Here is a 288,358-nt window from a genome sequence, read left to right as displayed (position 1 = left end):
GTATTTATCCTATCTATACCCCTCATAACATTTTATACTTCTATCAAATATCCTTTCAATCTTCCATGCTCTAAAGAATACAGCCCTAAACTGTTCAATCTTTCCTTATAACTCAGGTTCTTCAGACGCAGCAATATCCTTGTAAATCTTCTCTGTACCCCTTCAACTTTGTGACTTAGGGCCTAGGCAACCAAAACTGCACATGATACACCAAATTAGGCCCCACCAACATCTTATTCAACTTCAACATAACATCCCAGCTCCTGTACTCAATACATTGACTTATGAAGGACAATGTGCAAAATGCTTTCTTTATGACCCTATCTACCTGTGATGTCACTTTCACTGAATTACGTACCTGCATCCCCAGATCCCTTTACTTAGAGAAGTTGCTGAAAGTGAACAAGTAGAGGTCATAAGATTGCAAGGTGATGACTAAAGAGTTTTTGTGTATTACTGCAGTGCATCCTGCATTTGGTACAAGCTGCGGCTAATGGGCAAGAGTGGTGGAGTGAGTGAATGGATCTAGTACCTATCAAGTGGACTGTCACGAGGGGCGGTAGAATGAATCAATTTGAGAAAACCTATCACATTTATTTTTCAACATAGTCCCCTCCTACATTTACACACTTAGGCCAGCAATCATGGAACATACGGATCTTGGACCTCCAGAAAGTGTCCACAGCAGGGGTGATTGATAAGGTAGTGGCCTAAGGTAGAAGGAGATGAGTTATACAGCTCTCGTTACATGCACATGCAGTTCAACTCCTTGAATGATTATGCAGAAAGTTTAAAGTTAATAACTCATAAAGGGGTGATTGATAAGTTCGTGGCCTGATGCAGAAGGAGATGAGTTATTAACTTCAAACTTTCTGCATAATCACTCAAAGGGTTGAACTGCATGTGCATGTAACAAGAGCTGTATAACACATCTCCTTCTACCATAGGCCACGAACTTATCAATCATCCATCTGAGGACACTTTCTGGAGGTCCAAGATCCTATACTCCACAACCGCTGGACTAAGTGTGTAAATGTAGGAGGGGACTTTGTTGAAAAATAAATGCGCTAGATTTTCTAAAATTGACTGCGTCTACCTTAGGCCACGAACTTATTAATCACCCCTCGTATGTCTTGTAAGGATTTAAGCTTCCAGAGTGCTGTTGAAGCTCGAAAGTATTTCATCACATTCTTGACTTGTGGCTTTAAGGAGCTAGGGTTTGAGTTATTTGCTGTAGGATTCCTTGTCTCTAACCTTCTCTTGTCACCATATTGTATGGGGAGGAGGGGCCTCAGGTTTCCATAGATGCTGCCTGGCCTGCCGAGTTCCTCCAGAATTTTGTGTGTGTTGCTCAGATTTCCAGCACTGGCAGATTTGCTCATCTTTATGGGTGCTCCAGTTCAATTTTTGGGCAAAATGGGAACCGCTAAGATATTGATTGTTGGGATTCAGTGATGTTAATACCACTGAATGTGAGGGATGTTAGCTGAACTTTCTCCAGCTGTACTGTACGTTATCTTTGTCTGGAACTTGTGTGGCCGGACTGTTATTTGTCTTCTATCTGTTACCAGGTTCGGATATGGCCCAAGTGCGGAGTGAGAGACACTGAAGCAGGTCGATAGTTCACAGACTTTAATGCGAACAGTGTTAAAGGGAAAATAAAACAATAAACGCTAGGTCAAATAGGACCGTTAACTAAAACTCTCAAATGGGAAATGAAGCCTACACTGTAGCTGAAAAGAAAATCTAAACATTAACCGAATACCACTAGTCTTCAGAGTCACTAGACTCAAAAGTCCAATTTCTCAGGGAAGGCTAAAAGCAAACAGGCAGCAAAACATTGCTGTGCTCTGTCCAAGTCTCAACAAGCACTACGACGACAAGTATGGAGTTAAATGCTATCATGAGTAAGTAATAATTAACTGACATGTGCATATCACAAGCACAGTTTCTGTATCTACTGTGCGGCCGAATCTGTGGTTGTGACACTATCAGCACAGGTCTTGCTGTTGTAAACTGTTTCATTATCTGAGGAGTCTCAAATGATAGTGAACATCATGCACTCATTTGTAACTTCCTTGCCACTGAATGAAGTCCATTGAAGAAGCCCATTACTCTGAACTGGACATTAAGCTTTAAGAGAGAGGTGCCTGGCTGGGAGAGGGGAGCCTGGCAGAGAGAGGGGGACTAGCTAAAGGGGAAGGGGGCACTGGGGAGACAGGAGGAGTTGGAGGAAAAGGGGATGTGAAAGTTAGTGATAGGGGTCTGTTTAGGAGATGGATGGGTTAGAGGAGGAAGTGTTGGGGGATGGAGTTGAGAAACTGGAGGGGAGGGGGGTGGAGGGTAAGGTTACAGGTAGGAGTAGGGTTGAGGGATGGGGTGAGAGACTGGAGGGGAGATGGGTGTGGAGGTTAAGGTTACGGCTAGAGGTAGGATTGAGGGATGGAGGTAAGAATTGGAGGGGAGATGGGTGGGAAGGTTACGGGTAGGGGTAGGGTTGAGGGATGGAGGTAAGAATTGGAAGGGAGCTTGGTGTTGAGTTTAAAGTTATGCGTAGGAGTGGAGTTGAGAGACTGGAGGGGAGAAGGTTCAGGAGTGGAGGTGAAGGGCCAGATTAAGCTTAGGATGTAATTATGTGGGCAGTGGGAAAATTATCCCTTATGTGTTTGTTGATCTTATTTCTGGAGATTCAGTGTCACGTGACCCTGCTGCTTTGGAATGGCCCACACTTTCCTTAATCTAGTTCAGCACCACTTGCCTTTCTTAGAATACATCTTTCTTAAGAATAGGAGGGATGTCTTAGGTACAGTCCTCTGTTTGTGTAGGCAAGGTGGGGTCAGTTATGCCAGAGGCTTAGAGTTGTGTATATGTGGGAGTGGAGTGACTTGTGAGTCTGTGGGGTGATGACGCCAGTATTGGGGTGCTCAGATGGTCAGTGTTAAAGGGGATTTTCCCATGGTTGATGGGGGTGCTTTCAGCTGTGGGATGCCATTAGGATTATGGGTAGAATTAGGGGATGGGGGTGAGTGGCTGGAGGGGAGAGGGCTTTGGGGGTTAGGATTAGGGATAGGGGGTGGAGGTGAGCAAGGGGGCTGGCGGAAAATGTTTTGGCCTGCTTGGGGAGTAGTTGTCCTGTAGTACTATTCACTGTAAACTTAGCTGCAGGATGAGCCGGTTGTCATGTGAACTGGTCTCCCTGGACGTTTCTTTAGTGGGGCATGGACAAGGAGGTATGAGAGTTCAAAGAGGGCATACCTTCCCTGCCTTGTGTAGTTTTCTGTGATTTCATTTGTATCTGGGTGCATGGGAAAGCCCCCAGTCTGTATTAAATTAACAGGAAACATGGTGCCCGATTCTCAATGCTCTGATCTTATGGATGCAACTAGGCTTAGATATTCAGCACAGTTTAGATTATTTAGGGAGTAAGCTTGCTGTATGCCCAGCTAATTTGTTTAGTTTAGACCATTTGGGGAGTAGGTTTGTATTTTAGGCTTAACTTTAGCCTCAGTTTAGACATATTGGGATTAGGTTTGATTTAGGCCTAGTTATTAGGTTTAATTCAAACTATCTGAGGGCTACATGTCAACTCCAAAGCTTCTTTCCTGTAGTTACCCAGCTTCTCAACAAAACTCACCCAGGAGTAATAGTCTAACTGCCCCTGCACAACATCGGTTAAATGGGGTAGCATGGTTGCACAGTGGTTAGCACAGCACTTTACAGTGCAGTCAATCCAGATTCAATCCCTGCTGCTGCTTGTGAGGAGTTTGGATGCTCTCCCCATGACCACATGGGCTCCAGTTTCCTCCCACAGTCCAAAGACAAACTGGTCATTGTAAATTGTCCTGTGATTAGGCTAGGATTAAATTGGGGGATTGTTGGGGAGCATGGGTTGAAGGTTCGGAAGGGCCTCTTCCTTGCTGTATCTCAATAAATAAATGATCTTCCTGCTCTCCTTGTTCTATTGATAATTATTGAGTCTGTTCATACGTTCACATTTATTTAAGTTTGATTATTGACATTTGTGCATGTGATTGTTCTGCTAATTGTCAGTTGCTGATGGCTGTTTGCTATTGAGATGTCTGTTATGGTATTGTCTGGTGGTTTATGCTTGGCACTGAGCCACAATCGATGTCGGTATGTTTCACATACTGGCAATGATGTGATTTGGATTCTGAAACGGTGGGTTACAATACTATCTTTAAGAATTTCATGTCATATATTGCAACATATATTGTTTTGCTTTGTGGTAAACTCAGTTTCTACTCATGACCTACCTGTTAGAAGTAGATTCTGATCATTTGTTTACCACCCTTACTAACACAAATCCTAAAGCAAGTTACAAATGCCAGGCATTAATGGGACATTTCTGTGTGTTTTCTCTCCCACCATTCCTTACACCACCACACCCACCCCACCCTTACTCAGCACTGATCTGAACAGATATGTGAGGCAGAAAACCAGTGAGGCCAGCTAGTAGCAGTCCTTTCCGTGCCTGCTTGCTCTTCCATTGCAGTTGTTTCTACGATCCTCTCCCACAAGATGTTTTTCTTCAAGTCTGATCTACAAACGGTTTAGGTTATGAGTAGTTGTCTGGAATGGAACTCTGTAGTAATCTGGGGATGGACTACACTGGAGCAGTAAGGTCACCAAATCCCTTGAACCAGTTTTGCTGCTTCTATGGAGGGAAATGAACAATCAGCCCAAGAGTTGAGACCTTTCATTTTGATGAATGTTTTCCAACGTTAATGTTGCCTGACCGAGGATTTGCTCCAGTATTTTTTTATATGTTGCTCCCAGGTATCAGGTATCTGCAGTCTTTTGTGACTTAATTTGAATTGGTTCTGCCAATCCATTAGAATATGAATGATGTGTAACCATATCCATAACGTAGTCAGTGTCTCAGACAGAAATATCGAGTGTTTACTCCTCTCCATAGATGCTGGCCGGGCTGCTGAATTCCTCCAGCATTGTGCGTGTGTGTGTATTGCTCTGAAATTCGAGCATCTGCAGAATCTCTTGTGTTTAAGACTTCCAGTGCCCTTGTGTGTGAAAAAATGTTATCCTAAACTACCTGCATTTTTGTTTGTGAACTTGAGCTCATCATAAGAAGAAGTGTCCTCTTGCTTAGGTACTTACCATCTTTATCATTCTGTTCAATTCCTTCACCCCTCAATCCTTTAATCTCACGGGTGTGCTAAGATTATGAAAATAACACTTTATAGACTTGCAGCATATAATATTTTCACCCAAATAGAAACATTAAAGCAGAACAGTGTGAAGATACAAAAAATCTGAAAATATTAAACAGCATCTAATATTTAAAATTCATAACAGGTCTGTGTAATCTGCAATGAGAAAATCCAGTTTCCTGTTTAAAGAGACATTTTCAGAACTGAGAAAGTAGTTAAATGATTAAGGAGCTGGATATAATAGGGTTCAATGACATTTTCTGCCTAGTTCCATAGAAAGATCTCAGCTTGAAGCATCAACCCAGCATCCCTACTTCAGAATCTGACTAACCTACCCTTCATATGACAGCAACATAAATTTACAGCAGCAACATTAAAATAAAATACAATCAAAGAGCAGAATAATATGTTTAATTCAAAGCAAGCATATATCATGAATTTGAAAGCAACTTCAGTAGAAAAAAGTAATTTGTTTCCAGATTCCACTTTTAGGGTAGAGATTTGCATTCTGGCAGTGCCTGGTGGGAAATCAGATGAGAATGCCCATAGGCCAGCAGACAAATCTTACACAATCCATTGGTATAGGAATTCATGATATTTGCATTCAGTATACCAAAATGAAATCTGTCTCTGTGCTTCCAAAGTAACACATAGTGCAAATTGGGTCTTCTACTGTAATTTTAGATTAATGGACAAAAAGATCCTTATTGTTAAAGAAAATGCCTCAGGCACTCTCAACAGTATTGAGTGCAGCATTACAAATTCAGAGTAGTTTAGGACAGACCCCTTTTTTTTATATACAGAGATTGTGAATTGTAAATCTGACCACCTGCCTGACTATGAAAAGTCATTGCCATGATTGCCTTGATTTACAGAAAAAAATAATTACACTTATGTAACTGTTGTTAACAGCATCATGCTGATGAATTCTTATTCTCCTAATCGATGCCAGCTGTGGTCGGTTTTAAAAGTAAGTTGTACAATTACTTTAATTGCCTTATGCTGGTTTCTAAAAAATTACTGATTTGTCTCTACAGTTATGTAATGCAGTCCAAACAATATTGTCACCTGTAGTTACTGTTGTAAGGTCTAAATTATCACTGACAAAAGAGCACAGTATCACATTTTACAGAGCTAGTTTTACAATTGGACTGTAAACTTGTGAGGGTGAAGTCCCCACTGACTATATGAATTTGCATTCCAGCAAGAAATCATGAATAGGACTCCACATTCTTGTCATTTTCAATTGCAAAAGGAAACACTGATATAAAGTTACCCTAACTGGTGTTGATAAGGAGGGCAGAACCTTCAAGTACTGAAATACTGAAGCAGCCTTAAGGGTCAAGACTTACAGCACTGTGCAAAAGTCTTAGGCACATATGCAACATCCTGAGTTAAGACAAAGCTTTATTTTATTAATACAGTTATGCTGTTGGGTATTTTATTTTCTGCGGATATTAGCAAAGTGCAATGTGATCCTTTAATTACATTATACAATTGGGCATTTTTTTTGCTGTTTAAAATAATAATTCTGTTGATTAAGTTGGGCTTGTTGTAATAGTCAACAGAATTTGTCTTGTTAACATTTTTTCCAATAAGATGCCCTGGAACGTTCTAAAGGAATTGGGAGTAGCCATTTTCTTGAGAGAGTGCAGGAGTTTTGGGGAGAGGAGAAGGAAGAAGAAAGAAGGAAAAGGAAATGGACAACAAACATAGCAGAAGAATATGAACTCATTTGGAAGGACAGATACTGCTGTTGGAAAATGCTCATGCAGACAATGGTCCCACAGGGAATGTGCAAATAATGTTTAGTTAGCTAGTTATCACAACTTGGAGAAAGTTCGACACCTTAGACATTGTGTGGATACTTATTAATGTATCACAGTGAATTGGACTGTGAATTCAGGCAGAATTGTTTGGTACCGTGAGCAAACAAAGTGAAGCAAACCAGATTGATTACGCAATAATGAACTCCAATGATAATGTGCACGTTATAGGCTAATTAATCTGTGTAATAAGCTGTTTTCTTTGTTGTATTTGTTATTGTTTAAAATATTTTGTCAATACAAGTTTCATCTAAGATACTGTTGTGAGTTATATTATTGCTAGCTTGCGAACAGTAAATTTGCAAGTGTGTCAGTATTCATACAAGTAACAGTCCTCCTTCCCTTTAAAGGAACATTCAAACTATGTTTTGTATTTATCCAAATTATATTTACCCTAGACGTGCTTATTTATTGGAAATGGCCTTTACATTGTTAATTCTCATGTATTGAAGAATATGTGTTAGGTTGCACTCACAGTGATAGCTAATTCATTATGAACCTATGCTGAGAGATTTATACATTCTTGGGGGCTTGTCTGGGATGGGTGCTTGTATGATTTCATGCTGCATGGATGCAGTACTATACAACAGCTGTATAATGATTGGAAAACCTGTTTATTTGTGTGCAAGTCAGTATCACGCCAGTATTTTTGTGTAATTTGAAGTGCATCATAATTAAGGTACTGTATTATGGGTGTCATGGAGAGTAAGGTTTGGTGTGATCATAAGAGATTATCAACTAGCAATGCTTGTGTGCTGAGCAATATTTCTATTAATGGTAGTAATGATATGTTATTTTTAAAGCCTTGAATCATGTGAAAGCTTGGTGCTTGAATGAATCATCTGGCAAATACTGTCCACTAGTCCAGATCTCCAGTGATGTGACTGAACTCACTCTGCCTATTGTGATGGAAGTACCTGGAGAGGCAGGTCCATGACTGGTTCATATGTTTAGAGCTGCACAGAATACAACACTAGATGCTGCTGAGGGTGAAGATTCTCAGCTCAAGTTACTCTCTTTTCTGAGGAGTGGAAGGAAAATTCTGACTGATGTTAAATATCAAACAAGTCCTTCAGCTGTTGATCCAAATTCCGAGCTGGTTTCTGCCATCACATCACTGCTCGATAAATGCCAAGGAGTACCTGCTGAGATCCAAGGTCACCGTAAGCTGAGAATGCTCTCTGGAATCAAGCCCACATCAAATGTAGAAGAAGACTATGATGCTTGGGCTGAGCAGGCATCTCATTTACTAGATGAATGGCAGTGCTCAGACAATATAAAGAAGCAGAGTCTGGTAGAGTTTTAAGTGGTCCTACCATTGATATAGTGAGGTTCCTAAAGGCAAAAAAATTCTTTAGCCACGTCCGCTAACTATATGCAGTCTCTGGAAACACTTTTGGCACTGCTGGAAGTTCAACTGATCGTATGGTGAAGTTCCAAGAGGAAAGCGAGAAGCCCTCTGCCTACCTATTTTAGTTGGATAAACTGCTGCATTGTTTCTGCCCCAAAGGAGGCATTCAGCTGTCTGATATAAATCACCTGAGAGTTCAGCAAGTTGTGAAGGGGGCACTGTCACGAGATATGGTTGCTCTGTGTATCCAAATGACTCACAAGATGCACGGTCCCTCATCTTTTACTGAGTTACTCGGACAGGTTAGAAAGGAGGAAGATATGACTGAGGAGCGAAATGTTTTGAAAGGCCAAGTAATGTCTTCAGTCTTGTAGCCTCTGTTGTTGAAGTGACCTCTGATGTCACACCATTAGAGCTTTTGAGAAATGAGGTGAAAAACATTGGAGCTGAGCTGACTCAGTTGATGTCTGCTAATGTTGCAGCTAAACATGATACACCCACTGGAAAACAGGACCCACCTGTGAAAATCACAAAGCAGAGGAATGCTGCTGCAAAGGTTTCTTAACTGAGGATAGGCCTGGTATTTTTCTCTTACAAATGTGGGGAAGATGGAAATTTTAAGTGAAGCTGTGAGGGACAGGAGATCCTTCAAAAAGTAAATCAGTGGTTAATCAAACAGGAAAAGAAGATGGAAAACTACAGAGGGACCAGTAAAGGAATGGCCTAATGTCTTGGAGCAAATATGTTCCTATCAGTGTATCAACAGAAATACTAAAGTGCAAAACATTGTTCCTGAAGTCTTACTGGAACAAGTTCTGATGTACCCATACAGATTGAAGGAATTTATGCAAGAACCATACTTAACACAGGTTCTCGTTACTTTACAATACAGATCCTTTTACAACAGGTATTTGACACATTTACCATTGATTCCTATCAGTGCCCTTGAGGTTTGGGGGCTTAATGCTTATGATGGTTATTTATTATTGAAACCGCTGTTTTCAGAAGCAGATGTTGGAGTAGCTGAAACTATCGATACTGTTGATATTGAAATTATTGATAGTGTTGGTCTGCCTGGATCTGGTCATTAAGGGTAGAGCTTCCATTCTTGTGAGTACAAACACTTCCATTGTGAAAAGGCTCATGGGAGCATGTAAAGAGAGAAAGGGAGAGAATTTTCTGAGAACCTTCTCTATTCAGAGCCGCTTTTGAGAATGTGCAAACTTCTCCTATGCAAGATGATGAGCATAAAAGAGGAACAATATGGTATACTCAGTCTAAGCCAGTTACTTTACATCCTGATGGAGTAGCTAGAATGACAGAAACACCCAAGTTTTCAAGAGAGCCCAGCACCCCAGCCATTCGTGTGGATACTCCGAACGATCAGGAAGAAGAGACACACTGCTGTGCTGGTGAGGCCTGAGCTGCAGAAATCTTTAGCTGTGTAGTCTAACAGGATGACAGTGACTGCCAGGAACACCTCGGGAAGTGATGTTGCTCTCAAACGTGGAATGCAAATTGCACATCTTTTTCCTCTGACAGTAGTTTCTAGTTCTCCAGTGAAGAAAAAGGAAGAGAAACTGTCTTCTGTATCGGAAAAGTTGACATTGAAGTCATTCAACTTTGATTCACCAATGCCAGAGGAATGCAAGAGAGACCAATCAATAATGCAAAAATGTCTTTTCTACTGACGAATTTGATGTTAGTTGCTCCAAGAGTACTCACCACTCTATCAGAGTGACAGCGGACACAACTTTCTCACTGGTTAGCACCAGTGGAGGTTGAAGATGTTCAGTAGCACCTGCTGAAACTTAAAGAAACTGAAATTACTTTTGAGTCAGGGGTACCCATGCATCACCTATAGCTGTTAAGGAAAAAGAATAGGAAAATATGAATGTGTGTTGACTATAGAACACTGAGCAGACACCAATCACAGACCAATATACAGTTCCATCGTTCAAGGATGCTCTGGCCTACTTAAGTGGAAGCAAATAGCTCCATGTTAGAACTAAAGACAGAGTAATACCAAATATCAGTGAGTGAATCTGATAAAGGAAAGACAGCCACCATATGTCCTCCTGGATTTTTTTCAGTTTGAAAATATGCCACAGAATCTATGAGGAGCACTGGCAACCTTCTAGTATGTCATAGAGCAGACCGCTGGAGACATGAACCTGCTTGAAGGACTTGTGATGGATGATCTCATAGTGTTTGAGTCAACACTAGAGGAGCTTGAGACAAGACCACTGAAGGAGGTAGACTGCCTGGAAGTTGAAGGTTTAAAAATGTCACTGGATAAGTGCCAGTTCTGTAAAACGTCAGTCAACTGTGTAGGGCGCATAGTCTCTGAGCATGGAGTGGCTACGGATCATTCTAAGATAGAGGCAGTGACCAATGTTCAAGACCTAGGATTATGAGTGCTCTGCGCTCATTCCTTAGATTCTACGGGTACTACCAGAGATCTGTGAAGAACTACTCCAGAGTGAGCCTCCCTTTGAATCAACTCCTGTGTGACAAAGAGTGAGAGGACATTCCTGCCTCAGGTGTTTTCTACAGTTGCTAAATCAGAGCAAGGACTATGGCCTGACAGAGCAGTCGATCATTTGGGTGCTTCTAGCCATGCAATTCAACAAGCCTATTACAACATGACCATGCTGAGTGCAAAATAGTTGCTTGCCTTGAGCCCTGCTGAGTTGTCAGTAGCACAGCAAGATGACCATTGTATAGGTGAAATCTGGTGAGTTGTTTTCAAGAGAGAGATTTCAAAAGTTGAGAATGCAAAACGTCCTACTATACCCTTACTGATGAGAGAATGGGATAAAATGGAGTTGAGGAACAAAGCTGTATATAGGATTACTCCTGCTCCAAATAGAACTCGACATTCTTATTTGACATTGCCAGAGAGGTACAGGAAGATAGTACTGAGGTCAATTCATGATGACTCAGATCATCTGAGATTTGACAAGACTTGCAGATTACTCAGAGATCACTTCTATTGGGCATGAATGAAGCTTGAAGATGAAGATTACTGTAAATCATGCATTTGTTGAATTCAGAGAAGGACACTACCTAAAAGAGTTGCTCCCTTGTCTCACCTACAGAGCATGGGACCACTTGGTCCAGTCTGTATGAACTTTCTTTCCATGGGACCCAATTCAAGTAATATTGCAAATATCTTGGTCATCACTGATCACTACACCAGAGATGCTCAAGCCTTTCCCACAAAGGGTCAGAAGCATCCACTGTTGCAAAGGTATTGTGGGAGAAATATTTTATGCACTTTGACCCTTCAAAAAGGCTGCACAGTGATCAGGGAAGGGATTTTGAGAGTCGTCTCATACATGAGTTACTGAGCATGCTTGGTGTCCAGAAGTCAAGGACCACACCATATCATCCTTAAGGTAATCCTCAGCTTGAGAGATTCAATCTGACACTGTTAGATAGGCTAGGAACTCTTGATTTCAGGAAAAAGAGCAAGTGGAGTCAGCATGTTGGACACTTGGTACACTGTTATAACTGGACTCAGAATGAAGTCACTGTCTACTTCCCATACTCTTTAATGTTCAGATCCAGAGCAAGATCAATAAAATATGTCTGTCTGTCTAAGATTACCCATGGATCTTTGCTGTGGAACCTTTAGTGAGGAGGTGCTACAAAAAACTTGTCTCAGGAATGTGTCCAATATGAAGAAACTGCAAAAAGCTTATGAATTAGTGGCAGTTTCAGCTGGAAAACAAAACCTAGGAAACAAGAGGTGATATGATCAAAAGATTAGATATTTCAATTGATGCTTGGGGACAGAGTTCTAAAAAGAAAATTACAACACCAAGAGAAGCAAAGGTTGGCTGATCTCTGGATTTCTATACCTTATAGATGCCAAATCTGCCATTTTTTTGTCTGAAACCAGTGGGTAGAAATGGTCCTGTAAAAATTCTCCATCAGAACTAACTTTTACCTCTAGAGCAGGGAGTATATATTGCCCCAGTGTACAGATGCAGGGAAAAGAATTTCAAATAATGTCATGTTTATAAAGTTATTTGCTCTACAAATACATCATTTCTACACTAACATCAATTCCTTTTCATAATATCAAAAACAAATATTAAAGTATATTACTCTTAGTATGAAAACATTCAATAGAAAGATGAAAGTACCAAACAGATAAAATTGTACCAATTTGTTTTAAGATGTAAAATAGAAAGAAGTGTGTTACCATTTGCTGTTATCATATCTGATGGAAGTAACTCATGTGAAGACGTTATTACACACATGAAGTTTATAGTATTGCACATCAGGTAATAGGCTATAGTTTTATCTTTAATTATATTCACTATTGTTAGGTAGAAAAGAACACACATTTCTGTCAAATAATTTTCCAATTAACATATTTTCTACCTTAACTTTGTGTTATTTATTTAGTGATACAACACTGAGAAGGCCCTCCCAGCCCTTCACAACACCACCCTGAGAACCCTAATCACGGGACAATTTACAAAGATTAATTAACTGCTCTGAAGATGAAATAATTGGTTATTTGGGGAAAGAAATAAATATATATACTAAAGTTATTACGAATTCCATGGAGCATGTGGGGATCTTCCAATATCCAGGCACTCTTTCTTTTTTTTTCTTTCTTTCTTTCTTCTTTTTTTTCTATAGGGATGTTAGGGGGGAGGGGTTAAGGGGAGGGGGGGATGGGTAATATATATATTTTTTCATATACTTTTATTTCTGTAATTACTTGAAAACGCAATTAAAAAAAAGCTGAAAGATGAAATGTTTAAGGGAAACATAAGGGGGAATTTCTTCACTCAAAGGGTGGGGAAGAGTGTGGAATGACCTGCCAGTGGATGTGGGTTCAATTTCAACATTTAAAATTAGCATTTGGGAGGGATATGGAGGGCTGTAGTCCAGGTGTTGGTCGATGGGACTAGGTAGATGAATAGTTTGGCACAGAATAGATGGGCTGGAAGGCCTGTTTCTGTATTGTATTGCTCTATGACTTTATTATTTACCCAGTTCCTTTATTCTCCCTGTTTATAAAGTCACTGTACTTATCTAATTAAAGATTGTGATTGTATCCTTAAGGGGAAAAAAAGACTAATTAACATACCCTGTACATCTTTGGACTGTGGGAGGAAACCGGACTGCCAGGGTAAAACTCACACATTCCACGGGGAGGATGTAGAGAGACTCCTTCATACGGTGCCGGAATTGAACTCCGAACTCCGACGGCCTGAAATGTAATAGTATTGCACTAACCACGATGCTATTGTGGGATTCTGGACAACCTGATTATAACCTAGTTTCTATTACGTATTGCATTGCAATATTCCTGCAGCTGTTTTGTAAATTATTTGTACTATTTGAATGCTCCTCTTTCATTAAAAAAAAAGCCTGAAAAATAAAAGCTGTGCTCTAAGCTTGACATTATGAAAACATCATTCCTGGACTGGAGAATTGTGAATCCAAGCTCTGTTGCAGGATACAAGGATATAATCTATAGTGAAGCATTACCGAGGTCCAGTTTTTCAGACATAATATTATGATAAGACTCGGTTCAGAAGACTGTTAAAGAAGCTATGACTATTATTTCAGAAAATGTTTCCTATTCCCTTTGATGTCCCGGCCAGCATCCCTGCTATGACAGTAAGCCTTGCACAGAGTGAACACTGCTGTTGTTTATGTACTGCTAGTGACTTGACTTTAAGTGCTGAACGCATCCCAAGAGATAGTTGTGGAATTAATGGCATACAACTGAAAATAAACCCTTCAACTCATTGAATCCCTGTTGACCATTAAGCACTCAATTACACTAATACCCTTTCTAAAAAAACTTTCCCAACAACATTCCACCCCCATCACCGTGCCGCTTTAACACCCCCCTCCCCCTCCCTGGAGCAATTTAGAATAGGTAATTGACCTATTGAAAGTTTGCGATACTGAAAGAAGCCCATAGAGTCATAGAGACAACATGCCAACTCCACAGAGAGAGCACCAGAGGTCAGGTTGGATCCAGGTCACTGGTGTTGTGAAACTTCATGTCCTCTGGCTGTCTGATGAAGGGTCTCTGCCTGAAATGCTGACTGTTTATTCACTTCCATTGATGCTACCTGCCCTGCTGAGTACCCTGCAGCATTTTGTGTGTGTTGCTGCAGTGGTACAGCTAACGTTGTCATCTTTGGGGATGAAATGTTTTCTCCATGAGCCATTTCCTGAGCTAATACCAGAAAATATAAATTCTTAGGGTTTGTTAGATTTATCTGTGGATTGAGGCAAAGAGGAATACTGCAGAACATTGCCACAGATGACATGGTAGTTGGAATTCCAGTAAAGTTGTTAATAAATAGTTATTGAAATGAGAACATCTTGCAAACCAGAGATGTTTGCTTCATTACACTTTTTAATGGAAATGTTACCAAGATTGTTAGTTATCCCCACAGTCTAACAAAGATAAGCAATGCAACATTTAGACAGAAAACACTGGAATTTCTTTGCTTCTTACAAACTACTTCAAATCTCTGTACCAAATAAGTGAAGACATAACACTGATTTGTGTTGTCAGTTACAGAAGAGTCAGTGTAGTGAGACTTTGCTTGTGAATACCTAGTCACAGGTCAATTATTAAATGGCAGCCCCAGGGACAAGTTATTGATTGTCACAAGGTTTATAAGATACAGTGGATGGCACATGTAAGAGAACTGAAGAGCAATGATACAGGCGTTTCATGAGCAATGTCTTAAGACAAATGGATTAGTTGAGCTGAACTCATTAATGCTGGTCAGATCTTGGTGCATCAGCTATTCTTTCACTGGAAAAGAACTAGAACTGTTATTTGTTGTACTAGTATAGAGCTACCACACTACCTGAAGTATATTTTAATGTTTACATCCTTTTAGTTGGATGTCGAAGGGTAATTCACTGTACTTGATTGGAATAGATTATTTGACAAAATGACCTTCTTTATTCTTTCTTATCATGTAAATTTAACCTCTCATGGACTCTATCCTCAAAATTTTGAAGTGTTATATAGAAGTGTGAAATATTTCTTTCTGACCTTTAATTTTAAATAATACATAACTCTGGAATATTCTTTGAAATTTACAGCCTCAATATTTCATCTCTAGCTGGCTGCTTTTTGCATATGACATTTCCACAATCGAGCAGAAATGGAGTAATCTTATTCATCAACTATTTGATCATTGCTGTCCAGAAACTTCAATCTTGCTTTACTCATCTTTAGATGTGTCTGAAACTAAATCTAATTTGGGTGAGAAATGTGTATTGATTGAACATGACAAAATAAAGCTTAGAGAGAGGATCCAGATTTGATGAGATCATATGTTAAAATGTCTCATTAGTATTCATGTTACCAGGCAAATGCAAATGAATATTCATTTATTTATATGCTTATTGAAACACAGTAAATATGCATTGTAAAGACGTAACAGCAAAATCTAATGACTGTTTTTATATTTATAATGAGTTGACAATGGTTTGCTTTTCATTATTAGACAATTATTTATAATGAATATGATGAATAAAGGGATATGCACTGTGAAACTAGGAGAGGATTTGGCATGTACTGTATGGTTTTAATGCAATAATCTGAAGAAGACAAATAGCATAAAGTAAATCTAAAGAAATCCTGCTGGACAAAGCATATGGAAAGCATTCACAATTTTTCTCTAACAGTACTAGCTCTATTTTTTTCTCTCTCTCTTTAGTGTTGCCTGGCTTCTGAATATGTCCAACACCTTCTGATTTGAATTCAATTTTCTAATAGCCAGTTATTTACTAAGGGAGTAGCTATTTTGTTTCCACATTTTTGAGATTCAATTGCTATATTTTTAAAATTGACCAGGCTGGAGACAGAAGTGGCCTTACGGTGGGTTTTTTTCTTTCATGTGACTTCCTCAGTATTTGGTCTCCTGCTCCCTGCAGTGCCATTATTCTACTTCATGCTGCCAGACAGAACGTCAGCTGCCAATGGAAAATTTCACAGCTCATGCAGAATTCTTGCAGGTTTAATTTCATTATTTACAGTTTGAATTTAAGAGTGACCTTGTGCATGGTGAGATGATCTTGATCAGATTCCCAAGCTGTTGGGTTCAAGGGATAGGAAGGATAGGGAGGGGCGAAGAGATTCCATAAATGACAATGAGATAAATGGTCAGAATTTGGTCATGATGGTTGAAGGAGTAATCAAATCACAAACAAGAGAAAATCTACAGATGCTAGAAATGTGAATAATCCGTTTCGGGCCGAAATGTCGACTGTACTTTTTTCCATAGATTCTGCCTGGCCTGCTGAGTTCCTCTAGCATTTTATGTGTGTTGAGGGAGTAATGTTGGCCAGTGATTCTGGAAAAAAGAACATGTTTTTCTTTTAAAATTGTAGCATGGGAACTTTCCTAACACCTGAGAAGATATACAGGGATATTATTTAAAATTATATGACTAAAGAGATTATTTTATAGTGACCCGAATAAAGAATATAGTTAACGACCAAAATGCCTTGATTTTTTAACCATTGCACGTGATGATGATGATTGAGGGGGTGTGGATGCCAGAATAGAGAGAGCCAAAGGGATGAACATTATCTGTAAATAAACAAGGAGTGGCTTTTCATTGAAGACCAGCAAAAATATTTTAAAAATCAAAGTGGTTTAATTATTTGATAATGTTTCGGGAGTCAAGCAACATCAGTGGAGAGAGAAATGCCGTAATAGGTGCTTTATATTGATAACCTACAATCTGTGACCACATTATTAAGTAAAGGAGTGGAACCCGGTGTGGTTCTCTACTGCTGTAGTCCATCCACTTCGAGGTTCGATGTACTGTGCATTCAGAGACACTCTTCTGCACACCGCTACTGTACCATGGGGCTAATTGAGTTATTGTTACCTTCCTATCTACTTGAACCAGTTTGGTATTCTCCTCTGACCTCTCTCACTGAAAAGGTGTTATTGCTTACAGAGTAGCCACTCTCTTTTATTTTTGTTTTATTTTGGTTTCTGTAGTCTCTGGAAACTGTTGTGTGCCAAAATCCTAGGAGATCAGCAGTTTCTGAGATACTCAAGCCACCCCACCTGGCACCAACGATTATCATATTTGGTCTGAACAACAACTGAACTTCTTAACCATGTCTGTATGATTTTAGGCATGGTGATTAGATATTTGTGTCAATGAACAAGTGTAAAGGTTACCTAATAAAATGGCACTGAGTGTGTGTGTATATGTGTATATATATATATATATATATATATATATATAAATGTAAAAAATCTTCAAACAAGAATCCTATATATTACAGGAATGTCTTTACATCAGATCATTAAATGCAGCCTGATCTGTTGAGTATTTCCAGCATTTCCATCTTATTTCAGTTTTTCAACATTATTTTTACCTTGGGGACAAGAGGGTTTGTCCACTATAAGAGGTTAAACAAACTGAGTCAACATTATTTGAAGATTAAAAATAAAGGAAAGGCTAGTCCGTTGAAACAAAAAAAAGTTAACTAGTCAGGGTAGATGCAGAATTGGTGATTCTCCTGACTGGGATGTGAAGGGAAGTTAACCATTCAGGAGAAGATATTTAATTTACCCAAGGAAAAAAAAAGTATTTAGAATTCTACACCCAAGATTAACTCTCTTGGAGAAGCATTCACCAGCATAAGTTCCAACCAGCTACCTGAGGCATCCTGGAATAAATTTCACCCAAGGAATTTAATGAACCTTGTTCATTAATGGCTCTAAAGCCACTCTGAGCAGTGAATGGGCAATTGAAGGCCTACAGGCAGTCAGTTTAAGTGCCCTCTAATATTTGACCACATCTAAATAAGTGTAAGCAAACAACAACTGTAAACTTCAGAATACTGCTGAAAGATTGTTAAAATCCATGGCAAATTTTTGCAATATTATTGATCTCCACAATATTTCATTGCCTTGTAAAGTTGCTGAGATTGTATTAATATTGCAAAGTTATTGCACAGGTCAAAAATTTAAGTTCCTTGAAATGATGATCTAAAAGGTGAAATATGTGTAAAGAAGGGTTTCTTCTTTTTCTTTGTTACTGTGTATGTTAATCAAAATGGCTTCTTTGTTTTGTTAAAAGTAGGAATGCTTCTTTGGTGTGAGAGAGTGCTGGAAGCTTGTTTGGGTTAAAATTTACTGATAACAAGAATTGTATTCCTTTGTAAACCAATTGGGATTAATGTTGTTCTTTCTTCTGAGTCTGTAAGCTATTGTTGGCGGGCTTTTGGGGAGATCTGCGCGAGGGGGTGAGAGAGAGAGGATGTGATGCTGTAAAGTGGGCAAGGAACGGACCCCAAGCGGGGGTCTGAGGCCAGGAGGTACCCCAAGGAGAGGAGACAAAGAGAGATGTGCTTGGTTGACCACTTCGGGTGGTCCTGAGCTGCGAGTCGAGGAGTTCGGGGGGATCGAATGGTGGCCAGAAGACTTCAGTAATTGAGCTTCAACGGTTGTGCACGAAGTGGTTTGGACTTTCATAAGTTTGGCGCCTTTTCTTTATTTTCTTTTTCTTCATGTATATGTATCGTTATTAATTACTTAGTTATAGTAATCTTTATAAATTGTACTCATTTAATCGCATATGGTGTCCTGTCTGTTTTTTTGGGCGAGACGGGGACATCACACAGCATCCACACCAGCTGATTACCCAGTTTGGCGGGGCCGAAGGCTGCTCCCCCTAGACGAGAATGAGCTGAGCAAGCCTGAGGCGACCCAGGGGGTTAGATATGGGACAGCCAAACCTAAATGATTTCTACTTCAGTGATGGAAACCTAAATATATTCCTTAATGAGCTAGAGACTGAGGTTTCTGGAAATATCAGCATGTGGTACTAAATCTGTCGATAGTCTGGTATGATAGAGATGATAGAGAGGGGATATGATAGGCCATGAAACTGAAAATTGTGGTGGAGTATAATTGCTGCTGATGGCCAACAGCATGGATGTCCAATTCTGATCCTTGAAACTTCTTTGCAGTCTGCCCCATTTAGCATAGTGGTAGTGCCACTGCTAAGATAAGATTTTCCCTCCACAAGGATTGTGATTTGGTCAATCCTACCAATACAGACAAGTTCTCCCTTTACATTAGAGACCTGAGCCGGAGACTATTGCACAGAGGAGTACCAGGGAACAGATCTCAAAATTTGTCTATTGATTTATTTAGCAATACCACACTGAGTAGCCCTTCCAGCCCGTAGAGCCCCAAGCTATAATAGCATCACTCTACCTGCTACACTACAATGGCATTGAATCTCAATCCTCCTGCCATTTCTGCGGCCAATAGGTTTTTACCTCTTGTTGATTCCCTTCAAACCAGCAGCAAATACAATCTAGTAAATGCCTTTTGGTACTTGGCCAGCTTGGTCAAACGTGATGTGACTGAACCACTCACAGTGACGGATAATGATGTCCCTGACCCAGTGTACACTCTGTGATGTGACTGAACCACTCACGGTGACGGATAATGATGTCCCTGACCCAGTGTACACTGTGTGATGTGACGGAACCACTCACAGTGACGGATAATGATGTCCCTGACCCAGTGTACACTGTGTGATGTGACGGAACCACTCACAGTGACGGATAATGATGTCGCTGACCCAGTGTACACTGTGTGATGTGATGGAACCACTCACGGTGATGGATAATAATGTCCCTGACCCAGTGTACTCTCTGTGACTTTGCCACTCTGAGAGTTTCCTCTAACTGGTGTTCCATATGGAGAAATATTGATTAATCTTTTTGAGGGAGAAAGTAAACATAATCAACAGAAGGTTTTCTTGCCCAAACCTTTATTAATCCCATGACATTTCATGAAATCATGAGTCAGTGTTGAGAATGCCCAGTGCTGTTCCCTTCCAAAAATTCACCATTGATGAATTTGACTTATTTCATTAATTTCCTACTCAACAGTAATTGGCAGATAAAATTACAACTTTGGCAGGTAGAGATTGCAAAAATAATTTGGCAAGAAATTCCCCTTAAGTCACTAACACAAAATACATGGGAGAGTATTGACCACCTGCTACAATCACAATTGGTTCCAAGATTTTCAGGACTTGTGGGCAATGAGACTTGGCAAAAGATTGGGATTGATAGATGTTTAATCAACTGAAGTTTGAGAAGGAAGGAAGATTGAGCATAAGAACATTGAATAGCTGATTGATGGAGTCATTGTGATATCCAAGAACAGCTGGGCAAAGGAGATGGTACAATGCTGCTGGAAGTATGTTATCTATTTGTTGCAGACAATATGAGATCACATGGTCAGCTAGGGTTCAACTAAGCACTAAATTTGTGACTATTCTGCTCCAGTGTGGAAAGTGGACAAAGAGAACTGTGGAATATGTCATCAAAGCACAGCATTTATGGCTGAACATCATAAAAGCAGTTAGACTCTAATGTGAAGATGTTAATGGAAAGGTGCTAGCAAACATCTGTTACTGCCTGGAAAATAAAACGGTGTTCCACAGAGGTAGCTGACTTGAATCTACTTCAGTGAAGAACAGTATCTATCAACAGGGCTGCTGTGGGTTAACAACTTTCATTTCCTGACACTATACCAAATTGTCTTCAATATCAAATATAAATAAGGATTATTAAACTTTGAACTTGCACTGCTCCTCCACTCATGTAAAATAAAGAGAACTGAAATTTCATTTCCATGGACATTGAAAGACCGATATGCCTGGGTATGTACTGATCAACAAATAAAGACTTAATAGGCATAACTGAAATGGACTGAGAAGAGCTAGAAAAGAAAAGCCTGCCTTAGTAGACAGTAGCTGCTTTAAACTGAGGACTCTGCCTGTTGTCAGATTAATTTTCCATGCAGCTAGTTCAACAATTCTTGCAATGTACTCCAAGAATTCATGAAATCTGAGAAAGGTAAATCATAATTTTTAAACCAGCTATCTTGCCAAAAAATGTGCTGCATTATGGTGCACAATGGTTCAGTAATCTCTTTATTAAAACCATCAACCCATTTTCAAACATATTTCCATTTGCTGTCATATCCTATTATCAGCAGATGACTCATTTAGAATTCAGGCAAATACTGCAGACAAACGCAGAGATCAATTCCTTACCTGAATTCTTACTCTGGGAAACCTACCATAAATTCCAGAAATGGTAAAGTATGAATTTCTCCCACATTGCTATCCATTAACGGTAACCATCATACTATACAGCTGTTCACCAGCAAACGCAATCCACGTTTTATTTCTGCTTCCATTCACAAGTATTAGGTCAGCACTTCCCAATGGAAGTCACAGACTTATCATGGAGAACAGTGGCATTTCTCTTGAAATTATATTACATGTCCCAGCATTCACATATGATACATGACTGAATTTTCAATACAGTATTTTTCAAAAGGATAACTGGGAAGCATATGCCTCGGAGAAGACATTGACACATACAACAGACCTGCTGGTATTCTTCATCTTGGATCCAAAGCAGCTGGCATTGAGTTTCTCCACTCTGAACTCTATCTGGTATAACTTTGCCCCTTCACTTTAGGTGTCTATATTTTGTAGTATTAATATATAATGTTCATTTTATTGCTTTACCTGATTATCTGTGCAATTGTGCTGAATGTTTTAAAGTTTTCATCCAGTTTTTATTTCAAACATGACTGAGTGTGATCTTGCATGACGTGGTCATTACAAAGTATCAAAAACAGCTTATCATCTACCTGTACTCATTGCTTCCTTCTGCAGTTTACAATGCCCAGTAAGTAGCATCTGCAAAACTAGTGAGAAAATTTTCCTTTAAGTGTACAATATACCTACAATAGATAGGTAGATACCCAACAAGTAATAATGGAAATATTTCACAAATCAGATAACAATCTTTTCATTTACTATCATTCTTTTCTACTTCCCACATAATCGTCACTTTTTTTAGTCCAGAACATTACTGAATAATTGTCTGAATTCAAACCTATGTTATTTCCAACACAGATGATTAAACATTCCAACATGAATGCTTCAGATGGTTCCCACTGTTTGTGTTACTGGAGCAAACAACCACAGTGGAAGATTCAAGTAGGGAGATCTGCATCCAGGAAAGAAATATTGCGATATTTATAACAAAAAAAATACTGCCAAAATTATCAGAATCAATGTCAGAGACATATATATTATCATTGACATATGGCATGAAATTTATTACTTTGTGGCAGCAGTACAGTGCAAAGATATTAAAATCTATCAATTATGAAAATAAATAAAAGTGTAAAGGAAGGAATAATGAGGTAGCATTCATGGCTTCACGGACTATTCATAAATATAATGGTCAAGGGAAAGAAGTTGTTCCTAAATTACTGAGTGTAGGTCTTCAAGTTCCAGTACCTCCTCTTTGATGGCAATAACGAGAAGATGGCATGTCTTGAAAGATGAGGGTGCTTAATTATGAATACTCTCTTCTTGGTCTACCGTCCCTTGAAGATGCCATTGATGGTGGGGAGGGCTGAGCCCAAGATGGTTGAGTCTATAACCCTCTGTAGTCTCTTGCGATCCTGAGAATAGGAGGCTCCATACCAGGCTAAGATGCAACCAGTCAAAATGCTCTCCATTATATATCTGTAGAAATTTACTAGATTCTTTGGTGACATACCAAATCTTCTCAAATTCCTAATGAAATACAACTGCTGATGTGCCTTCTTCATGATTGCATCAATGTACTGAACCCAGGATAAATCCTCAGAGTTGCTGAGGCTCAGGAACGTGAAGCTGCTTACCCATTCCACTGCCGACTTTAAATGGGAACTGGAGTGTGTTCATCCAGCTTCCCCGTCTTGAAGTCCACAGTGAATTCCTTCATCTTGTTGATGTTGAGTGTGAGGTTATTGTCACAACAAACCTCAACCAGCCAATCTAGAGTATCTCACTCCTGTAAGCCTCCAAGGATTCTACCAACAACACTGGTGTTATCAGTGAATTTACAGTATAGATGGTATTTGAGTTGTGCTTAACCACACAGCATAATAGAGCAGTGGGCTAAGTGCACCTTCTTGAGTTGTGCCTGTGCTGATAGTGAAGAGGAGATATTACTACCTATCCATAATGACCGTGGTCTCTCAATAAGGTTGAAGATGCAGAAGGCTCAGTTTTGAAACTTGATTATTAATATCGAGGAAATGATGGCGTTGAATGCTGACTTGTGGTTGATAAACAGACACCTTCTAATTATCTTCATATTTTTGCTTTAGTTACATGCAAAGGATATTTCCATTTGAAATTATCACTCATATTTACGTATAGGCACTTTAATTGAACAAATGTATGCAGCTATCTATATAAGCACAGCTTATAGTTGTTTTAATTACCAAAGGAATATGATGTAAAATTCAATACTATTCTGCACTAAATAAGCCACACATTTGTAAAGATAATCGGTAAAATACATATTTTATTTCTACAGATATTTTGAAGGGAATCACTATATTGCTTTCAATTTCCATTGGCACGCATGACTTGAATTCTTTACATTACCAATGAGGCAAACTTGTTCAGTGATGTAGTGCTGGCTTTTCAACACAAAATTTACCATAGTGTATCAAACACTCTCACAGGTTTTTCTGGGCAACCGGTTTAATTGTTTTAAAATGCACTGCAGATTTGTCTGACCTAATTAAATTTTGCAAATCAGAAAGATCTGCTGATGCATTGAAGAAAAAGGATATTTTGAAAAAGATAATGCAAGTTGAATTTCAAAACTTCCACAAGGTTACAATGAAATTGAGCTCTGTGGTGACTGTAGTTTAAGTAATACTGGATCAATTTGGCTAGAAAATCCATAAGATACAGCACTCAGCAATAATTTAACCATTGACTTAGTGGGATTTTCATTCACACTAGGAAATTTGTTCCAGCATTAAGATCTTCAAAATTGTGTCAATAGCAGCACATTGCCAAATATTAATCTCTGGCATGATTTTCAGTCTCATAAGTCTAAAATCTGCTGTCAATTTTACTTACATAACACATCAGTTTTCATTAACTTTTGATTTCCCAGAAATGATGAAATTAAAAGGCCTTAGGTTCGAGCTGTATACCACAGTAGTGCAGTGGTTAGCATGATGCTGTTACAGCTCAGGGTGTTGGAGTTTGGAGTTCAGTCCTGGCATTCTCTGTAAGAAGTTTGTTTGCCTTTGTATGTCCTCCCCATGGAATGTGTGGCTTTCCAAGCATTTACAGTTTAATGGGTTGATTTATCAGTGTAATTTGCCCTGTGATTAGGCTAGGGTTAAATCAGTGGGTTGCTGGCGGCATGGCTAGAAGGGTTATTCCAAGTTGTAAATCTAAATAAATAAATAAACTGGCTAGTCTGCTCCACAATTCTGTGGTCCCACTGCTTACTCTAAAATCTCCACAGCACAGCATGTGCAGGTAAATTCTACAATTTTATTCAGGGAAACTTGCAATAAGATTATGACCTTCATGGGTCTTTTCAAAACAATGTTGTTTTAGCCCAAGTAAAAGTAGAAAAAATGGCTAAACTTTAACCAAACTTCATTGTTGCCAGATGTGAGGCCTATGGTAGCCATTCTTCCAGGCCTTATACACAACAGGGAGAATAAGAAAGGAGCTCAAATCTTCATTCCACACACTTCCCTTGACTGCTGATTATCTCAGCATCTGATTGGCCACAAGTACTGAATACAAGACCACAGAAACCTAGCAATCAAACTTGAATCAACCAATCATCCTTTGCATCTGATTCCCTTGTGTCTTTGCTGATCCTGCTGCTCCTGAACATTGTTTCAGGAAGTCTGCATTGTGGCTGGGGGATAGCTATTAAGTTGTAGTGGAGGAAGCTACAGATGGTCTTTGATTTGACTCCTGGCATCCTGGATCTAAAAAAGAGATTGAATTCAGGCTGGTACTGGTAGCAGCATTTTGGGATGATTGGCTAACAAGACAGGAGAAGAGTGGTCTTAATGGGATAATAAGGATTGCCATCTTGAGATGGGCAGTGAAATCATGTTCCCCAGTTGCTGATCCTCCTGAGACCAGTGACTTGGCACTCCTAATAATTATTAGGAGAATGGATAGTTCGTCTGCTGTGACACCTGCAAAGGACTTTAAAAATTGAGGTTCTGAACCATGTGGGTGCAGCCTAAACTTCACTAGAGGCTGAGCCTCCAATGCGGCATCCAGAAGATGGTCAAATTCTGCCTGAGCTGTGATGAAGACTGAGTCAAAGGTGCCAGACAGATCCTGATGGGTGGGTCAGCTAGTTGTCAATGGAACTAGTTACCAATTTAGACATAGAAGATATGGTCTACAGGCTCAGCATAAGCCTAGGTGGCAGCTGAACTCCTTTATGCAGCTTGTCTTTTCATGTGTACTTCATTAGCTTGACAATACACTGTAGCAATGTAAAAGGTGGACAAAATTGAAAAAGGTGAATACAAGACCGGATGTGTTATACTTAAATGTGCACTGTACACAGAATAAGATAGATGAAGTTGTCGTACAGTTACAGATTGGCATGTATGATGTTGTAGGCATCACTGAATCATGGCTGAAAGAACATTATTGCTGTGAGTTTAACATCCTAGGATACACATTATATCAAAACGACAGGTAGGAAAGCAGAAGGGGTGGCATTATTCTGTTGGTGAAAAATGAAATCAAATCATTAGAAAGAGGTGACATAGGGTCAGAAGGTGTTGAACCATTATGGATAGAGCTAACAAACTGCAAGGGTATAAAGATTCTGATGGGAGTTGCATACGGACAGTAGTAAGGATGTGGTCTGCAAATTACAACAGGACATAGAAAAATCATGCCAAAAGGGCAACGTTACAATAGTCAAGGGGGATTTCAGCATACAGGTAGATTGGGAAAATCAAGTTGGTGCTGGATTCCAGGAGGGGAGGATTTCTAGAATGTCTATGAGATGGCTTTTTAGAGCAGCTCGTGGTTGAGGGGATCAGCTATACTGGATTGGGTGTTGTACAATGAACCAGAATTGATCAGAGAGGTAAAGGTAAAAGAATCATGAGGGGAAAGTGATCATAATATGATCAAATTCACCCTACAATCTGAGAGGGAGAAGCTGAAGTCAGATGTATCAGTATTACAGTGGAGTAAAGGGAATTAGAGAGGCACGAGAGAAGAGCTGGTCAGAATTGATTGCAAAAGAACACTGGCAGGTATGACAACAGAACACCAATGACTGGAACTTCTGGAAGTAATTCAGAAGACACAGGATATATACATCCCAAAAAGGAAGAAGTATTCTGATGGCAAGATGACACAGATGTTGCTAACAAGAGAAGTCAAAGCTAACATAAAAGCTAAAGCGAAGGCATATAAAAGAGCAAAAACTAGTGGAAAGTTAGAGGATTGGGAAACTTTCAAATACCAACAGAAGGCAACTAAAAAGTCAATAAGAAGTTAAAATTGGAATATGAAAGTAAACTAGCAAATAATATAACAGAGGATGCCAGAAGTTTCTTCAGATACATAAAGCGTAAAAGGGAGTGGAGAGTGGATGTCAACCACTGGAAAGCAATGCTGGAGAGATAGTAATGTGAGGCAAGGAAATGATGAACGAACTGAATAAGTATTTTGCAACAGTCGAAACCATGGAAGACACCCCAGAGTTTTGGAGAGATTATGGGGGTATTAGTAATAATTTTTCAAGAATCACTGGATTTTGGACTGGTTCCAGAAGACTGGAAAATTGCAAATGTCATTCCACTCTTCAAAAAGTGAAAGAGGTTGAAGAAAGGAAATTATTGGCCAGTTAGTCAGGCCTCAGTGATTGGAAAGATGTTAGATTCGATTGTTAAGGTTGTGGTTTATGGGTACTTGGAGCCACATGATAAAATAGGCTGTAGTCAGCATGTAGTTAGTCCTGACGAAGGGTCTCGGCCCGAAACGTCGACAGTGCCTCTCCTATAGATGCTGCCTGGCCTGCTGTGTTCCACCAGCATTTTGTGTGTGTTGCTTGAATTTCCAACATCTGCAGATTTCCTCGTGTTTGCTGTAGTCAGCATGGTTTCCTGAGGGAAAATCTTGCCTGATAATCCTGTTGGAATTCTTTGAAGAAGTAACAAGCAGTTGTAATAAGAAATAACAAGTGATGTACTTGGATTTTCAGAAGGCCCTTGACAAGGTGCCACACGTGAGGCTACTTAACAAGCTACAACCCCATGGTATTACAGGGAAGATTCCAGCATGGATAAAGCAGTGGCTGACTGGCAGGAGGCATAGAGTGGGAATACAGGGAGCTTTTTCTAGTTGGCTGCTGACAACTATTGGTATTCCACAGGGGTCTGTGTTGGGACCAACTATTTTTCCATTATATGTCAATGATTTGGATGGTGGAATTGATGGCTTTGTTACAAAGTTTACAGACGATGCAAAGATAGGTGGAAGGGCAGGTGGTTTTGAGGAAGTAGAGAGACTTCAGATGACTTGGATAAAGAAGTGGCAGATGGAATACAGTGTCAGGAAGTGTATGGTCATGAACTTCGGCAGAGGAAATGAAAGAGTTGATTATTTTCAAAATGGAGCAAAAATACAAAAAAAAACTGAGGCAAAAAGGGACTTGGGAGTCCTTGTACAGGATTCCTTAAAGGTTAGTTTGCATGTTGTGTCTGCGGTGAGGAAGGAAAATGCGATGTTAGCATTCATTTCAAGAGGACTAGAATATAAAAGCAAGGATGTAATGTGGAGAATTAATAAAGCAGTGGTGGGGACTCACTAGGGGTATTGTGAGCTGTTTTGGGCCCCTTCTCTTGGAAAGGATGTGCAGAAACTGGAGAGGGTTCAAAGGAGGTTTATGAAAATAATTCCCAGCTTGAACGGCTTGACACAGGAAGAATGTTTGATAGCTCTGGACCTGTATTCACTGGAATTCAGAAGAATGAGGGGTGACCATATTGAAACCTTTTGAATGCTAAAAGGCCTTGATAGAGTGAAAAGGATACTTCCAATGGTGGGACAGTCAAAGACCAGAGGACACAGGCTTAGAATAGAGGGATATCATTTTAGAAAGGAGATGAGGAGGAACCTCTTTAGCCAGAGAGTGGTGAATCTTTGGAACTCATTGCCACAGACAGCTGTGGAGACCAAGTCTGTATTTATATTTAAGGTAGAGGTTGCTAGGTTCAGGACATGACAGGTTATGGGGAGAAGGCAGGAGATTGGGACTGTGAGGAAAATTGGATCAGCCATGATGAAATGGCCTAATTCTGTATCTATGTCTTATGGTCTTATGTCTCAAATACAATGAAAATTTCTAACTTTATCACCCTTTCGCAGGTAATGATTTCCAGACATATATATCATTCTCTAGGTGAAAAACATTTCCTTGTCTCCCCTCTGATCCTTCTACCTATTCACATATCTCCTCTGCTGTATAGGCCCTACAGGTTCATATACTCACTATCACCCTTGTACTGCCATTTTTCCCCTCAAAATGCATTGCCTCTCAATTCTTGAACCAACAGTTCTAATCCATCAAACACTCCCTATTTTAGTAGTAGCAGCCTGCCCCTAATTTACGGTGATTAGCTGAGTCTAGAGCAAGATATTCACAAATCTGATGCTGGATTTCAAACCAAACTATTAACAACTCCTTTCCTGCACAGATGCTGAATTCCGCCAACAGTTATTTTCACTTCAGATCTCAGCACCTGCGATCTCTTGTGTCTTCATTTACAATTTTGTTCCCGATTTTTAACATAATACATTGAGCAGATATTTCAATATAATTTCAATGGAAGCCTGTAAATGCGGATCTGACATTTCCCAGAGAGGATAATTTTGATTCCGAGAGGTCATTTATTAATCTATTAATATTATGACTTAACCTGTCAATTCTTCTACACCAGTATTTAATTTAGCTACCTAAATAACTATATTGTTTGTTGTTAAAGTGGAGTGGAGTTATAGAAAATTATTTAGACTTTGGAATGAATAATTTATGACATACTAATTTTCAAGAAAGAGATTTCTTCAATGCTCTGATTGAAGATGAGCAAGGGAATAGTTCCCAGTGTCCTGACCAGTTTTTAGACGAAATAACGAGAGTCCAGTTCACAGGCACATTATTGCTTTTGAGACCTTCTTTTGTCAGATTGACTGCTCAGTCATCTACATTTTAACAACTACATTTCTTAAAGTCATTTCATTTTGAATCCTACACAGCATCCTGAGCTTATGCTGGCATTTCTTCCTTATTTGTTAAATATTGAAATAATGTAAGATTCAACAGCAGAGCAAGAACTTTAAAAATACATAAAATCAATCCATATGTATAAAACAAACTAAACAAGACAGTTATAATAATGTATTCTATAATGATGCATATTTAAAATAAACTGATTCTTTTCATAATGACTTGTCATTTTTGTTTGATGCCGGAAATGAATAGATGACTATAAACAAATCCATGTGATGTAATCTCTATAAATATCAATGTAATTATATTAATTTCCATTTTCATATACAGGATCTCCAAATTCCCTCCAAGAAAATTGATAGAATGATACTAATTCAGAGAATCATACAACATAGAAAAAAATCTCTCTTCATCCAACTCATCCATGCCAGTCAAAATGCCTATCAATGTTTTTCCCAACTTCCTGCATTTGGCCCATATCCCTCTAAGTCTTTCCTATCCTCACACTTGTCCAAATGTCTTAAAGATCATAATTTTACCTGCCTCCTCTGGCAGCTTCTTCAGTATATCTACCACTTGGTGAGTGAAAAACCTGCCCCTAAAATCCCTTTAAGTCTTACCCTTCTCACCTTAGACCCATGACCTCTAGTTTAAATTTTCCTACCCTGGAAAAAATAATGTAACTATCAACTCTGTATATGTCCCTCATAATTTTATAAACCATTATAACCTCAGCTTTCTATCCTCCAGAGAAGACAGCCAAGCCCTCCTGATCAGGCAACTTCCATGTGAATCTTTTCCAAACTCAATGCCCAGCCAATAAAGATATGTGTATCATATACTTCTTCAGCACTCTTTTGCCCTTCAATGTCACCTTCAAGGAACAATGTACTTATACCCTGAAGTATCACTGTTCAACAATACTTCTCAGAGCCCTGTCATTCTCTATATATGTCCTACCCTGATTTAACTTCCCAAAATGAATCACTTTTACTAGTCTGAGTTAAATTTCATCCACTATTTCCTTGCATGCTTCCCCTGTTCCTGTTGTAACCTTAGACACCTTCTCCACTGTCCCTAAGCCATCAATATTGGTGTCATCTACAAACTTACTAACCATGGCACCTGCATTTTCTACCAATTTCATTAATATGTGATGAATGATAAAGAACTAGCATTGATTTCTGAAAAACATCACTGAGACACAGTCCTCCGCAAGCACTCTCATCCTCCAACCATGAAGCCAAGTTTGTATCTAATCTGTTACCTTATCCTTGAATCCCATATATTCTAACCTTATGGAACAGCCAACCCTGCAGGACCTTCTCAAATCTGGAGAGGTAATTTCATTGGAGAATGTTTGCTGGATCCAACAGAAGAGTGTAGATTGTTGTAAGCTGCTAATAACTGTATCTCTCAGCTCACAGGATGTCATTCTTTCCATTCACTGATATGAATAATTAGTAAACTGTAATGTGACTAAAAATGTGGTCAATAATTTTGTTGAAAGTGATATTTTACAAAGTTGTACATGGTCTCAAAAATATTAATTTTAATTCACAGATTAAGATCATTTGAATTCAAATTGACATTTAAAAGATCAATATTTAAAACATTTGTAGAAGTGGTGAGAAGTCTGCTGCTTTAAGAGCCTGAGAAAAGAAAGAAGTGAAATGACAGCTGAAAAGATTATATTTGAATCAACAATTACATTGATCAACTGCCTTTAAATAAAATAGATGAAAAAATGATCAAATTTTAACCTTAGGTGTTCTATCTATAAAGATTCCTGTTCTTGCGATTCACTGAGATCAAACCCAGCATGAATTATTGATGAAAGAAGTCAACAGATTCTAACCCTTGCATGTAATACCTACCAGAACTCATGCTGTGACTGTACAACTATTCTCTAACATGCCATTCACTGTAAATTTAGTGGCAGGTACAAGTATATTACCAGTACTTTGCATTCCAATATCCTTTGGCCTTGTTGTGGTGTCTGTTTTGTTGTGTGGCAAATATTGAAAATATGTTAAAAATCAGTGCATTTACAAAGCATAGTAATTCTCTGACTGTTAAAACAAGATTTCCCATTACACAGAACAACCAGAGTAACATAATCTGATGAATAACTTTAATATCTTTTTGTAAATGAGATCATTTGAAGTTTTCTACATTAATTTTACGCAATGGTTCACTGAACCCACAAACATTTTGAAGCCTCTTCCAATGCTGAATGCATTGAGTATAGCAATTTGTAAGTTATGACAGTCTACAATAATTTTTCATGTTATTTAATTCATTGTATCTGAACTACACATTAACTGATTGTAATCCCAAATACTAATAGTGCAAAAACAACAGGCAGAAACACAAGTGTTTGGGGGAATAGAGAGGAAAATTTTAAGTGGGGAGAAAACTGTTAAGCTCTCAAAAAAGGAATAGTGATTTTATTGCATGGTTACTTTTGGCTATGGTTAATTATAATGATAGTTAAATACACTTTACAGTATTGTTTGTTGGTTCTTACTTAGAAGTCAATTTTGTTACTTAATAGTTACTCTGAGTCTCTGAAATGTGAGTTGTTTTGAATAGATACTTGGAAAGAGAGGAATCACTGGCCTTTATGAGAATGGTGCCGCAATATATTGAAAGATAAATTTGAGCCTTCCTGATGCCTTCCTCAACATCTTGGAATATGTTAATTAGACCAGCTTGAAAAAAGCCTCTAAATAATTATCATCAACATATCACTTGGGGAACCAGATGAGCAACACACTGGACCACTGTTGCAGCACCATCAAGAGTGCTTACCATGCCTTCCCACACCCGCACTTTGGAAAATCTGATCAGGTTGTATTTCTAATCCTTGAGTACAGGCAGAGACTGACAACTGCAGCTCCAGTAGAGAAGATCAAGAAGGCATAGACAAAGGAGGCTCAGGAGAGCTTACAGGACTGCTTTGAATCAGTGGACTGGACTCCATTCAGGGATTCATCTTTGAATCTGACTGCATATGTCACAGCTGTCACTAACTTCATTGAAACTTGTTGGGATGAGTGTGTGTCTATGAGAACATACCCAATTCAAAAGCCATGGATGAACCGGGAGATACATAGTCTGCTGAGGGCTCGATCTGTGGCATTCAAGATCCAGGTGATCCAGGACTATATAAGAAGGCCAAGCTCAACTTATGGAAAGAGTAAAAAAACAATTCCATTTGAGATTAGAGGGATAATCTGATGCCCGTCTGTTCTGGCAGAATTTGCAGGCCATTATGTCCTACATAGCAAAATCCAACTTCATGAATAACAGTGATGTTTCACTCCCAGATGAGGTTAATGTCTTTTAAGCTCACTTTGAAAAGGAGAATAAAACTACAACTAAGAGGACCCCTGCAGCACCTGGAGACCCTGTCATCTCTGTCTCAGAGGCCAAAATCAGAACGTTTCCAGAGTGTGAACCATCACAAGGCAACAGGGCTCGATAGAAGACCTGAAAGGATTCTGAAAACCTGTGCCCACCAAATGGTGGGTGTGATCAAAGACATTTTTCATCTCTCATTGCTACAGCTGGAAGTTTCCACCTGTTTCAAAATGGCAACAATCATACCAGTTCCCGAGAAGACCAGTGTGTGCAGTCTTAATGACTATTGTCCAGTGGCACTGACATCTACAGTGATTAAGTGCTTGTAGAGATTGATCATGGCTAGAGTCAACTGCTGCCTCAGAAAGGACCTGGATCCACTGCGGTTTGCTTGTCACCACAATAGGCCTACATCGGATGTGATCTCATTGGCTCTTCATGTGGCCTTGGATCACCTGGACAATGCTAATATTTATGTCAGGCTGCTGGTTATTGACTATAGCTTAGCGTTTAACACACGCTTTCCTACAGGTCTGATCAAAGATCCAAAAACTGGGTCTCCGTATGATGCTCCGCAACTGGATCCTCAACTTCCTCACCGGAAGACCACAGTCTGTGCGGATCGGAAATGACCTCACAGATAGTTAACACTGGCACAGCTCAAGTATGTGTGCTTAGCCTGTTGCTTTACCCATGACTGTGTAGATAGGCACAGCTCAATCATCACCTATAAATTTGCTGATGACACGATTATTGCTACCAGTATTTCAGATGCTGACAAGAAGGTATACAGAAGAGAGATACATCAGCTAGACGAATGGTGTCACAGCAACAATCTTGCACTTGTCATCAGTAAGACCAAAGAATCAATTCTGGACTTCAGAATGGTAAGAAGAGCGAACACATACACCAGTTCTCATAGAGGGATCAGAAGTGAGTGGAAAGGGTGAGCAACTTCAAGCTCCTGGGTGTCAGCATCTCTGGGGATCTATCCTGGGCCCAATATATCGATACAGTTACAAAGAAGGCACAACAGTGGCTTTACTTCATTAAGTTTGAGGAAATTTGGTACATCAACAAAGACATTCACAAATATCTACAGAGAACATTCTGACTGGCTGCATTGCCATCTGGTATGGCGTGGGGTGGGGGGGGAGCTATGGAGAATCGAAATAAGCTGCAGAAAGTTGTAAACTCAGCCAGCTACACCCTGGGCTCTTGCAACTCCAGCATTGAGCACATATTCAAAAGATGATGCTCAAGAAGGCAGCCTGCATCAGTGAGGACCCCCCACCACCCAGGACATGCTCCCTTCTCATTGCTACCATCAGGGAGGAGGTACAAGAGTCTGGAGGCACACACTCAATGATTCTGGAACAGCTTCTTTCCCTCTCCTGTCAGATTTCTGAATGGACATTGAACCCATGAACATCACCTCACTATTTTTTCTCTTTTTTTACACTACTTATTTAATTTAACTTTAAAAAAAAAACTGTATATGTACTTACCATAACTCACAGCTTTTATTATTATGTGTTGAAATGTACTGTTGCCGCATAACAACAAATTTCATGACATACGCCAGTGATATCAAATCTGAATCTGCTTCTGATTCTGATCTTGGTAGCAAAGGCGGAAAGGGGCCTTAGACGGCCCTGTAAATGTACAGCAAGAGGTCAAAGAGTAGAGGTCATGAGCATCCTTGCCAGGAGTGCAAGTCCTTTGTGAATACAACCAGTTTATTTGCTACAGAACATTATTTCATTTGGTGATCCCAAATAAATAAATCAAACTTTTTCTGGCCTGGTTTGAATAGGCTTTGTTATTTCTGATATCAGATCCTTATTTGAGGAAGAAGGAACTATTTAGTGGCTCACCTCATATTGTTATAAAATTCTCTGTGGCAAACTGATGGAGATTACAGTCTATCTAAGACAATTAGGATGAGATTTAGATAGTAACATTTGACTATAATTAGTCTTTATACCCTAAAACTTTAACTTTAGATTTAACTTGGAATTATATTGCATTTGAGAAACTCACTTTGACTTAGTTTTGGAGTCTGCTTTTTAATTGGTTTCCATTAGAAAGAAAGCTTTATATTCTGCAAGAAAGATGTAATGAAGGAAAAGGAGTATGCCTATTTAAGCAGCTCTGCTGGTGCAATGACTTCAAGATGGCAGTGACTAACAGCAGTAACTAGAGTTAAGTTTCTGTTGTTGGCAGATTTCCCCCTATAATCTATCCCTTATCAATTCAGAGTGACATGGCAAACTCAGATGCAAGCCCAATAGTGGAAAAGAAGGCCATAATGAAATGGACAGACAAAGGGAACGTGTAAAATTTGTGCACTCTTATCACTAAGCCATGCATCATGTTGGAGGTGGTAATAATGTTTCGCAAAACAGTGTGCCTGTCGTGACCAGTTTGGAAGTTTGCCACTGAGAATACTGGTACTAACGCCACATGTGCCAGGCTCCTCCGACCTGTAATATCCATAAGGACCATGGGTTTGGTGGCCTTACCACCCAAGAGAAGCAGCCAGTACTGGAGAACTCTGCAGGATGACTTTATTCCAGAGAACTTCAAGGGCAATGTATGGAGGAACCATGAGAGTCTCCTAGCCCCAACTCTGACTCTTCACTGGATATTTTGATATGTTGGTGACTGATAAGCAGTAGTTAAATCCAAAGTTAGTATCACCAGGTTTATTTGGGAGGATGTTGCATATGTGAAATTATCAGGCAAGCAGGAGAAGCATATGATTTGTGGAGAAGAAATTTGTCCTTGGTTAAATGCATTAAACACACTGTCTTGGCTCTTCTTTCATAATTAGGTTCCACTGAAATGACAGAAGTGAAGTAAAAAATCTCATATAAAATATGCTTTTAGTGTAACTGCTTCACATGAGAACAAGTTTCTAAATATGTAACCCAAGATCAGTTGATGATACTTACTTAATATGGCTCTGGGTGCATAAATCAAACCAGGACACGGAAATGCGATCTCTGCTGTTAAATCCACATTACAATGTTTGGAAGTGGCACACCTCCAGAGAAGCAGCAAGGTCTGCTAGAGCACATGTTATGTAAAGATTAATTTAAATAACACAAATAAGGGAAGATGATATTCAAATTAATGGCAAGGTAGTGTAGTGGTTAGCACAACGCTTTACAATACAGGTGACCCAGGTTCAATTCCCACCACCGCCTGTAAGGAGTTTGAATGTCCTCCCCGAAACCATCTGGGTTTCATCCGGGTGCTGCAGTTTCCTCCCACGGTCCAAAGACGTACTGGTTGGTAGCTTAAATGGTCATTGTGAATTGTCCCATGATTAGGCTTACATTAAATTGCGGGATTGCTTAGCAGCATTGCTCGTAGGGGCCAGAGGCTGCTATTCCGTGCTGTATCTCAATAAATAAAAATAAATTAATTAATCTATTAAAACATCATGGGTTTAGTTTTACTTTACTAAAGATAAATGAAATTTGAATTCTCAATATGTTCCATAAGAATATAAAGAAAGACTGGTAATGAAAGAAAAGAAAACAGAATTTTCTGTCAGGCAGCATCTATAGGAAGAAGTACGGTCGACGCTTCAGGCCGAGACCCTTCATCAGGATTAACTGAAAGAAAAGATAGTAAGAGATTTGAAAGTGGGAGGGGGAGATCCGAACTGATAGGTGAAGACAGGAGGGGGAGGGATGAAGCTAAGAGCTGGAAAGTTGATTGGCAAAAGGGATACAGAGCTGGCAAGGGAGAGGATCATAGGACGGGAGGCCTAGGGAGAAAGAAAGGGGAAGGGGAACACCAGAGGGAGATGGAGAGCAGGCGAGGAGTGATTGTGAGAGGGACAGATGAGAAAAAAGAGAGAGAAAAGAAGAAAAAAGGGGGGGGAGAAATAAATAAACAAACAAACAAACAAATAAATAAATGAATGAATGAATGAATGAATGAATAGGGGGATGGGGTAAGAAGGGGAGGGGGGCATTAACGGAAGTTAGAGAAATCAATGTTCATGCCATCAGGTTGGAGGCTAGTCAGACGGAATATAAGGTGTTGCTCCTCCAACCTGAGTGTGACCTCATCTTGACAGTAGAGGAGGCCATGGATAGACATGTCAGAATGGGAATGGGATGTGGAATTAAAATGTGTGGCCATTGGGAGATACTGCTTTCTCTGGCGGACAGAACGTAGGTGTTCAGCGAAATGGTCTCCTAGTCTGTGTCGGGTCTCACCCATATATAAAAGGCTGCACCGGGAGCACCGGACGCAGTATACCACACCAGCTGACTCACAGGTGAAGTGTCGCCTCACCTGGAAGGACTGTCTGGGGCCCTGAATGGTGGTGAGGGAGGAAGTGTAAGGGCAGGTGTAGCACTTGTTCCGTTTACAAGGATAAGTGCCAGGAGGGAGACTGGTGGGAAGAGTTGGGGGGGGGGGGGGGGGACACGAATGGACAACGGAGTTGCGTAGGGAGTGATCCCTGCGGAAAGCAGAACGGAGGGGGAGGGAAAGATGTTCTTGGTAGTGGGATCCCGTTGGAGGTGGCGGAAGTTACGGAGAATTATACGTTGGACCTGGAGGCTGGTGGGGTGGTAGGTGAGGACAAGGGGAACCCTATCCCGAGTGGGGTGGTGGGAGGATGGGGTGAGGGCAGATGTGCCTGAAATGGGAGAGATGCGTTTGAGAGCAGAGTTGATGGTGGAGGAAGGGAAGCCCCTTTGTTTAAAAAAGGAAGACATCTCCTTCATCCTGGAATGAAAAGACTCATCCTGAGAGCAGATGCGGCGGAGACAGAGGAATTGTGAGAAGGGAATGGCATTTTTGCAAGAGACAGGGTGGGAAGAGGAATAGTCCAGGTAGCTGTGAGAGTCCGTAGGCCTATAGTAGATATCAGTAGAGAATCCGTCTCCAGAGATAGAGACAGAGAGATCAAGAAAGGGGAGGGAGGTGTCCCACCACCAAGCACATCTTTCCCTCCCCTCTTTCTGCTTTCTGCAAGGATCATTCCCTACGCGATTCCCTTGTCCATTCATCCCCCCCATCCCTTCCCACCAATCTCCCTCCTGGCACTTATCCTTGTGAGTGGAACAAATGCTACACCTGCCCTTACACTTCCTCCCCCACCACCATTCAGGGCCCCAGACAATTCTTCCAGGTGAGGCGACACTTCACCTGTGAGTCGACTGGTGTGGTATACTGCGTCCGGTGCTCCCGGTGTGGCCTTCTATATATTGATGAGACCCGATGCAGACTGGGAGACGGTTTCGCTGAACACCTACACTCGGTCCACCAGAGAAAGCAGGATCTTCCAGTGGCCACACATTTTAATTCCACATCCCATTCCCATTCTGATATGTCTATCCATGGCCTCCTCTACTGTCAAGATGAAGCCACACTCAGGTTGGAGGAACAACACCTTATATTCCGTCTGACTAGCCTCCAACCTGATGGCATGAACATTGATTTCTCTAACTTCCGTTAATGCCCCCCTCCCCTTCTTACCCCATCCCTTATTTATTTATTTATTTATTTATTTGTTTGTTTGTTTGTTTGTTTATTTATTCCCCCCTTTTTTTCTTCTTTTCTCTCTTTTTTCTCTCGCTGTCCCTCTCACGATCACTCCTTGCCTGCTCTCCATCTCCCTCTGGTGCTCCCCTCCCCCTTTCTTTTTCCCTAGGCCTCCCGTCCCATGATCCTCTCCCTCACCAGCTCTGTATCCCTTTTGCCAATCAACTTTCCAGCTCTTAGCTTCATCCCTCCCCCTCCTGTCTTCTCCTATCATTTTGGATCTCTCCATTCCCCCTCCCACTTTCAAATCTCTTACTATCTCTTCTTTCAGTTATTCCTGAAGAAGGGTCTCGGCACGAAACGTCGACTGTACTTCTCCCTATAGATGCTGCCTGGCCTGTTGCGTTCCACCAGCATTTTGTGTGTGTTGCTTGAATTTCCAGCATCTGCAGATTTCCTCGTGTTTGTGAATTTTCTGTTAATGGGCTGTAGATTTTTTTTGACATGTTTTGGTACTCATTGAGGTTCCCCTCAGGCCAAAGGGGATTTGTTGTATCAGACATTAAAGTTACAGAAACAATATAACATCTTATTCAAGGAGATTCAAGGAGATACTGAAAAAAAGGCTTTCATGGCATGAGAAAGGGAAAGAAAAAATGTGCAATTAATATTGATTTTTTAAAGATCACAACACGTAATCACAAGAAAGGTATCTGTAGACTTCATTGGAACAAGCCAACAAAGGAATATCTCACTGTTCAAAGGAGAAGAAACTGCAGAATTAACACCAGAAATGAAAATCAACTAGCAGTAAGTTCAGCCGAGAAACTCAGTCACTCATCACCTCTTGCTTGATCTTTAATGAGTCTCCTAACTATAATGGAAAGGGAGTTTGTGCCCAATGGGTTGATTCAATGGAGTGGGAGGTGAGTAAAGCTGACATCTTTTATTCTCACGCATATGTACTCCAGAGTCTCAAAGACAAATGTATCAATTGATTTGATTTTGACAACACAATCTGGCTGAAACTGACTAGAGAAAAACTAAAATACTGTATTGTGGAACATTACAGGCAGGCCAAAATGTAAATCAATGTCTGTGATCAGAAATATGATGAAACATTAGGATGAAAGCTGCCCTCATCCGCTGTGCTGGCCACTAGCCCAAGTCATCAAAGTGGACATGTTGAAATTCCACGTACCACACCCCTTTGCGGTTGCTGTTGGAAGACTGTCCAATTGATTGTTTCTTTTCATACACAAATCCTGCTGGGCACACTTTAAAATGCTTCATGTGTCAAGAAATGGTGACAAAATTAGTGAGTGTATCCTGTAAATTTGTTGGTATAGCATTTTTTATTACATTATTTCAGTGATTTAAAATTAGAGCTTTCACAGATGGAGAGTTGAGCGGTTTAATTAAAATTCCTTTTTAATGATAATCTCATTTCCAATTCTACAATTAGATTGGACTGGACACATTAATGAATATATGTTGATACAGGAAAAATAATTACGCTCCTCAATTATACTAGTTTGTAAAAGAATTTATGTTTGCAATAATGCAAATGAATTCAGGGTGAATTATAACTAAATTTAGAAAAAAACATTGTAATTTAAGGCACATTGTACATCTAAGCTGAAAAAATGGGCCCAGATGTTCTGGAGGTTTAGTGTTATACAACATGGAAACAAACCCTTCAACCCATCTGGTCCATGCCAAGAAAAATGGCCCATCTAAGCTAATCCCATTTGCCAGCATTTGGCCTATAACTTTCTAAACCTTTCCAATCCATGTGCCTGTCCAAATACAGTTGTTTTTATTCCAGCCTCAACAATTTCCTCTGGCAGCTGATTCCACATAAAGTACATTCCATAATTAGTGTAAAAATGTGTAATAAATAAGATGCTCTACTCTAAAATGTTTAACATACGTTTTCTGAGTAAAATGCTCCAAAACATATTGAGGAGAGAGTGAGAATACCTCACAAAATATACCACAAATCAGAAATAGCATATAGTCAGCAGGTCAGGCAGCAACAAGGACTAGATAAATATTTTGGACTAATTATCTTGTATCAGAAGTAAAACTGGATGAATTTATCTTGTTTTGAATTGGTTCTGTTATCTAGTCACACTATTTTCTGTTGGTTCATGCTAATTACTAATTGAAAACACAGTAGGCCCCGTGCTACACTGTTCTTCTACTGTCAGGACAATTATATTGATTTGCACAACCGGAAGAGTTCGCAATACTAATCCACTCTGAAACTTTCCTGTTCAGTAACATTTTGCTTTCTTATTCTATGTATGTTCCAAAAGCAGAAGAAAGTGTCCCCTGTTAATAGTAAAAGTAGTTTTTAGACAAGGATCTGAAATATAAGGATGAAGCTCAAGTTCAATGCTAATTCCTCAATCTATTTCATCAACTCAGTCAATTAGGAACAGGTGCAACTGTAATCTAAAAATATGTATTCTTTTTAGATAAATTTGAAATTAGAAGTTTAAATGTAAAATATCTGTGGTAATTTTAAGAAACTTCTTATAAATTATTAATCCATTTCTAATACTTTTTTACAGCACTCCTCCGCAGATGTCACTTGTCAGCCTGAAGGTTCTGCGTGCTTCTCCTCCCACTCTCACTCCTCCAGTGTGAAGAATCACATGGCACTTACTGCTGAGCAGCATCGGCGTTAACCATTTCTCAACAGGCCCAACGTTCTGCAGAACGAGTCAGATAAAGGTGGTGTAGGAGGGGAGCCTGATGATGAGGCGGTGAAGATGTGATAGTGCCTTTGCAACTGTAGTTGTTTTAAAGTGGGCCAACGTGATGCCATGATAAGAGCGTAGAAGCAACATGTTAACAAAAATAAAATGTTCACATTTGAAATATCAAAGGACTAAAATAGCTGAAGATCTAAAACAAGTAGCAATGTGGTCATCATCAGTGGGTGGTGAACATTTCAGACTGCTGCAGATGCATGGTTTATATAGGGAAACTGAGCAAGGAAAACAGGTACAGGTGATTGGAGAGGGGCGGGTTGGTGGTGGGAAGGGAGAGGTAAAACAAGCGGGTGATTGGATAAAGAACAGAAATAGAAGAGTACCACAAATTTGGGAGGTCTCCTTAACAACACAAAGCTGTTGGGTTATAGGAAGCATAGAATAAGTGGGTACAGTTTAGTCTCAGGCAACACATACAATTTTCATAGGTGCAAGGTTTATGAAATTCATCAACCAGTAAAATCCATTTGACCATCGATGACATCACAGCAATGAGTCATGACTGATCATAGTTTAATTACACTAATGATATTTATTTTGTGTTTAAATGCTCAGAACAGAGATTGTGACTTTGGTGAATAACTCTTTTCCTGATTCCTCATGCTCTCTCTAACATAATGTAACACAGAAAACCCATCCTTGCAACCACAATAATATCCAACGCCTTGCAGGAAGTTAGTTGCCCTGTAGATATCCGCCCTTTTCACTTTATCACTGTAACTAGCCCAGCAAGGGACAAATTGGACCCAAAGCCAGGAAGGATGCTGGGGCCTGCATCATGCAGTCAAAGAGGTACATCCAGGAGGACCTGCCCACATCTTTGGGCAGAATCTTCTGCTGAAGGGTGACTGAAGACCCACTGTAATGTTCCTTCCTCCATAATGTCTCTGACAGCTGTTGACAGCAGCTGCTGCTGTCACCCCACAGGGGAGGAGGTGGGAACAGCAAAGGGCAGCAGAATTAAGGGAAAGAAAAGATGGAGGGGTTGGAGGGGAAAGAGAGAGGCAAGAAATGAGCGTATGGGGAGGTTGGTGCGGACCTGCTAACAATCCTGTATTCTGATGGGAAATTGCTATCAGTACAGGAAATCCTTTCCCCGGTGTAATTTTCCTAAACAAGTGCCCATCCTGAAGATATTAATTCTGGAACAGTCCCAACTATAAACATTCCTAATTGTATGCTTCACCTGCATGGTAGCTTTCAGTGACTTATACATACAGTAAGAATGTCCAGGTCTCTTTTGCCATCAATATTTCCCACTCTGCCACCATTTAAGAAGTTTGGACTTTTCAGGCTGTGCACTGATCTGAGTATTTCACCCATCCACTTAAATCATCTACATCATCTTGAAACCTCTTTACATTCTGATCACAACGTACAATTATCAGCAAGCTTAGAAACAAAACATAAAACTAAAACTACTTGATAATCTTCAATACCTTACCTCATTGCATCCTTGATTTCCTTAACTTGGAACACCCCAGCCAGTTTGGATTGGCAACAACATCTCCTCCACAATCTCCATCAGCCCCCTATTCTACCCACTTTACAACTGTGTGGCTAAGTGCAGCTCCAATACTATATTGCTGATGACACTACTGTTTTAGGCTGAATGAAAGGTGATGATGAATCACTATGTAGGAGGGAGATTGAAAATCTGGCTGAAAAGAGCCATAATACTTAGGGTCAAGATGATGCCAGTGAACAACGATTCCTCAGGCGACATTTTCTAGATAGTCAATCATTTCCGTTTTTCTGCATCTTCTACTCGTTCTTTTTACCTTAATTTTGTCTTTGAAACTATTGGAGCCTTTGATTTACAGTCTGGTTTGATTGAGTGAGCTAGTGGTCTGCTGTCCCCAAGAAACCGCCAGGAAAGAGATGTGAGCACAAACTACCACAAGGAGAAGCTCAGTGACAAGATGGGGGGCCATGATCGACTACATTTCCCGCTGATAAAAGTGTTAAGGAAGATTGAAACATCGAGGAAAATATGAAGGAGTGTGAGTGGTTCTTGGAGAGATCGCTGCCCTCAGAGGGGCCACTTATTCATGTCACTGCCGGTGGAGAGGCTGCTGGTTTGTGTCACTGCCGGTGGAGAGGCTGCTGGTTTGTGTCGCTGTCAGTGGAGTGGCTGCTGGTTTGTGTCGCTGTCAGTGGAGAGGCTGCTGGTTTGTGTTACTGCCGGTGGAGAGGCTGCTGGTTTGTGTCGCTGTCAGTGGAGAGGCTGCTGGTTTGTGTCGCTGACAGTGGAGAGGCTGCTGGTTTGTGTCGCTGTCAGTGGAGAGGCTGCTGGTTTGTGTCGCTGCCGGTGGAGAGGCTGCTGGTTTGTGTCACTGTCAGTGGAGAGGCTGCTGGTTTGTGTCGCTGCCGGTGGAGAGGCTGCTGGTTTGTGTCGCTGTCAGTGGAGAGGCTGCTGGTTTGTGTCACTGTCAGTGGAGAGGCTGCTGGTTTGTGTCGCTGTCAGTGGAGAGGCTGCTGGTTTGTGTCACTGCCGGTGGAGAGGCTGCTGGTTTGTGTCGCTGTCAGTGGAGAGGCTGCTGGTTTGTGTCACTGCCAGTGGAGAGGCTGCTGGTTTGTGTCGCTGTCAGTGGAGAGGCTGCTGGTTTGTGTCACTGCCAGTGGAGAGGCTGCTGGTTTGTGTCGCTGTCAGTGGAGAGGCTGCTGGTTTGTGTTACTGCCAGTGGAGAGGCTGCTGGTTTGTGTCGCTGTCAGTGGAGAGGCTGCTGGTTTGTGTCGCTGTCAGTGGAGAGGCTGCTGGTTTGTGTCACTGCCGGTGGAGAGGCTGCTGGTTTGTGTCGCTGTCAGTGGAGAGGCTGCTGGTTTGTGTCGCTGTCAGTGGAGAGGCTGCTGGTTTGTGTCGCTGCCGGTGGAAAGTACATTGAGTGGCTGCATTAGAGCCTGGTATGGAAATACTTACTAACAACTCATCTCTGTGGGATTATCAAAAACCTTTTGAAAACTAAATATACTCTCCTTTATCTATTTAGTCACATCGTCAAAGGACTCTGATGAATTTGTCAAATATGAATATTCTTTCTTAAATCCATGATAAGTCTGCTCAATTTTTTTCATTCTTTTCAATATGTTCTTCATTACAGATTTCCCAACTTTCCCTACAAGTAACATTCAGCTAACAGGTCACCTTGGTATCTTGCTTTTATTTCTCATTCATTTTGTTAAATAGGGGGAATCACATTTGTTATCTTCATACTTGCACAATATATTCATGCAAATTGAAAGGTAACAAATGTGATCCTGGAACCAGGAGAGTTTTGTGAAATAGTACATGTACTACTTGACAAGTCCAAGGTCAGCGGGACTGTACTCTCCCATGCCATCAGGATGGTAAAGCGAGGATACTCACAGAAAGTTACAGATACCTTTGTGACACCAGGGACATGTGGAGCATATGGTAAGGTATATAAACCGTAACAGATTAGAAATCCACCTTGCACATCAACAATAGCGGCATCTCCCTTTTTGAAAGGCTGACTGCCTTTTATGCATGATTTGATGCAATAAATGATGTGACTGAAGAAAGCCCCCCTCTCTCCCTAAGGAACAAGCATCCTGTATGATGGCAGCCAAGATGAGGAGAACCTGAGCCAAGGTAAACCCATGCAAAGCTGCAGGGCTGCACAGCGTACCTGGTCAGCTGCTGAGGGGTTAATCAGTCCAGCTAACAGAGATCTTAATGAGCATCTTTAACATCTCTTTGCAACAGTCATCTGCCCCTGCAGGTTTCAAGGCACTCACCATCATTCCAGTGCCCAAGAGAGTGATGGTAACTGACCTAAATGATTACCGCTCCATGGCACTGACTTCAACTATCATGAAGTTCCTGGAGTGGCTGGTAAAGGGTCATATAAAATCCCACCTTCCAGCTACAGTGGACCCTCACCAGTTTGCCTACAGCTAAAGAAAACAATAAAAAGGACAATTTAAATAAACACATAATATTAGCTTATATACATAGACTGATTGTGTGTACACAAAATAATGCTGGGTACCGGAGCATCTGTAAGTAAGGTGACTCTGACAGGAATTAATGAAGTAGTGGTGATGGGGAGTGTGGTGGAGTGGATTAATGGATAGAGGTGTTGGTCAGTCTGATGACTTGGGAGAATCTGGTGGTTCTGGCCTGGATGTTAAATGGCCTCTTCCCTGATGGGCCTGAGACAATGTCCATAAACAGGATGGGTGGGGTCCTTCATGTTATTGCTGTCATTTTTCTGTATATATACGTCCTCGATGGTGGGTAGAATGGTGTCAGTGATGCGTTGGGCAGTTTCAGAACACTCCTATAAGCTGCAGAAGAGTTTCCATACCACACAGTGATGCAGAATGTTAGGATGCTCTCACCTATGCATCTGCAGAAGGTCATGAGTATTGCTGTACATAGTCTAGCTCTCCTCAGAAAGTGGAGGTGTTGGTGAGCTTTCTTGATATGAAGAATGTGTTCTGAGACGGTGAGAGTTTGTGCACTCCTATGAGATTGAAACAGCTCCTAGTTTCCACTGTTGTGCCACTAATATGAAGGTGGGAGTTTCCTGAAGTCGACATCCATTTCCTTTGTCTTGTTGACACTGAGTGAGAGGACTTTATTTCATTCCTTGAGTACCACAGTCCTTGAATTCATTTCCAATACAGATCAAAGTTAGCAAGAAGATCAAATTTCTGATTGTCTGTTCCAAGCTTACATGTCACTGGGATGAAACAGAGTTCTCATTCAGCTTAGAATTCGGTGCCATTTTCTGGGTTTGCTTTATCCATTCTTCCTACTTCAATGGAAGAAGTATTTCCTTGTTTACTTCAATAAAATCACCCTAAACTATCTCCTTTCAATGCTATCAGTCCTTCACTTAACTGAGCTTTCCAACATTGAGGAAGAGCCTATACCTTCACTGTGCAGCATCTCTAGTCAATGACCAAAGCAGTGCTCAAACTCTGGCTAGCCCAGACCAATTAAAAAAAACCCTGACTATAGCACCCTCATCCTTGCATTCACTGTGCTGATTGTGTGCTCTACCATTTTATTGGCTGCGTTTATTGCTGTTCTGTTCTGTGCTGTTGCTCTCAGCCAATAAGAAGACTAATACGAATAATCTGTTGGGATGTTTTGATTAACAAATTTCATGACACATGTTGGTGATAAAAAACCTGATTCTGATTCTGAGAAACTAACAGGTAAAATAGACAAAGGAGAACTAGTGGATGTTGTTTACTTGGATTTTCAGAAGGCCATTGGCAAGGAGTCATACATGCAGCTGTTAAACAAGATAAGAGCCCATGGTTTTACAGGAAAGATACCAGCATGGACAGCAGTTCGGCCGACTGGTAGGAGGCAAAGAAAAGGAACAAAGGAGGCCTTTTCTGGCTGGCTGCCACTGACTACTGATGTTCCGCTGGGGTCAGTGTTATGTTTGCTACTTTCCATCATATACTGTATGTTGATGATCTGGATGACAGAATTGATGACCTTGTGGCCAAGTTTAGAGTTGATATGAAGATAAGTGGAGGGGCAGGTATTGCTGAGGAAGCAGCAAGTCTGCAAGAGGTCTTGGACAGATTAGGAGAATGTGGAAAGAGGTGGCAGATGGAATGCAGTGCAGGGAAGTGTACGTCATGCACTTTGGTGGACGGAATAAAAGCATATGCTATTTTCTAAATGGGGAGTAAATTCAGAAATTGGAGGTGCAAAGAGACTTGGGAGACCTAGTGCAAGATTCCCTCAGTACGGGAGGCAAATTCAACGTTGCATTCATTTCAAGAGGACTGGAACATGAAGGCAAGGATGTAATATTGAGGCTTTATACAGCATTAGTCAGAAAAATTTGGGGTATTATGAGTAGTGTTGGGCCCCACATCTAAGAAAGGATGTGCTGCCATTGGAAAGGATCCAAAGCAGTTTACCAGAATAATCCCAGGAATGAGAAGGTTAGTATTTGATGACTCTGGACCTGTACACACTGGAGTTTAGATGAATGAAAGGGGGTCTCATTAAAACTTACTGGGGATTGAAATGCCTAAATAGAGTGAATTCCTTAAGGTTGATATAGCCAGGGGTGGTAAGCTCCCTCCACCTACTAAATACTTCCAATGGCATGCATCTCAAATAGCTTCTGACAACTAAGTCCAGTTCCTGGCCCCCATGTGTGGCTTAGCTACTAAGTCCGGTAGAACCGTTTCCATTCAAAGGAGAAGGGGCAAAGACAGGTTATTGGTGCCTTAAAACCACAGTCAGATGGGGTTCATCAGCTGTGGTTGGCAGCTCATCTAGGAGAAGGAAAGCTCTGATCTCAAACCTCCGCTGCCTTGCAGCTATACTCACTCACAGGAAAGGCTTCGGGAGTAAACCCAAAGGGAAGAGTCTGGAGTTGGAGTTCCTAAGGCAGTTCTACTGACTGGCAACTCCTGTGAGGCTGCTGGTACCAAGCGGTATCCGTCTCTGCCGTTCCTTTAGATTAATCAGATGCATGGAGACGGGGAGCTTGCTACATGGGCAACAGCTTGCTCTCCATAATTGTATGGCCCAGACTTGCGTTTCTAGACAGCTGGGATGCAATATCCATGGTCAACTCTGATCGACAGAGTCTCTCACCTCAAATAAAGTGAGTGTTTCAAATAGAAAGTGAGTCCAGGACCAGAGATCGCAGTGTCAGAATGGAAAGACATTGCTTTAGAATAGAGATGAGGAGGAACTTCTTTAGCCAGAGGGTGGTGAATCTGTGGAACTCATTGCCACAGCCAGTTGTGGAGGCGAATTTATTGGATATGTTTAAAGTGAAAGTTAATAGGTTTTTGTTTAGTAAGGTTGTCAACGGTAATCAGGAGAAGGTAGGAGAATGGAGTTAGTGGTTAAATAAATCAGCCATTACTGAAAGGTGAAGTTGACTCAATGGCTTGAATGGCTTACCCAGCTCATAGGTCTTATGGCCTTATAGTATTATGGAGTCATAGAGTCATAGAACTACAGTATAGAAACAGAGCCTTCAACCTATCTAGTCCATGCCAAACTATTAATCTGCCTAATCCCATTGCCCTGCACCAGGACTATAGCCTTTCCCATCCACACACCTATCCAAATTTCTCTTAACTTTGAAATCAAACCCACATGCACCACTCTCACTGACAGCTCGTTCCACACTCTTGCCACCCCCTGACTGAAGAAGCTCCCTTTAAACATTTCACTTTTCCCCCTCAATCTCTGACTTCTAGTTTTAGTCTCTCCCAACCTCAGTGGAAAAAGTCTGCTTGCATTTACCCTATCCAGTTCCTCACAATTTTGTATACCCCTATCAAGTCTCCCCTCAATCTCATGTGCTCAAGGGAATAAAGTCCTAACCTACTCAATCTTTCCCTTTAACTCAAGTTCTCAAATACTGACAATATCCTTGTAAATTTTCTCTGTACTCTATCAATTTTATTGATGTTTTTCCTGTTGGCAGCTGACCAGACTGCACACTCCAACCAGAAATCCAACTTCTCACCAAGTTTAGCCTTACTGACATGTAACATCCCAACTCCTGTACTCAGTACTTTGATTTATAAAGGCCAATGTTCCGAAAGCTCTCTTTATGACCTTATCTACCTGTGATGCCACCTTTGAGGAATTTTGAATCCATATTCCCAGATCCCTCTGTTCTATTGCACTCCTTAGCAGGCTAAAATTCACTGTGTAAGTCCTTCTTTGGTTGGTCTTCCCAAAGTACAACACCTTACACTTGTCTGCATTGGATTCTATCTGCCTTTTATCAGCCCATTTTTCCAGCTGGTCCATATCCTGCTGCAAGTCTTGATAATCTTGTTCTCTATCTACTGTGCCTCCAAACTTGATGCCATCTATAAATTTGCTGATCCAGTTTAACATATGAAGAAGAAGAAGAAGAAAGCCCTTAACTCCAAGTGGAGTCATCGGGACGCCGTCATGACGGCTTTTTTTAAGCAGGCTTTCTTATTTTTACGAGTCCAAGTTGCTAGCTCAATGCTCAACCCAGCACGGATGGTAAGTGTGCAAGGGAGCCGCTGGATTTGACCTCATGAGCCTTCGCTCCGAAGTCCGGCACTGATGCCACTACGCCACCAGCCAGCAATTTAACACATTATCATCCAGATTATTAATGTAGATGACAAGCAACAATGGACTCAGCACTGATCCCTACAGCATACCTCTTGTCACAGATCTCCAGTCATAGAGGCAACCATCTACCACCACTCTCTGACTTACCCCATGAAGCTAAAGTCTACTTCAATTTACTACCTCACCTCCCATGTGGGACCGTGACCATATCATGATGGCAACATTCACTGCCTTTCTTTCATCAAGTTTCCTGAGTAACCTCCTTGAAAAACTCTATGATTCTGGTTAGAAATGACCTGCAACACACAAAGCCATGTTGACTATACAGATCAGTCCCTGTCCATCCAAATCCTTGAGCAAGTCTATGTTGCTGGACGTTTTCAGTAGCTAGCAATACCTGGAAATAACCCCACGGATCAAGGTCAATTTATTATAAAGTGCTTTCTGACTATGGCAACTGAGCACATCTAACCTGGAGCAAGAATTGGAGATGAAACTGTTACAGGTTTCCTGGATGAGATTTTATTACTTATATTAGTCCTGTGGGTACGTTGTAGCCCATGACAAGTAGATATGGAGACTTCTTCACTATCTGCTGCACATTGTGCAAGTTCAGCACCTAGGGCTGGAGAAAAAAGACCAGAAGAATACAAGAGTGAGAAGCAACACGGAGCCTGGGAAACAGCAGGTACAAGGGAGCCTGATGGGCACGAGATAGAGTCCAGAAAGCAGAAGGTGCAGGAGGGCAGAGACTGATACCAGAGAGATATCCAGGTTGGAGTATCCATGCTCCCATTTCAGCTCAGCAGAGGAGGCAGATATTGGTCATATAATACTAAATGGACTATCTGAGGGAGAGGTGATCATCAAAGTTAAAATACCCAATGTGACATCTCTCTCTACCCAACAACAACATAGCCCATCAATAATCAGCTAGCACTGCATCATTGGAACACAATGTTCCAACCTGAGCAAAATATATCACATGAATGAATGAATCCCAGCAACAATTACATGAACGGCTTGCTGCAGCATCTCTGTATTTCCTGATATGGCGTTTGAATAAAATAGACTTTTACATAGCATACAGTTTCTGTGAGGAACTCCATTCTCAAGAGTTTATCAATGCTACCACCTGCCAGATTATTTTATGGTGGGCACAGCAGGTATAATACCACTTCCCCTTCTATAAGACCTTGCTCCTGGATTGCATCTCATTAATATTGTCCATGACTGCTCCACAACAAAATGTTGTGATGATGCATAAAACGAAGGAAAGCCCTATTGAATTGCACAGTTCTGAGCTTTATTCATAGAGTCAGAGTCATAGTCACTGTACAGCACAATAACAGCCCTTTTGGCCCATCTAGTCCCTGTCAAGCCATTTACGCTACCTGCTGCCATTGACCTGTACCGGGACCATAGCCTTCTATATCCCTACCATCCATGTACCAATCGAAACTTTGCTTAAACGTTGAAATCAAGCTTACGTACACCACTTGTGCTGGCAGCTTGTTCCAAACTCTCATGATCTTCTGAGTGAAGAAGTTTCCCCACATGTTTCCCTTAAACTTTTCACCTTTCACCCTTAACCTGTGACCACCAGCTGTAATCCCACCCAACCTCACTGGAAATCACCTGTTTGCATTTACCTGACATATACCCCTCATAATGTTGTACACCTCTATCATATTTCCTCTCAATCTTCTACTTTCCAAGGAATAAAGTCCTAATTTATTCATTTTCTCCTTATAACTCAGGTTCTCCAGTCTTACAACATCCTTGTAAATTTTCTCTGTATTCCTTCAACCTTACATCTTTCCTGTAGGTAGGTGACCAAAACTGCACACAGTACTCCAAATTAGGCCTCACCAATGTCTTATACAACATTAACATAATGTCCCACCTTCTGCACTTTGATTTATCAAGGCCAATGTGCCAAAAGCTTTCTTTACAACTCTATCTACCTGTGCCACCACTTTCAATGAATTATGGACCTGTATTCACAAATCCCTTTGCTCTATCACACTCTGCAGTCCTTTACTGTACATTGTGTAAGAGCTACCCTGGTTTGTCCTACCAAAATGCAAAAGCTCACACCTGTCTGCATTTTTCAGCCCATGTTTACTACTAGTACAGATCCCAGTGCAAGCTCTAATAGTCTTCCTCATTGTCTCAAATCTTGGTGTTGTCTGCAAGTTCGCTGGTCTAGTTAACCACATTATCATCCGGATCATTGATATAGATGACAAACAGCAATGGACCCAGCACCAATTCCTGTGGAACTCTACTAGTCACAGGCCTCCACTCAGAGAGGAAACCATCTACTATCACTCTCTGGCTTCTCCCACAAAGCCAATGTCTAATCCAATTTACTACCTCATCTTGAATGCTGAGTGATTAAACCTTCTTGACCAACTTCCCATGCAGGACCTTGTCAAATGCAGGAGACCTTGTCTCCCCCCTTGCCTTCATCAACTTTCCTGGTAATTTCTCGAAAAACTCTATAAGATTAGTTAGACATGAACTACCACACACAAAACCGTGCTGACTATCCTTAATCAGTCCATGTCTATCCAAATACTCATATATTCAGTCCCTTAGAATACCTTCCAATAATTTTCCCACAGCTGATGTCAGGTTCTCTGGCCTATAATTTCCTGGTTTATTTTTAGCGTCTTCCTTAAACAGCGGAACAACATTAGCTATCCTCCAATCCTCTGGTACCTCACCTATCACTAAGGATGATTTAAGTATCACTGCCAGGGGCCCTGCAATTTCTACATTTGGCTCCCACAGGGCCCGAGGGAACGCATCTTCAAACCCTGGGGATTCATCCACCCTGATTTTCTGAAGACAGCAAACACCTCCAATTCTGTAATCTGTATAGGCTCCATGATCTCGCTCCTGCTTTGCCTCACTTCTATAGACTCTGTGTCCATTTTCTGAGTAAATACAGATTGAAAAAGTCTATTTAAGATCTCCTCCATCTCTTTTGGCTCCACACATGTATTAACATTCTGATCTTCCGGAGGACCAATTCTGTCCCTTGCAATCCTTTTGCTCTTAACATATCTATAGAACTCTTATGATTCTCCTTCACCTTGTCTGTTAGGGCAACCTCATGCCTTATTTTAGCCCTACTGATTTCTTTCTTAAATGTTCTCTTGAATTTCTTCTACTCCAGAAGTACTTTATTTGTTCCTACTTGCCTATACCCGCTATGCACCTCCTTTTTTTCTTAATCAGGGTCTCAATATCTCTTGAAAACCAAGGTTCCCTAAACCTGTTACCTCTAATTTTTACCTTGTACTCTCAAAATTTCAATTTTCAAGTCCTCCCACTTACCAAGTAGGCCTTTGTCAGGAAACAAAACCTGTCCCAATCCACATTTGCTAGATCCTTTCTGATACCATCAAAACTGACCTGTCTCCAATTTGGAATCTCAACCTGCAGACCAGACCTATCTTTTTACATATTTACTTTGAACCTAATGGCTTTCTGATCACTAAGTGCAAAGTGCTCCCCTACACAAACTTCTGTCATCTGCCCTGTCTCATTCAATATAGCAGATCAAGTAACACACACCCTCTCATTGGGAGTTTTATGTACTGATCAAGGAAACTAACCTGAACACATTTGACAAACTTTATCCTATCTAGCCCTTTTACAGTATGGGAGTCCCAGTCAATATGTGGAAAGTTAAAATCATTTACGTGTACTATTACAACCTTATGTTTCTTTCAATAGTCTGCAATTTCTCTACAAATTTGCTCCTCTAAATCCCACAGAATGTTGGGTGATCTATAATTTAGTCCTATTAATGTGGTCATAACTTTCTTTTTCCTCAGTTTCACCCATAAATCAGGAATCAATAGATTTTGGCATGGTTTTGGAGGACTAAAAATTGCAAATGTCACTCCACTCTTCAAGAAGGTAGAGAAGCAGAAGAAAGGAAATTTTAGGCCAATTAGTCTGCCCTCAGTGGTTGGGAAGATGTTGGAGTCGATTGTTAAGGATGTGGTTTCCATGTACTTCGAGGCACATGAGAAAATAGGATGAAGCCAGTAAGGTGTCCTTAAGGGAAAATCTTGCCTGAAAAATCTGTTGGATTTCTTTGAACAAATAAGCAGGATAGACAAATGAGAATTAGTTGGTGTTGTGTACCTGGATTTTCAGTAGACCTTTAACAAGATGCTGCATATGACCCTATTTAACAAGTTAAGAGGCCCATAGTATTACAGGAAAGATTCTAGCATGGATAAATCAGTGGCTGATTGGCAGGAGGCAAAGAGCAAGAATAAAGGGAACCTTTTCTGATTGGCTTCTGGTGGCAATCAGTTTTCTATATGTGGTTTTATTGGAACCACTGCTTTTTATGATTTGGATGACTGAATTGATAGTTTTGGGGCCAAGTTTTCAGTTGACAGAAAAATATGTGGAGGAGCAGGTAGTATTGAGGAAACAGAGAGCCTACAGAAGGATTTAGACAGAATGGGCAAAGAAGGGGCAAATGGAAGTGAATTGGAATGCACTTTGGTAGAAGAAATAAAATTGTAGACTACTTTCTAAGTGGAGAGAAGATTAAAAGATCTGAGGTGCAAAGGAATTTGTGAGACCTCATGCAGGATTCCCTGAAGATTAATTTACAAGTTGAGTTGGTAGAGAGGAAAGCAAATGCAATGTTAGCATTCATTTCAAGAGGAGTAGAATAAAAACACAAAGATGTAATTTGAGTCATTGTACGGCACCAGTAAGGCCTCACTTAGAGTATTTCAAACAGTTTTGGGCCCCTTATCTAAGAAAGGATGGGCTGACATTGGAGAGGGTTCAAATGAGGTTCACGAAAATTATTCCAGGATTGAAAGGCTTATATGAAGATCGTTTGATGGCTTTGGGCCTGTACTCACTGGAATTCAGAAAAATAAGAGAGGATTTCATTGAAACCTATCGAAAGTTGAAAGCCCCAATAGAGTAGATATTGAGAGGATGTTTCCCATGGTGGGGGAGCCTAATATCAATGGACACAGCCTCAGAATAGAGTTAGAATGGACATCAAATTAGAATGGAGATGAGGAGGAATTTCCTTAGCCAGAGAGTGATGAATCTGTGGATTTTGATTCTGCTGGTGGCTGTGGAGGCCAAGTCATTGGGTATATTTAAGGCAGAGGTTGACAGATACTTGATTAGTCAGGGCATGAAGAGATTCAGGGAGAAAGCAGGAGATTGGGGTCTGAGAGGGAAAAGGATTAGCCATGATGAAATGGCAGAGAGGACTTGATGAGCTGAATGGCCTAATTCTCCTTCTATATCTTATAGTCTTAAAAAGCCTCACTAAATGAGTTTTCCAGTCTGTCCTGACTGAGCACTGCTGTGACATTTTCCCTGACTAGTACCATCACCTCTCTGCCTTTAATTCCTCCCACACTGTTACATCTAAAACAAAGGAACCCCAGAATATTGAGCTGCCAGAGCTCCCCTTCCTGCAACCAAGTCTCACTAGTGGCTACAATTTCACAATTCCACGTGCTGATCCTTGCCCTGAGCTCATCTGCCTTTCCTACAATTTCTTCGTGCATTGAAATATACACAGCTTAGAAAATTAGTCACAGCATGCTCAACCTTCTGATTCCTGAATTTGTCTGTGGTCTGAACAACACCTCCACTATCTGTTCTGGTGCTTTCTTTCCCTTCCCCATGCAACACTAGCTTAAACTACAATCACTCTCCCCCCACCACCACTGCCTCCCATGTTGCACTAGCAAACCTTTCTGCTAGGTTATTATTCACCCTCCAGTTCAAGTTCAAAACCATATGTTCTGTACAAGTTCCACCATTGCTGGAGGAGCCCATTGATCCACTAATCTAATGCCCTCCCTCCTACACCAACTCTTTAGCCATGTGTGTGATCTTCCTATTTCCTACTAGTATGTGGCATGGGAGAGATGCTAAGATCTCCCCGCAGAGCTCTTATTCTTTAACTAAGCACCTAACTCTAATTCACCTAATTCACTTTGCAGAACCTGATCAGTATTCTTACCTCAAGACAAGTCACTTTTTATTGTCATTTCGACCATAACTGCTGGTACAGTACATAGTAAAAACAAGACAACACTTTTCAGGACCATGGTGTTACATGACACGGTACAAAAACTACACTGAACTACGTAAAAAACAACACAGAAAAAAAACTACACTAGACTACAGACCTACCCAGGACTGCATAAAGTGCACAAAACAGTGCAGCCATTACAATAAATAATAAACAGGACAGTAGGGCAAGGTGTCAGTCCAGGCTCTGGGTATTGAGGAGTCTGATAGCTTTGGGGAAGAAACTGTTACATAGTCTGGTCGTGAGAGCCTGAATGCTTCTGTGCCTTTTCCCAGATGGCAGGAGGGAGAAGAGTTTGTATGAGGGGTGCGTGGGGTCCTTCATAATGCTGCTTGCTTTGCGAATGCAGCGTGTAGTGTAAATGTCCGTAATGGCAGGAAGAGAGACCCCGATGATCTTCTCAGCTGACCTCACTATCCACTGTAGGGTCTTGCGATCCGAGATGGTACAATTTCTGAACCAGGCAGTGATGCAGCTGCTCAGGATGCTCTCAGTACAACCCCTGTAGAATGTGATGAGGATGGGGGGTGGGAGATAGACTCTCCTCAGCCTTCGCAGAAAGTAGAGACGCTGCTGGGCTTTCTTTGCTATGGAGCTGGTGTTGAGGGACCAGATGAGATTCTCCATAAGGTGAACACCAAGAAGTTTGGTGCTCTTAACGATCTCTACCGAGGAGCCGTTGATGTTCAGCGAGGAGTGGTCGCTCCGTGCCCTCCTGAAGTCAACAACCATCTCTTCTGTTTTGTTCACATTCAGAGACAGGTTGTTGGCTCTGCACCAGTCCGTTAGCCACTGCACCTCTTCTCTGTAAGCTGACTTGTCGTTCTTGCTGATGAGACCCACCACAGTCGTGTCATCGGCGAACTTGATGATGTGGTTCAAGCTGTGTGTTGCAGCACAGTCGTGGGTCAGCAGAGTGAACAGCAGTGGACTGAGCACACAGCCCTGGGAGGCCCCCATGATCAGTGTGATGGTGTTGGAGATGCTGCTTCCAATCCGGACTGACTGAGGTCTCCCAGTCAGGAAGTCTAGTATCCAGTTGCAGAGGGAGGTGTTCAGGCCCAGTAGGCTCAGCTTTCCAACCAGTTTCTGAGGAATTATTGTGTTGGATGCTGAACTGAAGTCTATGTACCTATATCATTGTACCTATACCATGAAGTCTATGTACTAACATGGACCAAAACCTCTGGCTGTTCACCCTCCCACTTCAGAATGAGGAGGACTCAATCCGAGATGTCCTAGATCCTGACACCCGAGAGGCAACATACCACCCCGGAATCTCATTCCTGTCTACAGAATCTCCTTACTGTTCCCCTAATTAATGAATTCCTTATCACAAACATGAGGAAGTATGCAAGTGCTGATAATCCAAGCAACACACACAAAATGCTGGAGGAACTCAGCAGGCCAGGCAGCATCTATGGAAAAGTGTAAACAGTCGACATTTTGGTCCAATGAAGAATCTCTACCCGAAACGTTGGCTGTTGACCCTTCTTAATAGATACCATCTGGCCGTCTGAGATTCCCCAGCATCTTGTGTGTTCCTTGAATTTCCTCTCACCACACCTTACCTCTTTTTCACCCCTCCCCTCTGAGTCACACAGCCAGACTCAGTGACAGAGACCTGACCTCTATGACTTTCATCTGCTAGTTCAATCCCCCGACAGTATCCGAAGTGGAATAGCTGTTGCTGAGGGGGATGGCCACAGGGGTTCTCTGCACTGGCTGTTTAACTCCTTTCCTCTTTCTGTCTATCACTCATCCAGCATCTCTCTGTATGTCCTATCTATTACCCTCTCAGTTTATTCATTTCCAGCTCTAACTCCTTAATGCAGAGTGTTAGAAGCTGCTGCTGGATGTATTTCTTGCAAGTGTAGTCTCCCTGCCTTCTCACATCCTGCAATAGAAACATTCAACTATCCTGCCTGGCATCCCTACTGTTCTACCTGTGAAAATATAAAAAAGGAAAACAATAAATAAGCTGGGGAAATACCTTCCTGCAGCTTTTTCACTAAAGCCGCGAAGAGTTAAAGCCTTAAGTAGCCACTCTAACACAGCCCACTCCAGCAAAGACCACTCCAACAATGGCTGCTCTGTTTGCCCTACCTTATTTTAATTTGTTCTTGCCAATCAATCCCAATCATTGACTGGCCACTACTCAAAACACCACACTGCCACAAGCTGATGTTTTATATACTCAATCTGCGAAACTGGGGAGCTATGTCTTTCCACGCTTCTAATCGCTGATTGGCTGTTGCTCAGAAACTCTTTACCTTCTGTATATGAACTAGCCAGTATTTTGGCCAGTTACACAAGTTTTTCACAGATGATTTAATTGATCATTTGTGCTTAAGACAGCCATATTTCAGAGCAAGAAGAATAGGTGTGATACAATTTCTAGCCGTATTTTTTAGAATCAGATGGGAGCTGCTTCTAAAATGCCTCCATTCAATATATAGCAAGTCAAGGCAGAGATCAATAAGTGTAAGTATTCAACACTGAATTCATTTAGTCACTGAACAGTGTTTAGCTTTGTGTTGCTGCTTTGCATTCTACCTGATTTTACCATAAAATCTATTTTTACTCCCAGTCATTAAACCAAATGTCATGCTATTTTTAATCTCCGAATAGCATGCATAGTTGGCAGACATTGCAATTCCCATTGAAACATTAGCTGTTTAATCTTAATTAAATTACAAGAGCTATCTAAAACAAACAGGGAATATGAAGTTCCCTTTGTGCTTTCTAAACATTTGCAGTATGTTCCTCAAAAATTGAAGAATTTTATATTATATTAATATAAATATGAACTATCATATTATAACAATCATATATATGTTTGTTTATTTTTTCATTTTAAGATTTATAGTATTTTTCTGCATATTATGATGTATGACTAATTCTAAAGAACTATTTTAGAACTCTGAGTGAGCATTAGAACAATATTTTGCCTCTGGTTGTGCAGACAGCTACTGACATCATGTGTTTGTTATTTAGAAACATGTCCCACTCATCTTTAACCATCATGAATAATGAAGAGTAATATACTACAAAAAAAATTCAATTTATTACTGATAAATTGATTGTCACTGACTGTCTGCCTGAGTATTATTGAGGTCATTCATGATCTATTTTAAGGAAAACAATGAGTTAAATTTTGGGGCACATTTCATATATAGGTACCAGATGATGAACAAAATTATTAATTCCACAATATACGGTTAAACTGACAGATACTCCAGCCTTGTGAGCATATAAAATTTAAATCCGAGCCAACTTCGAAGGGCATAGAATCAGAATTTTTTTGAAAAGTCACAGTTTTAAGCCTGTCTGGTGAACAAGTAAGAGTGGAGATTTGCCAGCATACTTGTGTGCATGGCAACCAAGTAAAATGTGTCACATGTCTGGTGCTAAATCCAGATCTATCTTCCAAATAACTTTACAGTCTGGTATTCCAGACCATCCATAAGGGAAGAGGCAATGAATCAGCGTAATGACTATTCTGTGCTTTAAGCCCAATTTTACCATTTTCACTGTTATTCTATGTTACCTTGACTCAGTGGGATAAAGCTATGAATGAGTAAAGGCACAGGCCATAGCACACTAATCTCCTCCAGGATGCTGGCGGAGAGAAGAATGCACACTTTATTTGTTACTGAAGTTATCTGTTCCCTCAATAAACAGTCATCGAATGGAGAATAAATAAACTGGGTTGATGCAGTTCTCTGATGTACTTTCCTTCACTTTCTATCACAACAGAAATAAAATGCTAATGAGGGGTTTCAGCCTGAAACATCAACTGGTTATTCACCCGTGTTATATATTTAATATTTCAGAAATATTTGAGTAGTGTTGTAAATATATTGTTTGATTAAGCATTATTTGTTGTTTACATAATGCATTGCAGATTATATTTAAAAGCACATGAATGGCTTACATCATCACGTCACCATATCATATGCACGTGCCTCACTAAAAGTAGAAATGAAACTAAGATGCCTATTCCTGGCTCTGTGTTTTCTTTCAATTAGTTTTATGTTTTGGAGATATAAAACATAACAGTGGCGATGAGAAAGCTTTGAATGAACTCAAGACAACTACCTAGCTGTTGAAGAGCAGCAAGACGTATGAGTTTTAAAAAAGTGCAGTAAGACATTTGAGATTTTTTTAAAAAAGCAGCGTGCATGTATGTATCTCTTCAGAAGCGGCAGAGAGAAATAACTGAGTTTTTAAAAAAGGTAGAAAACAAATAAATTCATGGGTTCATAAACAGTGAGTACAGGTTGAATATAGCTATAAATTAAAAGAAATGGCTGGTTACATTGGAAAGACAGGCATAATCGATTGCACAGAATACAACTGAGTGATGTATACCAAGTGAATTGTGCTGTACTTTGAAGCAAATGAAATAGTCAATAAGAAACTAGTACCAGTTTTACTGTGTGTAATATGTGAGAGAGCATACAGTTTACTTAGAAATTTGATTGCTCCAACCAAACCAGCCAAAATGAGCTATCGTGAAGGCAATGCAGGAGCATTTAGAACCAAAACCATTGTTATCTGAAGAACATTTTAGGTTTCATAGGGAAATCAAAATGAAGGGGAGTCCATTTCATCTTATGTAGCTGAACTGAAGATTGTCCAAGCATTGTCAGTTCAGTGATAAGCTTATTGATGCACTGAGAAATCATCTAGTTTATGGAATCTCACAAGAAAACATTCAAAATCAGCTCCTAAGTGAAGCAGAACTCACATTTAAAGGAGCATTTGAAAATGTTGTATCAATGGAAACCAGAGATGGTGACATATTTGAGTTGCAGTCAGGAATGAAACTGAGGATGAGCAACATTTCAATGTCTAAACATGAACCTGCTGTGCCAAACAAAATGGGTTACCATTGTGGCAGGGTCTCATATACACCAGCCCAATGCAGGTTCAAAGGTGAAACTTGCAGAAAATGCAACAAAGTAGGATACATACAAAGGGTAAGTTGGGCAGGCAAAAATAAATGGACTGCACAGGGATGAGAAAAAGATAAAAAATCAAGTTGCATTTACAATGTGAAATCTAACAGTCGATAAGCCATATTGCTTACACCAGAAGTGAATGGCAGATTAATTAAAATGGAATTGGACACTGGCTCAGCCGTTTCAGTCATTTCACAAAATGAGTTGGAATGCCATTTCAAAGATACTGAACTGAAGCCTGCAGATATCCAACTGGGGACTTATACAGGAGAAAAAAAAATTCCTATGGGAATGACATGTATGACAGTGGAATGCAACAACCAACAGCTCCTTTGAGTTTGTATATGGTCAAAACAGATTGGTCAGCATTGTAGGGTTGTGATTGGCTGAGACAACTACAACTTGAATCAAGTCAATGGAAAGCAATTTAAGAAAGGTACTGGATAGTGCCACAGCAGTGTTTAGGATGATATTGGAAAACTGAAACATATCAAGGGTAAAATTGTGTTAAATGAAGATGCACACCCAAGTTTTGCAAAGCTCATGTGCTTCTTTATACCATTCGTGATAAATTAGCCAGTGGCCTAGATCTCATAGAGGTTGAAAAAATACTTTCCAATGTTGAGTAGAGTCCATGGGCAAAGCCAGTGGTTCCAGTAGCCAAGAGGAATGGGTCTAGCAGGATTTGTGGTGATTTTAAGGTCACCATCAATTCAGTAATAAAGGTAGATCCATACCTAGGGTAGAGGATGTATTTGCAAACCTTTCTGGAGGAAAATATTTCATCAAAATGGACTTAGATGAGTCCTAACTTCAAATGGAGATGTAAGAAGATTCCAAAGTGTTTTTCACTACTAACATTTACAAAAGGCCTTATTACTATGATAGGTTTATTTTTGTAGTAGCGTCTGCATCTGCACTCTGGCAGAAAGCCATGGATAATTTGTTGCAAGGTTGCCCAGGCAGTCAGTGTCACCTGGATGACATCATTGTTACCAGTGAGGATAACAAGGAACATCATGTCACATGTTATGAGTGATGGAAGTGAAAACCCCATAGCCTTTGCATCACATTCCTTACCACTAGAGAGAATAATCATGCACAGATGAACAGAGAGACCTTGAGTCTGGTTTGAGGTGTAAAATGTTTCACCCAGTACTTGTATGGGAGAGAGATTACACTCATTACCTATCATCAACACTAGTGTTCATTTTCAATCCACAGAAGGGTGTTCCAACAACCACAGCAGCAAGAATACTGTGATGGGCTCTGTTTCTTGGAGGACACAATTACAAGATCAAATTCAAGTGGAAAACTAATCATGGCAATGCTGATAGATTGTCCTGTTTACCTTTTATAAGGAAGTACCTCCCTGAAAAATTTACAGAAGTGGATACTCCTCTGGGAGTATTTTCCCTAATGCAAATTGTAAGTCTCCCTATTACAGCACAGATGATCCAAACAGAGCCCAGGAAAGACCCCACACTGCCTCAAGTCTACACAGCAACTCAAATTAGCAGGAATGTGCAACAAAAATACCAGCCCCACCCCACCAGCATATACTTGTTGCAACAGAGGTCCAACCACACTACACCACTGTTACACTCAGATAAGAAATGCCCCTACTGTTCCATTCCCATAAAGAATTTTGGTAAATCAGATCACTCCACTGTCCTTCTCCTACCTGTATACAGGCTGACGCAAAAGAGCAAAGAGTCAGAGATTAGACAACAAAGGGATGGTTACTGAAGGCAGAGTAGTGACTACGGGATTGGGCTATGTCAAGGACTCATCTGTGGATCTGTGGATACACCATGGTTGTCATGGACTTTATTTAAAAAAAAATTTGTAGACAAGTGTATCCCCTCAAAATCATTCAGTCTTCCTCAACCAGAAGCCCTGGATAAACCATGAGATCTGCAACCTGCAGGGGGCCAGATCAGAGGCACTCAGTTCAGGTGAGCAAGGAGGTTACAAGGAGTCCAGGTATGATCTCTGGAAAGACATCTCATGGAAAAAGTAGCAATTCCAGCTAAACAGGAATCAATGAAGGATGCTCCTCAGTTGTGGCAGGGCTTGAATACTATCACCTTTTAAAACCCAAAAATAGCATCCAGGCCAGACGGGGTACCTGGCCAAGTACTAAAGACCTTTGCTGATCTACTGGCTAGAGTGTTCACTGAGATCTTTAACCTTTTGCTTCACCATCTGAGGTCACCACCTGCTTCAAACAGGCTTCAGTTATACTGGGGCCTAAGAAGAACATGATAACCTGCCTCAATGACTATCATCCAGTAGTACTTCACCCACAGTGATGAAGTGTTTTGAAAGGTTGGTGATGAAACATATCAACCCCTGCCAGAGAAGCAACTTGGATCAGCTCCAGTTTGCCAACCAGAGCAACAGGTCCACAGCTGATGCTATTTCATTGGCTCCTCACTCAACCCTGGAACATCTGGACAGCAAAGAAACATAAGTCAGGATGCTATTTATCAATACCAGTTCAGCATTTAATACCATAATTCCCTTGAAACTACTCAGTAAACTCCTAGTCCTGGGTGCCAATACCCCCTTGTGCAATTGGGTCCTGGATTTTCTCACTTGCAGACCACTGTCTGTTTGAGTTGGCAACAACATTGCCTCCACGATCTCCATCAGCACAGATGCAGCACAAAGCAGTGTGCCTAGTCCCCATCCTCTACTCACTTTACACTTATGACTGGCAGATGAATTTAATGAGTACTTTGCATCAGTCTTCACTGTATGCCAGAAGTCCATGAGTGGCAGGGAGCAGAACTGAGAGCCATTGTTATTACAAAGGAAAAAGTGCTAGGCAAACTCAAATGTCTTAATATCATAGTAATAATAATGATTAAATACTTTATTGATCCCAAGTGTGAAATTATTTCATTACAGCAGCAACATTTAATAAAACACTTAGCAATAATAATAAAAATAATAAAATATATAATAATAATATTAACTAATAATAAAGTACAGAATAATCCTATACACAATAATAATTCACCAATGTGCAATACTGTGCAATAATAATGTACAAAAATAATAAAGCAGAGACTATTGTACTATGATGTGTGTTTTCTTGTCACACAGAGATGAACTGTTGTACATACCATTACATTTGGTAGGAAATATTTTCTGTAATGGTCCTTGTGACCATGGAGCAGAATGAGCCTGTTCGAAAGGGCGCTCTGCTGTTTATTCAGTAGGTCATGGAGAGGATGTGCCAGATTGTCCATAATGGATAACAGTTTGTTGAGTAACCTCCTCTCCACCACTAACTCAGTAGAGTCCAGGTTGTAGCCAAGGATGGATCCAGCCTACTTGATGGGTTTATTTAGTTTTTGTTTGGCATCACCAGCTCCGATGTTGCTCCCCCAACATAAAGCTGTAAAGAAGACTGCACTCACTACAACAGAGTGGTAAAAGATCTCCAATGTCCTGCTACACACATTGAAGGATCTGATCTTCCTTAGAAAGTAGATTCTGCCCATCCCCTTCTTGTAAGCAGCCTTGCTGTTGATTTTCCGGTCAAGTCTGTTGCCGAGGTGAACACCCAAGTATTTGTATTCCTCCACCACCGCAGCCTCTTCTCCCAGAATGTATACAGGACTCACCAACATCTCCCTGGTTTGGCCACATTCGGGAGCAGGTGATTCTTCCCACACCACTCCACAAACTTGTCCATCAGTCCTCTGTACTACAACTCCTGCCCATCTCTGATACACCCAGCCACCGCAGAGTCATAAGGGACAATTGCTTGTGGCATTCTAGTGTCACTCACCACCATCTCAAACAGAGAATTACCCAGCTGGACAAACTGGGGTTTATCTCTCAGGAAATCAGTAATCCAGGAGATAGTGGATTTGTCTACACCCATCCTTTGCAGCTTCTTGCTCAGAAGAAGTGGCTGGATTGTACTGAAGGCACTTGAGAAATCAAAAATGTGATTCTCACAATGCCACTAGGGAGTGAATTCTTTGCAACAGATGATGGCAAACTGTAGAGGGTCCAAGTCAGGACCAGCCCCTCCAACACCTTTACCACATCAGATGAGAGGGCAATTGGTCTGTACTCATTAAATTCAGAAGGAATCACCCTCCTGGGTACAGGAAACAAGCAGGAAGTCTTCCATAGCACCGGTACCTTTTCCTGACTCAGAGTCAGATTGTAAAAGTGCTGCAAAATACCAGACCGCTGGCTCACACAGACCTTCAGTACCCCATGGCTGATACCATCCGAGCCAGCAGCCTTGCCTTGATGTAGTCTCTCCAGCTGTCTCTTAACCTGACCTGCAGTCACGGTCAGCTGGTGGAGGGTGATCATCCCCCTGGAGGCAGGGTACTCCAAAGTTGGGGGGTTTTGGAACACAATTATTAATCAGAGGGGAGGGAGAAGGCTTGGGGGGCAGGGAGGGTGTGTGGTTTGGGCAAGTGAGGGAGCAGACAGCAGGAGGTCCCATGATGAATCTGTTGAAAAACAAGTTCAATTCATTGGCCCTATTCAGGCCTTGATCTTCCTTTCCTTAATTTTGAAACCAGTGATCTGCTTCATGCCCAGACACAGTCCCTCATTGAATTCTGCTGGAGCTTGTACTCCAGCTTCCTCTTCTAGGATTCTTTGCAGTCCCTCAGCTTTACCCTCAGTTCACTTTGTACCACCTCACTACTTGTCTTATCTCCAGACCTGAAGGCTTTCTGCTTCCTATTCAAAATTTCTTTCACGTCACTGGTGATCCAGGGCTTGTTGTTAGGAAAGCAGCGTATAGTCCTGGCTGGCAAGGTGGTGTTGTCGCAGAATTTGATAGTCTGTGATACAATCAGTCATTTTGTTAATGTCCTCCCTTTGTGACTCACATAACACATCCCAGTCCATCCTCTCAAAGAATTCCTGTGGTGCCTCAATAACATCCTGCGTCCACCTCCTTACAATCCTTGTTGACACAGGCTGCTACTGGACAAGAGGCACGTACCTGGGTATTAGCAGGACCAGGTTGTGATCAGATCTGCCAAATGGGGGAAGGGTAATGGCACATTCGCAGGCAGAAATTCCAGTGTTCTATTGTCCCTTGAAGATCAGTTGACATACTGAGAAAAAGTTGGTATTGTTGTCTCAAGAGAAGCTTGATTAAAATCCCCAGTAGCAGCCACAGACACATTGGGATTTTGAGTGTGTACTCTGGCGACGGTCGAAAGAATAAGGTGGATGAGTCACCTGGACAAGATGGACTATATCCCAGAGTCCTGAGAGAGGTTGCTGAAGAGATAATGGAGGCATTGGTCATGATCTTTCAAGAATCATTTGATTCTGACATGGTCCCAGAGCAATGGAAGATTGCAAATATCACTCCACTCTTTAAAGGAGGGAGGAATGCAAAAGAAAGGAATTTATAGGCCAGTTAGTCTAACTTTAGTAGTTGGGAAATTGTTGGAATTTATTATTAAGGATGAAAGTCGTGGTAGTTGGAGACTAATGATAAAATAAGTCAAAGTCAGCATGGTTTCTGTAAAGGGAAACCATGCCTGACAAATCAGCTAAGAGTTCTTCGAAGAAGTAACAAGCAGTATGGATAAAGGAGAGGCAGTGGATGTCATTTACTTGGATTTTCAGAAGACATCTGATAAGCAGCCATGCATGAGGCTGCTTAATAATCCTATGGTGTTACAGAAAAAATACTGGCTTGGATAGAGGAACGGCTGACAAGCAGGAGGCAGTGAGTGGGAATAAAGGGAGCCTTTTCTGGTTGGTGGCCAGTGATTAGTGGTGTTCCTCAGGGGTCAGTATCGGGACCACTACTTTTCACATTGACAATGATTTAGATATTGGAATTGATGGCTTTGTGGCAAGGTTTGTAGATGATATGAAGATAGGTGCAGGAGTAGGTAGTGCTGAGGAAGCAATGAGATTGCAGCAGGACTTAGACAAATTGGAAAAATGGGCAAAAAGTGACAGATGGAATACAGTGTTGGGAAATGTGTGATAAGGCATTTTGGTAAAAGGAACAATAGTGCAGAGGCTTATCTAAATGAGGAGAAGGTACAAGCATCAGAGATGCAGAGGGACCTAGGAGTCCCTCTGTAAAGTTAATTTACAGGTTGGGTCTGTGGAAAAGAAGACAAATGTAATGTTGGCATTTATTTTGAGGGGAATAGAATATAAAAGCAAGGAGATAATACTGGGACTTTGTAAGATGTTTGGTAGGCTGCACTTGGAGAATTGTCAGCAGTTTTGGGCCTCATATCTCAGAAAGGATGTGTTGCAATTGCAGAGAAGCCAGAGGAGATTCATGAGGATGATTTCAGGAATGAAGGCGTTAATATATGAGGAGTGTTTGGCAACTTTGGGCCTGTACTGACTGGAATTTAGCAGAATGCAGGGGGATCTCATTGAAACCTACTGAATGTTGAAAAGACAAGATAAGGTAGATGCGAAAAGGTTGTTTCCAATGGCGGGTGTATCCAGAACTGGAGGGCATAAACTCAAAATTGAGGGGAAACCTTTTAGAACAGAGGTAAGGAGGAATATTTTTAGCCAGAGAGTAGTGTATCTGTGAAATGCTCTGCCGCAGACTGTCTTTATGGTTATTATTCTATGATGGACTTATTGAGTACACCCACAAGAAAATGCACCATTGGGTTGTATATGGTGATGTACGTGTAATTTGATAATAAACTTACTATCATCTTTGAACTTTGAAATCTTTAGGCTTGAATAGAAAAATGTAAAATTTACTATGCTGTGGATGTCTACTAATAGTTGTGTTATACAGTATATTATATTATATATTATTATACAGAATATTATATATTCTGATTCTGATATATATCAGAATCAGGTTTATCATCACTGGCATGTGACATGAAATTTGTAACAGTTCAATGCAATACATAATATAGAAGACAAAAACACAAAAAAATAACTACAGTATATGTATATTGAATAGATTAAAAATTGTGCAAAGAACAGAAATACTATATATTTAAAAAGTGAGATAGTGTTCAAGGGTTCAATGTCCATATCGGAATCAGATGGCAGAGGGGAAGAAGCTGATCCTGAATCGCTGAGTGCGTGCCTTCAAGCTTCTGTACCTCTACCCAATGGCAAAAGCAAGAAAAGGGCATGCCCTGGGTGCTGGAGGCCCTTAATAATGGACGCTGCATTTCTGAGACACCTCTCCTTGAAGATGTCCTGGGTACTTTGTAGGCTAGTAACCAAGATGGAGCTGACTAAATTTACAACCCTCTGCAGCTTCTTTTGGTCCTGTCTAGTAGTCCTCCCATACCAGACAGTAATACAGTCTGTCAAAATGCTCTCCACAATATATCTATAGAGGTTTTTGAGTGTATTTGTTGACATACCAAATCTCTTCAAACTCCTAATGAAGTATAGTCACTGTCTTGCCTCTTTATAACTGCATCGATATTTTAATAACAGGTTAGATCCTTAGATATCTTGAAATCCAGGAAATTGAAACTGCTCACTCTCTCCACTTCTGATCCCTCTATGAAGATTGGTATGTGTTCCTTTGTCCTACCCTTCCAGAGGTCCACAATCAGCTCCTTCACCTTACTGATGTTGAGTGCCAGGTTGTTGCTGTAACATCCCTCCTGTCCGCCCTCTCGTCACCACCTGAGATTCTACCAAATGTTTTATTGTTGCCAAACAATTGATACTGAAGTGTACAATCATCACAGCAATATTTGATTCTGCGCTTCACGCTCCCTGGAGTACAAATCAATAGTAAATATAATAAAAATGTTAATTATAAATCATAAATAGAAAATAGAAAAGGGAAAGTAAGGTAGTGCAAAAAAAGTGAGAGACCGGTCTGGATATTGTTGTATATTGTTGTATCATCAGCAAATTTATAGAAGGTATTTGAGCAATGCTTAGCCACACAGTCATGTGTATATAGAGAGTAGAGCAGTGGGCTAAGCACACACCCCTGAGGTGCAACAGTGTTGATCATCAGTGAGGAGGATATGTTATCACCAATACGCACAGATTGTTGTCCTCTGGTTTGGAAGTCAAGGATCCAATTACAGAGAGGCGTGCAGATGCCCAGGTTCTGCAACTTCTCTATCAGGATTGTGGGAATGATGGTATTAATTGCTGAGCTATAGTCGATGAACAGCATCCTGACATAGGTATTCATGTTGTCCCAATGGTCTAAAGCCGTGTGAAGAACCATTGAGATTGCATCTACCATTGACCTATTGTGACAATAGGCAAATTGCAATGAGTCTAGGTCCTTGCTGAGGCAGGAGTTCAGTCTAGCCATGACCAACCTCTCAAAGCATTTTATCACTGTAAATGTGAGAGCTACTGGACGATAGTTGTTAAGGCAACTCACACGATTCTTCTTAGGCACTGGTATAATTGTTGTCTTTTTGAAGCAAGTGGTAACTTCTGCCCGTAGCTGTGAGAAGTTGAAAATGTCCTTGAATACTCCCTCCAGTTAGCTGGGACAGGTTTTCAGAGCCTTACCAGGTACTCCATCAGGACCTTCCACCTTGCAAGGGTTCACTTTCTTTAAAGACAACCTAACATCAGCCTCTGGGACAGAGATTACAGGGTCATCAGGTACAGCAGGGATCTTCACGGCTGTAGTTGTGTTCTCCCTTTCAAAGCGTGCATAGACGGCCTTGAGTTCATCTGATGGTGAAGCATCACTGCCATTCATTATATTGGGTTTCACTTTGTAGGAAGTAATGTCTTGCAGACTTTGCCAGAGTTTCCGTGCATCCAATGTCACCTCTAACTTGCTCGAATTTTTCTCTTCGCCTTTGAACTAGCCCTCCACAAATCATACCTGGTTTTCTGGTACAGGCCTGGGTCACCAGACTTGAATGCCACAGATCTAGCTTTCAGCAGATGACATACCTCCTGGTTCATCCATGGCTTTTAGTTTGGGAATGTACAGTGAGTCTTTATAGGCACACACTCATCCAAACGGGTTTTAATGAAGTTGGTAACAACTACAGCATACTCATTCAGGTTCGAAGATGAATCCCTGAACACAGTCCAGTCCACTGATTCAAAGCAGTCCTATAGGCGCTCCTGTGCTTCCCTTGTCCATACCTTGGTCCTCACTACAGGTGCTGCAGTCTTCAGTATTTGCCTATACTCAGGGAGTAGAAGTACACCTAAGTGATCAGACTTCCTGAAGTCAGGGCGTGGAACAGCACGATAGGCATTCTTGATGGTGGTGTAACAATGGTCCAGTGTGTTGCTTCCTCTGGTATTGCAAGTGATCTGTTTATGGTAATTGTTTAGTGATTTTTTTCAGACTGGCCTTGTTAAAATCCCCCAAAACGATGGTGATGGCATTAGGATGCACTGTTTCATGCGTGTTGATCCCATTGCTCGGATCATCTTAAGCCTGATTGACATTGACCTAAGGCGGAATATATACTGCTACCAAAATGACCCCAGAGAACACTCGTGGTAGGTAAAAGGGATGGCACATAACTGCTAGATATTTCAGGTCTGGTGAGCAGAATTGGGACAGCACTGATATGCTTGTGCACCAAGAGGAGTTGATCATGAGGCAGACTCCTCCACCTGGGCTTTTGAGAGATTCTATAGATCTATCCATTTATTGAGTTGGAGTTTATAGTTAAGCAGGGAGCAATGTTGTGTATTTAATTTTTCAGTAATATTGTAAAAATATTGTTTGATTAAGCATTCTTGTTTTTATATAATGCAATATCTGTTATATATAAAAGTATATGAATGGCATACTGTACATACTGCCACCATGTCATATACATACTGCTTACTTCACTAAAAATAAAAATGAAATAAAGACATGGATTCCTGGATGTGTATTTTCTTTCAGTTAATTTTAGGTTTTGGAATTACAAAACATAACACCCTCCATAGATGCCTTATGACTTGCTGAGTTCCTCCAACATTTTGTGTGCATGCTTCAAGTTTTCCAGCATCTAAAGAATCTCTTGTGTGTATGAGCTATATAATTAAATTCTGCTTGCTACTTGCAGAAAAAGTTTGGATCTATCACAGACATGGATCCTAAGCAGTTGTTTAAATTTTCAGGAAAATGCCATAAAGAAACAAATAATCTGATCTCATTGTTTAATCAGATTGTTAGGTAGCAGTCAAGGAATATTTTGCAAAAATACTTGATAGTTTGTTTAGGGAACTTAAATGCTCTATTTTCTTTACTCCTTTTCATGTTGACTAGCTAACAGCCATTGGTTTTATGTAAAGATAATGTGAAATGAAGTTGGAACAAGATTGTACCTTACATAGTGTGATGTGATTTTACATGGGGAAGTCTTCACTGATCACTACTCTACTGAAGTGTGCTCCTTTTAGAATACTCTTTCAAACTGCATTTGGCTGTGGAGGCTGGTTATATGAATGCATTTCTCTCTATGCTATATAAACTCCGTGGATATTATATTTGATACACCTATCAACATGTTTGTTAATGCAAATATCTAATCAGCCAATCACGTGCCAGCAACTCAATGCATAAAATCACACACACGTGGTCAAGAGGTTCAATTTGAAAGGGCATTCTGAAAGTAGCATTTTAAACTCTTGGTCACTCTTTCCTTTTTTGTTTACTGCTCAAGACAACACAACAGCAGCAAACATATTTTCCTAGTATGCAGGTCAACTTCACGACAGATTTCTGCAGCCTGATCAACATGCTCTGTAACCTCATGAGACAGTAATTTAATGGCTTACACTTAATTGAGACCAGTTGTTTATCATCTGACTCAATTTCAAATGCTTGTCTATAGATATACTGATGGAACCTTTCGCTTGCATATGTGCTGACAAGAAGCTCTTTCTCCATCTGTGCATAGTTGGCTTCCACACTTGCTAAAGTCCTGCATGCATAGGCCACAGGTTGCCATTTGTGATCATGCTGCTATACTATGCTATAGTATCAGCTGAGATCTTAGTACACCTTTCCAGATCATAAAACTTCAACACGGGCTCTTTAGTTGAGATTCTTTTCAGCTCAGGGAGCAATCCTCTTGCGCTGAAGTCCAAATCCACTCATTTTGCTGTTCCAGGAGTGACCTAATTGGTGCTGACACAGTAGACAGTCGAGGCATGAACCTGGCCAGGTAAGTCTCCGTCCCCAGGAAACATCTCACGTCCTTTTTGTTTTGAGGCCAATCCATGTTCTCAATGGCTAATGTCTTTCTTGGTTCAGGCTTCACTCCCTCTTCTGATTTAACATCTCCGATAAAAAATCAGTGTCTTTACACCAAATTCACATTTCTCTTTATTTAATTTCAAATTGACCTTCTGTGTTATGTCTAGCCCCTGACTCAGTTGTGCATCATATTCTTCCTTGATGGACCCCAGACAATGATGTCATCCATCATGGTCTCAACACCAGGTATGCCTACAAAGATCATGTGGGTGGTTTTATGGTAGACTTGTGGAATGGACAGAATCCTCTATCGTAACCGAACAAACTGATATCTTACCTCTAGAGTGTTAAAAGTACATAGTCTAGACTTGCCTCATCAAGCTTCATCTGCCAAAACCCTCACAATGCATTGAATTTGCTAAACCACTTAGCAGCCACAAACAAGGTCATGATCTCCTCCCATGTTGGCAATTTAAAATGCTCTCTCTTGATGGCTTTATTGAGATCTCTTGGGTCCAAACATATACACAATGCTCCATTTTCTCTTTTGTAAAATGGCCAGTGAGCCCACCCAATCTGTTGGTTCTTTGGTTTTCTGTATAAAATGTACCTATTCTATGCCAGCTAACTCTTGTTTAAGATTGTGTCTAAGTGCAAATGGAACTTTCCTGCATGCATGGACAATCAGAGCTACTGTCTAATGTACATGAATTTTGTGTATACCAGGTAAGCATCCAAGTCCCTCGAGGACATGTGTGTACTCTTTCATGAGTGAAGTGTGGTTCTCTTTGGTCCGTGAAGCCACTACAAAAACTCTTTTCAACAATTTGAGTTTTCACATGCAGTCAGACCTAATATTGGCTGTACTCATTTTTCAGCCACCAATTACTGTGCCTTTGGGTGCCGTCCCTTGTGCTTGAAGGTCACTATACAGCCTCTTTTTACTGGAATGATCCCTCTAATAGTGTCACTTTAGACGTTGTCTTGAGAGTCTTTTAATTATCCATGGATAACAGATTTATCTGGGCTCCGGTGTCAAGCTTGAATGGGATTACTGTCTCATTCAGCCACTGGAATAATTTATTCTGTTTTAACAGCATCAGCCGTCCTCAGAGAATCTGTAACGATCTCCTCTGTTTCTTCAGCAACTGTGTGTGCCTTTGTCTTGGCAGCCCCAACTTTGCAGCACCTTGCAAAATGATTCTTCTTCCCCCAATTACTGTTCAACTTTGCTTAAGCAGGACACTTCTTTGTGATGTGCCTAACTCCACATTTGCTGCATTTACTGTTCGATCCTACCTCTTTGATATGCTGTCGCTTAGAGAAATGTCTTGTGCTCTGTCCCTCTGTTTCCACAGCATGCATAGTTGTTTCTGCCCTGTGCAGGTCTTTACCTTGTGCTCTGTGGTCTGTGCTGCCTTACACATATCTACAGCCTTTTCCAGCATTATATCTTTTTCACAGAGCAGGTGTTCTCTGAGCCTATTATCTAGGATTCCACAAACTATTTTGTTTCTGACTAGTTAGTCTCTCAAATCTCCAAACTCACAGGACTTAGTCAGTGCAAGAAGCTCAGCTAAGTATTGCTGAAAGCTAACACCCTGTTTCTGGTCACAGGAAAAGAGCTTACATCCTTTAAGTGATGTGTTTACTCGGGACAAAATGCTCCTCAGATTTTGTCATTGGAGTGTCCAATGTCAAGGTTGTCTCATCAATTTGAAAGCTGTTATAGATGTCCAAAGCATCTTCACCAATTATGTGTAGAAGGATAGACACTTTCAATTTATCCTTTGCACCTCTGGCTCTACTCATTGGTAAATCTATTGAATTGCTGTTTGAAGCATTTCCAGATATTGTTTAAATTGCCGATAAAAGGTATAGGAGTGGGAGGACTTAGATTTTCCTTTACGTGATTTTTGGGCTCTCACCTGGTATTCTCTTGGTGAACCCGGTGAACTTTGGCATCTTCAAGACACAACGTGTTCACTGAGCAGCGGCTGCTGTCCATCGGAACCTACGTCTCTTTCTTAGTTGTTGTCAGACCTCACACCGACTTCTGACACCAATTTATGTTTGCCTTTTAAGAAACATTAACTTGCGTGGGTAATAGAATGGCTTCAGCTTGACCACATTTTACTCGGAACCCTCAGCCCATCAAAATCATGTGTTTACCAAAGTCACCTCCAGATCCAGGTGAACCACACGCATTGCATGCCGGGAATTGAGGTTCTTTATTACGTACACACATTAAAAACACAATGTCGGCCTCCGAGACAAAGATCACAGGGTCACCAGATGCACAGATGCTGTAAGATTCCTCAAGGCTGTAGTTTTATTCTCCCTATCAAAGCGAGCATAAAAGGTGTTGAGCTCATCTCGGAGTGAAGCATCACTACCATTCATGATGTTGGGTTTCAATTTTTAGGAGCTAATGGCCTGGAAACTCTGAAAGAGTTGATGTGCATCAGATGTCGCCTCCAACCTCACTGGAAATTGCCTTTTTGCTCTTGAAATAGCCCTCCGCAAGTCATTCCTGGTTTTCTTGTACAGACCTGGATCACCAGACCTGCTATATCATAGTTGTCAATGCAAACAAGGTGACAATCCATGAATAATGAGCTGAAGGAGCCCAGATTGCACATAACTTTGCCTCAGTCTTCCTTTGCAGGACCTTCTGGACTGACCACAAATCAATTCATGACCCATTTACTGAAATGAAATGAGAGAGAATTCATGTGCTTACAAGCTATGTCAGGATGAGCTGCAATTTTTTTTAGTAGTCAGCAGCTCATCCTGACATATCTTGAAAGCACAAGAATTTTCTTTCACTTGGCTCAAAAAAAAGGGAATTATAATATCTTGAGGAGACAACTGTAGTCACCTCCTGTCATGATTTGTGCTCAACTGAAACTAGTCCCATCAAGGAGCCCACCGGTCCTAATTCAGTGCAGAATACTGGGTGCCTTTTTAACCATGAAATGTCAACTGGAATTATTCAACATGCATATACAAGTCACAGTGAATTACAAGTTGTGTTTATTTTATTAGTTTTATATAAAAGAATAAGGCTCACTCACTAAGAATGAAAAAATTATTTTTCATAATTTCTTGAAACCCAATCCAATTTTATTCCATTAATTCACTTCTTGTGCACAGTCTAGGCAATGTGCCATATTTTTACTTTGCATGTTTGTTTATTTATTTGTTATTTCTCCTCAAACATGTTCCATTTCACTATTGTTTATGTGGGTCAGAACAACAATTGTCTCGCATAATGCATAGGCTGTGATTTTTTGCCAATTAGGTGCAAGAAGTTATTGACAAAATTGCATCAACAGAAATGGAGTATCTGATAGAGCATCTTTGGTCAAGGGTTGGATTTACTCAGGATGGAGTTAAAAATATTTCTGGCACCATTTACTTCTTGGACTCAGGGAAAATAAAACACGACTGTGATTTCAAGCAGTTAATCACTGGAAAAACAGATGAAAGTGCAGAACAAGCTGGCATATGCCCCAGGCATTTGTTTTGCTTTGCAAGCTGCATATTAACTATTACCTCACTATTTTTGTTCCCTTTTGCACTACATACATACATACTGAGCGTGTGCATGCACACACACACATATATCTATATACTGTATATATTTATGTATGTGTGTGTATATATCAGAATCAGAATCAGGTTTTATTATCAACGGCACATGAGGTAGTGTCCAAAGCTTCAATGTCCATTTAGGAATCGGATGGCAGAGGGGAAGAAGCTGTTCCTGAATTGCTGAGTGTGTGCCTTCAGACTTCTGTACCTCCTGCCTGACAGTAACAGTGAGAAAAGGGCATGCCCTGGATGCTGGAAGTCCTTAATAATGGATGCTGCCTTTCTGAGACACTGCTCCCTGAAGATGTCCTGGATACCTTGTAAGCTAGTGCCCAAGATGGAGCTGACTAGATTTACAACCTTCTGCAGCTTCTTTCGGTCCTGTGCAGTAGCCCCTCCATACCAGACAGTGATGCAGCCTGTCAGAATGCTCTCCACGGTACAACTATAGAAGTTTTTAAGTATATTTGTTGACATGCCAAATCTCTTCAAACTTCTAATACAGTATAGCCGCTGTCTTGCCTTCTTCATGGTTACATCAATATGTTGGGACCAGGTTAAATCCTCAGAGATCTTGACACCCAGGAACTTGAAACTGCTCATTCTCTCCACTTCTGATCCCTCTATGAGGATTGGTATGTGTTCCTTCGTCTTACCCTTCCTGAAGTCCACCATCAGCTCTTTCATCTTACTGATGTTGTGTGCCAAGTTGTTACTGCGGCACCACTCCACTAGTGGGCATATCTCACTCCTGTATGCCCTCTCGTCACCACCTGAGATTCTACCAACAATGGTTATATCGTCAGCAAATTTGTAGATGGTATTTGAGCTATGTCTAGCCACACAGTCAGTACAGAGAGTAGAGCAGTGGGCTAAGCACATACACTTGAGATGTGCCAGTGTTCATTGTCAACAAGGAGGATTTGTTATCACCAATCAGCACAGACTATGGTCTTGCTGTTAGGAAGTCGAGGATCCATTTGCAGAGGGAGGTACAGAGGCCCAGGTTCTGTGACTTCTCAATCAGGATTGTCAGAATGATGGTATTAAATGCTGAGTCATAGTCGATGAACAGCATCCTGATGTAGGTGTTTCTGTTGTCCAAGTGGTCTAAAGCCATGTGGAGAACCATTGAGATTGCATCTGCTGTTGACCTATTGTGGCGATAGGCAAGTTGCAATGGGTCCAAGTTCTTGATGAGGCAGGGGTTCAGTCTAGTCATAACCAATCTCTCAAAGCATTTTATCACTGTTGATGTGAGTGCTACTGGGTGATAGTCATTAAGGCACCCCACGTAATATAAAACCCACATAACATAACATATATATAATGATTTCATGTATCACACTGAGCTGCTATCATGAAACAAATTTCCCAACATATCACACTGATAATAAACCTGATTCTAATTAACTAACATTGCCATGCTCGCTGACAATGAGGAACTAAATATCACAGATAAAATGCAATGCTGCTCTTATATTGCAATTCACCCATAGTTCTACCTGATGTAAATAGCGAAATCTGTAACCGGCACATTATTGACTAATGGGAAGGTGAGATGGTTTTCAGGAACCTTTGTATTCACCCATGGCTTGGGAGTAAAAATGATTTTTTTTCTCTATTACTAAGCATGAATCACTTGACATTAAACTTACTCAAAAATATTGGCACTAACAGTTCAATGATACTATTGGTCAGAAGCTTCCCTACCTGGAGAAACGCAGATTTGTGCTCCTGATTCACTTCTATGCATTGTTTGCTGTCTTCATGCTGTCACATGTTCTTCTTGACTGATTCAGACCTGTTCAATTTGTGACACCAGTATCAGATTCTGAGCAGACTTCACTGAGACATTGAAACATTTTTATTTTTAACTAAATCTTACAGAAGCAATAATATTTTGTTGTATCTGAATGCTGTATCTCACTTGCAAACCCCAGTCAGTCTCAACTGGCAATAACAAGGCTGTGAGCTTCGCCCCCTGTTCTACTGCCTTTACACTTACGACTGTGTGGCTAAACACAGCCCCAAGTCCATATTCAAGTTTGCTGATGACACCACTGTCATAGACTGAAACAAAAGTGGTGATGAATCCGCATATAGGAGGGAATCCGGCTGAGTGGTTCCATAACAACAAACTCTCACTTAATGTCAGCAAGACCAAGGAACTGATGACTGATTTCAAAAGGAAGAAACCAGAGGTCCATGAGCCAGTCCTTATCAGAGGATCTGAGTTGGTGAGGGTCAGCAACTTTAAATTCCTCTGTGTTATTATTTCGTAGGCCCAGCACAAAAGTGGAATTACGAAGAAAGGACAACAGTGCACCTACTTCCTTAGGAGTTTGAAAAGACTCGGCATGACATCTAAAACTCTGACAAACTATTATAAATGTGTAGTGGAGAGTATATTAATTGGCTGCATCACAGCCTGATATGAAAACTGCAATGCCCTTGAATGGAAAATCCTCACAAAAAGTAACAAATACAGCCCCATCCATCATGAGTAAAGCACTCTCCAACATTAAGCACATCTACACAAAACATTATTGCAAAAAAGCAGCATCCATCATCTGTGACACCTGCCTCCTCTCCACCCAGGTCATGCTATCAGGAAAAAGGGACAGACTCACACTACGAGGTTCACAAACAGTTATTACCCCTCAACCATGAGGCTCTTGAATCAATGAGGATAACTTCACACAGCTTCACCTGCCCCATCGTTAAAATGCTCCCACAACTATGGACTTACTTTCAAGGTCTCGTTCTTGGTATTTATTGTTTATTATTATTATTATTATTATTATTATTATTATTATTATTATTATTATTATTATTATTATTATTATTATTATTATTATTATTTTCCTTTCGTATTTGCACAGTCTATTGTCTTTTTCACACTGGTTGATTGTCCAAACTATTGCAATCTTTTATTGATTTTATTATGCTTAGTGTTTTATTCTGATTTACTGAGTATGCTTGCAAAGAAATAAACCCCTGGGTTGTATATGGTGTCAATTATGTACTTTGATAATAAATTTGCTTTGAACTTTGGAACTTTGGACATATTTTCTCATTTCAGTTGCAGCTTTAGGAATACAGATAAACAATCCATAGGTAATTTACTACAATACTATGAATTTACTATATATGACATGTACTTGCTCACATGTCAATAGGCTCAGTTAAAGTCATTAATTTTTAAAATATGCATCCTGGTTACATACTAAAGGATGAATTGTTTCCTTTTGACAGTAAAAATGTTGGCCTCAGTGAGCCTTATCATACAGTCAATATTCGATGAAAATTCAATGCCCTGAAGATTTTTGCGGAATGATTAGTAATCACAGTCAAGTCAATTTTGTTTGATTACAATTCATTTTACATATACATTGTGGTGTTTTTGTTTTACTATGCTTAATCTTATATTTACCCATGTTAAGATCTAACCTGACTCATAAGCCCAGCTGACTTTGGTTTGGATTTCTGTTTGTTTTACTATTGCATAACACCATTGGCTCCATTGCTGAATATTATTAATTAGGATTAACACAGTAGCCTGATTGTTCTTTCCTAATTGAGAGAGATGTTAAAATTACAAGGTGTTTTTGTTTTACAATTGGAGAGATTGTAACAGGAGGATAGTTTAAAGACAATTGGGAGAATAAGCAGTGGGGTGATATGTAAAATTATTTTCTGCAGCAAGATGTTTGCTGAGAACTTTTGGTAAATCTTACAAAATTCAGGAACTCTGTATATGTGTAAGCTTCCTCAGAAGTCACAAAATTACTCAGCGATGATTGAAGTGGGAATCCATTTGTTTAGATTCCCAGAATTAGCAATGAAGAATTGGCTGTCAAACCCAAATGCAAAATACACTACATCATTTGATTTCAGCGTTGGTTATGGTGCTGTATTGAAGAAAGGAAAGGAAAAAGTAAGCTTTTTTAATTAATTATGGAACATTCAGAAACATATCGAATTCCTGATTGTTTTGACAGCTGGCAGTTGTGGAGGTGGGCCTTTACCAGCTGTCAAAATGGTCAGCTTTGTTTTAGAGGGGCAGACAAAGTTTGATTAGGCTTTTTTTCTGGTTTCCAGAGTGTTTTGCAGCAGCAGGATAGCTCCTGCACATTAAGTCAGTTAAGTTGATCAATTGGTGATCATGAACAGATGTTGTCAATATGTGACTTATTATTGTTTCGTGTTACGAGCTGTGTGTACTACATATATTGTGGGTGCACCGTGGTCTGGAGGTTGGTTGTATATATGTATAAGACCATAATATATAGGAGCAGAAGTAGGATATTTCGCACATAGAGTCTGTCGGCCATTTCATCATGACTGATCCAATTTTCCTTTCAGTCCCAATCTACTGTCTTCTCCCTGTATCCCTTTATGCTCTGACCAATCAAGAGTGTATCAAAAGCTGCCTTAAACATTCATAAAGACTTGGCCTTCACAGCTGCCTGTGGCAAAGAATTCCACAGATTCACCACTCTCTGGCTAAAGGAATTCCTCTTTATCACTGTTATAAAAGGACATCCCTGTATTCTGAGACTGTCTGCTGGTCTTAGACTCTTCCATCATTGGAAGCATCCTCTCCACATCCACCCTATCAAAGCTTTTCATTATTTGATAGATTTCAATGAGTTCACCCCTCATTCTTCTGAATTCTAAAGTATTCAGGTCCAAAGCCATCAAACCCTTTTCATATGATAAGCCATTTAATCCTAGAAACATTTTCATGAACCTCCTTTGAACACTTTACTGTGTCAGCACATCCTTTTTAAGATAAGCGGCCCAAAACTGCTCTCAGTACTCCAAGTGAGGCCTCAATAGTGCTTTATTAATTGTCACCATTACATCCTTCTTTTTATATTCTAGTCCTCTTGAAATGAATGCTAACATTACATTTGCCTTCCACACCACCAACTCAACCTGAAAACCAACTCTTAGGGAATCCTGCACAAGGAATCCCAAGTCCCTTTGTGCCTCAGATTTTTGTATTTTCTCTTTATTTAGAAAATAGTCAAACCCCCTTTCATTTCTTCTGCCAAAGTGCATGACCATACACTTCCAAACACTAAATTCCATCCGCCATTTTTTGACCCTCTCCTAACCTGTCTAAGTCCTTCTATAGCCTCTCTACTTCCTTAAACCTACCTGCCCCCCCACCTATCCTCATAACATTTGCAAACTGTGAAATAAAACCATCAATTCCATCATCCAAATCATTGACATATAACATAAAAAGAATCAGCCCCAATACAGACTCCTGTGGAACACCACTAGTCACCAGAAGCCAACCAGAAAAGGCCCCTTTATTCTACCTTGCCAATCGGCCACTGCTTTATCTATGCTCAAATCTTTCCTGTAATACCAAGGGCTCGTAGCTTGTTAAGTAGCCTCATTTGTGGCACCTTATCAAAGGCCTTCTTAAAATCCAAGTATACCACATCAACCAAATCTCCTTTGTCTATACTGTTTGTTATTTCTTCGAAGAATTCCAACAGGTTTGTTAGGTAAGATTTTCCATTAAGGAAACAAATGCTGACTACAGCCTATTTTATCATGTGCCTCCAGGTACTCTGAGACTTCAACCTAAACAATTGACTCCAACATCTACCCAACCACTAAGGTCAGACTGGCTTATTGTTTCCTTTCTTCTGTCTCTCTCCTTCCTTGAAGAGTGGAATGACATTTGCAATTTTCAAATCTACAGAACCATTCCAGAACTTAATGGTTCCTGTAAGATCATTACCAATGCCTCCACAATATCTTTAGCCACCCCTTTCGGAACTCTGGGGTCTAGACCATCTGACCATCTGGTCCAGGTGACTGATGTATTTTCAGACCTTTCAGTTTCCCAAGAACCTTCTCGCTAGTTATCCCTTTTGGTATCCATTTTCTATCTCCCATTTTAATTTGTAAACTACATCCTTACTACTGTTTGGAGGTCTGTATACAACTCCCATCAAGGTCTTTTTATCCGTTCAGTTCCTTAGCTCTATCCGCAGTGATTCAACACCTTCCAACTCTATGGCACTTCTTTCTAATGACTTGATTTCAATTTTTAACAACAGAGCCTCCTCTGCCTTCCTGTCTGTCCTTTCAATACAATGTGCATCTTTAAGCATTAAGCTCCCAGCTATAATCTTCTTTCAGCTGTGTCTCAGTGATGCCTACAACACCATACCTTCCAATCTGCAACTGTACGGCAAGTCCATCTACTTTATTCCATATACTGCGCACATTCAAATATAACACCTTCAGCCCTGCATTCAACTTTTTCAATATAGTCAGATGACAATAAACTTGAACTTGAACTTGTAAGGCATGGGCTATAAGATCTAGAAAGATTGAATGAACAGATTTATCAGTAATATAAAAGCAGGAATTTAAAACATACTAGAAAGGGGAAAGATAACTGGAATGGGACAAATTTCTCATACTAGATTATTTTAATAACTACTAATACTAGTAGTTATTAATGTAATCTAATTACCTGGCCCTTGTTTCATTCAGCTTGTGAGTCTGGCTGTGCTCATGTTCAGTTGCACGTTTATAGAACGTTCAGAATGCGAACTAGGAATGTTATTCTTTTTTGATTTAATGGCTCTGTACTGTGGCACGCTGACACAGAAAAAAGATTCTTTTGTGTCAAACTGAAAATAGGTCTCTACAGAGTGATCTAAATTAATTAAAAATATAAAACACAAAGCAATTGATTACATAAGTATTCACCCCCTTCAATATAGCACACCCAGCCATCACCGGTGGAGCTAATTGGTTTTAGAAATCAATAATTAGTCGAATAGAGATCTGTTTTTTGGGGACCTGTGTGCAGACAAGGTGCTTCAATTGATTGTAGTAAAAATATATTTGTATCTAGAAGGTCCAACTACTGGTGAGTCAGTTTCCTGGCAGAAACTACATTACAAAGACAAAAAACACTCCAAACAACTCCATGAAAGGGTTATTGAAAAGCACAAGTCAGGAGATGGATACAAGAAAATTTCCAAGTCACTGAATATCCCTTCGAGTGCAGTTAAGTCAATCACCAAGAAATAGAAAGAATTTGGCACAGCTATAAATCTGTCTAGAGCAGACTATCCTCAAACACTGAGTGCCAGTGCAAGAAGGGGACTCATGAGGGAGACCATCAAGAGACCTATGACAACACTGGAGGAGTTACAAGCTTCAGCAACTCAGATGGGAGAGACTGTACATACAACTGTTGCCTGAGTGCTTCACCAGCCACATCTTTATGGGTGAATGGCAATGAGAAAGCCACTGCTGAAAAACTCACATGAAATCTCAGCTAGAGTTTGCCAGAAGGAATGTGGGAGGCTCTGAAATCAACTGGAAGAAGGTTCTATGGTCCGATGAAACCAAAATTGAGTTTTTTGTCCATCAAACTAAATGCTATGTTTGACATTAGCCAAGCACCACACATCATCAAAAACACACCATCCCCCTACTGTGAAGCGTGGTGGTGGCAGCATCATGTTGTGGCAATGCTTCACTGCAGCAGGCCCTGGGAGGCTTGGGAAGGTAGAGCTTAAAATAAATGCCACAAAATACAGGGAAATCCTGAAGGAAAACCTGATGCAGTCTGCAAGAAAACAGCGACTTGGGAGAAGATTTGTTTTCCAGCAAGACAATGACCCCAAGCATAAAACCAAAGATACAGGAAAGGCTTAAAAACAGCCAAGTTAATATCCTGGAGTGGCCAAGTCAGAGTCCAGACCTCAATCCAATTGAAAATTTGTGGCTGAACATGAAAAGGGCTGGCAACCTGACAGAGCTTGAGCAGTTTTGTAAAGAAGAATGGGGGAAAATTGCAGTGCCCAGATGTGCAAAGCTGATAGAGATCTATCCACACAGAATCTAGGCTGTAATTGCTATCAAAGGTGCTTCTACTAAATACTGACTTGAAGGGGGTGAATTCTTATGCAATCAATTATTTTGTATTTTATATTTAAAATTAATTTAGATCATTTTGTATAGATCAGGTTTCACTTTGACATGATATATAATTTGAGTATATATAATGACTGTCTTTGTTTAGCCACAGCTGGTCTGTCTCCCTCGGTAAAAGTAATATATAAATAAGAAAAATATTTAAAAATCTGTCAGTACCAGTACCAACAAACATCAGCATTCACAGCCATTGCTGGAAGAGAATTCTGGATTCCTATGATCCTTTGTGTGGAGAAACTGGAATTCATTTTAACACTGCCAATCTGCCCTTTTGTTTCAACTTCCCCAAACAAAGGAAATTGTTTTTCTTCTCTCTGTTTCATCTACTTAAAGTGATACATCAAACAGATAGAAGAATGATCAATTACTCGTCAAATTGTTGAATGGAAGAGAAGGAACTGTGTTTGCTGGAGTCTGTGTCACATGGTGGGGGCAAGGGTGCTGGGAGAGGACCCATAAGCTGGACACAAACACGTCTTTCTTAGGTTCAATAAAATAGCGTTTATTACTCGCTACACAGAGAACCGGGGAATCAAGAAGGACAAAGAGGAACACGAACCTCGGACTAGGAGACAGGGAACTTGGACCGCTGCGGACCTTGGACCTGGAGACTGGGAACTTGGATTGCCGCGGACCTTGGACTTGGAGACTGGGAATGTGGATCGCTGAGGACCTTGGACTTGGAGACTGGGAATGTGGATTGCTGCGGACCTTGGACTTGGAGACTGGGAATGTGGATCGCTGTGGACCTTGAACTTGGAGACTGGAACTTGGACCGCCGCGACCAGAACGTGGACACCATGGATCACCGCAGCCAGAACGTGGACACCATGGATTGCCTCAGCCAGAACGTGGACACCATGGATTGCCTCAGCCAGAACGTGGACACCATGGATCACCGCAGCCAGAACGTGGACACCATGGATTGCCTCAGCCAGAACGTGGACACCATGGATTGCCGCAGTCAGAACGTGGACACTCAAACACAGGACAGGAACGACAGGAACATCGAGCCAGGACTCCGCCTTCAGCTCACCTCCGGCAGTTTGACCTTGCCCAGACCCACTCTGGTGAAGGAAGGCAAATTGCCGGCACTCCGATGCGAGCTAGATAACTCTGGCTTGTGGTAGTGATGGCGACTTGCTAATGCTTCCTAACACTCTCGCCCCGAACGGCTAAAGCCAGGGGCTTATAAGCTGCCGGTTCGGATCGAGAGTAGATTACCTTAATGGCCAAGCTCAAGGGACATGTGAAACGGAATTAGAAGGGAACAAGGAGTCAATGGTCCGGATCATAACGCAAGATAACTAAATTTAAAGGGGAACCGATCCAGCCCATGACAGTCTGGAGCTAACACTGAAAACTGAAAGAGCTCAGAGGCCCAACAGCGTTTGTGAAAGCAAAGGGATAGATCACGGTTTGGGGGCAGGACCCTACACCATAGCTGAGAGGAAATGCACTTCCAGGGACTTTTTGTCAGTATCTGCAGATTTCCTCTTGTTTGTGGTCTACCATTAGTTTGCAGGGCAGCAACCAAAGTGTCGATATCAGCATTTTATATTGGCAACAATTTCTGTATAAGTGCAATGCTTTACAGCAACAACAAATAAAGCTAATTTTATTTTGAAACTCAAAATGAGGACTGAACTAGTTTTCTGAGGACAATTTTCCTCAGGCTGCTGGAAGTCCATTAAGGGACTTGTTTTGAAACCTGATAAGGCAATTTCTTTCATTGGTAATTCCTACTGTCATTTCACAGGAGGCTACTTAAGGTATATTCAGAATGTTCTTGCAAGTTTAGAGCTTAGATATATGTTTATACAGGTATTTCTTTGGGCAATTTTTGTGGTCCAACATTATCGAAAGTCTAGCAGTTGTCAGGTCCCATGAGTGCCAGACAAAAAAGCTTTACAATAATTTTTCTACCCCCTGAGTAGTTGACCCCTCTGCTATATTTGCTTTTCTTTATTTGTCTGTCTACTCATTAATTTTTTTCAGTCATGTGATATGGATATTACCATCAGGACCTGTGTTCATTTTTCATTCATTCTTCACCTCTGATTCGCATTGAGGAGGTTATGGTGAAATACTCCTTTCAACTGCCTGCCCTTTATGGTGAACATAGTTATGTAATGCTGGTGGGTAGGAATCCTAAGAGTTGGGCTCAGCAGTAATGAAGGATTTGTGATATACTTTCAGAGCAGAATGATGTGAGATTTGGAAGGTACCCTACATATGTTCCTAAATGTCTGTCTTGTTAGATGGTAGAGCTCATGACTGGGAGACACTATTAAAGGAACACCAATAAATTGAAGCATTGCATCCGGTAGATGCTTTGCATTATGTTCACTTTGTATTGCTACTAGAGTGGTGGATAATAGCTCATAGTGGTGGCTAGGGCTCCAGAGTGGTTGCTTTATGCAGGATGATATCGGACCTCTTGTGTGTTCTTGCATCTACTGTATATACAGTATATTTAAGCAAGAATGGTGCAGCTCATCATTGTTGTCACTGGTACTTTGTAAATGGTGGAATGGCTTTGAGAAATCAGGTGAGTTGTATGATGCAGAAGGTCAGAACTTTGCAATCAGTTTTGAACAGTCATATTACATGTTCAACATTTTGTGATATATGCATTATTAAAAACCATTGGTATGGTAATCTTAAATATAGCCAGAAAAAGGGAGGAGGTCCTGAAAAGAGAATTCAGCGAGTTAGGTAGGAAGCTGAAAAGCAGGACCTCTAGGGTAGTAATCCCAGGATTGCTGCCTATGCGACATGCTAGCGAGTGCAAGAATAGCATATTCAGGGGTACCAATATCCTGGTGGACACATTTAATAGAGCTGTTAGGGAGGGTTTAAACTAATTTGTCAGGGGTGTGGGAACCGGAGTGATAGGGCTGAGGAAGGGGAAAACAGAACTAAATCAAAGATAGTGTGGAACAGAGATCATAGAAAGAACAGGCAAGAGATGAGGCTTAATCACAGCCAGGGGAATGAATTACAGGGCAATAGAGTGGTGGTGCAGTTAAAACAGAAAGCAACAAATACTGGACTGAGAGTTTTATATTTGAGTGCACGCAGCATAAGGAATAAAATGGACGATCTTGAAATTCAGCTACAGATTGGCAAGTATGACATTGTGGCCGTCTCTGAAACGTGGTAAAGGATGGCTGCCATTGGGAGCTGAACGTCCAAGGATATACGGTGTATTGGAAAGACAGTTTAGTAGGCAGAGGGGGTGGTGTGGTTCTGTGTATAAGAAATAATATTAAATCATTAGAAAGAGATGATCTAGGATTGGAAAGTGTAGAGTCTCTATTGGTTGAGTTAAGAAATGAGAAGGGTAAAAGGACCCGAATGGAAGTTGTATAGAGACCTCCAAACAGCAGCTGGGATGTGGATTACAAATTACAGCAGGAGATAGAAAAGACGTGTCAGAAAGGCAATGTCACGATAATCGTTGGGGATTTTAACATGAAAGTGAATTCAGAAAACCAGGTCAGTACTGGACCTCAAGAGGGAGAATTTGTCGAATGTCTAAGGGATGGCTTTTTAGAACAGCTTGTTGTTGAGCCCACTAGGGGATTGGCTGTGCTGGATTGGGTGTTGTGCAATGATCCAGAGGTGATAAGAGAGCTTAAGGTTAAGGAACCCTTAGGGAACAGTGCTCACAATATGATTGATGTCACATTGAAATTTGAGAGAGAAAAAATAAAATCCAATGTGTCAGTATTTCAGTGGAATAGAGGAAATTACAATGGCATGAGAGGGAAACTGGCCAAGGTTGACTGGAAAGGGACATTTGCAGGAAGGACAGCAGAGAAGCAATGGCTGGAGTTTCTGTGAAAAATGAGGGAAGTGCAAGACAGATATATTCCAAATAAGAAGAATTTTTCAAAGAGAAGAAGGACACTACCGTGGCTGACAAGTGAAGTCAGAGCCAAAGTAAAAGCAAAAGAGAGGCATACAAGGAAGCCAGAGCTAGTGGGAAGATAGAGGATTGAAAAGCTTTTAAAAACTTGCAGAAGAAAACTAAGAAGGTCATTAGGAAGGAAAAGATGAATTAAGAAAGGAAACTGGTAATTAATATCAAAGAAGATACTAAAAGCTTTTTTAGTATCTAAAGAGTAAAAGAGAGTCAAGGGTAGATATAGGACCAATACAAAATGACACTGGAGATATTGTAATGAGAGATGAAGAGGTGGCAAAGGAACTGAATGTGTATTTTGCATCAGTCTTCACAGTGGAAGACATGTGAAGTATAACGGATATACAAAAGTGTCAGGGAAGTGAGATTTGTGCAGTGAAAATTACGACTGAGAAGGTGCTTAGGAAGCTTAATGGTCTGAGGGTGGATAAATCTCCTGGACCTGATGGAATGCACCCTCAGGTTCTGAAGGAAGAAGCTAGAAACATAGAAACATAGCTGGAGAGATTGCAGAGGTATTAACAACAATCTTTCAAGAATCAATAGGCATTGTACTGGATGACTGGAAAATTGCAAATGTCACTCCACAATTTAAGAAGGGTAAGAGGCAACAGAAGGGAAACTATAGACCTGTTAGCCTGACATCAGTGGTTGGGAAGCTGTTGGAATCGATTATTAGGGATGAGGTTACAGAGTACCTGGAGGCACATGACAAGATAGCCCAATGCCAGTGTGGTTTCCTGAAAGGAAAATCCTGCCTGACAAACCTACTGCAATACTTTGAGGAAATTACAAGCAGGGTAGACAAAGGAGATGTAGTAGAATGGTCTACTTCGATTTTCAGAAGGCCTTTGACAAGGTGCCGTACATGAGGCTGTTTAGCAAGGTAAGAGCCCATGGAATTACAGGGAAGCTGTGGAGCATTGGCTGGTAGGCAGAAAACAGAGAGTGGGAATAAAGAGATCCTATTCTGGCTGGCTGCCAGTTACCAGTGGAGCTCCACAGGGGTGGTGTTGGGACCACTGCTTTTTACCATGTATGTCAATGATTTGGTCTACAGATGGATTTCTAGCTAAACTTGCCAATGATACAAAGATAGGTGGATGAGTGGGTAGTGCTAAGGAAACTGAAAGCCTGCAGAGAGACTTAGATAGTTTAAGGGAATGGGCAAAGAAGTGGCGAATGAAATACAATGCTGGAAAGTGTATGATCATGCACTTTGGTTGAAGAAATAAACGAGCAGACTATTATTTAGATGGGGAGAGAAATTAAAATGCAGAGATGCAAAGGGACTTGGGAGTCCTTGTACAGGATACCCAAAAGGTTCACCTCCAGGTTGAGTCAGTGGTGAAGAAGGCAAATGCAATGTTGGCATTCATTTCTAGAGGTATAGAATATAAGAGCAGGGATGTGATGTTGAGGCTCTATCAGGCACTCATGAGACCACACTTGGAGTATTGTGTGCAGTTTTGTGCTTCTTATTTTAGAAAGGATATACTAACATTGGAGAGGGTTCAGAGAAGATTCAGAAGAATGATTACAGAAATGAAAGGGTTACCGTATGAGGAACATCTGGCAGCTCTTAGGCTGTATTCCCTGGAGTTCAGGAGAATGAGGGGCTATCTCATAGAAACATTCTGAATGTTAAAAAGCCTGAGCAGATTAGATATGGCAAAGTTATTTCCCCTGGTAGGGGATTCTAGGACAAGAGGGCACGACTTCAGGATTGAAGGACGTCCATTTAGAACTGAGATGCGGAGAAATTACTTTAGTCAGAGGGTGGTAAATCTATGGAATTTGTTGCCACAGTGGCTGTGGAGGTCAAGTTGTTGGGTATATTTAAGGCAGAGATAGATAGGTTCTTGATTAGCCAGGGCATCAGAAGGTTTGGGATGAAGGCAGGGGAATGGGGATGACTGGAAGAGTTGGATCAGCCCATGATTGAATGGTGGAACAGACTCGATGGGCCGAATGGCCTACTTCTGCTCCTCTATCTTATGGTCTTATGGTCTTATATTAAACAGCCTAAAAGAAGTTTGATTGCTCTAGTGCTTTGTCATATGACAGGAAAGGTGTGTCATGTGGCAGGAGGTTGCTTGATCAAGTGTATAAAAGGAGAGTTTGCATCAATAAAGGGAATGATCTTGGTCTGGAGTGGAACATAGTTCCATGGATGAAATACTGAAAGATGTGCATAAACATGCTGTTACCAGGGCTGCAAAACAGCAGAAGTAAAGTGAGGGTTTTGTTTTCTCTTGTATATTTCCTGGATTGATCGAGCAGACTTTATGTCAACCTATTGTCAAGGCTGAATGGTGATAACTGAAGAATATACGCTTGTTGCCAGGAACAGCATACTGTGACTAGATGATGTTTACTTTAATAGTGCATACTGTTTGTTCTAGCTGCTAATTGTGTAATAAAACAATATTGTTGAAAATATTGAATGGATCAGATCAATATTTTAATAAGCCCGTATTTTGCAACAGAAAATGCATGACTCAGACAGAATAAAATGGGCAGAATTTCATTACCTTCCAAATGTGTTCATTTCACTTTATTTTCAAAAAGCAATTACACTGATATCAATGAGGTGAATTTCCAAAATGGAATTCTATGTCATAATCTATATTATTGTATGCTTATCATGGGAGAATAAATATGTACTCATCTGACCTGCTCTTTCAACCACAGCATGAATGGTCGACTTAGGTTTCAGGTTGCCTTGTTAGTGATTTGTCTATTTATGCCCAAACTCATGTTTGGCCATGCACCCTTTTAATTTTTCATTGAATTTAAACCTTTTACTGCCTGACAAAATATACTATCTCACATTAGTGTGTCCTGTGATCATACGCAAATTAACAAATTTATTATCCCATTTGAGTATTCTAACATAGTCCTACTCTGCTATTAATAACATGGTTTTATTCTAGATCCAATTCCAGAGCCTAGGGGTAAATGGAGGAGAATATTAATAGTCCCTGCACTGAGCCGTCCCACCATTTGCCATTCTGAGTAACTAATAGTTCTTCCGCTTTTTATTTTGGTATCCAGTTTGAAATCATTCTGCTGCTTACTCCTGACTCCACATATGAACATCTACTACCTGCTGTCAGCTGTGGTTTTCCTTGGATTCTGAGATTTGTGGGTCAAGACCTGCTCTGGAGAGTTGGAGTTCATAATCTAGGGTGAAAAACCCAATGATGTATGAAAGGATTGGTCTATCAAAGGCAATGTCTTTCAGATCCTCATGAAACTAAGAGACTGACTTCTCTTGTAGGTATATCTAAAGGAATGCGTAACCCTATCTTATTACCTGGGTCAATTTTAGTTATTGGGATACAAAGAGGAATAGGCCCTTCTGAAGCTTCAAGCCTCACCACCCAGCAATCCCCCATTTAATCCTAGCTTAATCACAGGACAATTTACAATGACCAACTAATGTACCAACCAGTACATCTTAGGACAGTGGAGGGAACTGAATCACCCGGAGGAAACCCGTGCAGTCACGGGGAGAACGTAAAGCTCCTTACAGGCAGCGGCGGGAATTGAACTCGAGTCATTGGCACGGTAAAGCCATGCGCAAACCACTAAACTACTGTGCCGACCTAATTTTATACCTGAAACAAGATCACAAATATGGATTATCTGCTCATTATTGCATTGCTTTTTGAGATAACATCTTGCCATTGAATTGCTGTTCCACTTACTTCATTATAGCAAATTAACTGTAGTCTGCTGTAACGTGCATTGAGAAGACCAAACCTACAGAACCTGCTTTATAAATGCAAGTTTTTTTCTCTTCTATTGAAAGTCCAAGAATATTCTGTTTATTGCATTAGCTTCTTCCACCTTCCTGTAATTTCTTCAAAGAATTCAATCAATTTGAACGAGCAGAAGCTTCTTTTTCTGAAACTATGCTTTTCATTTCCTGATTTTTTTTTCCCAATTACGTATTTGATTAAGGAGTCCATTATCTTTTCTACCATCAGCATTAGGCTAATTGGTCTATAATTCGCTGGGCTTGTTTTATCACCCTTTTTATATAAAGGGATACCATTAGTTGGCTACCAGTGCTTCAGTACTATTCCTTTTTCTAATGAATTTATGCTATCTCTTTTCTAACTTTTCATTATGTGCAAATAATTTTCCTCCGGACCAAAGGTTTTACTGATTCTACATTTGATTAGTTTATCAATTATCTTCACTTATCATCCTCAAATGTTACTATATCCATTCAGATCACTTCCTCTGATGTAATTTTCACTCAATTAGTCTCACTGGTAAACTGGGGCAGGGTAATTCTTGAATCACTCAGACTGTACAGATGCAATGCTGACAAAACCTTCAGCACTTGCCATCGTACATTGTCAAATTGACTGCAGTTTCTGGAGTTAAAATCTGAAGTCATTGCCACTTCTTCTCTGCTTTTCTACAAACAGCAATATTTATTTAGCTTTCTCCAGTGCAATATTAATAAATCAGGGCTCCAGAGAATTCTAAAATATTGAAAAATTATTGTCAATGGAGAAATCAATGAGAAAACCGCACATATCAGCAATTGTTAAGAATAACTTTTATTTCCATCTACACAACAAGTATAGCTTAACAGCTTCTGACCTTTAAAAAGGTACTGAATAGTTGACCCACTCATGTATTTATTTTAAGGTGAAACCTCTGCATGAAGAATGTCACCAATGATCACCTTCATGTGAAACTCTATCCAGTGGAAGTTGATCCTGTAACTTCAATGACTAAATGCCTTTTGTGCAAATGTTATCTGCCTGGACTAATGCATACCTAATGATGTCGAGGTCACACATCATTCCAACTTGTGCAAACATTCTGTGAAGACAAGGTGGGGGTGGAAAGAGACTACTTTTTTTAATGTGGCCATCTCTAGATCTGAACTGACAGATCCTTTCCATGATCAAGGTCTCCATCCAATGAACCATTAAAGGAAGCCACATAATGTATGATTGGTTCGATATAGTGTCAGATTATTAGTGTGCAAGCCTGGCTTGCTATCAGATGAGCTACAGGTTTAGGTATCTAAAATGATGTTGGGCCTTGCTCCAGGATGATGTGCTCTGGCAGAGATCCCATCCTTAGCAACAAACAATTGATTAGTAGAGGTCAGGTTAGCTATCTTCTCTCAGGAAGTCAGCAATTATGATCTTTTTGCCTGATGATTATCTACTCAGAATTTATGCTGTCAGACTCCAGATACCCAACATCCAGAGCTGCTCAATGAACCTTTAAAGGAAATCTTCATCTCCTTCCACTACCAGGGAGCACCTGCCCACCATCTTGTCTATGGCAGTGAAGGGTGCTCTAAGATGAAGTAATTAGACAAGCAGTCAAGCAGAACACAAAGAGAATGGTCTCGGCCTGAAATACTGACTGTTCATTCCTCTCCATAGATGACCTGCTGAGTTCCTCCAGGAATTTGTGTGTATGTGTGTGTTCCTCAAGATTTCCTGCATCTCCAGAATCTCTTGCAGATTTCATTAGCTGTAGTCCCAATGAAGGGTCTTGGCCTAGAACATTGACTAGTTATTCATCTCCCTTGATGCTGTCTTGCCTACTCCAGCATTTTGAGTGTGTTGCTTAAAATTTCCAGCATCTGCAAAATCTTTTGCATTTATGAGTTGCTAACCCTCCTGAAGGAAGATCCCAATTTGAAATGCCATCCATTTATTCCTCTCCATAGATGCTGCCTGACTTGTTGAGTTCCTCCACCATTTTGCATGTGTCGCACTAGAGTAGGGGTTCCCAACCTGTGCCGCTTGCTTAATGCCATTGGTCCGTGGCATAAAAAGGTGGGCAACCTCTGCCCTGCAGAACACTTGAAGTTCTTGTCTGCTTTTGTTCTTAATAGATGTATAAACATAGCCTGGAAAGATGACTTCACTGGTAAATGATCGAAGAACTTGATTGAATCAAAAGAGTCACTTTGTCCTGAATAAAATTAAGCTTAGTCGGAGTTCCACAGGTAATCTGCATAGAGCAAATGAAGTTGTTCTCCTGGCCAATCCTCAACAAACGTGTAAGTAATTGAGAAAACATTTGTTGTGCAATGTCTGTGTGTTTGTGAGTGTGCGTGTGGACATGCACACATTGTGCTTAGACTCCCTGGGAATGATTCACACAGTCGGTGTATATTTTAATACACAACTTTGAACGCCAGGTGTTACATCAACAACTCTTGATGAATGACGTTCACTGCTGCCTATAGCATGCACTTCCAGCAGTACATTTACCATCATGGTATGATGCTGTTGTAATCACAATTCACAGTTAAATCTTCACATAAATTGATGCAAAGAAGGAAGAATGCTGCCTCACAATTTTATTTCTAGGCCTCCAGTGTTGGCGCGTGGCCTAGTGGGCAAGGCATCAGACTAGTAACATGAAGTTCACTGGTTCGAGCCTCAGCTGAGGCAGCGTGTTTGTGTCCTTGAGCAAGGCATTTAACAACACATTGCTCTGCGACGTCACCGGTGCCAAGCTGCATGAGTCCTAGTGCAACATGGGTCCCTTGGACAACATCGGTGGCGTGGAGAGGGGAAGGCCTGCAGCTTGGGCAACTGCCGGTCTCCCATACAACCCTGCCCAGGCCTGCGCCCTGGAAACTCTCGAGACTGACGGATGCCACCACCAGGCCTCCAGACTGGACTATTCCAATGCAGCCTACCTGGTCTCCATTGATTTGCTCTCCAGCACAGTGAGTACAGAGCCAGACCTTTCTTTGCTAATCATCAAGTATCCATCTATATTAATCCGATTTACCAGCACTTTATCTGTAACTTATGATGCCTTGGCAAAAATGCTCACCCAAATATTTCTTCAGTATTATGAAAGTGCCAGCATCCACCCTCCACTCCAGAAATGAGTTCCACATTCCAACCACCTTCTGAATGAAAAAACTCTTCTGCTAAGCCTCCTATCTCTTACCCTAAGCATATGCCTTCTGATTATAGATACCTCTGTAAAAGTTTCCTATTATCTATCCTATCTGTGACCTTCATGGTCTTGTGTAGCTCTATCAAGTACCCCTCAGCTTCTCCACTCAAGGTAAAGAAAACCCAGCCTATTACCCACTATCTTCCCTTATAACTGAAACAGTTCCTGTTCTTGTTCAACAAGCAACATCCCGGTAGGTCATCCTCTCCCTCTCTCTTGCTCTCTCCACAGTGTGTTCAGAGTCAGAATCAGAATCAGGTTTAAAACTTATCACTGAACTAGAAATCACAATAAAAATATATAATTAAATTGAGTAAGTAGGGCAAAAGAAAGCAAAAAATAGTGAGGGTGCATTGTCCATTCAGAAATCTGATGGCGAAGGGCAAGAAACTTTTCCTAAAATGTTGAGTATATGTCTTCAGGTTCCTGTATCTCCTCCTTGATAGTAGCAATGGTAAGAATACATATCTTGCATGATGGGGGTCCTTAATGATGGATGCAGCCTTTTAGAGGCATCACATCCTTCCTGCAGTATGATGACCAGAATTGTACATAATATTCCAGTCGTGGCTTAACTGAAGTTTTCTAAAGTTTTCTATAACCCCCACACTCCTATATTCTCTGCCCCAGCAAATGAAGCTAAGAATTCTGTATACATCTTCACTAACTCACTGTACCTATCTTAAATTCTTCGTGGCCCAGAGTCAGCTTTTGGCTCAGAATCAGTGACTCAAATTGTTTTGGGTTAATAAAATATAAATGGAAGTTGTTTTTGTTGTTGATTAGATATGGTCTTTATTCAAAATCAGGCAGAAGCACGTTTTAGCTATATGAATAGTAAGATCCATTTTTTAGTAAGCATGCAATATAATCAACTCTGATGGACTAAAATCTCTAAAGCTGCTCAAGAGCAACTTGTCAGCTTCAAATGCTCAAAGCCTAATGTGCTAGATTGTAAAGCAATTATGGGACAAGGGATTCAACTAAACTAATGAGAACTGGAAACGTAACAGAGTAAAGATCATTGGGGAAGGGAGTCAGCCTTAATTTTTGATTACATTTATTGAAAAGTTGTTGAGTAGTTTTGTAAAGTTCTGGATTATAAACCGACAGACTAATTAATTGGATATAACTTTGAAAGAAAACATATGAGAGAAAAAGTAGAGGAGCAGCATTTAATTTCCATCCAAATAATTTCACTCGATGTCAGTATAAAAAATAGAGGGCTATGGGTAACCCTGGGTAATTTCTAAAGTAAGTACATGTTTGGCACAGCATTGTGGGCCGAAGGGCCTGTATTGTACTGTAGGTTTTCTATGCTTCTATTTTTCCATACATTGGCCCACCATCTACCATGTCTATTCAGGAACAATGCAGTTGCTGGGCCCTAAGTACTCCCTTCTCTTGATGGCAAGAATGGAAATCTTTGACAGGGAAAAATGGGAGGAAATCAATTAAATGACTTTGTATTCAGAATGCTTAAGTGTTATTCTTTTCACTCTGAGAAATAATTTACAATGTTGCCTGTGAAATATGCATATCAATTTGCTTAAGAGGACTTGTCATTAGATTTTTAGCACCACAATGATTATCTCATTAAAAAGTGATGGAAACATTCATCAAATATTCATATTTATTGAGATATTTTCCTGTTTCAACCAGAGTTAGCAGGGTAAAGTGCTCATAATATTTCCAAAGAAGAATCATTCCTACACCATTTGATGTAATATTTGCTGAATCAGTTTTAAGTTTTAAACGATACAATTATTGGTTTAATTTACTGCTAATTTATTTTGGAACTACACCAGTATAAAAAATGTTTTCCAATGTTGTGCAAAATCAGGTTCGCACTTTGGGTGAGTGGAGACAAAAGAGACTCACGGACGGTGAGTATGTTGACTATATAGTTACAGGACAAGACAGACACCAAACATTCATAAACCCCTCTAGTTACAAACAGTTAGAAAATTTTATCTATGTGTGCTTTCTCTCACTGCAGCATGTTCCCACTGTTCCTGCGGCACCAGCGACAACCCAGTGTGTGGTGAGCCCTGGAAGCAAAAGAGACTGGGTGCATTCAGAGCACTAGATTTATACTCCACCAGCACCATGGAGTTATGAGCCGGCATCATAACACCAAGTGCAGCCAGCAGAAGGGCAGCAATGCTCCTGAGAGGGGCCAACCCCGAGCTAGTATAGTGGAGTGACATTCCACCCCTCAAAAAATGCAACACTGTGACACTTGTCTCGCAGGCTAGCACAACTCCTGCAGATCCGTACTATACAACACACAAAACGATATCCAGAATTATCAGCCCAGCAGCTGCTAACCAGTGAACTACAGTAGTCCCCTATCCTCCCAATGCCCCAAAAGGCCACCAACTTCCCCCGAGAGCTGGCATCCCACTTTCCTGATCTTATTTACTGACTGAGAGCCAGGTGAGTAATACTCTCCGACTCGTCAGGAACATAGATGCAGTACTCGTGACCAATCAGAGCACAGGTATCACCTTTCTTCGTGAGCAAGGCCAAATGATTTTTCAAAACCACCATTTGAATAGCTGTCCTCCCAGCTGACACACTGGTCAGTGCATCCTCTGTATGCTTGAGGGCCTCGGCCGTCTCGTTGAGCTGCAACTCCATCACAGAGGCCATGGATGTCTGTTCCCAGGCCAGCCTGGTCATACCATGGAGTGAGGTGCCATGGGTAGGCCTGGGAGCTGCATATCTGGTACGTTGCATTTAGCGTCCAGGGTGTACCCACCTTCACAGCAGCATTCGGTGTCGACAGAGTCACCTCAGGACACTGCTGATGCTCATCCTCGCTGTTCCCCACTGTCTTATTCAACCAGTGCTCATCGAACATCCTTCCCTTCCCTGTCAGCAGACCGATTACTCTCAGAGTCAGGACTTTGGGATTAGACAAATCATAAATAGGGAAGTACCAGTCAGTAACATGCTTACTCAACCAGGGGTTACTGAGATTTAAGTTATTTGAGGCCATTCCCACAAAGCAGAATGCCAAAGCCGGGGGAAGCTGGATAAGTTCATCTTCATTAAAGGGATCGGTATCAGTGGTACCCATTCTACCGTGTCGATTGGTGCACTTATTGCAGATGCAACAGTCTGAAGTGTTGTTGTGGTTTGCATACTTGTACGACATCCATCGGAATGTGTTGTAGAATTTCACAACTACCAATCAAGCCATTAGCATCCGCCATTTTGCCATTCAGTAATGTAGGGAGACACACACTCACACCCTGCTGGTTAGTCGGTGGGAATATAGACAGACTACCCCTGTTCTGCCAGTAACACCAACCACCATATACCCCCTGGTCCATGCACCACAATCTCCCCCCGCTCTATTGGCCTCCGTTGGAGCCAAACCTTCCCCAATTCTGCCTCCAGCTCCACCTCTTCCACCTTTGGAGGATCCAAAACTGCCAAGCACAAGGACATCCAGGATGTTCCTGAACCCACCGGCTAGGAGTTCAGTTGTCCACCACCATTTGCAGGACAGACATCCCTGAAAGGTGCAGGTGGGGGTCAATAACTTCATTTGCTGCTTCAACAGCCCATTCATATGTTCGATCTACTCTGCCTCCTATGGGTGGTATAGTATACGGAACACCCACAAAATGACGGATGCCACAGCCCACTCCTGGACTTTGGATCCTACAAAATGTGAGACATTGTCTGATTGAATCTCCCAGTGGATCCAAACATGGATAAGGACAGCAAACCTTTTATTGTGCTTTCCTCATCAGCATGGCCACATGGCTCCACCACCAGGAACTGGAATATGTGTCTACCATTGTGAGCGCATATATCGTTCCCTGTTCTGTGGCAGCAGAAGCCCAGCATAATCTACTTGTAATACCTGACCAGCTCCCGTGTGCCCCTTCGGATGCATCCTGAGGGACCTGCTGGCCACCACCTGGGTTTAACCAGCTGGCAGATAGGGCAGCTTCCAGACATTGTTCTGGTCTCATCAAATACCAATACCGCCCCTAGAGCTTCTGCCCAATTCCGTGCATCTTCCACCACACGCCCACCTCCAACAGATGCCTGCTCTTCTGATGTGCACATTCCGCCAAGCACCCATGGTCCTCCGCCTCAGAAAACACTGTGGCTGTCATAATCTGCGCTGCTCCATCAACTGCATCATTACAAGACCATAAAACCATAAAATATAGGTGCAGAATTGGGCTATTTGCCCCATCCAGTTTGCTCCGCCATTTCATCATGGCTGATCCATTTTTCGTCTCAGACCCAGTCTCCTGCCTTCTCCCCGTATCCCTTCATGCCATAACCAATCAAGAATCTATCAATGTGTCTTAAATATGTATGAAGACCTAGCCCCCACAGCTGCCTGTAGCAAAAATTCCACAGATTTACCACGCTCTAGCTAAAGAATTCTTCCTCATCTCCATTCTAAAAGGGCGTCCCTCTATTTTGAGGCTGCGTCCTCTGGTCTTAGAAATATGTATGGCCTCCTCAGGGCCCTGAGAGGTGTGGGCATCTACATGGTAGACTGTGATTTGGCATCGATGCACATCCTCCCAGATGCATTCACAATAGGAGTGCCCCCAGAGGGATCACCCTTGTACTTCCCAGTTCTGCCAATGCCATTGAGGCACCCTCACTGCCCTGCCATGACCTACTGCCCAGGAGTTGTTGTAGATCCCCAACAAGACCATCGTCTTCCGGATGTTTGCACCCAATAGGCTCGATCACCCTTTTCCCTCCTGGGTGATGACCCCAGCCTGCAACAGGACGTCCATAGTTTCCTCGATTTCCTCCATGCCTCCTGAGGTTCTGTACTGCTTGGTGTTAGCTACCTTGGTGGGGGGTGGGGGGGAATCATCAAAGCCTTCCATTTGGTCAATCCCACCAGCACCTTCACCTGTGCCACCCTGAAGGTAAAACGGTGCTAACTTGCCTGTAGGAATCTACCACTCACGCACTCATTCCCAGAATTCACTCAGTGGAGGTTGCCACCAAGACAGCCACAAGTCCTTGCCATCTTGGTCCGAAGGCCTCCTGTAGGGCAACCTCCCAGATGGGGAGGAGAGGGCAATAACCCCTCTATGGTAACCCTGGGTCCCTGCCAGCTGTCGGGATTAGCAAAATCTATGGTGTGCTCGACACCAGTGTCCACCCTTACTATCCGTCGCTGCACAGTCCCTATCCCCCAATGCAGTGCAATGGATCCATAAGACTTCCGCTGTCCCGGATAGGAAAAGGCCACCGAGCATATCCACTGGGAGCCCTGACCCCATCCCTGCATGAGTGGGGCGGGAGGGCACCGGAGGTCTGCCAGTGTCTTTTTCAGAGCCCCCAGTGAGGGATATAGTGAACGCTGAGCAGAATGCAAGGTGTCTTGCAGAGGACAGAAGGAGCCCTTATTGGGGGAGGGTTTGGAGAATGCCCTGTCTCCCCCAACTGCCTCCTTGCCCCTCTTCCCTTGGCAGTGTTCACTCCACATGGCATAGAGGATGGGAGTCAGAACACTGTCTACCTTCTCCCTCGAGACCCCGACTCTGAGCAACACCAAAAACATTTCCTTAAGGGTCACGCGGGGCCCTACACACCCAAGCCGCTTGTCTAACTTGCACAGCTGACTACCGGGTGCTTTCCCCCACAAAATCCTATCCCTCCAATAATCTGCTGACACATCTATGGTACCCCCCTATTGTCCCAATAAGAGCAGCAGTACTCACTTTAAATGGGGAGCTACTGCTTTAACTAAATTGAGGTTAGCCTATCGCCCTCCGGTAGGTTGTCACTGTGGCGATAGATTCCTGTGGGTGGCACTCGCAGGGCCTTGTTAATCACATGTGGCACAACAGCTCCAACCCTCCGACCATGACACCCACCTATGGGACCAACTCACTCTATCACCCTCCATATGCCAGATCCTCAGCAACCACATGGACAGAGGCTCCTCTGGCTTCTGCTTCTAGCTGTCTCCTAAATCTACCAGTTCCTTAGTGTCGTCTTGGTGAGACCCACAGTGCTATCCTCCCCAGGTCCCTCACCCTCACATTGCTCCTCTTCCCCAGCCTGCTGCTTTGCCATGGGGGCTAAGGGTCCCCAGGGTGCTCTGGGATTGCTCTGGCCTGTACTGGCACTTCTGCTTGGGGAAGGGTGCTCACTTAGAGGGGGAACTGTAATGTTCCCTTCTAAACTTTCGTCCCCATCCTCACAGTCTAACCAAATGTCCCCATTGCCCATCCACACGTCGGGGTCACCTCCCTGCAACATCAGGGCTTGGAACTTAATGGAGTCTAGTCACCAGTTAGCCCAGCAGACAGCCACTAACTGCTGCACCTTTTCTAAGTGAAACAAGGGGCTGCAGATGCCAGAATCTATTCATTCAGGAAGGTGGTAAGTGGAACTGGTAAGTAAGGGATGGTGAGATTATGGATGCAGGTAGATGAGGAGAATGAAATTTGATTAACGGGGGGCCGAGGGGCTTTGGGGACCAGAGAAGGACAGAATGGAGCACAGGGAGTGGAGGTTTCCTGAAGTTTGTCACAAAGAGCATGGAGCATGGTTCATAATGTATAACGAAAGTACTAAAGAATGGGGAGGTGAGGATGTGACTTGGTGGAACTGGAAGAAATGATGACAGGTGCTGTGCTGGATGCAGAAAAGTAAGGGCCCTGGATTTCTGACTTTGTTTTGATAGGGTGAAGGGAGGGGCTGAGGCAAGTGATAAAGTCCAGGAAGAAATGCAAGAGAGGGCTCCATTACCCAGACAAACTAATATTCTTTAATGACTACTGCCTGGTGGCTCTTGATATGCACCATCATGAAGAACTTCAAGAGGATGGTCATGGCGCACATTAACTCCAGACTCGCAAACAACCTCGACCCACTGGAATATGCCTGCTGCCAAAATATGTCTATGGCTGAAGTTATCACCCTGACCCTAACTCATCCCTGGATCATCTAGACAGTAAAGATAGCTATATTAAGGGCCTAAATAATGGTGCCAGCCAGAAATGTCCACTGTTTATTCATTTCCATAGATGCACCTGAACTGCAGAGCTCCTCCAGCATTTTGTGTGGGTTATCCATGTTAGATTATAATTTATTGACTAGATCTCCACCTTCTATGCTATAATTCCAAGCAAGCTCAACTCAAAGCTCCTAATCTTGGATCTCAACGCTTCTCTTGGCAACTGGATCTTTCAATTCCTGACCAACAGACCGCAATCGGTAATGATAGACAGCAATACCTCCACAATTCCCAACACTGGTGCCTCACAAAGCCCCCTACTCATTCCCTATCTACTAAGGACCGTGTGGCCAGATTCTGCTCTAAGTCCATCTACAGATTTGCAGATGATAATAGTGCACCATATCTCAAATATTAATGATATAGGAAGGAATCAGAGAAACTAGTGACCTGGTGTTATGACAACAACCTTTCCCTGAATGTCAGTAAAGCAAAGCTGCTCATTGGCTTCAGGACAAAAGACAATGTGTATGCCCCTGTTTACATCAATGGTGCTGAAGTCAAGAGGGTTGAGAGTTTCATGTTCCTAGGAGTGAACATCACCAATAGCTTGTCCTGGTCCAAGTTCATAGTTGTCATGGACAAGAAAGATTAATAGCACCTCTGCTTCCACAAGAGGCTAAATAGAATTAGTACATTTCCTTTAACTATCACAAATTTTAATTGATGCATCATAAAAAAAAAAACATCCTATCTGGATGCATCATGGCTTGGGATAGCAACTGCTCTACCCATGACCGAAAGGAATTTGCAGAGATTTGTGGACACAGCTTAGTACATCACAGACACCGGCCTCCCCCTCCATGGACTGTGTCTCACTGCCTTGCTAAAGCAGCCAGCTTAAACAAAGTTCCCACTCACACTGGACATTCTCTCCAGCTTTCTTCCATCGAACAGAACATAAAGAAGGCTGAAAGCATATATCAACAGGCTCAAGGGCAGCTTTTGTCATGCTGTTATCCAATTGTTGAACGAAGCCTTAGTATAAAAAGGCAGTCTCTTGACTTCACAATTTATATTGTTGTGAGCCTGCACCTTATTGTCTACCTGTACTGCTCTTTCCCTGTTCTGTTAAACTTACTCTGCACCCTGTTATTGTTTTACCTTGTGCACTCTCGATGTACCGTTGTAATAAATTCATCTGTATGGACAGTAGATAAGGAAAGTTTATCACTATACCTTGGTACATGTGACCACAATGAACCAACTTACCATGTTATCAATTTAAATCACCAGACCCTGATGGTGTACACCCAAGGCTTTTGAAGGAAGAGTCTTCAGTAATAGTGAAATGTTTCAAAGCTCCTCATTATGATTCAGCTGTTTCTTTTTTACATCCTCTGGCCTGCCAGCCATGTTCAACAGCCTTACTCTTAGCATTATATCACACAGACAAAGAAGTTTCAACAGATCTTATATTCTACTTAATGAGTACATAAAGTCATCTGGTTTCCCTCATCAAAGATACTCCCTTTGTTCTACACATCCCTCTCCCATCTTCTCTGCTACCTAAAACCAACTTGCTTTCCCTTTTCTCCAGTTCTGAAGGGTCTTTTACCCAAAACATAAATTGTTTGTCTTTCTATAGGTGGTGCCTGCTGAATATTTCCAGCATTTTCTACTTTTCGTCATTTACAATCTGACTTAAATCACCAAAACATCATTTAAATCGTTATTTACGAACTGATATTTTTCCATTTCAGTTTATTCAGATTATCTGAGACACATGACACCAATAGTAACATCTTGCAGCACGGTATTAAACAACTTGTTCAACATTAGCATTTTATGTTTTAAGTGAAACTGAGTTCCAAATGAGAGAAAGTAAAAGATCAATCAAAAACTGCACTTGAATAGCCCTTCAACTGAACTGAATTGACTTTATTTCTTACATCCTTCAGGTCAAGTAAGTCAAGTATCCTTCACATACATGAGGAGTAAAAATCTTTATGTTCCATCTCCATCTAAATGCGCCATGTGCAATCACAGTAATTTATAATAAATAGGACAGTCAATGTTACATAGAAATACGCTCAAATCAGCAGGAGTTCATCAGTCTGATGGCCTGGTGGAAGAAGCTGTCCAGAAGCCTGTTGGTCCTGGTTTTTATGCTCTGGTACTGGATGGTAGCAGCTGGAACAGATGTGGATGGGATGACTTGGATCCCCAGTGATTCAACAGGCCCTTTTTACACACCTGTCTTTGTAATTGTTCTGAATCATGGGAAGTTCACAACTACAGATGCGTTGGGCTGTCTGCACCACTCTCTGCAGAGACCTGCGATTAAGGGAGGTACAGTTCCCATACCAGGCAGTGATGCAGCTAGTCAGGATGCTCTCAATTGTGCTCCTAATGGAGATTTTGAAAAAAATTATAGATACGGAATGAAGTACAAAGCCTGATCAATTAGAAAATAAAGTATAAACCACAAAAATAATTCAAAGTACTGTAAGTTCCCAAGTGCCAAGGGATGCACTAGACTGAGGGTGCAGACTGTATTATGCAGAGCAATGAACAGCTTTCATCATTTAGAGTGACGCGACAAAGCTGTGAGTCTGAAATAGAACAACTGGTTTGGTTTCCCAAGGTGATGCACCATCAATAACTCTCGGAGACGTGAGGCGAGATATAGGCTTTTATTGGCTGGAAGAAAGAACAAGCAGCAAGTGACCATCACACAACATCCCGGAGACTGAGACCGGGGCTGTGTCTCCAATCGCCTTTATACCGGGGTCCGTGGGAGGAGCCACAGGAGCAGTCAGCAGTGGGGGGCATGTCCAGACAGGTATATGTAGTTCACCACACAAGGGACAGGCTGAAAAACTGGTGATGTTCCACTCCTTTGCTGCCAGTTCTGGCTGCAGCTTACACTTGATGCCATGTCCTTACTTCAGCTGTGAAATTCTCAATTAATAATATGTCACGTATCCCATTTTTACAGCACTGGTCTAACTTACAAAATCAAACAGAGACAACAGACACCAGCTAAGCCTGAGTCTGACAATCAAATGATTTGTCAGTGCGGTAACTGCTTCAAGAAATTAAACTAGAGGCGGTCTTTAATGGTAGAAAGTACAATGGCTTTGTGAACTATTGTGAACCAGGAGTTCAACAAGGAGTTTCATTTCTGTGAACATGATCAAATGTAACAAAAATTAAGATGGCCGAGGATTGCTTTGAGTGTCGCAACAGGCCGGAGTAGCTAAATGACCTGCATCCTTGGAGCTGAGGACTAGGTTCAGTGGAGTGCTTTTAAGACATAGGAATGTCAGATAATGTGGATGTTCTACACTGTAAATGGAGTAAAGAAGGGAAAAGGGCTTTTCTTACATGAAAGTAAAAATGACAAGTAACTTTTAAAGATGGAATTATCTCATTGGCCTTATTTGCATTAAACTGAATGTTATTAATATTTATCTTTTTTGGATTATAAATCCAACAGTCATAAATCCTTCTTCTTTAAACATTTTTTGGACACTGATTAGGAAGTTATTCATCCCAAGGAGGGCTGGGCAAGACCAAAAATAAAATACAGAGTGAAAGTGCTTCCAGCCTGAGCTCACGCAAGCCAAATTTTGACGAATATTCAGTTTCTCACCCCAGTTGTTCCCCTTTTAATATCTTACTGCTATGGGTATACTTTCTGTGCAACTTTGGGACCACATTGGACTGAATCACACTAAAGATTCGAGATCTTCCGGTCAACTGCTATGTGTGCATCAGCATCTTCCTGACTTCTAAACTTGCAGACAGTTGCATGGAAGCAGAGAACTCCCTGGAGGTCAAACGCGTCCTTCCCAAACTCTTACTCTGTCCCTGGTCACTGTTTGTAGCAGCCATTTAATGCATTTTTAGAATGGAATCAGCAATTAACAGTAATGGTCAGTGGCTTGTTTTATCTTAATTAGTATTAAGACTTAATTAATTTACATCAGTTGAATGAGTGTTTTGATAATTTTTCATATTTTGTTAATGATTTCAATAACTTCCATACCTGTCATACTTTTGGGGACATTTGGTGATACTGTAAAGGCTTTATATAGTCATGAGCTAACACAATATTATCATGGCATTCTGAAACTTTATTTAATTGCTACTAATAACCATAATATTACATATTTCTTTATCATGTAGAAGATCCTTCAGCCTCTGGTCTATAACAACTCACAGTGCAAACTATTCTCCAACTAATCTGTCCTATAATCTGTTATACTTCACCCATTCCATCTGTTCCACCAACCATTTACACAAGGACAATTTGAAATAGCTGGTTAACCTATGAACCTAACAGATGTTTGGAGATGTGAGAGGAAATCAGGACGCTTGGGTGAAACCCATGGAGTCAAAGAGAAGAACTGCAAACTCCACCCAGGCATCATTAGAAGTCAGGATTGAAGCCAAATAGCTAGAGTTGTGAGGCAGAAACTCTGCCAACTGTGCTGCCAAATTAGCAACACAGCAAGAATGGAGGGAGCAAAGGAACCATGCGGTTGTAGGTCTAGGAGAAGGTTTGGGCGGAGAGTAATTCAGCCTAATGTTTAGTGGGATGAAGAAGGGGCTGGGTTAGAAATTTTCAATATGGGTAAGTAGTTTAGAAATGCAGTAGCCTTCAGAGGAATGTAGCCAACATGTGGACAAATGTGGAATAGTTACAGAAAGTCAGCATGGAAAATGCCAAATTTTGCCTGCCTAATTTAACGGAAGCTTGTGATGAAAAGCAATGATGAGGATACTCTAATTGATGTGGTTTGTATGTTTTACTGAAAGATATTTTATGAAGTGTCACATGTAGGCTGACAGTCATGGAATGATAGGAGCTGTAACAACATGGATAGAAAATTAACTAACAGGATAGCTGTGAAAAGCTTGATAGTTGTGGATCAAATTGTACAGTGGAGTTCCACAGAGTTCATATGAAAGCCATTGTTTTCCTAATATGTATTAATGATTTGTACTTGGGTGTATAGCACACCATTTCCATGGTTGCAGAGGACTCAAAACATGTAGGGTAGTTAACTGGGAGGAGGGCAATAATAGACTTCATGGAGATGTAGAAAAACTGGGCTGGCAAGTTGCAAAAAAGAATTAATGCTGAGACTTGTGAAGAGCTACATTTTAGAGAATGAGAAGGGACAGTATAAGCTGGGAGCTCCTATTCTAAAACGGGTACGAAACAGAGATCGGAGAATATTTTACACAGTCCATTGGGAGTGTCAGGGTCAAATCTCAGCCTCAGAGAATATTTAATAAAGCATTGGATTATGAATTTCACAAATAGAAACATAGAATACAAGAATGAGGAAGTCGTGATGAACCTTTATAAAACAATAGTTGAGCTACAACTCTATCGAATTTTGGTATCACCTGTCATAGAATGTTTGAAGGCCTTGGAGGAGAAATTTACAAATCTTATTCCAGTGATGAAGAACACTAGTTATTGGATAGACTGGAGAAGCTCATATTCTCTTACAATATAAAAGGAGGAACTCTGACCTGTTGAATGTCATCTCCTCAGAACAGAGGGCACTGTGAGGAGATCCAGTACAGATATTTAAAATAATGAATGATGTACATAAAGATAAACTGTTCTTATTAGCAATGTGATCAAAGAACTAGAGAATGTAGAAAGTGAATGACTGGCAAAGGAAGCAGAAGTGATCTGGTGAGCGACTTAGTAAACAGCTGGGGTCTGGAAAGCATTAAAAAGGAAAGGGGTGGAAGTAGATTCAATTGAGGCACTCAAAATGAATCTGGATAGATATCTGAAAGAATTTGTGGGAGAATGGGGAAGTGTGGGAGGTTGATTGTTAAATTGGTCTATTATTGTCACATGTACGAGGTAAAGTAAAAAGCTGGTTGAGTTTTGATGATGGGGATCTTACCAGATGAATGGACATCTCCCATGCAACTCTTCTAAGACTCTATATGAATTTAGAATTAATACAGGAAACAGACTGCAGCCTTTCTCAACAGAAAGAAACAAAAATATATTCTGAAGGTAATGCTCATACCACAGGTGGTTTAGCTACTGCATTCGCTGTGGTTCCAACTGTCTGTAAATTTGTCAGAGTTGACACAATCCTTACAAATACTTGCCAAGGAAGCAGATGCAATCTCGGCATTCATTGTCGCTTAGCTCTAATAGGGCTGGCTGAGGCTTTACTGCTCTGTTCATGTGCAAGAGGAAGCGTCAACTTAATGTAACTTTCTGAACTGTTTTATATTAATCAATTTTCAGATTGATAGTGAAGTTACTCGCCCTTTACAAAATGACACATAACCTCCTGAGCTAATCTTTTCCTTTCAAATCCACAAGAAGTCATTTAAAGTGCCCCGCACCAGTATATATTTACTGATCACAAAATCATGATTTAAATTTCAAAATATTGTATTAAAGTACTTAATAACCAGAGTAGAATTCTGTCATCTGAAGAGGAGCCATTTAGTTCATCATGCTTTTGCTAGTACTTTCAAAGCATTATAGAATTATTTCAACCGTCCTTCCCTCTAGCTATACAATATTTTTCGTGTACATCCATAATCAAATTCCCTTTTGATCGTTATAATGGAATTTCTCATTAAGACAATGTATCTCAGATGACAATAACAATATCTATGTTTTCCTCTTTCAGATTGGGCTCCTTTGACAATTGTTTTGAAGCTGTGACTTTTCAATACGTATTGGCCTTACTGTCGGTGGAAGCAATTCCTTTTCATTTATTCCATCATAATCTTTTATAATGATGATATATGCTGAATGCATTTTATTAAATCAATATTCATCCCTTCTCTGATCCAATGTAAATAAGTCCATTTCTCTAATCTAGCTGAACTCTGATGCCTGGTACCATACCAGTAAATTTTCTACGTACTCTTGAGGGCTGCATCATTCTTCCTTAAATATGGTGTGCCTGATATGTAATATTTTAGCAGTGCCCTAACCAATACTTTAGAAAATTGTAGTCACTTTCCTCAGCTTTCTCGAAGCACTAATATTGGAAGTCAATGATCCCGTGTTTTCTTCTCAGATGGTCCTACCACCTTCAAAGATTTGTGCGCTTCTTGCCATCTGTGACCTCCTTGAAAGTACATCCTTTAGTTGGATTAGGGCTAGATGTCATCACATATATCAAGTAATTCAAAAAGCAAATTATTCACTGAAAATAATAATCAACAATAAGTGTTGGATCGCACAGGTTTTTGTTTGAATATGAATGGGTAATGTGTGTTATACATAGCACTAGCTGATATCTGAGCTCACTGTAGATGGTAAAATTATACTAAACTCTGCAGGTAACTGATGGTTTGAATAGCTCAGTGTTTACTGCTTAATTATTTTCTAGAGCAAACACGAGGAAATCTGCAGATGCCGGAAATTCAAACAACACACACAAAATGCTGGTGGAACACAGCAGGCCAGGCAGCATCTATAGGGAGAAGCACTGTTGACGTTTCGGGCCGAGACCCTTCGTCAGGACGGTTATTATTATTATTTTCTAGTTCATCACCTGTAAGACCAACATCTACTGGCTAATCCTAAATATTCCTGAGAAGGTGGTGCTGAGCTGCCTTCATAAACAAAAACTGTAATTCTGGTCACAATACTCTCGTAGTGCTGTTGGCTAAGGATTTCAAGGGTTGTATGAAGGTCCACCATTACATACAGTACTTCCAAATCAAAATGGTGTTGATTTGGAAAGGAATGTGCAATTGGTAGTACTACTATATGTTTGTTGCCCTTGATCATCTTGATAGAAAAAAGATAGTGCATGACATAAATGTGTAACTACAGAGCAATGCACAGACAGTATTAGCTGTAACAATGTGTACTGAAAGTGAACGTATGACTGCTTAGGATGGGGAATAGGATGTCAATCAAATGACATGCTTTGCTGGAGATGATCAGCTTCTTGAAAGTTGTTGCAGCATGTGAAAGTATTCAGTCACCATCTTGAATTGCATGTTACAGATGGTAAAAAGCCTTTAGAGTGTCAGAGGTGAGCCATTCACCTCAGGGTATTCAGTCTTTGGTGTGGTTTTGTGAAAATTCCACTGATGTAAAGAAAGGCCAGTCCTATCTGCTTTCAAGCTTTTAGTCCATAATTGGTCTGGACTTGTGTGTCCTGGTGAGATCCAAAATTTCAAACTAAGCATCAGCACTGGAGAGAGTTGGTGCCACATATTGGCACTGTTGAATGCAGCCTGTGTCTAATTGGACTTGAGTAATTGAGCAGTGATTAGTTAGGATGAGGTGTCAAAATGGCTCTTGTGATGCATCCAGTGTGGTAGTGTAGTGGGTAGTGCTCATTGCTCTCACTTTCAGCTTCCACTGCTGCAAGCAGTCTTGTGAAAAGGCAAGCTGAATGTGTAAGTATCTTCCTGCCAGTACATAGCCTCTCCAATAGCAAGCTTCAAGTAGTGCCTCCTCAATGGTGACTCACAGAATTTGAACTCCTTTCTAACTCAGGCTGAAGTACAGAGGACAGGGAGGAGGTCTGGCCCCTGCGCACATAGCACGCAGGCCCACCACTGTGCGGACACACCCTGGTGCTCATGAACCAGATCCCCAGCTATGGGTAAATAGCCCCACTGCCTTGTGACCAGCCTTGGGAGAGATGAAAGCTATGGGAGTAAACCCAGACAGCAAATCCTAGTGGAGCTCCTCAAGCAGCTGGACGTCATTGAACATCCTTCCAGCAGCTCCTGCAGCCAAGCTGGTGCCAAACATATTGCTTCATAGCTTTCATTTGGACTACACTGGTGAGGCCGAGAGGGGGATCCTGATGACTGTCCATCTCAGGATCTCGATACCTTCTGCCCAGGCTTGTGATAATGATGATGATCATCACCCATTGTCCCTGGAGACAGACGGATGCCAACCACCACCAGATAGGTTGAGTTGACATCAAAGTAAATGAATCCAATTGACTAGAAACTGTCTTTTTTAAAAATAAAGATCTTAGGAGGAAGTCAAGGAAAGCCATTTATCAGAGATAAATTTATGTCTGACTGAATATGAATATAATTAGTAATGTTCAGAGAAATGTTCAGGTGATGTCAATAGAGGAACGTTGACAAAGGTATTAAGTTAATTCACTATTCTGCTTCAAATCTTCGTAGGAAATTTAACATTTACCTGAACAGGTAGACATCATGTCTGCCCTCATACATCAGCTTAAGGCTTAATCATGCACCAACATTCTGAAGCAGGACCAAGACAGGAGTTAGTAACCCAGGCATTGTACGAATGCAGTGAATCAACAATACTCTGCTTGTCACATATGTTTTATAGCCTTACCTTGAAATTCTGCCAAATTTAGGTCTACATATTGTGGTGAAAATAAACAATGATGGCAGATGTCAGAAATAGTCTTTGGGCTTGCCTTCACAGTCCTGCACTGAGCTGGACCAAAAATGCCTTTAAATGTGGAAATTTATTGCCCCATGCATGACCTATTCCCTGCTTAATTTTTCTGATCAGACCTACAAAGATCATTCTGAACTCTCTATAATTGTTATTTGTTTATTATTTTAGAGTCATGGAGTCATAGAGAAGTACAGCACAGAAACAGGCCGTTTGGTCTCTCTAGTCTGTGCAGAACCATTTAAGCTGCCTCCTCCCATTTATATGCATCGGGATCATGGCTCTCCATACCCCTATCGTCCATATACCAATCCAAACTTTGCTTGAACTTTGAAATCTAGCTTGAATGCACCTCTGTGCTGGCAGCTCATTCCACACCATCACAACGCTCTGAGTGAAAACGTTTTCCCCCATGCTCCCCTTAAAATTTTCACCTTTCACCCTTAACCCATGATATCTGGTTGTACTCCCACCCAACCTCAATGGAAACACCTATTTACATTTACCCTATCTATACCCCTTATAATTTTGTATACCTCTTTTAAATCTCTCCTCAATCTTCTAAATTCTAAGGAATAAAGTCTTAATCTATTCAATCTTTCCTTATAACTCAGATCCTCTAGAATCGGCAACATCCTTGTAAACTTTCTCTGTACTCTTTCAACCTTATTTATATCTTTCTTGTAGGTAGGAGACCAAAACTGCACACAGTACTCCAAATTAGGCCTCACCAATGTGTTATACAACTTCAACATAACATTGCATCTCCTGTACTCAATATTTTGACTTACAAAGGCCAAAAGCCTTCTTTATGACCCTTTCTAACTGTGACGCTACTTTCAACAAATGATGGACCTGTATTCCTAGATCCCTTTGTTCTACCACACTCTTCAGTGCCCTACCATTCACTGTTTAATATCTACCTTGGTTGGTCCTACCAAAGTGTAACACCTTGCACTCGTCTGCATTAAATTCCATCTGACTTTGTTCAGCCCATTTTCCAGCTGATGCAGATCACTCTGCAAGCTTTGATAGCCTTCCTCACTGTCCACTATACCCCCAATCTTGATGTCCTTTTATCTTATTTCATTTAGAGATACAGTATAGAATAGGGTCTTCTGACTCTTCAACCCACGCTGTCCAACTACCCACGACAGCGCTAAGTTAACCCTAACCTAATCATGGGACTATTAACCTGCCCGGTATGTCATTGGGCTTGTGGGAGGAAACAGGGGGGACACTGAGAAAGCCAATGTGTTCTAATGGGAAGACTTACAGAGAACACCATGATTGAACTCTGAACTCTGATGCCTCGAGCTGTCATAGCATCATGCTAACCGCTGCATTACTGTGGCACTCTTTTTGTCTCAGGGACAGAAAGAATGTTGACCACTGAAAAGATATGAACATTATTTCAAAGTAACTCTCTCAGAGGGAACTTCCAAAAGCCATTGGATTGACAGTTCCATGTTGTGGCACAGAAACAAACACTATTTACATCAATTACCCCGTAAAATCATGATCCATTGTAGGCCCCTTAAATTAAAAAAGTTTGTCCCTTATTTTTGAAATCTGTGTGCAAGCTCCAGACAGTGGCTATGCAGAATGGCTGTCTTATTCAGCACAGTGTCCATCAGGTAAGGACTAGACCTCTGACCTCTGCAACCTTCACAGCAATTTTGGCAGCCCTGCCTGTTGCATGATCACCTCACTAGTTTAAACTGCTGAGTCATGAAAGGAATGTAAAATCATATCTTCTCAATTGTCCCTCCAAATTATTCCTCTTGAGAAGGACAACAGGCCAATTTGTACTGCTCCAGTATTTCAGAATTCCACTGTCACAAGATTACTTGAAATTTAAGGTCATACTGAAGTATTTCCATTAAAATAAGTTGACTCAATCAGCTGGATCAAGATCAAGCAAAAGAAAGCTCGGTGGCTTCTCAGAGATGCTAGTTCTAAGAGCTTGATTACTAAGCTTTTCAAAGTATTGTCTGACAAATTAGCTGCTCAGCTGGTTCATCGATTCTAACTGTCCCTGACAACTGGCATTTACTCATTCATCTGTAGGATAATGAACAATGTCCCTATGCATGAAATGGGATGAAGGTCAGGTGCTGATGACTATGAGCGGTATTCCAGTTGTTAATCCTGTCAAGGCTGATGTCAATCAGATTCATAAACAACTGCTGCAAAACCTCAAATAGAATAACTCACAAAAAAATGCAGCACATCAGCAGACCATATCACTCAACGTGACAGGCTCAGCCTTGTGATTTAGAAGCTGAATGATTTCCTCATAGACTGGGCATCAGAGACAGTCCTTTTAACATGCTGAAAGCCTTAGAAATGCCAGCCCAGTCTTTTTGAGAACATGCACTTTCACAATATATCTAGTTAGCCACTATACAAAACATTCAACTTTTTCAGACTACAGCAAGGTCTGATGTCGATGATTAGTAATTCACCCTCTTATTTATCCTAAGAAGATAAATAACCTCATTAGGTAATGGATAAGCACTTGGATAAGTATACCATTGTCATTTGCCATTATCCATGCAACTCTCATCAGTATATGTGCACAGATCCTGGAAGCAAGGGATGAAGTGAAAAAGGAATTTCACTCCAGTCATAAGCAGTGCTTTATATGAATTCTGATGGACATAAGAAGATTCTACTTGCCAGAACTGGGAAATACACAAAGCTGGGAGGAGTTGCAGCTGGTAGGTAAGGAATAGGGAAAGCTGATTTCAACTGACAACATGCTTAGAGCAAATTTTTTTGTTGAATTAAGATCATGTTTAATTGAAGAGGCAAATACAAGACCTCATGACAACACCAAAATCTAGGCAATGGTACTTGTTATATTACACCATCATCCAAGTGAGAGACCTCAAGGATAGCAGCATCATCCATATCCCTTGACAGGAGATAACAACTGCGAGATCAGCCATAAGTTGTTATTTGAATCAACCTGGCCCCAAACCAGCAACACAATAAAAATGTTGCTACAGGAAAATCAATACAGAAACATTCAAATACGGACATCAATACTAAGTTAATGCCTCCGAGCTAACCTGATCAGACCATCATTAGCACTTTCTACAAGACTCTTTGATTTCTACAAGACTCTTTGGTGTTTACCTGCTAACACCAAAATTGATTCGATGACAATGAGCTGGAGACCTAGGACTGACAAATAGTAAACACAATGTCTTCTTGGATTGGAAGCACCTATACAGCTCAAAGGAAACTTAACAGAAGTACAGTCATTTAAAAGCTGAGGTCTACCAAAATACATGTGACTTAAATAGCAGATGGAAGATGGAAGGCATGCCTGAGACTCAACAGCTAACTGACAAAAATGGACCCCCAAGATCAACAGTAGCCCAAACATCCATGGACCCATCGTGCCAACACTGAGAAATGAGGAGAGCTCATCAAGGAGAGCGATTCAGTCAACATCTGTTTGAATTTCCACTGGATAATGATTGGCCTCACTTTGAGTCTATACTACAGCATGGAACACAACAATTCTGGGATGACTTTAGCCCAGTAAGAAGGTAGGAAGACTACTCATCAGATGAAAAAACAAGGTCTTTGCTACTCAGAAAATCCTTGCGGAAAGTATTTTCAGAGTGGCTTTCTGATCTCATGACCTTCATCTTGGAAGAACAAAGCATGCCAGGGGATCTCAGGGCCAGTGTAAATGTGACCATTGGACAAATGTGAACAAGGAAGGAGAAATATAATTACTGTAATTTAAATAAAATTTCTCAGCTGCTTGCCAAATGGAAAGTCATTGTAAAGATCTCCCTCAATAGCCTCCTCCCTGTAACCAATGAGCTGTTCTCAAAGTTATGTTTCTCTGTCTACAGACACAAAGAGCAAGATTTTCATTGCACAACAACACCAAAAACAGTCCAGACCAATCTTATTCACCGAGCAAGGAGTGAACAGAGGCAGCACATTGATACGGTAACAATTGGAGGCTGAGAATATAACTATTTTTAGTAAAGCTTATGACAAGCTGTACCTAGTGTTAAACAGTCAGAGGACCAAGATCCATAATCAAACAGTCTTCAGCATACAACATTCTGCCCCCCAGCAATCATAATCCATGTTGATGGCTTCTTCTACGTGGATCACTTCCCACATATCAGGAGGCAGCTCTCAATGAAGGCAGACACTGATGATGAAATCCACCATCTGTAAAACGTTGGCTATTTGGAAATTCTGGAACTGGGAGCCAATACCAAGCTCAGCCCTCCTGTCAGAGGCATTGCTTTCTTGCAATAGGCACCTGAAAATCTTGGGGAACTGTCAACAACCTGCCTCTGTAAAATCTTCCAGTTCCACTGCGGAAGTTACTAACTCAACGTGAGCATTCTCTCCCAGTACAAACTTCTGCAGCAGCAGGTTGTTGTCACTTCCCCAGTACCTCTGGGTAAGTACTGTGATATGTTAATGTCTCTCACGAGAGGGCTGAGTTCAGAGTAGGATTTGAATTCCTGATTTTCCAAAATAACAAGCTCTAGTTGGGAGTGTCAGTGGGCAGGTCGCTTCATCCCCTTGTCAAGCACCAACAGCCCAGAGCGAGCACTCAGCTCAACTTCACCTAGACTTGAGAATTAGAGAGAACGTTCCCTCTTCTCTAAGTTCTTCTCCGTGCTCAAGTCCCATTCACACAGATCAGTACAAATCTTAGGCCAACTTCCTGGAGTACCATACAGGCAGATGTGTGTTTCCGTTTTCAAAAAAATACTAAACTAAGTCCTTGTCTGCTCTTACAAGTGGATATTTCTTCCTATGACATTATTCTGAAGGAAAGCAGAAGTTATCCACGCAAATGTGTAACTCTCAATTAATGTTATTGAAACAATAGCAAAATACTTGGTCATTATCATTTTGCTGGGTTTTTTTTTTAGGAATTTGCAGTTAACACATTGGCCTCCGAGCTTTAGAAGTATTTAATTAATTGCAGGATACGTTGAAACATCCAGAAGGATTATGAAAGGCCTAAAACTGAGTTGTGAAAGTTGATAAAGACTTTCTTCAACTGCTGAGGTGGTGAAATGGTTCTCACATTGATGTTAAGTAGATCTCAACTCAATGGAAGTAAGTCCATATCAAAGTTATTGGTGACATAAGTGAGTTCTTTGTAGCAGCAGTGATTTCACATCTAAGATTTAGTGTGCCTGGGAACGAGAACTGATTCAAATAATTCTTGTTTTCCATTGCTACTTGTTTTTGTCCTCCCATTCTTCCTCTTAAAAAATGCAAATGTAATTGTGGCAACATTATTCATTTTTTAATTCCAACTAAGGTTCTTAAATTAAGTAAATTATTAGACTATTGAAGAAGAATAAACCTTGGTGAACTCACGCTGCAAACACGAGGAAATCAGCAGATGCTTGAAATTCAAACAACAACACACACAAAATGCTGGTGGAACACAGCAAGCCAGGCAGCATCTATAGGGAGAAACGCTGTTGACGTTACGGGCCGAGACCCTTCGTTAGGACTAACTGAAAGGAAAGATAGTAAGAGATTTGAAAGTAGTGGGGAGAGGGGGAAATGCGAAATGATAGGAGAAGACCGGAGGGGGTGGGATGAAGCTAAGAGCTGGAAAGGTGATTGGCGAAAGTGCTGGAGCTGGAGAAGGGAAAGGATCATGAGACGGGAGGCCTTGGGAGTAAGGAGGGGGGAACACCAGAGGGAGATGGAGAACAGGCGAACAACTAAATATGTCAGGGATAGGGTAAGAAGGGGAGGAGGGGCATTAACGGAAGTTAATTAACGGAGCTGTTGTTGTCTGGCTGTGGTGAACTACATATACCTGTCTGGACATGCCCCCCCCCCCCCCCCCGCTGACTGCTCCTGTGGTTCCTCCCACTGACCGTGGCTCCTCCCACGGACCCCAGTATAAAGGCGATTGGAGACACCGCCGTGGCCTCAGTCTCCAGGATGCAGTGTGGTGATCAATTGCTGCTTGTTCTTTCTACCAGCCAATAAAAGCCTATATCTCACCTCATGTCTCCAAGAGTTATTGATGGTGCATCAATTTTATTGGCTGGAAGTTTTAAAACATGGAAAGCATTTTACATCCGGAAAAATTAGACATTGATCCTCAAGACTCAGAAGCAGCTCTTGCCTTTGAACTCTGGCTTGCATGCTTCCAATCATACTTAGAAGTGATTCCAGTGACTGAGCCTGCCACAATGTACAAAATACTACTATCTAGAGTAAGTCCGAAAGTATTCTCCCTTATCAGAGACCTGCCGACCTACCAAGGGGCACTGGACGCCCTCAAAAGACAGTACCTGCGGCCGGTGAACACCGTCCACGCAAGACACCGTTTAGCGACGCGGCGTCAGTGACCCGACGAGTCGAGTGGGCAGTTTCTCCGAGTCCTACAGACACTCGTGCGGGCCTGCGACTGCAAGGGACTGACGGCGGAACAACATGCGGAGCTGCTAGTACGAGACGCCTTCGTTACGGGGATCAGGTCAGTGTACGTGCGCCAGCGGCTGCTGGAAAACGCCGATCTTACCTTACGCTTGGCGGTCGAGACGGCCGACACGCTGGAGGCTGCTCTGCACAACACTGACGCTGTCCAGCCACGCGATCCTCCGCCAGTTCCGTGGACACTGCAGATCCTGTCACCCGCCACTGCCAGTCGTGAGTCCACGAACTCCCCGAAACCGACCACAGCTGCTGCCAGTCGCAAGTCCGCGCAATGTTACTTCTGCGGACTCGAAAAGCACCCCCGAAAATGCTGCCCGGCCTGAGAAGCGATCTGCTCCAGCTGTGGGAAGAAGGGCCATTTCGCCAAAGTCTGTAAGTCTGAACCACGAGCGGGGTTGGGCAGTGCTGCGTGTGAGGCATGGGGGCTGCCACCTTGGTTGCCGCCATCTTGCCTGCCTGCCTCGTGCGAGACATGGGGGCAGCTATCTTTGTTGGTGCTACCTTGCCCCGCCCCCGACCCACCGGTGCTTACCGGGCACCAAGACGGCAGTTCAACTCTGGCCTCCGTAACCCTCGACCAAAGCGCCCCACACCAGCTTGCAAGGTCAATGATGGACATCCTGGTGGAGGGGCACAGGACTAGCTGCCTGTTTGACACGGGCAGCACTGAGATTTTTATTGACCTGGACATGGTGCAATGCTGCGGACTCGTGACACGGCCGGTAAGCCAGAGGGTCACCATGGCTTCTGGGTCGCATTCCACAGACATCCGGGTGGGTTGTGTAGCGACATTGGTGGTGCAGGGCACAGAATATCGGAACTTTGCGCTACTGGTCATGGCTCAACTGTGTGCCCCTGTGCTATTGGGGCTCGACTTCCAGAGCCACCTCGTAAGTGTGACTATGGCATATGATGGGCCCCTCCCACCACTTACTGTCAGGAATCCTCAGTTTTGTGGGACTTCGTCATATATCCCGCTACACATCCCACCCAGAACCATGCCGACAGCTGTGCTACTGACACTACTTGCAGCCTCTCCACCCTCAAGGTCCCTCCCCCACCGCTGTTCACCAACCTGACCCCTGACTGTAAACCTGTGGCAACTAAAAGCAGGAGGTACAGCGCGGGGGACAGGGCCTTCATTAAGTCGGAGGTGCAGCGGCTGCTCAGGGAGGGGATCATTGAGCCAAGCACAAGTCCTTGGAGGGCCCAGGTGGTTGTTGTTCGGACCGGGCAGAAAAATAGGATGGTCGTGGACTATAGCCAGACCATCAATAGGTTCACGCAGCTTGACGCGTACTCCCTACCCCGCATCGCGGATCTGGTCAACCAGATAGCTCAGTACAAGGTGTACTCGACCATAGATCTGAAATCCACTTATCACCAGCTCCCCATCCACCCGGAGGACCGCCCCTACACCGCCTTCAGGCGGGCGGCAGGCTCTATCACTTCCTGCGCATCCCCTTCGGTGTCACAAATGGTGTCTCTGTCTTCCAGAGGGAAATGGACCGGATGGTGGACCAGTGCCAACTGAAGGCCACATCTCCCTATCTGGATAATATCACCATCTGTGGTCGCGACTGGTCGGATCACGACGCCAACCTCCAACGATTTTTCCAAGTGGCCAAAGCTCTGAACCTTACTTATAACAGGGACAAGTGTGTGTTCGGAATCACCCGACTCGCTATCCTTGGGTATCTCGTGGAGAACGGGGTCATTGGCCCTGATCCCGACCGTATGTGCCCCCTGTTAGAACTCCCTCTTCCCACCACCCTCAAATCCCTCAGACAGTGCCTGGGCTTCTTTTCCTATTACGCCCAATGGGTCCCCTATTATGCAGACAAGGCCCGCCCCCTGGTCAAGTCTACCACATTTCCCCTCTCAGCCGAGGCCCGCGCAGCCTTCAGCCGCATTAAAGGGGACATTGCTAAAGCAACGATGAATGCGGTGGACGAGACCATTCCCTTCCAAGTAGAGAGTGACGCCTCCGATTTTGCGCTTGCTGCTACCCTCAATCAGGAAGGCAGGCCAGTAGCATTCTTTTCTCGTACCCTTCAAGGCTCTGAAATTCGGCACTCCGCGGTGGAGAAAGAAGCCCAGGCCATAGTGGAAGCTATTAGGCACTGGAGGCACTATCTCGCCGGCAAAAGGTTCACCTTGTTGACCGACCAGCGCTCAGTTGCGTTCATGTTCAGCAACCAACAGCGGGGCAAAATCAAAAATGATAAAATTTTGCGGTGGAGAATAGAACTCTCCACCTACAACTATGATATCCTGTACCGGCCTGGAAGGCTCAATGAGCCCCCTGATGCCCTATCCCGGGGAATGTGTGCCAGCGCACAGCTCGATCAGCTATACGCCCTCCATGCACATCTTTGCCACCCGGGGGTCACCCGATTTTACCATTTTGTGAAAGCCCGGAACCTGCCGTACTCCCTTGAGGACATCAGGACGATGACCAGGGACTGCCAAGTCAGCGCTGAGTGCAAACCGCACTTCTACCATCCTGAAAAGGCGCAACTTATCAAGGCCACCCACCCCTTTGAGCGACTGAGTGTTGACTTTAAGGGCCCCCTTCCCTCCACCGACTGCAATGTCTACTTTCTCAACATTATCGATGAATACTCGTGGTTCCCCTTTGCCATCCCCTGCCCCGACACCACTGCCACGTCGTCATAAAAGCCCTGCGCCAGCTCTTCACTCTGTTCAGATATCCCTGCTATATCCACAGTGATAGGGGGTCCTCCTTTATGAGTGACAAGCTGCGCCAGTACCTGCTGGCTAGGGGCATTGCTACTAGTAGGACCATGAGCTATAATCCCCGGGGAAATGGACAGGTGGAGAGGGAGAATGCCACAGTGTGGAAGGCCACACTTTTAGCCCTTAAGTCAAAAGGGTTGCCGGTCTCTCAATGGCAGGAAGTCCTCCCGGAGGCACTCCACTCTATCCGCTCCCTGTTATGTACATCCACCAATGCCACCCCTCACGAGCACCTCTTCTCTTTTCCCAGGAAGTCTGCCACTGGGACCACCCTACCAGTTTGGCTGACATCCCCAGGGCCAGTACTGCTCCAGAAACATGTGAGGAGCAATAAATACTCCCCACTGGTCAAGAGAGTTCACCTTCTACATGCGAACCCCCAGTATGCCTACGGTATACCTGATGGGCTGGAGGACACGGTCTCTGTCCGCGACCTGGCGCTCGCAGGAGCAGCAGACCACTACCCCGAACACTCCACGGTAACTATGGACCCTGTACCCAAGGTGACACCACACACACTGAGTCCTACACAGACTCCTCACGACACTCCTATACCAGGCGTCTCGCATGCGCATATACCAGGCGCCTCGCACATGCATGAGGGATCACTGACACCTAGTGGGCTGACACCTCCAGTCAGGCCGGAACCAGCAGAACCACCGTCTCTGGTGCAATCACCACCACCGGCACCTGTGCAATCACCACCACCGGCACCTGTGCAATCACCACCACCGGCACCTGTGCAATCACCACCGGCACCTGTGCAATCACCACCACCGGCACCTGTGCAATCACCACCGGCACCTGTGCAATCACCACCACCGGCACCTGTGCAATCACCACCACCAGCACCTGTGCAATCACCACCGGCACCTGTGCAATCACCACCACCGGCACCTGTGCAATCACCACCGGCACCTGTGCAATCACCACCACCGGCTCCTGTGCAATCACCACCGGCTCCTGTGCAATCACCACCACCGGCACCTGTGCAATCACCACCGGCACCTGTGCAATCACCACCACCGGCACCTGTGCAATCGCAGCCGGTGCTACGTAGATCACAGCGACAGATTTGACCACCTGATAGACTTAACCTGTAAATATACTTGTAAGAAACTTCGCCCCATGGGGACTCTCTTTTAAAACAAAGGGGAGGTGAATGTGGTGAACTACATATACCTGTCTGGACACGCTCCCCCCGCTGACTGCTCCTGTGGCTCCTCCCACTGACCATGGCTCCTCCCACGGACCCCGGTATAAAGGCGATTGGAGACACCGCCCCGGCCTCAGTCTCCAGGATGTAGTGTTGTGGTCAATTGCTGCTTGTTCTTTCTTCCAGCCAATAAAAGCCGATATCTCGCCTCACGTCTCCGAGAGTTATTGATGGTGCATCACTGGCGTACTGACCTCTACCTGGCCGAGACACAGCGACAACTCTCTGATACCTCCTCTTATTTGCCCCTTGATCATGACCCCACTAAGGAGCACCAGGCCATTGTCTCATATACCATCACCAACCTTATCAGCTATGGGGATCTCCCATCCACTGCCACCAACCTCATAGTTCCCACACCCCCCACTTCCCGTTTCTACCTCCTACCAAAGATCCACAAACCTGCCTGTCCAGGTAGACCTATTGTCTCAGCTTGCTCCTGCCCCACCGAACTCATTTCTGCATACCTTGACACTGTCTTATCCCCCCTTGTTCAATCTCTTCTCACCTATGTTCATGATATTTATGCTTTGAATTTTTTCAATGATTTTAAGTTCCCTGGCCCCCACTGTCTTATTTTCACCATGGACATCCGGTCCCTATATACCTCCATCCCCCACCGAGATGGTCTCGAAGCTCTTCGTTTTTTTTTGGATTCTAGACCTAACCAATTCCCCTCTACCACCACTCTCCTCCGTCTAGCAGAATTAGTTCTTTCTCTCAATAATTTCTCCTTTGGCTCCTCCCACTTCCTCCAAATCAAGGGTGTAGCCATGGGCACCCGTATGGTTCCCAGTTATGCCTGCCTTTTTGTTGGCTTTGTGGAACAGTCCATGTTCCAAGTCCATATGGGTATCCATCCCCCTCTTTTCCTTCACTACATCGACGACTGCATTGGCGCTGCCTCCTGCACGCATGCTGAGCTCGTTGACTTCATTAACTTTGCCTCCAACTTTCACCCTGCCCTCAAATTTACCTGGTCCATTTCTGACACCTCCCTCCCTTTCTTGATCTTTCTGTCTCCACCTCTGGAGACGGCCTATCTACTGATATCTACTATAAGCCTACAGACTCTCACAGCTACCTGGACTATTCCTCTTCCCACCCTGTCTCTTGCAAAAAGGCTATTCCCTTCTCACAATTCCTCCGTCTCTGCCGCATCTGCTCTCAGGATGAGGCTTTTCATTCCAGGTTGAAGGAGATGTCTTCCTTTTTTAAACAAAGGGGCTTCCCTTCCTCCACCATCAACTCTGCTCTCAAACGCATCTCTCCCATTTCCTGCACATCTGCCCTCACCCCATCCACCCGCCACCCCACTCGGGATAGGGTTCCCCCTGTCCTTACCTACCACTCCACCAGCCTCCAGGTCCAACATATAATTCTCTGTAACTTCCGCCACCTCCAACGGGATCCCACTACCAAGCACATTTTTCCCTCCCCCCCCCTTTCTGCTTCTCACAGGGATCGCTCCCTACGCGACTCCCTTGTCCACTCGTCCCCCCCATCCCTTCCCACCAATCTCCTTCCTGGCACTTATCCTTGTAAACGGAACAAGTGCTACACCTGCCCTTACACTTCCTCCCTCACCACCATTCAGGGCCCCAGACAGTCCTTCCAGGTGAGGCGACACTTCACCTGTCAGTTGGCTGGTGTGGTATACTGCGTCCGGTGTTCCCGGTGTGGCCTTTTATATATTGGTGAGACCCGACGCAGATTGGGAGACCGTTTCGCTGAACACTTACGCTCGGTCCGCCAGAAAAAGCAGGATCTCCCAGTGGCCACACATTTTAATTCCACGTCCCATTCCCATTCTGATATGTCTATCCATGGCCTCCTCTATTGTCAAAATGAATCCAAACCCAGGTTGGAGGAACAACACCTTATATACCGGCTGGGTAGCCTCTAACCTGATGGCATGAACATTGACTTCTCTAACTTCCGTTAATGCCCCTCCTCCCCTTCTTACCCCATCCCTGACATATTTAGTTGTTTGCCTGTTCTCCATCTCCCTCTGGTGCTCCCCCCCCCTCCTTTCTTTCTCCTGAGGCCTCCCGTCCCATGATCCTTTTCCTTCTCCAGCTCTGTATCACTTTCACCAATCACCTTTCCAGCTCTTAACTTCATCCCACCCCCTCCGGTCTTTTCCTATCATTTCGCATTTCTCCCTCCCCAACTACTTTCAAATCTCTTACTATCTTTCCTTTCGGTTAGTCCTGATGAAGAGTCTCGGCCCGAAACTTCGACAGCGCTTCTCCCTATAGATGCTGCCTGGCCTGCTGTGTTCTACCAGCATTTTGTGTGTTGTTGTTTGAACTCACGCTGCCTCCCATTCTGTTAAGGTTGACTGGATTCTTTTGGTTTATAGGCAATGTGTGTTTACAATTTGTGTAAGCAAATCTTAGCTGTGTAACTTGGCACTAATACTACCAAAACAAATATTTGTGGACATCTCTTATTTTCAGCTGATCAATACTAACATTACTAATGCTTGACAACAGGGCTCCGAAATCCATGAAACAAACTGAATGTTCCTCCATGCTCATCAGCAAAAAAGAAATGCATCACTGATCCAAACAAATTTAAAATAATTGTTTTCCATTTTAAAAATGCCCAGGCAACATGAATAAGATTGGTTTTTATTCACTTTCACAGATTAAAATGAACCATTTTGCCTATACAATGAATCAGGGATCAATTGCAAATAGTAAATCAGCTTGTTTAATACTGGGGTTTGAAATAAAATGTACATGCAGCAAACGTCTTCCAGCACATTGTGCATGGATCTGTATTTTGTATACAAGTTCTCTTATAGTACTGTTCAGCCCTGATCAAACATAACTTCAGCTGGTGTCATCATTCCTCTTTCATGCAATATTGTTTACCCGTAAAATACTTAACTAAACAATATTGGATTCTGCAGCTGTTATTATACACAGAAGCAAGGTTTGCAGGCACCAGTTTGTTATTATTCACAGTGTAACCAGTTAGATTTCAGCAGATTAGAATACATAGGTATGCTAAAGAAGACAACACAGAACATTAAATTTCACATGCAATTGCCACAAAAATGAAGTTATTGCATTTCCTTTTTCAGTATGTTAAACCTTGGACTTTCTGGAAATGCTACACTTACTGTAGAAACAAATGTTGATGTTTTCCACAGACCCATTTACAACAGGGTACCATTGAAAAAGTTATGACCAGGATCCATGATGACAGGGAGGATATTGTCATGACATGATACTACAGTAAAAAGCAGAGGGCAAAGTTGATAATTACATTGCAAGGATTGCTGCGAATTTCACCACTCTAAGTTATATCCATCTGCTGCTGTTGCATCAGATTTGTACTTAAAAGGCCCTTCTTAAATGCAGACAGAGTTTTAACCAGAATTAATATCCAAATTTTAACTAAATGACAAAACAAAGACATGTACCAGTAATTTACTGAAACTGCTTTGTCAGAATATTAGCCTTGAGATTTGTCTTAGGAAATCCAGTGATGAATGTTATTGAAACTGCATGCCATGGTCTGTGCTCTTTGTTATATTGAACAGTTTTGGTTGCTGCATTAAATTAATATCAAAATTATGCCCAGTATTATTCCCAGGATTAAATAAATTTACATTGTTGAAACAGACTATTCAGCCAAACAAGTCAATGTAAGTATTTTTGTTTCACATGTGCTGCATACTTGATCCTTTTTTATCTCACACTATTTGCATATCTTCCTCAGTAATCATCTGCCTGTCCTGTATGTCTTTTGCCTCAAGTAATTTCCAGATTCAGAATATTCTTTGGAGAATCTTATTGGGTTCACACAAATATCAATCTTGGAACACATAGTGCCACATATCTGTGGAGGAAAAATAAAAATGCCTGTAGAAATAAGTCACAATCACCCTAAAAAGCAAGACACGAGTTTTACTGAGGCCCACAGTCCTTGTTTCTTTCTATGAGCTAATTATGTTGTGTCATCTAACAACTGAAGATGTAGACTTAACCTTGAATGTTTTGTAAAAGTGACAGCTTGTGTCCAACTCAAAGTGGTGGTGACATTCTTCTAATGAAAGTATAGATACAGTCTAAACTTGCTGCAAAAATGTAAGCCTTGCCAAATGCAGTCTGTGACCATCTTGTTATGTTTGAGTTGATGCCAAAAGTAATCCTCAACAAATATTCAGTTTACTTCTTCAATATCTAATTATTTATTGGTGATATCAAAATATTTGTTAAAACGAGTATTTCTTTTCCTCTTTGACTTATCTTTCTCCATAAACCATTCTTTGTTTCCTTGGTTCTTTCCTGCTTTGTATCTGATTTGCCGTTGAATGAAGTATTCTACCTCATCTGGTTCGGACCTATGACGCTCATTAATAATTCTCCAGTCTGACACACATCACACTAGCTAGCATTGATTACTGGTGCATCAATGTACAAATTCAAAATGTACATTTAAATGTTGAAACTAACTGAGAGAGGGTAAGCAATAGTTGTGTTTGTAGAGGTCCTTTGGGAGAGATTTGCTGTTTGGTTTCCTTATTGACCATACAATAAATCTATGGGTGTGGAAGTCTAGTCATTAACACACAGAATTTGGCTTGGTTTGTGGTTGCAAAAAAAGTGTGTGGGAAAGTGAATAATGCCTGGTATGCAATCTCTCTCTAAGCACTTTATTTCTATTGGCATTGATGGTTAATGAAAGGATGCATTTTCATTACAGAAAAATTATGAAGCTTGATATGAGCCTAATTATCATGGGTAAACTCTGCAGTCTGACCCAGACATTGCTTTAATCTTCACTACTTTTTGTACCTTGATCTCAGTCTCTGAGACCTCCCTCAACCTCCAATTCTCTTATCATTGGTTGTGATGTCATAAGCATCTAAGTACCAATGATCTTGAGTTCTGTCCCTAAATCTCTGTTATCACTTAACACTTATTAAATCTATATTTTATTCTCATATTCATTCCTGTATCACATGTTGTCAATATTAGAGAATTTAGAGATGTTCTTGTGCTAAAGGTGCTAAGCATATGCAAGTTATTGATGTTGCTGCTCATGACAATAGCACGTGATGTAAGTTCCACTACGGAATCTCAATGTAAGTTACATTTAGTTTCTGCTGCATTCTGGAGCTTTCATGTAAATCACAAACTGGACTGAAATTTAAAGAGAAACCCGAACTACAGGATACTAGTCATCACCATTAATCCTCACAACTGGGCAAATTGAATAATAATAAGCAACACACAACACCATCAAAACATCCTTCACAGACAGTGTCTGCTATATCCTATGCCAAGAACCACCAATGGTAAACTAACAAGTTCATCATTTGCATATTATTAAAATTAACTGTAAATGAGCCATAGACACAATGAGGATGAACGCCCTACTAATGATATTGCATTATGGCAAGTTATGTCACAGTAGGCAGAGCCAATTCATCCATTTGCATTTAGTGGCAATACGCTAACTGCAATCTTTACATGTGAGTTTAGACTTTCACTACAAATAGCAACAAAGTAAGTGACTACCACAGAGCATTTGATATTAAAAAATTAAAATACATTGGAATCACATGAATTGAAAAAGAATGATGTGATAGTACTGCTGAAGAGTAAATGTCAACTACATTTTCACATGGTTATCAGTGAAAAAATGAAACAGTATTCTATTTGATATATTTTTGTTTGTTTCAAGCTCAATGCATGTAGCCTTTTTGATCAAAGCTTTACATTTTCAGTTCTGAAGACTGATGCTTGAAATCCTGGAAATGAACCTCTGCACTGGCATCTTCTCTTTTCTCAATGGCAGCACTGCAAGTCAAGGCCCAATGACAAACCTTTAACTTTCAACAACTCAGTTACAGAAAACAACTTATGCTAGCTCTGATAGGAAGATCAGCCATTTTGTGATAAGTTTGCAAAAATATTTCTAAGTCATTTTAGTCTTTTTTTGAAAGCATTGTATATAAGAATATTTTTCTAAACATTTAAGATCCAAGTAAAACCACCTTGTTAACAGTTTCACTTGCTAAAAAGGTCACAGGGTGAATGCTAACAAAAATATTGATATTCAGCAAAGGGAATCAGAGACATTTGCAATCACTTTTCGGTGAAAGGATATTACATCTTTAGTCTCTGTGGTTGATATGTATTGTGATTGTGAAGCAAGATTACAACTAGACTATTTCATTACAGTTTTCACAATTACGAAGTTTTACTTAAGTGATTAATGTTGTCCAACTGTTTTTAATGGCTGTAATGACACTATATATCTATCATTTGTATTTACATTTTCATATAGCTTCTCCATATTTTTGATTAGTGTTAAAATCAAATATCACTGCCTTATCAGAGCTAGAATAAGACTATAGATTTTATATTTTGACTAGCATTATGATATTTACTATAGATTGGTGCAAAGCAAATCATTTTCTTAATCCATCATTGAGTATAATAAATTAATTTAGTATCATAATTAATCTTAAATCCACATATATTTTTGGAAAGGTTTACATGCTGAGTTTCCCTCAAGCTTGTCTTTCTGTGGCAGAGACTCCTTTCAGCCAAGAGGGGCAAAAAGAAAGGGTTTCCTCAGCCTTCACCAAAGGCAACCGTACATCAAACACTCTTTAAAAATGTAATTTCCCATCTTTCCCTGTGAAACTAATGTTACATCGGAACAAGAAAGTAATGAGGCTGTCTCAGATATTTTATTGTAATGCACTGCAGCATACAAATAATGAACTGCGATTAATTACAGAAAGAAGGCCAGGCTTTCTATAGATTTCTTTAGTAATGAAGGGCAATAGCTCTTATGTCAGGTAAACCAACTAATTAACTCATAATTGACTGATAACTTTTAAAAAAGCATGATAAAAATACATGCAAAGCAGCTTCCTGGACATTTTTTTTCCCATCAGTACCATACATTGATCTTTCTTAAAGGTGGAATTGAAAACATGATTTAATTTTCATAGTTTTCAGAAATAAGAGGGAATTGAGTTTCAGGATTTTTTCTGTGAGATGAGAGTTGTTTGTCACAGGTTCTGTGTGAGGTAAAAACTTCAAGTAGTGAAGAATCGAGGAGGAGCAGCAGAGCCATCCAATTGGAATTGAGATTCCAAAGTGGAATGTGATTTAACCTTCAGCAAGAAGGGAAAACCTCTTGTAAACATATATTTAAAAAGAAGCAAGAATTTTTAAAATGAAGCATAAGTCTGGAAAAATGGAACAATTATAGTTGTGTTTGAGTATGTCTGTGTGATATTTTTAATGCCATACCTAGTGGCTATCATCACACCACATTTACACTGTTTACTTCAATAGTAATGATTGCTATGATAAAATTAAAAACATTTCAGATTTGGGAATAGTCTGAGCTTAAATTCCACTAATATTTCTTCACTGAAAATATTTTCTACAATATAAATGTAGAGTAATCAGAAAATATTATGATTAAATTGTTATTGAATTAAGATTTCATCAACATATTAATCACCTATTTGTGAAGTATAGTCAAATCTGACTATTGGCTGTGTTGGATTATTGTGACGATGAAACAAGACAACATACTAATTTACTAAGAGTGAACCTGCATTTACACAGACCATGGTATCATATCCTTCAACATAAAGCCAACATTTTATAATAACAAACATTTCAAAATCAGGAGATAGAAATTCATTCACTACAATATGCAGTGAATGAATTGGGCGGATCATGCTTCACTGTGAAGCACTGCCAAAGTATCTCCTTCGTTCAATGTGCTTTCCGTTTTTGCATCAGATTACTGCAGTACTGATTGCCAACTCCAGCCCTGGACTCAGCATGGCATCGAAACATACTGAGCAAACGGACTAGACATACTTGATGGCTAAACAGTCAGATTCTCACCAAACATGGCTGGTACTATTCCATTCATTTAGTTGGGTTAACCACCTTCATTTAAAAACTAAGTTAAAAGGTCAAGTTTTGGTTAAGTATTTTGCTTATTTTTGTTATTTTACCAGGTATATAAGTTTGATTTAATTTACAGGAATCTGCTATGTTTAATTAAAATAATCAAAAATATATATTTTAAAATATCATGTTTGATTATTTTATTTCATTTTAACTTTATTTCAGTGTCTCTGAATATCAGAAATATTTTAAATAGTTAAAGTTATATTTGATGGCAGTGACCTTTTCGTGCCCTCTCCACAAAATCAGAAAGGCCTTCACATGGTTCAGTTCTTTTGAGTTCCTTTGCAAGAATACACAGCTATAAGATTAGCTGAAGAGTTGGGAGGGATGGTGGGTGATAGGGGGGTGATTGTGGCAGAGGTGCTTGTAACATGAACTGGCCCACTATGTAACCCGGTTGAAAACTTCTGAAATACAGTTGCATTAACTTCAATAGAACCAAATTTCAAAAGTACAGTTTGACATGTGTAGACTACCATATTGATCTTTCATTACATACAACAAAACAAAAGTTTTCACCAGAACTGTCATGCTGTGAGATGTTTGATGTAAAATCTTACAAACATCAGATGAATAATGAGCTAATTTGTTTTTGATGTTATTGAAGTGTGGGATGTTGGCCAAGACACTAGCAGAACTCGCTGCTCTATAAATATTGCGAAATAATTTTTTGCTTTCTTTTCTTGAACCAAATTTCCATCTTCGCCCACACACAGTGGAATAGGAGCCTTTTTTTGTAGAAGAAAGTCATCTCAAACTATAGGATCATTTGATCCAAGAAAATTCCCTTTTAGGAAGGAAGTCTCAGTGGCATGTATTGTGAATTATCTAACATTCCAATATCGGTGCATACATTCAGGAAAATTAGAAAGCATAGCTTAAAATGAGAAAGTTCTTCTAAATGACCCATATCAATACTGACATATTAATATTGCTGCTTTGTAACAATACACACCGGTTAAATTTCTATTCAGTTCACTGAACAATTCAGCAGTCCATCAATTGTTTGTAACCTTGTTTTAAAACATCCCTCACAGGAGGCAAAAAAAAATACATATAGACACACAAATAGGTAAGAGTACTACATATTTTCTAATTATAGTTAGGTTCGGCTTTCCTTTAAAAAAGTCTACCTACACAGCATCATTTTTGGTCTAACATTCCTAAATCATTAGACAATAGGATTTCCATTTGAGAGAATCAGTAAACTACCAGTTACATTTTATAGTTAGGTCATGCAACAAGACGGAATACAATGCAGATATCGAATAGAAACACAGAACATCATTTACAATGTAAAATTACCGAATACCTCGATCATTTTAATGGTAACAACAACTAGATAGTTAAGACGGTAGTAAAATAGTAGAATTCTAATGCATAGTTAATTAAGCATGAGAAGGGAATTCACTCATTCAAATTATCTGGATGGATATTGGAAACATATACCATTTCACCCTGCACTCATTAAAACATTTTATGTAGCATTTTTCAAAGGTGGCAATGTAGTGCTTCTTGATTGTACTTTTACTTCATTCTTAAATAACATGAAGGTGGGAATTAAATCTGAAGTTTTTCTGGTTTTGTATTTTTTCCAGGATGTTTGAAATATCAGTAAGTAATCCAGCTTTAATTATGGCAATGAGTATGACACAACTTTTTTATGTGCACCCTCATAAATCCATGTTCTTTGACATTTAGTTAAATAATACTAATGAGGAAGAAAAGTTACAAATCTGACCCTCAAAACTACAGACTTAGTCCATTTGTGAATAAGATATATAATGGGAAACTGAGTGTGACCATCAAGGATAGCCGCTGGATCGTGTAATGACTAGAAATGCTTTCACAGGCAAGAATGCAATATTACAATTGCCATAAATGACTGAAGTAAGCAAAATCAGAAAAGCCTCTCATCTTCATCTTAATACTACTTTTCTTTTCAGTTCAGCAGCCATCTTAGCTCTGCTTTGGCTTTTCTTTCATTCATTGTCTCAAAGGTACAACAACCAATTTCTAACATATTATCAGAATATATTTAATAGAATGGTAGAACAGACCCGATGGTCTGGAGGGCCTACTTTATATCCTGTGTCTTATGGTCTTATATGTGTAATGGAGTGATCACTGTGCCCTGCTCTTAAAACCTGTTCTTTTATTATACAGGGTCTTCTTTTGAGCTTTATTGATAGTATTTCATTGTAATTTTATCTATTGTGTTTTGCAAGTCAGTGTAAGATCAGTTGCAATCCTTCATGTGGTGAATTCCTTACATGCATTAGATAGCATCTTCCCCTTCCAAATCAATGCTGACTTCCTTCAAGCAGATTACTGTTTTAAAAATGATTCCACCTTACTCATTCAAAATCAGTTCCATTACTGTCCTTGAAACAAAGTAATAATAATGGGTCAGGTGTTCTTCATTTTATCAGCTTTTCTAAGTACAGGCACCACCTTCCGATCGAAGATTACCTTTCCAATGCCTATGGATTTTCATAAAGTGATTATTGGTGCTTTATAAATCTTATCACTGCCTTTCCCTGCGCTGTGAAGTATTATTTATAATACATAATTCTGCTTTTCACCTGTCAATTGATCTACAATTTCTCTCTCTGATATAAAGCTAATTAATTTTGCTTGGGATATCTTTAGAAGGACAAAATATACAGTTGTTTTTCAAATGAGTAATTAGTCATAAGTCTTAGTCACAGTTCTTAGTTTTGGGACTGTTTGCATCTATAATGGTGTACATAATGGAATTATGCACCCCATTATGGAAAATTATTATGCAAGTTACAGTTCATTTTTTGTGCTGAGCCTTAGATTCCTAGCCTTCTGCTTAGTTCTCTGAACAGTGTTTTAATAGCTTGTTTACAATTTCCTTTTAACATCCTCTTATTTTCTTGGAATTAATCAGATAAGCAGCTTCACCTTTCACACTTTAGGATGTGTACAGGCTAATTATGTTTCTCATTTTAAGTGTGATAGCACAATTGGTTGTCTTTTAAGGATCATTATCCACATTGATAATTGATCTCAACTTAGCTGAGCAGTACAACATCTTAATGATATGAAGATTTATTATTTGTAGTAAATTAATTGGGAAGTAATGAGAAAATTGATCAAATGTTCCTTGACATATTGAAAGCAAAGGTCGTTTTCAGCTTCTTCAGAATTATACTTCATAGAGTTGTTTTCCTTGAAAAAGCTAATTCAAGGTTTTGTATATGAGGGCAGAGTCTCCGTTTTATGATATTCATTAGGGGGAGGAATTCAGTATTCGAATAACTCAAAATTTAAATGGATTATACATTTAATGAGTCTTCGCAACTTTCAAAGTGCTGATATATTGACTTAGCAGAGATATTTTTGAAATCTACACATTTCTTACCTTTTATTAGGGTTCTATTCATTTCAGAAAAGCAAGTAAACATTCACAGTCCAAGAAAAAAACAAATTCAGCCAACTTAAAAAAATTGAATCTCAATTGTAATGAACTCACTATACTTCAAAATAATAATTCTTTACAGCTTAGAAACTGTTACTGTCACAATGTTTGAATTTAACTCTGAGGTACTCACATTTTGTATGACTACCTCTTTCTACCTTTCCTGCCAACTTTTAGCTGTTCATGGAAATCTATTGCCTGTAAATTAGGTTATCAAGTTGGGCATTAAAACTAAGTGGATTAAGCAGTTATTTCTGCATCTATACATTGAAGTCAGACTGGAAAAAATGTGCAACTTTTATTTAAAATGGTGGGTATCAAAATGTAAACTGTTAGATTTCTCAACTTAAAGTACAGTGTCCAGGAAATGAGGGCACCTGCTTCCCGATGACCCAGTTTAGTCCTGAGTTATAAGTCCAAGGATTTTGATATCACCAGCCTTGCTAATAAAAGAAGGTAACTGCCTGAGAGATAACTATCTGAGCAGTATCATCTGGAAGAATCACCTGAACTCTGCAGTTATTTCATCATCACACATCAGAAATAAGAAGAGAATTAGATAGAATATCTCCTGCAAAAGGAACATAGCCAACTCAGGATGGAACTGATTTGTCGATGTGCAAAGGTTTGCCTGCAAATAAGCAGAGATGCAGACAGAGACAATGCTTCAGATAATCCAATCACCAAACAAATTGATTATCACCATAAGGCAAAATATTACCTGCTTTGCTTTCCTCAAGGAGCCTCACTCCATTTTAACCACATTCAAATTTCTCCCACCTCAATAAACTGACTTTTGTCTTAAGAAATCATGTTTGAGTACCCAAGATCTCAGCATGTTTAAGTACTTTGATGAATATAGACATTCCACTGTCACTTAATCAGGTATTAAATTATTCCCTTTCCAGTTCTGATTCAACTAGATGACCAAAACTTGTTAATGAAATGGTTGAATTCTGTGAGACTCAGAAAGCTAACTGAATTCTACAACTGCCTCTTCAGGAAACATACATTCCTTTTCTGGTTTCCTCCCTCTCTAAAGGACATGCCAATCAGCTGAGCATGAATGCATGAAGACATCATATTTAAACCAAATGAACTACAACTCTAAACCTAAACTGACATGATTAAAACAGTAAGAAATCAATCAATATCCTCTTCTTGAAGCTTCCTCTTTGCAAATTACCCCACATCCACTGAGCAACTCAGCAGCTGCAGACCAGGAACCTGTTAAAAAAAAGTCTAAAGCAATCATGACGTTATGGGTTATGGGTATTGTAAATCAATCACCACAACTTCGAAATAGTATTTATCAAGTATTTAGGTAAATGTTCCCATTTCAGCTTCAGCAGAGAGAATTTCTTAATCAGTCATTTTGCTGGAAGAATGGAACGCTGATTTGTGCCACGAGTAACCGATTAACTTTAACTAAGTTAAAAGAAGAGATAAGTCTATCTTTCTAGTTCTATGATTGTGGTTTGAGTTCTGCTCCCTTTGCTTATTTTAGCGAAGTACTTGTATTAGGTCAAGCTATTGTGCATATATTTAAAATATATTTGGCTTTATGATAAGTTTAGCGATGGGTAAATCAGGAGCTCTGTGAATACATGTGAACTGGCAGCGCTCATTAATCTGATACCATTTTTGCTTATTTCTCTCTAAAATAACTCATACCATTTTCTGATGTTATGAATGCTCAAGCAAAGATGAAACCTGGAAGAAACTAAAAAGCTGGTGATAAAACTTGTATAGTAAAATATAACATTTGTTGTATAAAATTCTAATGACACTTATCCTATTGTCAAAGCTCAGCATGTACTGCATGTTGGTTGAAATGTCCATATTAATGATTATGAAAAATCAGTAACTTAATTTTTGGATCTTATATTGAGTTTAAATAGCAAATGGGGCTATACTGTATAAATGTAATACTATTTAATCTGGGAGTTTTGGTTAACAGAGAAATAATTTGCTTTAATCCATGCTGTGTGTATATTTTATACCAAAAGAAAACATGCTTTAATTTATTATTGCTTACTTCCTTTAGTTTGACAACCAGAAATGAACAATACCAGAGATCTTATTAGATATAAAAAGCCAATATCCACTTTGTGTTGTGCCTCTAGATATTGTTCTTTAATTGAGGTTATGGTAATAATTGAAGATATTTAATTTTCTGTAGTTGTTTTCATTTCATTCCAAAATTAAATTGTTACTTTCATCTGCAGCATTGCCTTTTTGGTTACCAACCACAGAATGGGTTAGAGCATGGCTGAATAACATGATGAGCAGTATTTCTTGTGCCCTTTATAAATGGAATTTTCCAAAGCTTCTAAACCGGAGGAAATTATTATGTTATAAGACCTAACATCTTTATTAGTGATCTATAATACAGTTTGCATTGATAGAAAGTTGAAACAGCTTTATATTGATGCAAAGTGCATATGCTAATTGAATTGTGAATTCACTCTAATGAAAGACTGGCAGCCTGTCTCTGGGCTAAGAAAAAAATAGGTGCTTATCAGATATATATTCCTTTAAGAATCTTAGCACCTTAAAATGGCTGCTGCCTTTGTATCACAACTTGCTGACCAAGATCACATTGATGTTAAGTGCACTTAGTCTTTATGAAATGCAAACATGATCAGAAAATCATGATAACATCACATTATTAATGACCTAAGTTAACTGTTACATTGAATTTTATATTTCTTACGTGAATAGCTTATTTGAAATCACATAGATTATTCAGAACTTTCGATTCCGCAGGTACTGAGCAAGATTACTAATATGACAATACATCATCAGTAAAAACATCCCTGCACACTACAGAAAAAAAGTCTCGGTTTAAAAGAACAGCTGCTTTTATAGTTTTGATCAAAAACACCACAATCTTTCCTAAACTACAATAAATAAAATGAGCAGAAAATTGGCTTGAAAGCGGATAACATTTTGTGATACAGCTTAGATTAGATTTAATTCCATTTCATATTCAAAACTTAATGTTCATTTAAGAATGATTGATTGGATTCTCTGCGGATTTGTCCTTGATAACTGATTGTGTTGATATTGCCCTAGATGCAATGTGGGTCATCTATCAATCAGCTGTCTGCCATATGACAAAAATGCATGTGTTAAAATGAATATAAATGTTTGTATTTTATCAAATGTACATTTTGAAAAATATCAATATTTGAAAATGTGCATGATTTATGTATATGGCACAAGAATTCAAAGTAAGTTGCATACTTAGCAGCATGTCAACTAATTCAAATATAATAATGATAAAAATTGATTTTTTTTTCACATTATTTTTCTTCTTAGGAAAGTGTGAAATAGTATTTCATTTTTATGACTTCAACACAATTAAACAATGTATAGGCTAAAATTCTACCACTGCCGATTTATTCATCCTCTGCTTATGCTACTGAACGTTATTTTTACAAGTAAAGATATGCAATCCAATAAACCAGATTGAACAGACCAAATGCTGTCGGGAAGAATATTCTAGAGTAGGAATCAATTTTGGTAACACGGATATGTATTCGGCCCTGCCTCCATGCTCCTGTACGGCATTCCTCGAAGCAGCAGAAGAAACTGCTACAGTCTTTGCCATCCAAGCACTCATAGCCGTAGTCATCATGTTCTTGTAGATGTGCGATGTTGTTCACCTGAATTAATGTTGATCCTGGGCGAACATTAATAGCAGGTGATTTCTGCAAATATATCAAAAAGAATGTATTAATTGATCTTGTTTTATTTTAGCAAGATTTTGAATTCTGTAGTGGTTAATATACTGTAGCAGAGACTAAATTCATATTTGGAAGAGGACCTGTACGTATTTGAATTGCAGGTCATCTGGCATCAGTCCCAATCTTTTATTCATAGATAAACCCCTACTAAATGATGGGACGACCTTTACAACCATGCATTACAAAAGTGAATGACAAATTTATGGAAAAAGTGTGATTTATTTATATTGGTTGCAGGAGTTTGTCACAGTCATTAGGGACTTACATTTCTGAGAGTATGAACAGCTTGGATTACAGTACATTAATATTCTGTCACACTTGAAATTTCTTTTTAAATCTTGTCATCTAATCATGATAGTAAAATGTTTAAACCTCTATCATTTTTTTTTACTTCATTTGCCAGACCTTGCTGCTCTGATGTTTAATATTGGCAATTTAAACAACAGGCAACTTTTTTTTACCAGTCTGCTCTGTTAATCTTTATTAAAAGACCACTGGGAGATGAAGATATCTGAATAAGAGAAAATCTCCAGATGCTGGAAATCCAAGCAACACAAACAAAATATTGGAGGAACTCAGCAGGCCAGGCAAGATCTATGAAAAAGAGTACAGTCAATGTTTCGGGCTGAGACCCTTCATCAGGACTGGAGAAAAAAGGATGAGGAACCAGTGTTAGAAGGTGGGAGGAGGGGAGGAAGAAACACAAGGGGATAGGTGAAACCAGGAGAGGGATGGTGAAATAAAGGGTTGGGAAGTTGTTTGGTGAAAGAGGTACAAGGCTGGAGAAGAGGCAATCTAATAGGAGAGAAGAGAAAGCCATGGAAGAGGAAAAAGGGGAGGAGCACCAGATGAAGGAGATGGACAGGCATCAAGATAGGGTGAGAGAGGGAAAAGGGGATTGGGGATTAGAGAAGGAGGCGGGCGGGGTGGGGGGCATTACTGGAAGTTCATGAGATCAATGTTCATGCAATTAGGTTGCAGACGGAATATAAGGTGATGCTCCTCCGAACTGAGTATGGCCTCATTACGACATTAGAGGAAGCCATAGATGGATAATATTGGAATGGGAATGGGGAGTGGAATTAAAATGGGTAGCCACTGGAAGATCCTACTTTTTCTGGAGAATGAAGCGTATGTGCTCAGTGAAAATACGTCGGGTCTCACTGATATACAAGAGGCCGCACCAGGAGCACCGGATACAATGGATGCCGCAACAGACTCACAGGTGAAGAGTTGCCTCACCTGGAAGGACTGCTTGGGGCCCTGAATGGTAGTGAGGGAGGAGGTGCAGGGGCAGGTGTAGCACTTATTCTGCTTGCAAGGATAGGTGCCAGGAGGGAGATCAGTGGGGAGGGCCGAATGAACAAGGGAGTCGCATAGGGAGCGATCCCTGTGGAAAGCAGAAAGTGGGGAGAGGGAAAGATGTACTTGGTGGTGGTGTCCCGTTGGAGATGGTGGAAGTTACAGAGAATTATGTGCTGGACACGGAGGCTGCGGTGGGGTGGTAGGTGATGAAGATATATGAACTCTTTGCTACAGTTAATGGTGGTAAAATACTTTTACATTTCATTAATACTGTTTTTTAATATTTCACTGATACTGAAATTATCAGTTGTAAAGTTCTTGGAACAGCTTTATGTAATCATGCTTCCCCTGTGTAATCATTGGCACATCTATTTAATATATTGCAAGTTCTTATGGCTGCTAGCATCTAGCTTTCAAAAACTGCAATCTTTCAACTACAAGGGGAATTTTCTGCTTAATGATTGGGGAAGAATGGAAGATTCTCCACAAGAGTTCAAGCATGAAGCAATGAGTGCTCCCAAAGTAACAAACAAGATGCTAAATGAACCCAGCAGGTCAAGCAGCATCTGAAGAGGGAAATGGACAGTAAATGTTTCAAGTCAAGATCTTCATCAGAATTGAAAGATATTAAGAGTGATAGTATAAGCAAGTGTAGCAAAAGCTGGCAACTATAGGTGGATCCAGGTGAGGAGTGGTGATAAGACAGAGGAGAAGGGAAAAGGGAAACAGGGATAAAGGCTGGGAAGTAATAAGTGGAGGCAACAAATGGTTGCAGATGATGGAATTATGATGGGACAGGAAGGTGGAGCATCGAATAAGGAAAGTGGGCTGAGTAGATAGGAACTTTGTAGGGAGGATAACTACAATAAGGGGTCATTCCTAGACTACAAGGAGAATGCCTTTTTACAAAGAGGTCATAAAGTTATAGCTATCTACCCATGGGAGAAGGTTATTAGGCAGGTAACGGTAATATTAAATATCTGCCATTTGGGAAATCTGTGATGATTATAAATTTCCTTGCCTGTTCTGTATAAATGAAAATAAGAAACGGCAACAGGAATAGGTCAATAGGTTCTTGAGGCTATTTGATAATATCACAAACAAGAGAAAATCTGCAGATGCTGAAAATCCAAGCCACAGACACACAAACTCAGCAGGCCAGGTGGCATCTATAGAAAAAAGTACAGACAAACTTCCGGGCCAAGACACATCATCAGGACTGGAGAAAAAATAATCAGGAGTCAGAGTAGGAAGGTGGGGGAGGGGAGGAAGAATATCATGGCTGACTCAGCCCTACCCTCCACTACACTTCCCTGCTTTCTCGCCATGACTGCCTCCAAAACTCGCTAAGGAAGACAATTTTAGTGATTTACAAACATCAGAGAAAATACATTTTTCCTCGTCTCTGTCTTAAATGGGTGTGCCCACAAGAAAAAAATTTCCCTCACAACATCGACACTGCTAGTCTCTTTCATAATCTTATATAGTTTAATAACATTACATCTCATTCTGCTATATGTCAATGAATATGGTCCAATCTCAACTGACACTTCAGGAAAATAGTGCAAGAATGTTTTCAGTGTTTTTTCCAATTGTTATGAGTAATGAACAGACCTGATGGACAATGGGGTACAGAGTTAACCATTCCCCCCTGAGAAACACGAACTATTACTGTTGCTATGCTGACCATAAGAAAGAGAGACGGAAAAACAAGCAAGAACATCGGCGACAGATAAGAGAGAGGGGAAAATTGCTGATTAACGGTATTGTGACTCCTTTTTGAATTATTTACTGTTTTGCTGCAAGGACAATAGTTTGCTCATAAACATTCCTCAGTAGACTGAAGGAGTGGCCTTATTTGATGGACACAGTCATTCAGGAGTGATGGATAGCTGAGTCTCCATGAGTAGGGATAAAAGACAGGTCTGGAGAAACACCCTCCAGACATGCCAGTGGACACTGATTGAGTGTTGGAACCCACAAGAAAGGTGGGGGCTTCGAAGACCGAACCAGGAGGTCAGTCATTAAGGCTATCAGTGTAAAAGCAGGGCCGGTGGGGACTTGTGTGTGTGTCCACTCATGCCAGAGTGACGAGTCCACCACAGAAAAACGGTCTAGCAGAAGGACGGACAGGTCATAACTGAATGACCACACCGATACGACGGATTAAGAAAGCAAAGGAAGGTTTGCCTGACTGTAGCTGTTACATCTCGCTCTCTCTCTCTCTCTCCCCCCCCCCCCAACGATTACAATACAACAACCATAACTACATCAGCACTCATGAACTGAACTGAACTTTATACTTTTCTATGACAATTCATTTACCCCTAGACATCAATAGAGCTTGTTTATTATTGATTATTATTATTCCTACACTTTTAGGTTTATTACTGCTAACTGGTTTTATATATATATTTGCATTATTGATATGGTTTTGCTTATTTTTATTAACAAACACCTTTAGTATAGTACCACCAGACTCTAACAAAGTCTTCTTTCTCTGCTGGTTAGACACCCAGTTACGGGGTACGTCACAAATTGGGGGCTCGTCTGGGATTTGATCACGAAATTAGGGGGCCAGTGAATCGGGATAAAAGTCCCTTATCTGATCTGGTTGTGAGATTAACCAGATGGGAAACCAGCAGAGATGGACATTGTCAAATTTTTAAAAGACCCGACTGCGGGGGCATTAGAGGTTGCCAGGAAGGCTGAATTGGTGAATGTTGCGAAACGATTAGATCTCCCAGAGGTGAAATCATTGATGAGAAAGGTGGATATACAGAGAGAAATAGTCATGCATTATGTACCCAAGGGTGTGTTCACACCAGATGAATTGGACCTGTTCCCTGAAAAGAAACTAGCCGAGGGGGAGGTTCAGTTAGAGATAGAAAAATTAAAGTTGGCTGAGAAAGAGAAAGAGAGGCAGCATGAACTTCAGATGAGGCAGCTGGAAGCAGAGGAGGAAGAAAGAAAGGCTGAAAGGGAGAAGGAAGAAGCTGAAAGGCAGATGGAGGAAAAGGAGAAAGAGAGGCAGCATGCGCTGGAAATAGAGAAGTTAAGGGTACAGCAGGGAAGAGACCAGGCGGCAGACCCAAATGAAGGGTTCAAGATTAGTCGGGAGATCCAGTTGGTACCTCCATTCGAGGAGATGGATGTCGATAAGTTCTTCCTCCATTTTGAGAAAGTGGCTGTGAATCAGAACTGGCCTGAGAGAAAATGGGTTGTTCTGGTACAGAGCGTACTTAGGGGGAAGGCTCAGCAAGCGTATTCGGCATTGTCCATGGATGAGTCTAGGAATTATGAGCAAGTAAAAAGGGCTGTACTGAGGAGTTACGAGTTGGTGCCAGAGGCATACCGGCAGAAGTTCCGGAACTTGAGAAAGCCGTGGAACCACACGTATTTAGAGTTTGCCCGTGAGATGCAAATGTATTGTGAGCGTTGGTGCACCTCAAAAGGGGTTGATGAAGATTATGATAACCTGTTACAGTTAATACTGATAGAGCAGTTCAAAAGTTGTATCCCTGAGAGTATGAAGATGTACTTGGATGAGAAGGAGACAGAGACTCTGTCTGCGACTGCCAAGTTAGCAGACGAGTATGCCTTAACCCACAAGTCAAAGTTTTCCTCAAATAAGAGTTACCAGAGAGGCAGTAGGGACAGTAGAGAAAGCCCACCAGCTAAGGCAGAGAATAAGCTGGGAGCTAGTGGAAAAGATGAGGAGGAAGAGGAAAAGCAGGCTGGCAGGAAGGTTCCTAGCTTTACCTGTTATTATTGTGGGAAAGCTGGTCATATAGCATCTGTGTTTTGCTCTGAAGAAGGAGACAGGAAAAGGGAAAACAGCAGTCCCGACAGGTTGCATTGAGTCGGTCAGCAGATCGATGGGGAAGGCAAAGATAGATAGAGCCCAAGAGGGGAGTGAGAAATTTATTTCGGAAGGGACAGTGTCTGTGAAGGAAGGAAAACTCAGTTCCAGTGCGGATCTGGAGGGATACTGAGGCTGGTCAGTCATTGATTTTAAGGAAGGTATTAGATTTTGGTTCTGAGACCCAGACTGGGGAGTCTGTGTTAAGAGGTATCAGAAAAGGGACCGAGGCCCTACACAGGATATTTTTGAAATGTGGCCTGGTATCTGGACCAGTCGAAAAAGGGGTGAGGTCGAAATTACCGGTGGACGGCGTGGACGTCCTACTTGGTAATGATCTGCCAGGTGGTGACGTGTGTTCAGCAGTGAAGCTGACAAGTAAGCCTATGAGTGCTGAGGACCCGCCCATAGATTTCAAGATCTATCCCACATGCGCAGTCACTCGCAGCATGTCTAGAAAGGTGGCTGAGAAAGAAGACAGTTTAAATGAGTCCAGTGTTGATTTGGCGGAGACGTTTTTACCGACCCTGTACCAAGAGGGGTTAGAGGGTGGTAAAACGGAGGATAGTGGGGTGAAAGAGAGTAAAGATGAGAAACAGATATGGCAGTTAGAAGGTCCAGGGTTGGACATGGATGATCTGTCTGGCTTGACAGAACTGTTTGCAGTTGAAGAATTTAAATGTGTTCCCGATAATGATATAAGGGCAGTCCTAGATGAAAAGGATGCCGCTACCTTGAGGAAGTCTGCTGGGTTAGCAGATGAAATTGTTTTAACCCGCAAGGTTGAGTTTACTCCGAATGGGAGTTGCCCAGAGAGTAACTGGGAGGATCAGGGGAACTTAGAATTTGAAAAGGGGACTGGTATTGAAAGCCTGGAAGAGGTAGATGTCCCGTTTGAGTGTGTTCAGGGTGTGAAGGGTGTGGATGCACAGGGTACTGAACCTAGTATTGAAACTCAGGAAAAGTCTGAGGTATCTGATTTAGTTGAAAAGGAATGCAGTACTTTTGGGTCAGATGGACTTGGTTCAGTGAAGAAAGGGTTAACCTTGGTACCAGTGGAAAGTGAACATTTTCAGTTGTTTGTGTTAGAAGGTGTGTTAAAAGTTAATGATGAGATGAAAGCTGGTGATGTGAATATTATTGAAGGAGAAGGGAAAGGTGTTGTTCCTAAATTGAATAAAGAAAATTTAAAGTTTGAATTGGATTTAGAAGGATTGACAAAAGGGAAGGGACTGTTAACTGAACAATGGCTTGTTAACAAGGTGCTTGTGAATCAATTACAGTTTGCTTGGAAATTTAAAGATAAACAACTTGCTGATGTTGTTCAAGTATGTGATTTGGAGAGGCAGAATTTGAAATGTTGTTTTGACCAAGAGGGATCATCTGCCGCTGTTAAACTGAAAACAAATAGAATAAAAGATCCTGAAGATAAAATTAATGACTTGCCTAAAATTAACGAATTGTGTGGAAGTTCAGCAAATGGGCTTAGTTTGGAAAACATTGGTGATAAGATAACTCCTGTGAAAGGAGTATGTGAAGGCCTATTCCACACTGGTGAGCAAGCTAACCACGTGAGAGTTAAGTGGAAAAGGGACAAAAGTTGACCAAATGCCACTTTGAATAACAGGATCTGGTTTTGAGGGAATTTGACAAAGCATGTGAAAGATAAAAAACACCATGGAAGATTGATTGTTTGAATGTTAAGTTTAAAAGTAAAATAGAGATTAGTATTTGCACAAACTTTTGTAATGTACTACATTATAATCACACATGTATTGGTTCACGCTTTGTAATAGACACCTAAGCTAAGATCACAACCCTTTAGTTTTTTTTTTGGCTAACATGTAAAATAAAAAGTAGGCGGTTATTAAGTTGGAGTCTGTTGTTACAGGAATTTGATATTAAAATACAATATGTAAAGGGGAGTGACAATGTAATTGCTGATTGTTTATCTAGATGTTAACTTGAACGTGTATCTGTATTATTCTTGTAGTTAAGACAACTTCTGTATTTTGTTAAACTCTGTAATTCAGTCATGTGCTTTATTAGTTAATTTTCCCTCTGGTGAAAATTCCCAGAAGGATGGGGGTGTTATGAGTGATGAACAGACCTGATGGACAATGGGCTACAGAGTTAACCGTTCCCCCCCCCCCCCCCGAGAAACACAAACTATTACTGTTGCTATGCTGACCATGAGAAAGAGAGACGAAAAACAAGCAAGAACATCGGCGACAGATAAGTGAGAGAGGGGGAAATTGCTGATTAACCGTATTGTGACTCCTTTTTGAATTATTTACTGTTTCGCTGCAAGGACAATAGTTTGCTCATAAACATTCCTCAGTGGACTGAAGGAGTGGCCTTATTTGATGGACACAGTCATTCAGGAGTGATGGATAGCTGAGTCCCCATGAGTAGGGATAAAAGACAGGTCTGGAGAAACACCCTCCAGACATGCCAGTGGACACTGATTGAGTGTTGGAACCCACAAGAAAGGTGGGGGCTTTGAAGACCGAACCAGAAGGTCAGTCATTAAGGCTATCAGTGTAAAAGCAGGGCCGGTGGGGACTTGTGTGTGTGTCCACTCATGCCAGAGTGACGAGTCCACCACAGAAGAATGGTCTAGCAGAAGGACGGAGGGGTCATAACTGAATGACCACACCGATACGACGGATTAAGAAAGCAAAGGAAGGTTTGCCTGACTGTAGTTGTTACATCTTGCTCTCTCTCTCTCTCTAACGATTACAATACAACAACCATAACTACATCAGCACTCATGAACTGAACTGAACTTTATACTTTTCTATGACAATTTATTTACCCCTAGACATCAATAGAGCTTGTTTATTATTGATTATTATTATTCCTACACTTTTAGGTTTATTACTGCTAACTGGTTTTATATGTATATTTGCATTATTGATATGGTTTTGCTTATTTTTATTAATAAACACCTTTAGTATAGTACCACCAGACTCCAACAAATTCTTCTTTCTCTGCTGGTTAGACACTCAGTTACGGGGTACGTAACACAATAGAGATATATCCTTTCTCAGATGTGGAGAACAACACTACCCACAATACATCAGGTGCCATTTTACAAGTTGCCTCTGAAGTCATATCAAAATATCTCCACACTCCAGCAATAAAAAATCAATTTTTCTTTCTAATTACTTCATATGCATGCAAGCATATTGTATTTCATATGCTACAACCATTAGGTTCCTTTGTAAAAAGAACAGTTTGTAATCTCACTCCATTTCAATAATATTTTACTTTTTCATTCTTCCTTCCAAAGTAGATAAGCTCATCTATTTCTACATTCCATCAGCCAACTTCGTGCCCATTCACGTACCCATCCATATCTGTGTGCAGGCTTTTTATGTTCTCCACACAACTTGCAGACTCACATAGCTTTGTGTTATCAGCCTCTATAGGTTAAGATCCTTCAACCAAGTCATTAATATAAAGTAATGGATAGTTGAAACACTGGCATTATTCCAGGTAGTACTCCCCTAGTTTTTCATTGCCAATTCAAAAATGACCTGTAAAGCATAGGAGGGAAAGTTCTCAGACTTATTTTAAGAGATGTGATAACAGAGCACTTAAAAAATATTAATGGATTCAAACTATCAAAGAAGAACAAAGAAGGAAGTGGGGATGTCCTTTACAAAGCACAGTTTCGATGGTGGGGGTGGGGGGGGAATGCATAATTAAAACCTGGTTTTAACAAAAGTTTTCATGTCAGTGAAATGAAAAATCATGCCAGACATAAATGTGGGTTTTGGACCATCTTAGCCATCATAACTTATTGAATTTTTTGAAGAGGTTATGAGGAAAGTTGACGAGGGTAAAGTAGTAGATGTTTTCTATATGGACTTCAGTAAAGCCTTTGACAAGGTTCTGCACAGAAGGTTAGTTAGGAAGGTTCAATCGTTAGGTATTAATATTGAAGTAGTAAAATGGATTCAACAGTGGCTAGATGGGAGATGCCAGAGAGTAGTGGTGGATAACTGTTTGTCTGGTTGGAGGCCGGTGACTAGTGGTGTGCCTCAGGGATCTGTACTGGGTCCAATGTTGTTTGTAATATACATTAATGATCTGGATGATGGGGTGGTAAATTGGATTAGTAAGTATGCCGATGATACTAAGATAGGTGTTGTTGTGGATAATGAAGTAGGTTTTCAAAGCTTGCAGAGAGATTTAGGCCAGTTAGAAGAGTGGGCTGAACAATGGCAGATGGAGTTTAATGCTGATAAATGTGAGGTGCTACATTTTGGTAGGAATAATCCAAATAGGACATACACCGTAAATGGTAGGGCATTGAAGAATGCAGTAGAACAGAGTGATCTAGGAATAATGGTGCATAGTTCCCTGAAGGTGGAATGTCATGTGGATAGGGTGGTGAAGAATGCTTTTGGTATGCTGGCCTTTATAAATCAGAGCATTGAGTATAGGAGTTGGGATGTAATGTTAAAACTGTACAAGGCATTTGGAGTATTGTAAGGCCGAATTTGGAGTTTTGTGTACAGTTCTGGTCACCGAATTATAGGAAAGATATCAACAAAATAGAGAGAGTACAGAGAAGATTTACCAGAATGTTACCTGGGTTTCAGCACCTAAGTTACAGGGAAGGGCTGAACAAGTTAGGTCTTTATTCTTTGGAGCGTAGAAGGTTGAGGGGGGACTTGATAGAGGTATTTAAAATAATGATGGGGATAGATCGAGTTGACGTGGATAGGTTTTTTCCATTGAGAGTAGGGGAGATTCAAACAGGAGGACATGATTTGAGATTTGGGGGCAAAAGTTTAAGGGTAGCATGAGGGGGAATTTCTTTACTCAGAGAGTGGTAGCTGTGTGGAAGGAGCTTCTAGTAGAAGTGTTAGAGGCAGGTTCGATATTGTCATTTAAAGTAAAATTGGATAGGTATATGGACAGGAAAGGAATGGAGGGTTATGGGCTGAGTGCAGGCCACTGGGACTAGGTGAGTGTAAGCGTCGGCACGGACTAGAAGGGCCGAGATGTCCTGTTTCTGTGCTGTAATGGTTATATGGTTATATCATTTGGGAGAATTTCTAAGTTGTACTTTTCGGCAGTCACTGTGTCAATGGTCCCGTTTGGAGTTGGAACATAGACTGGTGCCAGGCTTCTCCTACAGCAACTCTGAAATGTTTCTATAGATGCAGAAAAAATGGTTGTTGGCATTAAATTTTCTAACAAGGTAAATTTCATAAATATCATGAATCTATGTTGAGAGCAATGGAACAGAGCAAAATGTCTTGGGAATATTTGTTCAAAATCTTTGAACTTTGTTGCATTGTCAATAGAACACAGGAGATCATTAGGACTTGGATCATATAAACCAAATGGGAGCTTAAATGAGGTCATTTGAATTATCTGTAAAATTAGATTCATGGAGTTGCATTCATACCGTTATACCACACGGAAGTGTCCTGTTGGCTCTCTAAATAACAATCAGCAGCCCATATATACAAATGGCATTTTATTGGGATGATGAGGGAAACTTATTATCAAAGTATGTATAGGTCACCATATACTACCCTGAAATACATTTTCATGCAGGCAATCACAGTAAAGCAAAGAAAAACAGTAGAGTCAATGAAAAACTACACAGAAATAAAGACTGACAAACAAACAATGTGCAAAACTGTGTAAATATAAAAAAAAAGAGTAGTAAATAAATAATACTGAAATGTAGGTTAAGAACTAAATTGCACATCTTATTCAAAGATGCTGCAATTCATTGGTACAATACATTGTTAGATAGCAGCTGAGGCAAATATCTGACAAAGGAATCATGAGAAATGCATGGGGCAGAATAGGATACAGACTGCAGACAACTAAATGTCTTTGCTTTCAAGGAGAAATAAAAAATTGGGAGATTTGCCATAGCTGCACTGGAATTGGTATGTCTGTAGTTTAAAAAAGGTCCTTGATGAGTGTTTCAGCAGCAGGTATACTAAAGAATAATGGAGTTAAATAAAGCTATAAAGATAAAGATACAGTAGGTGATCTTCCTGATGATGTAGACCAAAGTTCACCTCAGGGTCAAAAGTACACAAAACTTGTCAGGAAAAGGAATACAGTCATTGACTAGAACAGAGATTGCAGCAAGGGTTGTCGATATTAGGACCACATAGACTCCATTAGTACTTCATTAGAACTGTCATGTTTTGTCATGAAATGACATGTTTTGGGCACCATGGTTCAGAGTTCAGAGTTCAATCCCAGCATTCTCTGTTAGGAATCTCTGTACGTCCTCCCCGTGTAATGCGTGGGTTTCCTCTGGGTTCTCTGGTTTCCTCCCACAGTTCGAAGACATACTGGGTCGGTTAATTGGTCATTATAAATTGTCTCATGATTAGGTCAGGGTTATATTGGGGCTGTCAGGGGTTGCTGGGTCAAGGTTGCTCGAATGGCTGCGAGGGTCTATTCCATGATGTATCTCTAAAATAAAATGATCGAATCATTTAAATCTGCTCTCTTTTCACCACACCTCTACTAAGTTAGGGTTCCATACAGGTTGCAGGGATTTGAGGAAAGTAAGGCTGAATAACTTGCAGCAATCAGTTTGGAGGCTAATGTAAACAACCTTGAATTTAAGGAATGTCCTCACAATTAAGCATTGCCATTGCTGGAAGAAATGGACAGAAGTGCAAGCATGGGGAGCATGGCTTATGAGAATAGATTGAGTGAACTCAGCCTTTTCTCCTTGGTGCAAAGGAGGATGAGAGGTGACCTGATAGAGGTGTACAAGATGATGAGAAGTATTGATCGTGTGGATAGTCAGGGGCTTTCTCCCAGGGCTGAAATGGTTGCCACAAGAGGACACAGGTTTAAAGTGCTGGGGAGTAGGTACAGAGGAGATGTCAGGGGTAAGTTTTTTACTCAGAGAGTGTTGAGTGCGTGGAATGAGCTGCCGGCAACGGTGGAGGAGGCGGAAGTGATAGGGTTTTTTAAGAGGCTTTAAGGTAGGTACATGGAGCTTAGTAAAATACAGGGCCACAGGTAAGCCCAGTAATTTCTGAGGTAGGGACATGTTCAGCACAACTTTGTGGGCCAAAGGGCATGTATTGTACTGTAGGTTTTCTATGTTTCTATGTTTCTAGGTGACATACCCCAGGGTCCTAATGGTTGTAGAATTTGTAGAATTCAAGTAAGCAATATAAATGTTAATATTAATAAGTAAAAATATTCACAGCGTGCAGGCTTTGGGAATGAAACTGCAATAAAAGGGTTTACACTTTCACATGCATCTTCCAGCCTCAATATTAATAGACAGTGTAATAATATATAATTGATTGTAATTTTCATCACTACAACATTTTAGTTTTGAATCACTTATAATCTACTCCCGCAATCACTGCGGTCACTGCCCCTTGATCAGCTTTCATTTTTGTATTGGATTTCAAGCTGCTTTGGGGAAGGTGGAAAAGGAATGATCCAGTCACACATTAGATGCTTTGTATTAATTTGTGAGCTACATGCCATAGCACAATTTCTCACAAATATTTGACCAATTTCACACTATATCTCAGGAGATGCGATCTCCAATTTCTATTTAAGGCCTATTTGAGTTACAACAGGAAATCCACATCTTGAAACTCGGAGTTTTTCTGATTGATGACCCTGCTATTACTAATCATTGTGTTTGCTAGCAGAAGAATCAATGACTTTCCTGAGCAGGCACAAGAAGAATGGGTTGCTTGAGAAATGAATGTCATCCAGGACTAGAGAGCAACTTATTTTACTTTAATTTCCCTCTTGGCTGGAGAAAAGTCTGATGGAACTCAAAATGGATATTTCACACTGATCCAAAGGAAGAGTCAGCTCCTTGTTTGAACATTGAGGCTTGAAACCCCCACTTAAATGATCAGCAAAAGGATATTGCAAAAACATGTCATGCGCTAATATATTATGAGCTCTGAAGTGCATTTCCAAATGACAGTACTTTATGTAACATATCACAATTTGATATTGGATTGAAATTTCATAACAACACATTTTTTTCTCTGGGGAAAGAGAACTTACTGCTGGTTTGGATTGTGGCTTCTTCTTTTTAGTGTTTTTTCTATTGCTGCCAAAATAATGTAGGGTCCCATACTCCATGAGGGCGGCAAAAACAAACAGGAAGCAAACAGACACAAACAGATCCATAGCAGTCACATAGGACACCTTTGGCAATGATTTTCTGGAAATTGTACTGAGTGTTGTCATAGTTAGAACTGTAGTAATACCTGCGAAACATGGAAAGTATTATTAATTCTATGGAGTACAGAAAGCTTTTGCATTCACTTTACAAAATAAGCTGGTTCTAAGTCAGAAAACAAAATACATTCAAGTATTTTCAGTGTTCCCTGTTGGTTATCTCAAATCATTCTGCTGTAACTTACCTGCCAACAAATAATCTCAGTTAACATCAGGGAACACATGCATGTGAACCCTAGCTGCTATTATCACAATTGCAATGGCCAGCAGCTGGATATGGAACTGAGAGCATCTGAGCTGGACACAGTCAACATTCCCTGCCACACTCAAACAAAATATTAAACTAAAAGAAAACTCACCTGGATGTGACAAAATAAATTACTTTATTGCAAGGCAATAAATTAAGGCATCTTAAGAGTCCTGCATTACTACATAACTACAAATTATATTCACCATAAACACTAGGGCACATTATAACATCATGAAATGTGCTTATATAAATGAAAGAGAATTGCTTTTAAGAGGACTAAAGCTGAAATCTGCAATCATTCCAAAGAATATTTGTGATTACCTAACCAGAGCACCATTTCACCTTCCTAATCTTAAAGCGTTGAATTGTTTATCACAAGTTAAAGTTCTTCCTGTTTCCAAAGAAGGCATTAAAATTGTGTTCTGGAGAGCAAAATAATAATAAGTAGGGATTCCCTTGCACTCCAACTTTTTTGGTTAACTTTTTATGGAACTGAAGAATTTTTCCCACGATCTCCCTATTTTATTTTTAACATTTCTGTTTTTTGTGTTTCTGTATAGACCACTGTATATAGTGGACATGTCATAAGTTGAAATCTAGACCAATATATCACATATCTAAGACTATAAAATTCAGCCAGAAGTAGTTATGCATAGCAGTGGACTAATCTCTTCAACGGCTGACTGACAGTACCAATTCATAAAGAAAAATAAAACATGTTTGTTTTGCTAGTTTGTATGTAAGATGCACCCTGAAAGTCAAAGCATCCCCATCAAATTCAACCCCTGCGTATTTACATGAAATCTATTGTCTTTCTACTGTCTAACATTCATTTATGATTCTCTTTAGGGCAATTTAAAGCAACCAATCTCTCTGCCCATCTCAGATGTGGGAGAAAAATTTGAACATATACAGAAAACCTACATGCAAACTCCACACAGACACTACAAATGAATAGTATCAAGTGCAGATTGTTGGAGTTTATTGGCAGCAGCAGTGTGATTGGTTTCCATGTCTGGTCCAACATTAATGCACCAACAATCCCTCTACACAATTAGAGTTTGAAGTAATGGTGTCTTCTCCCAGGTTGAGGAGAAAGCTTTAAAAATCGGCACTTCATAGCCATTTTCTCAGAGTTTGAACAACAGCTAATCAGAGTTCAGGATTCATTAGCAAGGTCAAATAAAAATAATGCGGGGGCAAGCAGAGTGGCTATTGTTGGAGTGGGGCAGTGTTAGAGTTGGGAGACTTTTGGCTTTGGCTCAGCAGGCTTGGGGATAACAGGTTTGGGCGATGTACGTATCTGGTAAGCTTTTTCTTGCTCATTCTTCATCTGTAAGTGTATAGTTACTTCAGTGAGAGTGGTTCCAGGGGCTCTGCTTTGTTCTTTGCATGAGATGAGAGAATGCTGGGAGGGTCTCCAGCTTCCCGGATAACTACATCTACACCAGATGCACCGAGCTGCAGCTCGTCAGAGAGCAACCGGACCGCTGGCTCTGAGTCTCGTACTGTGACTCCGAAGGAAAGGGACACAAGAAGAATGCAGCGGTGACAGGAGATTAGAGGAGTAGATAGGAGAGTCTGTGGACACAATAGAGAAACCCAGATGGTATTTTGCCTCCCAGGTGCCAGGGTCGAGGATATATTGGATCATACCCACAACATTCTAAAGAGGAAGGGTGAGCTGCCAGATGTCTTGGTACATACGAACTTTAATGAAATCTTGCACAAGGATTCCAAAGTCCCTTCGTGCCTCAGTTTTTTAAATATATTCTATATCCATTTAGAAAATATTCTACCCTTTCATTTCTTCTAACAAAATGCATGACCAAACACTTCCCAACACTTTGGCCACAGCATCTGCAGTGTACTTTGTGTTTACTTCACAACACTGTATTCCACCTGCCACTTCTTTCCCATTTTCCTAATCTGTCTAAGTCCTTGTGTTGTCTCTCTAGTTCCTCAAACCAACCTGTTCATCCACCTATCTTCATATCTGTAAACTGCAACAAAACCATGAATTCCGTCATCCAAGTCATTGACATATAACATAAAAAGAATCAGTTCCAACACAGACTCCTGTAGAACACCACTAGTCACCAGAAAAGGCCCCTTTATTCTCACTCCTGGCATCTCACTTATTGGCATCCTGCCAATCAGCCACTGTTTTATCCATCCTAGAATCTTTCCTGCAAACCAATGGACTCATGGCTTGTTAAGCAGCCTCATGTGTGGCACCTTGTAAAAGACCTCCTGAAAATCCAAGTATATATCATAAACCAATTCTCCTTTATCGATCCTTATTTCTTCAAATAATTACAACAGATTTTTAAATTTTATTTATTTATTTTTACGGAATGTGGGCATCAGCTATGCCTGCATTTATTGCCCATCCCTAGACGCCCTTGAGAAGGTGGTTTTGAGCTGCTTTTTTCAACCACTGCAGTCCTTGAGCTGTAGGTACACCCACAGTGCTGTTAGGAAGGGAATTCTATGATTTTAACCCAACAGCAATGAAGGAATGGCAATGTTTCCAATTCAGGATGGGGAGTGACTTGGAGGGGGATTTCCAAGTGCTGGTGTTCCCAGGTATCTGCTGTTTTCGTCCTTCTAAATGGTACTGGTCATGAGTCTGGAAGGTGCTGCCTCAGGAACTTTGGTGTGTTGTTGCCGTGCAACTTGTAGATGGTACCCACTGCTGCAACACTGTTCATTGATGGTAGAGGGATTGGATGCTTGTGGAAGGGGTACCAATCAAGTGGTCTGCCTTGTACTGGATAGTATCAAGCTTCCTGAGTGTTGATGGAGCTGCTCTCATCCAGGCGAGTGGCGAGTATTCCTTGTAGAAGGTGGACAAGCTCTGGGGAGTCAGGAGGTGAGCTACACACCACAGGATTCCTAGCCTTTGGCCTGCTCTGGTAGCCATGGTGATTATATGGCTAAACTAATTCAGGTTCCTGTCAATGGTAACCCCCAGAATGTTGATAGTAGGGGATTCAGTGATGGTGATGCCACTGAATGTCAAGGGACAGTGGTTAGAACCTCTCTTGTTGGAGATGGTCATTGCCTGGCACTTGCTTGAGTCGAATATTACTCGTCACTTGTCAGCCCAAACCTGGATATTGTCCAGATCCTGCTGCATTTGGCTGTGAACTGCTTCACTATCTGAGGAGTCATGAATGGTGCAGAACTTTGTGCAGTCTTCTGTGAATATCCCCACTTCTGACCTTATTATGGAAGGAAGGTCATTGATGAAGCAGCCGAAGATGGTTGGTCCTACGACACTTCCTTGAGGAACTCCTGCAGTTATGTCCTGAGGATGAGATGATTGACCTCCAACCACTACAACCATCTTCTTTTATGTCAGGTCTGATTCCAACCAGCGGAGGATTTTCCCCCTAATTCCCATTGACTCTATTTTAGCTAGGACACCTTGATGCCATTCTCAGTCAAATGCTGCCTTGATGTCGAGGGCTAACACTCTCACCTCACCTCTGGTATTTCGCTCTTTGGTCCATATTTGGACCAAGGAGGTGATGAGGTCAGGAGTTGAGTGGCCATGGAGGAACCTAAAGCTAAACAGGTTATTGCCAAGTAAGTGCTGAATGATAGCACCGTTGATGACCCCTTCCATTACTTTGCTAATGATTGAAAGTAGGCTGATAGGGTGGTAATCGGCTGAGTTGGACTTGTCCTGTTTCTTGTGTACAGGACATACCTGGGCAATTTTCCACATTGCTGGGTAGATGCCGGTGTTGTAGCTGTACTGGAACAGCTTGGCTGGTAGCACAGCAAGTTCTGGACTAATGCTGGGATTTTGTTTGGGCCCATAGCCTTCACAGTATCCAGTGCTTTCAGCCATTTCGTCATATCAGGTGGAGTGAATCGGTTCGGCTGCACACTGACATCTGGGATGCTGGGGTTTCTGGAGGAGGCCGAGGTGGATCATCCACTCGGCACTTCTGACTGAAGATTGTTGCAAATGCCTCAGCCTTATCTTTTGCACAGGTGTGCTGGCTCCTCTATCATTGAGGATGGGAATATTTGTGGAGTCCCCTCCTCCAGTGAATTGTTTGATTGTCCACCACCATTCGTGGTTGGATGTGGCAGGACTACAGAGCTTACATCTGATCCGTTGGTTGTGGGACCCCTTAGTTCTGTCTATTACTTGCTGCATGCAAATAGTCCTGTAACAGGGTGATGCCTCATATTGAGGTATGCCTGGTCGCCTGCACTCTTAATTGAACCAGGGTTGATCCCCTGGCCTGGAGGTAATGTTAGAGTGGGGGATATGCCGGTCCATGAGGTTGCAGATTGCAGTTGAGTACAATTCTGCTGCTGCTGATGGCCCACAGCGCCTCGCAGATGCCCAGCCTTGGGCTGCTAGATCTATTCAAAGTCTATCCCATTTAAAATGGTGGTGGTGCAACACAACACGGTGAAGGGATTCTTCAATGTGGAGACAGGATATATTCTCCACAATTACTGTGTGGTGGTCACTTCTACCAGTGCTGTTAAGGACAGATGCTTCCACGGCAGGCAGGTTGGTGAGAATGAGGTCAAGTGTGTTTTCCCTCTTGTTGGTTCCTTCACCACCTGCTGTAGTCCCAGTCTAGTAGCTGTGTCCAGCTCAGTCTGTGGTGGTATTACCGAGCCACTCCTGGTGATGGACATTGAAAACCCCCACCCAGAGTACGTTCTGTGACCTTGCTACCCTCCATGCCTCCTCCAAGTGCTGCTCAACATGGAGAAATACTGATTCATCAGCTGAGGGAGGCCAGGATGCAGTAATCAGCAGGAGGTTTCCTTGCCCATGTTTAACCTGGTGCCATGAGACTTCATGGTGTCCAGAGTTGACGCTGAGAGTTGCCAGGGTGACTCCCTCTCTATTATGGGGTGACCACCCATACTAGGTCTGTCCTGGCTGTACGACAGTACATACCCGGGAATGGTGATGGTGGAGTCCGGAATGTTAACTGTAAAGTAAGATTTTGTCAGTAGTCTATAAGACAGCTCTCCCAACTTTGGCTCAAGTCCCCAGATGTTAGTAAGGAGGACTTTGAGGGTTGACAGGGCTGATTTAGCCATTGTCACTTCCGGTTCCTAGGTGATGCCAGGTTGTCAGTCTGGGTTCTTTCCTTATCATTTTCTTTTTAACGGTTGGATACAACTGAATGGCTGAATTTTGCCCTAATGTATTTGAAAAATATCTTGTGGTCAGTGTTAATAAAAACATAAACGCAAATCAGCTCCTTTAAAAATTGTTCAACACTTTGTCACTAAAAATCAGAAATCTGTTTGAAGCCAGTTCATACCTAATGATGTTCTTGCTGGCACAGCCTCTTTATTGATCCAGAATGAAACCCATGACAAGACAACTGTAAGTGAGCAAGGTATGTAGGTCTGAATAGTGAAGTAGCCCATTCTTCTACTTAGATCAAAGAATATTGTCATGATGACATAGTCTCCTGTAAAGTAGAAAATTAAATTACATTTCAATTAATTAAAATAACACAATTTTTAATATGAGTCAATAAAAAAGAATTGTTTTTCCAATATCTACTTGACCATCTTCTCATTAAAATTGATCAGAGTTTTCTCAACCACACGATAAGCTGTATTTGCTGCTTTTCAGAATATAACAGTGTCAGGAGATCCTCTGCATAAACTGGCTGATGAACGGACTGTATTTTTTAAAAAAAATCTATTTAGAGCACAGACGTCCTAACATAGCCTTAAAATGAAATCATCCTCAGTAAGCACTGACCCAGATTTTACAATCAGTGATGATGGGGTTGTGTTTGACGGTGATCCAAAAGCAGTTACTCACAAAGATTTAGCAGACCCAGGAGCACTGAATTGACTTTGATTGTACAACATTCATCAGGTATTGGCAATTTCCAGCAACCGTCATTCAAATGAAGAATTCACAAAGCAGTAAAACAAAAGGCTGGGGATTCAACTTGCATTTAAATAATTTAACAGCATAGTAATATATGATTAGCAGAATACCTAAACTACCACAAATAAATTTTCAATTATTTGTTTATGGCTGCGAGGAGAGAAGGCATCGCAGAGGCACATTAGCGAAGTCACTGACCTCTGCTTATGTGTGTGTGGAGTGTGCATGTTCTTCTAGTGACCATGTGGGTTTCTCCTGATGCTCCTGTTTCCTCCCACTTTCCAAGATGGATGATAAATGCATGACCGTAAATTGTCACAAGACTGGTACAATGTAGATACAGTTGATAGTAATGTAGAGAGAATAGGTTACAGGGAAAATCAGTAGGGTAATGAAGTGCAGAAACTCAATGGGCTGAGATATCCTCCTTTGATGTTATAAAGAAACATGGAAGAAATAAATATTGAATGAAACTCCATACTCGTGAAATCAGTTCAGTGCACTAGGAAGGTTCAATAGCAGTTATAAATGAAGTTAACATTTAAAATGGAATTAGTTGCGACAAGAACTAATGTCATGTTGTGCAGTCTCAGCACAAATTCTGTGTTCATTGCAATTGCAAGGGGAGCATAGCCAAATCTGTGGAAGAGCAGTATAACTGGTTAGAACTTGAGGTTTCCACTTGTAACTGCATAATTGTTGATAGCTAGCATTCCCGTCAATTTTACCCAATAGCGGTGAACAGTTAGTTGTCTTTTGAAGATCAACGTAAGTGCAAACTCTGGGCCATTTCATATTGGAATCTCATGAGTTTTAATGAATGCAACAATATTCGGACCTACTGATGCATTCTTGCCATTGTACTGACAACTCCAAAAATTAGGCCAATGCTCTTTTACATGGATATTCCAGATTGTGTTTAAAAGCATCCTCAATATTAAATATAAAACAGTTTTCTGAAGATGAGTTATGTTCAGATATTTTTCAATGCAACTTTTATTTTTATCTCTCTTTCAGGTCCTGATAGGCACTTTAAACAGCATGTCTGTCAATTAGTCAATCTTTAAACAAGCTTAGCAACCTGGTTTTCTGGTCTTTACTGATTTCCTTCTTTTAATTAGTAAAGTTACAAATATAACACTAAGGTAAATTATATAAACTGTTTTACTGCCTTTGTTAATCCATAGAGCCAGTATCCAGTGGTCCACAGTCAGAGAGTGAGAATAACATGCTATCACATCAATTATGTTTGAGGACATTCTCCCTAGTGGCTCACCAGGGACCTGGCAAAATACTTTGCATGACAGACGGAAAGACCTGTGCATTACTGGCCACTGGGATTTGCTATCAGTGTCACTAAGTAAGCAGGCATTATTCAATTTGTGTAATGGTATCCTTCCTGTAAAATAACATGTCATTTTCCCAATATGACTTAAACTATTTAATCATCTGATCAACTTGAACTGTTATTGTTAATCTGGAGACATGAAGATGAATCTCACCTGACAGCCAGAGAATTTCAATTTGAGTAATAAAGTAAATCTAAAGTATAAATCTGATCTTCATAATGGTAACCAAGGAACAATTGAAATGTCATCAAAATCCCTTTAATTCACCTCAAGAAAGGATAGCTGCCATCCTAATCTGGTCTGGCCTGGCCTAACTCTAATAAAAAGCATTACATGCCTCTTGAAATGGATAATAGGTGCTAGCCTTCCCACCAAAAGTGAAGGAATGAAATATCTGCAGTTACATCTGCTTGACAGGTGAAATAATGCTGCACTGAACATGTAAATTAATGTCACAATATATAATATCTAGTCCTTACTGTCTCGTGCTTAGTCTGTGAGGAATTTTTACTTTCAGTACAGGAACAAAGCAGGCAGCTGAGGTTTTCATGCTCATTCTCTGTCTGTCCTAGTTTGGCTTTCCACTAATGTCAAATGAAAGGGAAGCGAGGGGCAACAATGCCACACTATCACCCCCTGTTTCTCCTGATGACTGCACCTGCTTTACAACTCTTCATTTCACTCTTGATTAATTCAGAACATCCTTTAAGATGTCACTCAATGGGAAAAAGATAATAGCATCCCAATAAAAGAAAAATTACTATGTTGTGTGTGTAATACTGATTTTTTAAAAAAAACAACCTGGCCATTTCTGCTCTTGGAGGAAGTAAAAGGTTTGAAAACTAAACAGTTTTACAGAAGCATTGTGGCACAATCCCTTCCTTACCAGACTGTGTATGCATTACTTCAGTGATGTTTCTCAAGCCAACAAATGCAAACTGGTAAAGTCTCCAATGCCTCTGGTCAGCAACCTCAACGGAATTGTGCTTCCAGCGATACTCAATTTCATTTTTAGGATACCCATCTAGAAAAGAAATTCTTGAGAAATATAAAGGAGTTAACTCACAGTGACTATAGAAATCAATTGGGTTCATTGGGATCATGAACCCAGGTTTTCTGCGAAGGGCTTGTTAGCTCCGAAGAGTAATTTGAGTTGAGGATAGTGGAGTTTTTTTTGTTCCCGTCCACTGGTGAGATGATCACACATGGCCCTCTTGATATTTATTTGGATTATTATAAATGCAGTATTAACAAATAATATGTGAAAAATTAGCCAACACTTTATTGCCTGATGTTGCTAGCAGAACATAGAGACAATACAGCATTGAGATCTGCTGCTCCCAGGAAGTCCAAAGTTATAAACCAACTCCGGACTCTCACAATGAGTCAGAAGAAATTATTTTTCTCCTCCCTTATTATAAACACTTCAGTCAATACTATGGGGCTCTGGTTTAAGATAATTAAGTAACAATTAAGTGGGAGGGGAAAGATTAAAAGGGGATTTGAGGGGCAAGGTTTTCACATGAGGTGGTGTGTTTTTTGGAATGGGCCACCAAAGGAAATGGTAAAGGTAGGTGAAGTTATAATGCTTAAAAGACATTTGGACTGTTACATAGATAAGAAATATTTAAAGGGATGTAGTCCAATTGGAACTAGCTCAGGAAGGCTCATTGGCCATCATGGGAGAGTTGTGGTAAGTCTCCAGGACTCCAAATTACTTTATTTGATGAAATATTACCTCTGTACTGAAATCCTGTTGATGCACCTCCAAATCTTATGATATAGTTGCAGTATTATGAATTAGTTTTAAAGCCAATCTTTGCAAATGGCACAATTTAAAATCCTTAGAATGATGATGACACTGAAAAGTTATTGTTATGATCAGGTGAAATCCCAAATGTTGTGCTTCATTCTTTCAATAAAGGAAGACATTAAGTGACAACATTCGCCACCAACTCCAATGAACAGCTTCTGGTCATCAGAAGAGAAGCATGTTCAAAGACCAAAAGCTCATAGCTGGAACCAAGCACATGGTTAAACTGAGAAGTGGTGATCCCACCTCTTGTAGTGCTTTGGATTCAAGGACACCGTATAGAATGCACCTCATAGTACTAACACTCTCTCTCTAAAATCCTCCAGATCATTTGGCAGGTTGGGCAAAATAATTGCAGCATCCTCTCCCAGGCCAATAGTACCAGCCCTGATCAATTCAACCTGCTCTGATAAGCAAGCTATACTGTCTGCCTCTCTGATTCATGACTCACCAAACATGTACTGTACACCACCCTTTCCAGGAAGGGTTTCCAGGAAGGCAGAGAAAAACATTCCAAGGACATTTTTAAACTCTTTTTGTAACTTGTGTCCCTTCAAAGCCCATGACATATTGTAAAGAAGAAAAAGCAGCCAGGAAGGAGCATGGTTCCTCAACAAGGAGAATGGGGAAACATTTCACAAACAGAGAAAGGAATACACAACTCTTTAAACTTCCTGCATACGACCTGCATCACCTATGGTATAGTCAATCTGGCTCAGCCATCTCAAAACCCACACTACTGGAATGGAAGCAAGTAATCCCCAACACTTAAGGAGTGCCAAGATGACATAACATGTAATGTGGGTGTGACATAATTATATCAAACAGTGTGTAAAAAAAAGTGTTTTTGGATATAACAATGTAACATGACAAAAATAAAACCTTGCCTGATATTTTATGAAGCTAATAGGGCTTCTCGGCAATCATTTTCAGGAAAATGTTACACACTGATTATGGAATTATATTTCTATTATACTCCCTTGGGATAGATTTCAATGTTGACATTTATAATACAATGAAATAGTGATTAGGTTACAAGACTTGTATTCAGAAACCTGAATTAATGATCCCAAGATATGACTATGAATTCCAGTATGGGGAGTTATATCCAAGGAAGTAAATAAAAATTTGGAATAGAAATTAGTTCATTAGAAAAGGAAATCTGCCAACTTCACCCTGTTTATGCTACATATGATCCAAGATGGATCTTTGTGGTAGACTCCAAACTGCCCTCTATATTCAGGATAGCAGTGATAAAGGAAATAAACATCAGCCTCACCAGCAAAACTCACATCCCAGGAATAAATTAGCCATGATTGAATGACAGAGATGGGCCAAATGGCCTAATTCTGCTCCTATGCCTCATAAACATATAATGTTCATCCTTAACTTTCCATGATGGAGTTATACCTAGCCACTTTGAAACACCACACTCCATGTGGTGAAAAAAATATGATCAGCCACTGGGCTGTTGTTGGTGAAGAGGTTCCACGACTTAGACCCAGCAGTAATGACAGATGGTTTGTGACCTATGAAGATTTATGAGGGTAAGGGGTTGGGGGAAGGCTGTGCTGGATGATGTGGTTGGGAGGCATCGGCAGGTGTTCCCATGTACATTAGAAATGACAAGTACTGTATATAATAAAATTCCATTTTGACAATATTATCCTATAGGTCTCCCAGAAGTCAGCAGGTATTAGAGAAGCATATATATATATACAGAAATCATACAGAGATGCAAGAATAATTGGATTATAATCATGATTTTAATATTGATTGGGACTGCTTTAAAACCTCCTCCCAGTCACCTTAATTCTATGTGCTCTAGTATCACACACTTCGACATGGAGACAGACAATTCCCCTCATAACGCCCCTTCTCTAGAAAGGCCACAGAAAACTTTGCAGGATATGCTTACCAAATTCTGCCCTTAGCACTAAAGCAGTCCCAATCAATATTAATTGAATATACTGATAGAATAATCCGAGGAGTAATTTCTTGGAATGTACTGAGAGGAGGTGATGAAGCAAGGGACAGTAATGACACTTAAAGGCTTCTGAACAGGTACATAAATGAGCAAGGCACAGAGGGATGTGAAATCGATGTAGGCAAGATGGATTAGTGTAGATAGGCATGCCGTTCAGCATAGAAGTGGTGGGTGTTAGACTTTCTCCTTTAAATAGTTCATTTTCCCTTCTTGTATGGCATGAATATTACTTACCACATATCAGACAATGCCTAGATGCCCCTCCTGCATGCAGGCAAGGATAGCTCTTTTTTCCAATGATTTACTACCAAAATGGAATATTATGTAATTATCAGCAAACATCCCTATTTCTGACCTTAAAGCCACTCCTAACTTACTTTTGGAATTCAGCCCACACTTTGACCAAGGCTCTGATGAGGCCTGGAGCCAAGTGGTCCTGATGAGACATAAAATGGTAATCACTGGGAAGGTTATTGGAGAATACACGTGAATGACACTTTCCATCACTTGGTGAATAAGAGTTGAATTGACTGGGTGGTAATTATTGGAGTGAATTTGTCATTTTCTTTCTGAATAAGACATAATTCGGTAATTTTCCATATTATTGTGTAGATGAAATTTTGCATTTTTATCCAGTTTTAATTAATTGACTACATTTATATGCCCAAGTTACTGTGCTGCAATTTAAACTCAGATCCCTGGAACTTATTTGCAGATTCCGAATTGTTATTTTAACTCTACCTACCTTTCCCCTTCAAGCATAATATGTAACAGACAAGTTCCATTGTGGGCATAAAACATTGGCGCTAATTGTTGAAAATTTGTCATTGCTCCCAAATGTATTTTAAAATTGTAGATGTTGGAATTATTGACTCACTACAATAATGTAGAGCGTGTTTATAAATTGTTTGTCATAGACTAGCCAAGATTTCTTTTATTCTACTGATTGAATGTGAAATTGGATTGGTTTGGTTAAAATAAAGACATGTTTGGGATGTTTTAAAGACATTGTTAAAGACAAGCTAGCCAGGAATATAAAGGAGGATAGCAAAAGCTTTTTTAGGCATGTGAAGAGAAAGAAGATAGTTAAGAACAATGTTGGGCCCTTGAAGAATGAATTGGGTGAAATTGTTATGGGAAACAGAGGAATGGCAGAAGAATTTAATAAGTATTTTAAGATCTGTCTTCACTAGGGAAGACACAAGCAATCTCCCAGATGTATGGATGGGCCAAGGACATAGGGTAACAGAGGAAATGAAACAGATTGACATTAGGAAGGAAATGGTGATGAGTAGACTGATGGGACTGAAGGCTGACAAATCCCCAGGTCAAGATGGTCTGCATCCTAGGGTACAAAAGGAGGTGGCCCTGGAAATTGCGGATGCATTGGTAATCATTTTCCAATGTTCCTTAGATTCAGGATCAGTTCCTGAGGATTGGAGAATGGCTAATGTTATCCCACTTTTTAAGAAAGGAGGGAGGGAGAAAACAGAGAACTATCGTCCTGTCAGCCTAACATCAGTAGTGGGGAAGATGCTAGAGTCCATTATTAAAGATGAAATAGTGGCGTATCTAGATAGCAGTGATAGGATTGGGCCGAGCCAGCATGGATTTACCAAGGGCAAATCATGCTTGTCTAATCTATTGGAGTTTTTCGAGGATGTAACCAGGAAGTTAGACAAGGGAGATCCAGTGGATGTAGTGTACCTTGATTTTCAGAAGGCATTTGATAAGGTCCCACATAGGAGATTGGTGGGTAAAATCAGAGTTCATGGCATTAGGGGGAAGATATTGACATCGATAGAAAACTGGTTGGCAGATAGAAAGCAAAGGGTAACGGTGAATGGGTATTTCTCGGAATGGCAGGTGGTGACTAGTGGGGTGCCACAGGGCTCGGTATTGGGACCACAGCTGTTTATGATTTACATAAACGATTTAGATGAAGGCATTGAGAATAACATCAGCAAGTTTGCTGATGATACTAAGCTAGGTGGCAGTGTGACATGTGATGAGGATGTTAGGAGAATTCAGGGTGACTTGAATAGGCTGAGTGAGTGGGCAGATACTTGGCAGATGACGTTTAATGTGAATAAGTGTGAGGTATCCACTTTGGGAGTAAGAACAGGAAGGCAGATTATTATCTGAATGGTGTAGAGTTAGGTAAGGGAGAAATACAAAGAGATCTAGGAGTACTTGTTCATCAGTCACTGAAGGTGAATGAACAAGTGCAGCAGGCAGTGAAGAAGGCTAATGGAATGTTGGCCTTTATTACAAAGGGAATTGAGTACAAGAGCAAGGAAATTCTTTTGCATTTGTACAGGGCCCTGGTGAGACCACACCTGGAGTGTTGTGTACAGTTTTGGTCTCCAGGGTTAAGGAAGGACATCCTGGCTATAGAGGAAGTGCAGCGTAGATTCACGAGGTTAATTCCTGGGATGTCCGGACTGTCTTACGCAGAGAGGTTAGAGAGACTGGGCTTGTACATGCTGGAATTAAGGAGATTGAGAGGGGATCTGATTGCAACATATAAGATTATTAAGGGATTGGACAAGATAGAGGCAGGAAATATGTCCCAGATGCTGGGAGAGTCCAGTACCAGAGGGCATGGTTTGAGAATAAGGGGTAGGTCATTTAGGACAGAGTTAAGGAAAAACTTCTCCTCCCAGAGAGTTGTGGGGGTCTGGAATGCACTGCCTCAGAAGGTAGTGGAGGCCAATTCTCTGGATGCTTTCAAGAAGGAGCTAGATAGGTATCTTATGGATAGGGGAATCAAGGGATATGGAGACAAGGCAGGAACCGGGTATTGATAGTAGATGATCAGCCATGATCTCAGAATGGCGGTGCAGGCTCGAAGGGCCGAATGGTCTACTTCTGCACCTATTGTCTATTGTCTATTGTTCTAATGCAAGTGTATCTAAGTCATATATTCAGGTTTTCAAAAATAAAATAATTTATATTTTATGTAAAAAAGAAAAAAAACAAAATTAAGCATGAAGTTCAAAATGATTTTGAAGAAATAGAAATAATTTGTTGAAAATCACGGTAAGAAATAACAAGATGACTTTATTTGCACTATTTTTAAAAAATCCTCAGAAGCAAACCTATTCTTCATTTTTTCACCACAATACAATTTGGGAATTATTGCATCAAAGGCATCATGGTAAATAAACAGGTTAATGTGACCTAGCTGCATTTGACTGACAGTGGTTTAAAGAATTAACAAAGCTGCAATGTTCACTTTGACTATAATTTACATGATAATGGCTTATTGATCACATTAAACACCCACATAGTGATATAGCAAATTACAACATAATTTATATCTGAAATTATTTTGTACTGGAAGAAAAGCCTTACATTGCATAACACTTACAGCTTGAGAATTCCAGTGGGCAAGAGTGATGATCCATAGGGAAATCATGAAGCTGGAGATAACATTCAGCATTGATGGTTAATCTAATGTTTGCAATCAAAAATGAAAAACAAAGTGGTCAACATTGTAATTCAGAATTTTAGTCATATGTAAGCATTATTCATAAATATCTCTATATGTGGACACTGGAGTGGTAATGTTTATTCTACGTAAACATAAACTTACTCATAGTTAATGACTTAACATCAGATTTTGTGGAAAATTGATTGCAGGGAAATGCAGCCTGAAAAAAATGGCTGACCACCCCAGAAACCTTAACGCAAACATTACGTTAAAGGAGCAGCAGCAGAATCCTTTGGAAATTGTACATTGTAATGCAACACACATTAGGTGATTTTAGCAGCTCTAGTCAAAAACCCACACCTTCAATTAAGCTATGCACTACTGACAGCCAAGGAGTCCCATCAATAACCAAAATTGCTGCTGCTTTTACAATCTCCTTCCATAAGTAATGAATTGAGTGAAATGGAATTAATGTACATTGAATCACCAAGTAGGCAGATGAAACAGCATAATAACTTTTTTTTTCATAGAATCTCATGGACTGAGGGCAGTGGGAAAATTATCTCTCATGTGTTACTTCATCCTGTTACTAGATATTCAGTGTCACTTGACTCTGCCACTTTGATCAGGCTCATGTCTTCATTAACCGGGTCCAACACTACCGGTTTTTATTGGGATCTTTCTTATTCTACCATCTATCTTATTAAGGTTCAAGGTTATGAATGTGCTGATGGTTTTGGGGTGGCGGCTGAGGTTGGTTGTATTGCTTACAGTTGGTATTGGGGACTGGATTGTAAGGAATTCTGTCATTCCAGTGGCCCAATCAGTGGCAGGGACAGCACACGTGTTCCTTCATGTGTTCCAGCAGCTCTCATTGTTTCAATTCCAGGGGTATCCTTCCCTCTGAATATGTCCCTAGAAGTTATTTTTCTGCATAGTTATTGCCCCCTCAGCATCTCCCTATGCTTGAGCACAGTACGGAGGAGTCCTCTAAAACCTTGTAAATAACGCAGATTATGGACTCCCATGTACACAATTGAAAAGTGCAAAGTCGAAAGTAAAATTTATTATCAGAGTACATACATGTCACCACATGCAACTCTGGAGATTTTTTTTGCGGGCATGCTTAGAAAATCTATAGATCAGTAACTGTAATTAGGATCTATAGACTGTAAACTGTAATCAAACTCTGCAAGTGCAGATAATAAATAAATAGCAATGAATAACGAGGATGAAATAACAAGATAAAAGAGTCCTTCAATGAGTGTAGTTATCCCCTTTTGTTTAAGAACCTGATGGCTGAGAGGTAGAACCTGGTGGTGCAAGTTCTGAAGCACCTGTACCTTCTATCTGATGGCAGCAGCAAAAAAAGAGCATGGCCTGGGTGGTGAGGATCTTTGATGATGGATGTTGCTTTCCTACGACAGCGTTTCATGTAGATGTGCTCAATGGTTGGGAGGGTTTTACCTATGATGTATTGGGCCGAATCCACTACCTTTTGTGGTATTTTCCGCTCAAAGGCATTAGTGTTCCCACACCTGGCCACATAATATTAAGGATCTACGCATGTCCAGCTCCAAAAACTTGGTATCTTTAATTATTGTGCAGGTCCCAGTTTCTAGTGACATATTCCTTCAATTAATATTTATATGTTGTGAAACTTTAAATTTTGATGCTGATGTAAATAAATAATAGTGTACAGCTACCAAAAATGTTCATTTTGATTACAGGCAATCAGCCCTCAATTATCAGCAGTGGCTGGTACAATAGAGAGCAAAAGTCACACTCACATAGTATATTTTATTTTTCAAAATGCATTCACAGAAAAAAACAAACACGAGGAAATCTGCAGATGCTGGAAATTCAAACAACACACACAAAATGCTGGTGGAACACAGCAGGCCAGGCAGCATCTGTAAGGAGTCCTGACGAAGGGTCTCAGCCCAAAACGTTGACAGTGCTTCTTCTTATAGATGCTGCCTGGCCTGTTGTGTTCCGCCAGCATTTTGTGTGTATTGTTCACAGAAAAAAATTGCTGTTTCCCCTTTAAGAGCAGTCATAATACCCTGCAAATTCTCAACTATTTATAAATATAAAATTCCCCATCACAATTACACAATTATCTTTCTGTATCACCTCCCAAGCTTTCATCTCTGCCACAAATGCTTTTAACTGCCTCACTGCTCTGTTTTTATGTTGTGTTAAGCTGATGTTGGTAAGTCCATTCACTGTGACATCCCTCAATGGAGCTTTTGAACTGTGTCAGCATTGCACAAAACACCTCTCTTGAAGCAACCCCCTCAATCTGTGCACACCCAAGCCCCTCAACCATGCTGTTATTGACAAAAGTGTTATAGACTTTGACCTTCTCCGTAGAATTCATCCAATTTTGAATAACTTCACTACAGCAAACAAACCCTGTCACTATACAGGGTGACACCTGTTCTTGTTAAACGAGGATTTCTGTCTTTGCTGGCTGTCAAGGAATTGCCGTCCTGTCCAACGTGCCCCGCTTTGTAACACTGAACATCCTGAGATCAGGTAACTCCAATAAAATCTACGGCAAAATCTTGAACCTTTTCTAACCACAAGACCTGCACCTTTAGTACCTATGTGGCTTTCAGCTGCCTCCACCTGCAACATCCCTATGGCTTGGCAGAAGACCACGCCACCACTATCACCATCTTCACTTACACCACACACTTGGACTGTGAGTGAAAATGCTTCACAGCTTTCAGCCCCATTTCCATCCCACTGGTATTTCTGTACACTCCGTGAAATGTAATGGCAGCTCGAACCTGCTGCTCATCTGTTTGTGCCTGCTTCTCCATTCAGCATAATCACTGCCACCTTACTGCCCTAACAGTCAACACTTCATCCAGTGGTTAAAAGTTACACCTGAATTCTCTGATATACTAAGTGAACTCCTGATCTAAAAAAGCCAGGAATTGTCTTCAAGCTGACCACCTGTTCACCAAACACTTTCTTCTGACCTCTGGCTGCATGGACCAGATTTATAATTCTTGAAATTTATAATTCTCTGACTCTGATGGATTAAGATGTCTCTCTGAGGTTTTCACTCTGCTTTTGCATATGACATTTTCTGTAGCTGATGCATTTAATGGACTCACCAAGGCCTAGAGCTCCAATACCAGCTACAGCGTATTCTTGCTTAGGTGTTTCCACATTACTTTGCCTTGTGGCCTTTCCAGGGACACTGATGATATTGTTTGCTGCCCCACCCCAGAAATATTATCACTCATTCCATACACAGAGATAATCATTATATTCATTGCGTGTTATCACCACTCCTTTACTCAGGGAACTCTGTTCACTATTGTATTGGCACTGGATTATTATCCTTCGTATCTACAAATGGCAGCTATCAAATCTGAGCCCAGTATGGTTGTCATAGGCTCAATTGTTGTTGTTTGTTAAGACAATTAAAGGCATATACTGTAATTCCCAAATAATAGTAGTGGCCGATGTGACAATGTGTGAAAAGCACGTTCAGGAACAGCTTCTACCCTGCTGCTATAAGACTACTGAATGGTTCTGTAGTACAATAAGATAAATGCTTGACCTCACGATCTACCTTATGATGACCTTTTACCTTATCATTTAACAGCACTGCTCACTCTCTGTAGCTGTTACTCTATTCAGCATTGTTATTGTTTTATATTCTTCTCCTTTAATGCACTGTGGAGTGCTTTGATCAGACGAACGTTATGCAAGACAAGCTTTTCAATTCCTGTTCAAGTGTGTCACATTTGAAAGGTTTGAAAGGTGTAAAAGTTTGTATCATATGATGCACCCATTTCTTGAAAGGTGTGCACCACAGTACTCACCTCTTACACATTGACAAGACATACTTATAAGGATCCTGTCCACATTTTGAATTTTGCTAACTTCAAAATAGATTCTACCACGTAGGTTAGTGGAGTCAAAGTCAACCATAACAGTATACAAAGTCCATTCAAAAATAACGGGCTACCCATCCGTTATATCTCTATAAATAAACAGATGTAGGCTTCATCCCTGTAATGCTTGTGCAACAAAAGATCTTTTCTCCCAATGCAGAAAGACTGAGGTTCCAGACCCGAGAAAAAAAATAAGGCAGGCTAAATCCAATCTTGCTACTTCTTTACCAATCTTTTTCTCTCCTAACTTTGTTCATCATGCACTATAGAAAAGACAAAAATTCGTGGTCAGGAAGAGGTCACATTCAATCATTTGAAGGGAAATCCAGTCAGTTTTACTTCTGTGCTTTTTCTCTATCTTTGTGGAATTCTTGAATATTCATACCCTTCCAGCTTGAAGCCTACCATTAAATTCACATTCTATCTGGCAGTGCATTCTGAATATGATTTTTTTATTGTGTGAAAAAAATTGTTCCTTATGGTGTCTAGTTCTTTTGACAATTGGCTTCCATCCTTAATCCCGTCGTTTTAAGAGACTAGAATATAAAAGCAAGTATGTAAGGTTGAGAATTTATAAAGCACTGATGAGTCCTCACTTGGAGTATTGTGAGCAGTTTTTGGCCCCCTATCATTGAAAGTTTCTGCTGAAAATGGAGAGGTTCAAAGGAGGTTCACGAAAATGATTCCAGGATTGAACGGCTCGTCATATGAAGAGCATTTGATGACTGGGTTTGTATTCACTGGAATTCAGAAGAATGAGGGGTATCCTGATTGAAACCCATCAAGTGGTGAAAGGCCTTGATAGAGTGGATAGTGAGAGGATATTTCCTATGGTGGGAGTGTCTAAGACCAGAGAACACTGTCTCAGAATAGAGGGGTGTTCTTTTAGAATGGAGAGTGGTATATCTGTGGAATTTGCTGCCACTATAAGCTGTGGAGGCCAAGAATTTATGTATATTCAAGGCAGAGGTTAATGGATTCTTGACTGGTCAGGGTATGAAGGGATACAGGGAGAAGTCTGGAGATTGGGGCTGAGAAAAAAAAATGATTCGGCCATGATGGAATGGCGGAGCAGACTTGGTGAGTGAAATGGCCAAATTTTGATCCTATATCTTATGACAAATCTCTATAGATTCCACAATGTTAATTTGTATTCACCAGCACTGGGTGCCTTGATGCAATGTGATTCTGATTTCTGCCTTGGGCCTTTAGTTCCTGCACTATCACCAAAGGAAAAGGATGTACTGTATATGAATGCATAAGTTCAGTTCACTCTTGCCATTGTGAACAATGACATACAAAGCCCTTCTTTTACATGGAACATGGTCTCCAATGCACCATCAAATGCCACTTAAAGTACTTGAAAGTCGCTGCTTAGTTGGAGATGGATGAAAAAAGGCAGATAGAGCAAAGAGCAAATGATTTTATTTCTAACGTCATGATACAGGGAATGTTATCCATGAAATGATTTAAGCGATCTGGGCCAAGGATGTTGCTTCTGAGAAACACCAACACTGGTATGCTGGGGCAGAGATATCAACTAGCACGAAACACAACAAGCAGCATCTGTGACAATTCTGACTTTGATGACAGAGTATTTTTCCTCTGACCCTGTTCCTTTAACTTTCTGAGGATCACTTGTGTTAATGTATTTATTGATGTGGCCTTCTGTGGTGCAGTACTCAATAACCTCGGTGCCTATCTTTGAGTTTTGATATTCCTAAGATGGAAATTCCACTGCCGATGGGCACACATATATTGAGTATGTGCAAACAGATTCCAGCCCAGAAACCTTGTTACTGAGTATCCCCTGAAAGGTAGCCAGCACAGGGCCAGATAAACAAGCCTTGCAAGCAGTACTTATTTTCTCACTCACTATGTCATTCTGAAAACACTGGTGATCAGGTACTCAAACAAAATCCTTAATGCTTGCAAAAAATGGATCATCAATTCCGCTGCAATACTGATTTCCTGTTTTGACTTAAAGAGATTATCTGCCTTTGAAGCAAAATTCCATACAGGTCACCTAAAGCATTCTGAACTGAATAAACAAATATATATTCTTTAAAAATTAAAATCATCTATCTTTTCTTCCAACTACAAAATTATTGTTAAATCCTTGGAAATAATGAACATTTCCTGTTAGAAGTCATTTACATCATTGTTTTACCTCTTTGCTGACTGCAGACTTGCAGAGCTTAAAACAACACCAATATAACATCATCCCCACAAACTCAAATTTTACAAAAGCATATCATGGTACTTTTTTAAGTTTATTGTAAATTTAGTATTTTCCATTCTACCTTAAGGATTTTTATGCTTCTGTTTGCTATCCTGGACAAATTTCTTGAATGAAATTACGATGGTATTTTTTGCAATAATTATCAATTGAATGGCATTAAATGAAAGAACCCATTAAAACTAATGTTTTTGGCAAACGTTTTAGTGCATGCATAGTATTTAACAGGGTGCTTGTAAAACCACAGTCAAATGGCTTCTAATAGATTCAGCACAACTCCCAGCTGGCACCAGTGTGCAACCAAAACGATCCATCACAGTTTTAAAATCCTTGTCAGTCGTGTGATGTACCTTTTTATCTGGAAATGAAACTGGCGCATTTTTAGGTAACCAGATGGGCACCAGCATCTGAAAGTTTTATCCTAAACACAAGAGGTTCTGCAGATGCTGGAAATCTTGAGCAACACACAGAAAATGCTGGAAGAACTCATCAAGTGGATGGAGGAAAATAAACAGTCGATGTTTTGGGCTAAGACTCTCCTTCCAGACTGTTTTATTCTCTTGTCTTACCTTAGAGTATACAATATTTTGCCATCATTCTCAATCCGCAGTAATCGATTGGGCGTTGTTATCCAATGAGCGTCTGACTTCCTTGAGTTTCGGAAAAAGGTGTCCGGTATCCAGATTTTCCCAACCATGTTGCTATTTAGCATGAGGACTTTCATTGTACCATTAAACTTCAGTCGGCTATCGTACCAGGACTGTGCAAAAAATATGTCAATTGTATATTCCTGAAAAATATAAGCAGAAATGTATATTGTGCATGCCAATTCATGGAGCATTCCTTAATATCACACTGTAAATTGCAGTGCTTTGAGTAATCGCAAAGTAAGTTTCAGCACTGAAAGATTTTCTGTGCTTAACAATTTTCCAGATATCCATGGGGATCAGCAACATCTACATATCATAATTAATATCATGGAGTACTACTGTAAAGAAACAGGTCCCTCAGACTATTGAGATTATCCAACACTCCTTACCAATCCAACCAAGCATCCATACCAGTCTTGGAGTGATCTCTTTTAACTTTTATCTACATTGCTTCAACAACTTCCATATGGTATTACTGACCTACATGCCAGGGGCAATCAACAGTGGCAAGTTCTGAATATCTTAAGTGCAAATTTTCTTCCAGCTTTGAACCTAATTTGCAAGCATCCAGACTGAAATTTTATGAAATCATAGTGCCATTCTGCTTGGAAACCCACAAAGTACATGCCAGTCAATAATAGCCCATTACAATAATCACATTTTATTCTTCCTCCATTCCCATCACTTCCCACCCCAGATTCGACCATTCATCTACATGCTAAGGGAAGCTAATAGCCCTACCCATCTGCGTGTCACTGTGGTGTCAGAGAAACGGGAGCACCAGAGAAAACCCATGAATTCACAATGAGAACGTGTAAACTCCATATACAGTAGATAGTTACAGAGGACAGGATTGCACCCAGCTGGCTGGAGTGAGAGATAACAGCTCAATTAGCTGTGCCATCGACTCACCCCAGCATCCCAGTATTCCTAAAAATACATATGCAAATCTATTTCAAGCAGCAAGTGGAAAATATTATTGGTGATAAATCTAAATGAGATTTTCACAAAATAAACATGAAATTTGCACCTAAAAAACTGAGGTGAAAAGATAATTCTTAATATTTTGTTTAAAACACCAGTTTTTTTTGCTCTCCTTCATTTTAGTTTGAGAATATGTACCACTGGGTTCAAGGACAGCTTCTCTCCTGCTGTTCAAAGACTCATAAATTGATCTCTTGACCTTTTGTCTGACAAAGATCTTTCAATCTACCTTGCTGTGGCCCTTGAACTTTATGCGTCTATCTGCCCTGCGCTCTCTCTGCAACTGTAACATTACGTTTTACATTCTGTTACAGTTTTACCTTTGTACTACTTTGATGTAATTCAGTTTACAATAATCTGTCTGGAAGACCGCAAACAAAAGCTGTTTGGTGTACCTAAGTACAGGTGCTAATGTTAAATTAATAACCAATTACCAAGCATGGGAATAAATTAAACATGGCCAAAATACAAACTACATTTCATCTTCTTCAGATAAAATGCTTGTGAATTCATGCATCTCCGTGTTAGAACTAGCACAGTATTGCTATATAAATTTAATTCACCAAACACCGCAGCAGATTTGTAAATGGGTACTGTTTGTTTGTAGATCATTTGTGAGATTTGCAGCAAGTAAAGCGGGGATTCGCAACACGTGTCCTGTTAATTAATTCTCTGTGATTTCACTTGTGGTGACAACATGCATGTCTCAAACAAATCTGTCGACCTGTTCTATTTCCGTCCTTGCGCATTAACAAGTTACTAAATTTGACCCTACAACAAACACATGAGACAACTGGTCAGGATAATAAGTTGTATGTAAATAATTAATCTGTTTTTATGCTAATTGGTGTACTACTCAGACCATTTTCAGATCATGCATTCCGTTCTCAATAGGTGGCAAGCTGAAAATCTCTGATCTATAAATGTTTAAACATTGAGGCAAGTGAAAGCATACATGGATGACTGGAGCAGAGTGTTTCAAATGGTTCTGCCAGAAAGAAAACAATACCCCTGAGAATCCCGTCAGCTTTCCGGGTTTGGAGACTCTACAGCTGAGCTGTAATAATGTCTCATGCAGTTACTTCTGATGCCTCCAGGAACTTATTCAGATTTCAGTATTTACAAAAACAGGCATGTATCCCATTAAGTGTAGATAGTTTTATTTGTTGGTTGCAATGATTGCACATATTTTCAACATCCCGAAACTGAATTTCCCCAGGATAGTAACTAGAGAGACTAGTACAGTAGTGTATATTGCTAATGCAATTTAGAATTCTCTTGTCTGTGAATTCCACTGGCCAATACCAGTTAAGTTACCAGATATCAATAAATAACATTTTGTAGAGTGGGTACAATATTTCCAATTATTTATTTATTTGTATTTACTTTGCATGTTAGAATAATGATTTAAGGATCTTATTGATGCTCAACAACTTTTAATCGATTAACTTCTCCAAGCAGTATCAACGCTTAAGATGAGATAATCTGCAGATGCTGGAAATCCAAGCAACAGACACAAAATGCTGGAGGAACTCAGCAGTCCAGGCAGCATCTATGGAAAAGAGTAAACAGTCGATGTTTCAGGACGAGACCCTTCATCAGGACTGTACAGTCCTCATCACTTAAGGCAAAATATCATCATGTTTTGATAACAGGGAGAGGAAGAAGAAAGGTTTGGCATGCTTTTCCCCCCTCCCTTTTTTTTTCTTTCTCTCTCTGCCCATCACTCTGCCTGTTTTCCATCTCCCTCTGGTACTCCCTCCCCCTTTCTTTCTCCCTAGACCTCCCGTCCCATGATCCTTTTCCCTTCTCCAGCTCTGTATCCCTTTTGCCAATCACCTTTCTGGCTCTCAGCTTCACCCCACCCCCTCCGGTCTTCTCTTATCATTTTGCATTTTCCCCTCCCCCTCCTACTTTCAAATCTCTTACTATCTTTCCCTTCAGTTAGTCCTGACGAAGGGTCTCGGCCCGAAACGTCAACAGCGCTTCTCCCTATAGATGCTGCCTGGCCTGCTGTGTTCCACCAGCATTTTGTGTGTGAGGTTTGGCAAACTTATAGGAAAAGGTGGTGGTTCTTTAAAAAAAAATCATTGTATGAGTGCAAATGATGAAAAGGAAGAGTTCCTTAAATTCACACTCATGATTTGATCCAATTTTCCACACAAAAGTACCCTGAAATGATGATGCGATGAAATACTTGACCATCGTCAGTGCTGCCATTCTTCTGATTTCCTTGATTCACTGCAGAAAATACTGACTGTGGGACATGGAAGTTCTGAGATTAGGAGATGGGAGGAAATGGTAGGTAGTGAAAGCAAAAATTGAGTCTTACTGAACTAAAAACTACCAGCTGAGATAGCAGAATAATTTTAGAAAAGGTCTGGTTAAAACAATGAGAGAGTTCAGTTCACATTCTGAAATAGGTGTGGGCATTGAGATGTGTGATTAACTTGCCTCATCCGCTTTTTAAAAAATAACTCGCGCTATACTAAATCAGCCAGGATTTCTTAAGACCCTAAGACATAGGGGCAGAATTAAACAATTTGAGTCTGCTTCACCATTCCATCATGGCTGATTTATTATCCCTCTCAACACCTTTCCCCCACCTTCTCCCCATGACCTTTGATATGCTGACTAATTATCTACCTATCAACCTCCACTTTAAATGTCATCTGTGCCAATGGATTCCACAGATTAACCATCCACTGGCTAAAATAACTCCTCCTCAACTCTGTTCTAAATGGGCATCCATCTATTCCGACTCTGTGCCTCTGGTCCTAGACTCCACTTCTATAGAAAGCATCCTCTCCACATCCACTATCCAGGCCTTTCAATATTCAATAGGTCTCAATGAGATCCCCCCTCATTCTTCTAAACTCCAGGGCCGTCAAATGCTCCTCAGAAGTTGAACTTTTCATTTCTGGAATCATTCTCGTGAACCTCCGCTGAACCCTCTACAATGCCAGCACATCTTTTCTTAGATGAGGTACACAAAACATCTCACAGCACTACCAGTGAAAACTGACCAATGCCTATTAAATCCTCAGCATTACATCCTTGCTTTTATATTGTAGTTCTCGCACAATGAATGGTAATATAGCATTTGCCTTCCTTAGCACTAGCTCAACCTTTCAATATTCAATAGCTCTCAATGAAATGAACCTGTCATTCTTCTAAACTCCAATGAGTACAGGCCAAGAACCATCAAAGGCTCCTCAAATGTTGACCTTTTCATTTCTGGAATCTGTAAATTAATACTGCTTATGGCTCCCAAGTCCCTTTGCACCTCTGATTTTTGAGTTTTCCCCATTTAGAAAACATCTATGCCTTTATTTCTTCTACCAATGTGCATGACTATACATTTCCCTACATGATAGGAAACTAAAGAGGAAACACTTCTGGAACCTATATTGAACTGAAGGGACACTGAAGAAGTACACAATATTACAGAGGCCGGACCCTGGAAACCCCTGATGTTGTCCTGGTGAAGCAATTAAGACAGATAAGAGATGCCTTATATTTGCAAAGCACCAGGAGGGCCTCCAACCACATCCTTTGGAGGCTTTAGGAGGAGGCAGCTGTAATGAATATGCCTGAGTCATGGATTTGCCACATGGACATAGTGCCACAGAAAATATATTTAATAGCAACTTAATACCACTTGTCAGCCAGTCAACTGACATTCCAGTCATGAAGCCAGATCGACCCAACTTCTCTTCTTTTTTTAGGCAGTCCCTTAGTGTCAAGGATGACCTCTTCCATTCTTGTTCTGGAAGCTCTGAGGTCTTCTCTGGAATCTGCAGGGTTTGCTATACATGAACACACAATGCAGTAGGATGGTGAGGAGGTTGATTAGTTTGCAGTATGGTCATTTCACTGTTTCCTCCTGGCCTCCACATCCTCCAGTCACAGTAACTCAATGTGCTCTGCACCTTCCCAAGTGCTTCTCTGCCAGTCCTTGTATCCTCAGGAAAAGACATCTAAATCCTAAAGTTGAAAACTTCCCTCTTCCATGTAAAACAAGTAACCAATTTTACTCATCTTCAAAATTCTTTATCATGCCTCTTACACCTAAAACAGAAAGCAAAGAACAATGCAATTATGTTTCGCAGAAAATTAAGAAAAAATGCAAGCTTGGTGACTTTTCTTTCAAGTTGCTTGCTATTTTTGGAAATGAATTTTCAGGTACTAAGGATCAAATGGATGATTGGCATTTTGAAATTTCACCAAGTTTATTTGAGGAAGGTCACTTAGCAGGTTCAGTAAATATATTTCATTGTTAAGAAGAAAAAGATCAGGTAGGACTTACTGAACTGCACCCAAAGACTCTTTCAACTATGCAGACCAGGAATTAAGATCTTCAGGGCTTGTAAACAAAATAAAATATTAATTGATTTTGTTTCAGTAGTCACATTTTCAGAAGCTTAAGCCATGAAATATGGTGTCCATAATCCATGAGACTGGTGCCCTGAATTTACCAGTTGTAGACATCAAGAGCCTAGTCTCTCCAGGGCCCTCTAAAATGGAACAGCATTTAGTTGATGTCCAATGTCTAGACATTGAATCCATTAACATTATTCTGTAGGAACTATTTTCTTCGACTCAGACTACTATGCCCATTCCTTCCTGGTTCCACTCTGGGAATTGGATTGAATCAGGGATTATCCTGAGCTATACCGTCCGCTAGCATATTCTGGCAGAATGCTGACTGCTGCAGCAGCTGAACTGCAAATGACGGCATAGATGATGTAACAAGGGGATCACATGATACCCTCAAAGAGTATCAGACAGAGAATCACTGCAGCAGAATTGTCGCTGTGACATGGACTTATGAACAAGTGAGCTTGGATCATTAAACCATACCTTTGTGTGAGTTTGTCCTGTGAGAGTTCCAACAGCTGGGATGGAGGTTTTGAGATTAACCATCAGGAAGTGAGCATGGCATGTTTCAACTCATCTTCATAACAGTTGCAGACAACACCGAGGGTGGAATGAGGAACCTCTGACATTCCACTGCTCTGTGCTCATATAAAACAGTGTGGGAAGTGTATAATAGAACAGATGAGGCAAGTTGGCACACAGATCAGAAGATGCTCTTTGCCATCCGTGCTTGTTACACTGAATGCAACTTCTGAAAGTAAAGAACTCCGTGTAGTTCCAACAAAGCAGATCTCTTAAACTCTTGTAGACACATTAAACTTAGTTACAGAAAGAGCATGGGCCATCTGTACCATCACCATCTGGTCAGCCGGTATTCAACCACCCATCAGTGTTATTCCTTTTAAATACAACAAATAATACTCTATGATGCAGCATACAGAAATCCATAACATATGAACGAAATACACATCAAATCCTGTGTTTCATCTATCTTAGCTCCTAATAATGTACATTGCAATTTTTTTTCAACATGCAAAAGAAAATCATAGATGCAAAAGAAATGTAGTGTCCATTTGGATGTCTACAGCAAAAAAAATGCTAACAACAATCTGTAACTGGAGGTGTGTTACTTACAACAAATATATTCCTTTAAAATTAAAAAATAGTTTTGGCAGTCTGAACTATGTCCAACAGACAAGTTATAGTACTGAAACATAAGTTATATTGGAAGGTCTTGACCCCTGAGTTTTTTCTAAACTTTGCCTGTCCTGTTTGTTAAGTACATATGCATCAGGACCACAGTTAGTATGGTCAAATTAGAGGCAAGACAGGGCTTCTGATACCGCCATTATGATTTGAATAATGACAATATGGTGAACTTCTAAGGCACTTGGAATATCCCTGCAGCAAAAAAAAACATTCTACAATGGTGACAAACCCACTGGTAACGTAGTGCTGATGACATTCCTATAGGCTCTCTTCAATCTAATCACACATCTCATTGCTTTCAGTGTGCTCTCACCCCTTTTTCTGCAGTGTTACAGGATTCTTAATTGGTTTCCATAACTATTCCTCGGATGAAAAAAACTCATTTTTTCTTTTCACTCCGGCTCCTTTGCAAATCTCAAAGCTTTAACTTTTGTTAAGCTTGCCATTTCAGACCTTTCTTGAGTTAAGTATTCAGAACTCTAAATTCTTCTAAGTGGTCCAATCAGAACATAGAACATAGAACTACATGGAACAGGGACAGGCTATTAACCCCACCATATCTGCGCTGGCCATGACGTCAACCTAACTGATTCCACCTTCCTCCACATCCTTTTAATTCCCTGCTGGTTCATTGTCAGTCAAAATGCCTCATAAACATTCTCAATGCTCTGTTATTACTACCACCCCTACTGTCTCCCGACAGTGCATTTCGGACATCTACCACTCGCTGTATAAAAAACTTGCTGCTCACATCTCAGTTAAGGTTTCCCTCTCTCATTTTAACACTATGCCCTCTAGATTTTGTCATTTCCACCCTGAAACCTGAATTCCACTCTAAATTTACAGCATTCTTGACTGAAATGATCACATAACTATTCCGTCTGCAAAAGCAAGTTAGATTTTGAGTATTCTACAGTGAAGAATTCTCCTTTTAACACCTAAATACTTTCCACCACTTAGAAATCTCCGGATGAGTTCAATCACAAAAACATACAAGACACACAAAAATATATAAAGCAAAAACAAAGAAAATGCCAGAAAATCCAGCAGGCCAGCCATAGGAATATTATCAGCACCACTCCATTCTGATAAAGGTTTGCAGACTGTTTGTCTTTCCATAGATGCAGCTTCGTCTACTGTGTTGTTCAGCCTGTCTGGTTTTATTACCACCTAAAGTCAAAAAGCTCTTTTGGTTATCACCCAAAGGTTAATGTTGAACATTTCCTCCATTCATCACCAATATAATGTGACCACAATGAACTACAGCACTTTACGACACCTTCATCAGTATCTTAAAATCCCGAATCTTCTATAATTGGAGGAGATAAAGAAAGCCAGTAACTGGGAATGGAAAATCTTTAAACTCTTTCTATACACAGGATAGTCTGATCTGGAGGTGAAGCACCAACTCCTTCAGTGTTGTTGCTCTAATTATTGGAGCTTCCCATCCAATAGCATTGTGTGAGACTCTTTGGCCCACTGCAACAGTTGTTGAAGGTGTTTCGCCACAAGGATCAATCAGGTTTGAGAAAGATATGTTGACCTTACCAGTAACTTCATCTTCTTGTATATGAACAATTGTAAGATGCATCTCAGCGTTCATTCTGACAACACTAAATAAACAATAATTTCTTCAAGCTCACCTACCTGAGTAACGCTTTGTAAAATACATCATTGTTCAGATGATTTTGCTGAAGGCATTTGTGGTATTGTTTTGGGATTTTATAATACATTTAAATTAATTTTCATTGCCCTCCCATTAGAGTTTGTAAAATCTGAAAGCTTTATCAAATTGATTCCTTGTCGAAGTTCTTGCTTTAAAACTAAAACAAAACAGTACAGATCCCTCTGATGCACAAGGATAATTCAACTGATACCCTTGCAATTAATTATAGAATGCACAATAAAAAAAACCTTGACAATACAGTTTCGAGACTGAGATGCATACCAATAGAAGGCATTATGAAACTCACAGCAAACGTTTCTACAAATACGGCATTAGTGGCCTGTGTTGCATTCTCAGTGGAATTCCAAAGGAAACACACAGAACAGCAACAGACTTAGTTACTGTCAGGGAATCATTCTAGCTGATATATTGTGATATGCTTGTGCTTTGTTTAGATCAGCTTCATACACATGAGTGGAAAACTACACACGCATGAGTGGAAAATCCTCACTGAGGCAGGGCAAAAAAATAAGGATGATTCTTTGAACTGTCTTTCTTTGACTGACCCTGTCATTGAGTATTATACTGTTAATAATGTTCCAAATAAGCTGATTGCATGTTCAGCCCAGTTGCTGAAAATTACCCAATTAATTGCTGGAGAAAAGTTAGAATAATTATTAGTGGCTACAGTATAAATACTAGACTATTTTAGCACTTCCTCTGTTGTTGATCAACCAAAGCCAAATCAGTATTGTACATTCATCCAAAAGATGAAATTAGTGATCAACTCAGCTTCCTCCTGAGGTTTGTACTGTGGCAAAGCACAGCTTTCAGCCAATTCAGTTCACTCCACAAGGTCTGGCGAAGCAGACGAAAGCACTGGAGATACCAAAGGCAATGGGATCAGAAAACGTTTCAGCTGTCATAGTGGATACTAGTGGTCCTGAACTAGCCACACCTACAACCAGCATCAGATCTGAATCAGAATCAGGTTTATGATCACTGACATCTGTCACAAAATTTGTACTTTTCTGTCAGTATAATACATAAAATATACTATAAATTTATAATCATCAATATATACAGTACTGTGCAGAAGTCACAGCTATAGTAACAAAGACTTCTGCACAGTAATGTATTTCTCAGCATGGAGGAGAGAACGAGTGTGTAAAATTTGGTGGCGGGCAATTGATATTGGGAATGATGAAGGTTGAGTGCCATGGGAGGGCATGGGACAAGGGGCAGAGAAGGAGTACTGGGGAGGGGGAGTGTCCTGTGTCCAGACACACCCAGCCCTGAGACAGCAGTCAAAGTCATTTGATTCCAAACTGGAACAGCAAATTTGTGGATAACACCAAGATTCGACAGTGAGAGAGGATATCAAAGCTTACTGTGGGATTTGGACCAGCTGGAAAAATGGGCTTAAAAGTCACAGATGGATTTAATGCAGATAAGTGTGAGGTGTTGCACACTGGAGAATCAATCAGGGTACACTGTGAGTAGGGCACTGAGGGGAGCAGAAGAACAGAGAAATCTGAGAACACAGATACGGAATTCCTTGAAAGTGGTGCAACAGGATCATAAAGAGGGCTTTTGTCACATTGGTCTTCATAAATCAAAGTACTGAGTACAGGAGATGAAATGTTGTGTTGAAGTTGTAAAAGACAGTGATGAGACCTAACTTGGAGTATTGTGTGCAGTTCTGGTCACCTACCTATAGGAAAGATATCAGTATGGTTAAAACAGGTGAGAGAAAATGTGCAAGGATGTTGCCAGGAATACAAGAAATGGACTGCTATTTTTAATTTTAATTGTGCTCTCTCTTGTAAAATTTGTGTACAATTTATGTCTTTTTTTCTAGTGAATGCTGCTTATGCAATGCTGCTGCAAGTAAGTTTTTCTTTACACCTGCACAGACAACTACATTGTGCATAGGACAATAAACTCTACTTTGACTCTGAAGTCTAAGGCTAGTTGTCCAATGGCAAGTGACTCACCTCCTTTACTCTACATAAAGGGCACAACTCCGGAGGATCTTGGAATATACTCCACTTATTTCACCAGTGCAAATCCATCAGTACTCAGAAACTCAGCATCATCCAGGACAATGTAGCCTATTTTATTGGCATCACATTCACCATGTTAAATATACATATCCCTGACCGTCAAGGCACCCTGGCTACTATGTGTATTCACTACAGATTATATTCCATTTAGTTGCCTAGTCCTTAATTAGTCCTGGTGAGGGTTCTTGGCCCAAACTGTCGACTCTTTATTCATTTTCATAGATGCTGCGGGACTTGCTGAGTTCCTCCAGTATCTTGTATGCATTACTCTAGATTTCCAGCATCTGCAGAATCTCTTGTGTTTGTGACAAGATAGAATGCCTGCAAATCCCATGGTTGCATTTCATCAGTTTAACTTTAGATCCCATTAAGCTGGCCAAATCAAAAAAAAATGATCAACTTAGTTGGAATAGCTGCATTTTATGGTAGTTTTCTCAATGCAGAGGGGCAAATCTAAAATGATTAACGTTTATTTTTTTCCTCATTAAAGATGAATTTACTTGAACAAAATTTTAAATAAGAGAGATAATGAAGCATGGGGTCTAACTCCACAATGAAATTTAGTCTAAAAACCTTGTTTCTTAGAAAACTGAAACAGTAAAGATTAAAAATCTTCATATGACCCATCAAAAATGTTGAATAAACAGAAGATATTTTGCACATGCTGAAAATTTTGAGCAAAACACATCTCAGAATGCCTCATATTCCATCTGGGCAGCCTCCAATCTGATGACATAAACATAAATTTCTTTAACTTACAATAATTTCTCCTCCTCTTCCTCCTTTCTTTTTCCATTCCCTATTATGGTTCCCCACTAAACCCTTCTTTTCAACTCACCTACCTATCACTTCCCTCCGGATTCACTCCTCCTTCCCTTCCTTCCATGGTCCAATATCCTCTCCTATCAGATTCTTTCTTCTTCAACCCTTTACCTCTTCCACCCATAGCTTCCCAGCTTCTTACTTCACTGCCCCTCTCCACTCACCCATCCTTCTCCCTCACCTTGTTTCACCTATCACCTGCCAGGTTGTGCTCCTTCTCCCCCTCCCACCTTCTTATTCTGGCTTCTTTTACAGTCCTGATGAAGGGTCTCAGCCCAAAACATCAACTGTTTGTTCTCCTCTATAGATGCATTTGTCGAGTTCCTCCAGCATTTTTGTATGTTGCTCAAAAACGTTTCAATGTCCAATTTAGATTTGACTCACAATGCTTAAGGTCCATCAGAATTCTTCAATCAACTGATATCATCTAGCTCATACAACTAAGCAATAAACAAAACAAAACCTAGTGGCTTTCCCTCAATAATTTATCCTCTGTTGGTAATATCACAGGGACACAATTGTTATAAACAATCTTAAGTGGCTAAAAAGAGGAAAGCTCCTTTGAATTTAAAGATAATAAGTGCAATGATCTGGCAATATTGCCTTCTCCCTGGCATTTGTTAGAGGGGTAGTTCACATTACTTTTCATGTTATGTGTTAATGATCTGGATGATGGAATTTATGGCTTTCTGGCCAGGTTTGTGGGAGATAAGTCAAGTAGCAGGTAGTGCTGAGGCAGCAGGGAGTCTGCAGTAGGACTTGAACAGATCAGGAGGAGAGGCAAAGTAATGGCAGATGGAATACAGCATAGGGAAGTGTGTCATCATGCAGTATGAGAGAGGAAACAGAAATGCAGAATATTTTCTAAATTGGAGCAAACTCATAAATCAGAGCTGCAAAGGGATTTGGGAATCCTAGGGCTCGATTCCCTGCTGGTTAACTTGCAGGTTGAGTAGGTGGTAAGGAGGACCAATGCAATGTTAGCATTCATTTCTGGAATATAAGAGCAAAGATGTAAAGCTGGGGCTTTGTAGGGCATAGGCAGACCACATTTGGAGTACTGTGAACAGTTTTGGGCCCGATCTCTAAGAAAGGATGCGCTGGCATTGAAGAAGATGTTTAACAGAAAGATCCTGGAAATGAAATTGTTACTGTTTTAAGGGCATTTGAAGGCTCTGGACCTGTACTTGCTGATGTTTAGAAGAATGATGGAGAATCTTGCTGAAACCTGCTGAATACTGAAAGGCCTAAACAGAGTGGAGATGGAGATGCTTTTAATTGCAGCACAGTCTATGACTAGCCTCAGAATACAAGGACATTCATTTAGAACAGAGATGAGGAAGAACTTGTTTAGTCAGTGGGTGTTCGCTCTGTGGAATTTTTTTGCCATGGATGTCTGTGGAGGCTAAGTTGTTGGGTATATTTAAAATGGGTGGTTAATAGGATCTTGTTTAGTAAGGGCGTCAAAGGTTAAAGGGGGGAGGCAGGAGAATGGGGTTGAGAGGGAAAATAAATCAGCCATGAGAGAATTGTGTAAGAGACTTGATGGGCTGACTAGCCTTTTTCTGTCCTATGTCTTACTGTTTTATGGATTTTTCCATGCAGTACGGGAATATTTCAGTCAAGAAAATTGAATGAACTTAGTGACATCGATCCTAACTTTGTAACTAAAACTAAGTGAAAGTTATCACCTCATATATCACTATTAAACAACAAAGCTAGAAAAACACAAATTGTATTGGCACACATTCAAAAACATACAACCGCATGGACTTACTGACTCACCATATTTATTGCATCGACTGGACCAATGCTGTTCACATAGATGTCGCTTTCAATCATTGTTGGCCTCACTGAAAATTTACCACATTTCCAATTATAAACAAGGAAGAACATTGCACATTACTTAATTAAAAATCTTTTTTTATCTCTTGTGAAAGATTATTTGACTCTTTTTAGCAAGACAAAATCATGTTTATCAAAAACGTCTGGTGAAGTAGTGTGCTGTAATAAATTGTGCCTATCTTTGTAAGTAGTTTTACAAGTAAACATTTAATTTATCCTTATTTTTAATTATAATCTCAGCTCAAAGAAAACTTGCTTTTATTTAAGCAGCACTTCTGTGTAAGACACAACAGATAAAAATGGGAAGGAACAATGGAATTTTTTCTGATATTTAACTCCAAATTAATGCTTTTAATTGGCATTTTTAACAAAACAATTATCCTTAACATGTTAATACATTCTCCTTAACAGTGCAAAACCTGTTGCTGTATACAGTTATAGATGAATATTCTCAGATGTAACTGCAGATGAAGTACTTTTACTACAATATCATCTGCTGACTAGGCAAGAACATAGTATTTTTATCAATTTCTTATTAACCGATGTGTCTAATGTACGGAAATAGTATGAATATAAACATGCACCATAATTAAACAAAAGTAACGAGCATCCATCATCATTCTACAATCAAGGAATTTAAAGTCCATGATGATTCACAATATTGGTATACAGGAATAGTATTAGACCACTTAATTTCCAAATCTTGATCACCAGTCCATCCACTTTAGGTTAATCTGAGACCTAATTCCATATCAGCACCTTCCCCCACATGCCTCCCAATACTTTTATTTAGCACAACTATATTCATCTGAGATTTAAGGATGTCGGATTTCTTTGTTTACTATTACAAAGCTAGTGCATTGAGAATGGATCCAGGGTTAGAGGTATGTTCTTTGTGTGACATGTTGGAACTCTGAAAGACCTATAGTCTCCCTGATAACTACATCAGCATGAGCTGCAGCTCCTTACAGAGTATGTTAAGGAACTGCAGCTGCAGCTCAATGACTTTGGGATTATACAGGAGAATAAGGAGGTGATAGACAGGAGCTACAGGGAGGTATTCATCCCTAAGTTGCAAGAGGCAAATAGCTGGGTGACTGTTAGGAAAGGAAAAGGGACTAAATAGACAGATGAAAGTGCCCCTGCGGCCGTTTCCCTCAATAATAAGTGTACCGCTTTGGAAAATGTTGGGAGAGGAGGACCTACCAGGGATAGCCACAGCGACTGGGTCTAGCTTTGAGCCTGGCTCCGTGGCTCAGAAGGAAAGAGGTAGTAAAGGGGTGCAGTTGTGACAGGGTATTTCTTAGTCCAGGAGCGGACAAGAGACTCTATGGATGTGGAAGAAACAGCCAGTTGGTACGTTGCCTCCCAGGGTCAGGGATACCTTGGATCACGTCCACAGCATTCTAAAGAGGGAGGGTAGACAACTGGAAGTCATGGTGCATATTGGTAAACATGACACAGGTACAAAAACAGATGAGTTCCTGAAGAGAAAATATAGGGAGTTGGGTAGAAAGCTGAAAAGCAGAACCTCCATGGCAGTAATCTCTGGATAGCTGCCTGTGTCATGCGCCATTGAGGGTAAGAATAGGATGATTTAGCAGGTGAGTGCATGCTGAGGAACCAGTGCAGGGGCAGTGTTTCAGATTTCTGAAATATTAGGATCTCTTCTGGGGAAGGTAAGACCTGTACAAAAAGGATGGGTTACACCTGAATTCAAGGGGCACCAAACCTTGGCAGGCACAATTTCTGGAGCTGCTGTGGGTGGAGAGTTTAAATTAATTTGCAAGGGGGCTGGGAACCAGAGTGATAGGGCTGACAATGGAGCAGTTGGTGTACAAGTAGATACAGTGTGTAGTGAGACTGTGAGGACAAACAGGCAGATAATAGCGCAAAATTGCAGTCAGTGGGATGAATTGAATTGTAACGTGGGGGAGAAAATCAAAAAGGGTGATGAATACAGGACTGACAGGTATATTTAAATGCATGCAGTAAATGGAATAAAGTAGATGAAATTGTAACAGAATTAGAGATTGGCAGGAATGACATTGTGGGCATCAATGAGTCATGACTGAAAGATCATAATTGGGAGCTTGACGTCCAAAGGTACACATTGCATTGAAAGGACTGAGGGTAGGCTGAGGGAGTGGTAAAAATTAAATCAAATCATTTGAAAGAGGTGACATATGATCAGAAGATGGAGAAACTTTGTGGGTAGAGCTAAGGAACTGCAAGCACAAAAAGACCCTGTTATATGGAGCCTGCATAAAGACCTCCAAATAGCAGCCACGATGTGTGATACAAATTACAACAGGAGTTAGAAAAAGCAAGTAAAAAGGGTAATGTTATGGAAGTAATGGAGTTTTCAATATGCAGGCAGATTGGGGAAAATCAGGTTAATGCTGGATCCTAAGAGTGGGAATCTGTAGAATGCCTGTGAGATGCCTTTTTAGAGCAGCTTGTGGTTGAATCCACTAGGGGAATGGCATTTCTGGATTGGGTGTTATGTAATGACTCAGAATTGATTAGGGAGCTTAAAGTAAAGGAACCCCTAGGAAACGGTGATCATAATACCGTAGAATTTACACTACAGTTTGAAAGACTGATGATAAACTGGGCTAGAATGGTAGCATAGTGGTTAGCATAATGCTTTGTGGTACCAGTAACCCAGGTTAAATTTCTGACGCTGTCTGTGAGGAGTATGTCCTCCCCATAACTGTGTGGATTTCCCTGGGTGCTCTGGTTTTCTCCCATAGTCCAAAGATGTACCAGTTGGTAGGTTAATTGGTCATTGTCCAGTGATTAGGCTAGGACTAAATTGGAAGGTTGCTGGGCAGCACAGCTCAAAGGAATGAAGGGGGTTATTCAGTGCTGTAGCTCAATAAGTAAATAAATAAAGTCAGATTTATCAATATTACAGTGGAGTAAAGGGAATTACAGAGGCTTGAGAAAGGAGGTGGCCAAAGTTGACACCTGCAGGGATGTCAGCAGAGCAGCCATGGCTGGAGTTTCTGGGGTTATTCGGAAGATAATCCCAAAGGTAAAGAAGTATTCTAAAAGGAAGATGAGGCAACCATGGCTGACAAGGGAAATCAAAGGCAGCATAAAAGTAAAAGAGAGAGTTTCAAATATAGCAAAAATTACTGGGAAGTTTGATGATTAGGAAGCTTTAAAACAAAACAACAGAAGGCAACTAAAAAACCCCCATGACAGAAAAGATGAAATATGAAGGGAAGCTAGCCAGTATAAAAAATTATATCAACCATTTTTTTGATGATATAAGAGATGAGATAAAAGAGATGAGAGTGTGGGTATTGGACTACTGAAAATGATGAGGTAGTAATGGAGGACAAAGAAGTGGCAGAGGAATTTAATAAGTATTTTGCGTCAGACTTCACTGTGGAAAGCACTAGCAGTTTGCCAGAAATATGAGAGTCAGGGGGCAGAAGTTAGTGTTGCTGTTATTACTAATGAGAAAGTGTGTGGGAAGCTGAAAGATCTGAAGATAGATATGTCATCTGGAACAGATGAACTACACCCCAGGGTTCTGGAAGAGATTCTGGAGGCGTTTGTAATGATTTTTCAGGAATTAGTAGGTTCTGGAATGGTCTGGAAGGCTGGAAAATTGCTAATGTCACCCCACTCTTTAAGACGGGAGGAACGCAGAACAAAGGAAATCATAGGCCAGCTGGCCTGACTTCAGTGATTGGGAAAATGTTGAAGTACATTATTAAGGATGCGGTTTTGGGCTACTTAAAGACACATGTTAGAGTAATCCAAAGTCAGCAGGGTTTCCTTAAGGCAATTCTTTGAGGAAATAACAGACAAGATAGACCAAGGAGAGTTAGAAGATGTTGTTCATTTAGATTTTGACAAAGTGCTACACATCAGGCTGCTTCACAAGATAAAAGCCCATAGTATAACAGGAAAGATACTAGCATGGATAGAAAATTGGCTGACTGACAGGGATCAAAGAGTGGGAACAAAGGGACCATTTCTACTTTGCTTCCAGTGACTAGTGCATTCCACAGGGGCCATTATTGGTACCACTTCTTTTCATGTTATATCTGAAAGTAAGTCTAGGAAAGGCAGCCTCCTGCCGCACCAAACTTGTGAGATTGAGGCGCTGTCCCACCCCAAACCCCCGTTTGTGTGGATGCTGTGTAATTTGCTACAATGTTACAAATTAGTACCACAAAATAACAGACAGTACACAGTACACCGCATACGATTAAAAGATTATACTTATGAATCATAATTTGACTAAAGGGTTAGTAAAGAAAGGAACAAAAAAAGAAAAGCAGCCATTTTAATGAAACAGTCAAATGTGCAGAAGTTGGAACTCAAAGTTTCTCCATAGTCACTGATCCTCAATCAATCTCACCCCTGGCTTCATCGATTCACAGTGCTGCTCTGGGTCTAATCCTACAACCTCTTCTCTCCTGCGTCTTTCCTCTTCATCTCCTCTTGAACAAAAGCCCCATGCCCACCCTTAGTGTCCCTCACCAAAGAAACCTCCCCTTTATTCGACCATCCTAATTGGATAACACACATTTCTCCTCATCTCTTTATCTTCAACAACCCAAGCAAGCTGGAAACAGAACAGACCACTCTTACAGAACTGCTAAATGAAACACATACAGCACAACAGTAAAAACATAAACTCGGATATTATATTTGTCAATGACTTGGATGATGGAATTGATGGCTTGTGGCAAAGTTTGCAGATGATACAAAGATAGGAGGGGCAGGTAGTGTTGAGGAAGCAGGGTGTCTGCAGAGGGACTTGGCAGATTGGAAGAATGGTCAATGAGGCAGATGGAAAATAGTGTAAGGCAATGAATGATCATGCACTTTGGTAGAAACAAAAAAGGCATAGATTATTTTCTAAAAGGTGAGAAAATTTAAAAATCAGTGATGCAAAGGGAATTAGAAGTTCTTATGTAGGATTTCCTAAAAGTTAACTTTTGCAGGTTGAGTTGGTGGTAAGGAAGGCAATTTGAATGTTAGCATTCCTTTCATGCGGGCTACAATATAAAAGCAAGGATGTGATGCTGAGGCTTTGTAGACATTGGTCTTACCATACTTGGAATATTGTCAGCAGTTTTGCATCCCTTATCAATATGAGGATGTGTTGGCTTATCATGAGAATGATTCCGGGAATGGAAGTGGTGTTTGTGACTCTGGGTCTGTACGCACTGGAGTTTAAAAGAATGAGGGGGATATCTCATTGAAACTTATTAAATATTGTAAGACTTAGATGGAGTGTCTCTGGACAGGTTCAACTTTTATGTGCTATGTTGTATGATGTAGGTAATCGTGGTCTTTCCATGACCATGATTGTTCTTGGCAAATTTTTCGATAGTAGTACTTTACCATTGCCTTGTTCTGGGCAGTGTCCTTGGAAGATGGGTGACCCCCAACCATTATCAATACCCTTCAGAGATCGTCTGTCTGGTGTCAGTGGTCGCATGATCAGGATTGTGATATGCATCAGTTGCTCATACAATCATCCACTACCTGCTTTTATGGCTTCATGTGACCCTAATTGGGGGCTAAGCAGGTGGAAAACCTTGCTCATGGGTTAGCTGCAGGCTAGCGGAGGGAAGGAGTGCCTTACACCGCCTTTGGTAGAGATGTATCTCCACCCCACCACCCAGGATGTAGAGAGGTTGTTTTCTATAGTGGGTGAGTCTAGGACCAGAGAGCACAGCCTTAGATAGAGGGACATCCATTTAGAACAGAGATGAGGGGGAATTTCTTTAGCCAGCGGGTAGTGAATCTGTGGAATTCGTTGCTATTTACGTCTGTGGAGGCCAAGTCATTGAGTATATTTAAAGTGGAGGTTGATAGGTTCTTGATTAGAGGAAATCAAAGGTTATAGGGAGAAGGTAGAGGAATGGTGTTGAGAAAAATAATAAATCAGCCATGATAGAATGATAGACCAAACTCAATAGGCCAAGTGGCCTAATTCTGCATCCTATGATTTATGTGTTGTGGAGGAAGTAGAGATCTGTAATTGATGGTGGAGGCAGAGTCTTGGCATTTGAACTGCTAAGTCATTGAAGGCCATGGATAAAGTGCTGGAGAACAGGATTGGGATGTAGGGGTATTCAATCATCAGTATAGATATAGCGGATCAAAGGATCAAATTCCATGATGTATGACTCAATGCTCCTAACAACTAACAGTATACATTAAAATGCATGATGAAACTGAGGGCATTTTCTCCTCGCCATGGCAGTGAAGAAACCTAAGAACAATCAGGTCAGTGTTGGGAGTGGGAAGGAAAATTGAAATTGCATCCAATTGGGAACTCGATATTACAAGTGTAGCTGTCCAATAACGCCTTTGTCTGTTTTACACTGATGTAAAAGAGACCACATTAAGGTCATTGAAAGCAGTAAACAAAGTTGGAGGGGGTGCATCTGAATCTTTGCCTGATTGGGAGGGGCTGTTTAGGTACATGGATGGTTGTGAGGGAGGTGGTGTTTGTGAGTGAGGTGGTGTAGGGATGTGTTCTACCTCCTATGTTCTCAGGGGAAAGTGCCAGGGAACAAGAAGGTGTGAGGAGGATGAGCCATGAAGAGAATACAGAACTGAAAAGGGGAGTGGGGGGAGTGGGAAGATGTGACTAGTGCCAGGTTCCTTTTAAAGCTGCCAGAAAAATGGTGAAAGATAAAGATGTGAAGGTAGGGTGAAAGGCGAAGAACAATGGGAAATCTATCTCAATTCTGCTTAGAGGGGGGCAAGAACTGAGACTGGGAAATGGAGAAAATGGGAAACACAAGTGAGGGCTCTATCAACCAAAGTAGAGGGGAAATCGTGCTTCCTGAAAAAGTTGAGTTTACTACCTTCTTTAAAGTACATTCTGTGAATAGCTCAGTCTCTGCTATTTGCTTAATAGATACTAAATAGCTTCCATACAGTAAGCCTGCCACCTTTCATCTGGCTCTATTTCAAGAGACATCAACCTCTTTCGGATTGGTTCCTGATTGATTTCTACTTCCCTTCATTACAATTGTAGCAGCACATAGTCTCTTCTAAGTTGCTCACGTCCACGGGGAGTGGTGGATTGGTACTAAAAGATCTTGTTCTGATTTCAAACTTCCACACAAATCAACCACTCGAAGGCAGGAGCAGATTAATCAGCATTCCCCCTTGAGCACAATGTATTTGACAGAGGCCATGCAAATTGGCAGATGAGAGGAGAGCTAAAGAGTCAACAGGAAGCTACATCCTGTTTAACAATTACAGTCACTCCTCTTTGGACTGCTTGTTATGAGCATCTTTATTGGACAACAGCATGAAGATTGTGTGCTTCATGAAACAGTTGCTTAGCTTATGCTTGGTCTCACTGAGTAAAGGAGGCCACATCAAGAGCACTGAATGCAGTAGGCAAGGTTGAGTGAGATACATATGAATGTTTCCCTGAACTGGACTGCAGTTTAGGTCACTGGGTGGTGAGGGAAAAAGTGCAGGAATGTGTTGCCCCTCCTAGGTTTGCAGGGTAAAGTGTTAGGGAATAAGGAAGGGTGGGTGGGGAGAGATAAATGACTCAGAGAGCCATGGTTCCTGTAGAAAGTAGAAGGGGTGGGTGAGAAGGAGGTGACTGGTGGCAGGATCACGTTATAGCTAGTGGAAATGATGAAGGGTGATCTCTAGAAGCTGTGGGTAGTGTGTGAAAGGTGAGGACAAAAGGAACTCTGTCTCAGTGCTGTCTGGGGTGTCATGTTGCTGGCTGACAGCAGAAGTTCAGGAGATAGGGGAAATGCAAGGGAGGGCTCCGTCAGTCACAGTTAAAGTGAAGCCACATTTCCTGGAAGGCCTTTCAGATATCCTGCAATGGAAAGCCTCAGTTTGAAATCAGATGTAGCATAGAGGCAGAAACTAAGGTAATGGAATTACATCCTTACAGGATATCTTTACAGACTGGGTGGGAGGAGGTATAACATCACCATTTTACATGTAGTACATGGTCTTCTCATTGATAGAAGTTGTAGATAGCAATGTCACCAGCCCCATTTACTGCGGCACCTCACCGTTCATGCCCCTTCAAACTGAAAAGATCCCATAACTTCACCTCTTTTTATATTACTTAATCAGTCCTCAGTCAATGGCAGTATAGGTGCTCCCTATATGCACCTATGTGTTGTAATTTTATTTAATCACATTCTTGGTGACACCATATCAAAGATCTGAAAATCCAAGTATGCCATATCCACACACTCTATTATGCTAATTATAATTCCAAAAATTTGCTAGTGGTATTGTCAGAAATTATATCAATCTCATCAATTTACGTTGACTCTGTTGAATACTATTATTTTCTAAGCATTGTATTCCTACTTTCTTCACCATTTCTAGCATCTTCCCCACTGTTAATGTCAAAAGAAATTCACAACTTTTCTCTTCCTCCCCTTTCTTTAAAGAGTGAGGCTTTATTTGCTCTTTTTCAATCCAAGGAAATTGTTCTAGAATTAATAGAATTACAATCTGTGCTTCTTAAAAACCTTGTGATGTAGGTCATTGGGTACCAAGCATTCAGTTCCTTCAAATTCTCCATGACTTGTTTTTAATTATGATCATTTATTGGAGTTTCCTCAGAATTATACTCAGTTGCTCTTTCTCAGGTAATGTCTGTCATACCAACTATTTCCAATCATTTTTAATTTACTTTGTAATTTCAATATGTTTGTTTCTGTATAGAATGTTTTGCTTTTCCTTTACTTCATTTCACAAGTCTTCTAAAATAAATGATAATGTTACTCCAGTGAATAAATTTACAGTTTTCTATTTCCCAAAGTTAAGTGCTACTCCATTGAACTCTTAAATACAATTTCTGTGCTATCAAATTATCTTCATTAGTTTTGTAAACTGTGCAACAAATTACAACACAAGAAAAGCTTACCTCCGATATCTGGTCTAAGTTTGTTGTCATATCCTTTCAGTAAATTGTTCAGAATATCGGTCACATCACTTTCATGGACTTTTGGTGCCAGGACCCATGTTCTATTTAACATCGTGTCCTCATAATCTTCCTCATCTACTTTGTTTGCACTATACACAAAGACAGCACATGAAAACACATTTAAGGAGCAATAAAGTGAAAAATAGAAAAACATTAACAATGATTTTGTTACCATTATTTTTCCAAATCTCTTACATTATAAAATCTATCAAGACCCAGTAACAAGAGAACAAGATACTAAGAAAAGGCTTTTATTCATGAAGACACTTTCCAAAAATGGAATCACAGAATAATTCAACTACAGAAACATTGTGCTAGTGTCAACTCATTGAAAGCACAGCCCAATTAAACTAACTTTTCTGATCTCCTGTCAGCAAATTTCTTCTTTTCAAGCTGTTCATGAAAGTTGTGTGAATGCATTTCCAAGTCTCCTTGCTGATGTATCTTCTGTTTGGTTCTCAAAGTGGTACTGTACCATTTAGATTGTACTGCCATTTCATGTTGTCTCGATCGGTAGGCAGCACCCCACATTTATTTATGTGGCAGTACATCAGCCAGTCATCTGTCCTCATCGCTAGTTTCTATGTGGACTTTGGAAGTCTGTTTCATATTTTGTTCATGATTTATAATGTTGCCAGGTTTTGTATCATCTACAAACTGAAAAATCCTCTCAAGTGGAAATAACTTGTACTTCAGAAAAAAAGCCACATCCCCAGCAGCAACCCCAGGAGAATCCCATTATTTACTTCTCGCCAGTAAGGGACATGTCCCTTCATCTCTGTTCTGTGCTTGTTGTATATTCTTGCAGCTGACAGAGGTCATTCACAATGAAAGAGGAAGATAGTGAGGACATGCTACAGCAATCTCCAAGCTGTGTGAATATAGTTGTACATCAGCATGTGACTGATAAAGCTGCACCAAAACTGTAATTTAAACAAAGTACACCACTGTACTGGTTTTCCCTCCATCTGTACTGATACTACTTAATATTTATTCTTGATACCATTACTCCCACTTTGTTCTTTGCATACACAGTGCAAAATTATTTCCAAACATTGCAATAGCTAAATGGCTTGTTTCCTATCACAGTGTGTGCAACAAATATAGTGTAAATTTATAGTGTTGTGTTAGCAGCATGCAGCTTGTTATCCTCTGTTTGTCAGTGGACCATATTAAGGTGAATAGATGACCCTTAAGATGTTGTCTTGTTACAACATTTTCCACTCTATGTCATCCCTGCAATTAGCTATATTTCCTGGTGGTCTGCTAGTATTCTATCCCTGTAACCTCCTGATGACTTTCACCAACTGCAGCAAGATGTGTGTTGCAAGAAGCTTCATACACTTTCACAAAGCAGAGCAGTTGCACAAAGCGATGCCCTAACACATAGCAAAGCCATTCTGTGGGAGATGAGCAGTTGCTCAGGATGACCCATAGGCTTCTGGTCTAGAGTGAGCAATGGACTACTTATTAGAGGGCCTCTGGATTCCCCTTTTATACACTCAGTGACCACTTTATTAGGTAAAGGAGTGGAAACCGGTGTGGTCTTCTGTTGCTGTAGCCTATCCACTTCAAGACTTAATCTGTTGTTCATTCAGAGATGCTCTTCTGCACACCACCATTGTAACACACGGTTACTTGAGTTGCTGTCACCTTCCTGTCAACTTGAACCAATCTGGCCATTTTCCTTTGACCTCTCTCATTAACAAGACATTTTTTCCCACAGAACTGGAACTCACCAGATGTTTTTTTTTCGCTTTTCACACTATTTTCTGTAAACTCTAGAGACTGTCGTGCGTAAAACTCACAGGAAATCAGCAGCTATTCAAACCACACCATCTGGCACCAACAAAGTCAAAGTCACTTAGATCACATTTCTTCCCCATTTGTCTGAACAACAGCTGAGCTTTATGACCGTGCCTGCATGCTTTTACTGCCACACAATTGGCTGGTTAGATATTTGAATTAACGAGCAAGTGTACAGACGTACCTAATAAAGTGGCCACAGAATGTATATCAGCTCAATTATAAAAAACCTTTGTTTGTGTGGGAGCTTTTTATATGCAATTTTATATAATATATCCCTATTATCAACCTCCTTGAGTGCCCAAAAATGTCTCATTAGATTTGGCAATCAAGGTTTCACTTTCATAAAACAATGTTGCCTCTGTCTAATTGTATTATAATTTTCTCATTGCCTGTTACCATGCTGTTGTCATTGATTTACTAATGAACTTAGTACTTAGCTGGAACAACCCAAGAAAAACACAGTAGTAGTGAAGTGACAGCTAAGTCACTGTGAACACCCTGCTTTCAGGTTGGGATGGGCGTGCCAAGAAATGATGGCGAACGACCGCAAATTACAGCTCCAACAGCTGCACTCTTCATGATGACGAGTCCAAAGTTAATGCATAATCAGACAGATAGTGACAAATAGCTCACCTCTGCCTTGGATCTTCTGAGATGACGTAGAAATCACAAAGTTGCTAGCAGCTATATGTGGAAATGTCAGTGATGATGTAGGAAAATGTTGATATTTCTCTGCAAAATGGGCAAATATTCTTCCAGCATTTTTCTAACTGGACTATTTTTGCTCTTCTTCTTTAAATATCAGTGTTGCATTTGCAGCTTCCTGGGACTATTGGAGCATTAAATATCTCTGTTAAAACTATGGTCCCTTCTTGTAACAATAGAGTGTTGACTATCAGATCCAGTGTAGTTCCTGGTTAATCTTAATTTTTTCCATTTCTTCTTTCTTTACTTTAAGCTCCACACTGCCATCATAACTTAGATTCCTGGTTTTCTGGTAAGTGTGTCCTAGAGTGGAGACCGAATATATTTACTGGTAGTCTTGCCAATTTTTATTCCCACTGCTTCTAAGGGAGCTAACTATACTTATGTTGTCTTGGTTTGTACATATATGTAGAAGTTATAATTAGTTCATATTTCTTGTCAATTTACACTATTCTGATTCTTTGTTAATTAGGATTGACTTCTAAAGCTCTCCTGCTCAAGTTCGACACTCTTCTTGGTGATATAAAACTGTTCTTTTAACCCAGTGGTATTATTAAATTGCTTAATTACCCAAAGATGTCTTCCTCATGTCAACTCGACTATGCCACAGCCAACACTTTTTGTCTAGCCCCTTTACCTTTCCTATCCACCTGGCTTCGCCTATCACCTTCCAGCTATCCTCCTTCCCCTCCTTCCCCCCTTTTATTCTGGCATCTTCCTACTTCCTTTAGAGTCCTGGAGAGGAGTCCCAACCCGAAATGTCTACTGTTTATTCATTTCCATAGATTCTCCTTGATCTGCTGAGTTCCTCCAACATTTTGCATGTGTTGCTTTTTGTCCATTCCCATTTGTTTCTAACCAAACAAAAGATTTATGAAACAACCACATTTTATAATGATGACCCAAATCTGCTTTTAATAAACACCCAGTTGTTTCATGGTTACCACTGCCTGGCGTTAACTTTTTAAAATCCCTAACTTATATAACTACCAGTATTATCCAAGCTGTAATCATGGATTCACATCACTGAATTATATAAATAGGTCTTTGTCTGGAGATCCTATAACTATACCTTTATGGTACAGTGCAATCCTAAATTTATGTAAGATACCTTCCGTTTTGTATATTTTTTGTACTGGTTTAATTCCCTTTGCTATATTCTCTCCAGTGTCTGCACGTCTTTCGGATTATATGGTAATCAGAACAGCAAACGCTACTGATTTGAGACTAGACTTGTGCACTTTATTAATTCAAAACTATTTCCTGGGATTTTGAAACAAGTAAACTGGTACACAAGTCACCCCTCATAAACTACTTGTAGAAGCTGATGGGGATGCTATGTGAACTGTGGCCTGCTAGCTGACCCTGAATCGGGATCATCTAATGCATGGTACCGCACGAGAATAGAAATGACTGGAAGCTGTAAGATTATGTGACCTTTAACCACGAGAATAAAGAAACAGCAGACTACTTTGCAATGTTACAGTTACTCTGTGGGTAATGGAGAGATTAACATTTATGGCAGCCTGCACTTCCAAAAAAGCAACTTGTAAATGCCAGTCCCACATCCGTGTCTTCATTTACAACTCCCACCTTCAGTCAATTCCTTTCCTTACAGATTAGTATGTGTGTGCGCTCGTGCTTGCATTCAGTCATCTGGCACTTATTTTATTCATTACCAGATTCCCTTGCAAGAATAAACATCTGAAGCATCTTTGCACTTATTCATTTGATGAACTGCCTTTGGCAGCACAGTGCTGGGCATGCAGTATTGCATTGTTGGGCCACAATCCACTTGGCACAGGGCATGTTATCTGATGGAGAAAAATAGTTTAAAAATTTTGAGGCAATGTGATCCTCATCTAACGACTGCAGTAAACATGAGGAATTGATTGAATTGATTGTACGTCAGCCATAACTTGGATTCCCTGCAGTTTTGCAGTCCAGATCTTAATTCACTGAACATTACTGCAGAGGAGGTAAAAGGAAAAACCTGCTGTTGCTGGAAATCTGCAATAATAACAGAAAATGCTGGAAATACTCAGCATGTCAGCAGCATCTGTGGCAGAGTTAATGACTTAGATTCAAGATCTTTCATCTTCCTCATGAGCCCCAAACTCGAAAGGCGTTTTCTGAATGTCTGCTTGAATAGCAGATGAAGCATTTCTGTTCTGGGGGGAGAGAACAGAATTCCAAGTCTTTCAGTTTGTATTTAGAGTTAGGCTGCGTTGTCACCAAGTGTGTTGAAGGGAGTGTGGGCCCAGACTGTTTGAGAGAACACAGGAACATTGGGTCCAGGTATACTGATAGGAGTGTGTCAACCCCTGAGCACATGTGGTGAACTACATATACCTGTCTGGACACGCCCCTCTGCTGACTGCTCCTGTGGCTCCTCCCACTGACCCTTGTATAAAGGCGGTTGGAGACACTGCTCCTCCCTCAGTCTCCAGGATGTTGTGTTGTGGTCGCTTGCTGCTGACGGTGCTTTCTTCCAGCCAATAAAAGCCTACCTTAACTCATGTCTCCAAGAGTTATTGATGGTGCATCAGCACAATGAGTTAAAAAAGCACAGATACTCTAGATCCTGGTGAATTGAGGGGTGGATGGGAATCAGCTCCCTGATTTACCAATGGGATCTCAAACAACCTGTAGCAGGTGGATAGAACTTCAATGTAATAAAATGCTCTTCTGAATAAGAACAAAGATGCTGGGGTAATTCCAGTCAGTCTAATACGCCAAGCACATTTTGTAAGTGACTGAGATTACAATGAAACATACAATTTGTGTATAACTATCCTCTATTTGCTCTTTTGTTTTCTAGAAGAAAGAGTAATTACATGGTTAAAACATAGTTAAAGAAGTTCAATAACACTAAAAGGCTTCCACTGTGCAAAGCAGGTATGAGAAGTCAAGGCCAGAAATCTGCTAGATGGGACAGATTCTCTGGAATGAAAGATTCTGTAGCCACTCTCTCTGAAAATGCCATGCACCCCACTTCCTCCTGAAGAGAAGAGTCTGGTATTGCTGCAATGAAGACAGGATCTCAGCAGAAGAAGTGGTGGTGAGGGACCTCAAAGGGACAGAAACACCTTAAAGGTAGCTGAACCCAAAGCTTATATATAGGAAAGAGAGGAGGAGGAGGCAGAAACTGCATCCTTCACTACTCGTACAACCTTATATTCACTGATACATTCATAATCCAGCTGATTACAAGGATTATAGGTGCAAAGTCCAACTTGCAGAAGGAGAGATGGCAAATCAATTAGATGCTTCATGCATTTTGTGTAAGAGCAGCTCTCGAGAGTTTATTTCTGGCAATAGGACATAACACACTGGGTGAAGCTGAGTGAGAGGTAGGTGTTTCCCCCCAAATTAGTTCTCTTATTTCCAACGTATCTGATGATAGGTGAAGCATGCTAACCAGAAGATCTGAACTGCAGATTTTAATATACATGTACTCTTCTTACTATTTGCAGATTAATAAATGCCTCAAATTCTTTTTGCTTGTTTAGGTCATATTATGATTATCAAACTACTATCAAAAAAAGCCTCTGATAAGCAGTACCTGCATGAGAATCAAAGTACTGGGTATTGTCAGTGCAACGTGCCTCCAGGGGTTTTATAGCAAAGACCCATCATAAAGCTGCAGTGATAAACATTTGAAACAATTAAACACTGTGAGGTTGCTGTTGCATGATCTGCTCACAACAGCCTTGTTTTAACTCATGAAATTAATGCACTAAATACACAAAAATTTACATCTATAATTGTTGCTGATATATTTGTTTACTGAATAATTATTTCCTTTTTATTGTCTGTTGGAATGCTCTATTGGTCTCAGCGATAAAGAAATAATTTTGTCGCAAAAACTTCTTACAGATTGCAATATTACCTGGGACCTGAATACCTGTAACTGCTGGTGACATTACCGGTTTCACATGTTCAAGGGGCATGGTGATCTGGTTTGTATAAAATAAATTTTTATCATGATTTTAATGCAAGTAGGTGTTGGGCAAAGCAGCCAGCGATCTGTCAGTCTCCCCAGGAGTGTGAGGCCTGGGCTCTATTACTATATTCAGACATCATTTCCATCCACAGCCATTGAGAATGATGTCAAGGCTGGTGAGAGTTGTCAAATTAGCAGGGAAATCAGGCTACATTGAAATAGCTGGAAACCTCTAAGTGGAGAATTGTGAGAAGAGGAACTCAAAGAAATCTACAGTCAAGAAACAAAGCCCTGAGCATAGAGTCAGAGCCCATCCTTCCAGGATAAGGAAAAGCCTCAGAGATAATTCAGGAATACAAGTGTTCCTGACCATTCCTCAGCTTTTATCGGCACTTTCCAGGTCTCACAGGCTCCAATTAAAACGAATGATGAATCTGAACATGTTAACAGGACACCTGAAATTAGAGATTTTCTGATGCATGTGCACAACTTATTCTTTAACACAGACACTTTATGGATGTGGGGGTGGGCAGGAGTGAATTCTTCATAAGGGTAAGAAGTCGTGGTGGAGAGGGAAACCAGGGGGATTTAGCCAGTTTTGGGTGAGGGATTGAGATGGGAATCAGCAAACAGGAAAGTACCAAAGGCCATAGTCTCCATTTGTCTTGAGGCAGTGGTGGGCTGGACTGCTAATTTCCAACACACTGACCTGGTAGAGTTTTGGTGCCTCTGGCCAGCTTCCTCACACTGGGTTCACTGGGTTTGTCAGAGCTGGTGACATTAAAACTAGAACCAGGACAGACATATCCCATCCCTATACCACAGTTAATATGTAGACAATGAGAGCTGAGGGCTGAGGTACAGGTGGGGGAGAGGAATGCTGAGGTCAGACAGCAGTGGCACCATTTAATTTCCACTCTTTCCCTTCATATTTCTACATGAATTAATGAAAAAAATTCTGAACATTTGATTATTTGAATCCAATAAAATAAATTGTTGTTTTTCCCACAACTGAGAACAAACAATCAATAATCTACTCATGATTTTTTTCATACTTATTAGTAATTGGATTAGTTGTTTTCACATGACATGGGTTTATTATAAAGACATGGTGATGCAACCTCACTGCTCTGATGAACTGGGTTCAATACTGACCTCTGTGTAGAGTTTGTTCACTATCTCAGTGATTTGACCCTGGTGCTCAGGATTCCTTCTTCATCCCAAAGACATGTGGGTTAATTACCCTCTGGAGTAGGTGAGTGGTGGAATCTCAGTGGATTTGAGGGGCATACGGGGGTAGTAAATTGTTGGGAAAATGGGTGTGGAATGGGAATCTGCTGGGAATCAGCATGGACCTGATGAGACAAATGGCCCAATTCTATGGGGCAAGTACACGTGGTAATATAGAACAGGCCTTCATAGTGCTTCATCATATTTAGCAGAAAATGAATAGCAAGCTGCCACTGATAGTTTAAAGCAGCTTAGAACATGACAGCATCTCTAGGAATCTTTTACATATTTTTCTTGTACAAGGACATAAAATACATGAAGAATACAGAGACAATTTAATATCCACCTGGGAACTTCATTTGTTGTTTCTATTGTGGGCAGGAGCAAGGTTGAGTGTAACACAATTAAGAATTTCCATCCATGACAAGGCAGTGATTCACAAAGTAAAAACTTCAGTGATCTAGGGTCTGCAGTGGAGAGCATTACTGCAGAGCTGAGCTCTGCATGCATAGAACGAGAAAGGAAAAGCCATTCGCTGTGCAAGGCACATCCATCAACATCATGCTCATACGTGCTGCACCAAATCTGCCTGCATCTTTCCAGATTAGGTAAATAGAAGTCAATTTGGTTCACAGCTCATTACAGTTGTACCTTGTCCAATCTACTTAATTTGATAAGTTGATTCATCAGCTGCTTACATTTTAAGTAATTCAAACGGCATTTGAATAGTCCACGTAATATTTTTTGTTTGAATTCTAGTTATTCTTGAACGTAAAAGAAGATATGAAAGGTTTTTGCACAGTCCTTTCAGCTGTCTAGTACTTACCATCTAACAATTAAATGAGTTAGAGAACTGAGAAGATTGTTGTTGAGGTATTTAACAGTCAGCATCCCATTTGTACGTTTCATAATGCAGCCAATTTTAACTGCCACTGGGCTTTGTGCATAAGGTGAAGACTGGTTAAGACTGTAAACCCTGCAGCCTATGGAAGCCAAGACTTAACACAAATGCCTCATCAGTCCTAATACCCTGTTGAAATGTTCAGCTAACTAGCATCAGGGTGTGCAGTTTATGACAGGGATAGCAGGATTCAGAGTTGAGTAAGATAGGAGAGGAAGGTCTGGACTAACTAGCATCAGGGTGTGCAGTTTATGACAGGGATAGCAGGATTCAGAGTTGAGTAAGATAGGAGAGGAAGGTCTGGCAAGGTTCTGGAATGAAATCGCTGGCAAAATTGAATCAAGTTTTCTGGAGGGCAGCAAGCAGACTTGCTCTAAATAATGCTTAAAAACATTTTCCTGGCCTATTTTGCACTTCTCTGACATTAAGTATGTGTCAGGAAAGGTACAATAGTTTATTTTCTGCACAACATCAATTTACAGTTGTAATCTGGTCATGACGATATTGATGGAGCCTGAAATGTGCAAAAAAGGCTGTGCCTCACATTTTTGTTATATATATTCTTCTTTCTCCTTAAAGGCAGTCTAATCTATGGCCAGATAGCAACATCAGAAAGGACAAGACTGCAGCCTTCTAAGCTGCCTATTCATCCAGCAGAGTTCTGCAGAACGGAGGCTGCAGGGGTGATTGTATTATTTCTTTTACATTTAGTCAGTCAATATTAACCACCACATAAGTCTAAATTACAAGTGTAGAATAGAAACCATAAAAAAGAGCTCTTAAGTATCAAAATAAACACATTTATTATTCCAATACATTAACAGAAGTTTATTTATTCACAGAGATCACTATGAGAACTTAGGAGAAAATGTTATAGAAAACATTTCTGAATCCATATTATTAGGCAGAATAAACAAATCTTTATACCTTCACAATGCAAATTTTATAAAATTACTTCGTAAAGAAATTTTAGGATTATATAAAGGAGCTGTATTTAAAGTTGATTGTATTATACATTTAGATATTATAATTATAAATGATCAATTTTAGATTATAACAGTTGTGTTATTAGTATTTACATTTACTATTTAATTATGAGACTAAATGGAAATTAAAGTTTCAGACATGGGAGTGATTATGGAAAATATACTGCATTTACCTTGTTTCAATCAGAGCTGGAGCTCTCTTTTATTCATTAGCAAAAATGACAAAAAATGTTGGTTTTGCAAAGTGAATAGTTGCAGCTTTCCCCAGAGTGATTGATCAAACTGCACTAGTGACATTTTGCAGATGCTAATCAGCATCAAGAAGTCAAGTGTAGAAAATGTCACAGTACAAACTTTATCATCAGATACTGCGGCATACAGACTTGCCCTTCGAAGTAAAAGACAAGAAATACAAGTGAGGGGGGGGGGGGACAGCAAGGATGATATAAGGAGGTGCAATTGCTGGTTGCTGATAGAGTGAAATGTCAGAAGAACTCTGCCCATTAAGTTACCACAGAGCCAAGTGCATCTGTTCCAAGTGCAAACATGAGAAAATCTGCAGATTCTGAAAATCCAAAGCAACACACACAAAATGCTGGAGGAACTCAGTAGGTCAGGCAGTATCTAAGGAAAAAGAGTAAACGGTTAATGTTTCCGGCCGAAACGTCGACTGTTTACTCTTTTCCATAGATTCTGCCTGGTCTGCTGAATTCCTCCAGCATTTTATGTGCATTGCACCTGCCTGGAGGATTAATAAGACACAATTTTAGCAGATAGCATTAAGTTAAGAACCTCCAAACTGTGCTGAAGAAGATGTAATTAATAAGCAAGTGTCCAACAGAAGCCAGTAAATGTTAACATGCTTAAATCAGGTGAAAATACCATCAGAGGAGAATACCACCTATATGTCTAGATTTGTCAGTGCATATAATGACTTGCAAAATACATGCAAAGACAAGAACAGAATCTAAAAGTGCAATGTATTCATCAAGTAAACACTTAAAATATTTACAACTAACTGCTTTCCCTGGCTGCTAGTCAGCATGTCAGTCATGATCAAACTCATTAATGTTCAAGCTTTGAAATGTTTTGTTACTTTGTGAAGAGCAGAAAAAGGATTGTTTGCTTATCATTAAGCATGAGTATGCTGTCTCTGTGTATACGTGTGGTCATACTGTAGGGACCTTGTGGTGTGCGTCCTTTGTAGCAATGTAAAACTGTCATCAAATAGCTGCAACAAAAAACAAGAATCAACATATCAATTGCCATAAGACCATAAGGCATAGGAGCAGAATTAGGCCATTCAGCCCATTGAATCTACTCTGCCATTTCATCATGACTGATCCCAGATGCCATTTAACCCCATAACCCTGCCCTTTCATGATATCCAATAAGGAATCTATCAAATTCCACTTTGAATATACCCATGGACTTGGCCCCCACCACAGTTTTTCTAGAGCATTCCACAGATTCACCACGGTTTGGCTAAAATAATTCCTCCTTACTTCTGTTCTAAAAGGTCACCTCTCAATGTTGATGGCCGTGCCCTTTGGTTCTGAATACTACACCAGAGGGACCACCTTCTCCAAACCCTCCTTTCAACATTTGGTAGGTTTCAATGAGATCCCCACACATTCTTCTAAATTTCAGCAAGTGCAGGCCCAAAGCTGCTAAAGCACTCTTCATATGTTAGTCCCTTCATTCGCTGAATCATCGTCATGAGCGTCCTCTGGACTCTCCAATGACGGCACATTCTTTCTGAGATACAGGGCCACAAAACTGCTGACAATACCCCAAGTGCAGCCTGACTAGTGTCATCTAAAGCTTCCGTGTTACTACCTATTTCCCTTGAAATAAATGCCAACATTGCAATTGCCTTCTTTACCACAGACTCAACCTGTGAATTAACCTTCTGGGAGTCTTGCACAAGGACTCCCAAGTCCCTTTGCACCTCTAATGTTTGAATTTTCTCCCCATTTAGATAATAGGCTGCACCATTGTTCCTTTTATCAAAACATATTATCATATATTTCCCAACACTGTATTCCATCCAGCACTTTTTTGCCAATTCTTCCAATTTGTCTAAGTCCTGCTGCAATCGTATTGCTTCCTCAGCACTACCTACCCCTCCACCGATCTTGTTATCATCTGCAAACTTTACCACGAAGCTATTAATTCCACTATCTAAATCACTAACAAACAATGTGAAAAGTAGGAGTCCCAATACTGAACCCTGAGGAACACCACTAGTCACTAGCAGTCAACCAGAAAAGGTCCTCTTCGTTCCTACTCGTTGCTTCCTGTCTGTCAGCCATTCTTCTATCCATGCCAGTATATTTCCTGTAACGCCATAGGATGTTGTCTTGTTAAGCAGCCTCATGTGATGCACTTTATCAAATGCCTTCTGAAAATGTAAGTAAATGACATCCATTAGTTTTCTTTTGTCCACCCTGCTTGTTAGTTCCTCAAAGGACTCTAACAGATTTGTCAGGTAAGATTTCCCTTCACAGAAACCATGCTGACTTTGACTTATTTTATCATTAGTCTCCACTGACCTTAGAGGAAATGTAGATACAGAGGAGATGTCAGCTTTAAGTTTTTTTACGCAGAGAGTAGTGTGAGTGCGTGGAATGGGCTGCCAGCGACAGTGGTGGAGGCGGATACGATAGGGTCTTATAAGAGACTCCTGGTTAGGTACATGGAGCTTAGAAAAATAGAGGACTATGGATAACCCTAGGTAATTTCTAGAGTAAGTATATGTTCGGCACAGCATTGTGGGCTGAAAGGTCTATATTTTACTGTAGTTTTCTATGTAACCCCAAAACCTCATCCTTAATAATGGACTCCAACACTTTCCCAACCACTGAGGTTCAGTTAACTGGCCTATAATTTTCTCTCTTTTGTTGTCCTCCCTTCTTAAAGAGTGGAGTATCATTTGCAATATTTCAGGCCTCTGGGACCATGCCAGAATCAAGAGATTCATGAAAGATCTGGTCCAAGTGATTTATGCACCTTAAGACCTTTGGGTTTGCCTAGCATTTTTTCCTTTGTATTATCAACAGCGCTCACTCTTGCTCCCTGACACTCATGGATCTCTGGCATACAGCTAGTATCTTCTACAGTAAAGACTGAAGGAAAGTTCATCTGCCATTTATTTGTCTCCCATTATTAACTCACCAGCATCATTTTCCAGTGGTCCAATATCAACTCGCACCTCCCTTGTACTCTTTATATAACTGAAAAAACTTCTGGTATCCTGCTTTATATTATTGGCTAGTTTGCCTTCATATTTCATCTTTTTTCCTTCTTATGGCCTTTTAGTTACTTTTTTTGGATTTTTAAAGCTTCATAATCATCCAAATTCCCATTCACTTTTGGTACCTTATATGCACTTTCCTTGGCTTTTATGCAGTCCTTAACTTCCCTTGTCAGCCACAGTTGCCTGGCTCCGCCGTTTGAGAACTTGTTCTTCTATAGGGCATATCTATCCTGCGTCTTGTGAACTGTTCCCAGAAACTTCAGCCACCTCTGTCCTGCTGTCATCCCCACAGTATCCCCTCCAACCCACCTGGTTAAGTTCCTCTCTCATACCTCCGTAATTCCCTTTATTCCATTGCGATAATAATACATGTCACTTAGGCTTCTCCCTCTCAAATTGCATTATGAATGCAATCACTGCCTCCTAAGGGTTCCTTTACGTTGAACTGACCAAAAAGATCATGGTTACTACACAACACACAATCTGAGATAGCCTTTCCCCTACTACGCTCGGGTACAATCTGCTCTAAAAAGCTATGCCACTGGCATTCAAGAAAGTCTCTCTCTTGTGATCCGACACCAACCTGATTTTCCCAATCCCCTTGCGTATTGAAGTCCCCCAATTTTACAATTGTGACTTTACCCTTATTACATGCTCTTTTCGACTTCCTGTGCAATCTCAACCCCACATCTTGGCTACAATTTGGAGACCTATATAGGATTCCCATAATGGTATTTTTACTCTTGCAGTTTCCAATTGCCTTAGTATTTTTGCCCAATTATCTAAGCGACTTGGAAGTAAACCACCACCTCTAGAAATATATATACATGGACGTTTTATATGCCTGTCCGTCACAAATCAGGTTCCCGTCTGCAGCATGTTACATGTCCTCAAAGGTAAACCAAAGTATAAAATGGGAACTGAATGAGGAGAGAGAATTGCCTATGGCATTTAAGCAGAACTGACATTTTATCTTCATCTTGCACCATGTCATTGGCAGGAATTCTAAATTGTATCCTTATATCTGTTTAATAAACTGAATTAAATAGATCAGCTACCCAAGTCAAGTGCAGGTATCCTGCTACCATATCAAGAGACCCAGAAGTCCATGTGTATGATACCCTCCAATGAGCTGGCACCTACTCTATCCTTTACCCATGATGCCCACTGTCATGCCATGTGCAAACAGTGCCTCACAACTATTCCCTCATAACAGTGACAGTAAGTGAACTTATGAGTGTGAATGCAAGCGCTGGGGTGTCAGCTTCATCATCTCGGCATTTAATCAGGTCCCTGTACTAATGGGACAGTTCACATCTCTTGAAGATCTGGAAGCAAAAAGGCTCAAATTTTAAGGTCTGGCCATGGGAAGATGAGAAAGAAACAATGATTTTCTTTTGCCCCAATGGGAGGAGAACTAGGACTGAAAATATTTTTACCTTTGTTTCAGTGACCATGGTCATTCCAATAATAGGCTGCACCAACTCTTCTGTAAGAAAGATACAGGCTCATTGTGACACTTGAGTTAGTATCTGGTCATTTTCTACTTTGTCTTAAATGTTATGCAATCTTTTTGTGCAGTGTACTGTAACTGTAATGGTTGAATAGCTGACAGTATGTGTGAGCTGTGAGACGTTCCAGTTATAAAGGTGTAGTGGAACATATGAATATTCAATATACCCTCAGTGTTCCTATTTGTTAGGAATAGGAGGTTCCTAATAAAATGGCGACTCAGTGTATGTTTGTAGTCTTCTGCTACTGTAGTCTATCCACTTCAAGGTTCGACGTGTTATGTGTTTAGAAATGCTAATTTATTGATTTCCTGTCACCTTCCTGTCAGCTTGAACCAGCCTGGTCATTCTTCTCTAACTCTCTCATTAACAAGGCACTTTCACCCACAAAACAGATGCTGATTAGATGCTTTTGCACTTCGCAGCATTCTCAAGTCAAGTCTATTGTCATTTCGACCATAAACTGCTGGTACAGTACACAGTAAAAATGAAACAATGTTCCTCCAGGACCCTGATGCTACACGAAACAACACAAAACTACACTAGACCATGTGAGACAGCACTAAACTACATAAAACAACATAAAAACTGCACTAGAATACAGACCTACACAGGACTACATAAAGTGCACTAAACAGTGCAGAGCACTACAATAATTAATGAACAAGACAATAGGCACAGTAGAGGACAAATTTCAATATAATAATAAATGATGTAGATGTCAGTCTAGACTCTGGGTATTGAGGACTCTGATGGCTTGGGGGAAGAAACTGTTGCACAGTCTGGTCGTGAGAACCCGAATGCTTTGGTACCTTTTGCCAGATGGCAGGAGGGAGAAGAGTTTGTATGAGGGGAGCATGGAGTCCTTCACAATGCTGTTAGCTTTGCAGATGCAGCGTGTGGTGTAAATGTCTGTAATAGCAGGAGAGCAACCTTGATGATCTTCTCAGCTGATCTCACTATCCACTTCAGGGTCTTGCAATTCGAGACGGTGCAATTCCCGAACCAGGCAGTGATGCAGCTGCTTAGGATGCTGTCAATACATCCTCTGTAGAATGTGGTGAGGATGGGGGGTGGGAGATGGACTTTTCTCCGCAGAAAATAGAGATGCTGCTGGGCTTTCTTGGCTCTGCAGCTGGTGTTGAGAGACCAGGTGAGATTCTCTGCCAGGTGAATACCAAGAAAGTGGTCGCACCATGCTCTCCTGAAGTCAATAACTATCTCTTTTGTTTTGTTCACATTCAGAGACAGGTTTTTGGCTCTGCACCCGTCTGTTAGCCGCTGCACCTCCTCTCTGTAAGCTGACTCGTCGTTCTTGCTGATGAGACCCACCACGGTCATGAGATTGGTGAACTTGATGATGTTGCTCGAGCTCTCTGTGTTGCAGTACAGTCATGGGTCAGCAGAGTGAACAGCAGTGGACTGAGCACACAGCCCTGGGGGCCCCCATGCTCAGTGTGATGGTGTGGGAGATGCTGCCTCCGATCCGGACTGACTGACGTCTCCCGGTCAGGAAGTCTAGAATCCAGTTGCAGAGGGAAGTGTTCAGGCCCAGTAGGCTCAGCTTTCCAATCAGTTTCTGAGGGACGATTGTGTTGAATGCTGAACTGAAGTCTGTGAACAGCATTTGAACGTACATGTCTTTTCTGTCCAGGTGGGTGAGGGCCAGGTGGAGGGTGGTAGTGATGGCATTGTCTGTTGAGCAGTTGGGACAATATGCAAACTGCAGGGGGTCAGTGAGGAGGGCAGCAGGGTCTATTTGCCTCATGACGAGCCTCTTGAAACACTTCATGATGATGGATGTGAGAGCAATGGGACGGTAGTCATTGAGGCAGGACACTGAAGACTTCAACTCTCTGTAAGCTCAAGAGACTGTTGTGCAAATCACGAGAAATCAACAGTTTCTGAGATAATCAAACAAGACACTAGGCACAGTAGAGGACAAATTTCAATATAATAATAAATGATGTAGATGTCAGTCTAGACTCCGGGTATTGAGGAGTCTGGTGGCTTGGGGGAAGAAACTGTTGCACAGTCTGATCATGAGAGCCCGAATGCTTCGGTACCTTTTGCCAGATGGCAGGAGGGAGAAGAGTTTGTGCGAGGGGTGTGTGGGGTCCTTCACAATGCTGTTAGCTTTGCAGATGCAGCGTGTAGTGTAAATGTCTGTAATAGCAGGAGAGCAACCCTGATGATCTTCTCAGCTGATCTCACTGCAGGGTCTTGCAATTCGAGACGGTGCAATTCCCGAACCAGGCAGTGATGCAGCCTGTCTGGCACCAACAGTCATTCCACAGTCAAAGTCACTTTGATCACATTTGTTCCCCATTCTGATATTTGGTCTGAGCAACAACTGAACCGCTTGACAATGCCTGCATGCTTTCATGCATTGAGATGCTGCCACAGGACTGGCTGATTAAATATTTACATTAACAAGCAGGTGTACAGATGTACCTAATAAAGTGGACACTGAGTGTAAGTGCCTATTAATAGATATTGTTGGTCGGTGAGCAACAGGCATACACCAAATTGATTATCACCTGATACAAAAACTAGTTAGTAGAAAAATTATTTCAAGCTATTGGGTGTACATGATGATAAGAGACACACAGTGAGTGGATAGCTGGAGACTTTTTCCAGGGTGGAAATGGCTAATACAGGGGGTCAACATTTTAAGATGATTGGAGGAAAGTATAGGGGGAGATGTCAGAGGCAAGTTCTTTGCGTAGATAGTAGTGGGTGTTGTTTTGTTTTGTAACTCCAAAACATTACACCAATTCAAAGATAAACAAGAATCTAGGATAACTCATTCCATTTTACTTTTAGTGAATGCACACGTATGACATGGTGGCATGATGTATGTATGTATTCATGTACTTTTCCAAGTAACTCATAATGATCTATGAATCAAAGAACGCCCGATCTAACAATATATCCACAATTTTACTCAAATATTACAGAAATAATAAATACAGAACACTGCTCCCTGCTTAGCTATAAACCTTTTCTTGGCCCCCAAGAGGCTGCTGCATCTGAACATGCTGTCTTCTACCAGGACGATGAACCATTGGTGCACAAGGGCGTATATATGCAACTATATACACACACACACACACACACACACACACACACACACACACACACACACACACACACACACACACACACACACACACACACACACACACACACACACACACACACACACACACACCATACTAAATTTTAAATTTGTCCCATTCAGGCCTGAAGATTTAATTGCTGTGGTGGAGTTTTTACTCGTTTTGGATAACACCTATCCTGACCAGGGACAGCGCTCAGCTTGGCAGATGAGACATGTGGCTGTGAAACAATCTCAGTTTGTGGGGCCTCCTCTGGTGTGGTTGTAGGAATTGACTCTGGGACTGCAGGACGTGGTTCTGACATCTCTGATTCCTTGGATGTGTGGATCATAATCTGTGCATACACCATTTCCTTTGCCATTTGGAAAGCCTCCTCACACTGCTTTGTCCATTGCAATTTCTTCCCTACCCATAATAATATGTTGAAGGAGTGGAGCACTGTAAGCAGTTTTGGCAGGAACCTGTTATAATAATTGATAAATCCTAAAATAGGACTGCAACTGTGACACATCCTTTGGCCCTGGGGCATCTACCACTGCTTGAATTTTCTCTACACACTTGTGTAATCCTTGTGTGCCGATGGTGTATCTTCCGGGAAGAAGGCAGCGTGTTCAGATACAGCAGCCTGTCGAGGCCAACCAGAAGTGATTTTGTCTTTTTTAAACATCTGTTTCATGATCATAAGACAATGCTGGACTTCAAGAACTTCAGAATCGGCAGGTCTACACCATCAGCAGGGTGCTTGTTGGCAGAGGACTTGGAACTGACTGTGTTGTTGCCTGCTACAGAAATGCATCGAAGGCATCAGATTAGTTGCATGAAGGTGCTGTGCAGTGTAACAGCGGGTGATTGTCTTGGACGGTTCTCTTGCAATTGCAAGGCCCTGTTAGATATTGATAATGTAAACTGCCACAGACCCATTCACTTGTTTGTTAATGTGACAGACGGCGAGGAAGCTGTGTGGCCTCAGTTGCAGTGAGGACTAGATCTCAGTCCAGGGTTTCCCTGCTGCTGCAGTCCAGGAGGAGACCCCGGAGGCAGTGTAGAGCAGCATCCATGCTCAGCTGGGGGCTGGCAGATCCCATTAGTGCTGCCCTCCAGTGTTCAGTAGTTGGAATGTCAAGTTGGATAGTGTGTGTGTGAGCACATTCATCTGCTGACTGCTGGGAAATGCCCAATGTCTTCCTTGAACAATTATGTGGCATCATCCAGTACCTTTTGTAATTTACTTCAGTTGACTTGGCTTTCTTGCAAGGGATTTAGTATGCATCCGATGGGTAGATCTCTAATCAAGTTATAGTTAGCTCAGCCAATCATGTCTCCACAATGCTGGCCCTCCTGTTTTTACCACATACAACCCAAATGTGCTTTGTTAGTAGTTGTATCTTACTCTTATGAATGATTCCCACTAGAGTTATCTTTTGTTTAAATGGTATTGGTTCTTAGTTGGGTATTTGCAGGCTTCAGTTCAGTATCTTTGAATTTTGTGGCCAAGCCAATATCCAATTTCATTTTAATTACTTTTCTGTTCACTTCTGGTGAAAGCCATAATGCTCATCTCTTGTTAGTTTTCACATGGTAAATCTTGAGGCTACACGGTCCTGTGTTACCCTCATAATTATCTGAATTTTCATCAACAGCATGCAAATTAATGTACTTTTTGGAACTGCAATATGACTTTTTAGTTTTTTTTTACACTGTGCAGTCCATTTATTTTTGCATGTCCAACATGCTCTTTGTATGTTTCCTACTTTACTGCATTTTCTGCAGTCTCACCGTGAAATCTGCATTGGACTGGTGTGACCCCCTGCCACAAAGGTAAAATAATGTTTGGCCAGGCAGGCCTCAGTAAATATGCTGGAATTTTGTTCACGTTAACTTTCATTCCTCACCACAACTCAATTTCATCTCTGTCTACTGTTTCCATTGATACAGCAATTTCAACTGCTCTTCCATTTGCTTTAAAATACTGTTCAATTCACTGGGTATAAAATATCCATTTTTCTGTTCTGTAATCAAACCTGTCAAAAACCAGCCACATCAGCTTTTTTTAATGAATTTTATCATTCAGAATCCTCTGTTTATGAACGCATGAATTTGCCTGTTTACTGCCTTTTTTTAGACCCAATGTCTCTTCCCTTCCGACAAAAACCTGTTGTGATATCTTTTATTTTTTTTAAACTTGAACATCTCACTGCGCTTCTCATTTTAACTCAAACATCTCACTACAATTCAACAGGTAGGTAGTTGTCTTGGGTTCATTTAATACTTCTTCATTATAACTGTTATGTTTTGTAACTCCAAAGCATTAAACTAATTCAAAGAAAAGGAGTCGGGCTAACTCATTTATGCTAGTTTTGTTTTACTTTTGGCAAAACGCACATGATGTGGTTGTGTGATGATGTATGCTATTCATAGAAACATAGAAAACCTACAGCACAATACAGGCATTTCACCCACAATGTTGTGCCAAAAATGTACTTACTTTAGAAATTGACAAGGGTGACCCATATCCTTCCATTTTTCTAAGCTCCATGTACCTATTCAAGAGTCTCTTAAAAGACCCTAATGCATCCACCTCCACCACCGTCTCCAGCAGCCCATTCATGCACTCACCACTCTCTGTGTAAAAACCGTACCTCTGACATCTCCTCAGTACCTACTTCCAAGCACATTAAAACTGTGCCCTCTCATGTTAGCCATTTCAGCCCTGGGAAAAAGCCTCTGACTATCCACATGATCAATACCTCTCATCATCTTATACACCTCTGTCAGGTCACCTCTCATCCTCTGTTGCTCAAAGGAAAAAAGGCCAAGTTCTTTCAACCTATTCTCATAAGGCATGCTCCTCAATCCAGGCAACATCCTTGTAAATCTCCTCTGCACCCTTTCTATAGATTCACATATAACCAATAATGAACTATGCAAACAAAAAAGAATGGTAGATTTAACAATATATCTACAATATTACTCAAATATTAAATACACAACAGGTGTGTGGAACCCCCTGCCAGGTGGTGTTAGAGGTAGTCACATATATTAGGGGCATTTAAGAAACTGTCATATTAACCATGATTAAAGATGCAAGGTAGAAAAATGGAGGTCTGTACTGGAGAGAAGAGTTAGCTTGATCTCAGAGCAGGTTAAAAGTTTAGCACAACATTGTGGGCTGAAGGAACTATACTTTGCTATGATGTTCTATGTTCACTATCTTGAATTCTCATATGAAGACAGTGATCTGCATCTGAGTCTTTAGAGCTGGATTCTTGGCACTAGCCTCTGAGGCTGTTTGTTCCCACTGTCTTCTGGAAGACTGCCCAAATCCCTGGACATTTTCTCTTCCCCTCTCCTCCATTTAGACCTTCAATAAATGGTCCAAAATCCTGGAGCCAGTGTTATTCACCATTCTTCTGAACAGAAAACCACAAGAGTAGTTTACTTAAGCGGATTTACTTTAAGCAAATTAATCTAGATTTAACTGAAGATATTAACTTGCAATGAATGCCATCAACTGAATTTTAGAGCCAATGAACAATCTTATAAATGTTGTCCAGATTCTGTTTTCATTAAGTAGGTATGGCTTCTCCCTCATTGCTTGATAGTTCATTGAAAATACTACAATATTCATAAATCCACCCAGTTCAATGGTCCTGTTGTTAAAAATTTCAAAGATGTTTCTTATAATCTTGATATAGCTACAGAGTAAAAGTACTATCAGTATTGTTTTACTCACACTAGGTATTAGGCAAGCATTATACATTATATATGTTCATCGACCAAGCTGAAATACCTTGACAAACAGATTTAAATTGGTATTGGTTTATTATGGTCACATGTATCAAGGCAAAGTAAAAAACACTTCTTTTGTCTGCCATCCAGATGAGTCATGGTAATTATGAGTCTGCATAATTACATCTAGGTATTAAAAAGAAAACAGAATGGAAAGTATAGTGTTGCAATTACAGTGAAACTATAGTGCAGGTAGACAAATTACAAGCACCATGACAAGGTAGTTTGTGAGATCAAAGTAAATTTATTATTAAAGTACATATATGTCACCATATACATCCCTGAGATTCATTTTCTTGCAGGCAATCACGGTAAATACAAGAAATGCAATAACCAGTGAAAGGCCGTATCTAACAGAACAGACAAACAACTAATATGCAAAATACAACAGACCGGGCAAGTACAGAAGGAAAAAAAAAGTAATAACAATAATTAAACAAGCAATAAAAATTGAGAGCATGAGATGAAGAGTCCTTGAAAGAGAATCCATAGGTTGTTGGAACAGTTCAGTGCTGGGTCAAGTGAAGTTGAGTGAAGTCATCCCTCTGGTTTAAGAGCCTGTTGGTTGAGGGGTAATAACAGTTCCTGAACCTGCTGGTGTGGAACCTGAGGCTTCTGTACCTTTTGCCTGATGGCAGCAGTGAGAAGAGGCCATGGTCTGCATGGGGGGGTCACTGATGATGGGTGCTGATTTCCTGCAATAGTGCTCTGTGTAGATGTGCTCAATAGTGGGTGTGCTTTACTCTTGATGGGCTCCGTATCCACTACTTTTGCAGGATTTTCCATTCTAGGGCATTGATGTTTCCATATCAGACCGTCATGCAACCAGTCAACATATTCTGCCACCACCCATCAACAGAAGTTTGTCAAAGGTTTAGATAACATGCCAACTTTTGGTAAACTTCTAAGGAAGCAGAGGCACTGGCATGCTTTCTTTGTAATGACACAGATATGCTGGACCCAGGTCCAATCCTCTGAAGTGATAACAGCAAGGAAATCTAAAGTTTCTGACTCCCTCCATCTCTGATCCCTCAATGAGTATTGGCTCATGGACCATCAGCTTCCTCCTCAGGACTGGCTCATTAATCTCCAGCTTCCTCCTCCTGAAGTTAATAATCAGCTCCATGGTCTTGCTGACATTGAGTGAGAGGTTGCTGTTGTGCCACGATTCAGTCAGATTTTCAGTCTCTCTCCTATATGCTGATTTGGTCAAAGACAGTGGCATAATCAGCAATTTTAAATATGATATTGGAGCTGTGCTTATCCTCACAGTCGTAAGTATAAAGTAAGTAGAGCAGGGAAGGTCATGGTGCACCTATGCTGTTGGAGATTATGGAGATGTTGTTGCCAATCCTAAACTGATTGTGTTCTACAAGTGAGAAAATTAAGGATCCAGTTGCACAAGGAGATATTGAGGCTTAAGTCTTAAAGCTTACTGATTTGTTTTGAGGGGATGATAGTATTGAATGCTGAGCTGTAGTCAATGAAGAGCATCCTGATGTATTCATCTTCATTTTGCAGATGTCCAAGGGTTGAGTGAAGAGGCTGTGAAATGGTATCTGCTGTTAACCTGTTATCACGGTGGGCGAACTGGAGTGGATCCAAGTCAAGCCTCAAGCAGGTGTTGATGTGTTTTGTCATCAATCTCTCAAAGCACTTCATCAGGTGCTACTAGACAGCAGTCATTGAGCCAGGTTATCATGTTCTTCTAAGAAGCAGTATAACTGAAACAGTATAACACTCCTCCCAGTTGATCAGCACCGGTCTTTAGTGCTCAGCCAGGTAGCCCAACTGAGCTGGACGCTCTCTATGGGTTCACCCTCCTGAAGGGTGCGATCATGTCAGTTTCAGGGACTGAAATCATAGGGTCATCGGGGTCTGTGTCTCCATATTCCGATGGTCAAACTGAGCATAAAAGACATTGAGCTCATCTGGGAGCAAAACTTTGTTATCAACTATGCTGCTTGGTTTCACTTTGTAGGAGGTGATGACGTTCAAGCTCTGCGACATCCAGGGCATCTGGTTGTGGAACACCCTGGATGATTTTGTGGGGACACATTTATCTATGACTATTTTTTTATAACCATGCATTCACTCAGACTGTCTGATGAGTCCTTGAATTTGGTTCAATCCATTGACTCAAAATAATCCCATAGCCATTCTTAAACAACCAGAAACCACCTCTTTGTTTTCATTATCTTTGGAGCCTTGCTGTTTAGCCTCCACCTGTATGCACTTAGGAAAAGGACAGCCAAGTAATCAGATTTCCTGAAATGTGGTCTGTGCATAGAAAGTTAGGCATTCCTTATCTTAGTATAACAGTAGTCTAGTGTATTGGGATCCCTGGTACTACAGTTGATATGTTGATGATAACTGGGCAGAGGTTTCTTCAAAGAAGCCTGACTGAAGTCCTCGACAATTATTTGAAAGGTGTTGAAGGGGACTGATTTTTGTTTGCTGATGGTGGCACTCAGTATATCAACCACCTGCTTAACAATCAGCCTTTGACAGTATGGTCAGAATCATGGAGGAAAACTCTCTTGGCAAGTAGAATGGTTGGCACTTAATCATCAGATTTTCCAGGTCAGGGAACAGAGTCCGCAAGGACGGCTGCGTTCGAGCACCATGAAGTGTTTGTCACGAAACAGACTCCCACCTTTTGCCTGACCATTCAGTGCATCAAGAGGCCCTTGTGTCTGACAAATGGATTTAGCATGTCTGGAGAGAGCCACATCTCTGTGAATCACAGAACGCAACAATTCTTCATTTTGCTCCGATACAGCAATCTTGCCCTTGGGACTTCATTCTTGTTTGCAAGTGTCTGTACATTTGCTAACTAGATGCTGGGTAGAGGAAGTTTCATTCCTCAGCATTTCACTATGGCTTGAAGTCCTTTCCTCCTCCCTCTTTCAGGTATGGCAATGTACATTCATCTGCAAGAAGGTACCATACATGCTTGCTTGAGAGGCAAGTCCGTCAAGTCCTGCAGAATATTGTAAAATGGCTGGTTTGTTAAGATGTTCCAAAAAGTACTTTACATAACTGGAAGTTACAGGCTGCAGATTGCAGTAAGAGTAGTTCAGAAGTATATTTTGAAGTTTTGTAAGCTGGTCACAACATGTCACCACCTTTCGCCATCAGCTAATTGCTCCAAGAGTTTATATTTTAGCATATGAGCGATCAGTTCAACATTCTGTTAGTAGTGGGCTAGAAGCTGGTGGTTAATGCACTCAGGCTGTTGTATCATCTGGCCTGATGGGAGCAAGGGAAAGGAGAAATACTGGAGCTTGAGTTGTCTTTGATTATGTTGGCTGTTCTCCCAAGGCCGTGGGAAGTGCAGATGGAGTCAATGGCGGGGAGGCTGGTGATGGATTGAGCTGCGTTCACAGCTTTCTGCGATTTCCTGTGGTCTTGGGCTGAGCAGTTGTCATGCCAAGCTGTAATGCTTCCAGACAATTTAATATACATGTACTTTTTACTGAAAGAAGATTCAGAGGTGTGCCTCAGGAATTCATATGTTCGTCATTTTGTCCCTAGCTCCTTACCAATATCATACTTGATTATGATATAGGTGAATTTAAAAGAGAAAATCAATTGTCCTCAATACTTATTCCTCAAACAAAATCACTGACGTACATGATCCAACTATTGTTGCCTGTGGGAAATTTCCAAGTGCAAATTGACTGTCATATTTCATCCATTAATACAGCTGTAAAACACTTTGGAACATCCTGAAATACTTTACAATCCAAATGATTATTTCTGCCTCTTACATATGGTTCAGTAAAGGAAATAACTCACTTAAGTATACTTTGCCAAAATAGAAATCCTTTGCCACATTAGAGATCCACATTACCAGATACATGCCTCTGATAAAGCTACTCTGTTGTTGGATGCAGATTCAGAAAATTGGCCTCATGGTGTTCATATCCGTTAATTTTAGCCTTATATGGTTACCCTGTCCCTGCTAAATAGATTTGCTTTCCACATTGAAGCTACAATTCATTACACTATGCAAACATTAAAATAGATGCTGAGGCACATGATGTTATGATTTGCAAAATGAAATGCAAAAGGTTCAGCTTTGTTAAATGCAGCTGAGTGAGAAAAAATATTCCTATCCAATATCATGTCTAAGACTCAGTCGAAGTTGCTCCTCCTCAGCATATTACAAGTGAACTACAGTACATATGGGCCAGCAACAGAACTCAGCTCCTTTATACTAAAGGTTACATTTGATTAGCCATCTGCCACAGAGCCTGGAGGTGTGTTCCTATGAGGATGGTGAATCAATTGTTAAATTAATTACAAGAGACGGCTGCTTAAGGTGAAGGGATCAATTGACAGAGTTCATGATTAGCAAGAATGTAAGTAACATCACCTACTATGATCTATGGCTCCTTATTCAGGATTTTTTAAAGTATCTTGAAAGGCCGAAGTTAAGGAATATGAAGTAATGCAGCCAGCAGTAGAAGCCTAATAGATGATTATTAGTCTTAGAAAGGGATAAATTCTCCTATTTTCATGCTGTTATACTAAAGCTTTAACCAATATAGCAGGTAGGACACTTGCATCTTATCCACCTCCCAACAAAATGAGCCCTCCGGTATCCAGTACATGTACAATCTCCGCATGGTTTTTTTGGCCACCAGCTCCATGCTGGGATTGCAAACTATTATAACCTTTCAGGCTATTCATTTCACTTGTTATATTGCTCTATTGCTACCTGGATGTTGTAAATTCCACATTAATGCACAGTGGCAAAGAGGCTGCAGCCAGTCAGAAATCCATTTCCAAGGCACCAGTAAATATCAAAACTCTAAACGAAGACGCCAATAGGCTGTATGAAACTTTATAGCTGGGCACAATATTAAAACCTTGTCTGTGGGAATCTCAGTTCATGCTTTTAAAATTAAGTAAAACTCATCACCACTCTATGCCTACTTTCTAATTAACTTCCAGACTCTGACAATCCCACAATTACAGCTATGGGACTGTTAAAATACATCCAATTGATATGTTCATGCTAGCGACACCTTCCGAACATCAAACACTGACAGCAAATTGCATTTGAGGCAAATTAACTGTTACATAACACAACCACCATTTGTGCCCCAGAAGAATTTCCCTTGATGCAAATTAAAGGATTTCAAATGCAACCTTTCTGAAACATGCTGCTGGGTAGAATTTCTTTAGAGACAAATATTAGAAAGGCGTATGCTTTCTAAACCATAGCTGCTAGGATTTCTTATCCAAAACAAGAGTTTCCAAACTATTAATCATTTTCTCTTCATTCTTTTACTACGATTTTTCCTATGTATGCTAATACAGGAATCAGGATAATAGAACACAACAGAAGCGGGCCTTTTGGCCCATCTACTCCATGCTGAAAAATTATACTTCTTGTTCCTATCGACTTGCACATGGACCCTAGCCTTCCATACCTTTTCCATCTAAGGACATATCCAAACTTCTCCTAATTTTTGAAATTGGTCCTGTATCCATCACTGTCAGCTCATCCCAGAGCGAAGAGTGAAGTTCCCCCTCATGTTTTTCTTACATATTTCACCATTCACCCTTAACCTATGACATAGTTCTAGTCTCATCCAACCTCAATGGTAAAAGCCTCCTTGCATTTACTATATCTCTACCCTCTCAATGTTATATACCTCTATTAATCTCCCCTCATCTTCCTATGCTAAAGGGAATAAAGTCCTAAACTATTCAATCTTTCCCTATAACTCAAGCCCTCAAGTCCCAGCAATATCCTTGTAAATTTTCCCTGTACTCTTTCAAACATATTGATACATTACTGAATGAATGGAATCCTTTCCTTCAGCACCAGCCGCTCCCCTTAATCTCCACCTGCCCATCCCCAACCACATCACTGGGTGGGCAGCAAGGTTTGCATGGAGTCACTTGACTCAAGGGCCTGTGTGTATGCTGTATTACTCTATAATAATTATCTGATACATTTCTGAGAACAGGAGTGACTTACAGATGATATCAGAAAACTGCTCTCTTCTCAACTACATGTACGAGGGTGATTGATAAGTTCGTGGCCTAAGGTAGAAGGAGATGAGTTATACAGCTCTCGTTACATGCACATGCAGTTCAACCCTTTCAGTGATTATGCAGAAAGTTTGAAGTTAATAATTCATCTCCTTCTACCTTAGGCCACTAACTTATCAATCACCCCGATGAGTTATTAACTGATGAGTTCTTCTTTCTTTCTTTCTGTCTAAAATTGACTCCTTCCACCTTAGGCCACTAACTTATCAATCACCCCTCGTATATGCACACCCACGGTCACAGGGCATTACACCTGTCAAATGGCTGGGTTTTGAGCAATGCCAAGACATTAATTCCTGAAGGAGACTGGATGAACAGGACTCATAGTGCTACATGAAAAAGCAAATGCGTAGCCCTAATACTGGATGACTGACTCCTTGGGAGCAACAAAGTCACAATATGTCGCACTTTAATGGCGCTGCATGAAGAAAGGCATGCCAGCATTCTCTAATTGGCCTACCAGCCAGCAATCCACAAAATATCCATCAGAAGCCTCAGGCACATCTACCTGGTGTGAGGAACTGCCTTTGTTGGCTCTCGGCTGGAGAACATAAATCCAAGCAGCTCCATCTGTTGCAGAGAACACTTACAGCTACGGAGCTGAATTCTGTTGGCATAGCCAGTGACAGGAACAATTAGTCATGACTATGGAGCGGTTTAAAGGGTCAGTGCCTCCACAAGTACCTGAGACAGCTCTATTTCCACTTTGACTATCAGCAGGGAAACAGGACCATGTACTTCTCTTGCTTTCTCATATCTGTGCTGGCAAATTTTGAATATAACCAGCCTAAGTTTAATGAGAACAGTATGTTAAAAGGCCAGAGGGTGTATTTGAACATTCAATCTATGGCTTAGCAACACTGACTTTGATAGAGGAATTTGATGGGAAAGGGTGGATCAAGAGTCAGGGGTCCAGCTGTGAGGGAGCAATAGGCAGACAGAGAAGGGGAGAGTGGGAATGGTGCCAAACGTTCAGAGGCGATAGGTGGAAGTGACAAAGGATTGAAGACTATGCAGTCTGAGAGGAGAGCAAGGTGAAGCATGGAACTAGTTGAGGGAGGTGGAGTGTGTAGATGGGAATAGTGAGAGAGGGCATCAGGAGGTGGAGTGTGTAGATGGGAATAGTGAGAGAGGGCATCAGGAGGTGGAGTGCGTAGATGGGAATAGTCAGAGAGGGCATCAGGAGGTGGAGTGCGTAGATGGGAATAGTGAGAGAGGGCATCAGGAGGTGGAGTGCGTAGATGGGAATAGTGAGAGAGGGCATCAGGAGGTGGAGTGTGTGGAAACAATGCTTTGGCAAAACTTAATTTGCCAAGGCAATAAGTTGAGATTTTAATAATTAAATTATTGTGCCAGTTTCAAAACATAGCTTTTCATCTTTGCAACTCTTACATCGGAGGTCTGAGGCCATATTTACGTAACACATACAAAATGCTGGAAGAATGCTGCCTTCAACTCTGGTGACAGAACAGCTCTCAGAGCAGCATCTATGGAAATTAATTAACAGTCGACATTTTGGACCGAGACTGTTAATCAAGACTCTTGTGCTATATTCATTTTCTGCTTTACTGGACTATTCACAATTCTTTGCATATTAAAAATAGCAATCTAAAAGTCATGGACCCTTCTGTTCCAGAAATTGTGTAATTGTGGTCTTTTCCACATAGAAGCATGCATGTGCAGATTGGGGTGGATATTTAAAGGGTTCTTAATAAATACATGAATATGGAGATAATGGAGGGGAAAGAATCTTGTGTAGGTAGAAAGGACTAGTTTAATTAGATGTATAAGTGCTATCTTAATTATTTCACCACAACTTTGTGGGCCAAAGGGCCTGTGCTGTGCTCTACTGTTCTATGTTGAGTTCCACAGGGGAGCCCAGTCTTGCTGGGTTTCCCAGTACCAAACAGGGAACTGCACCTCTCTCAGTCCTGTGCCAAATCAAACCCGGCATATGATCAGAGATCCCCATCATTTGGATAGAGATTCTCTAATGTATAGATGTGTGTTTTAAATTATTTCTCAAAAGTTTAACTTTTAAAGTTACTTACATAATTTTCATAGTTTTCATATGTTTAAAAAATATCAAATACATTTAACCCACAAACATGAGGAAATCTGCAGATGCTGGAAATTCAAACAACACACACAAAATGCTGGTGGAACACAGCAGGCCAGGCAGCATCCATAGGGAGAAGCACTGTCGACGTTTTGGGCCAAGACCCTTCGTCAGGACTGACATTTAACCACAGGCTTTAAATAAAGTAAGTTCTCCAGCCCAGGACTGACTGCAGGTAAAGGCCATTGGGACTTTCAGGTGCATACCTCAAAAAATTCATGGAAAAGGATAGAATCAGAGAGGACAGGAAAATTTTTAATTGGGGAAGGGCAAATTATGAGGCTATAAGGCTAGAACTTGCAGGTGTGAATTGGGATGATGTTTTTGCAAGGAAATGTACTATGGACATGTGGTCGATGTTTAAGGATCTCTTGCAGGATGTTAGGGATAAATTTGTCCCGGTGAGGAAGATAAAGAATGGTAGGGTGAAGGTACCATGGGTGACAAGTGAAGTGGAAAATCTAGTCAGGTGGAAGAAGGCAGCATACACGAGGTTTAGGAAGCAAGGATCAGATGGGTCTATTGAGGAATATAGGGTAGCAAGAAAAGAGCTTAAGAAGGGGCTGAGAAGAGCAAGAAGGGGGCATGAGAAGGCCTTGGCGAGTAGGGTAAAGGAAAACCCCAAGGCATTCTTCAATTATGTGAAGAACAAAAGGATGACAGGAGTGAAGGTAGGACCGATTAGAGATAAAGGTGGGAACATGTGCCTGGAGGCTGTGGAAGTGAGCGAGGTCCTCAATACATACTTCTCTTCAGTATTCACCACTGAGAGGGAACTTGATGCCGGTGAGGACAATATAAGTGAGGTTGATGTTCTGGAGCATGTTGATATTAAGGGAGAGGAGGTGTTGGAGTTGTTAAAATAGATTAGGACGGATAAGTCCCCGGGGCCTGACAGAATATTCCCCAGGCTGCTCCACGAGGCAAGGGAAGAGATTGCTGAACCTCTGGCTAGAATCTTTATGTCCTCGTTGTCCACGGGAATGGTACCGGAGGATTGGAGGGAGGTGAATGTTGTCCCCTTGTTCAAAAAAGGTAGTAGGGATAGTCCAGGTAATTATAGACCAGTGAGCCTTATATCTGTGGTGGGAAAGCTGTTGAAAAAGATTATTAGAGATAGGATCTATGGGCATTTAGAGAATCATGGTCTGATCAGGGACAGTCAGCATGGCTTTGTGAAGGGCAGATCATGCCTAACAAGCCTGATAGAGTTCTTTGAGGAGGTGACTAGGCATATAGATGAGGGTAGTGCAGTGGATGTGATCTACATGGATTTTAGTAAGGCATTTGACAAGGTTCCACATGGTAGGCTTATTCAGAAAGTCAGAAGGCATAGGATCTAGGGAAGTTTGGCCAGGTGAATTCAGAATTGGCTTGCCCAGAGAAGGCAGAGGGTTGTGGTGGAGGGAATACATTCAGATTGGAGGGTTGTGACTAGTGGTGTCCCACAAGGATCTGTTCTGGGACCTCTACTTTTTGTGATTTTTATTAACGACCTGGATGTTTGGGTAGAAGGGTGGGTTGGCAAGTTTGCAGATGACACAAAGGTTGGTGGTGTTGTAGATAGTGTAGAGGATTGTTGAAGATTGCAGAGAGACATTGATAGGATGCAGAAGTGGGCTGAGAAGTGGCAGATGGAGTTCAACCCGGAGAAGTGTGAGGTGGTACACTTTGGAAGGACAAACTCCAAGGCAGAGTACAAAGTAAATGGCAGGATACTTGGTAGTGTGGAGGAGCAGAGGGATATGGGGGTACACGTCCACAGATCCCTGAAAGTTGCCTCACAGGTAGGTAGGGTAGTTAAGAAAGCTTATGGGGTGTTAGCTTTCATAAGTCGAGGGATAGAGTTCTAAAGACGTGATGTAATAATGCAGCTCTATAAAACTCTAGTTAGGCCACACTTGGAGTACTGTGTCCAGTTCTGGTCGTCTCAGTATAGGAAGGATGTGGAAGCATTGGAAAGGGTACAGAGGAGATTTACCAGGATGTTGCCTGGTTTAGAGAGTATGGATTATGATCAGAGATTAAGGGAGCTAGGTCTTTACTCTTTGGAGAGAAGGAGGATGAGAGGAGACATGATAGAGGTGTACAAGATATTAAGAGGAATAGACAGAGTGGACAGCCAGTGCTTCTTCCCCAGGGCACCACTGCTCAGTACAAGAGGACATGGCTTTAAGGTAAGGGGAGGGAAGTTCAAGGGGGATATTAGAGGAAGGTTTTTCACTCAGAGAGTGGTTGGTGTGTGGAATGCACTGCCTGAGTCAGTGGTGGAGGCAGATACACTAGTGAAGTTTAAAAGACTACTAGACAGGTATACGGAGGAATTTAAGCTGGGGAGTTATATGGGAGGCAGGGTTTGAGGGTCGGCACAACATTGTAGGCTGAAGGGCCTGTAATGTGCTGTACTATTCTATGTTCTATGTTCTAAGTTCACTACCTGAAAGCTACTCACAGCACATGCAGCAACAGTGACCTGGCCTGGGTGTCTCAGCCAAGCGAGCGACAGATGCATACAGTGTGAGAGGAAGCAGAACCACGGCCAGAGAGTTGGGGCACTAATCGAACAAGACCAGCAGTACCATCACTTTTCTGGCCAATGTCTGCTCACTAGAAAATAAAATAGTCTCCCAGACTAAGAATGAATGCACATAAAGAGATGAGAAATTGCTGCATTCTGGTTTTCACTGAAACGTGGCTAAGTAACAACATGCCCGACTTGGCATTTCAACCTGACAAGATGACTGTTCTGTGTAGAAAGAAACTCCCGGTTGGGGAAATCCAAAGGAGGTGGATTCTGTGTACATTAACAAAGGTTGTTAGCAGTCACTATTCTGAGGCAATTGAACATCTCACAATTAAATGCCAGCCTCATTACCAGCTCAGGGAGTTTACTGTTGTGTTCATCACTGCTGTCTACATCCCCATGAGGGTGAACACCAAGGATGCACTGGGAGAGGTTTACAGTATCATCAGCTGTTGACTAAATGAGTGTCTAGATCGTCTCTTCATAATTACAGGAGACTTCAATCATGTTAACCTGCAGGAACTTTTCCCCAAGTTCAACCAACATGTCACCATGGTCACTAGGGGAACAAACAAACTGGACCACATTTATACAAACAGATACGGTAGTTACTAAATCATCCCGGGCCCACACATTGACCTCTCTGACCGCATCTCCATAATGCTAATCCCAGCTTACAGACCATTGCTGAATCAGAGAAACCAGTCAAGAGGACCATCACTATATGGAATAATGAGTCAGTTTCTATGCTCCAGGACTGTTTTGAACAGAATAACTGGCGGATGTTCAAGGAGGCTGCCACAAACAGAGAAAACACAGATGAGGAATACACCTCATAATTCATTGGCTACCATAAGATATAGGAGCAGAATTAGTCTGCTCCACCATTTCATCATGGCTGATCCATTTTTCATCTCAGCCCCATCTACTGCCTTCACTATATATCCCTACATACCATGACTAATCAAGAATCTATCAACCTCTGCCTTAGGTATACATAAGGAACTTCCTCTACAGCTGCCTGGGGTAAAGAATTCCACAGATTCACCACTCCCTGGCTCAAGAAATTCCTCCACATCACTGTTCTAAAAACTGCGTCCTCTGGTCTTAGACACTCCCACCATAGGAAACATCTTCTCCACATCTACTCTATCAAGGCCATTCACCATTCGATAGGCTACTCCTCATTCTTCTAAATTCCAGTGACTACAGGCCCAGAGCCATCAAACACTCTTCATATGACAGGCTGTTTAATCATGGAATCATTTTTGTGAGCCTCCTTTGAACCCTCTCCAGTTTCAGCATATTCTTTCTAAGATAAGGGGCACAAAACTGCTCACAATACTCTAAGTGAGGCATCGCCAGTGCTTTATAAAGTCTCAACATTACACCCTTCCTTTTTATGAAGGCCCTTTTGAAATGAATGTTAATATTACCTTTTTTTTTCTTCCTCACCACAGACTCAACCTGCAAATTAATCTTTAGGGAATCCTGCACAAGGATTCCCAAGTCCCTGTGTGCCTCAGATGTTTGTATTTTCTCTCCATTTAGAGAATAGTCTTCCCTTTCATTTCTTCTACCAAAATGCATGACAATATACTTCTCAACATTGTATTTCATTCACCACTTCTTTGCTCATTCTCCTAATCATTCTAAATCCTTCTGCATCATTCCCATTTCCTCAAAACTACCTGCCCCTATACCCATCTTTGAATCATTTGTAATCTTTGCAGAAAAGCCATTAATTCCATCATCCAAATCACTGACATATAGCATAAAAAGAATTGGCTCCAACACAGACCCATGTGAAACACCACTAGTCACGGGCAGCCAACCAGAAAAGGCTCCCTTTATTCCCACTCTTTGCATCCTGCCAATCAGCCACTGCTTTATCCATGCTAGGCTCCTTCTGGTAATACCATGGGCACTTAGCCTATTAAACAGACTCATGTGTGGTGTCTTGTCGAAGGCCTTCTGAAAATCCAAGTACAGAACATCAACTGATTCTCCTTTGTCTATCCTGCCTGTTATTTCTTTAAAGAACTCCAACAGATTTGTCAGACACAATTTTCCACTGAGGAAACCATGCTGTCTATAGCTTATTTTAACATGTGCCTCCAAGCGCCCCAAAACCACATCCTTAACAATTGACTAAGTCGCCTATGGATTCCTTTCTTCTACCTCTCTTCCTTCTTAAAGAGTGGAGTGACATTTGCAATTTTCCAGTCTTCCAAAACCATTCCAGAATCTAGTGATTCTTGAAAGATTGCTACTAATGCCTCCACAATCTCTTCAGCCACCTCTTTCAGAACCCCCGGGTGTACACCATCTGATTCAAGTGACTTATCTACCTTCAGATCTTTCAGCTTCACAAGAACCTTCTCTCTAGTAATGGCAACTTCACACACCTCATGACCACTGACACTTGGAATTTCCTCCATAGTGCACTTGGAATTTCCTTTCACAGTGAAGGCTGATGCAAAATACTTACTTAATTCATCTGCCATTTCCTTATCCCCCATTACTACCTCTCCAGCATCATTTTCCAGTCGTCTGATATCCACTCTCACCTCTCTTTTACACTATGTGGATCTGAAGAAACTTTTGGTATCCTCTTTAATCCTCAATACAAGCAAATGCTTTCTGAGGCTGGTCAAGGATTTCTGCTGCAACATGTTACACTGGACCTCCTACAATTAGCCTACCAACACAACCAATCCACAGACAATGCAATAGCAACAGCTCTACACACCATCCTTACACATCTGGAGAAGAAGGATGCTCATGTGAGAATGCTGTTCTTGGACTACAGTTCAGCATTCAACACCATAGTTCCCTCCAGGTTTGACAAGAAGCTCAGAAACCTTGGCTTCACCCTGCCTTCTGCAGCTGGATCCTGGACTTGCTGTCAGATCGCCGGCAGGTGGTATGAGTGGGCTCCCTCACCTCTGGCCCTCTGACCTTCAAAACAGGTGCCCCCAGGGCTGTGTCCTAAGCACCCTCCTTTACTCTCGGTATACCAATGACTGTATCACCACCCACAGCTTCCATCTGCTCATTAAATTTGCAGATGATACTACCTTGATTTGGTCTTAAATAATAATGAGGCAGCCTACAGAGAAGATGTCATCACCTTGGCACAGTGGTGTCAAGAAAACAACCTCTCCCTCAATGTTGCAAAAACAAAGGAGCTGGTTGTGGACTACAGGAGGAATGAATACAGGCTCACTCCGATTGACATCAATGGATCTGGGGTTGAGAGGTGAACAGCTTTAAGATCCTCGATATGCACATTACTGAGGACCTCACTTGCTCTGTACACACCAGCTGTGTGGTGAAAAATGCACAACAGCACCTCTTTCACCTCAGACAATTGAAGAAGTTCGGCATGAGTCGCCAAATCATAAGGACTTTCTACAGGGGCACAATTGAGAGCATCCTGACTGGTTGTACTTCCCTCGATCGCAGGACTCTGCAGAGAGTGGAGCAGACAGCCCAGTGCACCTGTGGATATGAACTTCCCACTATTCAGGGCATTTAAATGACAGGTCCATAAAAAGGGCCCAAAGGATCACTGGGGACCTGAGTCATCCCAACCATAAACAATTCCAGCTGCTACCATCCGGGAAACAGTACCGCAACATTAAAGACAGAAACAACAGGCACCGCGACAGCTTGTTCCACCAGGCCATCAGGCTGATTGATATACACCAACACAATTATATTTCTGAGATATATTGAGTGTTTTGTTGTATATCTTACTGTAAATACTAATTATTATAAATTACTATAATTTGCACATTGCACATTAAGACAGAGATATAATGTAAAGATTTTTACTCATATACGTGGAGGATGCAAGAAAAAAGCAAATTCAATTTAATAATATTGTTAGCTAGCTTACTTTTGTATGCCATCTTTATCTTCTTAATGACTTTATTAGTTACCTTCTGTTGGTATTTAAAAGCGTCCCATTCCTCTAACTTCCCATTAATTTTTACTCTATTATATGCCCTCACTTTGGCTTTTCTGTTGGCTTTGACTTCCGCTGTTAGCCATGGTTGTATCATCTTGCCTTTAGGATATTTCTTCCCCTTTGGAATGTATGTATCCTGTGGCTTCCAAATTGATTCCAGAAATTCCAGCAATTGCTGCTCTGCCGTCATCCCCAACAGTGTTCTCTTCCAATAAATTTGGCCAACTCCTCTCTCATGCCTCTGTAATTTCCTTTTGTCTGCTATAATACTGATAAATCTTAAGATTTCTATTCAATTCTGGTTCATCGCACAACACCCAGTCCAGAATAGCTGATTCCCTAGTGGACTCGACCACGAGCTGCTCTAAAAAGCCATCTTGTAGGCACTCTAGAAACTCCCCTGCTTAGAATCCCACACCACCTTCCAGCCCTATGTCAACTCATTCTCATGATTTAATTTTCCTTTTCAGTGCCCTCTCTACCTTCCTGCCCATCTTTTTGATACAATGTGTATCCTTGGACAATATGCTCCCAGCTATAATCTTCTTTCATCCATGATTCAATGAAGCCTACAACATCACACTTGCCAATCTGTATCTGTGCTACAGATTCATTGACCTTATTCTGTATACTGCATGCATACAAATGTAATACCTTTAGACCTGTATTCACCTTTTTCTATTTTGTCCACTTTTTACATTGCAACTCATCCCATTGAGTTGCAACTCATGCAATTTTGCCCTGTCATCAGCCTTGCTAGGAGTCTCACTACACATTAACTCTGTTTTTAAACCAACTACCTCATCTTCTGCACTATCATTCCAGTTCTCATTCTCCACCAAATTATTTTAAGCCCATTTGATCAACTCCAGCCAACCCAACCTCTAGGACATATATGTCAAACTCAAGGCCCGTGGGCCGAATCCGGCCCGCGGTGGAATTATCTTTGGCCTGCGAGATAATATCTAATTACTATTAAAGCTGGCCCCAGTAATCGAAGCGCCTATGGCGTATGGCTAATGCTGAGTTTATTCAGGTACCTAGTTTTCAGGGTTTTTAGTGTTTATTCGGCAGTCTTGCTCGGCAGTCTTCTTCATAAGAAATGGAATTTGTAAAGTGAAACACTTTGTAGTTATAGCAGAGACTGAGACACATGAGAGCAGGCTGAAAAAACGGAGGCAACGAAAGCTGCGTTCGCACACGTCCGACTGATCCGGCCCGCATGAAGCTGCATTTTGCTCAATCCGGCTCGTGACCTAAAATGAGCTTGACACCCCTGCTCTAGGATATTAGACCCTCTTGGGTTCAGATGTAACCTGTTCCTTTTGTACAGGTCATACCTTCCCCAAAAGAGGTCCCAATGATCCATAAATCTGAACCCCTGCTCCAGACCTCAGCCACACGTTCACCTACTAAATCATCCTATTCTTACCCTCACTGGCACATGGCACAGGTAGCAATCCAGAGAGGACAGCCCCAAAGGTTCTGTTTCTTAGCTTGCTACCTAGCTGTCTAAAATCTCTCTTCAGGACTCCTCGCCTTGTCTATCTATGCTATTGGTGCCAATATGTACCAAGATTTCTGGCTGCTCACCCTTGCCCTTAAGAATGCCATGGTCACAATCCAAGTCATCCCTGATACTGGCACTAGGGAGGCAACACACCATTTTGGTGTCTCCACCATGCCCACAGCACCTTGACTCTCTTCCTCTGACTAAGTAAACTCCTATCAACACAGAAGTCCTCTTCACCTCTCTACTCTTCTGAGCCGTAGCACCAGACTCAATGCCAGAGACCCAGATACTGTGGCTCCCCCTCAAGGTCATCTCCATCTATTACTATCTAAAGTTATATACTTATTGAAGGGAATGGCTACAGGTGTACTCTGCACTGGCTGTGCATTTCCCCTCCTTTTCCTAACAGTCACCCTGGTACCTGTCTCCTGCAACCTAGGGATGATCACCTCTCTGTAGCTCCTGTCTATCACCTCCTCATTCTCCTGTATGAGTCAAAGATCATCAAGCTGCAGCTCCAGTTCCTCAACTTGGTCTCTCAGGAACTGCTGCTTGGCGCACCTACCGCAGATGTGTTTATGTGGGGGACTAGAAGTCTCCCACCTCCCACACACAGTACTAAACACTGCCATTCTGATAACAGATGAGGAATCAACAAATAAGAACAGAGAGAGAATAACTTACAAGACAATTTACCTTGCCCAAGCCTGATGAGCCAAAGCCACTCTGAAGACTGGCACACTGCAAAAGAATGACCACTATGATCACACTGGAGTCCTTTCTAATAAATCCCTTTCTAATGAGCTGCTCCTCAACTTAGAGAAGCTGCTATGAAACACTGCCTTCAAAATCTCACTCACCACCCTGATTAAAGTGTAGCTGTTTTTACGCAACCCTGGAATGGATTGTCCAACTCATAGGTGTGCAGACGATATCGATACCTCAGGATTGGTGATCTCACAGCCCTTCTAGAAGGCCTGGCCAAACACCCAGGATGCTGCCTTCAAATCAGTGACAGAGCAGCTCTCGGAACAGACAGGGGAAGTCTCTACTTGGGCATCTAGAGGGCAAACGTTGCCTATACACAAAATATTCAAACCCCTCTCTGAGGGGTGGAGCAACTAAGGTGTCTAACAGCGACTCCTTCGAGCTCATCTGCAGAAACAGCTTAATTTTGGATGCTGCCCAACCTGCTGAGTTCCTCCAGCATGTTGTGCGTGTTGCTTAATGCCTTTGCTGTCTCATTTCCCTTTTCAGGGTGGATGGAGCTCTGTTGGAGACCCTGACTTGGAGTTACACCCAGACTTCGCTTCCTTGCGGTGGCGGGACAAGCCCCCAGGGGCTCACAATTGGCTGCTTTTCAAAATCCCAAGGCTGCGGCCTAGAAGACGAGAGCACCTTCAGGGTTCCGAGGCTTTGCGGCCCTGTGGACGAGCTGATTCTATGCCGGTGCCACCAACTAAATCATCGCAGGACAAAGCGAAGCATTGGGAACAGCGTCTCAGCTGTTAGGGGCTGTGGATTTGGCAAACCTCTCTCTCTCTCTCTCTCTCTCACACACATATCAAAGCCATTACTGAACATGCAAGGAAAAACATCATCAACTGTCCCAGTGACCTCTCCCTCCCTGACACCCTAAGCTACTGTTAGGCTGCTTTGAGGCATGCAAAACAACACTGGCCATGAAAGTTAAACCTCTCCCAGGTGAGCAGCCACTGTCTAAAACAGCAGCAGACAGCAGAGCGGGGGTTGCAGAGAGTCAACCCCCAGTAAGGTGGGCAGGCCAGGTAACATTCCAGGCTGAGTACTTAGGGAGCGTGCACACAAGCTCCCTGACCTCTTCATGGACATCTTCAACATATCATTCATCCAGGATGCTGTCCACCCATGGTCCAAACCAGCCACCATCATCCCTGTACCAAAGAACTCTACGCTGTCAGAGCTAAACAACTATTGCCCAGAGACACTGATACCAATCATCACGAAGTTAAGTGATTTCAAGGTCTGATAATGGAACATACCAAAAACTCCATTCCTGCCATAATGGACACTCACCACTATGCAATCAGCATTGCATCTGTGATGCACCTGGCCCTACACACCTAGTAAACAAGGACATTTATGTCAGAATGCTGTTTCCGGATCTCAGTTCGGCATTCAACACAATTATCCCACAGACCTTGGTGAAAAAACTCCTAATCCTCGGTCTAAATACACCACTGTGCAACCGGGTGCTGACTTCCTAGCCAACAGAACTCAGAGCGTCAGGATGCACAACTGCTCCTCCCTCTCCATCATCCTCACAGGCGTCCCCCCCCCCCCCACCCCAGGGCTAGGTGAGCCCATTACTGTGCACGCTGCTCACACCTGACTGCACAGCCAATCACCTGAGTAATCACATTGTCAAGTTCACCTATGACACAACAGTGGTGGGCTTATTACCAACAACAATGAAACGGCCTACAGTGAGGAGATGGAATAGCTTGAGGCCTGGTGCCAGGCAAGTAACCTCTTTCTTAATGTCAACAAGGCATAAAGAATGGTTATCAACATTAGGGGAACTCACTCCTGGGAGAGGACATCTTGCACAACCTCTCATGGACATGGAACACATTCTGCACGATCACCAGAGCTCACCGATACCTCTGCTTTCTGAGGAGGCTGAGGAGAGCTGGACTATGAACATCTGTACTTGTGTCATTCCACAGATGTGCAGTACAGCGCATCCTAACATGCTGCATCACTGCATGGCACCGACACTGCTCTGCACTGGACAGGAGGTCTCTACAACGGGTAGTCAAAACCGGCCAATGCACCACCAACACCAGCCCCCTCACACTCAAGGACATACGTACAGAAAGAAGCTGGAAAAGGGCCAGTAACATCATGAAAGCTGCCACCCAACCTGCTCATGGACTGTTTGTCCCACTCCCAACAGGGAGGAAGCTATGGAGCATCCACACCAAGACTGCCAGACTCAAAAACAGTTCCTTTCCCCAAGCAGTAAGGCTGATCAGCACGTCCACCCACTATCTCACCACTCCACACCCCCAACAACCATTACGTTATCAATTTCTGTCAGACACCTTATATACAGACCACTAACATACAATCACCACCACTTTTTCATTTCCCATCAGTCATCTTATATATAGGCACTCCTGTGGCTAGCATCACTTCATGGACATACAATCAAGCTATGTATATAAACTACCCTACATATTTCTACTTATAGTGCTTTATTATTATTGTGTTCTTTATCTTATTGTACTTTTCTGTGTTACACCAGACGCAGAGTAACAATTTTTCATTCTCTTTTACATTTCTGTATTGGAAATGACATTAAGCAATCTTGAACTTGAAACAGTGACTTCAGGCGGTGGGTCCAGCTCAAAGAGATGTGTCACATTTTTTCTTCTTGTTCATGTGATATTTATAATTTAATGCATACTAAGCTTGCAACGAAACTCAAGCAGCACACACAAAATGCTGCAGGAACTAATGGGCCGGACAGCCTCTATAGAAAAAAGTGCCGTTGACGTTTCGAGGTGAGACCCTTCGGCAAACTCATTTCTGTACCCACTGCCTTCACATTCTGCCTTATCCCACAATTGCCTCACCTGTATGAGTGTGCCAGATAATTTCCCTGTGCTCCGAAATGCAGAAACACTGTCCTGTACAGTCATCTTCAATATTTAGGTTAGATTTTGTTGTTATCTGCTTAGAGAATGCCCAAACTAGCTAATTCTTGGTTTTTATCTCCTGGAAATGAGAACAACCTTTCCTACACAAAATAAAACAAACTGCTGATGCTGGAAATTTAAAAAAATAATAGGATATCCTGAACTGTCAGCTCTCTTTCTCTTACACAATGTGAACCGTTGTGTATTTCCAGCATTTTGCATTTTTAATGCTTTTTAACACAGAAAGGTGGTCTTGGAGCATTTCCTTCACAGAGGAAAAAATAAATTCAGTTTGTTAACTAAATCTGCAACAAGAGATTTGTATCTACAATGGTTACAATGAAACCACCAGATTTTCTTGACAATCTCATCCGTTTCACTAATCCCTTTTGTAAAGTAAATCAGCTTCCTTTAACCGGTTTGGTCTCTTTGTGGCTAAGGACCAAAAACAATGTGGTTGATCCATCAATCATATCTGAAATGGCGTATCAAGTTACTCAATTATGTGAAACCACAACAAATGTACTCATAAGATCATAATAAATATACGATTGTTCCAGGGAAGGTTGGAAATGACTCCTTTATGTGAAAATGTTGGTCATAAGGATCTGAAGGTGGTGATGGGAATGCCTTCCCGATAACAGAAGTAAGTGAGAAACAAAGGTACTATTCTAAATACTATACCACAAAGGACAAAACAGTCCATCTGATTGGCATCCCATCCACTACCCTAACCAATCATTTCTTTCAATCTTGGTGGAAGGTGACTGCAGTGCGCCATTTACACAACTCACTGTAACAGATCATTATACATCTTCAATATCAGCCCCTTAAACCCACTGATTCTCCTGTAAAAGGGGGGGGGAGTGGTAAATGGGGAGATCAGCACTGCATATTTCCTTCCAAGTGACATAATACCTTGGCTTGAAAATCTTCATTATCGCTGGATTAAATTCCTGGATTGTGGAATCATTGTCATCACACAGAGTGCAAGATTCTGAAAAGTTAAAATAGTTACCAACTTCTCAAGTGCAATAAATAATGGTCTCTGCACTTCTATCCACACCTCATAAATGAATGAAGCCATGGATGGCATTAATTATGAGGAAAATGCTGATATCTGATAACTAAGACATAATAAGAAATCAGATTAGAAGGGAGCAAATCCTGTGCTGGCTACCTGCACTTGGGCCATTTTGCTTCTTCTGCTATGACCCTATAAACAGTGCTCTGCTGGGATATTAGATTGACAATGCTTCTTCCTGTGGGAATGGATATTAGACTTTGCAAGCTGAGTCTTGGTTTGGTCACAACCAGCTCTACCCACCAACCAATTTATCTAAATTATTGAGACCCTTTCCTCCTCAACCATTTGTTGCATTTTGAAAACTGTCTAATATTGAATTATCCTAACTACATTAAGGGGTGTCAAGTGTCCTTTCAGGACAACAGCTAACGGGTTCTAATAAAGACGTCAATTTCTGTTTCACTGCAAAGAAAATCTGAAAGCTCAGTCTATCAGACTGTTGGCTGGAAATTAAAACCCAATTCCTCTTAATAATAAATGGGATATTGCTACAAGGAAGCTCAAGAGCTAGAAGGGATATATGGTAAGATTAGGAAGCAAATGCTAACACCGTGTGATATCATTCTACCAACACTTTAGCCTAAGTATTAATCCATTTATTATAAATGGATTAATGCTTTATCAAGATTATATTCCATTGAATATGATACAAATGGATTATTCACATTTGTCCAGGAATATGTCAACAGTAAGTGTTAGGTTTACTAAAACAAGTCTTTTTAAGAATGAGAACTTAAGGGAATTTCCAAAGCATAAGAAAAGTCAACATGTCTTATTGAATCAGGATTGTGCAATTAATCCACATACAGAAAAATAAATATCACATTAGATCAAAGGCATTGGGTATGTGCATTATGCAATCAGGGGAGCACCAAGCAATTAAAGAATTGACCAACACTAGTACAACAGCATTTCATGTCCTTATGAAATCTTAAAGTGCCTCACAATGAAGCACCTTTGAGTTCATCGTGGCAGCTCAAGGAAAGGGAGCCATTACATTGTAGACAGCAAGCTCCCGCAAACATCAATTAGGAAACTAAGTGGATCACGTTGCTTTGACTCTGCCACCTGCAGGCTGAAAGACTCTAAGAATTTCCTCTCGCTTTTTGTCAAATGGAAGAAATAATACCAGGCAACTATTATACTGCTCACACTATCCTATTACAAAGTAAAAGCTTGAAGGCAGGGTTGAGTTCTGTAGCAGTGTGTATAGCCAGACACCCAAGCACTATCTCAACATCCTGAAAGTTCAGAGTTGTACCCATATTCAAGAACTGGAAGGTGTCCAATATGTTTATCAAGCTACTCATGTGACTTACTAGATCCTCCAATTATCACTGTCTTATGGTCTTATGATTTTCGCTTGCAAACATAGTGAAACTAATAAACAGCGGAGAGGTGATATGATCTTCTTGCAATTTACAAGATTCAGGTTGTATGACTGCTCTGAAGAAGTTTAAACTTATTCAACAGGATTTCAGTGAAACCTTCTCACTGCTCCCACTCTGATCTCTCCTGCTCCTTCTCCTTCTCCCACCTACTTATTCTGGTTTTTTCCCCTTCCATTCCAGTCCTAATGAAGTGTCTTAGCCCCAAATGTTAACTGCTTATGTTTCTCTATTGATGCTGCCTGGCCAGCTGAGTTCTTCCAGCATTTTGTGTATGTTGCTCTGGATTCCCGACATCTGCAGAATCTTTTATGTTCTTACTGAAACTGAAACTAAAAGCTGGAATTCCTACTTTACCACTCAGGCAGCAGTGGAACTAGAGACAACAAATCCAGAAATAAATTGAACTATTTCTTTAAGAGGTGATACCAACAGCTAGATGAAATTGGTGGGAAAAAAACTACAGTTGTTGGAAGTCTGAAATTAAAAAAGGATAATGCTGGAAACTCTCAGGTCAGACATCAATTGCGGGAAAAGAAACAGAATTAACTGACCAGGTCAAATACTCCTTCATCATAACAACTAGAGCTATGGAACACAAGCTTTTAGGAAAAATATTTCCTTCTTTCTGCCTTCAAGTTCGATGTGATTGAACTAGACCTTTTCAAAGATAAACCACTTTGAATCCTGTAAGCAAGCCCAGTCATTATTATTTAACCACATTGTGTTGCCTTCCTCTGCAAAGTGACAAACCTTCTTAAGAGTCCAACCACAACATTCTAATAATGCTCTCACCCACAGGTTTACCACGGGTCAATGTTGAAATGTTTCAGTCAATACAAAGCCCCAGCTCACCAATTAATGCCTGCAACCCCAGCCACAGAAAATGTCATTGGATATTGGCAATGCAGAACAATGTTCACAACTCAAAGTAAAAGCACTATCAAAATACATATACAATACGGATACCATGTACTTCCTTGAGATTCTTGTTCTTGCATCCATTTGCAGGAAGAAAAGGAAGTGTAACAGAATTTTATGAAAATCTATATACAGCATGGACAAAGATTGAGAAACGTCAATGTCCGAAGGAAGACAAACTCTGCAAATAAACAAGTTATTGAGTTGTATGAGCAGGAGTTATAAACAGTTCCTGAAAGTGAATCTGTAGACCATAGAATCAGATCAGATTAATGGTGAATAATGGTGAATCCATGCCGGTTCAGGAGCATGATGGTAATAACTTTCTGAATCTGGTGATGTGGGAATTGCAGTTTTTGTGCCTGAATAATAACAATGTGGCTGTATAAATGAAGCAATAATTAAATATACAGGTATTACATAAAGTTGCATTTTAAAAGTCCAGCTCATCCGCACTGGACTTGAAATACGAATGAAGGTAACATTTCCCCAGAGATACACACATTGCAAGGGGAAAACATATTCCAGTTTCCATTAAGATATTTTAGTAACACTGAGGAAGCAATCAAGAGAGATGCTTGAAGTAACATACTGTATATATAATCTCCATTATCATGCACAGCTGCAGCTTCTAACAGATCGTCTTAAGGAGATGAAGCTGAAATTGGATGAACACCGAATCACTCAAGAGGCTGAGGGGCTGTTGGACAGGACATTCAGGGAGGTAGCTGTTGTGTACTTAATATTTCAGTAATATTTCAAAGGATTTCAAAGTGCACTTATTATCAAAGAGTGTATAACTTATACAATCTTGAGATTTGTTTGTTTATAGGCAGCCACAAAGCAAGAAACCTGAAAGAACCTAATTAAAAAAGTAAAATAAAGACCTACACCTGATTTGCAGAGAAAGGGAATAAAAAGCACAAACCATGCAAACAATATACGCGAGTAACAACATTCCAAACCAAGAAGAGATCTTAGTTCCGAACCCAGAAGCAGCCCGGAGAAGGCCTAAACCTTGATATCATTCCATCATATTAGCAGGCGCGGAGCACAATGGCCAGGGGTAGTCTTCATAGACTCAGCACCACGGAGACAGAAGTGAACATTGTGGAAGCGTGAACGAAATTGGCTCCCGCCTCCAATCCTGACTCTATCTTTCCAGTATATCATTTAAATTGTCCAAACAGCATAACATACCTTCCACTAGGACTTGGGCACCGTTGCAGCGAAAGGCTCCGGGCCTAGAACACCACTCGGCAATTCGCTCCGAGCCTAGATTTCACCAGCTGGCCTCAGGCCGCTCTTGTTTTCTCCAAATCGGTCTGGTGCCCAGAGTGATCCAACCTCACACCTAGGCCAATTATATAGACATCAGAACTCCTCTGTCTCGACTTCTCCTCTCCGAATGGCTCACTCCATCTGCAGCGATTCTGCACAGTTCCTCCCTCGAATTTGCTTTGCCTTCACTTGCAGTGATAATTTACTATAGTTTTCTTCAGAAAAGGTATTATTGGTAATACTTTTAGTCAAATTTCTTGCCTTTTGAAGTACTAGTGAGCTGTTGCACACTTTCGGTAGCGCAGTCTTAAACTGGTGCAGTATTGTAAATATATCGTTTGATTAAGCACTCTTTGTTGCTTACATAATTTATTACAGGTTATATGTAAAAGCGCATGAATAACATATGTCATTACATCACCACAACATAAGTGCAACCCTCTGTCTAAGGCAAGAATGAAGCAGACACATTTATTCCCAGCTCTGTTATGCGCTTTGGTGTTACAAATCATAATACTGGTGACAAGGAAGTTTTAAAATAAACCCAATATGACTGCCTGTCTGTTGAAGTGCAGTATGGGTTCATAAACAGTGAGTACTGGGTGATAATAATCATAATTAAATTCTGAAGAAGCAGAAAAAGGTGGTCTGCATCATCCAGTTGCACAAAGGTAACCGGTTATTGTGCACTGAGCAAATTGAACAGTACTTTGAAAGCAAAAGAAATAGCTAATGCAAAGTGAGTGCCAGTTTTGTTGCGTACAATAGGTGGAAAGGCATACAGTTTGTTTAGAAGTTTGACAGCTCCAATCAAACCAACCAAAATGAGCTTTGCTGTTATCGTGAAAGTAATGCAAGGACATTTAGAATCAAAACCATTGTTGATTTCAGAATGCTTTAGGTTTCATAAGTGGAATCAAAAGTAAAGGGAGTCTGTTTCAAAATACATTGCTGAATTGAAGAGTTTGAGTGGTTTCAGTTCAGCGATGGGTTAAACGATGCACTGAGAGATTGTTCAGTTTGTGGAATCTTACTAGAGAGTATTCAAAAATAGCTTCTAACTGAAACACAACTCATATTTAAAAGAGCATTTGAAATCACGGTATCAATGTAAATTGACAGTCAGAGACACAACTGATTTGCAGTCAAGAATGAAAGTGAGCCTGAACAAAGTTGCTATACTTAAACTGAAGCCTGCCTAGCTGAACAAATTGTGGCAGGGGTCACATACAGACCAACGCAGGCTTAAATGTGGAACTTGTAGAAAATGCAACACATGCAAGAAGTATGTTGAGCAGAGAAAAATAAATTCATTGCACAGGGTAGGAAAAAAGCTAAAAAGACAAGTTGCCATTTCAAAATGAGCACTAATGTGCATGCTGTTGATGAAAAGTCTGATAATGATGAGAATGAACAGGACAGCATAGTCTTGAGATTTAATATGTGAAAACTAACAAGAGGCAAGCAATATGACTTACAACAGAAGTGAATGGCAAATTAATTAAAATGGAATTGGATACAGGTTCAGCTGCTTCAGCTATTTCCCGAAATGAGTTTGAATGGCACTTAAAGGATACAGAACTGAGGCCTGCTGATATCCAACTAAGAATTCATACTTAAGAGAAGATCATTCCTGAAAGGGAGCAAACTGAAACTGAATTTAGAAAGGAACTTGATGATGCTGTAGCAGTGTTCAAGGATGGCACTGGAAAACTCAAACATATCAAGTGTAAAATAGTGTTAAATAAAAATGATACACTCAAGTTTTACAATGCTCGTCTGGTTCCTTATACCTTCCATGATAAAGTGGCTAGTGAGCTATATTGCATGGCGGCTGAAGGAATTCTTTCCAAAGTTAAGTCAAGACGATGGATATCACCAGAGAGACTAGTAGCCATAAAGGATGTATCTGTCAGGATCTGTGGTGATTTTAAGGTCACCATCAACAGAAGATAGATCAATAACCTCTGCCCAGGATAGAGGATATCTTTGCAAACATTCCAGAGGAAAACACTTCAGCAAAGTCTACTTAGCCAAGACCTACTTACAAATGGAGATAGAAGAAGGGTCCACTGTGTTTCTCACCATAAACATCACAAAGGGCTTATTTTGGAGTAGCACCTGTACCTGCACTCTGGCAGAAAGTTATAGACCCAGTGTTACAAGATTGTTCAGTGGGATCTGGATGACATCATTATTACCAGTAAAGATGAGAAGGAACATCTCCAAAATCTCAAGACACCGTTAAAAATATTAGAAGAGTATGGGCTCAGAGCAGAATGCAACAATTGTGAATTCTCTAAACCAAGCATCACTTGCTGTGGTCACACCATTGACACGTAAGATTTACGTAAATGTGCTGAGAAAATTCCTGCAGTAATGGATGACCCATGCCCTAAGGACGTATCATAGTTGCACTCTTTTTTAGGATTTATCAATAACAAGTTCCTGACAAACCTGGCAACTGAGCTCCACTCCTTGAACTCATTCACCCTAATCAGAAAGAAATGACAATGGACAAAGTAGTATGAGGCGGCTCTCTAAAAGACAAAGGAAATGGTGACATCAGACACTGTTCTCACACAATTATGATCCACATCATCCAGTGATGTTTGCACTATGATGCCTTACCTCATGGTATAGGTACAGTCATGCCACATGGTATGTGCGATGGAAGTGAACACCCTGTAGCGTCTACATCACATTTCCTTACCACTGCATGGAAAAAATTATGTACAGATTGACAGAGAGGCCTTGAGTTTGATTTTGGGTATAAAACATGTCAAGCAGTACTTCTATGGGAGAGAGTTTACTCTCATCACTGATTATCAAACACAAGTGTCCTTTTTCAATCCACAGAAGGGTGTTCCACAAACAGCAGCAGCACGAATGCAGAGATAGGCTCTTTTCCTCAGAGAACACAGTTACAGATAGAATTCAAGAGGACAACTAATCATAGAAATGCTGATGGATTGTCCCATTTACCCTTGGAAAAGGAAATAACTTGAAAAATTTACAGAAGAGAGTACTGCTCTTGAGATATACTCACTAATGCAAATCAAAAGTCTGCAAGTAAATAGCACAGATGATCCAAAGGAAAACCATATAAGACCCCACTCCATCTCAGGGCTACATAGCCACCCAAAATGGCTGGAATGTGCAGAATTTCCAGTTCCTCCAGTTTTTTCAACATCATGATGATCTTGTCATTGAAGGAGGTTGCCTTCTGTTGAGAATGAGCATTCTTATACCTTCCAAGCTGAGAGCAAATATGTTACAGGAGCTACATGCTGGTCATCTAGGCATGGTGAAAAGGAAAACATTGGGTCAAAGTTTCGTTTGGTGGCCTGGGATAGATCAGAAGATCGAGCAGCTGTTCAAGATGCCAACATGCCCAGAGGTTGCCACGAGCAGTGCCTCCCCATCACTGGGAATGGCCTACATTGTTCAGACAGAGGACTTATATGGATTCTGACAGATCATTCATCGGCACAAATTTCTTGGTAGTAGTGGATGCAACCACAAAGTTGCCAATAGCCTCCACCTACTACAGCCTTGCACACTGTTCATATGTTGAGAAGCCTCTTCTCAAAGACGGGTGTTCCAGGAAACTGAATCAGTGACAATGGCCCATAGCATGCTGCAGGACAGTTTCAGTCACTCCTGAATAAGATACGCCACAGCTGCTCCATACCATACAGTTACAAATGGCTTGGAGGAAAGGAGATTGGCCCAGTCTTAGGAATACATAGTGAGCAACGTCACCAGAATGCACTACTCAGGGTCAGAATCAGGTTCAATATCCTGACATACGTCATGAAACTTGCTAACTTTGCAGCAGCAGTACAATGCAACTAGAGAAAAAAGCTGAATTAGAGCAAATATATAATAGTTAAAATAGTTAATATAAAATATCGAATATAGTAACTGGAATGTAGAAGATGGAAGGGCATTTGATAGAAGTATACACAATTCTGGGGCATATAGATGGGCTAAATGCAAGTAGGGGTTTTCCATTGAGGTTTGGTGAGATTACAACTGAAGATCATGGTTAAGTGTGAAAGGTGAAACGTTTAAGGGGAACATGAGGGGAAACTTCTTTACTCAGAGGGTGGTGACTGTTACCAAGCTACCAGCACAAATGGTGGATGAGGTTCAATTTCAGCATTTAATAGAAATTTGAATCGGTACACTATGGAAGGGTTTTGAGGTCGACAGTCTGGGTGCAGGTTGATGGAACTAAACAGGTTAATAGGTTGGTACTGACCAGATGGCCCAAAGGACTTATTTCTGTGCTGCAGTGTTCTATGACTATGATATTATTTTCAACAGGCAATTTCACTGCAAGCATCAACTATATTACCACAATATAAAATCTGACAATTATTGCAACAATACAATTCATATTAACTCAATTTATTTTTGTTTTAAAAAGTCAGTTCAATTACTTAGCTACTTCCAGCACTTTTTTTGGAGAACAATTGTTGTGATTTTTATAGCTCAAGTTTAGAATTCAAGGTCTTAATAAAGGATGGAGTGACTATAAAGTATTGTCAAGAAAAACATTTATGTGAATTTTAATGCAGGGCAAATCAAGTATTGAATATTTAAAACAGTTTAATAAAAATTTGATAACAATAAATTTTCATGTAACACAGCATAATGCAATGAGAGGTGTGCACTGACTTTTAAAGAGGTATTTAAATAGCCAATGGTATTGCAATGTCCCTAGAGTTTTCATTAACCTTCAATAAATATAATAACTGAAGACCAGGAAGCCCCTGCAGAAACAATAATAACATTGCATTAATAACATTAATTCTTGGAAACAAATTTTGAGGCGAGTACATGTTAAGAATTAAGGGGGAAAGCAAACCAGAGAGTTACAGAAAATTCATTGTGATCACTCCTTAATTTTTTCATTTGACTTGAAATCCTTAGATACTTCTGCATTGTTTGCTGTTGAAACCCAATCTGAAATAGGGATGTGCAATTAGCTGAAGAAAATAAATCAGTATCTAATTGGTAAGTAGTGCAAAGTATTGTTTTAGAGGTCATGCACAAAATGGAATGATTAAGAATGTTCAACTCTGATAATCCTACTCTCCCAAGTATACACCAGAATCAGGAAGTACATGGGTGATGTTCAAGAGAAAAGTTAATTGGAGGGAGTGGTAGACATTTAAGGTTAGAGGAAGTAAATGGACTGATAAAAAGGAATTACAAATGATCTGTGACTTAACATCCTTAATTCTCCATGCTATCCCAAAGTGTTTTCGTTCTTACCTACACACAACCACTAAGCTTCTATTATCCTCTGGAAGAGAGAATCTGATGGACTTCCAACTCTCAGAGTAAGAAATCTGAGTTGAAATCTAAATGGCCATGCATTTCACTCTAGGCTACGGACTCTTCTACAAGGTGAGTCAGCCCAACCGGATTCACCATTAATCCTCTATAAATTATGGTAGTATCAGTAAGATCATACTTGCTCTTCCAAACTTCAGAGAGTATACACCAATGCTTTCTCCTCATTGAACAACCATCTGACCAAAGACACCTTGTATTCTTACCTTGCAGTGTTTTATAATGCTGTTTCTGCACATTAACACTTGACAATTTATTCATTTTGAGAAAGCAGAAATCCCTTCACATACCAGTCAATTACAAGTTCTCTCAAGCCTCATTGGTTTAACTATGATTTTGTACAAATATGAATATTGTTTTCTTCACTGATAACCTTCATCCTTATGAATTGGTTATGCAATTATTGTTCATTTAATAGCCCAAAAATCCCTCAGTCATTGGATTCTTCAATAGTGTGACAAACAAAAGCCATCATGATTAGCCCACCCCATGATTGTCCCTTACCCCCACCTTCATCCAGTTTCAATAGTATGAAAAGAAATGCTCTTCAAGGTCTCTCAAGTGCCACATTTTAATTTTTTAACATTGTGATCTGGAACATCAGGAAATGAAAACAGCTAAATATTAGAATAAATTTGAGTTTTTATTTGGACAGACATCACTGCTCACAAAAGTATCTAAATATAAGGAATGCTCATCGACCAGAGAGGATCTGTCGCATTTGTGAATGTTGAGCTCAATTGGATATTCCTCATCAGAATTTATACTGACCTTTATTTTTCCTACAATGTGTTTGTGTAAGGTGTTCAGCTGACAGCTCTGAGGGCTAAAATAAGCATTAGTGCCTCATACTCGGTTTTCAGCTCACAGGGAGATTTATGCACCATTGTGCAGGAATGTTAATCAAAACCCTTGGAACCAGAATCAAAATCAGGTTTAATATCACTGGCTTATGTGATGAAATTTGTTGTTTTGCACCACCACCACATTCTAATACATAATAATAACTAAAAAATTACAATAAGAAATATATATAGTGGATTACAGTTAATTGGGGCACATCAGACCAGTACATTTTGGCCCAATTAAGTGGCTGACAAAATTAGACAAAGTTTAATGGAAGTAGTTAAAAAGGTATTAAAAAAAGACAAACTGAGTAACATATTATGTTTTTAAATGAAATACAGAACAAATTAGAACACTGCCGATAGTACTACAGCAATATAAAACTGCACAATAGTTCCAATAGTAATGAACAGAGGAATTCATCTAATATAAGCAATGAACAAAATCAGTGTGGACACCTAGTGCAGATAATTTTTGTAGCCTGGGGAAAATTACACATGCAGAACAACAAATACTTTTTCGGGTCTTGAATTCTTTTATCTGTTTTAGATGTTTTAATGCAGAAATTGGGTATCAAAATAAAAACAACGAAATTAATTTTAAAAAAGAGTTCCTGCTGTTACATTCTCAGCTTAATTTTGGACCATACCCTTGTTACGTATACAGTATGAAAATAACTAAAGCAAGATATACAAAACCATTACAGTAGTGGTAATTATTTGGCACACAGATGCTTAACTTCCAAACACATATAGGCTAGACCTTGAGCAAGTTCTCCTCGCTCACATAGGCTGATAAGGAATGTCACCCAATCATGCAATCCAGCGCTGATTAATTTTCTTGTGAAAATTTTCCTCGCCAAACCTGGGAAAAGCACTCGAACGTTGTTCTCTCTAGAACATGGCAACTCTTCGTTCTACTCCACCCGTGCAAAATGACATCACTGTTTTCTCTTAAAGGCACAGGTAACTATCTCAGCATTACAGAAGTGAATACATAAGTGCACTTTAACAATAAAAAATGATATTCAATGGTCATCTGGTTATATAATAGACTGCCTTCATACAATATACCATCGACCATTGCATCTTCCTAATCTTCATTCTCATTGTAATATTCAAGATTATTATTGATACCTTCAGGTTCTTTGTAGTCCCTAACTTGTTGAAGCCTAAATGCATGAAACTGCAGTGAGCAAAACAGTTCTGACTTGTCCTGACGAAGGGTCTCGGCCTGAAACGTCGACAGTGCTTCTACCTAAAGATGCTTCCTGGCCTGCTGCGTTCCACCAGCATTTTGTGTGTGTTGTTTGAATTTCCAGCATCTGCAGATTTCCTCGTGTTTGCTTTCTGATTTGTCTTACTGCTTATTCTTCACCAACTATCAGTCTCAAAAATCCTAGCAAATAAATACAAGCAAACGGTGCTATTTAAAACACATCGCTCTAAGCACGATTGAGCATTGAACAGTGGCACAAGTGTGCACAACTGATAATAGAACATTTTCGGCAACAGTCTCCTGCCCAGTTAAGTGGCACAGTGTTCCAAATAAATGAAGAGAATCCTGACATTTTTCTCAATTAGTTTTTCTTCTTTAAGAATTGTCCCAATTAGCTGCTCCCCTGATTAACTGATGGTCCAATTAACCGATATATTCTCCTTACAACATATATAATGCAAGAAGAGTTATGAAGGTCCAGGCATTTTATCTTTAGGCACTGATTAATAATTGCCTACAGATTACCTTCCAACATGACTAATCTATTCAAATACCCCAAAGAATCACAGCTGATTTCCCCACCTCCTTGTGTAAAGATGAATCTCCTTTAATAACCTTACAAGAACACTAAGATCAGTAGAATCAAAATGATGTTCAATACTACAGTTGTAAGTCTGGAAATACATTAGCAATTGATGATATCTCTCTCACCCCCCCCCCCCCCACAATGCAATCAACTCTCCATCACGTCCTTCAGAGTGCTATCTCCATCCTATTCTATAACAATGCAGCCTCCTTCCCACTCCAATCCCAGTCAATTTCTCCATTATTCTCATTGTTTGACACATTAACAGCATTTCCTACTGTGACTGAATGGAATCCTTTGTTATAAGGAAATAATACATGGAAAAGTAGACAGGCTGTGGAATTTCAGGAAATAGCTAGGCATGGATGCAGCATAGGTTGGAGCTCTTCCAACATCCATCTTTACTACTAAAGGCCTGTGCTCTGGAACTAGTTGCACACAATTTTTCCAGTACAGATATAACACTAACACATATCCAGTATTAAGGAATATTAGCCCAGTGTATCTGACAACAAAAAGTGACACAAATCCAGTCCAACTTCTTGCTGCCCAGTCAGTATACTTTCCATCATTAACAAGGTGATAGAAGATATTATGTACAATGCTATCAAAAGGCCCTTACTCAACCTGCTCACCATTGCCCAATCTGGGTTCACCAAGATCACCTAGTGTCAGATATCAAATCAACCTTTGTCAAAATCTTTAAATCATGGAGTGAATTTTTGAGATTATAGTGACAGTGACTGCCTACAGTGTCAATGCAGAATTTGACCATGTATCAAGGAGTCTTTGTAAAATTAAACTCAATTGGAATCAAAGAGAACAGAGCATCAATGATTGGAGACATAGCTTACCCAAGAGAAGTTACTGGTGGCTGTGGGATGTCAATCATCTCAGCCCCAGAATATTGCTGCAGGACTACCTCCGAGCAGAGCACAGTCCCAACCATCAGCTATTTCATCATTAACTTTCCTTACATCATAATGTTAAAAGTTATGTGATGATCACACAACGTCCAATTCTATTTACAGTCCTTATCAATCTGCATAAAGCAAGACCTAATCAACACCAAGGAATGGTCTAATAAATGACATAAAATTCTTGCAATAAAGATGCATAAGTAATGTACCTATAAGGCCAGATGTTGATATCCTACTGCAAGTCCCCAATAGCTGTCTATCATTTATGACACGAGTCATTTTCTTGAATGACTCCAACACCCAAGAAATTCAACACTGCTCAAGACAATTTTACCCACTGGATTAGTACTCTATCTTCAAGCTTGGCTGCATTACCACACAAAGTTGATTAAACAAACTGATCAAAACTTGTTCCGTAAAAAGAAATCTCCCAAATTAGCAAACTCTATCACATAGAAGGACAACAGATACGTTGAAAGCCACCACCTATACAAATTACTCACTGAGTCACATATAATCCTAACTTAGAAATATGTATATCACTGTCCTTACACTATCACAATTTGTAGATACTGAATGACCCCTATCCCAGAACACTGTCAGATCAACTTCAAAGGAATGTACCAGCTCATCTTCACCTTCTCAAGGTTGAGTAATAAACCTAGATGATGTCAATAGCCATAAATGAAGAAAAAACCTTCACAAGGTCTTTTAAACAGATGAAGAGATGTCGTTTCTGCTTTCTCTTTGTTCGCTGTCTAGGCATATTCTAGTTCTGCTATGTCTGAAATGAAAACTAGACAAGTGTTGGATTGTGGTGAAGGCAAGGAAGTGTTTCTGTGAACAACTGTGAACCAGACAAGATTGTGGAATGAGGGAAAATGAAAAGATAGGTGATGCATTTGATACATGGACACCTTCATCACCAATTCATGTGAATTCTGCCCCTCACTGATCCAGGTCCTTGGTGATGACCTTCTCTTGATAACCAGTAGTTTCCTTCCCTGGGGTCAAGCATTCAGTTATGCTCATAGTTCTCTTGTTCGTTTGTGCTACTTCCTATTGTGCAGTGATATTTACAGCTCAAAGGAGTGAAGTGTTTCAGGATTTGTTGCACAATCTGTTCAGCAATGTGGCCATTATGCTTAAGCAACCAATGATACATGCGAGGTAAAATTAAAACTAAAATCAATAAAATATACTGTTCTGTATCTGTAGGGAAGACTCAGAAAATCAGGCTATGGGGGGGGGGGGGGGAGGCAAGGGAAAGTGTATCAACTCTCAGAATCTGAAGGGAGAGGGAAAGCAAGTTAGCTTTAAGTTACAGAGGGGCAGGAGAGGGATGGAGAATGTGAAAAGCAGTGTTAGGATTACCATGGTGTCAAGCTGTTGATGATAAGAAAGAAACAGAGAAAATGCAAACAAAAAATATTAGAAGCAGTGAAATAAGAGATTAGACACTAGACACTAGAAGGGCCTGTACAGCACAGTACAGGACCTTCGGCCCTCGATGTTGTGCCAATCACATATTCCTTAAAAAAAAGTACTAAACCCACACTACCCCATAACCCTCTATTTTTCTTTCATCTATGTGCCTGTCCAAGAGGCTCTTAAATACCCCTAATGTTTTAGCCTCCACCACCATCCCTGGCAAGTCATTCCAGGCACCCACAACCCTCTGTGTAAAAAACTTACCCTGATGTCTCCCCTAAACTTCCCTCCCTTAACTTTGTACATATGCCCTCTGGTGTTTGCTATTCATGCCCTGGGAAGCAGGCACTGGCTATCCACCCTATCTATGCCTCTCATAATCTTGTAGCCCTCTATCAAGTCCCCTCTCATCTTTCTACACTCCAAAGAGAAAAGTCCCAGCTCTGCTAACCTTGCCTCATAAGACTTGTTTTCCAATCCAGGCAACATCCTGGTACATCTCCTCTGCACCCTCTGCATAGCTTCCACATCCTTCCTATAATGAAGTGACCAGAATTGAACACAATACTCTAAGTGCAGTCTCACCAGAGATTTGTAGAATTACAATTTGACCTCTCTACTCTTGAACTCAGTCCCCCTATTAATGCAGCTTAGCATCCCATAGGCTTTCTGAACTACCCTATCAACCTGTGCAGTGATCTTGAGGGATGTATGGATTTGAACCCCAAGGTCCCGCTGTTCATCCACACTCTTAAGTAACCGGCCATTAACCCTGTACTCAGCCGTCTGGGTTGTCGATCCAAAATGCATCACCTCACACTTACCCAGATTGAACTCCATCTGCCACTTTTCTGCCCAACTCTGCATCCTGTCTATATCCTCTTGTAACCTTCGGCAACCTATAGCTCCATCCACAACTCCTCCAATCTTCGTGTCATCCGCAAACTTACTCACACATCCTACCACCTCTTCATCCAGGTCATTTATAAAAATCACAAAGAGCAGGAGTCCCAGGACAGATCCCTGTAGCACTCCACCATTCACCAACCTCCAGCCAGAATACTTTCATTCTACTACTACCCTCTGCTTTCTTCCTGTAAGCCAATTTTTTATCTAAACAGCCAAGGTTCCACTGATCCCATGCCTCATGACTTTCTGGATGAGTCTCTCATGGGGGACCTTGTCAAATGCCTTGCTAAAGTCCACGTAGACGACATCTACCGCCCTACCCTCATCAGACAGTATGTTCTTTCAAACTGCCCTTTAAAAAAAACAATTGTTATACTTTGCTTGTTTTTTTTTCCCCTATCTTGATAGCTCTAATTTTCTTCATCATCAGCCAGATGACTTCATCAACAGACTATTCGACATAGCACTGCTGGCACCACCTCTCCTCCACACTGTCATTAGCCTAAAACTAACTTCTTTTCTCTCATTCCCTTTTCTGATGAAGCATCTTTGATTTATAACGTTAACTCATTTTCTCCTTCCACACATATTGTCTGGTCTGCTGAATGCTCCCAGTATTTTCTGTTTTTATTTCAGGTTTCCAGCATCTGATTCTCAAATGTAAGCTGCAGTTGCAGGGCGGGTGGTCTGCAGTGGAGCCAAATGTGTGAAGTTGATGAACCTGCATAGGGATGAAAGGGCTAAGTGCAGATTGACAGTTCTCATAAACGAGTTAATTGCAGATGATGAATTCAGGATTGTCAAGGCCAGTGCTATAATATGTTGCTTGCACCTTCCCTTAAAGATGAAGTCTTTTCCTTGACAAAGCATGCCATTTCATCAACCTTTTTTTGTCATATCTTTGTTTAATGAGCAACATTCCTGCCCTTCGGTTTTTCTGTCTACCCCCTAAGTAGCAGCTTCTCCATCCTAATTACAAGATTGCCCTGCTCAGTCTGAACCTTTCTCCATCTTTCCAGTAGATTGCCAGAAAGCTTTTGTGCTTGGCCTCTTCAGTGAGTTACTTTGAGGAATGTGTGATCTGACATTCCTCAAAGTAACTCAGTGGAGATTGGCCTTTCAAAATAAAAACACCATCATTCTTTCAACCACATTGTGCGTTCTCCTTGAGGGGTAGGTACTGATCTCTCTTGAAAGCAAGGCCTCTGCTGCCAGAAGCCAATGAACGAACAGTATTAACAACGTTGTCTCCATGGAGTGATTATTCTAATAAGGAACACAAGATGTTTCTGCATAGCCAGCTTAATAGTAATGTAACTCCAGAGGTTTTAGGATGTTAGGATATCTGACTGCTCACAGGACATTAAAATATAGAAGATTTCCCTGCACTTTCTGCTTAGGGATCATACCCCAATCAAGACACTAACAAGAATGTAAAGCCCATTTGTTTACGTTGGGATTCTGTCCTCATTAGCCTGCCCAGGATTTCAAGACACATCTTTACTATTTGCCTTCGGGCATGTGCCTATGATAGCGACAGACCCAGCATTCAGGAGAAAAGGACAATTCCAATCTATGCCTCAATATGAAGCGGAAAAAAATATAATTGGCATCCCACCTAGGGTAGGAATGTTGCAGACATCTCAGGGACAAATTGAGTTTCTACTGGTATACTCTACTCTGCAGCAGCCAGAAGGCCTCAAGCCCAGCAGTTGTTCTCCTGTTGCATGCCTAATGTTTAGAGACAAAGTTCAGTCATGGCTTGGGACTGAGATTCACCTAGTACCACAGGCACCATCTCAAGGAAGGACGATCCTTGAAATCCAGGGTAGGATAATGAGGACATTATTCCCAAGTTATATCTTCCTTAATTTGTTAAACATACCGTTAGCTGCAAAATATCCTATTACCCTAAAAATGTTTCGTGCAAAAAACCCAAGGCAGGAGTGATGAAGCCGCTTCTAGATCCTACAGCAATGAGGTAAATTGCAGACATTGGATGTTATGAGAACACCAATACAAGAAATCCACCTTAATACAGGAACATACCATGACTTGATGTTCACTTTTTGTGTTGTTGGGTAACATCTGAAGTCGTCAAACACATTATATAGTAGTGATCATCATTTAGCTCACTTTTTAAGAAGCTGATGAAATTCTGAACTGTAAATTATTCAAATTGGATCAATTTAAAACAAGTTGGGTGAATACCAATTTGGAAACAATTTCCACATTTTTACACTGTGGCATCAGAATATGTTGGTTTCCAAAGACATGGTCACTACCAGTCTATCTTTGTTTTCATATTACTTTCCTGTCAGACAATGGTTATCTTGTAGAATGACGGTAAACTAAACCCTCAGTACTTCTTGCTACTACTTGATTTTGTCTGGGATATTTGACCATTTTCAACTACACATCACATTATATTAAAACCATGTGCTATTCCATTAACTAGTGGAGAAAGAATCTACCATATCAATAAAATATATATTTTTGCAATGGTGAGATTCCATTGAATTTCCAACTGAAATGACAGACAAGACTAACTCCAAAGTGCATAGAAGACAGACAGGACTGGTTTATGTACTTCATGCTTTTGATTAAAGTAGCCCTGAAATGCTATTAGGTTCTTCAAGACTCATCCCATAATGTTAGCAAAAATTAGAGAAGCAGCACCAAGATCCTATTTTGGCCATTTGCACCATTTTGTGAAGAGCGTTGGAGATCAGAAGATTTATGATCCTTATCTACACAGAACCATTTCATCTCTACTAAGTAACAGCAATACAATCTGCTACCATTTAAACTTACACCCAAGAGCTTTCACCGTATAAGTCAGTTATTTCTCTATTCAATCCATGGCCCTAAAATATAAATTTACTTAACAGGAAAGGTCTTTACAGGATAAGTAATCCAAATGCAAAATGGACTTCTAAATGACTAAAGGGATTACAGCTTTGATATATGGCAGATACAGTTCAATGCTACAAGGGAAGCAGCTGAAGATTCTTAGTGGCCGAACATACTAGACTTTAATAAACCGTTTACTATGGAAATTCTGAGGAATATCTGCACTTCCATTGAAGCAAATTCATCTTTCATCTAATATTTATCACAAACAAAGATGGAGTCCTATCATCCCAGGGTCAGACCTCATTGCTGGAATTCCTCAAGGCAGGGTCTTGGGTCCAACTATCTTTGGCCATTTCTTTCATGATACTCCTTCATAATAAGATCAGAGTTGTGTATGGTTGCTCCTGGTTTCTGAATGCTCTTCCATTTGCCAGTGCTTAATTCTCGCTTCATGTAGCAAGACTCAGGCTATATTGGTACTTCAACAATACTGGCAAACTTCATTCACACCAGACAAACCACAGGCAACAGTTGTACAGTGGTACAGTAATTTGTGCTGTTGCACCACAGCTCCACTGCCTGAGAGTTTGATCCTCACCCTCATATTCTCTGTGGAGGTTGACCATTCTCTTAGTGAATTCATGGGTTTCCACTGGTTGCTTCAAATTTTCCTGCATTTTGAGGATGCATTGGAAAGTCAAGTGGAGATGGTAAACTGACCCCAGCATTGGCAAATGACAAAAAAATCAGAAGGAAATGGACAGCAAAATAAATTATTGGGTTAATAAGAAACAAGAGAGGAAATTAATTTAACTGGAATGTTTTTGTGGGAGCTAGGATATAACTGTTGGACTGAATAGCAGCCTTCCAAATAGCAAGAAGTATCTCTAAAGTGATACAGCTTAATCATCTTCCCTTGATACTCAACATTGCCATTGGTAGGTCCACCAGTATCAATATCCTTGGGCTTTCATTGACTGGAATCATTATCTATGTTGCAACTGAAGGAATAAATCAGAGGTAGATATCCTCAATCATAGTCCATCACACCCTACCCTAATCTGTATTCCTGACTTTCCAATGCCTTCCCATTATAAACAAGGCTCAAAGGTGACAGTGTATTTATCTACTTCTCCAAATGAGTTCATTCCAACAACATTCAATACCATGTCTTGAATGGCATCCCCTATGCTACCTTACACATAGATACGGTGAATGCACACATTTCTTTTCCCAGGTAGAGGGAATCAAAAACTAGCAAGTAGAGGTTTCAAGGTGAGAAGGGAAAGAAATAAAAGGAATCTGAGGGGTAACCCCTTCATGCAGAGGGTCGCTGTGCTGAAGAGGAAGTAGTTGAGTCAAGTATAATAACAACAGTCAAAAGTCACTTGGATAGGCACGCAGATAGAAAAGGTTTAGAGAAATGTGCTAAGTGCAGGCAAATGGGACTACCTTTGATGGGCATCTTGATTGGAATGGAAAGGTGGTCTGAAGGTCTGCCTCCATGCTGCATCACTCGGTGACTATGATTATATGCTCCAGAACATCGCAGCTGTAGTTTGTACCACCTACACAGGGCACTTTCACATCCCCTCCCACACAATTTAACAACAGCAAGAGTCTAATAAACATGCCAGTTCAATTCTTGACAGAGGAGGTAGAGAAGCTTAGTGATGGAATTCCAGACCTTAGGGTCTTTGCAAAAATTATAAGAGCAATTGAATTCAATGATGAAAATAAGACTAGGTACAATAGACTCTCAGTTAGAGCTGGATACAAGGATTATCCCTTTTCTGAATTAAGACACTCTTTAATTTTTAACTTGTTCACAGTTAAAAACTGTGAACTGTTCCTTCCAGTTATCAAGAATAAGGCTACGCCTGCTATGTGAATGGAAGAAACCTGTATTCAGACATATCTAGTATTTTCAGACTGCTTGAAGAGTGTTAGGTCTATTTCTGTTCATGATCACTGATTTAACTGAGTTCAAAACTTGTGGAGATATATTTAACTGTGTTGGGAGCTCCTGAACTGGGAGGAGGAAGAGGAAGTAGAGGAAGAGGAGGAGGAGGAAGAGCAGTAGGTCTGGTAGCAGAGACATGCAACTAATGGAAGAACATGGTCTTGAATTTGCTATTTACAGGAATTAATCAAAAGGGTGCTTCCTTTGAATGGCGTCATCGACTTTTAAATAACCACTGCACAAATTAAGGAGATGCTATAAAATAGCAAGAGCACCAATTATTGTATCTGCTAGTCATAGTCAAATGCAGTTCAAACTTTAACTTATCTCATTCATCTGGCACCATTTAGGAATCGGATTCAGCTATAATATGCCCATTCTATGCTAATTTCCCACATAAGCAAATGTTCTCTCTCTTGCAATCTGCAATTTGGTTCATTTCATCTGCTTACATGGGATGTCCTGTATGTAACCATGTTCCTGCCTTTAAAGTAGCTTGCATTTAAATAGCAACCTTAACATTAAAAGATACGCCGATGCACTTCAGATGTGCAAAATCAGAAAATGGCCATGTACATATACAAATGTTTGTATTACACAAAATTATTAGACCTTAGTCAGGAAGATTGGAGATGAAATTCTAGAGGGAGAATATTTGCTATTTAGCTGAATGCCTGTGCTAAACATTAGGGAGTGGAAGAGCCAGAAGGAATTCCTTACTTAAGATGATGTCAGCCATTTCACAGCCTACCAATCTACGAGTTGCCTATGAACAACAAAAGTGAAGCTGGTGATTTGTCAGACTATAAGACTTAGAGTGGGAGCAGAATTACACCACTCGATCCATCGTGTCTGCTCCACCATTCCATCTCTCTCAACACCATTCTCCTGCCTTCACCCCATATCATTTGACACCCTGGCTAACTAAGAACCTATCAACTTCTGCTTTAAACATACTCAATGAATTGGCCTCCACAGCCATCTTTGGCAATGAATTCTACCCACTCTACCAAAAGAAATTCATTCTCATCTCTGTTCTAAACAGACATACATCTTTCTGAGACTGCGCCCTCTAGTCCTAGACCTATGCTCATTAGGAAACATCCTCTCTATACCAACTTTGTCTCGGCTTTTCAATATTCAATAGGTTTCAACGAGATCCCCGTTCATTTTTCAAAACACCAGTGAGTATAGACCCAGAGCTATCAAACACTTTTCATATGCTAACCCTTTCATTCTCCAATTCATTCTCACCAACCACCAATGTCAGCACTTCTTTTGTTAGATAAAAGGCACAAAATTGCTCACAATATTCCAAGTGCACTCTGACTAATGCCTTACAAAGCTTCAGCATGCTGACCTCGGCTTCCAAGTATCCCGAAACCTCATCCTTAATAATGGACTCTTCCCAACCACAGAAGTCAGGCCAACTGACCTATAATTTACTTTCCTCTACCTCTCTCACTTCTTAAGGAGTGAAGTGAGATTTGCATGTTTCCAGTCCCCCAGAACAATTTCAGAATCTAGTGATTCTTATAAGAACATAACTCATACTCACACAATCCCATCAGCTATGACTTTCAGAACTTTGAGGTGTAGTCCAGCTGGTCTAGGTGACTTATCGACCTTCAGACCTTTCAGCTTCCCAAGCACCTTCTCCTTAGTGATAGCAACGCCACTCCTGCCCCCTGACACTCTTGAATATCTGGCACTGTCCTCAACAGTGAAGACTGATGCAAAATACTTATTAAGTTCATCTGCAATTTCCTTTTCCACTGTTTCTTTGTCCCCATTACTACCTCTCCAGCATCACATTCCAGCAGACAAATATCCACTCTTGCCTCTCTTTTATTCTTTATATGTCTTTAAAAAAAACTTCTGGTATCTTCTGATAATTTTGGCTAGCATACCTTCATATTTAATTTTTCGCTCTCTTTTTTTAAAGTTAACTTCTGTTGGCTTTAAAAATTTCCCAATACTCTAACTTCACACTAATTTTAGCTATATTCTATGCTCCCTCTTTTTCTTTTATGCTGGCTTTGACTTCCTTTGTCACCCACAATTGCCACATCCTCCCTTTGAAATACTTTATTCTCTTTGGGATATATCTATCCATCTATCCTGCTCCTGTTGAATACCCCACAGAAACTCCAGTCACAGCTGTTCTGACATCATCCCTGCTAGTGTCCCCTTCCAATTAACTTTGGCAACTCCTCTCTCGTGCATCTGCAGCGGTGGGGGCATGGCACTCTTGATCAGAGATAGTCACAGCTGAAGAAAAGGTGGACATCATGAAGGTATTGTCTACAGAGTCTCTGTGGGTGGAGGTTAGGAACAGGAAGGGGTCAATAACTTTACTGGGTTTTTTTTAGGCCGCCCAACAGGGGTATCGAGAAGTACATAGGGAAACAGACCCTGGAAAGGTGTAATAATAAGAGTTGTCGTGATGGAAGATTATCCCAAATATCGATAGGCATCTCCCTAGAGCAAGGGGGTTTAGATGGGGTAGAGTTTGTTAGGTGCATTCAGGAAGGTTTCTTGACACAATGTGTAGATAAGCCTACAAGAGGAGAGGCTGTACTTGATTTGGTATTGGGAAATGAACCTGGTTAGGTGTCAGATCTCTCAGTGGGAGAGCATTTTGGAGATAGTGATCATAATCCTATCTCCTTTACAATAGTATTGGAGAGAGATAGGAACAGACAAGTTAGAAAAGTGTTTATTTGGAGTAAGGGGAATTATGAGGCTATCAGGCAGGAAATTGGAAGCTTAAATTGGGAACAGATGTTATCAGGGAAAAGTACGGAAGAAATGCGGCAAATGCTCTGTGGAGTTCTGCATAGGTACATTCCAATGAGACAGGGAAGTTATGGTAAGGTACAGGAACCATGGTGTGCAAAGGCTTGTCATGAAGAAAAGAAAACCTTACATAAGGTTCAGAGAACTAGGTAATGCTAGAGATCTAGAAGATTCTAAGGCTAACAGAAAAGAGCTTAAAAAGAAAATTAAGAGAGCCAAAGGGGCCATGAGAAGGCCTTGGCGGACAATATTAAGGAAAACCCCAAGCGTGTGAAGAACAAGAGGAAAAGACGTGAAAGAATAGGACCTATCAAGTGTGACAGTGGGAAAGTGTGTATGGAACTGGAGGAAATAGCAGAGGTACTTAATGAATACTTTACTTCAGTATTCACTATGGAAAAGGATCTTGTTGATTGTAGTGCTGACTTGCAGCAGACTGAAAAGCTTGAACATGTAGATATTAAGAAAGAGGATGTGCTGGAGCGTTTGGAAAACAACAAGTTGGATAAGTCACCGGGACCGGATGAGATGTACTTCAGGCTACTGTGGGAGGTGAAGGAAGAGATTCCTGAGCCTTTGGCAATGATCTTTGAATCATCAATGGGGATGGGAGAGGTTCCAGAGGACTGGAGGGTTGCAGATGTTGTTCCTTTATTCATGAAAGGGAGTAGAGATAGCCCAGGAAATTATAGACCAGTGAGTCTTACTTCAATGGTTGGTAACGATGGAGAAGATCCTGAGAGGCAGGATTTATGAACATTTGGAAAGGTATAATATGATTAGGAATAGTCAGCACAGCTTTGTCAAGGGCAGGTCGTGCCTTACGAGCCTGATTGAATTTTTTGACGATGTGACTAAACACGTTGATAAAGGAAGAGCAGTGGATGTAGTGTATATGGATTTCAGCAAGGCATCTGATAAGGTACCCCATACAAGACTTATTGAAAAAGTAAGGAGCATGGGATCCAAGGGGACCTTGCTTTGCGGATCCAGAACTGGCTTGCCCACAGAAGGCAAAGAGTGGTTGTAGACGGGTCATATTCTGCATGGAGGTCGGTGACCAGTGGTGTGCCTCAGGGATCTGTTCTGGGACCATTACTCTTCATGATTTTTATAAATGACCTGGATGAAGAAGTGGAGGGATGGGTTAGTACGTTTGCTGATGACACAAAGGTTGGAGGTGTTATGGATAGTGTGGAGGGCTGTCAGAGGTTACAGTGGGACATTGATAGGATGCAAAACTGGACTGAGAAGTGGCAGATGGAGTTCAACCCAGATAAGTGTGAAGTGGTCCATTTTGGTAGGTCAAATATGATGGCAGAATATAGTATTAATGGTAGGACACTTGGCAGTGTGGAGGATCAGAGGGATCTTGGGGTCCGAGTCCATAGGACGCTCAAAGCATCTACGCAGGTTGACTCTATGGTTAAGAAGGCATATGGTGTATTGGCCTTCATCAATCGTGGAATTGAATTTAGGAGCCGAGAGGTAATGTTGCAGCGATATAGGACCCTGGTCAGACCCCACTTAGAGTACTGTGCTCAGTTCAGGTCGCCTCACTACAGGAAGGATGTGGAAGCCACAGAAAGGGTGCAGAGGAGATTTACAAGGATGCTGCCTGGATTGGAGAGCATGCCTTATGAAAACAGGTTGAGTGAACTTGGCCTTTTCTCCTTGGAGGGATGGAGGATGAGAAGTGACCTGATAGAGGTGTATAAGATGATAAGAGGCATTGATCATGTGGATAGTCAAAGGCTTTTTCCCAGGGCTGAAATGGCTGCCACAAGAGGACACAGGTTTAAGGTGCTGGGAAGTAGGTACAGAGGAGATGTCAGGGGTAAGTTTTTTACTCAGAGAGTGGTTAGTGCATAGAATGGGCTACTGACAATGGTGGTGAAGGCAAATACAATAGGGTTTTTTAAGAGACTTTTGAATAGGTACATGGAGCTTAGAAAAATAGAGGGTTATGGGTAAGCCTAGTAATTTATGAGGTAGTAATTTCTAAGGTACAGACATGTTCGGCACAAATTTGTAGGCCGAAGGGCCTGTATTGTGCTGTAGGTTTTCTATGTTTCTATGTATTTCCCTTTACTGCACTGTAACACTGTACATCTGACTTTACCTTCTCCCTCTCAAACTGCCTCCCAAGGTTCTTTTACTATAAGCTCCCTAATCAAATCCAGTTCATTACACAACACCTAATTCAGAAAATTGCCTTTCCCTCGTGGGCTCAATCACAAGCTGCTCTAAAATGCCTTCTTGCAGGCATTCTACAAATTCTGTTTCTTGGGATCCAGCACTGACCTGATTTTCCCAATCTACCTATTGTACTGGCATATTGAAATCCCCCATGACTTTATGACCCCATGAAAAGTCAGAATATTTATCTTCCAGGTCCATTTCATGAGTCACATTGTCCTTTTTATGTGCCTTTGCTATTTTATTTCCCATTAAAATTTATATCCCACATCCTGACTACTCTTCAGGGGCCTGTATAACTCCCATCAGGGTCTTTTCTTTACTCTAACCAAAAGGATTCTACATCTTTCAATCCAATGTCACCTCATCTAAGGATTTAGTTTCATGTTTTTTAACCACCCCACCCTTTCTACCTACCTTTCTGTCCTTTGAATACAAGGTGCATCTTTGCATGTTAAGCTCCTAACTATGAACTTCTTCCAGCCACATCTCAACAATGGCCATAACATCATACCTGCCAATTTCTAACTGTGCTACAAGATCATCTACCTTATTCTGTATAACGTGTACATTCAAATATCACACCTTCAATCCTGTACTCATCATCCTTTTCTGTTTTATCCCCATGTTATACTTCAATCATCCTACTGACTGTAATTTTGCCCTATCATCTGCCTATCCAACCTTACAGTCTCACTAAAGATTGCACTGACTTGTACACCAGCAGCCCCATCCTCAGCCCTATCATTCTGACTCCGTCCCATTGTCAACGTAGTTTAAACCCTCCCCAAAAGCTCTAACAAGCATACCCACAAGGAGGGCAGTTTTGTTCACTTACAAAGAACAAACATAGCAGTTGAATTGTGAGTCCAATAACAGCACATGATAGCAAAGGAGGCCAAGGTGGTCCTGAGATAAATATAAAAATAATGATGGGAGACATAAATAGAGTGGTTGGCAAGAATTCTTTCCCTGCAGCAGAGGAGTCTAAGACTAGCGGGCTTATGTGAGGAGTGCATATGTTTAGAGGAAATCCAAAGAAGAATCTTTTCACTTAGAGTGTTTGGAATGTTGAATGCACTGCCCAAGAAGGTAGTGGAACAGGTTCTCACAATACTTAAGTAGTGTTTGGATTACAGCTTGAATCACCAAGGCTTAGCAGGCTATGGACCAAGTATTGGCAAATGAGAATAGTATAGATGATAGGCAAAATATCTGTTTCTGTGCTATATGACTTTCTGAACCCAAGAAGATGAAGAATATTTATCTACCAGGTCCATTTCATGAGTCACATTAGTCCCTGTTCTCATGTTATTGAGCTGTTTATAGGTTGCTGATTGATTAGAACAAGGATTACAAAGATCAAATGAACACAAACATAGGCATAGGAATAGTATTAGGTTATTCATACAAGTTCAGGTCCTGAAAGAGAAGGAAGAGAGGCTTAGAAAGGAACACCATTCCTTTGAGTCTTTTGTAGAATAAGAGCTGATTGCTAATGATAAAGCAACTAAATTCGAGGATGAACATAAAGCTAGAAACAACAGTATCACAATAGAACTGGAGATCACATGGATGGGGAGGGAAGAAGGATGATAATTTTGAAACTAAGATTGGAATTTAAGAGCATTGCATTTTTCCTTCAAATAGGTACAACATGTGCAGGAATAAAAAAAGAGTTTTGAAAGTAAGAATCATTGCAAAATATTGAAATAGATGGGACCTTATAGGAGCAAAAGCACAGAGAGGAGAGATTTAACTTCTGATGTTAAGGTTACTAAGCACACTGTTTAAGAAGGATGAGCAATCAGGGAAGAGCAGGGTAATATAATAGACAGTGAAGGTTCAGAAATATATATTGGGTAATGATTGGGAAAGAATGGGGGTCTCCAAAACAGAGGAGATGTTTAATCAGAGGGATTAGGCAGATAACCTAAAGAAAAGAACTTGGTGTCAGAACACAACTTGAACACACAACCTGAATACCACAAAGATTTGGTTTAGGTTAGTCACTGTTTAAGGAATTCTCAAAGAGAAGTGCCCTGAATAGACAAAGGCAGAGAATTGCAACAGCTTGTTAACTCCTGAGATCAGTAAAAAAAAGTAATTGTAGCTACATCCAAATTTATGTGGCTGATTCAGAGAAACTTTGCAATTTCCTTTATCTTTTTTGGAAGATTTGGAGAGTTTAGGAATAATGTCTGGAGTGTGACGGAAACAAGCCATGAAACCTGACATGTACACAAGTAGATAATGATTTTACAAAATGAACTTTCGGGATGACTGCTTTCCTTAGCAGAAGCAAGGCAGCATTTGACATGCTCAAAAAAGGTGCAACAACTCAGTAAATGATTTAAAATGTTGAAATCACGACTGCCTTGTCTTTTACTTAACCGGGATGAATTATATACTATAATTTCAGTAATTTGAAATATAAGGTGCTCCCAAAACTACCACAGAGTGGAGTTATTAACACCATGCCATGCAAATATCTTTTGTAAGCATAGGAGTAAATATTACCCAGCAGAGCAAACTTTAAACACCTGCATCAACCACTGCAGTGGAAAAATGCAGAAAATTGATGTTCTAATAAATGTTTTAAAGAGAACCTTAAAAAGCAGTTCATAGGTTCGGTTTTAATTAAGATATACAGTATTAAGCAGCAATATTCTACAGTATCCATTAATCAAGATCAACATTTATCAAATAACTGTGGTATATATCCCACAGAAGAGTGTAAATTAAAATACTCCATAAGGCAATTCATAGGTGACAGTCTAAATTTGTGTTAGTATATACTACAGTCTGGTATTATGAGTAATTTAGTGCCATGTTTAATAATGTAGATGAATATTAACATAGAGGAACAGGCAACCATTTCAGCTATGAATCTGTTTACATATGGAGGCTAAATATAAATACAATATTGCAAATCTTACAGCAATTATCCTGAAACAGCTTTCAAGGACACTGCTGCATGCATTTACAAAATTCAGTTGGTGTGCTAGCAGTGTACTAAGCAGAAAAAAAAGGCAAGCTCCCTTTGTCAAGCACAATTGCAATACATCTTTGACCAAGCACTTACCAGGCTCTCAAAGCAAACACCACCAAGACAGAGAGGTACAATTTAAGGCAAAAAGAAGAAGATGTACAAAGGAAAAAAATGGAAAAATAATGTTTCTCTGAACCCATCGCAGAAACAGTATTGGTGGAAAATCCCTGACTCTACTGCTGTAGAACAATCCAAAGCAGCCAGCGACCGGAACTGTACAGACAAATGTTAATAGACAGGGAAAGCAACCACAGGGATTGCAGATCCTTTCTATAAATTATAGCAATGAGCCTTTCTGCAAATCAGAGCTGAGTGGGGTGGGACTTCCAATATCATTCTCGTTCACAACCCAATGCAATGAATATTTGTTGTGCTTCTGTTAAAGAAATATTGCTGATAGATTGTTATAAATACATCTTAGCCAAAGCTGTATTTTTTGTATATTACAGCACATATAAATATTCTTTATTTAGCACTGGTTGAAAATTTTTAATGTGGTTCAGCATGTTTATATGGCAAAACTGGATTAAAGTAAGCTTCAAATCATTGATTGATTTAAAATAGGAAATAAAAATACTATATTTGGTGAGCATAAATATATATATAGGTTATGCAACCAATTTGTTTGTATATGTTCATTTGACCAAGGAAATAACTGACTGTTGATTGCTACAAGCATTGATATGTTATTTGTAATTACTGACAATCATATTCGTATTTCCTTGATTTATTACTTTGGATAGCTATCTCATGGACCTTGGCAACACTGAGTACCAAAGATATCTTCAAGGTGCTTCATAGAAACATAGAATGAACATAGACCAGGAAGACATTTAGTTAATATGAACTCATCCTTCCTTAAATAAACTATCCACTTTGTAAATAATTGGTGTTTTTACCTGCAGTATTCTTCTCCCTGTAGACCAGGGGTTCCAACCTTTTTTATGTCATGAACCCATTAAGGAAGGGGTCCACGGATCACAGGTTGGGATCCCCTGATGTAGATGCTGCTGGACCTGATGGATGTTTGCAGCAGTTTTTTTTAATGCTTTTAGTTCTGATATCAAACATTTGCCATAAAATTACTTTATCTTTCTTCTGATGAATACCTATGGCAGTGTCCATTTGTCTACTGAGCCACCTATGTGCTCCTAAAATTGGTGAAATATTCATTGCTTGTCATCCAGTTCTAGATTCTTCATAACTTTCAAAACACTCTCATCTGACACTAGATTAGACCGAATAACACTGCAAATGCTGGAAATCTGAAATAAACACTTAACAGATCAGAAAGAGAAATAAATGCACTCAGGAGAAATAGCTTTCAACCTGGAATATTAATTCTGTTTCCCTTTTCATTGACGCTGTCTGAACAGCTGAGAGTTTCTAGAATTTCCTGTTTTTAAACTGCATTGCAAACACTGAATTATGGTATTTAAAGTAAATGGTTGATGGTTAGAGGAATGTAAACAGTGGTGTCCCAACTGTTATGACTTTTGCTCTGCTTACCAACTAGAATACAGAGGTGCAACACCAAACTGTGTAAGTGGCACAAATATAGTAAATTGCACATTAGGACTGCAACCAAATTCAGGACCTCATAACCGAGCAAGTACTTAAGTAGACTGAGAAGCAAAGTACAGCAGAAGGTGGAGATGTGAAATTAAAACAGGAAATGCTAGAAACCATTAGTAGTCGAGGCAGCATATGTGGAATGGAGAAGGGAGTTAGCCTTTCAGACTGGTGAAAGCTCATTGACTTCTAACATTAACTCTGCATTCTCTTCCCACATACTGCCTGACCTTCTGAGTACTTTCTGAATTATCTGTTATTTTCGAGTAGATTGTAAAATTAATCATTTTGCAAGGAGCATCACTGACCAACTAAACTTTAAAATATGTCTGGAAATTTTAAGATCAACAACTGAGAGAACAAGGCCTTTAATATTAAAATAAAATTTAATAGGATTTCAATGGGTGGGAATACTTAAATGCAAAGTTCTGTGTATATCATGAAGTAACTTAGTTAAATCTATCACTACCTACAGTTGGAAGCTCAGTAAATGGTGTGCAGTAGTAGTGCAGTCATTATTCTAAAGGAATGGACTAACAATTCTTGATGGCGACAGTGAAATTTAATTTTTTAAATCAAAATTATCTATAATTGTGAAAAGAATTGGATTCAGTGAATGTGATCATGAGACTACGCGATTGCAGTAAAAATCTATCTGCTTCACTAATGTCCTAGAAAGGGTTAAATTTGTTATCGTTACTTGGTCCAAACTCCATGACTCCAGACCCACAATGTGATTGACCCTTATCTGCCTCCTGAACTGGCCAAGTTGTCTCAGTTGTATCACACCTGAAGAACAATAAGGAATAAGCAATAAATGTTGCCCTTGCCAGCAAAATCAACAAGCAAAAATTGCATTAAAAATTAAGCAGTATTACAAATTTTAAAAGCCTTCAATACATAGGCAAATAATATCTACTACAAGTTAATATTAAAATTCAAAATGCAAGGTACAAATAAAACTATGTAATTATTTACCTTGTCAGACAGGAATAATGGACAGAGAACAAGAAACACTCTGGCTGGCTCTTTTGGGAGACAGAATGTTGAAAACTGTAAAGCCTCCATAAATCAGTGCTAGCTACAACTTTTGAGTGACGGGTGCCAGATTAGCATCATTTCTGCAGCTAATGCAAGAGTATACATTTATAGCATAGCAAACCAGCTGCTAATTGCCACTGGAAGTATATAGAATAGGCAAATTATGAAGGCTGCTGCCCGCAATCTAAGTTGGAGCTGTAAACTCAAGTTAATATCCTCCCTTAAAGTAAGTTCAACCATAGAACGAATCCATCATTAGATTGATTTCAAGGGATCTCCAATCATTTGCCTCCTCTCTAATGCCCTGTCCTTGTTCCACTTTTTAACTGATCTCTCTACTGATGCCGAAATAATCCTTCCTTGTGCTACTGCCTCTGGAGTTTCTGAGGAATCTATTCTTTTCTCTGCCTTTTCTTTATCTCAATGCTGCTCTTTGATACTGGGTTTGTATAAAGGCCCAATTTCCACACAGCTGTGTTTCTTTTTCCAAGGCCAATTGCAAAGATGAAGGCTAACTTTTCTTTCCAATTATATCAAGTAATTTCCACTGTCATTAAAAAATAGATGAGAAAGGTACAAAATAAAAGGCAACAAATACTGTTATCTTTCTGTAAGCACATACAGTTTCGATGCATCTGTCCTGTTTTACCTTCAATATATTTCTGAAAAAATCTGGAGGTCCTGAAATTAATTAGCCGCTTCAATTGTGAAAATCAAACATTTATTTTAGCAATGAAGAAATTCTTTTTAATATCTCTAGTTCTGGACTTAAGAACAAAAGATTTTGGATTTCAAATCTGAGCCAAAGTCTCAATGATTTAACTAGATTCTGGTTATTTTATCATATGATGGTGCTGGAATCTGAAAGCTTTTATCACACTGGAAGGGATCATTTGATCATGTGATTGATTGTGATTTATTAAAAAAAACAGTTACCTAGCATTAAAAGGGGATGATTGAGAGATGCGAAGGTCTGGAGATAGCTTGTATCTGGAATGTGCTATAAAATTTTTAGACTTTAATTCATAGTGTTAGAAATATACTTTTTATATAGCTTAAGGTCTTCATAGCTCATGTTTTGTAGATTAGAAGAAGAGATAAACATCATATCTGAATATAATTTTGTGTAAATTTTGAAGGTAAAATGGAGTGGAAATCTGCCTTTTTTTACCAGCTTTAAACAGATCTGCCATGTACTCTACTCCAATTCACTTTCAGTGGTATCAGTGTTAATGGTGAACAGCAATTGAGAGCCAAATTTCTAACACCCATGAGCATCAGATCCCAAATATAAAAACCCATGAAGATTTTGAAGAAAATAGTAAAGTGGATTTTATTTCTGACAAATTTTTAAAAACGGCCTTGAGAAGTGATTAAAGCGATACAGAGTGATTACATCAAAATCTATTCTTTTAAATACAGAAACATTAACCCCTTCCACAGGCAGCTGTGTTTTTTTTTAATTTTCTTGTATCAGGTTAACTGTGCTCCAATCCATGCTAAGCTTAAATTTGTCTTAATGTGATCATATATCAAGCATTGCCGGCTTCTTTGAATGGATGATCTGCCATGGTGACAGAAAATCCAACCTTGCTGTAATTTCTTTCAAGAACTGAAGTTGATTTAGAAAAAACACGCTACAGCTCAGACACTTGGGAAGACAGAAATCTGACTTGTGGAGAATGAATTGAACTTTACTTTGGAAGAAAATAGGAGTATGAGGAAGAAAATATTTAAAATGAATGAAACTGAAGACTGACAAGTTGTGTCAGTCCTGCAGAAATACCTTGCTGCAGGGCAGGGAATCTCTTGTGTTACATATATCTAACACTTGAATGATAATCTGCTTTTAAGTGTTGGGTCATTATAGAATGGACAAGGGCATAGAATAATGTAATATTTTGAAAAAGACATTTCAAGACCTGTTTAAATTTAAGCAGTATGTGGATGAATTGAGCCAGGATGCAAGTGTTGCTGAATTTGGAATCAATACCACAGATCCACAGAATAGTTACAGCATGGAAATAAACCATTCAACACACGAGATCCATATGTGAGAGCAATCCGGCTAACATATATTGTTTCAACAAAGTTCAAAGTAAATTTATTATCAAAGTACGTACACCATATATAACTTATCTTCTTGCAGCCACCCTAATTGTGCAAATAATAGAGAGAGAGTTAGTGTCAATAAAATAGAAACTGTTAAAAAGAAAGAGGACATTAAATAAGGCATGTAAATGTGAAAAGGGACCAGTCAAAGAGAGGCAAAATAGGACTAAGATGTAAAGACTAAATCCTTTATGGGTGCAAAGGTTTGTAAGAATTTCCAAATCGTGGACAAGGATGTATCGTCTATTCCTTTACTCTTTCCACATTATTCTGAATCTCAGTTCACCTTCCATCTCATCCCTTATTATGATTTTCACTATCTGCTGATCTTTCCATCTCAAATTAATACTCAGTAAAATTTCAGTTTTGCTCTAGCACTACCTACCCCAGTGAATACGAGGCTTGCTGCAACACTGTGCTCTCTTCCTTACTCAGGATATGGCTTGCCCTTGTCCAAGGATGTGGAAGAGGAGCTCAGTGTTGTGGCATGTCTAGCGTTCACTGTAGTCAGAAATAATAGGAGAGGCTTTGCTGTCACACAGAAAGAGATGAGAAACTGCTACATTCCGGTTTTCACCAAAATGTGGCTAAACAACAACAGGGATTTGTGATTACAGGAGACTTCAATCATGTTAACCTGCAGGAAATTTTACCCAGATTCGACCAACACATCACCATGGTCACTAGGGAAACAAACAGACTCAGCCATGTTTATTCACCATGGCCATTTGAGGAACAAACAGACTTGACCATATTTATACAAACAGAAAGAATACTTACAAACCATCCTGTGCCCTCACTTTGTCCTCTCTGATCATATCTTCATAATGTTAATCCCAGAAACCAACCATTGCTGAAAATGGAGAAACCAGTCAAGAGGTTAATCATTATATGGCCTAATGATGCAACCTCTGTGCTCCAGGTTTGTTTTGAACAGACCAACTGACAGATGTTCAAAGAGGCAGCCACAAACAGTGAAGACACAGACCTCAAGGAATTTGTCTTATTGGTCACCAGCTACGTCAGAAAGTGTGTAAACATTGGTCTCAGTTGCGCTACTTACTGAAAGCCCAGTATGCTGCTTTTACAAAAGGCGACAGAACAGCTGTCAGAGCAGCTGGGGAAACCTCGTCTTAGACATCAAGAAGGCAAAGGCCACATAGGTATAAACAATTTAGGAATACCTGTCTGATAATAATTCCTCGTGTATGTGACAAGGGCATTACAGGCTATGCAAGGAAAACAGTGTCAACTGTATCAGTGACATCTCTCTCCCTGACACTCCAAACAACTTCTATGCACACTTTGTGGCAGGCAACACAACGCTGGCCAGAATTACTATCCCCCTCCCAAAGAAGCAGCCACTGTCTGCAAGAGTAGCAGACGCGAAAAGGACTCTGCAGAGAATCAACTCTCATAAGACAGTCAATCCAGACAACTTCCCAGGCCAAGTACTCAGCAAGAGTGCTCACCAACTCACTGACCTCTTCATGTACACCTTCAACACCATCATCTCTGTACCCATGAACTTTACACCTTCAGAACTAAACGACTACAGCTAATCACCATGAAGTTCTTTGAATGGCTGATAATGGCACATATCAGAAACTCCATTCCTCGCACATTAAACACTCATCAATATGGCTGCCAACAGAACTGCTCTGCAACAGTTGCCATAGCATCTGCCATGATAAACTTAGAAAACAAGGACGCTTGGGAAAAAATGCTGTTCCTGGATTTCAGTCCGCATTCATCACTATTGTCCCACACACCTTGGTGAACAAACTCTTAGTCCCCAGTCTACAAGAAAGATGTTAGGATGGATAGAGCATTCACTAATTGGCAGGAGGCATATAAATGGAACCTTTTCTGGTTGGCTGCTGGTGACTAGTGGTGTTCCTCAGGGGTCTGTGTTAGGACTGCTTCTTCTTACAATGTATATCAATGATTTGGAAGATGGGATTGATGGTCTTGTGGCCAAGTTTGAGAACGATATAAAGATAGGTGGAGGGGCAGGTAGAGTTAAGGAAGCAGAGAGGCTACAAAAGAACTTATAGTAGGAGAATGAGCAAAGAAGTGGCAGATGGAATACAGTGTTGGGAAATGTATAGTCATGCACTTTAGTAGAAGAAACAAAAGCATAGACTAATTTCTAAATGATGAAAAATTGTGAAATCTGAGGTGCAAAGGGCTTGGGAGTCCTCATGCAGGACTCCCTAGAGGTTAATTTGCAGGTTGAGTCAGTGGTGAGGAAGGCAAATGTCATGTTAACATTCATTTTGAGAGGACTAGAATATTAAAGCAAGGATGTAATGTTGAGGCTTCATAAAGCAATGGTGAGGCCTCACTTGGAGTGTTGTGAACAGTTTTGGACCCCTTTTCTAAGAAAGGATGTGCTGACATTGGAAATTCAAAGGAGGCTCATGAAAATGATTGATCCAGAATTGAAAGGCTTATATGAAAAGTATTTGATAACTCTGGGCCTGTACTCACTGGACACAACCTCAGAATAGAGGGATGTCCATTTTGAACAGAGGTGAAGAGAAATTCATTGCCCCAAGTGGCTGTGGAGGCCAAGTCACCGGCCATACTTACAGCAGAGATTGATAGATTCTTTATTGGTCGATGCATGGAGGGATATGAGGAGAAGGCAGGAGGCTGGAGCTGAGAGGGAAATGGATCAGACAGAATGAAATGGCAGAGCAAACCTGATGGGCTGAATGCTCTAATTCTGCTCCCATATCTTATGGTCTTAGGGTCAAAGTGCACCACAATGCAACTGGGTGTTCGACTACGCAAGGAAGCGCACCATCAACTGCACAGTGATGCCTTTGCCTGACCTCTAAACAACTTCTATAAACGGGCAGACCCAGATAATCAGGATGCATAACCGCATCTTCATTCCAATTCATCCTCAGTCCTGAGTCCACGATTGTAAACTCTGCTTACACATGATTGCACTGCCAAACACCCAAGCAATCACATCATCAGGTTCACTGCTGACTTGACATTTGTGGGGCTTATTAATAACGGCAATGAGACAACCTACAGAGAGGAAATGGAAAAGTTCGAAGCCAGGTGAGAGGTAAATAACCTCTTCCATAAATGTCAACAAGACAAAAGAGATGGTTATTGACTTCAGGAGAACTTGAACCACTCACCCCACCCCTTTACATCAATGGCACAGTAGCAGAAATTGCAAGCAGTTTCAAAGTCAAAGTACACATCATACACAACTTGACATCATCCCAAAACATATCTTACACAGACAAGAAAGCTCATCGATGCCTTTACGTTTTGAGCTGGCTGAAGAGAGCTGGTCTCTGTGCATCCATACTCACAGCGTTCTACAGGTGAGCAGTAGAGAGGATCCTGATCATCTTCATCAGTGCTTGGTACAAAAACTACACACAGCAGAAGACAGAAGGCTCTATAATGGGTAATCAAACAGCCCAACACATCACCGGCACCAGCCTACCAGCCATCAAGGACATACATACAGAAAGGTTCCAGAAAATGGCCAGTAACATTATAAGGATCCCACCCACCCTGTTTATAGATTGTTTGTCCCACTTCCAACAGGATAGAGGCTACATAGCATCCACACCAGGACAAGCAGACTTAAAAACAGTTACTTTCCCCAAGCAGTAAAGATGATCAACATCTCAACCCACTAACTCCATCACTACTTGTACGAGTCCTATCAGCGGTGTCAACAGAGCTTTACCAAGAGGGATTTCTTGCAGGTTGGTGGCAGTTATTTAAAAAGGGAGCTTCCAGAGCATCAGTCCATTGCACGTGGCCTATCAGCGGCTATAACCAGGAGTACCAATCATGAGTTTAATAGCAGGGAAGGTTCATGCATAAAAGGGAGACACTGCCTAGTGGAGTGGTCATCAAAGGAGCAGTCATCGACGGAGTGATTTGAGGCAGAATGGTAGGGTTTTGGTTTATTCGGGCTTCAGCGATAACGGGCCAAGGCGAGGTAAGTTACCTGTGAGGAATAGAAACAGGAAGTATGTCTGTGAGGCCGGTGTTCTGTACTGGGTGTCAGATGCGGGTCTGGGAGACTCCCAGCCTCCCGGACTGCCACATCTGCACCGGATGCATGGAGTTGCAGTTCCTTAGGGACTACATAAGAACATAAGAGATAGGAGCAGGAGTAGGCCAATCGGCCCCTCAAGCCTGCTCCGCAATTCAACAAAATCATGGCTGATCCAATCTTAACTCTAGTTTTCACCGAATCCCACAAGGCAACAGTGCCAACCAACAGGGCACCATGCCGCCCATTTTATTTTATTATTCATCCCGCCCAAACCCATGTGATCACCCGGGGAAAAAAAACCGAGTTGCCAATTGAGGAGAAAAAAATCTGGAAAATTCCTCTCCGACCCATCCAGGCTATCGAAAACTGGTCCAGGAGATCACATGGCTGATCTAAACCTAGCCTCATGTCCACTTACCTGCTCGCTCACCGTATCCCCTAATGCCATTTTTATCCAGGAAAATGTCTATCTCCGTTTTGAATTTATTGAGTGTATTAGCTTCCACAGCTCTCTGGGGCAGTAAATTCCACAGCCCCACTACCCTCTGAGTGAAGAAATTTCTCCGCATCTCAGTCCTGGAACGGCATCCCCTTATTTTAAGATTATGCCCCCTAGTCCTAGTTTCACCCATCATTGGGAACATTCTCCCCGCATCCACCCGATCAAGCCCCTTCACAATCTTATATGTTTCAATAAGATCGCCTCTCATTCTTCGGAACTCCAATGAGTAGAGTCCCAATCTACTCAACCTCTCATCATACATCAACCCACCCATCCCCGGAATTAACCTAGTGAACCTTCTCTGCACTGCCTCGAGAGCCAGTATGTCCTTTCTTAAATATGGACACCAGAACTGCACGCAGTACTCCAGGTGTGGTCTCACCAATACCCGGTACAACTGCAGTAAGACCTCCCTGTTCTTATACTCCATCCCCCTAGCAATAAAAGCCAGCATTCCATTGGCCTTCTTGACCACCTGCTGCACTTGCATACTAACTTTTTGTGTTTCCTGCACCAGGACCCCCAGATCCCTTTGGACAGAAGCACTTTCCAGTTTCTCTCCATTTAGAAAATAACTTGCTCTATTATTTTTCCTGCCAAAGTGCAAGACCTCACACTTGTCAGTATTATATTTCATCTGCCAAATGTCTGCCCAATCACTCAGCCTATCTATGTCCCCCTGCAGGGTTTCAATGTCTTCCGCACTCATTACACTCCCTCCCATCTTTGTGTCATCAGCAAACTTCGATATGTTGCACTTAGTCCCTTTCTCCAAATCATTAATATAGATTGTAAAGAGTTGGGGTCCCAACACCGACCCCTGCGGAACACCACTAGTCACCAACTGCCAGTCTGAGAATAAACCATTTATCCCAACTCTCTGTTTTCTGTTAGAAAGCCAATCCTCCACCCATGCCAGAATATTATCCCCAATCCCATGATTTTTTACTTTAAGTAATAATCTTTGGTGTGGCACCTTGTCAAATGCCTTTTGGAAGTCCAAATACACCATATCCACTGGTTCCCCTTTATCTACCCTATATGTTATGTCCTCAAAGAACTCCAACAAATTTGTCAAACATGACTTCCCTTTTGTAAAGCCATGCTGACTTTGTCCTATTAAGCTATGTTTATCCAAATGCCCTGTTACTGTTTCCTTAATTATCGATTCCAACATTTTGCCAACCACAGATGTTAGGCTAACTGGCCTATAATTCCCAGCCTTCTGTCTATTGCCCTAGGGACTGCGTTAGGGAACTGGAGATGCAGCTCGATGACCTTCGTCTGGTCAGGAAAAGTGAGGGGGGTGAAAGAGAGGAGCTATAGGCAAGTAGTCACACTGGGGCCTGGGGAGACAGATAAGTGGGTAACAGTCAGAAGAGGGAAGGACAGGAGTCAGGTGCTGGAGAGTACCCCAATGGCTGTCCTCGTTAAAAATAAATACTCCTGCTCGAGTACTGTTGGACAGGACAGCCCACCTGGGGGAAGCAACAGTGGCCGCACCTCTGGCACAGATTCTGGACCTGTGATTCAGAAGGGTAGGGAAAGGAAGAGGATGGCAGCAGTGATACGGGACTCTATAGTCAGGGGCTCAGACAGGCAATTCTGTGGATGCAGGGATGGTAGTTTGCCTCCCAGGTGCCAGGGTCCGGGATGTTTCTGATCACGTCTACGAAATCCTGAAGAGGGAAGTTGAACACCCGGAGATTGTGGTACATATTGGTGCCAATGACATAGGTAGGAAAAGAGAGGAGGTCCTGAAAGCAGACTATAGGGAGTTAGGAAGGAATTTGAGAAGCAAAGGTAGTAATATCAGGATTACTGCCTGTGCCACGTGACAGTGAGTATAAGAATAGAATGAGGTGGAGGTTGAATGTGTGGGTGAGGGATTTGAGAGGGAGCAGGGATTCAGACTTCTAGATCATTGGGTCCTCTTTTGGGGCAGGTGTGACCTGTACAAAAAAGATGGGTTGCACTTGAATCCGAATGAAACAATATCCTGACAGGGAGGTTTGCTAAGACTGTTGGGGAGAGTTTAAATTAGAATTGCTGGGGGATGGGAACTGAAGTGAAGAGGGGTGTTTGGCTCACATATAGAGAAAGCTTAGAGACAGTGCAAGAGGCAGGATAGGCAGGTGATAGAGGAGGGATGTGCTCAGACTGATGGTTTGAGATCTGTCTATTTTAATGCAAGAAGCATCATGAACAAAGCAGATGAGATTAGAACATGGATCAGTACTTGGAGCTATGATGTTGTGGCCATTACAGAGACTTGGATGGCTGAAGGGCAGGAATGGTTACTTCGAGTGCCAGGCTTTGGATGTTTCAGAAAGGACAGGGAGGGAGGCAAAAGAAGTGGGAGCGTGGCACTGTTGATCAGAGATAGTGTCACGGTTGCAGAAAAGGGGGAAGTCATGGAGGGATGTCTACTGAGTCTCTGTGGGTGGAAGTTAGAAACAGGAAGGGGTCAATAATTCGACTGGGTATTTTTTATAGACCACCCATTAGTAACAGGGACATCGAGGAGCAAATAGGGAGACAGATTCTGGAAAGGTGTAACAATACCAGGGTTGTTGTGGTGGGAGATTTTAATTTCCCAAATATTGATTGGCATCTCCCTAGAGCAAGGGGTTTAGGTGGGTGTGTTCAGGAAAGTTTGCTGACACAATATGTAGATAAGCCTACAAGAGGAGAGGCTGTACTTGATTTGGTATTGGGAAATTATCCTGATCAGGTATCAGGTCTCTCAGTGGGAGAGCATTTTGGAGATAGTGATCACAATTCTATCTCCTTTACCATAGCATTGGAGAGGGATAGAAACAGACAAGTTAGGAAAGTGTTTAATTGGAGTAAGGGGAAACATGAAGCTATCAGGCAGGAACTTGAAAGCATAAACTGGAAGCAGATGTTCTCAGGGAAATGTATGGCAGAAATGTGGCAATTGTACAGGGGATATTTTCATGGCCTTCTGCATAGGTACATTCCAATGAGACAGGGATAGGATGGTAGGGTACAGAAACTGTGGTGTACAAAGGTTGTTGAAAATCTAGTTAAGAAGAAAAGAACAGCTTAAGAAAGGTTCAAAAAAACAAGGCAATGATAGAAATCAAGAAGATTATAAGTGTTGCTGGAAGGAGCTTAAGAATGAAATTAGGAGAGCCAGAAGGAGCCATGAGAAGGCCTTGGTGAGCAGGATTAAAGAAAACCCCAAGGCATTCTACAAGTATGTGAGTACATGAAGAGCAAGAGGATAAGACGTGAGAGAATAGGACCAATGAAGTGTAACAGTGGAAAAGTGTGTATGGAACCGGAGAAGATAGCTGAGGTATTTAATGAATGCTTTGCTTCAGTATTCACTACAGAGAAGGATCTTGGTGATTGGAGGGATGACTTACAACAGATTGAAAAGCTTGAGCATATAGACATTAAGAAAGAGTATGTGCTGGATCTTTTGGAAAGTATCAAGTCAGATAAGTCTCCAGAACCAGAGGAGATATACCCTAGCCTAGTGTGGGAGGTGAAGGAGGAGATTGCTGAGCCTCTAGCAGTGATCTTTGCATCATCAATGGGGACGTAGGAGGTTCCAGAGGACTGGAGGGTTGCAGATGCTGTTCCCTTATCCAAGAAAGGGAGTAGAGATAGCCCAGGAAATTATAGACTAGTGAGTCTTACTTCAGTGGTTGGTCAGTTGATGAAAAAGATCCTGAGAGGCAGAATTTATGAACATTTGGAGAGGCATAATATGATTAGGAATAGTCAGCATGGCTTTGTGAAAGGTAGGTCGTGCCTTATGAGCCTGATGGAATTTTTTGAGGATGGGACTAAATACATTGATGATTCTAGAGCAGTAGATGTAGTGTATATGGATTTCAGCAAGGCATTTGACAAGATACCTCATGCAAGGCTTATTGAGAAAGTAAGGAGGCATGGGATCCAAGGGGACATTGCTTTGTGGATCCAGAATTGGCTTGCCACAGAAGGCAGAGTGGTTGTAGGCAGGTCATATTCTGTGTACAGATTGGTGACCAGTGGTGTACCTCGGGGATCTGTTCTGGGACCACTACTTTTCGTGATTTTTATAAATGACCTGGATGAGGAAGTGGAGGGATAGGTTAGTATATTTGCTGACAATGCAAAGGTTGGGGGTATTGTGGATACTGTGGAGGGCTGTCAGAGGTTACAATGGGACATTGATAGGATGCAAAACTGGGCTGAGAAGTGGCAGATGGAGTTCAACCCAGATAAGTTTGAGGTGGTTCATTTTGTTAGGTCAAATATGATGGCAGAATATAGTATTAATTGTAAAACTTTTGGCAGTGTGGGGAATTAGAGGGATCTTGGGCTCCAAGTCTACAGGACACTCAAAGCTGCTGCACAGGTTGACACTGTGGTTAAGAAGGCATACGGTGCATTGGCCTTCATCAGTCAAGGGATTGAGTTTAAGAGCCAAGAGGTAATGTTACAGCTATATAGGACCCTGGTCAGACCCCACTTGGAGTACTATGCTCAGTTCTGGTCACTTCTCTACAGGAAGGATGTGGAAACTATAGATAGGATGCAGAGGAGATTTACAAGGATGTTGCCTGGATTGGAGAGCACACCTTATGAGAATAGGTTGAGTGAACTTGGCTTTTTCTCCTTGGGTGACAGAGGATGAGAGGTGACCTGACAGAGGTGTATAAGATGATGAGAGGTATTGATCATGTGGATAATCAGAGGCTTTTACCCAGGGTTGAAATGGCTAACATGAGAGGTCACAGTTTTAAGGTGCTTTGAAGTAGGTACAGAAGAGATGTCAGGGGTATAATTTTTACGCAGAGAGTGGTGAATGCGTGGAATGGGCTGCTGGCGATAGTGGTAGAGATGGATATGATAGGGTGTTTTAAGAGACTCCTGGATAAGTACATGGAGCTTAGAAAAATGGAGGGCTATAGTTAACCCTAGGTAATTTCTAAAGTAAGTACATGTTTGGCACAGCATTGTGGGCCGAAGGGCTTGTATTGTGCTGTAGGTTTTCTATGTTTCTACTTTATTATTTCCTGCCAGTCACTTTATGCACAGCATAGTGAACTTTATGGACATACATTCAATCTATTTACATAAACTATCTTATGTATTTATATTTATTTGGTTTTTTATTATTATTGTGTTCTTTATCTTTCATTTTATTTTTGTGCTGCATCAGATCTGGAAAAGACTAGGGTCATAGAGCCATAGGACAACATAGTACAGAAACTGGGCCTTTGGCCCATCCAGTCCAAGTCGAGTCATTTAAACAGCCTACTCCCACTGAGCTGCACCTGGATCACAGCCCTCCAAACCCCTACCATCCATGTACCTAATTCTTTCAAATGTTGAAATCTAGCTTGCATGCACCACTTGTGCTGGCAGCTCATCCCACACTCTCACAACCCTCTGAGTGAAGAAGTTTCTCCTGATGTTACCCTTATACTTTTCACCTTTCACCTTTAATCCATGATCTCTGGTTTTAGTCCCACCCAACCTCAGTGGAAAAAACCTAATTGCACTTACCATATCTATATCCCTCATAATTGTGTACACTTCTATCAAATCTTCTCTCAAATTTTCTATATTCCAAGGAACAAAGTCAGAACCTATTCAATCTTTCCTTATAACTCAGCTCCTCTAGACCTGGCAATATTCTTGTAAATTTCTCTGTATTCTTTCAACCTTATTTACATCTTTCCTATTGGTAACTGACCAAAACTGCACACAATACCCCAGATTAGCCCTAAAGTCAGAGAGGCAACCATCTACATTCACCCTCTGTCTTCTCCCACAAAGCCAGAGTCTAATCCAATTTACTACCTCATCTTGAATACTGAGCAAATTAACCTTCTTGACTAATCTCCCATGTGGTACCTTACTCTCCTTTATACCTGTGTACAGGAAATGACATTGGACAACCTTGAATCTTGACTGATAGTTCATTTTCAGAAACTAGAGGACCAGAAGACCATGAAATCATGGTGCAGGGTGAGGCTGGGAGGTGTGTGAGGAACTAGAGTAACGTTGATGGAAAAAGAAAGGAAAGAGGAAGTATTTGATTCGGTGCCAAATAAGGAGCAGGATGAAATGGAGCTGCAGCCCAGGCCAGTTTTGTGAGTGACTCAGTGATACTGAAAATAGCACTGAGTGGAATTTGCTGGGAGCAGTTGTTTGAGGAATACCACACCTATCTCCGAGTCATCTGGAACAGAGAATGGATGCAAATCTGAAGGATTGTATTTCAGCTGATCGTATATTCCCTTCTCAGTAGTCCAAAAGGACAATCTACTGAACTATTCAATCATCCCAAAGTCCAGGGGTCAAACACTCGGCTGGTGGCAGCAAGCTACAGTATTTATTGCTGCTGCCTCACATCTCCAGGGACCCAAGTTCAACCCTGAGCTTGGGTATTATCTCTGTGAGATTTGTACATTCTCCCCTTGAACTGAGTACTTGGGTTTTCTCTCACTTTCCAAACACCAATCCGTTACGTTAATTAGTTACTGTACTTACACCCATTACTGTAGGCAGTTGGCAAAAAGTATCATAGGGGAATTGAAGTACCTATGATAGAGAATAGGTTACAGTGAAAGGAGAACCCAGTGGATTTAACAGGCTTGTTCTGTCCAGTTGAATCAACAATCTACTTATAATTCTTTCTGTTCAGTACATTTTTTACTGCCTATAAAGTGAAAATAGTCAACATAGAGGATATTAAATGTTGTTTTGTTGATCACCTTCAGCAATGTCTACTCAGACTTTAAGTGTGCCCAGAGTTTCCAATTATCTGTCATTTTAATTTATCATCCCTCTCCAGGCTCTTTGACCTCAGTCTCTTGCACGAACCAGATGAAGTTTCAGGTATAGCATTTTATCATTTGATTGGGTGACGAAAGCCTTGCAAACTCAATGTTTAAGTTCTAATTTTGTCATTCACATTTAAATAGGGATGGTGTGTTTTTGATTTTGTGCGGTGTTTGGATTGTGTCAAACATAGAGCTTAGACTGATGTCCAAAAAGCTCAATTTTGGTTTCATCAGACCATAGAACCTTCTTCCAGGTGACTTCAGAGTCTCCAACATGTCTTCTGGCAAACTCTAGCTGAGATTCATTGTTTTTCAACAGTGGCTTTCTTTTTGCCACTCTCCCCTAAAGCTGCGACTGGTGAAGGACTCAGGCAACAGTTGTTGCATGTGCAATCTCTCCCATCTCAGTCACTGAAGCTTGCAACTCCTCCAGAGTTGTCATAGGTCTCTTGCTGGCCCCCCCTCACTAGTTCCCTCCTTACACAGTCTCTCAGTTTTTGAAGACAGACTGCATCCAGCAGATTTACAGCTGTGCCATATTCTTTTCATTTCTTGATTAACTTAACTGTACTCCAAGGAATATTCAGTGACATGGAAATTTTCTTGCGTCCATCTCCTGACTTGTGCTTTTCAATAACCTTATCGCAGAGCGGCTTGGAGTGTTCTTTTGTCTTCATGGTGTAGCTTTGGCCAGGACACTAACTCGCCAGCAGTTGGTCTTTCCAGATACAGGTGTATTTTTACTACAATCTATTGAAATACCTTGACTGCACATAGGTGATTTCCATTTAACTAATTATGTGACTTCTAAAACCAAGGGGCTGCACTAGTGATGATTTGGTGTGTCATAGTAAAGGGGTTAATATTTATGCAATCAATTATTTTGTGTTTTATATTTGTAATTTATTTAGATCACTTTGTAGAGATCTGTTCTGGTTATGACACGAAAGAGTCTTTTTCTGTTGATTAAAAAAAAACAAATTAAATCCACTGTGATTCAATGTTGTAAAACAAGAAAACATGAAAATTTCCAAGAGTGGGTGAATACTATTTTTCTGCACTGTAGTCCTCTATTGTGTAAAGACAAAATAGAGTAGTGCATATATTGGACAACCTGGTGTACAAAGTGTTAATAACCTATATAACACATCATAGATTAGGATGACCTGGAAGATATCTCCACGAGTGATTAAAGTATAACTTTTATGACTGGATTAATGAATATATGCAGAAAGACGAACCATAACATAGAGAAGCTGTTTATAAAGCTAAGCTTCTGATAAACCAAAGTTATTTATTTTATACTTTTAATGAGAGATACAGCATGGTAACAGGCCCTTTTGAACCAATGAGCCCAGGCCACCCAATTGGACCCACATGACCAATAGGCCTATTAACCCATACATCTTTGGAATGTGGGAGGAAGCCCATGTGGTCATGGAATAACGTACAAAACTCTTTAGAGATAGTGGCGGAATTGAACTGAGGTAATAACAATACGCTAATTGCTACACTACTCTGCCATCCACAAAACTTTCAAATAAGTCCAAGAAAAATATCTCTGAAGTAAGCAGCTTAGTCTGTTAATGCAAATATGCTGTTTACTCAAATGATTCCACAACAGATAAATTCTAGAATCCTGTCTGCCAGTATGAATGTTAACACACATTAAGTTTGTGCACAACATCCTGTTATTTCAGTCCAACTTTGGAAAATCTTCACCAAGAACATAATGCTATTGAAAAGTATGGGATACTCCTAAAAAAATATCAGCAGCAATAAAAAGAGATTACTTTCTTCTACTAAAATTGAAGGGAATGACCAGAAGAAGAAGTGAAAATAATGTTGATATAATGAATATATATCACAGATAAAAAGGAAAAAGATTCACTCAGACAAGCTTGGGTTCCCTTAGGCGATGAGTTTGGGGAATTAATATTGGAAGTAAAGAAATGGCAGAACATCTATTATTGTTCAACACTAGAATTTATTTTCATAGCAATACATTAAAAATCATAAGATAATCAGAGTCAACATTGTAAATTATATTTTACAGATTTGCTAAAGATTTTAGAGACTTTAACAATCACAGCGGGTAAAGCGTAATCAGTAGATGTAACGTAATTGGAATTGCAGATGACATTTGATAAGGGGCAAAATAAAATGTTACTGCAAAAGGAAAAACAATTTATATAGGGGGTAATATATTACTACACATAGGACATTGACTAACCAAAACAGAGTGAAAATAAATGGGTTATTTTTGGATTAGTCATTTGTATCTAATGTAATGCCACAGGGCCAAACCTATTTATGATTTCTTTTAACAATTTGAATGAAGCTGATTTTGCTGTTGTTACAAATATAGATGGTTTAGTATGTTATGAGAAAAACCTAAGTGCCTGCAAAGGAATATACATATGTTAAGTTTGTGATAACAAGTTGCAGTTGGAGAATAACATGGTAAAGGTGTGGTTATCCTCTCTAGAAGGAAGACTGAAAGATAATTATTTCAATGGAGTGAGACTACAAAATGTTTTGGTACAAAGGGATCTAAGGGTGTTTTACATGCAATCATGAAAATGTTGGCATGTAGATATGCAGGTACAGAAAATAATTACAAAGACAAATGAAATGCTGGCCTTTATAGGCTGGTGTATGCTCTTTCAAAGTAAGGAGTTGTCAATGCATCTTTGCAGAAAATTGGGGCGATTTCAGCATGTACTGAATCACTTTGGTCTCTGTGTTAAAAAAAACTATTTACCTGCTTGAATGCAGAGCAAAGGAGATTCATTTGGTTGATTCCAAAGGTGAGGGATTGGTGTCGGAAAATGCTGAGTAGATTGGGCTTATAGCCATTGAAGTGTGAAAGAATGGCAGGTGATCTTATTGAAACATGCAATATCCTAGAGGTGGACTGACAGTGTGGATGTTGAGAGGTTAAAGCTGAGACTAGATCGGCATTGATCCGACCAAAGGATGGAGCAGGTTTGAAGAACTATTTGGTTCATTCCTCCTCCTGCTTCTTATATTGTTATGTCATAGGCTGGAGGAAAGTAGTCTGAGAACATCACCAAAAATTTAAAGAGTGAAGACTGGTGATTTTTTATAAACACTGAATATTTTTGGAAAATGCTATGTTCTGAGTGAAGAAGGAGAAGGAGGGTCTCTGAACAGATAGATTAATATTCAACAAAGCAATATTAAAGAGTTTTGGGTGAAGAGCGGGGATCATGCCTAAATCTTCAAACAATTAATGTTGGGGGCTCAGCTGAATGACTTATGTTTTGTTCTATTCGATTCTGTGATTCCATTCACCATTTCTATCAATGTCTCCTATGCTTCAGTGACCAGAATAAGCACCTCTGAGGCTCAAGCAGAACAATATCAAGTCTACACCTGGACGCCACTGGCTTGTTATACAATAATATCACTAAGGGTCCATTTGTTTTGTGATTGTTGTGTCACTGTGATTGGACATCATCAGTACATTAACTATCAAAACCTCTTTCAAAGTCACCCTTAACTAGTTGAACATCCTTAGTGGGATACTTTTCTGGACAGATTGCTTTCTTCCCTGATGTGCAGTTGCCTGTCTTAATTTATACCTGCCATTGTTCTGCCTGCAAAGCAATTTTATCCATTTCACTTTGCAATACCCAAGTCATATCTGAGTGTGTTTTAGTTCAGTATGTACTGCAAATGGTTTGAACCAGCTTTGCAAATTTGAAATAGACATATCTGGGATAGTATTGCTCTTTTTGACACAAGTTCTCTTCCACATTCCCCTTGGACTTCAGGAATTCCCAGACTTCCCGTGTTAAAAACCATGCTAAAAGGACTTGAAGAGCAACTTTTTCACACAGTGAGGTCAGTATATGAAGCAAGATGCCAGAAGAAGTTGTTGAGGCATGTGTGATAGTATAATTTAAGAAACATTTGGATAGAGGGTGGGCCTTAGAGGGATATGGAAATAACGCAAGAAACTGGGTAGGCAGTATGGACCCATTGGGCTGAAGGACTTGAATCCATGCTTATTGCTCTATCACGCTTGGACTCTTCTCACAGTCAGGCAGTATGCATGTAAACTTCCTTTGTGACGTAACCTCCAGAACTCTAGCAACACACACAAAACTCAGCAGGTCAGGCAGCATCTATGGAAAAAAGTACAGCTGACTTTTCAGGCCCAGACCTTTCGGCAGGACTGGAGAGAAAAAAGATGAGGAGTAGATTTAAAAGGTGGGGGAGGGGAGAGCGAAGCACATAGTAATAGGTGGAACCGGGAGGGGCAGGGATGAAGTAAAGAACTGGGCAGTTGATTGGTGAAAGAGATGCAGGGCTGGAAAGGGGGATTGCGACAGGAGAGAACAGAAGGCCATGTAAGAAAGAACACCAGAGAGAGGCGATGGGCAGGCAAGGAGATAAGGTGAGAGGGAAAAGGGGTCGGTGAAGGAGAGGGCGGGTGTAGGGGACATTACCAGAAGTTCGAGCAATAGATATTCATGCCGTCAGGTTGGAGGCTACAGAGACGGAATATAAGGAGTTGTTCCTGCAACTTGAGTGTGGCCTCTTCGCGACGGTGGAGGAGGCCATGGATTGACACATTGGAATGGAAATAGGAAGCAGAATTAAACTGGGTGGCCACTGGGAGATCCCGTTTCTCCTGGTGAATGGAGCATAGGTGCTCGGTGAAGCAGTCTCACAATCCTCATCGGGTCTCACTCGTATACAGGAAGTCCACTAGGAGCACCGGACACAGTATATGACCCCAACAGACTTACAGATGAAGTATCGCCTCACCTGGAAGGGCTGTTTAGAGCCCTGAATGGCAGTGAGGGAGGAAGTGTAGGAGCAGGTGTAGCACTTGTTCAGCTTGCAAAGATAAATGCCAGGAGGAAGATCAATGGAGAGGGATGAATGGACAAGAGAGTCACGTAGGGAACGATCCTTGTGGAAGGCAGAAAGTTGGAGGATGGAAATATGTGCTTGGTGGTGGGATCCCACTGGAGATGGCAGAAGTTCCAGAGAATTATGTGCTGGTTGCAGAGGCTGATGGGGTGGTAGATAAGGACAAGAGGAACCCTGTCCCTGGCAGGAGGATGAAGTAAGAGCAGACGTGTGTGAAATGGAAGAGATGCAGTTGAGGACAGCATTGATGATGGAGGAATGGAAACCCCTTTCTTTGAAAAAGGAGGACATTTCCTTCATTCTGGAATCAAAAGCCTCATCCTGTGAGCAGATCTGGTGGAGATGGAGGAAATGAGAGAAGAGGATGGCATTTTTACAAGTAACAGGGTGGGAATAGGTGTAGTCTAGGTAGCTGTGAGAATTCATGGGTTTATAATAGACAACAGTAGATAAGTTGTCTCCAGAGACAGAGACAGTGAGATTGAGAAAGGGGGGGGGATGTGTCAAAAATGGACCAGGAAAATTTGAGGGCAGGGTGGAAGTTGGAGATGAAGTTGATGAAGTCAATGAGCTCAGTATGGGTTCAAGAAGCAGCACCAACACTGTCGTTGATGTAGCATAAGAAAAGTGAGGGACAGACACCAGTGTAGACTTGGAGCATAGACTGTTCCATGTAGCCGACAAAAAAGGTAGGCATAGCTGGGACCCATGCAAGTGCTCATGGTTAGTCCTTTGGTTTTAAGGAAATGGGAGGAGCCAAAGGAGAACGTATTAAGACTGAGGACAAGTTCTGCTAGATGGAGGAGAAAGGTGGTGGAGGGGAACTGGTTTGATCTGGTGTCCAGAAACAAAACAGAGAGCGTTTCTCATGGGGGATGGAGGTGTATAGGGACTAAACATCCATAATGAACATCTAGGGAAATCGTTAAAAAGATCCAGAATTGTATGTTTGTTGAGAAATTGAATAGCATCTTAAAGGCAGTAACTACTGATGCATGGATTGCTAACAGGCAGCATATTGGTCTTTAACTATCAATTCCTTGTGTATTTCTTTCTGTAATTACTCTGGGATCAATATATTAGTGGTTAGGAATGAGATCTTTCTGAACTATTCATACTTGTCAAGGACACCAACAAATTTGGTCAAGCGAATCAGCCCACAATTCTGCCAAGAATGAGAAGTGTAAATGGCTGGAGTAGGGGATGCATGGACATTGAATGAAGTTCAGATGGGAAAAATGACTGAACAAACAATATTTGAATTTCCCCATGGGGATGAATAAAGTATCTATCTATCTATCTATCTATTCAGGATGTAATCTGTCAAGAATATCAATTGAAAGCTGATTAGATAGACTGAAATCAATTTGAAGCCATGTCTAATTACCATTCTTCATAAAACTTAAATGTGGTGAATTTTTCAAACTTGATTAAAAATTTTATTCCTTGTCGAGCTATTTACTGCATTGTCTGCTGTGCCTTTGAATTGAGACACTGAGTTCAAGTTCCATTTCAGATATCTGATCTGATCGAAGTACAAAAACCTAGTTTTTTTCTGATGCACAGGACTAAGGGGTTAATATACTGTCAAAAGTTCTAACTTTGGAACATTGTATTAAACTGAGATCCAAGGTGTTCTTTCAGGCAGACACTAGTATTCGTCATTGTGAAATTACCACAGGTTTGTCAGTAAGCCCATTTTAGAAATATGTTATTCATTTGATATTTGGAAAAGTATGAATACAGCTTAGTTCAAAGTTCAAAGTAACATTTATTGTCAGATTACATACATGTTACCACATACAACCCTGAGATTCTTTTTCCTGTGGTCATATTCAGCAAATCTATAGAACAGTAACTGTAAACAGGATCAATGAACAACACACTGTGTAAATTCAAATGTAAATGAATAGCAGTGCATAACAAGAGCATGAAATAACAAGATAAAGAGTCCTTAAAGTGAGATCATCAGTTGTGGGAACACCAGAAATAGAATGAGTGTAGTTATCCTCTTTTGTTCATGACCTGAGGGTTGAGGGGTAGTAACTATTCTTGAGCCTGCTGGTGTGTCCTGAGGCACTTGTACCTTCTACCTGATGGCAGCAGCAAGAAAAGGGCATGGCCTGGGTGGTGAGGATCTTTGATGATGGATACTGCTTTTCTACGATGTTTCATGTAGATGTGCTCAATGATTGGGAGAGTTTTACTCATGAGGTACTGGGCGAAATCCACTACCGTTTATAGGATTTTCTGTTCAAAGGCACTGGTATTCCCATACCAGTCCGTAATGCAGCCAGTCAATACACTTCCCACCACACATCTATAGAAGTTTGTCAAGGTTTTTGATGACATGCTGAATCTCTGCAAACTCAAAGGAAGTAGAGGCACTGCTATGCTTTCTTTGCAATTTTGTTTATATGATGGTTCCAGGACAGGTCCTCTGAGATAGTGACACCCAGGAATTGAAAGTTACTGATGCTCTCCACCTCTGATCGTCCAATAAGTACTGGCTCATGGACCTCTAGTTTCCCTCTCCTGAAGGTCCTTGGTTTTGCTGGCATTGAGTGAGAGGTGTTGTTATGACACCACTCAACCAAATTTTCAATCTCCCTCCTGTACACTGATTAATTCCCCACCTTTGATATAGCCCAGCCTTTGTGGAGAGAGACAGAAATCAGTCTGGTTTATGGATAGATGAGGCAGTGGATCAAATATAACTGTGACTACAGGGAGAATTGATTGCAGGAGCCAAATTTGAATTCATAACATACACAATTAAGTAAAAGTTGATTTAAAATCCTTCATGTTAGCAAAGACTACAGAGAAGCATGCTAGGAAGACCGTTTAATCTGGTATGCACCAAAGGTTGCTTCAAGTTTTTACCCACATAGCAATACAAACTGGGCAAAGTGATACAATTAATTATTTGTTTCTGTATTAATTCATTCTATTGGAAAGTTCAGTTAAGTATGACAAAGTTTATATATTGTATATGTTTTCTGCAAGCATACAAGGAAAGAACAGCAACCAACAACCCCCTACCATGTGTGAATACGTAAAGGTTATTAAAACTTGATTTATCCTTTCAGTTCTGCAAGAATACTGAAGCAAGAATTGCTGTCATGGTTGCTATGATATTCACAAGAAATTTAATGACTACATTGACGAGGGCCTTTGATTTGCATTACTCACAAGTAACACTCTAATTTGGTCTTCTACTTCTGTAGTCCTAAATTTATTTCGGACTCCTGATTGGTAGATAGTATAACTTACAGTCATATGCTTTGCACCGAGTGATTTTGAATATTGTTTTACTTATTTATTATTATGAGTGTGCCTATCTCTTTGAACTATATTTAAAAGTTGATAATACGTATAGCAAAGAATTATGTAAATATAGTGTTTTGATTTTCTGTCTCCAAGTACATGATAGAGTATTTGGTGCATCATTTACATGTGCTTTGAGCCTACACAGCAAAAGGAAAACGGCCCCATAGAAAGAAATTTCACAACCTGGGTGAACCATATCACTGTCTCCACCACCTTATATGTGTAGCCATCCTAGCAGCAGTTGCTAGAAGGCATACAAATCCTTTAGAGCTGCCCTAAAGATCAATGCAAGATTCCTTTTGGTCAAAGATTTCCTGACCTTGCTTAAGAATGTTAACAGCTTTAACCAAGTTCATGATGTGACTGGCAATTACAGAATTGGATATACAGTATATAGCAAATACCCAGGCTAACCTCACCTTTATTTCCTCTTTACTTGACTGCCACCTACCTCACAGCACATATCTGTTCAAAAATAAAAGGTGCATACAATTATCTAAGGAATTTGACCTTCAGGATCAAGAGTGAACTGGTTCACATTTGCTCTGTGCATCACAGGTGTGTCAGGAAGCCAAGGTCTGACCCTTGGACTCTGTTACATGTGGATAGGGAGTGTTTGATGTGACAGGGATGTTGGTGGTTATGCAGACAATGCATTCCTTCTATAGAGGTCTTCCACATGCTGCCAGCAAATGGACTTGATGTTCTGAAGAACATCCTGAATGCTCCTTCTTTATGTCAACCAGTTATTGGTGAGAGATTTGCATGAACCATTGGGGATATAGTGCATTTCTAGGAAGATTTTGAGAAAATCCATTAACCTATTCCTCTATGGCTCTACTCTCTACACCCATGACCATGTGGCTAGGCACAGCTCAAATGTCTTCTATAAATCTGCTGAAAATACAACTATTAAGGAAGAGGATGTGCTGGAGTTTTTGGAAAGCAGCTCGGATAAGTCACCAGGACCAGATGAGATGTATCCCAGGCTACTGTGAGAAGCGAGGGAGGAGATTGATCTTTGCATCATTAATGAGGACAAGAGAGGTTCCAGAGGATTGGAAGGTTGCGGATGTTGTTCCCTTATTCAAGAAAGGGAGTAGGGATAGCCCAGGAAATTATAGACCAGTGAGTCTTACTTCAGTGGTTGGTAAATTGAT

At 40.8% G+C, this 288,358-nt stretch overlaps 1 protein-coding gene across 1 annotated transcript; it reads right to left on the bottom strand.

The window, feature by feature from the left end:
• Positions 1-127,555: 127,555 nt before the first annotated feature.
• Positions 127,556-263,082, bottom strand: gabrg1 (gamma-aminobutyric acid type A receptor subunit gamma1). Its single transcript, XM_073064725.1, has 9 exons — positions 262,907-263,082; positions 192,846-192,994; positions 183,875-183,942; positions 170,882-171,102; positions 164,091-164,173; positions 157,804-157,941; positions 154,982-155,134; positions 149,240-149,445; positions 127,556-135,987 (listed from the first exon to the last, which is right to left on the bottom strand). The coding sequence occupies exons 1-9, from the start codon at positions 263,011-263,013 to the stop codon at positions 135,712-135,714; spliced, it is 1,401 nt and encodes a 466-aa protein (XP_072920826.1). The 5' UTR covers positions 263,014-263,082; the 3' UTR covers positions 127,556-135,711.
• Positions 263,083-288,358: the final 25,276 nt, after the last annotated feature.

This window comes from Hemitrygon akajei, chromosome 13, assembly GCF_048418815.1.
Source record: "Hemitrygon akajei chromosome 13, sHemAka1.3, whole genome shotgun sequence".
Classification (NCBI taxonomy): domain Eukaryota; kingdom Metazoa; phylum Chordata; class Chondrichthyes; order Myliobatiformes; family Dasyatidae; genus Hemitrygon; species Hemitrygon akajei.
This window is presented reverse-complemented; position numbering and strand designations above follow the sequence as displayed.

Excerpts from the sequence above, each read along its gene's own strand:
- gabrg1 (XM_073064725.1), bottom strand. The coding sequence starts at position 263,013 with ATGGGTTCAGAGAAACATTATTTTTCCATTTTTTTCCTTTGTACATCT. Across the intron at positions 157,942-164,090 it reads CCCACTGGAATTCTCAAGCT|ATGGGTATCCTAAAAATGAA; the intron begins GTAAGTGTTATG and ends TTTCTTTTCTAG. Across the intron at positions 149,446-154,981 it reads GCCAGCAAGAACATCATTAG|GTATTACTACAGTTCTAACT; the intron begins GTATGAACTGGC and ends CATGTTTCGCAG.